The sequence below is a fragment of the Salvelinus namaycush genome, chromosome 37 (assembly GCF_016432855.1).
Source record: "Salvelinus namaycush isolate Seneca chromosome 37, SaNama_1.0, whole genome shotgun sequence".
NCBI lineage: Eukaryota > Metazoa > Chordata > Actinopteri > Salmoniformes > Salmonidae > Salvelinus > Salvelinus namaycush.
In genome coordinates this window covers 23,490,677-23,724,878 of record NC_052343.1, presented here as the reverse complement: position 1 = coordinate 23,724,878, position 234,202 = coordinate 23,490,677, and the positions used below count along the sequence as shown (strand labels likewise).

The window sequence follows — 234,202 nt, the reverse complement described above, 5'->3', positions numbered from 1 at the left end:
CACTACCTGGTTTGAATCCAGGCTGCACCACTTTTGGCCGTGATTGGGAGTCCCATAGGGCGGTGCGCAATTGGCCCAGCGTCGCCCGGGTTTGGCCGGGGTAGGCCATCATTGTAAATAAGAATTTGTTCTTAACTGACTTGCCTGGTTAAATTTTTAAACTTAAAAAAAAAAAAATCCAATTGAGCCAACATATGCAGTGTTTAGTCTCCACAAACGTGGGAACATTGCTTTTACATGTATATTGCGATGTAGCAAAGGTCTTCAGCACTATGGATTGAATCGAGCCCTTAGCTACTGAGCCAGTAGCTCACTGCTATGCACTATACAGTAGTATCTTAAGATATACCATATGAAAGGGTGTGTGATTCAACCTGTACCGTGCTGTGTAGGGATAGAGAACAGCATATGGTGTAGAGTGTGGGAGGGGGGTCTTCCCCAATGTTAAAGAGGGGGAACCCACTCTATGTACATCAAATCAGGTCCTTCATACAGGGTGTTCCCTCTCCGTTCCCCTTTCACACTGTAGTACACAAAACCATTCAATTTTCAGTGAAGTCAAATTCATATAATTAAATTATAAAGACGAGTGCAAATGTAGTGTTCATGCAATTGAATGATACTTAGATACTGGCATATTTATTAGAAGTATTGGAACTGAAGACACATTTGACAAGATGCACATTCCATCAAAATAAGTAAACACAATACAATAAAATATATATTTTTAAAAGCCAATAAAAGTAGGCCTTAGGGGGGTGGGATATTGATCATGCAAAAGGAAAACAATTGAGGCACTATTTTCAAACAAACATTGAGTAGGCCTACAATAGAGTACGATGGAGTGTGTGACTTTATTATTCATTGATATTGATATCAATCAAAAGTGTAATATTTTGCCATAAAATCCATGTTGATATGCCTGATATCTACCTTAACCCCTGTCTCTGTCTCTCTATCGCTCTTTCTAAAGCAAGACACTGCCCTCTTGTGCCAAAAATATGCATATACTGTAAGTATATCAACAAAGCTCATTTAGGCAGAATTCAATCATTGTGGATAATGCATCATGGACAAGTCCACAAAATAGCAACAATTCATATTGGCAACTACAGTTAGTATTCACCCAAGGAAGGTTAGGATCGGAGTGGCTTCATACTATATCAATATCCAATGACAATGTCAATAAAATATCATTATTTGAGTGCACAGGGTTGTGACAGGAAGCAGTCAAGGTTATCAGCCATAATAATCAGGCACCTCTGATATATCATAAACACCCGGAGTAGTAGCAGAAAATCTGCAATGATTGAATCCCAGCCTTATTCACATGGTTTAGTGTCTGTTAATCTCCCTGAACATTATGGCACATGAGGTCATGTTACATCATGAACATAGTCACAGTTTAAGGGTGTTGCTACTGTAGGTATATGGTCAAATCAGGTGCCTGCACCAATATAATTCCATATGCATATTAGACTGTAGCTTGTTTTTTTTCACAGTTTTCACATAATCGATCAAGGCCGTTATCTTAATTTAATTTTGGACATACCTGCTGTACAAGTTTATTCATCAGATAATATGTAAAACATGACTCGGGTGGAACATTCTAACATCAAATCACCAATTTACTCCCCATGACTCAACCTTACTGTTCACTGCTGAGGTTTAAACTGGATATACCTGTTTTAAAGCTACTCAATTTATAGGAGAGAAAATTAGTCTTTATTGTCCATGTCACGGGAATGGTAGAATGACCTTTCTATTGTCCATAAAGTGTAGTTACTGGTCAGCATTTGCGAAACGTGGAAATTTCACATGTGAAATCATGTGATTTTCCAGTTTTGAAATCATGTGTTTTTCCAATAATGACTGACATACATTAATCCTGACTAGTCAACAATTATGTGCATTCTACTGACAGCAGTATTCACACTCTATAGTTGTGGGGTGATGATGACATTGCTGCCAACTCTCTTCCATTGGGGGCCCATGTTCATGCACCATTAGTTTAACACATGCTACATTACTACTAGCACATTAGTGGTCATCAATTACTATTAGGGCTTTCTTCACAATTACTTTCTGTTACTACTTCCCCTAATCCTGTATACCATTCAATCATTGGCCCATTGTCTTCGTACAGGTAGCATCATTAAATGCATTATTATTTTATTTATTTATTAAATAAAATGTATTAAGAATAGAGTGAGACGTTAAAAAGAGTTTCTGAAACTTTGGAAAGGCAAAATAATTTGGTAATTGGACGGTAGTAAACTAAATCAGAAGGATCTCGTCCTTTATGTAGTGGGAGGACAATTGTCAAGTTAAAAATACAGGTCATTGGTTCTGCAATAAGTGGGTCAGAGAGCTGCAGTAAGAAAGGATCAAGTGAATCAGCCCCTAGGTTGTTTTTTTTACATCAATCTTTAGCAAAGCACTTAGTACATCATCGACATCAAAGGGTTGAAATGAAAATAAAGTATGTGAGTCTGTTAGTGCATCATTCTCTCCAATCTGTTCTGAGGTGACTAAATGACTCCCTCTGTTGGGATGATATGAACTTTCAGAGATTATCCTTTCAAACAGGTGGCTAGCTGAAGCAACATTTAAATTAAAAGCATCACTAATATCCATTTGGTCTAGAATTGGACCAGAGGCTGTCAAAACCAGAAGGGGGCAATGAGGGGCTGGGGTTTTGTTTCAAATATTTGACAGAAATTGGCTGGATTACCACTACTCTCTGATACGCAATTCAAGAAATGTGTTGATTTTGCTTTTTTAACATCTATTCGTCAAATATCTGAAGGACTGCCAATCAGATGTAGAATCAGTCCGTTTAGCCTTAGCTAAATGTATTTCTCAAACAATTCATTATTTTAGTCAGTTAAGAACAAATTCTTATTTTCAATGACAGCCTAGGAACAGTGGGTTAACTGCCTTGTTCATCGGTTACTAGTCCAACGCTCTAACCACTAGGCTACCTGCCACCCCATGCGTACACCAATGATAACGTCTGCCTTTTACTCTTACTTTTTTGTATGCAAATGTTTTATCTGCAACAGAGTTAAACAGGGAAATAAAACAATTAAGGGCCTGATCCCGAGTCAGTGAAAGTTGACTAAACCCCCCCCCCCCCCCCCATCACTCAACCCCAGCTCAGACAAAAATAATGCACCCAAAATACAAAATAAATAAATGAAACAAATAGACTCTGTTAAACTCAGATTGAGTTGGCTTGTCTGTGTGCTGGAAGTTACATAAAACTTTAGTTTAGGCCCACTTCTACAGGTACTGCAGTGTACCTGTTACCACGGCGACGATCCATATTTCTCTCCTATAAAATATAGACAATTGAATAAGATACAGGACATCAGACATTTTACAACTTCCAGTTCTATTGTTTTCATATATTTACATTCCCAGAAATGTTGAGAATCCTGAAAATATACTGTATCTCTGACAAAGTACAAAGAACACATACCAGACAACTACAATCAATACAAAATCCAATGTAAAATCCAATGAAAAATCCAATAATGCTGGCAATGCAAATGCAAATGAAAATGCAAGTGAAATTGTTCGACCAGTTGGAATTTGCGTCGTTTCCAGATGTTTCTGTGTATGAAAAATATATTAAATCAATAGAACAGGCCAAATCCTCATACAATGGTAAAAGGAACACATACAAATATTGACAATTAATGGGAAAAAAGAGCTTTGGAACTAGGCTATATGTGTTCAGTACAGAGGACACCATGGTTTTTAAATGTATAGCTGTATATGCATCCATCTTAACACTACCCTAAAGCTTCCATCTCTTATACTTTATGATGTATTGAGATTATAATTACCATTTCTGGGTTCATCCGCTTTCACTGCTGACACAATTGATTGTGTCGACAATGCTGCAAATATGGCAAAAACACAACTTAAAAATAGCATTTTTTAAAAACCTTTATTTAACTAGGCAAGTCAGTTAAGAACAAATTCTTATTTTCAATGACGGCCTAGGAACAGTGGGTTAAAACTTCTCTAGGGTAGGGGGCAGCATTCGGAATTTTGGATGAAAAGCATGCCCAAATTAAACTGCCAGCTACTCATCCCCAGAAGATAAGATATGCATATTATTAGTAGATTTGGTTGGAAAACACTCTGAAGTTTGTAAAACTGTTTGAATCATGTCTGTGAGTATAACAGAACTTCTTTAGCAGGCAAAACCCTGAGGACAAACCATTCAGATTTTTTTTTTTGAGGTCACTCTCTTTTCAATGGGTTTTCATTGGGAAACCAGATTTCTAAGGGACCTGCTTGCAGTTCCTACCGCTTCCACTGGATGTCACCAGTCTTGAGAAATTGGTTGAGGTTATTCCTTTGTGTAATGAAGAAGTACGGCCATCTTGAAGTAGAGTCACTCGAAGTGTCCTGTTTGTTAGAGGCACGAGACCAGAAAGCTAGCTATAGTTGGTTTTAATCCTGTATTGAACACAGATCATCCCGTCTGCAATTTTATCGATTATTAACGTTAAAAAATACCTGAAGTTGTATTACAAAAGTAGTTTGACATTTTTTGGCAAAGTTGACAGGTAAACATTTGAGATATTTTGTAGTCACGTTTGAGCAAGTTGGAACCGGTGTTTTTCTGGATCAAACGCGCCAAATAAATGGACATTTTGGATATATATCGACAGAATTAATCGAACAAAAGGACCATTTGTGATGTTTATGGGACATATTGGAGTGCCAACAACAGAAGCTCGTCAAAGGTAAGGCATGAATTATATTTTTATTTCTGCGTTTTGTGTCGCGCCTGCAGGGTTGAAATATACTTCTCTGTCTTTGTTTACTATTGTGCTATCCTCAGATAATAGCATCGTTTGCTTTCGCCGAAAAGCCTATTTGTATTCTGACATGTTGGCTGGATTCACAACCAGTGTAGCTTTAATTTGGTATCTTTCATGTGTGATTTAATGAAAGTTAGATTTTTATAGTAATTTTCATAGTAATTAATTTGAATTTGGCGCTCTTCATTTTCTCAGGCTTTTTGCCAAGTGAGACAGTAGCGTCCCGCCTAAACTCCGATTTTTTGATATAAATATGAACTTTACCGAACAAAACATACATGTATTGTGTAACATGAAGTCCTATGAGTGTCTTCTGATGAAGATCATCAAAGGTTAGTGATTAATTTTATCTCTATTTCTGATTTTTGTTACTCCTCTCTTTGGCTGGAAAAATGGCTGTCTTTTTCTGTGACTTCGCTCATACCTAACATAATCGTTTGGTGTGCTTTCGTCGTAAAACCTTTTTGAAATCGGACACTTTGGCTGGATTTACAACAAGTGTATCTTTAAAATGGTGTAAAACACTTGTATGTTTGAGGAATTTAAATTATGGGATTTCTGTTGTTTTGAATTTGGCGCCCTGCAGTTTCACTGGCTGTTGACGAGGTGGGACGCTACCGTCCCACATACCCTAGAGAAGTTAACTGCCTGTTCAGGGGCAGAACGACAGATTTGTACCTTGTCAGCTCAGGGATTTTAACTTGCAACCTTTCGGTTACTAGTCCAACGCTCTAACCACTAGGCTACCCTGCCGCCCCATTAAAACATGCACATTGACGTAAAGCTGCAATAATGTATTTCAGAACATAAATCAGTTTTGTTCAAAATATATAAATGTTACTATAACTAAATTAATAGTGACACAGGTACACCCTAAATGCTACCCCATAATTGTAATTTTAATAATTATAGTACCATAGGTAAAACAGAGCAGTACATATTATAAAATGTGTGTATGAGTGTATGAGTGACAAGATACATACCTTGTTTAATCTTTATGGTGCATTTTAAAGCATTGTTGTTAATAATAGCAGAGGGATTGAATCCACATTCGGAGTTATTTTTGCAAAAATTCTCCATTAGTTTTTTACATGTTTCTTTCTCCGAAGGTTCAGTTATTTCATGCTTGCATTGGAACTCGCCTAGAAAAATATCACATTCTATTAGGCAACACACATAAAGACTACATCTATAATGCCTTATGAATTACACACTTATACCCATACGGAAAAATTATATATTTAAATCAATTGGAAATTTATGTAAATATATTGGGAAAATGTATTTATCAAACATAAATAAATAAAATATGTCAAATACACACTCACACCTCACAACCTTCTCCACACCGATGACAATATTGAGTCTTTAATTGATCTCTGGTACCTTAGCATTAGGTTCCCAAAGAGGTGTTTTGCATGCAAAAGTTGGATCATTGAGTTGTTGTTGAAAAGATTCTGCAGCTATTGAGGTATAGCCTACTGCCACTTATGAAACAGTAAAAATAAATGAGGTGTTAATTTCGAAAAGACACTTGAACGTAGAACATATCTGTAAATATATATTCAAATATATTTTTCCAGAGTTGTCAATCACAATTTTAAATGTTGCAGAGCCCCGCCTCAAACTGACAAGAGCAGCCTTCACAATTTAGAAATGTATTCCGAAGGAGAAGAGCAGCTGTCACTACCAAAAGCTTTCTCGTGGATAATGGCAATTTATTTGATTATAGATTCATAACATTGAATTAAAATATGTTTTTTACCTGGTGGGTGACAGAGGAAGAAGATCATTTCTTCAACTGCAAGCAAGAATTTTCAGCAAGCTTGTTAACACAGCTAACGTTAGCTGGCTAACTAGCTACTGCTTTAGCTTGCCACCAACATGCAGTGTGACTGACCAAGGTAAGAATTGTTTTGAAAATTAAAGTTGAGTAGAGTTCAGTACAGTACAGTTAATGTCATGCATGTATTAGCCTATTAGCCTACCTGGTGTGTGAACTGCTGATTGCTAATAACTTGCAGATAGTTGTTGACACATCAACCAGGATTAAGGGTAGGGAAATTTGTGACTTGTTTTGGTAATCAGTGGCTGTATTGGAGGGGGAATGGTTTCCCAGGCAATCAGCAATTAGTGTAAGTACTTCAGTCTCCCTTGGTTTCTCAGCGGGAGCTGTAAGCGGCATTCGTGTCAGTGGCAGTCTCGTCGCCAAAAAAAGACGGTTCTGCCGAGTTGTTCTGCGGAGTTCTGAGAGGAAGGCTCCACACCACTGTTACGTTCCCCAGTTTCCGTGTTGTGGTTTTTGTTTGTATGTGTGTGTTTCAGGATGGATTCCTGAAATTCCCACCAAGCAGCTAATTGGTCGGCCCCATTGCTAATTGGAGTTGACCCCGCCCTCTCGTCAGGGGATAAAGCTGTATCCCATTACAGACAACTTCTCCAGCTATATAAGCCAATGTTCTGATGCTCAGAAGAAGAGATGATTAGTGTGTCCTGTGTTGGTTGTTGTTAAGAGAGCTGATGGTTATGTTCTGTATTGGTTGTTGCTCAGAGAGCGCTTCTTTGATTTTTTTTGTGTTGGTTGTTGCTCAAATAGTTTGTGTATAGTATTTTGTAGCCGGTCCTGCAAGGGGTGTGTATGCCAAAAGGACTGTGTTCGTGAGTAGTAATTATTCTGTTTTTTGTTCCCAGGGGGGAAGGGGAAGGCACCTAGGGAGTGTTTAGGCAAGAGGCCTGCGGGCATACATATACACCCCGTAGTATTGTTAGGATTTATGTTTATGCACTATAGCCTGCTAGCATATTGTTTGAAGATGAATATTGTTTTGTTACACACACACACAAACAATACAGATGTGTGTGTGTGTGTAGTTGTGTAATGACTGACCAACACAGGCCATAAAAGCTGTGGTCAAGCGGGAGAGGGGAGGGGTGCATTCTTTAGGCCAACCAGGGTGGTTAGGGCACTGATCAGTACCATATTAAGAATTGTTTGAGTGAAGAATCAAGGGAGAGACACAAGACGGAGCTAATCTACCCAGCAACCAGATGTGGACAAAGGAAAGCACTAAGGGACTTGGACAAGTCCGGGTGCCACCAAAGGCGGATCAAGAGTTTAAACCGCGCTCAGCCTCTACTATGTTAGGCCAACTGGACGAGTTGGAACTAAAGCTGTCATAGTATAAGAACTGCTATTTGAGTACATTCCACAGTTCCCTGCTTTACCCTGCGTGGTGATACAGTGAACCCGTATATACGAAAATTGCATTTACCATTTATCAATTGAGTTTAATTAAAATACTTAAAATATATTCTGTGACTCTGAATCACATTTTGTCCTGATACCAGATTTGAACTGACGCAAATCTCTTTCAGTATGTACTATGTCTATACACACTAGGTAAGACCTGGGCGGACCATCCCCTGTATTTTGGTTGGTGCGGTAAGTAGTGGATAGGCAGGTAAGGTAGGAGAGGGGGCTTTGACATTTACTTTCTTTGCTTCCATCAGCCCCTTTTCCCCATATTACCGTGTGAAGGAATAAATTCTCTGCTTTTGTCATCCTTACTCGCACCTACAAATCCATACCTCTTTCGCTCCACAGGGAGTTGAGTTGTAGCAGGGTGTTGCGTTCCCTCTTCCTAGAGGCGTACGTAACAGCCACTCTCCCACTTAATATCTTACTGAGTTATATTCTGATCTCATTTTTGCTCTTTTGTAGCTTTGCCAACTATGTGTGTGTTTTCTATACCTGTTTGCTCCTGTCTCTGTAGGCCTAACAAAAGCTCCCCACCCCTTTGCTGCAACTCTTCTAATTTAGTGCACCATGCACGACCAACCCATGTGGAATTCAGGGTCTCTGGCAACGTTTGGAACTGCCAATCTGCGGTCAAGAAGAGCGAGTTCATCTCGGGTATGCTGCCCTTCAGTCCCTTGACTTTTTGGCCCTGATGGAGACATGGATCAGCCCAGAGAACACTGCTACTCCAGCTGATCTCGATCTGACTACATTTTTCTCTCATAGTCCAAGAGCATCTAGTTGTTGCACAGGGCTACTCATTTCTCCTAAGTGGAGATTTTCTCTTCTCCCTGTCACCTGTCCATATCCTCATTTGAAATCCATGCTGTTACTGTCACTTTTTCACTCAAGCTTAACATTGTTGTCATCTATCACCCACCAGGTGCCCTTGGCGAGTTCCTCAACGAGCTTGACACCTTGATAAACTAATTTCCTGACAATGGCTCACTGCTCTTCGTACTTGGCGACTTCAACCACCTGATATAATTTCTTTCCAACTCTCTTTCCCCTACTTGCCTCTTTTGACCTCCCCCTTTCCCAACCCCCTGCAACTCAAGGCAGGCGATATGCTTGACCTTATCTTTACTAGATGCTTTGTCTACTAATCTCACTGCAACCCCCCCTTCAGGTCTCTGATCACTAGTTTGTTTCCTTTTCCATCTCCATTTCCTCCAACCCTAGCCACTTAGCCCCAACCCAGACGGTCATGCGCAGTAGCAATCTTCTCTCTTGCTCCTAATACTCTTACCTATTCTATCCAATAACCTCTCCCTTCTGCTAACCCCCCTTTCTTCCCGACCGGTGCGGCCCTCCCCTCCTGCTCCGTGGCTTATTGACTCATAGTGAGCTTACAGAACAGGGCTGTGGGCAGCTAAGAGAAAGAAATCCAACACTCAACTCATCTGATGTCAAAACCTGTATCCCTTGTTTCTTTCCTTTCCAAAACAATTTTGCGTGCAGTATAACAAGTGTTGATCAGATATCTCAGAAAGATCTTGACTAACCAGTCAGTCTTCAAGATGGGTCACTCAACTGAGACTGCTCTTCTGTGTCACATAGGCATTCCGCACTGCCAAAGCTGACTCTCTCCTCTGTTCTCATTCTCCTAGATCTATCCGCTGCCTTCAACACCATGAACAATCAGATCCTCTTCTCCACCCTCAGGGCTGGGCATCTCAGGCGCTACACACTCTTGGATTGGAGCCTACCTGGCAGGCCGCTCCACCAGGTGACGTGGAGACGTTCTGTGTCTGCACTACATACACTCACTACACATGTCCCCCAGGGCTCGGTTCTAGGCCCTGTTCACTCTATACACCAAGTCACTTGGCTCCGTCATATCCTCACAGGTCTCGCCTATCAGGTGGCAGATGTCTCAGCTCCGATGTCGGCCCACCACCTCAAGCTCTATCTCATTAAGATGGAGCTGCTCTTCCTCCCAGGGAAGGCCTACCCACTCAAAGACCTCCATCACGGTTGACAATTCCAGTGACTTGCTTCTGCAGGTTCATGCTCAATAACATCCGTAGAGTACTACACTTCCTCACACAGGAAGCGGCGCAGGTCCTAATCCATGCACTTGTCTGGACTAGTGCAACTCGCTGTTGGCTGGGCTCCCCACTTGTGCCATAAAACCCCTGCAACTTATCCAGAATGCTGTAGCCTGCCTAGTTTGCAACCTTCCCAAGTTCTCCCATGTCACCCTGCTTCTCTGCACAATCCACTGGCTCCCAGTCGAGGCTCGCATCCACTACAAGACCATGGTGCTTGCCTACAGAGCAGTAACAGGAACTGCCCATCCCTACCTTCAGGCTATGCTCAAATCCTACACCCCAACCCGAATAATCCGTTCTGCCACCTATGATCTCTTGGCCCTCCCACCCCTATGGGAGGGCAGCTCCCACACAGCCCAGTCCAAGCACTTCTCTGTTCTGGCACCCCAATGTTGGAACCAGCTTCCCCCTGAAGCAAGGACAGCAGAGTCCCTGCCCATCTTGTGAAAACACCTGAAACCCTACCTTTTCAAAGAGTATCTTAAATAATCCCCATCCCCCGTCATAAAATAAAACACTTGCACTTGAACCCCCCCTCTTTCTAGCTCTGACTATGCTGATAAATTTATTAAGGGAAAATGGAATGACCATGTCTGTGATGTGGTTGTCCTACCTAGCTATTGTAAGATGAATGCACTAAATGTAAGTCGCACTGGATAAGAGCATCTGCTAAAAGACAAATATATATTTTTTTATAACTTGTGAGTCTGCAATAGACACTGGAGGTGAAGGAATCTGCATTGTAAGTATCAATTTGATGTTCAAATACTTATGTTAAGTGCACAGAGGTAATTTGTACATTTTATTTCGTGTTTCAGATGTGACCTTCCATTGACTCCAATGACACAATTCAACAATGGACCAAGTTATTTGAGAAAAAGATTATTGGAAGCATTGTTATCAGTCGAGTCATTCAAACTTTACCACAGAATGCTATTGTGATTTAGTGCTGATTTAAAAAAAATTTTTTTTTTATGTAGCCTAGCTACAGTATGTAAGGTAAAAAGCAAAATTTACCCATCATTAAAAAATGAAATATATTCATTCATGAAATATATTTTACTAGCAACAACAGCATGCAGTCAATGTATTTCCACAAATACAGTTGAAATTGGAAGTTTACATACTTAGGTTGGAGTCATTAAAACTTGTTTTTCAACCACTCCACAAATGTATTGTTAATGCACAACAGCATGTGAAATTTATTGTCAATCAGTGTTGCTTCCTAAGTGGACAGTTTGATTTCACAGAAGTGTGATTGACTTGGAGTTACATTGTGTTGTTTAAGTGTTCCCTTTATTTTTTTGAGCAGTGTATAAACACCATGGGACCACCCAGCCGTCATACTGCTCAGGAAGGAGACGCGTTCTGTCTCCTAGAGATGAACGTACTTTGGTGCGAAAAGTGCAAATCAATCCCAGAACAACAGCAAAAGACCCTGTGAAGATGCTGGAGGAAACAGGTACAAAAGTATCTATATCCACAGTAAAACGAGTCCTATATCGACCAAAACTGAAAGGCCGCTCAGCAAGGAAGAAGCCACTGCTCCAAAACTGCCATAAAAAAGCAGACTACGGTTTGCAACTGTACATGGGGACGAAGATTGTACTTTTGGAGAAATGTCCTCTGGTCTGATGAAACAAAAATAGAACTGTTTGTCCATAACGGCCATCGTTATGTTTGGAGGAAAAAGGGGGAGGCTTGCAAGCTGAAGAACACCATTCCAACCGTGAAGCACGGGGGTGGCAGCATCATGTTGTGGGGGTGCTTTGCTGCAGGAGGGACTGGTGCACTTCACAAAATAGATGGCATCATGAGGTAGGAAAATTATGTGGATATATTGAAGCAACATCTCAAGACATCAGTCAGGAAGTTAAAGCTTGGTTGCAAATAGGTCTTCCAAATGGACAATGACCCCAAGCATACTTCCAAAGTTGTGGCAAAATGGCAACAAAGTCAAGGTATTGGAGTGGACATCACAAAGCCCTGACCTCAATCCTATAGAAAATATGTGGGCAGAACTGAAAAAGCGCGTGTGAGCAAGGAGGCCTACAAACCTGACTCAGTTACACCAGCTCTGTCAGGAGAAATGGGCCAAAATTCACCTAACTTATTGTGGGAAGCTTGTGGAAAGGCTACCCGAAACGTTTAACCCAAGTTAAACAATTTAAAGGCAATGCTACCAAATACTAATTGAGAGTATGTAAACTACTGACCCACTGGGAATGTGATGAAATAAATAAAAGCTGAAATAAGTCATTCTCTCTACAATTATTCAGACATTTCCCATTCTTAAAATAAAGTGGTGATCCTAACTGACCTAAGACAGGGAATATTTACTAGGACTAAATATCAGGAATTGTAAAAAACTGAGTTTAAATGTGTTTGGCTAAGGTGTATGTAAACTTCCGACTTCAACTGTAAGTTTTTCTGGGTAAGTTTCTAAGGATTGTACAACCTGGATTGTACAATATTTAAACAATTCTTCAAGCTATGTCAGGTTGTTGATCATTGCTAGAAAGCATTTTCAAGTTTTATCATAGATTTTCTAGTCGATTTCAGTCAAAACTGTAACTAGGCCTCAGGAATATTCAATGTCGTCTTGGTAAGCAACTATATTTTGCCTTGTGTTTTAGGTTGTTGTGCTGAAAGGTGAATTTGTCTCCTAGTGTCTGTTGGAAAGCAGACTGAACAAGGTTTTCTTTAAGGATTTTTCCTGTGCTTAGCACTATTCTGTTTCTTTTTATCCTAAAAAAACTGTAGTCCTTGCCGATGATAAGCATATCCATAACATGATGCAGCCACCACCATGCTTGAAAATATGAAGAGTGGTACTCAGTGATGTGTTGTGTTCGATTTGCCCCAAACATAACGCTTTGTATTCAGGACAAAGTTCATTTCTTTGCCACATTTTTAGCATTTTTACTTTAGTGCCTTGTTGCAAAAAGGATGCATGTTTTGGAATATTATTATTCTGTTCACTCTGTCATTTACACTCTGTCATTTAGGTTAACATGATCTTTGAATGAATAGTTCATCTCTGTACCCCACACATACAATTATCTTGAAGGTCCTTCAGTCGAGCAGCAAACTTCCAACACAGATACAACCACAAAGACCAGGGAGGTTTTTCAATGCCTCAAAAAGAAGGCACCTATTGGTAGATGGATAAAAAATAAAAAGGCAGACATTGAATATCCCTTTGAGCATGGTGAAGTTATTAATTACACTTTGGAAGGTTATCAATACACCCAGTCACTACAAAGATACAGGTGTCCTTTCTAACTCAGTTGCTGAAGAGGAAGGAAACCGCTCAGGGATTTCGCCATGGGGCCAATGGTGACAGTTACATAGTTTAATGGCTGTGATAGGAGACAACTGAGGATGGATCAACAACATTGTAGTTACTCCACAACACTAACCTAATTGAGTGAAAAATAATAATATTCCAAAACATGCATCCTGTTTGCAACAAGGCAACAAAAAAAATCCAATATAACACATTACTGAGTAACACTCAATATTTTCAAGCATAGTGGTGGCTTTTATTTTTTTTTTAATTTATTTCACCTTTATTTAACCAGGTAGGCTAGTTGAGAACAAGTTCTCATTTACAACTGCGACCTGGCCAAGATAAAGCAAAGCAGTGCGACACAAACAAAAACACAGAGTTACACATGGAATAAACAAGCGTACAGTCAATAACACAATAGAGAAAAAAAAATCTATATACAGTGTGTGCAAATGGTGTGAGGAGGTAAGGCAATAAATAGGCCATAGTAGCAAAGTAATTACAATTTAGCAGATTAACACTGGCGTGATAGATGAGCAGATGATGATGTGCAAGTAATGATACTGGTGTGCAAAAGAGCAGGAAAGTAAATAAAAACAATTTGGGGATGAGGTCGGTAGATTGGTTGGGTTATTTACAGATGGACTATTGTTAAGGGAATTTATATGTTTAAAGTAATGACTAAAGAATTCCACCGTGAAATGTAATTATTAGATTATGTAACATGTATAAGAATAATTAGACTAACGTAATTATTAGATTATGTAAAGTAAAATGAATTGGAGTGATAGACTAAAGTCCAATAAGGTTTGGTCGAGACAAGTTAAAGGAGAGAAATGTGTGACTAAGAAAACACAGAGGACAATTGAACTATACATGACCTGACCTGGTTGGAACTCTGAAAAACTTACGACAGGAAAGAGACCCTGTCAAGGTCCCTCTAATCTAGGGAGGGAGGGAACGGCATGGAACTGCCAGCTTGGTAGTGATAAACGAGGAATGTGGACTGTGGGGAAAGATACATCCCACCTACTGTTTGTGTGTGCGTGTAAGTAGGTGGGGGGGTGGGAGTTATAAAATGACATGTCTTTGCATTTTTTACTTTAGAACGCTCTCTGAATAAACCTTACGGCCCTTTTGCAGAAGCTGAGTCTTTGCCTAATTATTATTAAACCCAGGGTCTTACAAACCTTGGGGATTGGTCAAAGCTTAAATAATTGTTTAGTTATCGTCATTGGGATGGAAAATTCTCGTGACAACAATGTACAGCTGCAGCGAACGGTTAGCTGCTCAGATAGCTGATGTTTTTATTTTATTTTTTATTTTATTTTAAATTTTATCCCATTTTCTCCCCAATTTTCGTGGTATCCAATCGCTAGTAATTACTATCTTGTCTCATCGCTACAACTCCCGTACGGGCTCGGGAGAGACGAAGGTTGAAAGCCATGCGTCCTCCGAAGCACAACCCAACCAAGCCGCACTGCTTCTTAACACAGCGCGCCTCCAACCCGGAAGCCAGCCGCACCAATGTGTCGGAGGAAACACCGTGTACCTGGCCCCCTTGGTTAGCGCGCACTGCGCCCGGCCCGCCACAGGAGTCGCTGGAGCGCGATGAGACAAGGATATCCCTACCGGCCAAACCCTCCCTAACCCGGACGACGCTATGCCAATTGTGCGTCGCCCCACGGACCTCCCGGTCGCGGCCGGCTGCGACAGAGCCTGGGCGCGAACCCAGAGACTCTGGTGGCGCAGTTAGCACTGCGATGCAGTGCCCTAGACCACTGCGCCACCCGGGAGGCCTAGATAGCTGATGTTTAAAGTTAGTGAGGGAAATGTAGCTTCAGCTTGAAATGTAGCTTCCGTAGCATGCGCTCCAGCTTCAGCGATTTTTGCAATTCGTTCCAGTCACTGGAAGCAGATAACCGGAAGGAAAGGCGGCCAAATGAGCTGTTGGCTTTGGGGATGACCAGTGAGATATACCTGCTGGAGCGCATGCTACGGGTGGGTGTGCTACGGCTGCATCATGTTATGGGTATGATTGTAATTATTAAGAACTGGGGAGTTTTTCAGGATAAAAAAAAATAGAATGGAGCTAAGCACAGGCAAAAACCTAGAAGAAAACCTGGTTCAGTCTGGTTTCCACCAGACACTGGGAGATTGACCTTTCAGCAGGAGAATAACCTAAAACACAAGGCCAAATCTATGCTGGAGTTGCTTACCAAGAAAACAGTTACAGTTTTGACTTAAATCTACTTAAAAATGTATGGCAAGACCTGAAAATGGTTGTCTAGCAATGATCAACAACCAAAAGTAATAATGGGCAAATGTTGCACAATCCAGGTGTGGAAAGCTCTTAGAGACTTACATAGAACGACTCACAGCTGTAATCGCTGCCAAAAGTGCTTCTACAAAGTATTGACTCAGGTGTGTGAATAATTATGTATTGACCCAGGTGTGTGAATAATTATGTAATTATGTAATTCAGGCTGTAACACAACGAAATGTGTAATAAGTCAAGAGTATGAAGATTTTCTGAAGGCCTTGTACATGTAAATATTTTTCAGTATGGGTAGTGCATATATCACTTCATATAACCTGTCATGACAACTCATAACAAACTCTACACAAGTAGTTATAACACCCTATGATTCATTTTAAGACCAAAATGCATAATGCACATTCCTACTTATTTGAAAAAAAGTATGTCCCAGGTGACATAATGCATTATAACTAATCTACAGATGGGACAGGTAGTAGATGAGCTTCTTACCGTTCCAAACTTTAGAGCAAATAAATTGCACTTGTTTCAGGAAACCATTCCATCCACAGGCTGTGGTGGAATTGCACATTTCTTCTTTTGCATTATTTGTGCAAGATACTTCAAAAGATGGCTTAGCCAAATGCATTTCAGAGCCTAGAAATCAAATAAAACATAATTGAGATTTCAGTTAGAGTTTTACATGTAACATGAAACAGTATTGACTGTTTCCCACTATATGTTTTTTCTAAGTGTATGTCTACATTTCTTACAGTAAGAAGTATCACAGTATCATATCAATAACACACAATGTTGGGAATAACAATTAATTGTACTGTAATTTAGGTTAGGGGTTAAAGGTACAATCAGCAAGATAAAATCATCATACATAATGGGCCGACTTCCTGCTTACAAAATATCAATTCAAATCTGCCAGCAATGCCATTATTGATTCTTCACAATGTGAGCTGCCTCAAGGGAGGGTGTTGTTAATGAGCGGGTCCCTTATCTGGACGCTTATAAGAAATCCCGCAACAACATCTGACAAGCCATCAAACAGGCAAAGTGCCAATACAGGACTAAGATCGAATCCTACTACTATGGCTCTGACGCTCGTCGGATGTGACAGAGCGGGCAAACTATCACAGATTACAAAGGAAACCTAGCCGCGAGCTATCCAGTGACGCAAGCCTACCAGATAAACTAAATGCCTTCTATGCTCGCTTCGAGGCAAGAAACACTGAAACATGCATGACAGCACCAGCTGTTCCGGGCAACTGTGTGATCTCGCTCATCGTAGCCAATGTGAGTAAGATCTTTAAACAGGTTAACAATCACAAGGCCGCAGGACCAGAGAGATTACCAGGACGAGTACTCAGAGCATGTGCTGACTGGCTGGCAAGTGTCTTCACTGACATTTTCAACCTGCCCCTGACCCAGTCTGTAATACCTACATGTTTCTAGCAGACCACCATTGTGCCTGTGCCCAAGAACGCCAAGGTAACCTGTCTAAATGAGTATCGCCCCGTAGCACTCACATCTGTAACCATGAAATGCTTTGAAAGGCCGGTCATGGCTCACATCAACACCATCACCCACTCCAATTCACATACTGCCCCTACAGATCCACAGATAACGCAATCTCTATTGCACTCCACACTGCACTCTCCCACTTGGACCAGAGGAACACCTACAGGCCCCTCAGGGATGCATGCTTAGTCCCCTCCTTTACTCGTTATTCACTCACGACTCCATGGTCGCACACGATTCCAAAACCATCATTAAGTTTGCTGACGACACAACGGTGTTAGGCCTGATCACTAGCGACGATGAGTCAGCCTACAGGGAGGAGGTCAGAGACCTGTCAGTGTGGTCCCAGAACAACAACCTCTCCCTCAATGTCAGCAAGACAAAGGAGATGATTGTGGAGTACAGGAAACAAAGGACTGAGCAGACCCCATTCACATCAACGGGGCTGTAGTGGAGCAGGTCAAGGGCTTCAAGTTCCTCAGAGTCCACATCACAAAGGATCTATCATGGTCCACACACACCAACACATTCATGACGAGGGCACGATAACGCCTCTTCCCTCTCAGGAGGCTGAAAAAATTTGGCATGGGCCTTCAGATCCTCAAAAAATTATACAGCTGCACCATTGACAGCATCTTGACTGGCTGCATCACCGCTTGGTATGGCAATTGCTTGGCATCCGACCGCAAGGCACTACAGCGGATAGTGCGTACAGCCCAGTACATCACTGGGGCCGAGCTCCCTGCCATTCAGGACCTCTACACCAAGCTGTATCAGAGGAAGGCCCTAAAAATGGTCAAAGACTCCAGCCACCCAAGTTATAGACTGTTCTCTCTGCTACCGCAAGGCAAGCGGTACCAATGCAACAAGTCTGGAACCAGCGGGACCCTGAACAGCTTATACCCCCAAGCCATAAGACTGCTAAATAGTTAGTCTGTGTAGCTGGTTAAATATTTAACTATCTGCATTGTGTCACGTTCCTGACCGGTTTTCTGTTATTTTGTATGTGTTTGACGGTCAGGGCGTGAGTTTGGGTGGGCGGTCTATGTTATGTGTTTCTATGTTGGTAAAGGGTGACCTGATATGGTTCTCAATTAGAGGCAGGTGGTTTTCATTTCCTCTGATTGAGAGCCATATTAAGGTAGGTGTTTTCACATTGATTGTTGTGGGTGGTTGTCTCCTGTGTCTGTGTTTGTCGCGCCACACGGGACTGTCTCGGTTTGTTTGTACGTTCGTTCTTTTGTGTAGTCTGTTTTTCCTGTTCGTGCGTTCTTCGTTACATGTAAGTTCCTACATATCAGGTCACCCTTTACCAACATAGAAACACATAACATAGACTGCCCACCCAAACTCACGCCCTGACCGTCAAACACATACAAAATAACAGAAAACCGGTCAGGAACGTGACACATTGACCCTTTTTGCACTCTCTTTTGACTAATAACATACACTGCTGCTACTGTTGATTGTTTTGTCTAGTCGCTTTATTCTTAGTTATATGTACTGTGCCTTCAGAAAGTATTCACATCCCTTGACCTTTTCCAAATTTTGTTGTGTTACAAAGTGGTATTAAAATGTATTTAATTGTCATTTTTTTGTCAAAGATCTACACAAAATACCCTGTAATGTCAAAGTGGAAGAAAAATGTGCACATTTGTAAATTAATTATGAAAAATAAAACAATAATACATCTCAATAAGATAAGTATTTAACCCCCTGATTCAATACATATTTGGCAACCATTACAACTGTGAGTCTTTCTGGGTAAGTTTCTAAGCGCTTCGCACACCTGGATTGTATAATATTTGCACATTCATCTTTTAAAAATTATTCTACTTATTGACAGCTTTTCATTATTTCATTATTTAAAATTTCAAAAAACAGAATTCCACTGAGTTTATGGGGTATTGTCTGCAAGCCAGTGACACAAAATCTCAATTAAATCCATGTTAAATTCAGGTTGTAACACAACAAAATGTGGAAAAAGTCAAGGGGTGTGAATACTTTCTGAAGGCACTGTACATATCTACCACAATTACCACGTATCTCTGCACATCGACTGGTACCCCGTGTATAGCCGAATTATCATTACTTTGTATTTATTATTAAGTGTTATTACTTTTCTATTATTTCTTAATTTTCTTTCTCTCTGCGTTGTTGGGAAGGACCTTAAGTAAGCATTTCACTGTTAGTGTCACGTCCTGACCAGAGTTCTTATATGTTGTGCTTGTTTTAGTGTTGGTCAGGACGTGAGCTGGGTGGGCATTCTATGTTGTGTGTCTAGTTTGTCTGTTTCTGTGTTCGGCCTAATATGGTTCTCAATCAGAGGCAGCTGTCAATCGTTGTCCCTGATTGAAAATCATATATAGGTGGCGTGTTTTGTGTTGGGGATTGTGGGTGGTTGTTTCCTGTGTCAGTGTTTGTGCCACACGGGACTGTGACGGTTAGTTTGTTTGTTATTTTGTATAGTGTCTTGTTTTCGTGTTATTAAATCATGGAAACTTACCACGCTGCACATTGGTCCTCCGATCCTTCTCGCCTCTCCTCGTCCGAGGAGGAGGAAGAGCTAGACTGCCGTTACAGTTAGTCTACACAGCATGTGACGAATAACATTTTATTTGAATTGGGAAGACTCAATAATGGCAGTCTTGGCAAATTCTGTTATCTTGATTATGATGTCTGTAGGCAGGAAGCCGGCCTGTTTTGTATGTTAATGTAATCAGTGTATATTTAAGTGCCTTGCTCAAGGCCATAACTTCCAATAGGTAGCACCTGTGATATTGATGCCTGCAACCTTCCGGTTACCGGCTCACTCCAGTCAGAATTCCGCATCAGCTGTGAGATTCAAACCAGCCCAGCACTCTAACCTTGATGTCACCACAGCCCAACTGCACAGTAGCCTAATTACAATGCGCTATGATGTGACATTTATGATGTGCTAACAGATGTGTAATATACACTACATATACAAAAGTATGCCGACACAAATTAGTGGATTTGGCTATTTCAGCCACACCCTTTACTGATAGGTGTATAAAATCGAGCACACAGCCATGCAAACTCTATAGACATACACTGGCAGTAGAATGACCTTACTGAAGAGCTCAGGGACTTTCAACGTGGCACCATCATAGGATGCCACCTTTCCAACGAGTCAGTTCGTCAAATTTCTGCTAGAGCTGCCCCGGTCAACTGTAAGTAGTGGAAACGTCTAGGAGCAACAACAGCTCAGCCGCGAAGTGGTAGGCCTCACAAGCTTACAGAACGACCGCTGAGTTCTGAAGCGCGTAGCGCGTAAACATTGTCTGTCCTTGGTTACAACACTCACTACCGAGTTCCAAACTGCCTCTGGAAGCAACGTCAGTACAAGAACTGAGCTTCATGAAATGGGTTTCCATGGCCGAGCAGCCCTACACAAGCCTAAGATCACCATGCTCAATGCCAAGCGTCGGCTGGAGTGGTAAAAAGCTTGCCGCCATTGGAAACACGTTCTCTGGAGTGATGAATCACACTTTACCATCTGGCAGTCTGACTGACTAATCTGGGTGTGGCTGATGCCAGGAGAACACGACCTGCCGGAATGCATAGTGTCAACTTAAAGTTTGGTGGATGAGGAATAATGGCCTGGGGCTGTTGTTCATGGTTTGGTCTAGGCCCCTTAGTTCCAGTGAAGGGAAATCTTAACGCTACAGTATACAATGACATTCCAGATGATTCTGTGCTTCCAACTTTGTGGCAACAGTTTGGGGAAGGCCCTTTCTTGTTTCAGCATGACAATGCCCCCAGCACAAAGCTAAGTCCATACGGAAATGGTTTGTTGAGATCGGTGTGGAAGAAGCTGACTGGCCTGCACATAGCCCTGACCTCAACCCCATCGAACACTTTTGGGATGAATTGGAACGCCGACTGCGAGCCAGGCCTAATCGCCCAACATCAGTGCCCGACCTGACTAATGCTCTTGTGGCTGAATGGAATGTCCCTGCAGAAATGTTCCAACATCTAGTGGAAAGCCTTCCCAGAAGAGTGGAAGCTGTTATAGCAGTAAAAGGGGGGACCAACTCCATATTAATGGCCATGATTTTCGAATGAGATGTTCGACATACTTTTGGTATGTTAATACCATCAGACCATTTTCTAAGAACATAGTGAACAAAATAGATTGGGTGCCTTACCTTGTAAGATAAAGGGAATTCGTGTTAACAGTATCAACAATATGATACAAAAGTAATTTGAAGATGTACTCTGAAAAAAAAAATATATATATATGAACATTAAAGCCATTTATAGCTGCATATGTCCCTTAACTGGCATCAGTGGGACAAACAGTTTAGGGTTTGTACCAATTCAGTCTTCAAATGTTTAAAAGCAAGTTCTTTAATTTCAGGTCATTGCACTCTCTCTACATTTTAAAAAGTAACAGCAAATTTGGCAAATGAAAGGGTAATAGACCTCCACCAAACATTCGACCAACCAACAGTTAGGTCCCACATTGAGACAGGATACTAAGAGTCTGTTACTTGTGTAAATATACTAACCATAAATAATAATTGAATATTGCTAACAATGAGGTTATTAAGGACTGGTGGTCAGTTAATACATTACTTGTAATGTGTGAATGAGAAAACACTTAAATATGGACTATTAAATGGCTAATAATACATAATGAAGGCATTCACATCCTAAATAGACCACTTAACTAAAAATTAGTACGTAATATGTTTTATCTCAAACAAAGTGTTACCATTTGGGGGTGTGTGCCCTGAACTTGATTATGTAGCTCCCCTTCTTTTGCTTTTGTCATCTTCCTGTGTTCATTTTTTTTTAAAACTGATCTACGTTATAAAGTGAAGTTACAGGAAATAGGTTGTTCATTTTCAAGTTGGTCGGGACTAGAACGATCTACAGCATCATGTGCAAACTTATTTTTTTTATCTTGTTGTTAATCCAAGGTAAAATACTTTAAAATTATATCTTAAATCAACTGTTGTTGTCCATCATAAGGATAAATTGCTATGGTTGAGAGAATGGAAGTTATTTCTAAATTAAGATTATTTATGAAAGTCCTACTTTTTAACATAAATACTTGAGGTTTAAAGCAAACTCCCTCATTATCTATGCATTGTGTTCTCTCCTAGTTCCTGCATCTGCTAGGGTGTGGGTGAACCAGTGGTCCTCGAAAAATGCTTACATAGTAGGTGAAACAGCAACTCTCTATTGCAACATTACCTCAGATCAAGAGGAAATAACATTTTGTGGAATGAAATGGGTCATCAAAGATCAAGGTGATCTGCTAGAAGCAGAATCCTATAAGCATCGTGTCAACATGAGCTCCACCAACACTTTTGCTTCCATAACATTGAGAAACCTGACCTTAAAAGACACCATGCCAACCTGCATCACACAGTGCCACATTGACGGTGACTTTCAAAATACTTTCGGGAAGGGTGGCACACTTCACATTTTTGATGGTATGTGTCCTACACCACCACTGCATTTTTGTATTATCATGTTCATTTAAATTAGGTTATTTTGTGGTGAAAGAGTAATCTTCATTGACTGCAAGTTTCAAAGCCTTCCAAGTTTTTGAACAGGCATCATGTCAGCATGATGTACAGTATGTATTTTATTTATTTTAAACATGCTGCATCAGATTTTCTAGTGATCCCGTTTGAAATGGCAGAAAATGTAGTACAGAAAATGAATTGTCTAGGCTATAGATCTGGACCATGTAGCATCTACAATACCCTATAGATTAAATAAATAAAACCATTTAAGTTAATTCTATAACATAGCCATCTCTCCTTTTCCTTATCTAAGACATCAGCCAGATGACAACACTGGCCCCAAAGTTGACAACACTGGTCCCAAAGAGTAAGTATTGATACAACATGACTTGTTTGCTCTGTTTACAAGATAAAGCACTGTAGGCCTACTTAGCATTCCAGCTATAACATAACTTCCCAACTCGACATGACAGTGACAAACACTTTCCTCTTGTTTTTAGAAATCAAAAAAGACAATTCTCTCCATTGGCTCAATTACATTTTTCTGAGCATAAACATCTTGATTTTCTTTGTGGCCACAGTTATTTGTGTGTCATACTTCCGAACCCAAATGAAGAATTAAGGAAATGTATAGTATTAGCAGCCCTGTTCCTGTGTGCCCTGTCCTGGTGAATTGATGATCGACATTTTTTTTAATCAGTGTTGACTGTAGAAGGTATGTTTGTCTGCTGGTAAATTTAAGATAACTTTTTCCTGGGCTAGAATTCTAAGTATTTATGCCCAGTCACTATCTGAACACAAATAGGTTTACCATTTTTATTAAATACAGTGTTTTGATCTATACATCAAGGCATATTATATTTCTATTGTGTAACTGCTTTGTATTGAATTTGTTTGTTTGTTGCTGTTTTTTCTTAATATGAAACAAAAGTATGCATTATGGCTAAAGGCATTAGTCAGTCATTAGGAAATGCGCTAAAATCAGTTCTGTCACTTTCCACGCAGTAAAAGTTGGTTGATAATGAAATGTTGATTGAAGTTGAAAGGGAATTTATATAGTATGCTATCGCGGCCATAAACTATAGTATGCTATGTTCAAGTAGACTGTCCTTTTAATTTGTCTACATATATTGTTTATTAAATGTTTTCTGACATGGGTTTCACCAGAGGCTTGCTTTTACTTTCATTTACAGAAGTTAAAGTAACAATCGAACTCTGATTCGAACTAGCTTATAACTATATATGAAAAGGCAACATATCATACCTTGGACATCGCACCTGGAGACAACTGTTGACGCTGCAAATAAATAGCAAATTAATTCACGTTCTCGCCGTGGCAATCAAGTTTTCTGTAGGCACGAATGTCCACTTTACTGCATGAGGTCGCCACTAGTTACCACAGCTACAAAGTCATAAACGCTGTTTATTTCTAACTTTATCCCTAATCTTAACCCTGCTGCTAACCTTATGCCTAACCCTAACATTAAATTAAGACCATAAAGCGATTTATTCCCCACGTAAATTTGTGTTTGCTTGTTGCCGTTTTTTCTTAATATAAAATAAAAGTATGCATTATGGCTCAAGGCCATGCCCTATTCAGTCATTAGGCAAGGCGCTACAACCAGTTCTGTCACTTTCCACGGAGTAAAAGTTGGTTGATAATGAAATGTTGATTGAAGTTGAAAGTGTCACGCCCTGACCATAGTTTGCTGTGTATGTTTCTATGTTTTGTTTGGTCAGTGTGTGATCTGAGTGGGCATTCTATGTTGTTTGTCTAGTTTGTCTATTTCTATGTGTTTGGCCTGATATGGTCCTCAATCAGAGGCAGGTGTTTGTCGTTGTCTCTGATTGGGAGCCATATTTAGGTAGCCTGTTTTGTATTGTGGTTTGTGGGTGATTGTTCCTGTTCGTGTGTTCCTGTGTTGAGTGTTCACTATTTCGGGATTGTCGTTCGTTCGTTCGTTCGTTTCACGTATTCCTACTAAAATGGATACTCACCACGCTGTATCTTGGTCCGACATTTCTTACTCCTCAGACGAGGAGGACGAAGACTACCGTTACAGAAAGGGAATTTATAAAGTATGCTATCGCGGCCATAAACTATAGTATGCTATGTTCAAGTAGACTGTCCTTTTAATTTGTCTACATATATTGTTTATTAAATGTTTTCTGAAATGGGTTTCACCAGAGGCTTGCTTTTACTTTCATTTACAGAAGTAACAATCGAACTCTGATTCAAACTAGCTTATTGTCACGCCCTGACCTTAGAGATCCTTTTATTTCTCTATTTGGTTAGGTCAGGGTGTGACTAGGGTGGGCAGTCTAGTTTTTCCTTTTGTAGGTTGGCCTGGTGTGGTTCCCAATCAGAGGCAGCTGTCATGGAAGCAGGCGGAGGCAGCGAAGGAGCAACAACAACGACACCGGGGTTTGCGGCCACAACGATATCCTGAGAGGCAACCTCCATTTTTGGGGGGAGGCACACGGGGTGGTTGGCGGAGCCAAGGTGGGCACCAGAACCAACTCCCTGTACTCACCGTGTGGAGTTGGTCACCGTTCAGGTGCCATGTTTTCCGGTTCTACGCACTGTGTCTCCAGTGCGCCTCCACAGCCCGGTGCGTTCTTTGCCAGTTCCCCGCACTTGTCGGGCTAAAGTTGGTATTTGTCCAGTGCGTCCTGTGCCAACTCCCCGCACTTGCCATGCGAAGGTGGTCATTTGTCCAGGACGCGTTGTGCCAGCTCTACGCTCCAGACCTCCAGTGCGCCTCCACGGCCCAGTACATCCTGTGCCAGCTCCACGCACCAGGCCTCCGGCGACGGTCAGCAGCCCGCAATCTCTGGCGATGGTTCACAGCCCGGAACCTCCGGTGATGGTTCACAGCCCGGAACCTCCGGCGATGGATCGCAGTCCGGAGCCTCTGGCGATGGATCGCAGTCCGGAGCCTCCAGCGATGGATCGCAGTCCGGAGCCTCTGGCAACGGATCCTTGGCCCGAAGCCTCCAGCGACGGTTCCCCGGTCCGGTGCCTCCGGCGACGATCCACGGTCCGGAGCTTCCGGCGACGATCCCCGCACCAGAGTCGCCACCGAAGCTGGCGGATCCACGAGCGGAGCGGGGTCAACGTCCCGCACTGGAGCCGCCACCGAGGCTGGATGCCCACCCGGACCCTCCCCTATAGAGTCAGGTTTTGTGGCCGGAGTCCGCACCTTTGGGGGGGGGGGGGGGTACTGTCACACCCTAACCTCAGATCCTTTTATTTCTCTATTTGGTTAGGTCAGGGTGTGATTAGGGTGGGCAGTCTAGTTTTTCCTTTTCTAGGTTGGCCTGGTATGGTTCCCAATCAGATGCAGCTGTCTATCGTTGTCTCTGATTGGGGATTTTATTTAGGCAGCCTTTTCCCACTTGTTGTTTGTGGGATCTTGTTTTTGTATAGTTGCTTTGAGCACTGCAATACTGCACGTTTGTTATATTCTTTGTTGTTTTGGTTGTAAGTTTCACTATTAAATATAATGTGGAACTCTACGCACGCTGCGCCTTGGTCCACTCATTTCAACAGCCGTGACACTTATAACTATATATGAAAAGGCAACATATCATACCTTGGACATCGCACCTGGAGACACCTGTTGACGCTGCAAATAAATAGCAAATTAATTCACTTTATCTCGCCGTGGCAATCTTGAGTTTTCTGTAGGCACGAATGTCCACTTTACTGCATGCGGTCGCCATTAGTTACCACAAGTCACACCATAAAGACACATCGAGGACTCATCATGGATATAACCCGTTTTAGCATGAACATTGCTATTGGACATTGCCATCATCCACCATTTTAAAGTAGGAAACTGGGTGGGGATTCCTATGGGTTTTACCCTCAATGGCGCTGCCCATGTTGTCACAGCCACTATAAAGCAGTTATAAAGATGTGTCCTCTATCTCTATGTGGCACACAAAGTGCATATTTTCTGTAATACCACAAGTGAGAGAAATAGTAATGGCGTCTTTTTGTAGGCACTAACTCCACCATGGTTTGTTGGACAATGCCTATGAGGATATTTTATGGCGTCTTTTTGGGGGGCCTTTGGTAAAGGCCTTTGGTAAACACATGCTTAGGAGATCTGATACATTTTGTTTTATAAGATAATCTTCATCAGCTAACGTCCCTTTTTGTGACTTTTTAAAGAATTTGTTATAAAAAACAGCACATAAAGGCTTCAGAATTCATAAAGGTCATGTGCACTGACTGCTATTATGTCATAGTACAAAACATATACGATCTCCTAAACCTGTGTTAACCTCAGACTTTATTTATCAGCGTTTATTCCAAAACCCTATTCTTTCTCCATTCATTTTTCCCATAGGGATGGCTGAACGAACCAGAGGTAACTAATTTCCGGGTTTTAGTACTACAAAGCTGGCGAGTTCTGTACAACACATCCAGTAGATAGCATACATTAAGGATGCCAATTGGTGCCATACCAAGTACATGACAGCACTGACAGATCAACTTCACCCTAATCCTGATGGCTAAGAAATCATGAGGGAAAAAGTGAATGACAGAACCAACTTTTTTACTGATTGAACAACAGGTCTATATTTATGAGGATGTCATACTGAGAGTTGATACATATATTGGACTAAAAGCAATTTCAATGGACATTTTCTATTGAGTTTGCTTTTTCATCCAAGACTAGAACTAAAATCTGTGTCCAGGAAACCGCCCCCAAAGACTGACCATCTAATTACAGCAGTTTTCAGGTTAAAAGGCTACAAACAAATTGCATGGAAAAATAGGCTGCGTTTACATCTGATCTTTTGCCCAATTATTGGCAAAGAACTTAACTGATGGGTCAAAATACCAATTAGTGGGAAAATATCACAATTGGGCAGCCTGTGTAAACGCAGCCATTGAGGTTTGATTTAGGCCTACAGAATAGGATGTGGTACAGAGGTATGGTACTACTTTGCTGCATGCTTGATTTCATTTGAGGGGGTTATTTGTTATTATGTGGTGTATTACTACCAACCTACACAACCTTCATGAAAGTCAATTTGTTTTGCATGTCGTATAGCTCAATAGAGAGATAATCATATCCTTAAACTATGTATTTTAGTGTTTTTCCACCATGATGAAAGTTTTCCTTATTATTGATTTAAAATATAGGTACATTTAAGTTGCAATGAAAATGACTAAACTGAGTTAGACAGCAATGCTGCTGAGAGTTGGCCTATGATAAACCATAAAACCGTCAACTTCCTGTCATTGCAGACACTGAGTTAATGGGTTTGAAAAGTCTGATTGTTTCAGCTCTAAAGGTGAACAGCTGGAATGGAAACTTTGAGGTGTAAGAACAGGATGTGACGTCTTTGTGCTTCATGTTCTATTTCATTTTAATAGAGGTTTGGTTGATGTGTGGTTCTGTACAACTCCCCAATCTGACATCCATAACAGTTGAGGTTTAATTCCCTTAACTATCTATGTTTTGCACAAATATGAAGGTGGGTTTCACGACCTCAAACCCCAGATATGTATAAACAAACTGTTTGTGTTATACACAGTATAGATACTCCAATCTAGATACTTTTTTATTTAACCTTTATTTAACCAGGAAAGCCCATTGAGACAGTCTCTTTTTCAAGGGAGACCTGGCCAAGAAGGCAGCAACAATCAGTACATTACAAAATTAAAACATACAACAATACAATAGAACAGCAGGATTCAGCCTAAAAAAAGCATTTACACTCTTCCGTAACAGAGTCCCCCATCAATATTTTAAATTCATTCAGTGGCACTAACATATCTAGATGAAGCATGAATTGTAGACTATTCCATGCCTCTGGTGCATAAGACGAGAAGGCAGTCTTGCCTAATACTGTAAATGTCCTGGGGACTTTAAGTAGCAACCACCTAGCAGACGGTCTATGATAACTGCTGGTGGTGAAGGAGACCAGACTTCAGAGGTAAAGAGGGGAGTTTACCCAAAAGAGCTGTGTAGATGAACACATACAAATGTAGCTTTCTGCGCATATAAAGTGAAGTCCAATCTACAATTTGGTGCAAGGTAAGGTGCAATGGTAAGGTAAGGTGCAATGGTAATGCAAATGAATTACTTAAAAATCATACAATGTGATTTTCTGGATTTTTGTTTTAGATTCCGTCTCTGACAGTTGAAGTGTACCTATGATAAAAATTACAGACCTCTACATGCTTTGTAAGTAGGAAAACCTGCAAAATCGGCAGTGTATCAAATACTTGTTCTCCCCACTGTACCTAGGTATTTGTAGGATAACCCTTTTTCAATGGATAAGCCACCAGATGCGACAATGCTAACCTTCTCTGGCTGAGTGCGACCTCTGGTAAAGGTCATGAAAATTGTTTTTTTGTACATTCAAGACCAGTTTTAGACCATAAAGGGAGGCCTGCAGCGACTGAAAAGCAGTCTGGAGCTCTTCAAAAGCCTGAACCAGAGAAGGAGCACATGAATATATGACTGTATCATCTGCATAAACAGTTGAAGTCGGAAGTTTACATGCACCTTAGCCAAATACATTTAAACTCAGTTTTTCACAATTCCTGACATTTAATCATAGTAAAAATTCCCTGTCTTAGGTCAGTTGGGATCACCACTATATTTTAAGAATGGGAAATGTCAGAATAATAGTAGAGAGAATGATTTATTTCAGCTTTTATTTCTTTCATCACATTCCCAGTGGGTCAGAAGTTTACATACACTCAGGTAGTATTTGGTAGCATTGTCTTTAAATTGTTTAACTTGGGTCAAACGTTTTGGGTAGCCTTCCACAAGCTTCCCACAATACGTCGGGTGAATTTTGGCCCATTCCTCCTGACAGAGCTGGTGTAACTGAGTCAGGTTTGTAGGCCTCCTTGCTCACACACGCTTTTTCAGTTCTGCCCACAAATCTTCTATGGGATTGAGGTCAGGGCTTTGTGATGGCCACTCCAATACCTTGACTTTGTCGTCCGTAAGCCATTTTGCCACAACTTTGGAAGTATGCTTGGGGTCATTGTCCATTTGGAAGACCCATTTGCGACCAAGCTTTAACTTCCTGACTGATGTCTTGAGATGTTGCTTCAATATAGCCACAATTTTCCTTCCTCGTGATGCCATCTATTTTGTGAAGTGCACCAGTCCCTCCTGCAGCAAAGCACCCCCACAACATGATGCTGCACCCCCGTGCTTCATGGTTGGGATGGTGTTCTTCTGCTTGCAAGCCTCCCCCTTTTTCCTCCAAACATAACAATGGTCATTATGGCCAAACAGTTCTATTTTTGTTTCATCAGACCACGGGACATTTCTCCAAAAAGTACGATCTTCGTCCCCATGTGCAGTTGCAAACCGCAGTCTGGCTTTTTTAATGGCGGTTTTGGAGCAGTGGCTTCTTCCTTGCTGAGCGGCCTTTCAGGTTATGTCGATATAGGACTCGTTTTGCTGTGGATATAGATACTTTTGTACCTGTTTCCTCCAGCATCTTCACAAGGTCCTTTGCTGTTGTTCTGGGATTGATTTGCACTTTTCGCACCAAAGTACGTTCATCTCTAGGAGACAGAACACATCTCCTTCCTGAGCGGTATGACGGCTGCGTGGTCCCATGGTGTTTATACTTGAGTTCTATTGTTTGTACAGATGAACGTGGTACCTTCAGGCATTTGGAAATTGCTCCCAAGGATGAACCAGACTTGTGGAGGTCTACACTTTTCTTTGAGGTCTTTGCTGATTTCTTTTGATTTTCCCATGATTCAAGCAAAGAGGCACAGAGTTTGAAGGTAGACCTTGAAATACATCCACAGGTACACCTCCAATTTACTCAAATGATGTCAATTAGCCTATCAGAAGCTTCTAAAGCCATGACATAATTTTCTGGAATTTTCTAAGCTGTTTAAAGGCACTTAGTGTATGTAAACTTCTGACTCACTGGAATTATGATACAGTGAATTATAAGTAAAATAATCTCTGTAGACAATTGTTGGAAAATGACTTTTGTCATGCACAAAGTAGATGTCCTAACCGACTTGTCAAAACTATAGATTGTTAACAAGAAATGTGTGAAGTGGTTGAAAACCGAGTTTTAATGACTCCAACCTGAGTGTATGTAAACTTCCGACTTCAACTGTAGATGCAGCTCTGCTGGTTGCATCACATTTCCCAAATCATTAACAAAAATTGATAACAACACAGGAGCTAAAATGGAACCCTGGGGCACACCTCTATTCATCTCAAGAAAGGTAGATTTGTGATTGTCAGTATATGTAAGGCGTCTAGGTGTAGCAGGTAAGGCGGAGTCAGGCGCAGGACACAGATGAGTAATTCACGTAACTTTACTCAAAACAACAAATATTCCAAGAAGGAAAATAATCAAGCTCACAAATACAGACTAACTTACAATGAACAAACACGCACAAAACCATGGGGAAACCAGAGGGTTAAATAAGGAACATAATTATGGGAATGAAAACCAGCTGTGTACAATGAAGACAAAACAAATGTAAAATGAAAAGTGGATCGGTGGTGGCTAGAAAACCGGTGACGTCGACCGCTGAACGCCTTTCGAACAAGGAGAGGGACCAACTTCGGCGGAAGTCGTGACAGTATATACAGTGTTCTGTCAGAAAGAAAGTTCCTAAACCAATTTACTGCCACTTCACTGATTCCAATGTTACTGAGTCTAGCTAGCAACAATTCATCGTCAACTGAATCAAACGACTTTGATCAACAATACACCCAGCCATACTTAAAACACTCCACGTTCCTATGGGTGGTGACTCCATAACTGTTTTAAAACCACAGAAATACAATAAGAATACATATCTCTGGTGATAACTGTGACAAGCTTGTGTACTCTCTCTTATATGCTGACCACACCGCCCGCTTTTCTCACATGAGCACTGCAAAATAAATGTACACATACATGTTTTTCAGAGTCTGAGAAGCCAGACGCAAAAAAATAACTTAGTTCTACTTTTTACGCTTAACGCGCTGCAAGTCCCGCCTTTCCTATCTCCTCATTGGTTTTTAGGTGCATATACCCATATGAGTGATTGAAAGCTGAACTGAGGTCCTGTTGGTGGTGGTAATGCACCTTAAAGTTGGTTGCCAACCGTCATATAAAGTCCATAGAAGAAGGAGAGATGACTAGAAACTAATTAGGTTTACCCTTTTATCTGTGGATTAATTGTTGGAGTATAGAACACATTTCAGGTATATCATGTAAAATAACAACCCAATGTTTATATCCCAGGACAAATTCGCTAGCAACAGCTTGCTAACTAGCTAAATGTCCCCAAAATAATATAGTTGGTTCAGAGTTCGTTTTGATATTTAAACATGCGTGTCCGGATCGCGTCTGTTATGGATGGACAAAATCAACATGCTTGCGATGGCGCACATGGACGCACGCTCAGTGTAGCCAGCATGTTAGTGATCCCATAGAGGATATTATACATCCACAAATACTCTCATTCAGAGGTGAAGAACAGCGATTAAAGAAACAGAGCCAGTGTTTCGTAGGTCATTTGTCATTTTATTACAGTTTTAATTAGCTTAATCAGATCTCCATTGCTCAGATTTCTTGCACATGAATTACACTCAACATAGCTCAGGGACAATTGGTTAAATTAGTCAGTTGTCTGACCTCTTCTAGAGCAAAGCATGTGTTTGGTCAAGTTCTGAATGGATTTGAAGATCAGCTCCCTCAGTGATGTCATCAGTATCATTCCAATCAGAGTATAGTCAAAATGGGTTTAGTTCGCATTATATACTGTACAGTCAGTAACAGTGTCTGGCAGAGCAATAATTTGATCATAGTTGTGCTTGGTGCCACACCATGGACAATTTAGTTATAGACTTACTGACAGAGTATGTCTACTGTATCTGAACTGTTAGACATCACTTAACCTCTTTAGGGTGCCTATAGGTATTCTTATACAAGCTATTACATTTTTCATACAGTGAGAAAACATGACCCTCAATCGAATTGATTATTACTTAGAAATAAAAAATACATAATTACATCCAAAACACAGCATTGTAAAAGGCAATAATGCAGCAATTAAACTCTCCATATAATTGTTTACATTTTCATTGGCTGGGGAGGGGAGGAAGGCCAACATAGAAGTATCTTAATCAAGAGAGGACATACAAATGTGTGTTCAGTCACTACAGTATACACCATTCTACATCTGCTAAATGCTGGTAGGAAAACCTTGAGTCTTTGGGGAAACACAGGCAAGCTTATTCTCTTCTATAGTTTCAGTAGTATCGATACAAGGTTCAACTGACTTAAACTGTGAACATACGTTTTTCACGAAACAGAGCTGTACAAATTATACAAAGACTACCTCAGCTCTCTAATTATCTTGATGCAGTAACCACAACCTGTGATTCCTACAATCCAAAAGCAATACATGGAAAATTCAAATCTCTGAGGTCAAGTATTTGAACTCATCTTCCCCATATTCAAAGCAGTGTTTGAATAATAAAACAGAACGGTTTGAGGGTGAAATCAGCCACATCTCCTCTGATGTGATCAATAAATTACTCCCTTGTGTCACCAGTGGTTTCATGGAGTACACAACAGCAGAACAACCTAGCCATGAGTTATAAATAAATGATGAACCTCTAAGGATGTTTCAGGACTGGTGGTGTTTTAAAAGGTAACAATCAGCCATTGAAAAGGGGACAATCCCTTGTTATCTATATACAGTGAATGATATTTCGCTACACTCGCATTAACATCTGCTAACCATGTGTATGTGACAAATAAAATTTGATTTGATTTGATTTGATATTGATCATACTAACTGTTACAGATGCATCAGTGAGATGCAACATCTCCCTAGTGGACTAACATTCAACTGGTTTATATACAGCGTCTATATGTTCATCCTGCCTGAAACCTGCCATGTCCCTAATAAAGATTACACTTGAATTTGAAGCAATAAACTGAAAATAACTCACTAAGGTGTGCTAGAGCAAATATTGTGGTCCCACCCAATCTGAGCAATAGTCCAGTCCTCGGCGTACCTCCCTTACATGCAACTGTTACCCAATATCACCATGTTTGCCAACATCACTATGTTCCATAATGCTGAAGTCCATTGCACCACAACAATGATTGACATCCCACTGTTCTCATTCAAACCTGCAAATAGTGAAAAGAGACATTCAGTGTTAAACTACAGTGAGATAATGAGGAAGGTTTTGGACATGTAGCTTGTCTACTGATTACAGGTTAGTCCTTGGGGTTCTACTAGGGGAGTGATGCACTATCGAAGAGGAAATGGAGTCTCAACGTCTACCTAAAATACATTCAGTCAGAAGTTAATTGTGTCATCTTGTGCTGGTTTTTACAACAGTCCGTTTTCAATCAGCCATGTTAGGAAAATGTTCTCTCTCTCTGAACAGCACAAGGTATTCTTCTTTTTTGTTATTATTCCATTACACTGATGCAAATTCACTCTAGAAATGTCTATTTTGAAGTCATGTTTTTTTCTAAAGATATTTACACTGTCCATTTTAATCTGTCACATTTCCATCTTATCAAAAGCAAAGAACAGGAACAACACAAAGACGGTAGCATCATACACCAAATCTGCATGCTTTCATTAAAATAATGGACTTCTCATCACTTTGTTACAATTTTTTTAGGTAGCAGTCATTCACTTAAATGGTACATTTGGTACATTAGTTCAATTATATAGTTCACATCACATGGAATAGGCTCTGGGTGCCGGTTATGTCAGATGCCACAGACTGAAGGATGAGGTTGGGCTGAATATCAAAAGACCACCAACCCATTTTACTATGGATTGATAATATATGTTGGTGTAAGTAATACCTAAGTAACAACTAAGTTAATCAAGCTTCAATACCTCACATTCCCAACCCAACCTCCTCATCTCTGCTTCATTCATTATAACTACCCAACCTCCTCATCTCTGCTTCATTCATTATAACTACCCAACCTCCTCATCTCTGCTTCATTCATTATAACTACCCAACCTCCTCATCTCTGCTTCATTCATTATAACTACCCAACCTCCTCATCTCTGCTTCATTCATTATAACTACCCAACCTCCTCATCTCTGCTTCATTCATTATAACTACCCAACCTCCTCATCTCTGCTTAACCTTTACAACTGTGCCTGGCTTTGAAAGAAGATGTCCTTCATTGACTCATGGATGTGGGGTTGGCTTGGTGGTCATCATGTCAGTCATTGTAGCTTTAGATAGAGAACTAGTTTGTGTGGAGTTTTAGATCAGCTATACTATATTGTTTGTTCACATTTTACACCATTTATCTGAACTGGAATATAATGAATCAGAGCTGTAACACAATCCAATAAAGAATAAACAGATGACATACAGAACAAAGCAAAATGCACAGTTAAACATTGAGTCAGTTTCTGACAAATATCAATCCATTTTATTAAGAATAAGGGGGTCAACTCAATCCAATCCAATGGCATTCCTATCCAAGTAGACAGGAGTCAATCTCTCCAAAGGAGATGATTGTTACACTGTGGCATTAATGTCCACCCCTTTATTCTAGACCAGAAGAGTAAGAGGATGGGTCAGTTGGTAATACGTCTGTTACTGGTTTACATTCCAAAAACTGATGTGGGGACATGGTTAGTCAGAGGTTTGGGGCATATACCCCCTATTTGCTTGTCAAGTTACATTAAAGTTTTGGTCGTAATGATACGTCTTAATACATCATAGGTGGTCTGACTGAGACCGAAAGGGAGCACCTCGTGTGATTGGGCATGACCGGGAGGCCACACCCAACGCCTCAGTTTATTTGTTCAAAGAATTTGTAGGTGGGGTTTTCGTAGCAAAGGTTCGGCATCGTTGAGTTGGCGCTCCTCTGGGGTCAGCATGGGGTCAACCTGCTGTGAGACACGGAGGGTTTAAGGTCATACTGATACAGTAAGTGCTATGGTATAAGGAAGTTCTATAAGCAGGAAGTAGGGGACACTAATGTGCTATATGCTGCTGCAGGGAGAGACACTTTGAATACCTGCCTATGAAAAGCCAACTGACATTTACTCCTGAGGTGTTGAACTGTTTGGCACCCTCTATAGCCACCATGGTTATGATTTGATCCTGATGGTAATTTCTGAACATTTAAACGTCTTGAAAAATGATCTAGCAATGGCCACATTTACAGTAGGCCCAATACATTATCACTATTCTTGAATTGCCCTGCCAATGTTGTTCTTCTGAAAATTATAATTAAAATGTAGGTGTATGATCATACCGGTAATATATAACTTGTTGTATTACTTGTGAAACACAGCTGAGTGAGAATAACATAATACACTATATATACAAAAGTGTGTGGACACCCCCTCAAATGAATGGATTTGGCTATTTCAGCCACACCAGTTGCAGACAGGTGTATAAAATCGAGCACAAAGCCATGCAATCTCCATAGACAAACATGGGCAGTAGAATGAACTTACTAAAGAGTTCAGTGACTTTCAAAAGTGGCACCGTCATAGGATGCCACCTTTCCAACAAGTCAGTTCTTCAAATTTCTGCCCTGCTAGAGCTGCCCCGGTCAACTGTAAGTGCTGTTATTGTGAAGTGGAAACCTCTAGGAGCAACAACTGCTCAGCTGTGAAGTGGTGTGCCACACAAGCTCACAGAACAGGACCGCTGTGTGCTGAAGTGCATAGAGCGTAAAAATAATCTGTCCTCGGTTGCAACACTCACTACCGAGTTCCAAATTAACTGTTTGTTGGGAGTTCCATGAAATGGGTTTGCTTGGCTAAGCAGCCGCACAAGCCTAAGATCACCATGTGCAATGCCAAGCATTGGCTGGAGTGGTGTAACGCTCGCCGCCATTGGACTCTGGAAACGAGTTCTCTGGAGTGATGAATCACAGTCCATTTTAGTGAACGGGTGTACCTAATAAACTGGCCACTGAGTGTATATGATATGAATAGTGATAGGCGAGTTAATGAAATAGGCTACCAATGCCACATAGGTTAGCCTAGTCTACTGTAGGCTGCAGAGTTTTGTAGTTCACGTTTCGCCTTGCAAAACTGGTCAGATAATATCTTGTGGCTTCATGGGGCATCAAAATCAAAAGTAAAATGTTTCTTTAGTTCTTATTTTATTTTCAACTTTACATTGTTAATTCTATAGCTACTGTAGGCTACTATGTTATTGATTAATATACAATTTATCATAATTAAGTTGACTATTCACTTTGATCCTGGCTTAAAAGATGCATCCTGTGAAACCAAATGAAAAAAACAAACAAATGCAAAGTAGGCTATTAAAAAATGTATTGGCCATGTTACTGCTGTAGGCTACACATCTCTTGCCCAGCACCAGTTCAAATGCCACCTGTGTGTAGCAAATTACTATGAAATTGATTTGGTTGGTGCATCGATTAATAGACTTTTAAATGAATTGAATAGCCATTGATCATTGTTAAATTCAACTGTCTGACCCCATAAGAACCCAAAATAAGAGCTTGTTTTACTCCATTGTTTGTAAACAATGTACTGTAATTATAAACAAACACTGTACAGCTTTACAACATCCAATGGTTGATCAGTCTTTCCATTCATAGCTCAGTCTATAAATGAGAGTGGTTACATTTCAGCCCCATACCTCAGCTGTTAGCTAAAATCCCAGAATGTTTTTCGAATCCCAGGCTGCAGCTTCAACACAAAATGATCAATATGACAGAAGAATGTGTGATCTTTAAAAAAATCATAATTAGCTATTTTACGAGGCCTACTTTCTACATGTATCTTTATGGGTGTATGATATGAATAGTGATAGATGAGTTAATGAAATCGTCTACCTACAGTATGACACAAAGCCTATATCGATCTATAGGCCTAGGCTGTTCATTCTAATGCTACTGTAGGCCTACTATACTAATAATTCATAAATAATTTATCCTAATCAAGTTTAATATTCACTTTAATCCTGGTTAAAACATACATTCGTACAGAGTGCAGCAGACTGGCTTTCAAATCACTGCACAGGTATTGCCTTGGAACACTTCATAGACAGGTAAAACAGGCGACTGACTAGCGTGACCTTTAGTGTAGGCTAGGCCTAGAAACATACAGTAAATTCAGGGAATACTTGTAAAGCTGTGGGAGGAGTGCTATGATCAAAAGGCCATTCAGCTCCTGAAATTAATATTTTTGAAATCGAGCATAATGTCTAATCCTTCGAGAGGGATACAATTCACCTACAATGACACAAGCAGGCAAAGGAATTATGTTTCTGTATCTAGAATCCACTCCAGGAAGATGTCCAGGTCGTCTGTAAAACAATCTAAGATAGATGCCCTCAATCTCACAAATTATCAAGGAACCCACCAGGTACAACCCTAAATCCGTAAACATGGGCACCCTCATAGATATTATCCTGACCAACTTGTCCTCTAAATACACCTCTGCTGTTTTCAATCAGGATCTCAGCAATCACTGCCTCATTGCCTGCATCCGTTATGGGTCCGCGGTCAAACGACCACCCCTCATCACTGTCAAACGCTCCCTAAAACACTTCGGCGAGCAGGCCTTTCTAATCGACCTGGCCCGGGTATCCTGGAAGGATATTGACCTCCTCCCGTCAGTAGAGGATGCCTGGTTGTTCTTTAAAAGTAATTTCCTCACCATCTTAAATAAGCATGCCGCATTCAACAAATGTTGAACTAAGAACAGATATAGCCCTTGGTTCACTCCAGACCTGACTGCCCTCAACCAGCACAAAAATATCCTGTGGCGTACTGAACTAACTTCGAATAGTCCCCGCGATATGCAACTTTTCAGGGAAGTCAGGAACCAATACACACAGTCAGTTAGGAAAGCAAAGCCTAGCTTTTTGAAAACAGAAATTTGCATCCTGTAGCTCTAACTCCAAAAAGTTCTGGGACACTGTAAAGTCCATGGAGATTAAGAGCACCTTCTCCCAGCTGCCCACTGCACTGAGGCTAGGAAACACCGTCACCACCGATAAATCCACGATAATCGAGAATTTCAATAAGCATTTCTCTACGGCTGGCCAAGCTTTCCTCCTGGCTACCCCAACCCCGGCCAACAGCTCCCCACCCCCCGCGGCTACTTGCCCAAGCCTCCCCAGCTTCTCCTTCACCCAAATCCAGATAGCAGATGTTCTGAAAGAGCTGCAAAACCTGGATACATACAAATCAGCTGGGCTAGACAATCTGGACCCTCTCTAAAATGATCCACCACCATTGTTGCAAACCCTATTACTTGTCTGTTCAAACTCTCTTTCGTATTGCCCAAGATTCCTAAAGATTGGAAAGCTGCCGCGTACATCCCCCTCTTCAAAAGGAGGTGACACTCTAGACCGAAACTGTTACAGACCTATATCCATCCTGCCCTCCCTTTCTAAAGTCTTCGAAAGCCAAGTTCAAAAACAGATCACTGACCATTTCGAATCCCACCGTACCTTCTCCACTGTGCAATCCGGTTTGTGAGCTGGTCACGGGTGCACCTTAGCCACGCTCAAGGTACTAAATGATATCATAACCGCCATCGATAAAAGGCAGTACTGTGCGGCCGTCTTCATCGACCTGGCCAAGGCTTTCGACTCTGTCAATCACCGTATTCTTATCGGCAGACTCAACAGCGTTGGTTTCTCAAATGACTGCCTCGCCTGGTTCACCAACTACTTCTCAGATAGAGTTAAGTGTGTCAAATGGGAGGGTCTGTTGTCAGGACCTCTGGCAGTCTCTATGGGGGTACCACAGGGTTAAATTCTCGGGCTGACTCTTTTCTCTGTATATATCAATGATGTCGCTCTTGTTGCGGGTGATTCCTTGATCCACCTCTACGCAGATGACACCATTCTGTATACATCTGGCCCTTCTTTGGACACTGTTAACAAACCTCCAAACGAGCTTCAATGCCATACAACACTCCTTCCGTGGCCTCCAACTGCTCTTAAACGCTAGTAAAACTAAATGAATGCTCTTCAACCGATCGCTGCTTGCACCCGCCCGCCCGACTAGCATCACCACTCATTTAGTTTTATGGTTCAGACTTAGAATATGTGTACAACTACAAATACCTAGGTGTCTGGCTAGACTGTAAACTCTCCTTCGACTCATATTAAGCATCTCCAATACAAAATTATATCTAGAATTGGCTTCCAATTTCGCAACAAAGCCTCCTTCACTCAAGCTGCCAAACATACCCTCGTAAAACTGACTATCCTACCGATCCTTGACTGCGGCGATGTCATTTACAAAATAGCCTCAGCAACACTACTCAGCAAACTGGATGCAGTCTATCACAGTGCCATCCGTTTTGTCACCAAAGCCCCATATACCACCTACCACTGCGACCTGTATGCTCTCGTCGGCCTGCTCTCGCTACATATTCGTCGCCAGACCCACTGGCTCCAGGTCATCTATAAGTCTTGGCTAGGTAAAGCCCCGCCTTATCTCAGCTCACTGGTCACCATAACAACACCCACCTGTAGCATGCGCTCCAGCAGGTATATCTCACAGGTCATCCCCAAAGCCAACACCTACTTTGGCCGCCTTTCCTTCCAGTTCTCTGCTGCCAATGACTGGAACGAATTGCAAAAATTCGCTGAAGTTGGAGACATATCTCCCTCACTAACTTTAAGAATCAAATGTCTGAGCAGCTTACCGATCGCTGCAACTGTACATAGCCCATCTGTAAATAGCCCATCCAACTACCTACCTCATCCCTATATTGTTTTTTTTGCTCTTTTGCAAACCAGTATTTCTACTTGCACTCTTTTGCAAACCAGTATTTCTACTTGCACATCATCATCTGCACATCTATCAGTCCAGTGTTAATTTGCTAAATTGTAATTACTTCGCTACTATGGCCTATTTATTGCCTTACCTCCTTACTCAATTTGCACACACTGTATATCGATTTTTCAATTGTGTTATTGACTGTACTTTTGTTTATCCCATGTGTAACTCTGTGTTGTTGTTTTTTGTCACACTGCTTTGCTTTATCTTGGCCAGGTCGACAGTTGTAAATGAGAACTTGCTCTCAAACTGGCCTACCTGGTTAAATAAAGGTGAAAAATATATTTAAAAAAATAACAAACAAAATTGTACTCTGTTTGTACAGTTCGAACCATGCCAGCATGACAGTTGAACCATGCCAGCATGACATCAACATTAGGGTAGACTGTTACACCCTGATCTGTTTCACCTGCCTTTGTGCTTGTCTCCACCCCCCACCAGGAGTCTCCCATCTCCCCTCATTATCCCCTGTGTATTTATACCTGTGTTCTGACTGTTGCCAGCTTGTTTTGTTCGTCAAGCATACCAGTGGTTTTCCCCTTGCTCCTGTCTGGTTCCTGTTTTTGACCATTCTGCCTGCCCTGAGCCTGCCTGCCGTCCTGTACCTTGAACCACCACACTGGATTATTTGACCTATGCCTGCCCGGACCCTGATGCCTGCTGTTGTGTTCCTTTTGGACTTCGATCTGGATTACTGATCTTTGCCTGTCCTTGACCTGTTGTTTTGCCTGCCCCCTGTTCTAGTAATAAACATGTGTTACTTCGACACTGTCTGCATCTGGGTCTTCCCTAAAACGTGATATAGACTAGTTGAACAGGCATACATGTTCGCAGGCACAGAGATTACATTTACAACAATATCTACCCTAATAGAAAGAAACAAGGCATCACCCTCAATCTTTGCACAGGTACCAGACTGTACAAATGAGCCTAGGTAGGCAGACAGACACTGCTGTGGTAGATACTACTATCAGGCATGCTTAGGCAAATATTTTTTTATTGTAAAACCAGCTTCAGTTTTAGAGATTTACAACAGTAAATTGTTGTATTGTTTCTCACTTTGCTAGTAAACTTAGCTAGCTATCTTGCTGGATATGCAATAATTGTTATTTACATCTGTTTGGAATAGTATCTTGCGTCATGTCTATAATTTTGATTTAAATGCATCCAGGGTCATAACCATGGTCAACCTTCATCAATTATGTTACATAGCTAGCTAGTGAAAATATTTACAGTTGCTGATCTGACACGTTTGCAAACAAGTTACAAATGCGAGGTGTGGCGCATAAAAGTTGGCAGGCACCAGGCTACTAACTGGCTAGCCAACACCAGTCCTTCTGTGTGTTTTATGGCAGACTACAACCCAAAAAGGTGTATTGCTGCCACCAACTGAACGGGTTGAAACCAAAACAAGGTAAAAGATAATCCATACGTGATAGGGAAACTAACATAATACACTCAAATAAAAATAGTACATTGACAAAAACTCCCACTTCTTCCAATTATCCATATCTCCCTTTTCAGGCTCTGGGCCTGAGAGGGTGGTACGGCTTGTGATAATATTCCATGTAACTCCTTCGCCCAATAAATATTTTTCTTTGGTCATGACCAAAAGCTTTACAATGATCACACTGCATTGGTCTTGGGATAAATGCTCTGACTCTGTAGTTAATATACCCCAACTGCACCATGAGTAGGGATAGACTCCATATTAAAAAAGAACAGATACTCTTCACGTTTTCTTCATTCACCTCACGATTCATCCGATGTGCATCAATCACTCCCGGAATATTTTTAATCTCTTCAACATCTACTTCCCACGAGACTCCAGATATAACCTCCTTGAGGGGTGCGATGTTCCTAAGAGACACACACAACACTTCAAACTTATCAAATCAGGTGAGACGCAACACACGTTTCTTCTGATCCTCAGAAGCACAAAAAAATCTAAACCAACCTGTCTCTCGTGATCCTCACAGCCTTCACTCTTCCCAGCACTCTCTCCACCAGTTTGGATATCTCAAATGGATTCCTCAAGATTGGTAATTCGATCAACTGCTCCTCATTTATAAACCGTACTCCTACAAGATACGAAGTGACATTCTCATCACTGTACTCTACTTTGCTTCGTTTTCCTTTCATTTGGACAATATTCCAATTCTCCTTGATTCTACCGCCGTTAGAGAATCTACCTCAACATCTGCTTCCGCCATCTTTCCAGAAAATTGCTTTCTTTCTCCAATCCCTGAGAAACCTCCAACTCCAGTCATGTGCTAACGTCTGCCAGTAAACCTAGCTTTAGGTGGCTGGTTGTACTTGCTGTTTAGTAGCTAGCCATATCTACAACCAAAAAGAGAAGAGGTTTTACAGTCGTGATACAAAATATATTCTATTTTTAGTCATTGCTAGTTAGCAAACAGAAAAATTATTGGATTTCCTCCCACTGTAACACAGTAGTATGTCAGCCAGCAATACAACATATGGGTTTCAGTAGATTAACTAAAGTTAGCTAGGTGGCTTGATGGAAAAATAACTTAGCTAGGCACCGTATTTGACATTTGCCTTCTTGGTGCTGGCATCACTGGCTAAAAATGAGATTCTAACGTTAGATAAATCCAACTCTTTGTTTCAAATAGTCTTCGCTATATTCCGGTTGAAACCTGTATGGTTGAATGTTACCATCATAGCCAGCATGCTCAGTGGTGACCTGTCAATCAGGGCAGGTGGGGCAGAGCCTGTTTTGAGCCCCACATTTTTAGCTAATAAAATCTAAGGGTAGACCTCAATTTCAAACCCCTTGGTTGCTGCCATAGAGTTACATTAGAAGTGCCTATACAAGAAGGCTCAAGGTCATTGGCCACAGATAAAATGATGTCAAATCACATATCTACAGTAGCTTTGATTGGACTGATCATGTCAACAGAATACTTTCAAAATCTTAGCTAGCAGTCATCATCATGAATCAAGACGACAATCTACCGGCAAATCCTTTTTAATCCTTGTCATATGATGAGAAATTATAGATAAAACGTATCAGTGCTCATTGGCCATAAGCATTACACAAGTTGGAAATAGCAAATTCAACAATGAGTGGTTTGGAAGGAATCAGTGACAGTGGCTAATTGCAAGCATTGCAAAGCAATCACTAGCCTGCTATTCAGTGGAGTGGGTGTGTGTGGTCCCAAATCTGGGATGAAGTGTCTCTTTTCCAAGTTTAAAATGATAAACATTCAACATTGGCCATGCTGTCAATGAAGCATGATTTGTCCCGCGCTCAAAACAACTGTTAACGCGGAACTGCGAAAACTTGACTTCAGTGAGTTCAAGACAACTGGGATTTTTGGAAAAAATGAGCTCCGACTGGGAATACATTTTGAACGGTCATCCAACTCAGAATTGTAAGTCGGGAACGCAGGCCTCTTTCAAGAGCTACAACCTGAAGATCAATGACATCATCATGATTCAACTTTGTTATTTTCCCATCAGAGTTCCCAGTTGTCTTGAAAGCACCATAAATCCAGAAAATGCAAGACTTTGATGACAAAATTTGCCCACGGAGTACCGCCGTGCCACCTTCCTGTTCAAGTGAGCACAGCACAACAAGGTGAGTCCAAAAATGTCTTGTATGCTGCTACATAAATTATGTAATATGTCAGGGAGATATGTATACTGCAGCTAAGAGAGTAATACTTAGTGTATGTTGTGTAATAAGCTGTTAGTAGCCCATGTGCCTCACCCTAATAATTTGGTCTATTTAACCGTCTTTATTTTGCCTACTGTTCTGGCTTGGTGGTGTACATGTAGCCTATAACCTGTTTTAGGGAAATGTAATCATCACATTTTGTAAGAGCTTTCATTGTCTGCTTATATGCCCCCTTTATTTATCCTATGGTTCTGACTTGGTGTACAGGGAGAACACTAAGAACAGCCGATGTTCTGAATTCTGTCGCTGTACATTTCAAAAACGCTAAACAAATAGTTATATTGACTACGTCCATCCTAGCTCGCTCATTAATGTCTTAATCGAAATTATGGATTGCCACTTATGCCATAGTTTGTACATCTCAATTGTCATTAGAAACCACATTTGGCAAGTCAGCCATATCAGCTATGTTTTTTTTTAAAGCAGTAAATGAGGCCGAATGAACTGTTTCGCTGCCAGACAAGGCTCAGCTGATAGCCAGGTGTAACAGTGGTTAGATTTTGGGACTGCTGTTGGGACAGCTTTATGTAGGCCCTAACAGTTTGTGGGCACAGTTCATCACCTAGTGCAATTAATGTATTGTTTAGTGTTGTGGCTTTGCTGGCATGCATCCCACTTGTTATTTTTTGCCCCACCAAAATGTACATGCTAAAATCGCAACTGGGCCCGCTCATTTGGCAGGATTAGGCAGTCGCCTTTCTGAGATAAACTGACCAAGACGCACCTCCAACAACAACACATAACACCTCACATAATTCTGCCCCAAAACAATGACAATTTCAGTCAACCAGCGCATAAGGGCATTTTAGGTGAGTGTTGATGCCACCCCCTGATAAGCCAACGGCAGGGGCGCAAAATATTTAGCTTGTTCATGCCCAGCGCGCCTCTCCAGGGTGCTGTTGGGGAGACGCAGCGCTGCGGCGGGTCATAAAATTAATTTCAACATGAAGGATGTAGGCTACGGTAAAAAGAGTAGTAGCCAATAGTAGCCAAACTGGTTCTGTAGCTCATAGACTGGAGACCAAATGTATTACAATGTTATGAGGCAGACACTTTTTCAATCATTAAGTTATGAGGAGAGAGTGCAGGAGAAAGTCAACTAAAAAGGCAACAGGGCAGACATCAGCTTTGGAGCGGCTGCGGCATAATCAAACAGAGGTGGACAGCAAATGGCGCTGAAAGTAATTCATTTCAACAATTGTCTTTATTTTAATTCGACTTCGCTAATAACAAGAAGGCTTGGTTTGACAGACGGAATTATGATATCCATAAATGTGTTGTTATAGCCAAATCCTCCAATACTGTCATCATGCACTCCTTAAATACCTCCGTGTCTGGGAAGGGCTTGGTGTGTTAGGTTAAAACCAGGGTTCAAATTGAGTGAGGGTATGCCATACCCTTTGTTAAAGAAAAGTACAAAAAGGATACCTATTGTTAGCTTTATATTTTGAAATAAATCAAAAAGTATCCAGATAATATAAAGCGTCCTATAACAACGCTTAACACCATGCTGCCTTATGCTAGAAACAAGCTTTAAAATTCACACAGATATCTGCATATCTGGATGTATTGATTCCTCACTATGACATTCTGAAGCTGAGCTGCAGCCTTCAATATTGGAGGAGAGAAAAACATTGACTTTGCTATCCCTATTAATTGAGCTTTTCATTTTCTGAAAAGAGAAGATGTTTGTGTTTTGTCCTATATTTTTATTAAATTTTTAATCCCAGTCCCTGGAGGAGGCATTTTGCCTTTTGGTAGGCCGTCACTGTAAATAAGAATTTATTCTTAAACTGGCCTGCCTAGTTAAATAAAGGTTAAATAAATAAATACAAATAAATGAAACCCAGGCAGCTTTTAGGGAAGAACTTCTGTTGTTGGGTTAAGCAACGGAGGAGTAGCCAGCAGTTGAAGCCTAAGTTGTTCTGCGTCGGTCAAGCCTCTGTCTGGGTGGAAAGGTAACTTTTGGAAGTGCCATGCTTGGATTTATAAGGATGTCTAATATTAAATTATTTGCAAACAGCAACAGTTTGGTTGGGAACAAAACACTCTGGTTTGACAGTGGAGAAAGATGGTAAGAATGCCCATTTCTCTGTCCATTCTTCCCTGAAACTTCTATTTTCATTATCCACCTTTCTTTTGAGACTTTTTCAGAGGACATCTCTTGATTGCAAGACGTTTTTTCCCCAATAAATGCACAAAGAAATATAACTAATTTAATAGAGACATTGGTGATTTTATCAGTGTAACCAGAACAAACATATTAGAACATGTTATTGACATTGAACTGTTTATATAGCATACTAATCAGATGAAAATTAGCTGGCAATTTTAGTCTAATGAAACATATCAAAAAGGAAAATGATGTGGCGTGGGGTGGGGAGCGTTGTAATTCTACCTCGTTTATTTGCTGAAAATGATTTTAGAATACAGAGACAGAAAAAGAAGGTCGGTGACATGGAGTATTTCAGAGGTGTTAATGTTGGGTAAAGAGAGATTTGCACATACATTTTTTTGCAAGTCAAAGGCACAATTCCCTTTACCCAAAGACCCATTCATGTGAATGTAGATTTATGTATTTTACAGGAAGTGAGCTATAATCATCAATGTCATGACAACATAATGAAAGAGCCCTAAGCTTTAATATATAAGATTCATTATGTTAAGATACCATAATCCAATTGGTAGCATATTACATTGTAAATTATACACCAAACATGCATTTCCTATGTTATATAATGCGTGTTAACTGGTGATTTCTATCCTTTGGTGGGCAAATTTCACAATTTAATTGACTCAGCACATTTATAAATGGTGGCTTTGATCCCAGTTTGAGGTTTAGGTTGCTTGATGTTTATAGCTAACTAGCAGCACACTCAAATATTGTTGTGCAAATCTCTCTTCACCCGCCATCAACACCAACAATCTCTGAAATCGTTCTCCATGCCATTGACCTTATGATTTTGTTTAGTGGGTGGGAGATTTTCAAGCAAAGATCTACTCCTCATCTGATTGGTTAACGACAGCGGTGTCAGCATGCAATTTGCATAAAGTAGAACTGACCTTTTTCTATCGCTCTGCTAGCAGGGTTCGTGCTGCGCATTGCTCAGCGTGCTCCCGTTGAAAATGGGGGCGGACCTTCGTCTGGCGAATACGGATGTTGTGGAAACCCTACGTGAGAAAGGGGGATACCAAAGATGTTAATTGCTAAACTCTCTTATTGTTCTAGCTGTGGGGACACCGTCTTCCAACTGATGGTGAAATTCAAGTCGCACTGAATTATTTCTGCCTAATGCACCAATTCATGTTGTTACTCCTATGACCAGAGAAAGTTAAACATTCCTTGATATTAAAAAAGACAAGCCGCTAACAATACCCACGCAAGCTTATCGGAAACACTCTCCCATACTCATTCATTGCAGCGGCACGTGCATTTTATGGCATATAAAAGTGTTAAACAAAGTCTTGACATTGCTGACTAACAACTTAAACATGAACTCATTCAAAAACAACAGCTCTTTGCTGTATTCGTTGACTTTCTCTATTGTCATGGTTTTGAAAGTTTTGAAATCTACCGGCATCAACTTTTCTGTGTGTTCGAGGCTTCTTTTTACAGTCTTTGGCTGTAAGTCAATCAAGGCGATTTGAGCTATCTGATTGGCCAGTGGTAAACTTGCAGGTGCACTTGACTTGCTCTCTGGGCCTGCCGGGAAGACGGAGTTCTACCCGCAGACACATTAAATTGTTAAAACAAGGAACGCTTTGCCTTCCCGTCGCTAGGGCTGCTGAATCAAGTGTATTTAACGGGAACAACACAAAACGAATACAAAAAAATAGGAACGCTTTATTGTTTTGTTTTTTTACAGACATTTTTGACGATCGAATAGCAATTCCTTGGAGATCGACCAGTAGATCGCGACCACTGACATAGCTAATGATTTATCAAATGTAGTTGAAAATACACACACAACAAAAGTCATAATTAAAGCCTAATAACGTTCCAACCAAATAACATGTGCTGAGCCTGCTGACACTATTAAAAACAGAAAATAATTCCACTCATTGAATTGGAACAAGTGAATTTGACTTAGTAGACAAGCAAAACCATTGTCTATGGTGCTTAAGACAGTATTGCTGCTGAGGGTTGTCATTTGGCCTAGAACAAACCATAAAACCATAACCATGTTGACTTCCTGCTCTTGCATATACTGAGTTACAGTCTGTGATGTTTAAATACTGGAATGGAAATGTTGAGGTGAAAGAACAGGATGTCATTGTGCTTCATGTTCTATTGAATCTAAATAAGTGCTTGGTTGATGTGTGGTTGTGTTCAACTCCCTGTTCTGACATAAAAATGCATAAACACATTTGCAGAAAACTTAAGGTTTTATTCCCTTAACTCTGTTGGCTATGTTTTGTACAGATATGAAGGTGGGTTTCAATCTCAAGACCTCAAATCCCAAATATGGCAGCACACGGTTTATAGTGTTGCACACAGTATAGATACCTTCACCAATCTAGATAATAAAATAGGCTACACCAGGTCACAATAAAAGCCATACTTTAGAACACTCCACTTTCATGTGGGTGGTGTGTTTATTAATAAGTTATTATAACCAGAGAATATCTCTCTGGATATAGCTGTGACAGAACAAAAGCGTCTCTCTAGGTGACCCCATGCTGGCTGATATTATAAAATCAAGACAACTATCCCATCCTGTAGTCAGAGGGGAAGTACAGTGATTCAAGAAACAGTGTTTCGTGGGTTATTTCTAATTTTATTACAGTTTTAATTAGCTTAATCAGATCTCCATTGCTCAGATTTCTTGCACATGAATTACACTCAACATAGCTCAGGGACAATTGGTTAAATTAGTCAGTTGTCTGACCTCTTCTAGAGCAAAGCATGTGTTTGGTCAAGTTCTGAATGGATTTGAAGATCAGCTCCCTCAGTGATGTCATCAGTATCATTCCAATCAGAGGATAGTCAAAATGGTGGGAGTTCACATTATTTACAGTCAGTATCTGTGTCTGACAAAGAGCAATCATTTGTTCACAGTTGTGCTTGGCGCCACACCATGGACAATTTAGTTATAGACTTACTGACAGAGTATGTCTACTGTATCTGAACTGTTAGACATCACTTAACCTCTTTAGGGTGCCTATAGGTATTCTTATACAAGCTATTACATTTTTCATACAGTGAGAAAACATGACCCTCAATCCAATTGATTATTACTTAGAAATAAAAATACATAATTACATCCAAAACACAGCATTGTAAAAGGCAATAATGCAGCAATTAAACTCTCCATATAATTGTTTACATTTTCATTGGCTGGGGAGGGGAGGAAGGCCAACATAGAAGTATCTTAATCAAGAGAGGACATACAAATGTGTGTTCAGTCACTACAGTATACACCATTCTACATCTGCTAAATGCTGGTAGGAAAACCTTGAGTCTTTGGGGAAACACAGGCAAGCTTATTCTCTTCTATAGTTTCAGTAGTATCGATACAAGTGTAACAGTATAACTTTAGACCGTTCCCTCGCCCCGACCGGTCGCGAACCAGGGACCCTCTGCACACATCAACAACAGTTACCCACGAAGCGTTGTTACCCATCGCTCTGCAAAGGCAGCAGCCCTTGCAGAGCAAGGGGAACCACTACTTCAAGTCTCAGAGTAAGTGACGTCAGAGACTGAAAGGCTGCTAGCGCGCACCACCACATAGCCAGCCATTTCACATCGGTTACATTCACCCCCCCTTTTGACCCCCTCCTTTTCCGCAGCAACCAGTGATCCGGGTCAACAGCATCAATGTAACAGTATAACTTTAGTCCGTTCCCTCGCCCCGACCCGGGCACGACCCAGGGACCCTCTGCACACATCAACAACGGTCACCCACGAAGCATCGTTACCCATCGCTCCACAAAAGCCGCGGCCCTCGTGGAGCGATGGGTAACGACGCTTCGTGGGTGACTGTTGTTGATGTGTGCAGAGGGTCCCTGGTTAGCGACCGTGTCGGGGCGAGGGGACGGTCTAAAGTTAAACTGTTACACAAAGTTCAACTGACTTAAACTGTGAACGTACCACATTTTCATCCACTAAACAGAGCTGTACAAATTATACAAAGACTACCTCAGCTCTCTAATTATCTTGATGCAGTAACCACAACCTGTGATTCCTACAATCCAAAAGCAATACATGGAAAATTCAAATCTCTGAGGTCAAGTATTTGAACTCATCTTCCCCATATTCAAAGCAGTGTTTGAATAAAGAAACAGAACGGTTTGAGGGTGAAATCAGCCACATCTCCTCTGATGTGATCAATAAATTACTCCCTTGTGTCACCAGTGGTTTCATGGAGTACACAACAGCAGAACAACCTAGCCATGAGTTATAAATAAATGATGAACCTCTAAGGATGTTTCAGGACTGGTGGTGTTTTAAAAAGTAAAATGTTCAGAATTCTGAGAGTAGTGAAAGATGATTGGTTTTGGTTAGGATCATCTGTAGTACAGTAGGCCAACAGTAGTTGCACTTGACACTGTTGATTATGAAGAAACCTCCTACTGTGTATGTAACCATCCAACACAAAGAACTCTCTCTGGTACCAAAATCATGTAGTGGATAATAAATTAAATGTAAAACCCATCCAAGAGGTCAACAATCAGCCATTGAAAAGGGGACAATCCCTTGTTATCTATATACAGTGAATGATATTGATCATACTAACTGTTACAGATGCATCAGTGAGATGCAACATCTCCCTAGTGGACTAACATTCAACTGGTTTATATACAGCGTCTATATGTTCATCCTGCCATGTCCCTAATAAAGATTACACTTGAATTTGAAGCAATAAACTGAAAATAACTCACTAAGGTGTGCTAGAGCAAATATTGTGGTCCCACCCAATCTGAGCAATAGTCCAGTCCTCGGTGTACCTCCCTTACGTGCAACTGTTACCCAATATCACCATGTTTGCCAACATCACTATGTTCCATAATGCTGAAGTCCATTGCACCACAACAATGATTGACATCCCACTGTTCTCATTCAAACCTGCAAATAGTGAAAAGAGACATTCAGTGTTAAACTACAGTGAGATAATGAGGAAGGTTTTGGACATGTAGCTTGTCTACTGATTACAGGTTAGTCCTTGGGGTTCTACTAGGGGAGTGATGCACTATCGAAGAGGAAATGGAGTCTCAACGTCTACCTAAAATACATTCAGTCAGAAGTTAATTGTGTCATCTTGTGCTGGTTTTTACAACAGTCCGTTTTCAATCAGCCATGTTAGGAAAATGTTCTCTCTCTCTGAACAGCACAAGGTATTCTTCTTTTTTGTTATTATTCCATTACACTGATGCAAATTCACTCTAGAAATGTCTATTTTGAAGTCATGTTTTTTTCTAAAGATATTTACACTGTCCATTTTAATCTGTCACATTTCCATCTTATCAAAAGCAAAGAACAGGAACAACACAAAGACGGTAGCATCATACACCAAATCTGCATGCTTTCATTAAAATAATGGACTTCTCATCACTTTGTTACAATTTTTTTAGGTAGCAGTCATTCACTTAAATGGTACATTTGGTACATTAGTTCAATTATATAGTTCACATCACATGGAATAGGCTCTGGGTGCCGGTTATGTCAGATGCCACAGACTGAAGGATGAGGTTGGGCTGAATATCAAAAGACCACCAACCCATTTTACTATGGATTGATAATATATGTTGGTGTAAGTAATACCTAAGTAACAACTAAGTTAATCAAGCTTCAATACCTCACATTCCCAACCCAACCTCCTCATCTCTGCTTCATTCATTATAACTACCCAACCTCCTCATCTCTGCTTCATTCATTATAACTGTGCCTGGCTTTGAAAGAAGATGTCCTTCATTGACTCATGGATGTGGGGTTGGCTTGGTGGTCATCATGTCAGTCATTGTAGCTTTAGATAGAGAACCAGTTTGTGTGGAGTTTTAGATCAGCTATACTATATTGTTTGTTCACATTTTACACCATTTATCTGAACTGGAAAATAATGAATCAGAGCTGTAACTCAATCCAATAAAGAATAAACAGATGACATACAGAACAAAGCAAAATGCAGTGTTCAACATTGAGTCAGTTTCTGACAAATACCAATCAATTTTATTAAGAATAAGAGGGTCAACTCAAGCCAATCCAATGGCATTCCTATCCAAGTAGACAGGAGTGAATCTCTCCAAAGGAGATGATTGTTACACTGTGGCATTAATGTCCACCCCTTTATTCTAGACCAGAAGAGTAAGAGGATGGGTCAGTTGGTAATACGTCTCTGTTACTGGTTTACATTCCAAAAACTGATGTGGGGACATGGTTAGTCAGAGGTTTGGGGTATATACCCCCTATTTGCTTGTCAAGTTACATTAAAGTGTTGGTCGTAATGATACGTCTTAATACATCATAGGGGGTGTGACTAGGACTGCCCCTAGGAGGGGAAGCAAGGAAAGGGAGCGCCTCGTGTGATTGGGCATGACCGGGAGGCCACACCCACCGCCTCAGTTCATTTGCTCAAAGAATTTGTAGGTGGGGTTTTCGTAGCCGTGGTTCTGCATCTTGTTTAGTTGGCGCTCCTCTGGGGTCAGCATGGGGTCAACCTGCTGTGAGACACGGAGGGTCAAATGTCATACTGATACAGATACAGTACAATGCTACGGTATAAGGAAGTGCTATCAGCAGGAAGTAGGAGACACTATATTGTGCTATAAGCATAAAGTGCCTCTCCTACCTGCCGCTGCAGGGAGAGACACTTTGAATACCTGCCTACGACAAGCCAACTGACATTTACTCCTGAGGTGTTGCTCTGTTGCGCCTTCTATAGCCACCATGGTTATGATTTGAACCTGCTGGTCATCTATGAACAAAAACGATCTGGCCTTAATGGCCACATGTATCTCCACCCTGGACAGCCAGAAGAGGGCTGGCCACCCCTCAGAGCCTGATTTCGTTCTATGTTTCTTCCAATAGTAGGTTTATGCTTTTTAGGGAGTATTTCCTAGCCTCTAGGCTTCTACATCTGCATAGCTTTCTCTCTGGGGTTTTAGGCTGGGCATCTGTAAAGCACTGTGACAACTGCTGATGTAAAAAAGGTTTTATAAAATACATTTGATTGATTGTGTTTAGTTTAGTGTTATTTTGCATACAGCTAAAAGCTGTACAAACAACTAATCAACAAATCGTGAGAATAATGGAACTGGAAGGGATGATGATCATGATGGATGATCAAGGAAGAAGGTTTATGGCATTGAGATCGGAGGAAGCCTTGGTCAGAGAAGTCAAAACAATATTTAAACCCACACTAATGTGCAATAAAGAGATCTACTGAAAGTATCAAAGTGTCCGGGTTCTGTTGGATTCCCTGCCTCCTACCTCCACGATGCCGTGGCTGATGGTGCCATACGGCTTCCTGCGCACCAGCAACAGACTAATCACCATCACCATGGCGATGGCCACGGCAACCACGAGCAACCCCACCATGGCCCCGCGGTTGAACGTCTCCAGGGCGTCTGGTTGCTAAGGACAGAAACAGAAGAGGGGAAGAGCGGGCACAAAGATGGGAGGATGGAGAAATTAGAGGTTGATATCATCATGGGAATGACTTACAATACCACAAGAGAGGACTGGGTCCGCTCAGCCCAGCCCATCCAGACACTTATCTAGGTAGCAGACTCACCAGTTCATCTGTCTGGATCTCAGGAGACTTGTAGACTACCTGCTTGAGCTCCACAGAGGTGTTAATCTAGAGAGTGAGAGCAAGAGTGAGAGAAAGAGAGAGAGAGGGGGTTATTTAATAGGGCATTACAGAGGAAGTACCACAGAATTAAATAGAACACATTAACTACATATCTATGGGAGTTCACTTCCTGCTGTGGGAGGATGTTATAGTAAGTGAGTAAAAATGTAGCAGTTTATCACGTGGAGGCTGCAGTGCGACACAAGCTATTTTTCCATATACACACACGAGGGGTGAGATACAAAGTGGGTAGGGATGAGGGAGAGAAGGAGAGATGATTAACATAATATCTGTCAGCGTATCTCTTGGCTGTGCTGTAAACACAAGTGCAAGTAGGATGCCATGTCTGCAAAGTGACGTGTATGTTTGCAATAAAAAAAATAGAGATGTTTCTCACTTTCTCCTCATATTCATACGTGGGGCTTCTCTCAGATGTGGCATAGTCATACTCGTCTGTAGAGGCTGAGTGCAGAGGCAGAAAACACACAGATTTAGCCATGATCAACTTCAACTTTTTCTTTCTTTGAAAATGACATTTTGGCAGACAAATATCACACTTCATGTTCTTTCCCTTCAACTCACCTTTCTTAGTGTTGGGCTGTGGGTCTTGACAGGACAGAAACAAGAGAGAGAAAAAAAAATGTTAACTACTGCTTGTATTCAAATAAATGAATTATTTCCTGAACTATTTGAAGAGGAAACATTTTGTGTGTATGCGTGCATTCATGAGTGTGTGTCCATACCAATGCGGGGTGGGTAGGGCCTGTTCTGGAAGGCTCTCTCCTCCTCCTCCTCATCATCCTTCTCCTCCTCACTCTCAGCAGGAAGCAGCTCCTCGGTGGTGCGTGTCTCAGAGAAGGAAGTGGTCATGAGCTCACTGATGTCTCCTCGCTCCGCCTTCACCAGCTCCTCTACAGGGAGAAACAAGCAGGTTTTAAACACAGGAAAGGTGTTTAGAGAAATACAATAAACTAAAGTGCTACCCAGCTTGATATACAGTAGAGTATAATGTATTTACGGTAAAACTGTTATTTACACCTTATATACACCAATCCTTTATTTTCTGAATGAGAGTTCCCTAGAGAAATGTCAAGATAATAATAACCTACTAATTAGATAATGTATATTTGGAACTTTGAATGTCTTACCAAGACATCATGATAAATGCTAGCTTATCTTTCTAAATGTCTTATGAATGAACTAAAACATGAATATTAGGACAGGGTCAGTAACCCCACATCCTGGTCTACATGGAGAGTAGAGAGGAGTGTAGCGTACGGATATCATCGTGCAGCTCCTCAGCCAAGGCAGGGACCTTGTAGAGTAATGCCAAGCTCTGGTTCATCCTCTCCTCAATCACATGGAGGTGGGTGTAGACCTGCAACCCCAAGAGATCAATGCTGGTTAGGTTCATTGCAAGACAAAGCCCCCACCGAGTCTGAAAGAGTCATGTGTTGGTTTAATGTAATGACATTTACAAGTGAAAATGAGTTTTGCTGTTAAGGATGATTATGACATCAGTTTTGATCATTTTGGTAAAGGGGCAATCTGCAGTTGCTACATGCATTTTTGGACATATAAATAAATGATATGTACCCATTGATTCTTGACAAATATAATTTATAAATGCCCCCCATGAGCTTAGTTCAACTGTGGTACCCCATTAGAACCCAACCTATAAGCTTGTTTTACTCCAATAGCCTCAAAAACATCATTGATATCATGAATGGTCAGTCACAGTATCCATAGCTATGTCTATGAACTTGAGTGGTTACATTTCTCCAGCCCGATCCCTCAGCTTTTTACCGAAACAGGGGCGGGGATATACTTTTTTATTTATTGTTTCAACAACTGATTGCCCCTTTAAGAGTTATTTCATGAGCATACATTTTTCATGAACAGCATCACTGCTTAAGGAAAATGTACAGTATCTTTTCATCCTAGTATATTCCGGTATATTTTCATTTCACACCTGGAACTTCATCTGCTCAGCCTTCTGGGGGTCGACGGCCTCAATGTGCTGGTAGTGTCTCAGAGTGTGTCTGCGGTCCTTCTGCTCTGCTGCCATGTATCGCTTCAGAGCCTGCAGCACCCGCTCTGGCTGTTGAGAGAGGAGGGATATTATAGTCAGAGAATGGAGGGGGTGGAGAAGGTGTGGAAGAAATTAACAATACACTACAGTCCACTCATACTCTCTGCCTAACAAATATACACTGAGTATACCAAACATAAGGAACACCTTCCTAATATTGAGTTGCACCCCTCCCTGTGCCCTCAGAACAGCCTCAATTCAGGGCATGGACTCTACAAGGTGTCAAAAGCGTTCCACAGGGATGCTGCCCCATGTTGACTCCAATGCTTCCCACAGTTGTGTCAAGTTGTCTGGATGTCCTTTGGGTGGTGGACCATTCTTGATACACACAGGAAATTGTTGAGCGTGAAAAACCCAGCAGCGTTGCAGTTCTGTACAGTCATGTTCTCTGCCTAAGAAAATGTAGATATCCCTGCTGCCCCTACTGTCTGCGGACCTGTGGGGGCTCTGCCTGCACGGTGGTCAGGTAGCTCTCCAAGGCCAGTCTGCGGTTGTTGTTGAGGGTGGCCACCACGCGGGCCAGGTGGGTCTCCACCAGCCTCTGTCTCTCCCCTGCCACCTGCTCCTCCAGAGTCTGCAACACAGACTGGAAATGCTGGGGGGAGAGGAGAGGGGTATCATTGTTGCGTTAATAGGTATAGGAGTGTCCGTCTCCCATCTTTTCTTCCTTCTTTAATCCCCTCTTCCTATTCCATCTTCTTACCTCATTAAGGGCTTGGCGGTCAGACTTGGGCAGGTTCTTGGATTGGTTGTCAGCCTCAGCCCATTCTTTCATGATCTGAAAAGGCAAGATGCGTTAATGTCACACACTCACACACACACACACACACACACACACACACACACACACACACACACACACACACACACACACACACACACACACACACACACACACACACACACACACACACACACACACACACACACACACACACACAGAGAGCGAGAGAGAGATTTCCGCAGACAGGAATCCACTGAGGACCATTCTGATGTTTAAAATGCTCCATATCCACCTCAATCTACAGCTACTAAGAAAGTCTGTCTGTTTACGGGTATCCACTTGGCTTGGTTCACTTGAACAGTCAATTGCATACTCCTCGCGTCCTCACCTTCTCAAAACCCATTGGATGAGAAAGCCAGCACCCCCCCCCCCCCCCCGACCTTCTCCTCCAATGGGTTTTGTGAAGGAGTTGAGGAGAGAGGACACAGAGTATTCAATAGTGATTCTCCCAATATATTAATATTGCATTAAGACCTCACTTCAGGTCCCAGAGCAATTTGCCCCCAACTGTCAACAGTGGGTTCTGTAGGAGATCACAGATATGGAAACAGCACAGCAGGCCTGGCCTCATCTTATTGGTTCATTGCCTGTCCAAACCCGCCTCCCTGCCCACCTTACCTCATTGATACGTTTCATTCGCCGCTCCTCCAGGTCCATCTTGGCACGCAGGAAGTTGGCGTGTTCACTGTCGTCCCCTGGCATCTCGAAGTAAACATCCACACCATCTGTGGGGCGAGGGGTGGGTACTGCAGAGGAGAAGGAGGAGAGGGGGATGAGGAGAGGAGGGGAATGAGACGAGGGAGAATAAAGGATGGAAAACAAAGGAGAAGAGAGAGAGAGATGGAGGTACAGGCAGTGCAGCAGAATGAAAGACGGTGAAGATGAGGGAGACAGAAAGATATCCCAATCATTGCCATTACCCAGGGAGAGAGAGAGAGCCAGACAGCCATTGATCCAGATAGTAGGGTGAACAGTCAGCATTATTGATTTGGAGACGTGTAGTGCTGTAAATACATCAGCCAGCCACTCCTATCTCCTATATCCAGCCAGACAGATAGGCATGGTGAGTGTGTGTGTGCATGCGTGTGTGTGTGTGTGTGTGTGTGTGTGTGTGTGTGTGTGTGTGTGTCCTTGCATGCATGCGTAATCATCCTTAGTCTATTACAGAGATAGCGTGAGAGAGAGAAAGTATTGGAGATGCTAACTGGGCACTACAGTTCATTCCCCAGTAAGTAAGAGTAAGTGGGAGAGTGATGTCAGCATTTACCCAGTCTTTTTACTGCCCTGTTAACCACTCTAAGGGTAGCAACTACAGTCCATTCCCTTACTGAGACTGGCCTTTAGAGAGAAAGGTCCAGACGAGACACAACACCTAGACACAACTTAATACCCCACTTCTGTAGGTAAGAATATAGACAATATGGATAAAATCCCATCTAGGGCAAAGTGGTATTTCTATAAAGCTTATGCCCATGAAATCCTCTCAGATCTAGTTGAGAGGTGGTAAGTAGGGGCTAAGAATTTTTTCTGGACAGGTCGAAGATGTAACTGTGAAATAGAAGGTAGATGGTTACTCACGGCTGTCTCCCCTGGTCTGGGGTGGGGATGTGGAGGGGTTGTGACCAGCCTGACCCTGGCCTTTCTCATAGTAGAAGGAGTCTGTGTAGTCAGAAGCCTGGTAGGGGCCAGAGTCAATGGAGTACTCATACTCCTCTGGGTCTTTCACTGCTGCTGCTTCTGCAACCTCCTGCTGCTGCTCCTCCTCTTCCTCCTCCTCATCATCCTCTACTGCCTCCTCCTCATCCTCTTCCACCACCTGCTCATTCTCTTCCACCATCTCATCGTCTTCCTCCTCCATGTCTGCCTCATCCACATCGGTGTCAGGAGAGGGGCTTGGGGTGGGTGTTGTCACTTTGACTCTGGGAATGGGGTACAAGGTCAAACATTATGATCATCATCATCACCCCCATCATCACCACAGACAGCAGGGGTAATGGGACTCACCCTGTGTTGACTTTGACCTGAGGGGTGAGGGCCTGGGGTCCTGCTGGGAGAACGTCCCCTCCCTCGGTCTCCCCCCTGCCACTGGACCCGCCCCTCCCTGGGCAGCACACATACTCCACCCCACGGAAACGTTCGCCGCACGGCAACAGCATCCCATAACTATGCAGCTCCAGACCGTCTGCTGTGCAGGCCTGAAACAGAAAGGATGAGAGAAATATGTTAAACTGGATCAAGATTGGAAAAGACCAAGGTGAACTAGAGAGAGATCAGGGGTGTATAGAAAAAGAGAGGAAATGTGAGTGTGATCAAAGGGAACTAACTAGCAGGACGAATGGAACACAACAGGGGGTAACCTCTTCCTCAGCATGATGAAGGTGAAATATAAAAACTACAACTTACATCACCTCCCTGGCCTCCAATAAACTGCCTCACCTCCCTGGCCTCCAATAAACTGCCTCACCTTCGTGGCCTCCAATAAACTGCCTCACCTTGCTGGAATATAATAACCTACCACACCTCCCTGGCCTATAATAAACTACTCTAGCTGCTCTCTCTGCTGATGCAGTATGATACGGTATGTTACACTACACCCAGCTGGGTACAGTTAGCTTCCAGCCCCAGTCTTTTACTGCAGTGCAGTCTACACTGCAGTTTAGTTATTGACTCAATTAGTCCAAGTCAAAGTTTAATGTCTCATAGAAGTCTATGCTAACTCTCTATAAAGAGTCCTAGTGGCGTTAAAACCCAATTAAAACTTAAGAAATTAATTGAAAAATGAACATGTAATATCATTTAGGCAAATTTAATTAACTGTAATATAATCTTAGTTAATATAATGTCGCTCCGCCCGCACCTCCTTGGCTATGTTGTGCCAGTAGACGTAGCTCTCACAGGCATCCATCTGCTCCTGGTGCAGGAAACGGCATCGGTCTGGAACCAACAGGGCTTCACTCACATACTCACCCACTGCAGAGCAAGAGAGAGAGGAGGGAAATGGAATGAGAGGGAGAATATTTTATATTTTAATACTTACCTTGGTTGTAACATTTTTTAATTGATAAACATCCATAAATCAGAGAGAGAGAGAGGAGAGGAGAGAGGAGAGACTTGAACTAGAAAGGTTCAGTATAATAAGATAATGCCAACTCATTACAATGCCTCTGCACTGTCTGGGCTGAGGACGAGGTGGGGAGTGGAGATTGATCCAAAACACAATGGTGTGCTGCTGCTTGCAGTTCTACTTTCAATAGCTGCAGGCAGTCAGTCAGTCAAGGACAGAAAAATGTGAAGTATGCTTCATTTCAGATTTTAATTTAAGTAATTTGATTCCATCGGTCACAATAGTGAAAATAATAACTTTTGTACTTTATAGGCTCTAGAGAAGTTAAAGTTGTATTTATTAACAAATAAGCCATATCTTATGCATTATTATGGTGTCGAGTATGATTAAAAATAAAATAACATTTTATTGGGGGCGGCAGGTAGCCTAGTGGTTAGAGCGTTGGACTAGTAACCGAAAGGTTGCAAGATCGAATCCCCGAACTCTGTTGTTGTATGTGTCGAACTGCTTTGCTTAATCTTGGCCAGGTCGCAGTTGCAAATGAGAACTTGTTCTCAACTAGCCTACCTGGTTAAATAAAGGTTAAATAAGAAAATAAAAATGGGTGTATCATTCAGGGCTAGGATATGGGTGTATCATTCAGGGCTAGGATATGGGTGTATCATTCTGGGCTAGGATATGGGTGTATCAGTACTTGATTGTATCAATATTAGGGTATTGGCATGTGGGTGTTAGGGCATGGGGAGAGAGGGATGGGGTGTTTGGGTAATTGGGTTGAGGTGTGTGGGTAAATTAGCTGTGGTATATACAGTAGATATTGGGGAAAATGTCTGTTCATTTTATTATAGGCAGAGCACTATGTTCCCATCAGTCACAATTATTTTTACATACTTTTCGATTACTATAATTTTTTTAAGCAATTTGGATTACATGTTAGGGTTACTAATGGTATAAGATGTGCATAGTGGCATGTTTGAAAAAATGTGGGGTTAAAATTCAACACAGACTGAAATACCTTTCCACCATTTTAATGGAGTGAAGCCCTTTGGTGCACCTGACAAAGCTTTGACAATGGAATCCATTCAAATGAACTATTAGACGTACTATGTCCGTTTCTATTATTACTTCCCCGAGGCTGAATTTGAACGCTACTTAAACATATCATGGAAATTACATGCTTTGTATTAAACATAATGATGACATGTTACTTATTAATATAATAAAGGTATCCTCCGATATGGGGTGGGTGATCAAAGGGAAGTTGAGCAATGTTTTGAGTGATGTTTGTGTAGGGATATGCTGAAGATTAGAAGGATGATGATGATGATGCTGAGGGTGCAGACATTGCAGACATGTGGTTCTTACCCTGGCAGCGGTAGGGCATGACGATGAAGGGGCGTGTCTGGCAGTGGCCCCAGCCCTTCTTACACCAGGCTGGGATGGTGACGGGTCTGGAGGACTCCTCCACATGGGAGATCTGTAGGGCTGGGTACATCTGGTTGGACAGATGGACAGGCAGACAGACGGTGGGAGAGACAGACAGAAAGACAGAGGGAGGGACAGATGGATGGACGATATGGACAGACAGGACAACAGAGAGGAGAGAGACAACAGGGTCAGACAAATGGAGAGGGGAAAAGGGGAGAGGAGACGTACAGTACAGACAGAGGGAGAGAGGAGGAGGGGGCAAGAGGGAGTAGGAGAGGGAGAGAGGAGGAGAGCGGATAGCACAATCAATAGGGAGAAGGTAAAAAAGGAGAGACTCATGCAACGGTCTGAAACACTTTGGCCCTAAGGGTCTATTTTCTGACTATGCACGTCGTACACTGATATTCTCGTTAAGTTGTAAAGAAAATTCCAGTCTGAAAACAAGTTGACCTATACAATCCCACTTCCAATTGTTTCAATAATCCCAATTTCACATCTGACTACTTTCAATTAAAATGTAGGGCAATGGCATAAGCACAGCCCTATAATGAGGTTTAATGGATTGAGAAATGTATTTGGCACGCTGTCTGAGAGCCGGACCCACAGACGTTGAGGAAAAAGGGAACACTTTTGTGGAAAAGCAATCACAGAAGAATAATGAGCTGGGTAATCATATTACAGCCATTTCAACTGTGTGACTGCTGTTTTCTTTACCTGCTGTGCTTCATTTAGCCACTAGGTGGTGCATGATGTCCTTTTATAAAAACAGGCTCCTTGCTCTTGTTGGGGAGGGGGAGCAGCGAGTCTCAAATCAAACCAAGGCTGTGGCTAGGCCTGTCATGCCATTGATATGCCTTAAGTTTGGCATGCAGGAGACTTTCAGGAATTAGGGGGATAAACGTGGCAGGAGGAAGATCGATGAATGGTAGTATTAATATTCAGGAAATATCAATAAATATTTTCTCCTGACCACCATCACTCCACTATATATATATACACGGAAATACACTGCTCAAAAAAATAAAGGGAACACTTAAACAACACAATGTAACTCCAAGTCAATCACACTTCTGTGAAATCAAACTGTCCACTTAGGAAGCAACACTGATTGACAATAAATTTCACATGCTGTTGTGCAAATGGAATAGACAAAAGGTGGAAATTATAGGCAATTAGCAAGACACCCCCAATAAAGGAGTAATTCTGCAGGTGGTGACCACAGACCACTTCTCATTCCTATGCTTCCTGGCTGATGTTTTGGTCACTTTTGAATGCTGGCGGTGCTCTCACTCTAGTGGTAGCATGAGACGGAGTCTACAACCCACACAAGTGGCTCAGGTAGTGCAGCTCATCCAGGATGGCACATCAATGCGAGCTGTGGCAAGAAGGTTTGCTGTGTCTGTCAGCGTAGTAACCAGAGCATGGAGGCGCTACCAGGAGACAGGCCAGTACATCAGGAGATGTGGAGGAGGCCGTAGGAGGGCAACAACCCAGCAGCAGGACCGCTACCTCCGCTTTTGAGCAGGAGGAGCACTGCCAGAGCCCTGCAAAATGACCTCCAGCAGGCCACAAATGTGCATGTGTCAGCATATGATCTCACAAGGGCTCTGAGGATCTCATCTCGGTACCTAATGGCAGTCAGGCTACCTCTGGCGAGCACATGGAGGGCTGTGCGGCCCCACAAAGAAATGCCACCCCACACCATGACTGACCCACCGCCAAACCGGTGATGCTGGAGGATGTTGCAGGCAGCAGAACGTTCTCCACGGCGTCTCCAGACTCTGTCACGTCTGTCACATGTGCTCAGTGTGAACCTGCTTTCATCTGTGAAGAGCACAGGGCGCCAGTGGCGAATTTGCCAATCTTGGTGTTCTCTGGCAAATGCCAAACGTCCTGCACGGTGTTGGGCTGTAAGCACAACCCCCACCTGTGGACGTCGGGCCCTCATACCACCCTCACGGAGTCTGTTTCTGACCGTTTGAGCAGACACATGCACATTTGTGGCCTGCTGGAGGTCATTTTGCAGGGCTCTGGCAGTGCTCTTCCTGCTCAAAGGCGGAGGTAGCGGTCCTGCTGCTGGGTCGTTGCCCTCCTACGGCCTCCTCCACGTCTCCTGATGTACTGGCCTGTCTCCTGGTAGCGCCTCCATGCTCTGGTTACTACGCTGACAGACACAGCAAACCTTCTTGCCACAGCTCGCATTGATGTGCCATCCTGGATGAGCTGCACTACCTGAGCCACTTGTGTGGGTTGTAGACTCCGTCTCATGCTACCACTAGAGTGAGAGCACCGCCAGCATTCAAAAGTGACCAAAACATCAGCCAGGAAGCATAGGAACTGAGAAGTGGTCTGTGGTCACCACCTGCAGAATCACTCCTTTATTGGGGGTGTCTTGCTAATTGCCTATAATTTCCACCTTTTGTCTATTCCATTTGCACAACAGCATGTGAAATTTATTGTCAATCAGTGTTGCTTCCTAAGTGGACAGTTTGATTTCACAGAAGTGTGATTGACTTGGAGTTACATTGTGTTGTTTAAGTGTTCCCTTTATTTTTTTGAGCAGTGTATATAGATTTGATAGGACAAGACAAACCAAGTGAGACAGATTGGGAGATTAGGTTGGTTACTCCTGCTCCTATTCATAATGTTGTGTCAGGTATCTATACCAGTCTGTCCACCCATTTACAGTGCATTCAGAAAGTATTCACACCCCTTGACTTTTTCCACATGTTGTTTTTACAGCCTGAATTTAAAATGGATAAAATGTAGATTTATTTGTCACTGGCCTACACACAATACCCCATAATGTCAAAGTGGAATGATGTTTTTAAATGTTTACAAATCAATTTAAAATTAGAAGCTGAAATGTCTCAAGTCAATAAGTATTCAAACCCTTTGTTATGACAAGCCTAAATGAGTTCAGGAGTAAACATGTGTTTAACAAGTCACATAATAAGTTGCATGGACTCACTCCGTGTGCAATAGTGTTAAACATGATTTTTTAATGACTACCTCATCTCTGTACCCCACACACACAAATATCTGTAACGTCCTTCAGTCAAGCACTGAATTTCAAACACAGATTCAACCACAAAGACCAGAGATGTTTTCCAATGCCTCGCAAATAAGGGCACCAATTGGTAGATGGGTAAAAAAAAATATATCCCTTTGAGCATGGTGAAGTTATTAATTACACTTTGGATGGTGTATCAATACACCCAGTCACTATAAAGATACAGGTGTCCTTGCTAACTTAGTTGCCGGAGAGGAGAGAAACCGCTCAGGAATTTCACCATGAGGCCAATGGTGGCTTTAAAAGAGTTTAATGGCTATGGTAGGATAAAACTGCTCAACAACATTGTAGTTACCGTATGCCACATTACTAAACTAATTGACAGACTGAAAAGAAAGAAGTCTGTACAGAAGAAAAATATTCCAAAACATGCATTTTGTTTGCAACAAGGCACGAAAGTAAAACTGCAAAAAATGTGGCAAAGCAATTACATTTTTGTTCTGAATACAAAGTGCTATGTTTGAGGCAAATCCAACACAACACATTACTGAGTACCACTCTCCATATGTTCAAGCATAGTTGTGACTGCATCATGTTATGGGTATGCTTGTAATCGTTTGCAAAAACATGTTTTTACTTTGTCATTATTGTGTAGAATTTATTTTTTACTCCATATTGAATTCAGTCTGTAACAATAAGTCAAGGGTTATGAATACTTTCTGAAGGCCCTGAATCTACCACTATCTTTATATCCATAAACCTATCTAAAGTATCTGCTCTCTAGTATGCTATTGCAGCAGCATTGGAGATGAGCTGAGCATTACAGTGCAGTAACAGTGCAGTATGAGGTCGATCTCATAACCATAGCAGTGTTGTTGGCTCCTACCTCTTGGCAGTAGGACAGGATCTGGTTGGGCTCTGTGAAGCAGCCCTGGCGGCCCTGAGGGTCAGGCTCCCATTGGCCAGTCTCAGGGTTCATGTGCAGCAGCTGACGCCCACAGAACATGGCAATCTGCGGCTCGGCCACCAGGGGCCCCGGTCCATTCACCTCAGCCATGGCCAAGGCCTAGAGAGAGGGAGGTAGACAGGGAGAGGAGAGGGGGTGAGATGTGGTAGAAAGAGAAGAGAGAAGTTGAGAAATAGAAAGAGTAATAGATGGAAGGAGAGAGGGAGTAAGGTAGAAAGGTGGAGGGAGAAAAATACTTTGTTAATGTTGTCCTGAGAGAGAGTGAAATATTTACTGTTAATTTGTATTGTTTATTATCTACTTCACATGCTTTGGCAATGTTAACATATGCTTCCCATGCCAATAAAGCCCTTGAATTGAATTGTGTGAGAGAGAAGAGTTGTCAATACAAACAAAGTGGTTGGATAATATCGAGTTTGAGAATGAAGGACAGGACCTTAGATTAGTCTAAATGTACCAGCTGATACAGTCTCTCTGATCTATCTCCCAACACAGACAATGGCTTAGCTGCAGAGAGAGAGAGAGAGTGTGTGTGTCTGTGTGTATACATCGTTGCATCCATTCTGCGTGTGTGTGCATGCATATATATATATATACACACAGTTGAAGTCGGAAGTTTACATACACCTTATTTAAACTCAGTTTTTTACAATTCCTGACATTTAATCCTAGTAAAATTCTCTGTCTTAGGTCAGTTAGGATCACCACTTTATTTTAAGAATGTCAAATGTCAGAATAATAGTAGAGAAAATTCTTTCTTTCAGCTTTTATTTCTTTCATCACATTCCCAGTGGGTCAGAAGTTCACATACACTCAATTAGTATTCGGTAGCATTGCCTTTAAATTCTTTAACTTGGGTCAAACGTTTTGGGTATCCTTCCACAAGCTTCCCACAATAAGTTGGGTGAATTTTGGCCCATTCCGCCTGACAGAGCTGGTGTAACTGAGTCAGGTTTGTAGGCCTCCTTGCTCGAACACGCTTTTTCAGTTCTGCCCACACATTTTCTATGGGATTGAGGTCAAGGCTTTGTGATGGCCACTCCAATACCTTGACTTTGTTGTCCTTAATCCATTTTGCCACAACTTTGGAAGTATGCTTGGGGTCATTGTCCATATTGAGACACATCTGGGACAAAGCTTTAACTTCCTGACTGATGTCTTGAGATGTTGCTTCAATATATCCACATACTTTTCCTCCCTCATGATGCAATCTATTTTGTGAAGTGCACCAGTCCCTCCTGCAGCAAAGCACCCCCACAACATGATGCTGCCACCCCCGTGCTTCACGGTTGGGATGGTGTTCTTCGGCTTGCAAGCCTCACCCTTTTTCCTGCAAAAATAACAATGGTCATTATGGCCAAACAGTTCTATTTTTGTTTAATCAGACCAGAGGATATTTCTCCAAAAAGTACGATCTTCGTCCCCATGTGCAGTTGCAAACCGCAGTCTGGCTTTTTTAATGGCGATTTTGGAGCAGTGGCTTCTTCCTTGCGGAGCGGCCTTTCAGGTTATGCCGATATAGGACTAATTTTACTGTGGATATAGATACTTTTGTACCCGTTTCCTCCAGCATCTTCACAAGGTCCTTTGCTGTTGTTCTGGGATTGATTTGCACATTTCGCACCAAAGTACGTTCATCTCTAGGAGACAGAACGCGTCTCCTTCCTGAGCGGTATGACGGCTGCGTGGTCCCATGGTGTTTATACTTGCGTACTATTGTTCGTACAGATGAACGTGGTACCTTCAGGCGTTTGGAAATTGCTCCTAAGGATGAACCAGACTTGTGGAGGTCTACAATTTTTTTTCTGAGGTCTTGGCTGATTTCTTTTGATTTTCCCATGATGTCAAGCAAAGAGGCACTGAGTTTGAAGGTAGGCCTTGAAATACATCCACAGGTACACCTCCAATTGACTCAGGCTAATTGACATAATTTATCAGAAGCTTCTAAAGCCATGACGTCATTTTCTGGAATTTTCCAAGCTGTTTAAAAGGCACAGTCAACTTAGTGTATGTAAACTTCTGACTCACTGGAATTGTGATACAGTGAAATAATGTCTGTAAACAATTTTTGGAAAAATGACTTGTGTCAAGCACAAAGTAGATGTCCTAACCGACTTGCCAAAACTATAGTTTGTTCACAAGAAATTTGTGGAGTGGTTGAAAAACAAGTTTTAAATGACTCCAACCTAACTCTATGTAAACTTCCCACTTCAACTGTATGTATGTATGTATGTATGTATGTATGTATGTATGTATGTATGTATGTATGTATGTATGTATGTACGTACAGTGGGGAGAACAAGTATTTGATAAACTGCCCGATTTTGCAGGTTTTCCTACTTCCAAAGCATGTAGAGGTCTGTCATTTTATCATAGGTACACTTCAACTGTGAGAGACGGAATCTAAAACAAAAATCCAGAAAATCACATTATATGATTTTTAAGTAATTAATTTGCATTTTATTGCATGACATAAGTATTTGATACATCAGAAAAGCAGAACTTAATATTTGGTACAGAAACCTTTGTTTGCAATTGCAGAGATCATACGTTTCCTGTAGTTCTTGACCAGGTTTGCACACACTGCAGCAGGGATTTTGGCCCACTCCTCCATACAGACCTTCTCCAGATCCTTCAGGTTTCGGGGCTGTTGCTGGGCAATACGGACTTTCAGCTCCCTCCAAAGATTTTCTATTGGGTTCAGGTCTGGAGACTGGCTAGGCCACTCCAGGACCTTGAGATGCTTCTTACGGAGCCACTCCTTAGTTGCCCTGGCTGTGTGTTTCGGGTCGTTGTCATGCTGGAAGACCCAGCCACGACCCATCTTCAATGCTCTTACTGAGGGAAGGAGGTTGTTGGCCAAGATCTCGCGATACATGGCCCCATCCATCCTCCCCTCAATACGGTGCAGTCGTCCTGTCCCCTTTGCAGAAAAGCATCCCCAAAGAATGATGTTTCCACCTCCACGCTTCACGGTTGGGATTGTGTTCTTGGGGTTGTACTCATTCTTCTTCTTCCTCCAAACACGGCGAGTGGAGTTAAGACCAAAAATCTCTATTTTTATCTCATCAGACCACATGACCTTCTCCCATTCCGCCTCTGGATCATCCAGATGGTCATTGGCATTCTTCAGACGGGCCTGGACATGCGCTGGCTTGAGCAGGGGGACCTTGCGTGCGCTGCAGGATTTTAATCCATGACGGCGTAGTGTGTTACTAATGATTTTCTTTGAGACTGTGGTCCCAGCTCTCTTCAGGTCATTGACCAGGTCCTGCCGTGTAGTTCTGGGCTGATCCCTCACCTTCCTCATGATCATTGATGCCCCACGAGGTGAGATCTTGCATGGAGCCCCAGACCGAGGGTGATTGACCGTCATCTTGAATTTCTTCCATTTTCTAATAATTGCGCCAACAGTTGTTGCCTTCTCACCAAGCTGCTTGCCTATTGTCCTGTAGCCCATCCCAGCCTTGTGCAGGTCTACAATTTTAGCCCTGATGTCCTTACACAGCTCTCTGGTCTTGGCCATTGTGGAGAGGTTGGAGTCTGTTTGATTGAGTGTGTGGACAGGTGTCTTTTATACAGGTAACGAGTTCAAACAGGTGCAGTTAATACAGGTAATGAGTGAAGAACAGGAGGGCTTCTTAAAGAAAAACTAATAGGTCTGTGAGAGCCGGAATTCTTACTGGTTGGTAGGTGATCAAATACTTGTCATGCAATAAAATGCAAATGAATTGCTTAAAAATCATACAATGTGATTTTCTGGATTTTTGTTTTAGATTCCGTCTCTCACAGTTGAAGTGTACCTATGATAAAAATTACAGACCTCTACATGCTTTGTAAGTAGGAAAACCTGCAAAATCGGCAGTGTATCAAATACTTGTTCTCCCCACTGTATGTATGTATGTATGTATGTATGTATGTATGTATGTATGTATGTATGTATGTATGTATGTATGTATGTATGTGAGAGGAGAGAGAGAGAAATGGACTTTCACGCTAATGCATATACCATTTCGTCTCACACACTGTAGCTACAGCGATAGAGAGTATTGGCAGAGACAAAGATCAAAAAAGATTTATATCAGATAATGCATTGAGTGACACCCAAAGCCGATGAAAAGTCTGACTTATCGACTGAAACTACGCCCTGGTTTTGTTAGCAATGTTAAGAGTTGAGAATATAAAGATAGGGTGGATAAATAGGAAATGTACAACAACTATATACTGTAAAGCCTGCTCCCATCTGCCCCTCTTATCCTCTTTCTACCATCCCTCTATTCTCTCAATCTCTGCCCTACTGTTTCTCTCCCTCTCTTTCTGCCTCTTCCTCCCCCCACCCTTCCCCCTCCTTCCTACCCACCCTCTCTCAACAGCCTGCTAGGATGTTGTTATTGATCATGGGATCCGTTCCCTCTGCCTGCAGCCTGGGGGTCGGGCCCAGGGGAGGCACCGTTGAGGAACAAACACCAGCCGGCCCCAGCCCCGCTGCTCCCAGTCAGGTGTTAATACAAGCTCATTGACAGCCGGGCCACTTCAAGTACATTAACACACAGGAGAGGGAGGGAGGAGGGGTGAGAGTAGGAGAGGAAAGGAGGAGAGTAGAGGAGGGAGGGGAGACAATGATGTACACACTGCAGAAGATAATCTCCGCAGATGTAGAGACCAAACATGCTCGTTTTGTAACACAAGCTGAGTATTATGACGTCAATGCCTCACTAGGATTATTTTAGAAAGGGACATAGAGGGATGGAGTTATCAGGTGTTGTGTTCACACGTACAGTATATATAGCACAGAGATATGACTCCTCTTTGGTGCAGAAAAAGTAGGGTAATATTTCAAAGACATGCTTGAACATCTACCTAACAAATCATTTAGCTTAGTCTTGCCATTCTTCTGGCTTAACAGCCAAGAGTCACTTATGAAAACTGATATGACAGAAAGTTCAAACAATATCCCTATCCACACTGAAACTGGCAAATGGCAACCCAGAACCCATTCAACCCGTCTTATGACTGGCCCACCTGCTTTAATCTCCATAGACAGACAGATGGACTGACAGGCAAGAAGAGCAACACTCAGCCTATTAGCATCAAGATGCCCAGGGGTAAAGGGGGAGAGGAGAAGAGAGAGAGAGGAAAGCAGGACGAGTGAAATCTGATCAAAGGGAAGCTCTGCCTCAGCCGACTGCTGCTAAAGTGTTTGAAGTTCTAATTAAAATTTATATCGGAAATAAATATATACAAAACCCATGAATAAATATACAATAAATATAATAAGGACCGTAGGAGTCTGAGCATTAGAGCCCCACTAGATATGAATGGAAACTATGATAATGAGTTCATTGGATTATAATTAAAGCTGTATGGATGTGGCTGAGGGAGGCCTCGAGGAATGGGGTTTGGAGCTCCAGAATGGTGCAGAGACACCCAATTTATTTGGAGTTCAGCGATAATTAACAAAGCACAGATCTAAGGTTAAAGTCTCCATGAGTGACTACTGGTACTGTATGGGACTTTATTAATTCAAGTCTCTATGACTACTGGTACTGTACATGGCTTTAATAATTAAAGTCTCTATTACTACTGGTACTGTAGTGACTTTAATAATTAAAGTCTCTATGACTACTGGTACTGTAGTGACTTTAATAATTAAAGTCTCTATGACTACTGGTACTGTAGTGACTTTAATAATTAAAGTCTCTATGACTACTGGTACTGTAGTGACTTTAATAATTAAAGTCTCTATGACTACTGGTACTGTAGTGACTTTAATAATTAAAGTCTCTATGACTACTGGTACTGTAGTGACTTTAATAATTAAAGTCTCTATGACTACTGGTACTGTAGTGACTTTATTCATTCAAGTCGTTATGACTACTGGTACTAGAGTGGAGACTAGAGTGGTGCTAACGGATGTTGATTTCTGCTGAACTGGCAGCTTTCTGGGAGCACGTTATTGATGTGTGTTGAGGAATGTGTGTGTGTGTGAGAATAAAAGCGCCTGCTTAAGCTACACACAGCCCACACTGACAAGCCACTGTGCCTGCTGAGGTAGTGGTTAAATAGATATGTCTCGTACTCAGGGAAGGTCAACGCCACAAAAAAATATTCTGTATATTTGAGAAGACGACCTGACAGCTCTGCTGTGCTCCAGCCTTCATCCTGCACTCTCCACTCCTGCACTCTCCACTCCTGCACTCTCCACTCCTGCACTCTCCACTCCTGCACTCTCCACTCCTGCACTCTCCACTCCTGCACTCTCCACTCCTGCACTCTCCACTCCTGCACTCTCCACTCCTGCACTCTCCACTCCTGCACTCCTGCAGAAAATCAATGATGTACGTCTGCAACTGGATCGCCATGCTCTCTCCGATCAATAGGAGCCCATTTGGAGCCAGAGGGCCCGACCTCCAGCGTGGAGAGGATGCTCCGCAGCACCTCAGCCAATCCCAGCTCTCCCTGATTCACCACCAGATTAGATGGGCCTGCCGTGAAAACAAATCCTAATCACAAACACTGCCTGCATTCCCTCAATGAGCCCTGGATTTGTTTATACATTGTTCCATCTCCTCCTAATCCTCTCCTCCTCTCGCTCTCTCCTCTTCAAAGTTACCATGTCCTGCTAGCAGTTATGGACATGCTGTCTTTGACCCACTTTGGGAATAATCACTCTGCATTTCACCATCTCACCACCATGACAACCAACACACAAGGACAGACATCACACCCTCCCACTCCTCCGTGGTGTGACTGCCACCCTACCACACCCTCCCACTCCTCCGTGGTGTGACTGCCACCCTCCCACTCCTCCGTGGTGTGACTGCCACCCTCCCACTCCTCCGTGGTGTGACTGCCACCCTCCCACTCCTCCGTGGTGTGACTGCCACCCTCCCACTCCTCCGTGGTGTGACTGCCACCCTCCCACTCCTCCGTGGTGTGACTGCCACCCTCCCACTCCTCCGTGGTGTGACTGCCACCCTCCCACTCCTCCGTGGTGTGACTGCCACCCTCCCACTCCTCCGTGGTGTGACTGCCACCCTCCCACTCCTCCGTGGTGTGACTGCCACCCTCCCACTCCTCCGTGGTGTGACTGCCACCCTCCCACTCCTCCGTGGTGTGACTGCCACCCTCCCACTCCTCCGTGGTGTGACTGCCACCCTCCCACTCCTCCGTGGTGTGACTGCCACCCTCCCACTCCTCCGTGGTGTGACTGCCACCCTCCCACTCCTCCGTGGTGTGACTGCCACCCTCCCACTCCTCCGTGGTGTGACTGCCACCCTCCCACTCCTCCGTGGTGTGACTGCCACCCTCCCACTCCTCCGTGGTGTGACTGCCACCCTCCCACTCCTCCGTGGTGTGACTGCCACCCTCCCACTCCTCCGTGGTGTGACTGCCACCCTACCACACCCTCCCACTCCTCTGTGGTGTGACTGCCACCCTACCACACCCTCCCACTCCTCCGTGGTGTGACTGCCACCCTACCACACCCTCCCACTCCTCTGTGGTGTGACTGCCACCCTACCACACCCTCCCACTCCTCCGTGGTGTGACTGCCACCCTACCACACCCTCCCACTCCTCTGTGGTGTGACTGCCACCCTACCACACCCTCCCACTCCTCCGTGGTGTGACTGCCACCCTACCACACCCTCCCACTCCTCTGTGGTGTGACTGCCACCCTACCACACCCTCCCACTCCTCCGTGGTGTGACTGCCACCCTACCACGCAGTGTCTCAGCATGGCGCTGACTGGGAAAGTCACAGGTCTGATGGCACCACTGCAGGCTATGATAGTCCAAGTTGAAATGTTTCAATCAGAGCTTCAGTTCAGTAAGTAAAAGCCCTGGCATATTTGCATTATAGTCATTTTCAAACTCACAACTCAAATTCTGAATTACATCAAGGCTGCCTAGCTTTATAAAAAGGTACAGTATCTCTGTGTGTCATTCATAATTGCATGAAATCAATCTATTTCAATAGAGAGACCCAGGAGAGACGTAAACTCTCCCACCCAACACAGACTCATTAAAGAAGCCTCGTCTCTCAGTTGTCAGTGAATCAGACAGGCTGACTAACACTGTTGTTTACAGAAGGTATGGTACAGTTACATGCGTGTGAACAGGAACTAGCTGCCGTCACTCTGTCATTTACTTATGACAATTGTTTAGCACGCCTGTTCTACAGTCACCCGGGGCCTGTTCAATCTGGTGGGTTGCAGATAGAAATGTACTGCATAGACCTGGCATGACAGTTTATTACACATAACATAACGTTATATCTATTCTATACAATACACCTCTATCTGGAACATTTTGAACATCAACATCCTAACCGTTTAGAACCCATCTCCTGACAGGGACCTATTTGGCTGTGATTGGTTGGTCAGACAAGACAGCATGCCCTCTACTAATTGGTCTAAATTACTTTTTGGAGGAAGTACCAACAGCCTGAATGAAAGGTGCTGGTGTGGTCTTGGCGCTTGCCTTGGCACACTAGGGGAATCTGCAAGCCAGTCACTACTCTTGTTTAAATGGTCAAATCAAACAAACAGTCAAGCGTAGCCCCCACCTAAACAAGGCAGTCAACTGAGAAGACGCTCTTGCTAAAGGGTAGCAGGAATAGAGCGCAAGATCAAACATTTCTAGGTGTAATTTATTTTTCAATATATTCAGTAGACTTAATATTTGTCCTAATGGAATTGGTCTCACACAAAAAGTATGTTGTGTCAGTTTTTGACTCCTCTTAACTATCTCTCTAATTGTCTCTTCGTTCTCTGCTCAGTAGAAAACCCTGACTGGGTTCCTCTGCCTGCCAGAACGGGGGCTTTTCATTCTATTTCTTAGTCAATTAGGCTTAAGACCACTAAGACCTCTCTGCTGTGACCACAGTGGCGTGAGCCTCTCAGACAGTCACCCCGGCCGGCCGGCTGGCTGACTGGTCTGGTCGGCTGGCTGAGACGTCCTGATCCACACTGTTTCACAATAACACTTCCCAATCTGTTAACAATTACCCAGCTCCTCCACGGAGAGAGAGATGAGAGGTGGAGGCTGGAGAGCTGCTCTGTTCTGTACTTTCCCCCCTGGGCCAACCTTAATTGGACAGTAAAGGCCTGGATGTCTCCCAGAGATGTACAGTGTGAGCTGAGGTGTGTCTGTGTGTGAGAGAGAGAGGAGGGGTGTGTGTGGTGCCCCATCCCCACCCTTCTCCCTCCACCTCCTTCAAGGCCCTCTCTCTCGCTCTCCCCCATGTCACACCTTCGTGCTGAGGGAGCTAAACACAGTGGACAGGAGAGCTCCCTGACTCCACCACTGCACAGAGGAAAAGAGCCAGAGCCCACCTCATCATTAATAATTGCCTGTTGACACAAGCCCAGAGACATCGATTGCCTTTTCCTGGTTCCTTCCCGCTCTCTTGCTCCTTATTCTCCGTTGATATTTCCCTCTCTTTTTCTCCATCATCCACTAGCTAGGGATGGATGGACTCTACTCTTTTCATGAACAGTACTCCCTAGTCCCCATGTTCCCTATTCTCCAAGGAAGAAAACATCACAAGGAGGTATTGAGTACTCTGACACAAAGAGCACAAAGGGCAGAGGGAAGCACAGCAGTCTGGGGATCTGATGAGTGATAGCATGAAGAGAGAGAGACAGTCATCCTTATTTCTCAGATGCACCTCTGATAGGAGGTAGTTAAGCTGCAATGCAGATGCGATAAGCAGATGCATGCATGTGTGTAACTGAGTACAGGGGGATAAAATAAAGAGACCAAACAAAATCCATAATCTTGCCCATAAATATCTTTGTCAGCTGGTTTTAGCTCGTGCCAGGCCAGGGCCGCCATCAAATGTACATATTCCTCTGGCATCACCACAGCCCACCCCCTTGTCTAATTAAATATGCAGCACCTGTTCCCCCTGCCTGCCTTTTGTTGCAGGATGACTTCATCCTCTGTAATGATGAAACCTCACAGCCCTACATGGCAAGGCCAGGCAGCGGAGGGGGAGGAGCCACTCCATCATCTGTCAACCCCTTTAATCCATCAGATGGCCCTGCCATAAATGTTAGCTGAGCTGCACGTCTGACACCGACTCATCTGGCTCATCACTTCCTGTGTGTGGGGAGGAGTCCAAGCCTAATGACGTGGTTTTCTTCCCTGTAGTGGTTAAGGTTAGGACTTGGGGAGGGTCAGCTGATCCTAGATCTGTAGCTAAGGGCTGTGTGTTGAGAGGATCATGTTAAGTCTATGTTCCGACTGGTGTACTGATGTTGATGGATGTTTAGTGGGGTCGGGTGCTGAACCGGAGACATGGGACCTCTGAGGGGTTAATCCCCTGGCAGTAGGGATCTGGGTTATTTCACCTGCTTATTTACAACCCTCCTCCCTGAGGGCTGGCTGGCCGGCTGCCACCGCAAGGGCGAGGCACACACACCGCACACACAGACAAGCACATACACTGGGATAAACACCGTACACAAATGTACTCACACACACACAGATTCAAACACATTAATGCACATGAACAGATGCACAGAAATGCATGCACGCACGTACACACACGCTGATACGCACACTTACAAACACACACACACAGCCAGAAGCCTTGCTGCGCCGGTCTCTGTGGTCCTCTGCAGCACAGATGGTCAGAGAGTGTGTGGCTCACCTCCCTCCCTTCCCTCTACTCTCTGTCCTCTCTCATCCTTCCTTCCCACCCACCCACCTTACCTCTGCTCTCTGCAACCTCCCTCTCAATCCCCCCTCCACTCTGTCCTATCCTTCCCTCCTAGACTATCCCGCTCACATTCCCTTTGATCTCGGTTCTCTCCCTCCAATCCCATCCTTCCTCCCACCTTACCTCTGCAACCTCCCTCTCAATCCCCCCTCCACTCTGTCCTATCCTATCCCTCCCTCCTAGACTATCCCTCCATCCATCCCTCCCTCCCTCCTATCCCTCCCTCTCACCCCCCTCCACTCTCTGTACTATCCTTCCCTCCTAGACTATCCCTCCATCCCTCCCATATTCCCTTTGTTCTCTCTCTCCCTCTCAATCCCCCCCACTCTCTGTCCTATCCTTCCCTCCTATCCCTCCCACCTCCCACTGACTTCTGATCTGGGCACTCTCCAGCCAGCTAGCCTGTCCCACCCCAACCCAGCCTCCCTACCCTCACCACCACACCTTCCCTCCCCGCACCACCACACCTTCCCTCCCCACCCTCCACTACACCTTCCCACCCACCCTCCCTCCCATCCCCACCCCCCTCCACTCTCTGTACTATCCTTCCCTCCTAGACTATCCCTCCATCCCTCCCATATTCCCTTTGTTCTCTCTCTCCCTCTCAATCCCCCCCACTCTCTGTCCTATCCTTCCCTCCTATCCCTCCCACCTCCCACTGACTTCTGATCTGGGCACTCTCCAGCCAGCTAGCCTGTCCCACCCCAACCCAGCCTCCCTACCCTCACCACCACACCACCACACCTTCCCTCCCCACCCTCCCTTCACTACACCTTCCCACCCTCCCTCCCATCCCCACCCCCCTCCACTCTCTGTACTATCCTTCCCTCCTAGACTATCCCTCCATCCCTCCCATATTCCCTTTGTTCTCTCTCTCCCTCTCAATCCCCCCCACTCTCTGTCCTATCCTTCCCTCCTATCCCTCCCACCTCCCACTGACTTCTGATCTGGGCACTCTCCAGCCAGCTAGCCTGTCCCACCCCAACCCAGCCTCCCTACCCTCACCACCACACCACCACACCTTCCCTCCCCACCCTCCCTTCACTACACCTTCCCACCCTCCCATCCCCACCCCTCACCGCCTTCACACAAAGCCTCACACTGCTGTTGTTCCATCCCATCGCTGGGCTCAGACTATATGGTGAAATAGATTTGGGAGCATTCATCATCGTAATCACAGTGTTTAATTATTCATTGGCTTTGCCAGGGTCTCTTCCACATCTGCCAGGCAGGCTGGGCCCATGATAATGAGAGAGGAGCGTCAGACACACAGGGATGCAGAGTCTGGTCTGGTGGAGCGTGGAGACAGTTAAGGTGTGCGTACAAAAATGGTGGCCCTGAACAGAAATAGTGCACTATATTTATAAAATAAATATAAAATACATTTGACTATATATGGAATAGCGTGCCATCAACATCGACCCCCATCATCGCCCCCATACTAATTAAAACCCCACTACTAATTGTTGTGGTTTCCAGTTTGTGTTGGGTACCTATCAAACCAGCTTTGTGGCAGATTGGTAGACCCTTAACCTGCTAGTCTTAACCCCCAATGTATGCTACCTCTGTTGAGTGGCCTATCTGAAACGCAATTTGATATGCACAAAAGTAGACATCATACCAGGGATATGGTTAAGAGGTCACAGTTCAATAAAAGCTGTCAGATTCCAGGCTAAGAAGACAAAAGATTATTGCACTGCAAGAACGCACTTCAGATGCATTCAACTGGAACAATATTTACTATGATCTTCGTGGGCTATACTCAGCCTTGTCTCAGGGTAGTAGGTTCGTGGTCTGTTGATATCCTCTGGTGGTGTGGGGGCTGTGCTTTGACAAAGTGGGTGGGGTTATATCCTGCCTGGTTGGCCCTTTCCGTGGGTATTGTCGGACTGCGCCAGTGTCACCCGACCCCTCCAGTCTCAGTCTCCAGTCCTGTCTTATCTGGTGTCCTGTCTTCATGGATCTACCTGTGCCTGAATACCCAAGCCGATCCGGGAGCGTCTGAATCCAGAATTCTAAATAATGTCACGGAAGTTAGGAGATATTTAAATCAATGGAAGATGGAATTAAATTTATGAAATTAAAAGTTAAAGGAGAAGGATAGGCTACAACCAACAGGTAGGCTGCAACAAATAACCAATAGGTAGGCTGCTACTTAATATGCTGAAAGGAGATGTTTGTAGGATGAGAAAATACATGCAGCCTCAATTAGCCTAGCTAGCTAATATTAGCTTAACTAGTTTCTCCCGGTTTGATGCATTCAAGACAGATACTACGTGGTCATATTGATGATAAATAACCTAGCTATGTCAACTTTTAGTCTACTACAGTGGCTTGCGAAAGAATTCACCCCCCTTGGCATTTTTCATATTTTGTTGCCTTACAACCTGGAATTTAAATAGATTTTTGTGGGGTTTGTATCATGTGATTTACACAACATGCCTAGAACTTTGAAGATGCATAATATTTTTTATTGTGAAATAAACAAGACAGAAAAACAGAAAACTTGAGCATGCATAAATATTCACTCCCCCAAAGTCAATACTTTGTAGAGCCACCTTTTGCAGCAATTACAGCTGCAAGTCTCTTGGGGTATGTCTCTATAAGCTTGGCACATCTAGCCACTGGGATTTTTGCCCATTCTTCAAGGCAAAACTGCTCCAGCTCCTTGAAGTTGGATGGGTAATGTTGGTGTACAGCAAAGTTATACCACAGATTCTCAATTGGATTGAGGTCTGGGCTTTGACTAGGCCATTCCAAGACATTTAAATCTTTCCCCTTGAACCACTCAAGTGTTGCTTTAGCAGTATGCTTAGGGTCATTGTCCTGCTGGAAGGTGAACCTCCATCCCAGTCTCAAATCTCTGGAAGACTGAAACAGGTTTCCCTCAAGAATTTCCCTGTATTTAGCTTATCCATCATTCCTTCAATTCTGACCAGTTTCCCAGTTCCTGCCGTTGAAAAACATCCCCACAGCATGATGATGCCACCACCACGGATGGTGTTCTCGGGGTGATGAGGTGTTGGGTTTGTGCCAGACATAGCGTTTTCCTTGATGGTCAAAAAACTCAATTTTAGTCTCATCTGACCAGAGTACCTTCTTCCATATGTCTTTTGGCGAACACCAAATGTGTTTGCTTATTTTTTTCCATTAAGCAATGCTTTTTTCTGCCCACTTCCGTAAAGCCCAGCTCTGTGGAGGGTACGGCTTAAAGTGGTCTTTTGGACAGATACTCCAATCTCCGCTGTGTAGCTTTGCAGCTCCTTCAGGGTTATCTTTGGTCTCTTTGCTACCTCTCTGATTAATGCCCTCCTTGCCTGGTCCGTGAGTTTTGGTGGGCGGCCCGCTCTTGGCTGGTTTGTTGTGGTGCATATTCTTTCCATTTTTAAAAATAATGGATTTAATGGTGCTCCCCTGATCTGTAGTACGTCACAACTTTGTCCCTGACCTGTTTGGAGAGCTCCTTGGTCTTCATGGTGCAGCTTACTTGTGGTGCTCCTTGCTTAGTGGTGTTGCAGACTCTGGGGCCTTTCAGAACAGGTGTATATATACACTGAGATCATGTGACAGATCATGTGACACTTATATGGCACCCAGGTGGACTTCAACTAATTATGTGAATTTTGAAAGTAATTGGTTGCACCAGATCTTATTTAGGGGCTTCATAGCAAAGGGGGTGAATACATATGCACGCACCACTTTTCTGTTTTGTATTTTTCTTCATTTTTTGAAACAAGTTATTTTTTTCATTTCACTTTTGACTATTTTGTGTATGTTCATTACATGAAATCCAAATAAAAATCAATTTAAATTACAGGTTGTAATGCACCAAAATAGGAAAAAATGCCAAGGGGGATGAATACTTTTGCAAGGTGGGCATTAATCGGTTGCTAGCTGCTTGGTTGCTAGCTTGGTTGCTAGCTGTCTCTTCCTCCCTCCTCCCTGTGTCACTCGCTCACAGTACAGCCCCCTCCCACGCCTGCTAGAGCGGCATATCTTTGCCTCTCGCGCTTTATCAGCTCCGGTTAACAAAGTAGCTTCAAAAAATTACTTTTCTGCTGCTTCCCTCATTCAGATCGGGTCTGGATCCGACCAGGTCTATACAGAATGGTTCTAGTTGTCGTCAGGTCCGTTCAGAACCAGTCTCTATATTAAACAAATAAATGTATACATATCGGGTCCGGTTGGGAAAGCCTAAGGTCTATTTTGGAATGGGTCGAAATCATAAGTATGCGCCCTCTTATTCGCCCATCTTTCTCTCCCCTCCGGAGAACCTGAGCCCAAGGACCATGCCTCAGGACTACCTGGCCTGATGACTCCTGGCTGTCACCAGTCCACCTGGTTGTGCTGCTGATCCAGTTTCTGCAGTTCTGCCTGCGGCTATGGAACCCTGACCTGTTCACCGGACATGCTATCTTGTCCCCGGAACTACTGTTTCGACCCTCCCTCTTCCTCTGCTATGAAAAGGCAACTGACATTTTCTCCTAAGGTGCGACCTGTTGCACCCTCTAACTACTGTGATTATTATTTGACCCTGCTGGTCATCTATAAACTTTTGAATATCTTGACGAATGATCTGGCCTTAATGGCCATGTACTCTTATAATTTCCACTGGGCACAGCCAGAAGAGGACTGGCCACCCCTCAGAGCCTGGTTCCTCTAGGTTTCTTCCTAGGTTCCTTCATTTCTAGCCACCATGCTTCTACATCTGCACTGCTTGCTGTTTGGGGTTTTAGGCTGGGTTTCTGTATAAGCACTGTGAGATCTGGTGATATAAAAAGGACTTTATAAATACATTTGATTCATTAATTGATTAAAACTACAGGTGAAAAGTTTTAGAACACATACTCATTCAAGGGTTTTTCTTTATGTTTTACTATTTTCTACATTGAAGAATAATAGTGAAGACATCAAAATGAACAGGTGTGCCTTAAAAGTTAATTTGTGGAATTGCTGTCCGTCTTAATGAGTTTGAAGGATTATTTTATTTAACTAGTCAACAAATTCTTATTTACAATGATGGTCTACCGGGGAACAGTGGGTTAACTGCCTTGTTCAGAGTCAGAATGACAGATTTTTACCTTGTCAGCTCGGGGATTCGATCCAGCAACCTTTCGGTTACTGGCCCAACGCTCTAGCCACTAGGCTACCTGCCGGCACAGGAGGGGGGGGGGGGTATACAGAAGATGGTCTTTTACCAAATAGGGCTAAGTCCATATTATGGCAAGAACAGCTCAAATAAGCAAAGATAAATGACAGTCCATTACTTTAAGACATGGTCAGTCAATGCGGAAAATTTCAAGAACTTGAAAGTTTCTTCAAGTGCAGTCGCAAAAACCATCAAGTGCTATGATAAAACTGGCTCTCACAAGGACTGCCACAGGAAAGGAAAACCCATAGTTAGCTTTGCAGCAGAGGATATGTTCATTAGAGTTACCAGCCTCAGAAATTGCAGCCCAAACACATGCTTCACAGACTTCAAGTAACAGACACCAAATTGAAAATTTTTGGTTCCAACCGCCGTGTCTTTATGAGATGCGGTGTGGGTGAACGGATGATCTCTGCATGTGTATTTCCAACCGTAAAGCATGGAAGAGGAGGTGTTATGGTGTGGGGGTGCTTTGCTGGTGACACTATCGGTGATTTATTTAGAATTCAAGGCACACTTCACCAGCATGGCTACCACAGCATTCTGCAGCGATACGCCATCCCATCTGGTTTGGGCTTAGTGGTGGGACTATCATTTGTTTTTCAAATGGACAATGACTCAAAACACACCTCCAGGCTGTGCAAGGGCTATTTGACCAAGAAGGAGAGTGATGGAGTGCTGCATCAGATGACCTGGCCTCCACAATCCCCCAACCAAATTGAGATGGTTTGGGATGAGTCGAACCGCAGAGTGAAGGAAAAGCAGCCAACAAGTGCTCAGCATATGTGCTCAGCATATGTGGGAACTCCTTCAAGATGGTTGGGAAAACATTCCAGGTGAAGCTTGTTGAGAGAATGCCAAGAGTGTGCAAAGCTGTCATCAAGGCAAAGGGTGGCTATTTGAAGAATCTCAAATATAAAATATATGTTGATTGGTAAAAAAAAAAAAATTGGTTACTACATGATTCCATATGTGTTATTTCATAGTTTTGATGTCTTCACTATTATTCTACAATGAAGAAAATAGTACAAATAAAGAAAAACAGTTGAATGAGTAGGTGTTCTAAAACTAGTGTATATAGTGTATATAAAACAAAACAAAATTAACTGGACATCTAGTCAAACACATTCTCTCCCTGTAATGGAGGTTCTTGTCTTTCCTTCAACCCAGAAACTAGTCGATACCTTACACAATCAAATAAAAAACATGGCTTTAGATTACCCTGGTAGAGGGTCTTATTTACGGTTATGCTGTGACATCATTGTCCCTCAGCGACCCTGACTTCATCCAACCAGATTACAGCAGTGCCCCGTCCAGCTGGCCCCACTGGGAGCAGATGGTCTATAATCACCCCGGCACCCTACAGGTAACATAGGGCCACAGCACCAGCCAGAAACCAGACAAAACCCACAGAGCAACATTTAATTTAATTTCAGATGTGGCTTAAAATAAGGGGCGTAGGCTATCAGCTGCCACAAACATCAGAGAGTCCAGAGATGGAGAGATTGGTCAGTAGTTATATAAACCAGCTCATGATGGTGATCGTCATATTTTGGGGATTCTATTTCTATGGTGGCTATACCTCTTAGAAGTAAACCTATCATTTTTCTGAGTCATATTTGCACTGGTCTCTACATATACAGAATCACAGATACTTAGTAGAAAAAACCTTACTAGCCTACAGCTCCATTCTCTGAGCGCCTGCTTATCATCCTGGCCTCCCGGGTGGCGCAGTGGTCTAGGGCACTGCATCGCAGTGCTAGCTGCGCCACCAGAGTCTCTGGGTTCGCGCTCAGGCTGGGCTGGGTTCGCGCCCAGGCTCTGTCGCAGCCGGCCGCAACCGGGAGGTCCGTGGGGCGACGCACAATTGGCATAGCATCGTCCGGGTTAGGGAGGGTTTGGCCGGTAGGGATATCCTTGTCTCAGTATGTAAAATGTAATAAAATGTATGCACTCTACTGTAAGTCGCTCTGGATAAGAGCGTCTGCTAAATGACTAAAAATGTAAAAAATGTAAAAACCTATCAGGCTGTGGCTTGGAGAATAAGCAGCACAGTAAGTCGTGACTTACAGTTGTCATCTCTCCTCTGCAAAGGTCTCGAACTTCTCCTGAAGTCATGAGGCCGTGGTTGGCTGGCAGAGTTCTGTCTCCCACAGACCAGTCCAGGTCCAGGAGCATATCACCCAACAGACCTGTAGGCATCTCCTCCACAAAACTCCCACATTCACACAGATGGGTTCACAGCCGTGACTCATCACACACATACACAGTATTTGTATCAAGTGTAGGAGCACATTTTAATCATTCCATTCAATGTATCTGTCTTCTGTCCACATTCTCTCTCTCCACTCCTTTATCATTGGTTTGTTTATGCATTCATACAATAAGGGTTTTATCTAGATGTTTTCTTCCATTAGAGGCAAGGCTTTAGTCATTTGAAATATGGACTTACACAGAAACAAGCACTAGTGCACCACTTTTGTTGTTATCCATTTGTTTACCTAATACTTTCTCTCCATTTACTAAACAATAGAACAGAAACTGAAGACACAGTATGAGTCATCCTATCAGTCAATGAAAACCTTACAATTCAATCAACACTAACTCCCATTGACACTAAAATGATTCATCTGCTCTGGAATGATTCTTATTGAGAGGCACTCATTCCCAGACTTGTTATATTGACGGTTCTATTGTAGTCAGGATTTCTCTTTAGAGAATGTAGTGTTTGGTTAAAGATAGGCCACCCCACCTCATTTCTCTCTCCCCCTCTCTGACTCCCACGTCTTGACAGATGCGTTCTCTCTCCGAGTCATGCACCTTCGTCACACTAGAAGTGGGAACCTACGTGCGTACAGTAACTGTTCTGATCTTCAAACAACACAAGGAGGTCTGCCCAGAATGTCCTGCTGTTTCAACGTCTCCACTGACACTACGGAGGACCTTGGACTTTGAAAACTGAACTTGTCTAACTTTGCATTAGTAGGCTGTAAACTGTTCCTGTGCTTCAAAAGGAGACTTCCTAACATGCAAGTCCAGCAGTCAGTCAATACCCATCAGAAGCTCAACATCATGTCCACTGAAATCCAAATTAGATAACCTGGTCCATCGATACAAACCATGAAATACAATTTCCATGTAACATACTGGTCGTCCATGACAGTGAACATCACACTGTTAATGTCATCATGTTAATGCCAAGTGTTGTGTAACTCTTCCAGATGTGATGAAGGCCTCCCAGCTAAAGTATTACAGATGTAAGATCTTCATTTTAACACTCTTTTGTTGCTGAGAATTGTATAACATAAATCTGGTCAAATGAAGATCCTACATCTGTACCCTCAGGGGTTTAAGGAATCAAAGGCTTAGCTCTAGTTGGAGCTCCACTGCAGATCTCTCTGACTGCAACACCCAACTGTCAACTCAACTGTTACCCAATCAGAGATTGAGCACTAGAGACTTCACTCAGCAACTGGCTGATTGCCTCAGATAAAGACGGGCAGTATGCAAAGCAGTCTCAACATGCCTCAAAAGACAATATTATCCTCTGCAAAAGCTCATCTAAAAAGCTGGTGTGCAACAGAGATTATATGTTTCCTCAATATGTCAATGGTTTAAATTGCTAGATTAAATTATGAAACCATTCTTATATGATACCATGTAAGATGCTTCCAGCTCTCCAGAGACATCAATTCAACATCTATTCCACGTTGGTTCAACCTCATTTCATTGAAATGACGTGGAAACAATGTTGATTAACAAGTGTGTGCCCAGTGACTTGTCTTTCATTTTATTGCATGTGTGTTTTATGCCATGGCCAAGGTGACAAAATAATATCCCCACAGGGATGAATAAAGCATAGGCCTAATACAATCAAATCTAATGTTCTGTCCCTATTCAAATGAAACATAAAAAATATCAATCCATAGATAGTCACATAGTGAACCAATTCAGTGTGGGCTTCAGCTAAGCAGCCGAACCAGGCCTCTAGCTGGAAAGGAAAGCAGTCAGGACAGGACAGCCAGGACAAGACAGGAGAAGACAGGACGGCAGCTGCATCTCCTTTCCTCCTCGATTTGAGCGTGGTGAATCAGCCGCCCTACGTTTAACTGGCTGACAGACAGCCGGTGCTTTGAACTGGGTATGTTACCAGTGTGAAATTGTTAAACCCCCTTTGGAACCGGCCACTTTTCATCCCAGGTTATTGGAGATTAGGGAATATGCGTGAGATTGGATTTGGGGGGGCGGGTGCATGAGTGGCAGAGCCATTGTAGACTACTGCACAGGGGCCAGATTTGAGGAGGTATTAAAACAATGTCATAATAGATTTAGAACATCCAGATAAACATTTGATCCACTCATTCATGTGTGTATCCTGTCAGGCAGCATCTCTGATCTATCAGCTTTCCTTTCCTGCTCTAGGCCTTGGTCCCTGCAGCTCTCCATCTCTGCTGACATCTTTATTGAAGTCTTTCCCCCCTGTCCCAGGAGATGTCTTCTGTTCTGCTCGGTCTCTCTTAAAATGGATATGCGTGTCATTTTCTCCCCTTCACTACCCGCATACTTTCTCTGTAAATGGCTTTCTGAGTAGTTCTCTACATCCTACTCTGTATGCAGGAGGTTTTCCTCAGCAGAGCTACTTGGTGCGGGGGGTCCCGTGGGCCTGTGGTATGTGTGCATATTTAAAAGATAGCGGTGGCTTTGGAATATTCCTCCGCTTGATCTCTCAGCCCTGCCACAAACACACAGACTGACTCCTACACGAAAGGTAGTTAAAATTGGAGGAGTGTCTCAGAGAGGGAGGGTGAGAGAGAGAGAGGGGGAGGAGAAAGCGTGGTAACATGAGCAGTGCATGCACCTAATTTATTTGATCCTATATGAGATTCAGCTGAAGACTACAACTACACATTTTTAACTGTGGGACTCATCCCACTCTCCTTCACTTCTCCCCTTTTCTCTCTCTCTCCCTCCACCCATCTTTATCTCCCCCCTCTCCCTCACACTAATGCATTCCCCCACAGTTCTCCAGGGTGCCTGTATGGCAGAGGCTTGATATTGAAATAAGACTTTGAAATTAGATATTGTGTGAGTGAACTGATGGATGGCGGAGGTGGTTAAAATGAGAGATTATTTTAACCGCCTCCGCTGATATCACTCCACAAAGGCACACACATGTACACACACGCACATTCCCACACTCACAGACACACACAAAAGCAATACACACACTGTGAAGCCCACAGCAATTACACACTGTGAAGCCCACACACCTCACAGGTTTGACCTATTGTCCCGGTCCATTCTGACATTTTATTGTATTATTTGAACGCTCACATATTACATTCACACTCCCCAGTGGGGGGGGGGGGGGGGGGCTCCAAGACCTGAGGTCTGGCCCCAACACCTAGTGAGTGAGTGCACACAACATCCCCCTCTCCCCATGTCTCTCCTGTCCCCGCCACCCCAGCATGTTTGGCACATTGTTCATGATAATAAAGGAGCTGCTAATGTGCTTTTAATGGACAGGAGGCAGAGCAGCTGGTGCTGCCTGGGAGAGAGCTGTGGAGAGAGCTGTGGGGAGGCTGGGGTCTCTGCTGTGCTCCACTGAGGTGACCAGGGGCCTCATTTATAACCGTTACGTAAATTTCAGACATTTCTGGGATTTATAAACTTGGCACACGCCATACATACGAATGTTTCCTGTTATGAATCAGACCGGTCATAAAACTGTGTGCACATGAACGAGCATTAAAACACCTGGAAACCGCCTCCATTCACCTTTCATGGTGAAAATAACACCCTTTATTTGCCGTATAAATTGTGACTATTGGCATTAGGCCACGGCATAGAAAAGACAAATTGTTGTTCAATATTTAGTTCATCAATAGATTATTGGGTTTTTACCCTGCCTTGGTATAGGCTCTGAGATTAAATAGGCAATGATATCGCGCTCCTATCGCACAGCAATACTGTAGCCTACCCTACAGTCATGGATTTTACATAAGCTACTGGTCTATTTATGGTGTTGGCAGAATGTTTTCATCTTTAGCAGTAATTTATGCTGTATCTGGAAAAGGACTGTCAGTTTCTGAATGAGAAAAAATGGCAAATTGTCATGGACCTGTCCGCAGAAGGTTTATATACAGTACCAGTCAAATGTTTAGACACACCTACTTGTTCCACGGTTATACTTTATTTTTTACTATTTTCTACATTGTAGAATAACAGTGAAGACGTTAAAACTATAAAATAACACATATGGAATCATGTAGTAACCAAAAAGTGTTAAATATAAAAAGTATTTTCATTCTTCAAAGTAGCCACCCTTTGCTTTGATGACAGCTTTGCACACTCTTGGCATTCTGTCAACCAGCTTCATGAGTTAGTCACCTGGAATGCATTTCAATTAACAGCTGTGCCTTATTAAAAGTTAATTTGTGGAATTTCTTTCTTTCTTAATGTGTTTGAGCCAATCAGTTGTGTTGTGACTAAGTAGGGGTGGTACACAGAAGATAGCCCTATTTGGTAAAACACCAAGTCCATATTATGGCAATAACAGCTCAAATAAGCATAGAGAAATGACAGTCCATCATTACTTTAAAACATGAAGGCCAGTCAATCCAGAAAATGTCAAGCACTTTGAAAGTTTCAAGTGCAGTCGCAAAAAGCATCAAGCTCTATGATGAAACTAGCGCAAACGAGCACCGCCACAGGAAAGGAAAACCTAGTGTTACCTCTGCTGCAGAGGATAAGTTCATAAGAGTTTCCAGCCTCAGATATTAAAGCCCAAATAAATGCTTCAGAGTTCAAGTAACAGACATCTCAACATCAGATGTTCAAAGGAGACTGCGTGAATCAGGCCTTCATGGTCAAATTGCTGCAAAGAAACCACTACTAAAGAACACCAATAAGAAGAAGAGACTTGCTTGGGCCAAGAAACACGAGCAATGGACATTAGAGCGGTGGAAATCTGTCCTTTGGTCTGATGAGTCCAAATGGGAGATTTTTGGTTCCAACCGCCGTGTCTTTGTGAGACGCAGAGTAGGTGAAAGGATGATCTATGCATATGTGGTTCCCACCATGAAGCATGGAGGAGGTGGTGTGATGGTGTGGGGGTGCTTTGCTGGTGACACTGTCTGATTTATTTAGAATTCAAGGCACACTTAACCAGCATGGCTACCACAGATTACTGCAGCGATACGCCATCCCATCTAGTTTGCGCTTAGTGGGACTATCATTTGTTTTTCAACAGGACAATGACCCAAAACACACCTTCAGGCTGTGTAAGGACTATTTTACCAAGAAGGAGAGTGATGGAGTGCTGCATCAGATGACTTGACCTCCACAATCCCCCAACCTCAACACAATTGTGATGGTTTGGGATGAGTTGGACCACAATGAGAAGGAAAAGCAGCCAACAAGTGCTCAGCATATGTGGGAACTCCTTCAAGTCTGTTGGAAAAGCATTCCAGGTGAAGCTGGTTGAGAAAATGCCAAGAGTGTGCAAAGCTGTTATCAAGGCAAAGGGTGGCTACTTTAAAGATTCTTGTCACACCAGCCTTCGCTTTGGCTGCCCCTCCTGTCCAGCTCAGGTGTTCGCCGTCACCGGCCTTCTAACTGCTGCCGAACCTACTACTGGCAAACGCCCTTCACTCATCAACCCCGGACTTGTCTCGTCATCATTACGCACACCTGGCTCCAATCCCTACTCCATCACTGTATATACTGTATACACTCCCTCTGCTATTTGTCTTTGTCGGTCGTTGCAAATGTTACTTGTTTTCCTGAGAGGAATCTCTCGTGCTATTTCCTGAGTACTTTATATTTTGTACTTTGGGTTCGCCCTGTGCCTTTTGTTTATGAAGATATGTTTTGTACTTTGGGTTCGCCCTGTGCCTTTTGTTTATGAAGATATATTTTGTACTTTGGGTTCGCCCTGTGCCTTTTGTTTATGAAGATATATTTTGTACTTTGGGTTCGCCCTGTGCCTTTTGTTTATGAAGATATATTTTGTACTTTGGGTTCGCCCTGTGCCTTTTGTTTATGAAGATATATTTTGTACTTTGGGTTCGCCCTGTGCCTTTTGTTTATGAAGATATGTTTTGTACTTTGGGTTCGCCCTGTGCCTTTTGTTTATGAAGATATATTTGGAGCACAACAGCGTTTGGGTTTCGTCCCGCTTTGATCTCTGGTGCTTAAATAAACTCAGTAGTTCTGAACCTGCGACTGCCTCCTGCCTACTCCTCTCTACACCAGTGACAAAAATATACGTAGAATGTAAAAAATAGTCAAAATAAAGAAAAACCCTTGTGTTCTAAAACTTTAAACTGGTAGAGTCTATATATATACACTTTCCCCCCCAACCTAAATACAGTGGGAAGAACAAGTATTTGATACACTGCCGATTTTGCAGGTTTTCCTACTTACAAAGCATGTAGAGGTCTGTAATTTTTATCATAGGTACACTTCAACTGTGAGAGATGTAATCTAAAACAAAAATCCAGAAAATCACATTGTATGATTTTTAAGTAATTAATTAGCATTTTATTGCACTGTACTTGTGCACGTGACAAAAACATGGAATTTGATACGTAGGTCTACTCCAACATAAAAGATCAGCTGTTAAATTCGACTGTATACCGATAATACAAACAGCGCTGCCTACGATATTGCAAAAGTTAATACATTTAACCTATCTATTTACTAGGCTACTAGATCCAATTAAATGAGAGATGTGCGTGGTCATTTGTTGGCTCCTTCAGGAATATGAACCCATCACAGACAGAAAAGGTGAGGATTACATTATACTCTGCAATGGCTATAAAAAATATAAAAAACATAGGAATCTATTTCCTATGTCTAATTATAAGATTCCTATGTCTAATTATAAGATTCCTATGTCTTTTTCAGATTAAAAAAATTAAAAAAAGATTTGAACTTCTCACTAATGGCAAATGGTTGCATTGTTATGTTTTCCTATATTTAGTATTTTATTTTATGAATAAGCTTTATCATATCCCCCATTAGCACAAAATACTTATTTGTCAGCGTTCAGTACAACATTTCAACCACTAGCCAATGTGCATACACATGGTCGAAAGCTGGGCCCTCCAACCCTGTTCTTGGAGAGCTACTCTCCTGTAGGTTTTCACTCCAAACCCAGTTATAACTAACCCGATTCAGTTTATAAACCAGCTAATTATTAGAATCAGGTGAGCTAGATTAGGGTTGGACTGAAAACCTACAGGACAGTAGCTCTCCAGGAACAGGGTTGGAGAGCCCTGGTCTAAAGATTGCAGGGAGATGAGCCCATTCTCATGCCAAGTAATTTTTTATAAGTACAAACCTTTGCGTGAAAACTGGCACACGCACATTGTGGGGTATATTTTGTACTTACGCCCGGTTTATAAAAGAGGCCCCAGGGTATCCCAGCTCTCACACAGTCCCTCTCACCCCTTCTGTCGGTCTCTATTTTAACCCTCTCTCTGTGAAGTGAGGGTAGGAATTTTCCATGAGGAGCGGATGCTCCGCTAAAAGGACTAATTAATGGAACACGCATCACGGCACACCTCGATGACACACTCACACGTTTCCATCAGCTTCCTCTCCTCCTCTCATTTAATTTATCATCCCCTCTCTCTCCCCATCTCTCACTCGCTTGCTCACATCACACACTTACATTTTCCACCCCCCCCCCTCTCACCCCATTCTTCTCTTTCTCCCTCTCAGCAGCATCACTTGGTCACAGACCCGTTGCCGTGGAAACACCTCCCACCGGAGCTGGCTACCTTCCCTGTTACCATAGCAACTGGCTCCCTGCAGAATTTCAAACACGCCACTTGGTCTCTCTCTTTCGCTCGCTCTCACTGTCTGTCTGATAATTTTGTCTCCATGTTTTCTCAGTGATATGGCTTCAGTAGGTCACTGATGGCTGGAGGAATGGTTGGTTCGGCATGTTTAGCATTGCCAGCTGGTTGTTGTTTAGTCTACACATCCATTCAATTGCCCGTCAACGTGGGACTATGCATAATTTTTTTTTTGTATTATAATTTTTTTTGTATTTTCACCCCTTTTTTCTCCCCAATTTCGTGGTATCCAATTGGTAGTTAGTCTTGTCTCATCGCTGCAACTCCCGTACAGACTTGGGAGAGGCGAAGGTCGAGAGCCATGCGTCCTCCGAAACACAACCAAGCTGCACTGCTTCTTGACAATGCCCATTTAACCCGGAAGCCAGCCGCACCAATGTGTCAGAGGAAACACTGTACACCTGGCGACCGTGTCAGCGTGCACTGCGCCCGGCCCGCCACAGGAGTCGCTAGTGCGCGATGGGACAAGGTGGGATATCGCGATGGGATATCCCTGCCGGCCAAACCCTCCCCTAACCCGGACGATGCTGGGCCAATTGTGCACCGCCTCATGGGTCTCTCGGTCGCGGCCGGCTGCGAAAGAGCCTGGACTCGAACCCAGAATCTCTAGTGGCACAGCTAGCACTGAGATGCAGTGCCTTAGACCACTGCGCCACTCGGGAGGCCCGAGTATGCATTTGTTGGGAAAGACGACGTCGGACAAAATGTTTTCAAGAATTCTGTCACGGAGCTGGTGTCAGTCCGTGCATGATATTATGACTGCTTACCCCGGGCGATGGTATGCTTTATGTTTCTTGCTAACCTGTTATTGGAGAGTGTGCATTTATAAAATGTCCATGTAAATGCCTACACATGCTTATTGGTAATTCTGTGTCTTTATTTCATGCCAGTGATATTTGATTGGTCAATATTGGTATGTTCCAGGTGGGAGGATATCCCAGGTACTATTTAAGCCATGTCATTTCTGTCTCTTGCAGACAGGGGTAAGGCTGACATACTGCTGGTTCAGGCATGATTGAGGCCTTGCGTTATTTGAGTTTAATGTATTATTTGATTTACTTTGTTTTCCCCAGTTTATGGTAGCAGTCTTAGTCATCGTCCTTTTTGTTGTATACATATATACAGTGTAGAGTTAGCCACCCACTCTCCTGCACATTAAATAAAAGTCGTCCCCCTGGACATTGCACTGCTACAACTTATCTGCCTCCTCTCTGAAATCTCCATCTTAAGAGCACCTCCTTTACAAATTACTAGAAACAATTGACACATCAAAATAATTTAAATAATTAAAATGTAATTGACTAACTAAAATGTATCACCAAACAGAAACATCACATCCAAACAGCCTATCAGAGTTCTTCATGGCTAGAGAGTCATGTTAATAGGATTCACATCAATGATTCAGGCCTCAGGTCCAGACTAATGAGTAGTAGAGGACACTAACAGAGTGGAAGATAGATCTGTTTAGAGCTCCTACTGATAAACACTACTGATAAACAAACAAACTCATAACAGTCTGATTTGCTGAGCCTCAAATCAGATATATTTCTTCTTCCCCGGGCTAATCACCCTGCTCTTCCCAAACGTGAGCCACTGGTCAGAGCCACTCCTGATGAACCATTAGATTACCCAATCCCTTATCTTGTGTCAACATCCCTTCTGTTCCCACTGCCTCAGGGCACTGTGGAATGACAACGCATCTTGCTTCAGAACAGACTGTGCCTCTCTTTCCTTATTTTTGAATCATCCTCGCCTTCGATCTTCAAGTCTGAATCTGTTCTACTGACAGCTGCTGTGATATGACACACACAGTCTTGTATGACTCAACACCAGAGCCTTGACATGTACAATTCTTTGACACAGTCATTATCATGGAATCCACACTGCCACCCCTATCACCATGTATGAACTGACTGCAGGTGACTCACACTGTTGTGGACCTAACACTTCACCACATGATAATAGCACAATAATAATATCATAAAGGTCAACCATACAAAATCTAGTACACTATACAATTCAGGTAAGGCTCCACACAACCCTACATGCACTAGTCCTTAACCAGTAGGTTATGCAATTTAGACAAGGCTACATATCACCATGTTACATGCTGTAGGGCTACAACGATCACTGTGAGAGGCTTGACACCATCTCTCCACTCAATCTGTCATCTGTCTGGAGCCTGTCACTCCCAGACACAGCTCGGGGCCTCTTTATATGAACACTGCATTGTGTTATTGCTTTCCTGCTATTCCCCCCTCTTTAAATCACAGTTAAAGAAATGGTTTGAGGGCTGGCATCTTGTCGTGACGCAAGATCGAAAAATAGGCACTGCGGATAACAGGCCGGGAATAATGTTATGAAACAATGCCTGGATAACATGTCATGTCTTGTACTGCCCCGGTCTGTGTGTGTTTATTTCACCTTTATTTAACCAGGTAGGCCAGTTGAGAACAAGTTCTCATTTACAACTGCGACCTGGCCAAGATAAAGCAAAGCAGTGCGACACAAACAAAACAGAGTTACACATGGGATAAACAAACGTACAGTCAATAACACAATAGAAAAATCTATGTACAGTGTGTGCAAATGTAGAAGAGTAGGGAGGTAAGGAAATAAATAGGCCATAGAGGTGAAATAATTACAATTTAGCATTAACACTGGAGTGATAGATGTGCAGGTGATGATGTGCAAGTAGAGATACTGGGGTGCAAAAGAGCAAGAGGATAAATAACAATATGGGCATGAGATAGTTGGGTGTGCTATTTACAGATTGGCTGTGGACAGGTACAGTGATCGGTAAGCTGCTCTGACAGCTGATGCTTAAAGTTAGAGAGGGAGATACAAGACTCCAGCTTCAGTTATTTTTGCAATTCGTTCCAGTCATTGGCAGCAGAGAACTGGAAGGAAATGCGGCCAAAGTAAGCGCTGGCTTTGGGGATGACCAGTGAAATATACCTGCTGGAGTGTAACTGCATGTCCTGTCTCTATGTGTTATTTCAGCCTGTGCCACTCTGGTGAGATAATGTGCTGCAGGGTACAGTCTGCTGGTCTGTCTGCGCTCCAGTCCCTCAGTAGATTAAACATTAGTATTATCTCATTTCCTCAAGCCATCATGTAGACTGTCAGATGGGGGTGAAGAACGGCTGAATCATTCAGACGAACTGTAAAATGAACCCTCTATGTCCAGGCCTGGAAACCTCCACCTCCATTTCAGCCTCTTGTCCTTTATGAATGTATTTTTTTGCAGACAGAAGTGCTCATGCAAAATATCCAATTTATTAGTGGAGCTAGCGTGAATATTGGCTGATGTGTGCGTGGCCTTGACCATGGTGAGCTGGGGGATGGATGAAATATTGACCCGTCTCTGTCGGAGTCCTATTGTCACAGATAAAATACTTAAGACTTTTCATTAGCTGATATCGAACACAGGTCCCTACGTCTGTCAATTCAGCCATTACCTGAGGAGGTCTGAACCTCTTGACAAGGTTGCTAGGTGTTGTACTAAGGTCACTACAAAATGTTTACAACCATGGTATCCTTGGTACATACATTACTTTATGGCAAATCAGTAAGATGATATCTGTTAACTCCCTCTTTTGTCAGTGTAAAAATATGTGCTATGGCAATTGAGTGCAGTTAGCGATATCTGCTGTGAGAACATACTGTATGTGGAGGATATTGTCTCGGAGGTATGAAAAATATACACTCAGGCAGGCAGCAGTTCTGATGAGGTTGGGTGATGATGGACGACAAGGAAGATGAAGACAGAGTGTCTGTGTGTTGAGAGAGAGAACAGAGATAAAGATAGAGGAGAGAGGTAGAGGAGAGAGAGGTAGAGAGAAAAAGAGAAAGATGACAGGAGGAGAGAGAGAGAGAGCGCGAGCGAGCGAGAGCGAGAACGGAGAGTGGAGGATGAATATTTCAAGAGCAAACAGTGTACGTGTAGAAAGAGAAGAGCTGGTGTACAGTCAGGATCCACTCTGAGGCTGGAAGGGGAGGACGGAGGGAGGGAGGGAGGGGGTGGGTTCTGGGGAGGAGTGAGTGCGTGACAAGAGTGCCAGTGCCCAATCCAACAAGCAAGAGCCCAGACCTTTCCAAGGCCGTCAATAATTGATGCAGCTGCCGCAGCGTGCGATCTTTTTAAAGCAGTGAGTGTGTGTGTGTGTGTTGGTGTACCCTGCGTGTGTCTGGGCTGTTTGTCCGTCAATGCGTGTGGAGGTGTGTGTGTCATTGAGGTGCATTGTGTACCCACTGCACCTTTTGTATTCATGTGAGCATAGAGAGGAAATGAGCCGCTAGCTAGCCCACTGCACACCACCTCACTTCAGTTCCTGCCACCAGCTGCTGGGTTTGCCCTCGCTACCGCTGTGCCAAGCTGCATCCCTCTGCTGCTAGAGATGGCAGAGAGCAGGGCACTGACACTGATCCAGACATCTCCCTCTATGCCAATCCACTCCACCCATCCAACGGTGTGTGGAATGTTAGTGCACTGCTGATCAGCCTCATCAGACGCTCTGAAATCCTCCCCGACACTACATGTCAGCCAGGACAGCCTCTTCCCCACCACTCCCTGTCAGCCAGGCCAGCCTCCTCCCCACCACTCCCTGTCAGCCAGGCCAGCCTCCTCCCCACCACTCCCTGTCAGCCAGGCCAGCCTCCACAAAGCTATCCATGCGTCCCAGTGCCATTATGGAAACGTCCTGTTGCAGTCCAGCCCCGCCCCGCCCTCCTCTTCACTGGCTCTCTGCATGTGTGTGCATGTGTGTGCATGTGTGTGCATGTGTGTGCATGTGTGTGCATGTGTGTGCATGTGTGTGCATGTGTGTGCATGTGTGTGCATGTGTGTGCATGTGTGTGCATGTGTGTGCATGTGTGTGCATGTGTGTGCATGTGTGTGCATGTGTGTGCATGTGTGTGCATGTGTGTGCATGTGTGTGCATGTGTGTGCATGTGTGTGCATGTGTGTGCATGTGTGTGCATGTGTGTGCATGTGTGTGCATGTGTGTGCATGGGTAATGACTAGGCTCAGTGCTATGGCCTGCAGGCAGTGTACTTCCTCCACTTTCCCTGGGTCACCTGTGAATACATATACAGTACATGACAGAGATGAATCTCTGCCTTTCCAGACACAAGAGAGCCTGTGGGTTTAGAGTTTCTCTTAGCACCAACAACGTGCCCTCTACTGCCCTCCTACCCACCAAGCCTATATCGCCGCTCTCTCTCAGTAAACTGTCTCCTCTATCTAGCCTCCCCCACTCTCTCTGACTAATGGAGGACACGCTCTCTCTCTCCTCCCAAACACGGAGGACAAATGTTATCACTACACTGCAGATGTCTCGCGGGCGGCTCTTCTGAAACCTCCTGCTGGCTTCGGCAGGGACAAGCCAGACCCACAGCTCCCTTTCGCTTCAACTTTTTTCAGCAGAAATATAGCCAATTAGGCTTACCAGGCCTAGCCTTTGGGATGGGGGACCTTGGATTGGAGTGATATCTCCGGCCTGCCAGAAGTTCTGACATGCACGCAGGCACTGGAGCCAGACGTGATCAGAGTGGCTATGGATGTACTGTATATGCCTCACACTCCCTCTCTCCCCTAACTCCTAAACATGCACAACACAGTTTTAGGGAATCTTAGTTCCCCTTTGTGATGCACTCTCTCAACTCTCCCTAGCTGTTGAATTTGCATGAGACTCCCGATGGCCTTTCGTACTTCGTGATACCATGCACTTCCTGAATGTCTGTCATGGCACGAATAACCCAGACCGCTCATTAAATGGCCCACGTAACATCTTTTCATTTAGCTGTCACCTCCGGTAATGGCTTAATTGCTGAGGCACATTTACAGCAATTTTTTATCTTATGCCTTTCCTTTCATTGTGCCCGGGTTTAATTTCACACTGACTGTGCAAGATTTTGGATCAGGTCCTTGTTATGTGCTTTTCACTTCAAACGCTTGGAAAGAGCACAATAAAGAGAGGAGAGGAAAGATGGGATCCAATAAAATGGGTACATTTCATGTCCTAAAGCACAGGCACACGACAGAGCAAAGCACAAGGGAAACCATTAATGAAACCATTATCTCCTTCCTCGAAAATTAATTAAACGAGAAAGAAATACAGACAGACACAGAGAGAGAAAGAGAGAGATGCTAGTATCCTGTAACTGTTTCTACATATCCATAGCACTGCAGTCACAGGCAGGGGGAGTGGAGGGGTGAGCTTCTGTGTTTCCAACACAAGGCCTGAAAAAATGCTGAAGGAGGAACATGCGCAGCAATTTAGCAACTCCCTGTATCCGTTTAATCTTCTTCCTCCTCCTCTTCTAAACATACCCCACTATCTTTCTCCGCCTTCCTCTCTCCTGCCCTCATAAATTGGAGTGCATATGTGACCTGGAGAGCTGTGTTTCATGGATCTACCAATGGCCATTAGCTTCTCTGGTCTCCCTGGGTTCCAGCTGCCTTCTCTGCAGTAATTTATCTTGATAAACACAGAGCTGTGCATTTCCCCCAAAGCTTGTGGTTTACTGTACTCTTTTTTTTTGTTATTATTTTTTTTTACTTTTACCCCTTTTTCGTGGTATCCAATTGGTAGTTAGTCTTGTCTCATCGCTGCAACTCCCGTACAGACTCTGGAGAGGCGAAGGTCGAGAGCCATGCGTCCTCCGAAACACGACCCAACCAAGCAGCACTGCTTCTTGACACAATGCCCGCTTAAATCAGGAACCCAGGCGCACCAATGTGTCAGAGGAAACACCGTACACCTGGCGACTGCGTCAGTGTGCATGCGCCCGGCCCGCCACAGGAGCCGCTAGTTTGTGATGGGACAAGGACATCCCTGCCGGCCAAACTCTCCCCTAACCCGGACGATGCTGGGCCAAATTGTGCTCCGCCCCATGGGTCTCCCGGCCGCGACAGAGCCTGGACTCGATCCAGGATCTCTAGTGGCACAGCTAGCAACTGCGATGCAGTGGCTTAGACCACTGCACCATTCGGGAGGCCTGTACTGTACTCAAATATATGCATTGGCAGATAACAAAACCTGCTCATTCCTCATCATTAATACATCACTTGACTCTGACACTTCAGCTTGATACAAAACATGTCTTTGAGGAAACGTTCATCTTCATCATTGCCATCTTTCCATTTTCAGGCAGGTGGAAGTAGCATGAGGCTGAAGTGCTGTTATAAACAGAATGTTTAAGATCAATGTCATCTTTTTATAGCAGTTATTTTCTGTCGGAGTCATGACACACGCTGTGTTATTGTAGGGAAGGTGACCTCTGCTTCCCTGGCTACCAAAACTCTGCTCCGGCTAAACGCTATGCCACGCCCACAGACATTAGTTTCTTCTCTGCAATGAGTCTGGATCGGAGTACCTCCCCTACAATTTCTAGAATGCAAACACTAGAATGTTCTAGATCGTCTGATTGGTCATTCTAGACAGTCTGATTGGTCCCAGAAACCAATGGGTTGGGCCCAAGGATTTATATATACACACACACTATATGACTGATAGGGGGCACTGTGTTGACACCACCGTGCCTCCATCTTGGCACTCCCCAACCATTATAAAGAAATATTTTGGAAGCAATATAAATGCATTTATTAATGTCTACAGACACCTTGATGCAGACACCCTAATGTATACTTTTAAATTAGATTATGTGAGCTAAACATAAAACATTTCAAATGAAAATGTATAAAAATTCTTCAAATGATTTTTCAAATGATGTTACTGTCCCCACTACATCAACAAAAAATAATGAAATACATGTAATTTTGTCCTTGAAAAATTGTATTGAAATTTTGTAGAATTCCATTAATTCCTATGGAGGACTGATCCTACTGGGAAGTGCCAATATGGCAGACCGGTGGCTTCAAAGCCTTTCAATGGCCAATCCATCAGCAATCCAGGGTTGGGCCAGAGCCAAAACACACGTGGGTAAAGCAACGTTTTGAAAATTCATCATTGCCTTTGGTACTCAGATTGGTTAGAGATGATCCAATCGCTGATTGCTTTGTACAACACCCCTCATTTTGATGTCACCACAAATGACTTCAATGATTGCAGTCTCAAACTGAAGTATGTAGCAAATGAAGAATTCAGTTTGAGTCGTCAGGCAAGATCTATGCTAGGTTGTCAATCAACTAAATACTCTCAGCACTGCAAGTGGCACGTCATTGCATCCAAGGTGGCTGAGATTAAGACACATAGGACAGTAAAGATAAACAGTAAAAGTATCATGCTAGGAGTGTCATGCTACTGTGTCAGCTTCATGGACACTGATGTGAAGTAAACAGTAATTTAAAAAAATTAAATTCTACAATGCACTGGTCCCTGCTTTTAACACAATACACAGTAAGAACACACAGTATGTGAATAGCAACAAAATGGAGAACAAGGACAGAGAGCAGAAGAACACATTGCATTATGGTTGTGTTTCAGATAGGTAAATGTTGACTTTGCCCTTGTGCTTTGAAACTCTCTAATGCCTTCGTTCTCTTACATTTCGTTCTGTGTAAACAAACACCATTTGTACTGCACCCTAAAGCCATTACATTATCCAGACAACAGTTCGCAACGCAAAATTGCCCAATTTCAACCTTTACCACGGAAAAGGCGAACAAAAATTCAAGAACCATCTTTAACACAGCTAATACCAGGGTGTTAAACCAGCAAGCCAGCCTCTTCAAAGTGTAATCTGGACTGTAAACCTTCACATATCTGCAGGTCTCCTTGTGTAAACCTAAGCATGGTTCCTCAGCATACAGCAGTAATCCCAGTAATGCTCTTACAGCACTGGAATAATTCCACAATGAAAGGTACAGGTTTATGGCTAATAAAACGCACTGTGAGCAACCAGCACCGATGGTTAATAAATACACATGGTAATCCTCTTAACATCTTCAGAATGAATCCTTACACACCACACTATGATGATTACATGCTTTCTACTGACTGGAGATTGGGATTTATAATACCTTCCAATGGCATAATGTACCGTTGGTAGACAGTATATGGATAGATAGAGTGAGATGATGTATGTGAGCTAGTTCTTACAGAGGAACATAGAGCATAGAGAACATCCTCTAGTCTACCTACACCCTTACAATGCAACAGTAACAAAAAGAGGGAACAACTCAGATTTATATTCCCAGGTGGAAAGTGAGCTTGACCTGCACTGTAACTCCAGCTGAGGCTCCATGAGTCACTGCTCACGCCCCACTCTCCCCTGCTTTCCACCCAGCACCACCCCTCTGCCCTTTTATACCTCCCCTCCACTCCAGAGCCCCCACAGGGAGCCTGGCCTCCCTCATTAGCTGTGGGGCTGAAGGCCTCCGGGGGGGAGGCGTCTGGGTCTAGTGGTCCCTGGAAGTCACCTCTGACGCATTGGCACAGCTCGGTGGTGGGTGGCCCATGATGTCATATATCAGTCTGGAGTCTAGACCTTCACAGGTGTTCTACATAGAACGGCCAGATGAGAGAAAATTCTGCACATGTGCTATGGTTTCTCAATTAGCCAAGAGAGTGATTTGATCCTCTGTGGACAAGGTTAAATGATATGTCTAAGTGTTAGCACTTTGAGATACACGAGCTGTTATTATAAAAAGGTAAAACAGTAGAAGAAGAAAAAGCAATTACTCCATTCAAGTAACACAGCAAGGTACTAACAATTCAAACGTCATGATTTTGAGTTGGGAAACTAAAATAATTGGTCTATTCTAGTGATCCATGGAGGGAAATGGAAGAGTCATAGTCTGGAGAGTGCAGTGCTATGCTGTGGTAGAGCTCATTAAAGTCTGCTGTCAGTGATAGCGGTATGGTGGGAGGGCTGAGTGACTGATGGCTGCCTGGTCATTACATTGATCTGGCCCCAGAACAGTCTGTCTGTCAGAGACTCTTATCTACAACATATGAAGCATGAGATGGAGATAGGTCAGCTCAGCAGGCTCTGAGAACAGCCATTTGCATTTTTAAATTTCATTCAGTGCAGTGACAAGATGGAGCTTAGTAGTGGCTCAGGCCTCAGCCTTAGTTCATTCTACATCCTGCTATACAACATGTAGTCGGATCAAATAAGATCAAGATCAAATATGACCCCATATTAAAGCAGGAGGCTAAGGTGTAGGCTTACAGAAAGATCATTTGCTCTCATTAAAAAAAGAAACAAGGATGTAAGATGAAAAGCACCACATTTCACAATCAATAGAGAATTTCTTCCTCGCTTTCCCCTGGATTCACAGTGGTGCAATAAAAGGTTTAAGCACAGGCCTCCATTGCAGATAAATCTTATGCATCCGATGCAAGTCCCAGATTCAAGACATAGCCTGGAGAAGACTGTACATTTTCATTAAAATAGCAGGTGTGATGCTACTCTCTCCCTGTATGGGGCGGCAGGTAGCCTAGTGGTTAGAGCGTTGAGCCAGTAACCAAAAGGTTGCTAGATCGAATCCCTGGGCTGTCGTTCTGCCCCTGAACAAGGCAGTTAACCCACTGTTCCAAGGCCGTCATTGTAAATAAGAATGTGTTCTTAACTGACTTGCGTAGTTAAATAAAAAATATGCAGCCGGAAGACCTACTGTGTTCTCTCATTCAGCATTCCTAGCACCATTGTCATGACAAAGCAGTCAGTCAGTGGGGCTCCTCTACATCCCCCCTACCTGGGATACTGATGGTATAAGGCCACCATTACATTCATGGCTCTGTGATGTTCAAACAGCACTTGATTGTACATTCTTTAATAAAGGCTTGCAGGCCTATAATAGCATATACCAGTCTATGGCCTACTGATATGATAAAAACAAATATGAGATGTTGCATTCTTCATTTTTTTCCAATTAGACCAAAAGAAAAACTGAGTTTCCGACAAAAAAGAATGACCCCACCCCAGGCTATGAAGACGTTCAGTACATTTATCTCTTTGTTTATCAAGGGTAGGTCCCAGATGGTCTCTCTCTCTCAAACCAGGGGGGGGGAGAGGCTGACATACAAAATATCCTAATACAAAATGCATGTATTGGCTTGAATACTTGGTTGGCATGACCATAATGTCTCCAGATATTTTCTGCATTTCAATAAAACAAATGAGCTAATTAGACAGTAGCATTTAGTCTGCGTAGGTAGGTTACTGAGCGCTCCTTCTTGTTGATGTGTAATCTATCATCTGACAGTCTGTGTGCGCATTCACTTGCTAATTAAATCTGTCCAAGATAACGGTGCGCGTCAGCAAAAAGGATACGAATTGTTATTCATGACATGAGTGATATCGATAAACATTTACAATGAAAGATAATACTCTTGGTGCTTACCTCGACATTTCCCCACACGCAATGGGACAATACGACCATCAATATGGGTAACACTGAATGTCCCATTTTCACTCCTTCTTCCGTTTCTTAATTGGAATGTTTTCTCTTTATATTCTGAATTGATTCCCAAATACAGTTACATCAGTTACTATGAAGAGCTCTATTCTGTTCGGTGACTGCCTCTGATATCTCCTGCGTCTGCGTCCGTGCGCACTTGCTCTCTCCAATCGCAGCCCGGGCTAATATGTGGAAAAAAAAGAAGCTTTTTTGTCTCAACGCCCATCTGCGAGCTTGTATTGTACAATAGACTTTCCTCAAAGCGCCAACATTTTTAGATTAACTGCGGTTTGCTTTGGTGGAGGGAGACACCCAATGGATATGAATGGGAAGTGCAGGCAGTGGATGGAAACTGGTCTATCTATGGAACTGCCTGAACGGTTTCATAATATGCGTCACGGATTCAGTGACAGCAGTGCCGAAACAGGCTGCGTTCACGTGCTAGTCGGAACTAGGAAACTGAAAGTTCGATTAGGGTGTGCGAGATTTGACGTCAGAAGAGTTACAGGGTGTATTAAGTGGTGGTGTCCCATCCTTTCAGGCTGTTGGCCTGAAGTAGGACAATAGATTTAAATAGTGGAGTATGGTATTTATTTATTTTTAGTGAGTGTAGTGTTATGATAGGGTATTATTTTTATTTGTATTATTATAATTTTTTAGCAACGTATAAGGGAGTTATACTCCAGTCTAGTAGGTGTCGGAAATACAATATTCATTGGATGGCAACCGCTGTTAAAGCATATAGCAATGGACCTGTCATTCATTATACGAACGATAAAAAAATTCTATGCCAATCCAAATTCTGTATTTGGTCACTAGGGGGCACGCAAGGTAAGATAATTGTCTCGTTCTCTACGTGTGGGGTATCAGTGTATTCAATCATTTCAATACTCAATTAACGATTTTTCAATTTGACACAATATTCTTCTCAGCGTTATGAAAATGTGATGTAGACCTATTTGTTATGAAACGTTGATATCGAGAAGATATATATGTATGTAGCCTACCTACATGTAGAGCTGATATAACAGAACCGCATCTGTTTACACAAACTACTTCTAATTTAAATGTTCTGTAAAATCGCAACTTCCTGAACATCAGGCCCAAATCTCACCTGGCGTTCTGGACCTTTACAAAGGTGTGGGCGTGGCTAAATGTTGTGGGTGTGGATGGAAAGGGTCAGTTTCAAGAAACAATTGTTGACTGAAACAAACATCTCAGCCACGACAACCACAAAGGTTTCACAACTTTTAACCAGAGGAGTCATTGAAGGAATTTTACCAATGGGACAGTTGCTACTTTTGATCATCATTTAATTAATCTCCCTCCCGCGTTGACTTGAAACGTCTTGGACCTCGGGAGGGAGGAATACAGTCCCGTGTTTCTAAATCGTTTTGTTTGATTGAACTGTCTACCAACTGGATTTAACTCTTAAGTAATTGAAGAAAATGAATTCCGCACGATTTGAATACGAGGTAAGTTTTGTTATACAAATTATACATTTAGGAACAACGGTGTAACCAAGTCCGCCATGCACCACTGTTGTCACTTTTGCATTGTTAGCGACTTAATTTCAAAATCTGTTTTACAGACATACATAACGTTTCATTCCAGTCACCAAGGTTTCTATAAGGGCCACCTGTCAAACTCAGTCCATATAGGCAAACCAATTGACTTTCAGTGACAACATACCACAAGTGAACACTTCCAGGAAGTACGTTGATTTATCACTGGCTTTCAGGTTATCCCAGCTAATTTTAAACTTGTATAGTTAACTTTTTATGGTGGGTAATTATTCATTATCATAAAATTTGAGGATGGATGGGCATAATTAATTTTAAATAAATAATTCAAGTTAGATAATTAGTTTTGAATGCGATGTCTTTTTGATGACTTAAGGAAAAATTGTGTTGGAGGAAGGAACACACGATAGGATTTGTTATTTTAAGATATCCTTTATTTAACCAGGGAAGTCACATTGAGAATTACATCTGTTTTCCAGATGAGCACTGGATAACATGAATGAAACGCCTGTAGCCAAGTTAGCAGGGACCCTCCCCATCTTGACTGTCTGGATATTTCTCCATCGTATGTTAATTTAAAGACAGTGTAAACTTTGATAAGAGACACACATGACAAGTGTAAATGTATCAACCAATCATTCATGGTTTAAGTCACATCACTCTAATTAATGTCAGCTCTGTGTACCCTATCTCCCTCACTGGTCAGGGCGGCCATATTGATTTCATATACCTCCAGTGTTCAGTGGTCACAAACTAATTACATGTCCTTGCTGTACTAAGGGCAGGCCCCGGCCCCCTGGTAACAGTACCTAGTATTGAGTCCCCACTCCCAGCCCAGACAATGCTGGCCTGCCCCAACTTCCAGGTATTCTGATATCCTGTGGATCCCAGACTTGTCCTGACTCAATCCCCCTCCAGCCTCGCTGCTGCTCACCCACAGAGGAAGACTACTGAGAAGAAAGTTAGTCGCTGCACAGAGGAGTTTAGAGAGGGGGGGAAGGTAGGTTCCTCTATGGGAAACCTCTTCCTCACACTGCATTTTGATATTATTCTAAATGTTGGTTTTGATGTTTATACACATGCATAGTCATGTTGATTAAAAAGTGAGGGTTGTGAAATGCTACATAGTTTTGAGCTCAGTCAAAAAAGAAAAGCAAACAGGAGGTTGGAGTCCTGAAAGAACATGCACTTTTTAGGGACAAGATGAGGGATATCATATTTGTAAGGGAAAGGAACAATAATTCTGAATACTTGCTGGTATACTGAATAATATAGTCTCTTTTCCCTGAGTGTCCTGTTGAGATAGGCGCTGCCTTGTGCAGATAATTCATGCTCAGGAATGTACTCCTAGTTTTCCTGCTTTGTACAGTATGCATTGTCATAGTTCTTGGACTGTCTCTAGGTTTCCTGTAACAAATACTGAAGTGATAGTTAAACATTAGCTACACATAGAAGAGCTGGTATAGTCTGTAGAATTGGGTCATGGAGATGTCCACACAGATATCCTGGTTGTCATTGATATATTTCCAGGTTACACAGTAAGTTAGTACATGCAGCAGCTTTTCATGAGTTGTGTCTAAGAGAAAATGCTCCTTTGCTTACACAAGTGTCGTTAAGAGCAGTTCTCTGATGAACATGTTCACTACATAACCAAAAGTATGTAGACACCTGCTTGTTGAACATCTCATTCCACAATCATGGGCATTAATATGGATGCTGCTATAACAGCCTCCACTCCTCTGGGAAGACTTTCCACTAGATGTCGGAACATGCTGCGGGGACTGACTTCCATTCAGCCACAAGAGCATTAGTGAGGTTGGGAACTGATGTTGGGCGATTAGGCCTGGCTCGCAGCCAATTCATCCCAAAAGTGTTCAATGAGGTTGAGATCAGGACTGTGCAGGCCAGTCAAGTTCTTCCACACCGATTTCGTCAAACCATTTCTCTATGGACCTTGCTTTGTGCAAGGTGGCATTGTCATGCTGAAACAGGAAAGAGCCTTCTCAAAACTGTTGCCACAAAGTTGGAAGCATAGAATCGTCTAGAATGTCATTGTGTGCTGTAGCGTTGATTTCCCTTCACTGGAACCAAGAAGCCTAGCACGAAACATGAAAAAGAGCCCCAGACCATTGTTCCTCCTCCACCAAACTTTACAGTTGGCACTATAAATTTGGCCAGGTAGCGTTCTCCTGGCATCCACCAAACCAAGATTTGTCCATCGGACTGCCAGATGGCGAAGCGTGATTCATCATTCCAGAAAACTCGTTTCCAAAGTCCAATGGAGGTGAGCTTTACACCACTCCAGCCGACGCTTGGCATTGCGCATGGTGACCTTCGGCATATGTGCAGCTGCTCGGCCATGGAAACCCATTTCATGATGCTCCCGACGAACAGTTCTTGTGCTGACATTGCTTCCAGATGCAGTTTGGAACTCGGTAGTGAGTGCAACCGAGGACAGATGATTTTTTACACGCTACTCGCTTCACCACTCAGCGGTCCCATTCTGTGAGCTTGTGTGGCCTACCACTTCGGTGACTGAGCCGTTGCTGCTCCTAGATGTTTCCACTTCACAATAACAGGACTTACAGTTGACCGGGGCAGCTCTAGCAGGGCAGAAATTTGACCAACTGACTTGTTGGAAAGGTGGCATCCTATGACGGTGCCACGTTGAAAGTCATTGAGCTCTTCAGTAAGGCCATTCTACTGCCAATGTTTGTCTATGGAGATTGCATGACTGTGTGCTCATTTTTATACACCTGTCAGCCGTGTGTGGATATGGATATTTCATCCAAATGTTTAAAGCGGTGTCCACATACTTTTTTTTTCTATATAGGTCATATATTTTTATGTGTGGTATTAGTTGTTTCTCACAGCCCTGAACCCAAGACGAGCAGCACTACAGTCATTACAATGGTCATTACTGGTTAGAGATGGTGTATCTTATGTAGGTATATTGTGGTGATTTAAATTTCTAGCTCTTCAAAACTATTTCACTCACTGCTAATGTTTTGAAATATATACATTTTTTTGCAAGTAAAGTGTCACTAGTGGAAAGATGTAGAAGAAATAGATGCTTGTGCAAACAAATTCATTTGTATAGGTAATTTGTATGGGTCAGGATTGCTGGAAAGCAGATCCCCTTTTCTGTAGTGATGGGGGGAAAAATCCATACAGTTACATATTTGGATTTTATTTTTGATGATATTGCAATATTATTTTTGCGCTTGTTGGCTTTACCTGCACCAAAACTCCAGTATTTTTCCTTCATAGCTTGTTCCCCATCTTTTCAAAAAGACTCGTTCTCATGGCTCTCTATTTTCCTTCTGCAGCAGACACATGTTGAGCAATATGTTTGGAACATCGAATCGCAATAAAATCACAGTATCAAATTGTAATAAAATCACAGTATCAAATTGCAATACATATAGATTCGCAATAAATATCGTATTGGCACCTTTGTATCGTGATATCGTATTGTGAGGCCCCGGGAAATTCCTATCCCTACTTTTCTGTACTTCTCCTTAGCTCCCTGCCCTGGCCACATACTGTATTTTTATTTATTTGTGTGTGTATACATACATACATACATACATACATACATACATACATACATACATACATACATACATACATACATAGAGTACCAGTCAAAGGTTTTGGACACACCTACTCATTCCAGGGTTTTTCTTTATTTTTACTGTTTTCTACATTGTAGAATAATAGTGAAGACATTAGAACTATGAAATAACAACTATGGAGTCGTGTAGTAACCAAAAAAAGTGTTAAATATAATGTATTTTATATTTGAGATTCTTCTAAGTAGCCACCCTTTGCCTTGATGACAGCTTTGCTCATGCTTGGCATTCTCTCAACCAGCTTAACCTGGAATGCTTTTCCAAAAGTCTTGGAGTTCCCACATATGCTGAGCTCTTGTTGGCTGCTTTTCCTTCACTCTGCGGTCCAACTCATCCCAAACCTTCTCAATTGGGTTGAGGTCGGCTAATTGTGGAGGCCAGTTCACCTGATGCAACACTCCATCACTCTCCTTATTGGTCAAATAGCCCTTACACAGCTTGGAGGTGTGTTGGGTTGTTGTCCTGTTGAAAACAAATGATAGTTCCACTAAGCTCAAACCAGATGGCATGGTGTATGAATGCGGAATACTCTGTGGTAGACATGCTGGTTAAGTGTGCCTTGAATTCTAAATAAATCACTGGCAGTGTCACCAGCAAAGCACTCCCACACCACCACCTCCATGCGTCACAGTGGGAACTACACATGCAGAGATCATCCGTTCACCTACTCTGCGTCTCACAAAGAGACAGTGGTTGGAACCAAAAATCTCCAATTTGTACTCCAGACCAAAGGACAGATTTCCACCGCTCTAATGTCCATTGCTCGTGTTTCTTGGCCCAAGCAAGTCTCTTCTTCTTATTGGTGTTCTTTAGTAGTGGTTTCTTTGCAGCAATTTGACCATGAAGGCCTGATTTCACACAGACTCCTCTGAACTGTTGATGTCTGTTACATGAACTCTGTGAAGCATTTATTTGGGCTTTAATTTCTGAGGCTGTCAACTCTAATGAACTTATCCTCTGCAGCAGAGGTAACTCTGGGTCTTCCTTTCCTGTGGTGGTCCTCATGAGAGCCAGTTTCATCATAGCGCCTGATGGTTTTTGCGACTGCACTTGAATAAACGTTCAAAGTTCTTGAAATTCTCCGCATTAACTGACCTTCATGTCTTAAAGTAATGAAGGACTGTTTCTCTTTGCTATTTTGATATATTCTTGCCATGATATGGACTTGGTCTTTTACCAAATAGGGCTGTCTTCTGTATACCACCCTACCTTATCACTACCCTAACTGGCTCAAACGTGTTAAGAAGGAAAGAAATTCCACAAATTAACTTTTAAGAAGGCACACCTGTTAATTGAAATGCTTTCCAGGTGACTACCTCGTGAAGCTTGCTGACACATGCACATTTGTGGCCTGCTGGAGGTCATTTTGCAGGGCGCTGGCAGTGCACCTCCTTGCACAAAGGCGGAGGTAGCGGTCCTGCTGCTGGGTTGTTGCCCTCCTACGGCCTCCTCCACGTCTCCTGATGTACTGGCCTGTCTCCTGGTAGCGCCTCCATGCTCTGGACACTACGCTGACAGACACAGCAAACCTTTTTGCCACAGCTCGCATTGATGTGCCATCCTGGATGAACTGCACTACCTGAGCCACTTGTGTGGGTTGTAGACTCCGTCTCATGCTACCACTAGAGTGAGAGCACCGCCAGCATTCAAAAGTGACCAAAACATCAGCCAGGAAGCATAGGAACTGAGAAGTGGTCTGTGGTCACCACCTGCAGAATCACTCCTTTTTCGGGGGTGTCTTGCTAATTGCCTATAATTTCCACCTTTTGTCTATTCCATTTGCACAACAGCATGTGAAATTTATTGTCAATCAGTGTTGCTTCCTAAGTGGACAGTTTGATTTCACAGAAGTGTGATTGACTTGGAGTTACATTGTGTTGTTTAAGTGTTCCCTTTATTTTTTTGAGCAGTGTATTTTCTCAGCCTCAAAGTTTTCTTTGTGGGAATGGTTCTTTATGGCAACCATAGATGACTCATGGATCGGACATACAGTGCCTTCAGAAAGTATTCACACCCCTTGACTTTTCCACATTTTGTGTTACAGCCTGAATTTAAAATGGATTAAATTGAGATTTTCTGTCACTGGCCTACGCACAATACCCCATAATGCCAAAGTTTAATTATGTTTTTAGACATTTTTACAAATGAATTAAAGATGAATATCTTGAGTCAACTATTCAAACCCTTAGTTATGACAAGCCTAAATAAGTTCAGGAGTAAAAATTTGCTTAACAATTTGCATAATAAGTTGCATGGACTCACACTTTGTGCCATAATAGTGTTTATCATGATTTTTGAATGACTACCTCATCTCTTTACCCCACACATACAATTATTTGTAAGGTCCCTCAGTCAAGCAGTGAATTTCAAACACAAAAACCAGGGAGGTTTTCCAATGCCTCGCAAAGAAGGGCAGCTATCGGTAGATGGGTAAATCAACATCCTGTAACGAGCATTACCGAAGGTGGCTTCCCTTCCTGTTCGAGTGGCGCTCGGCGGTCGTCGTCGCCGGTCTACTAGCTGCCACCGATCCCTTTTTCCTTTTCGTTTGGTTTTGACTAATTGTTTTCACCTGTTCATTGTTTGGTTGTTAGGGTGGTGCTATTTAAGTTCGTTTAGCCCGCTTCTGTTTGTGCGGGCTTGTCTTTCTGTTTTTGTATGAGGTTGTTCGTTTTATTGGGGTTTTCCACTGTCTGGATTTATTTTTCCAGTGTGTACTGTATTCGAGTGGATTTTACGCCAATGTTTTGACGTTACCAGTTGTTCTTCTGGTTGGACATTAAAGAGTGGTTTTTCCCCATATCTTTGCTCTCTGCGCCTGACTCCTAATTTTTTCCTCATCGATCGTAACACATCCGGTAGAAAACAAAGCTACAGCAAAGTTGAAATATTTGAACTCTGGCGGCAAGTTCCATCTACTGTGGCAGCTGACATTAGATATTTATATATTTCATTTTACATATATTTGCAAAAATTTCCAAAAATATGTTTTCACCTTGTCATTATGGGGTATTTAATCAATTTAGAATAAATGTAATCCATTTTGAATTCAGGCTGTAACACAACACAATTTGGAATAAGTCAAGGAGTAGGAATACTTTCTGAAGGCACTATATGTTATCCACCTTAGTATCGGGAAATGGTGTCATAATCATGATGTGTGCTTTGTAATTTCCTCAGTTACCATTTTAGGATTTCCTGTGTGAATCCTCTTGAGTATTTGTATTTATTATGGCAGCAGCTTCTCTTCCTGGGGTCCAGCCAAATTAAGGCAGTTTTATGCAATAAAAATAAACATGACATAAAATTTCACAACAGATACACATTAAGTGTGTGCCCTCAGGCCGCTACTCTACTACCACATATCTACAACATAGCATAGTGCGTATGCTATTGTGTGTATTTATGGCTGTGTGTGTAGGTCTCTTCACAGCCCCCATTGTTTCATAAGGTGCATTTTGAGCCGTTTAAAAAAAAATCTGATTTTACAGCTTGCATAAGTTACTTGATTTTGAATAGAGTTCCAAGCAGTCATGGTTCTATGTAGTACTGTGTGCTTCCATATTCTGTTCTGGACTTGGGTACTGTGGAGAGTCCTCTGCTGGCATGTCTTGTGGTGTATGCATGGGTGACTTTATAACAGTGAGTGAGTTTTATAATTATAAATTATTTCACTCAGAATTTGTGTAAAGATGTAATTTATTTTGGCTAGCTAAATTGCAGGGGGGGGGGGTGTACTCAGTGTGTACCCATTGATTCTGGAAAAATATAACTTATAAATGCCTCATGAGCTTAGTTCAACTGTCGTACCCCATCAGGACCCCAAATATATATATATATATATATATATATATATAAGCTTGTTTTAGTTCTGTTTGTAAACATTGTGAATATAAACAAACACTTTATAGTCTCAATATGGTTACATCTATAATTTTGATATTTAATGGATGATCAGTCCTTGCATCCATAGCTTTTTCTATGAATTTGAGTGGTTATATTTCTCCGGCCTCATATACCTCAGCTTTTTACACAAACGGTGGCGGGGTACCCACTTTGTTTGAACTGCAGATTGCCCGTTTAAATTGCGCTTCAAGAAAGGATATCTGGAAACAGCGCAAGAGAACATGAGTGATTCCACTATTATAACCACCAACTCTGTTCTGGCCAGTAATGCATATTCCCCTACCGACTGGCAAAATTGTTCACAGAAGATCTATTTGTACACGTGGATATGTGTTACATTTGGGGATCCACCTTGTTTATTGATGTAAGGGCACAACAGCAATTTTCTGATCTTAGAATTCCAGAGATCCCAAGATTGAGCCGAGGGTGAGGTCAGTGTGACCTGTCCTTTCCCAGACAGGATCAGTGTCAGCAGTGGAGTGTGATTACGGAGGAATGTGGCTGTTTCGGTCAGATCAGAGCACACACTGTCCTCTCTCCTCTTTCCCTCGCTCTCTATCTGGTAGTGCGTGAGCGGTGTGGGTCAGAGTGGAAGTGAGTGGTAAGGGGACACCCAGGTAGGAATTCAGCCAGGAACTCTCCAACAGTCTGCGGTCTCCTGACCGTCCTGTGGAACGGCCCGTTATCCCTGCCTACTGCAGTCTCTCACACATGACCGGTAGAGCAGGTTGGTTATTAAATGAACCCAGTCACCTAGTAACTACATGGTATCTAGGGAGAGAGAATTCACGCTAACTCAGCACAATGTGGTGGTGTTATTGTACTAGAACAGAATAACCTCTACAATGTCTGTAGTAGTGACACTTGTCATGACCATTTTCTACCACTTATCTGTAATCTAATGTTATGGGTTATTATATGGTCAAATTTCCATAACATAATAACGGGGACTATTAGAATGTTCATTGTCATAAACAAAGCATAGCTATATCATGACTTAATTATAACACTAGATTTTCAATTAAAGTTAATGTTACTAGCCAGAGAAGGTTAGTGTTGTCACGTTTGATGTGACATTTTACATTTAAATATGCTTTCACAAATGCATTACACTTTAATAAATAGATCTCTTAAGCCATGTAGGTTTAGACTGAGATATTTCAACCAGCAGGTTTCTAATGTTCTGGTGGAGCTGACATTGGAAAGGTGCTACATAGATCATGATTGAGGATTTAAACAACAACCATTGACACTCCTGGTTAACGTTTAAACAGATGGAATGCCTGTCTATTGAAAGCGCAGTTGCTCTGCTCAGTTATATTGTGCAGGCTGAATCAGACTACTCATTGATTTAGTTTTGACTTTCATTCCCACTATCTAAAGCCACATCATGTAATGTACTATACAATAAGAAAAACACAAAGAGGATGCACATATGTATGTTTACATTACAAACATCAAATGGTGGTGTGTGAAAAGGTGCTTGTCATTGTTAGCTATTTCTCTGAACCACACCTCTCGGTACAGAACACCTCATTACCCATCAGTCTAACTGGTTTGACTAATATGCTGCTACCCTGCTGTATGCCTAGCAGTCCGACTATACCTTATTGTTTAGTTAATACCATTAGCTCTCCAGATGTCCCCTCGTGCTTGTAGTGGTCACATACAGTGCCTTCAGAAAGTATTCACACCGTTTGACTTTTTCAAAAAGATAAATAGTTTTACAGCCTGAATTTAAAATGGATTACACTTAGATTTTTTTTATCTGGCCTATACACAATAAGTAGAATTATGTTTTTAGAAATGTTTACTAATAAAAAATAAGTCTCCTGAGTCAATAATTATTCAACCCCTTTGTTGATGCAAACCTAAAGTTTAGGAATATGACTTCTACCTTACCTGTCACCCTAGACCCAGTTCAATTTGCTTACCGCCCCAATAGGTCCACAGACGATGCAATCTCCTTCACACTGCACACTGCCTTATCCCATCTGGACAAGAGGAATACCTATGTAAGAATGCTGTTCATTGACTACAACTCAGCATTCAACACCATAGTACCCTCCAAGCTCATCATTAAGCTTGAGGCCCTGGTTCTCAACCCCCGCCCTGTGCAATTGGGTCCTGGACTTTGACGGGTCGCCCCCAGGTGGTGAAGGTAGGAAACAACATCTCCACTTTGCTGATCCTCAACACTGGGGCCCCACGAGGGTGCGTACTCAGCCCCCTCCTGTACTCACTGTTCAACCATGACTGCATGGCTATGCACACCTCCAACTCAGTCATCACGTTTGCAGATGACACAACAGTACTAGGCTTGATTACCAACAACGATGAGACAGCCTACAGGGAGGAGGTGAGGGCTCTCGGAGTGTGGTGTCAGGAAAATAAATAACCTCTCACTCAACGTCAATAAAACAGAGGAGATGATCGTGGACTTCAGGAAACAGCAGAGGGAGCACCCCCCTATCCACATGGGACATCAGTGGAGAAGGTGGAAAGTTCAAGTTCCTCTGCGTACACATCACGGACTAACTGAAATGGTACACCCACACAGACAGTGTGGTGAAGAAGGCGCAACAGCAGCGCCTCTTCTTCGCCTCTTCAACAGTACCTCTTCGACCTCAGGAGGCTGAAGAAATGTGTCTTGTCACCTAAAACCCTCACAAACTTTCAGATGCACAATTGAGAGCATCCTGTCGGGCTGTATCACCACCTGGTATGGCAACTGTACCGCCCACAACCGCAGGGCTCTCCAGAGGGTGGTGCGGTCTGCCCAACGCATCACCGGGGGCAAACTATCTGCCCTCCAGGACACCTACAGCACCCGATGTCACAGGAGGGCCAAAAAGATCATCAAGGACAACAACCACCCTAGCTACTGCCTGTTCACTCCGCTACCATCCAGAAGGCGTGGTCAGTACAGGTGAATCAAAGCTGGGACCGAGACAGAAGCTGTTTTTCCAATCTCAAGGCCATCAGACTGTTAAACAGCCAACACTAGCACAGAGAGGCTGCTGCCTACATACAGACTTGAAATCATTGGCCACTTTAATAAATGGAACACTAGTCACTTTAATAATGGCACTTGAATAATGTTTTCATATCTTGCATTACTCATCTCATATGTATATACTGTATTCCATACTCTATTGCATCTTAGCCTGTGCTGCTCTGTCATTGCTCATGCATATATTTGTATATTCTTATTCCATTCCTTTACTTAGATTTGTGTGTATTAGGTATCGGTTGTGGAATTGATAGATATTACTTGTTAGATATTGCTATTGCTGCACTGTCAGAAATAGAAGCACAAGCATTTCGCTACACTCGCAATGACATCTGCTAACCATGTGTATGTGACCAATAACATTTGATTTGAATACAAATTTGCTAAACAAGTCACATTGCATGGATTCACTCTGTGTGCAATAACAGTGTTTAACATGATTTTTGAATGACTACCTCATGTCTGTACCCCACACATACAGATAATTGTAAGGTTGAGCAGTGAATTTGAAATTCAACCACAAAGACCAGAGAAGTTTTCCAGTGCCTTGCAAAGAAGGGCACCTATTGGTAGATGGGCATTGAATGTCTTTTTGACCATGGTGAAGTTATTAATTACACTTTGAATGGTGTATAAACACCCATTCACTACAAAGATACCGGAGTCATTCCTAACTCGGTTGCCAGAGAGGGAGGAAACTGCTCAGGGATTTCGCCATGAGGCCAATGGTGACTTTAAAACAGTTAGAGTTTAACGGCTGTGATAGGAAACAACTAGGGATGGATCAACATTGTAGTTACTCCACAATACTAACCTAAATGACAGTGAAAAGAAGGAAGCCTGTACAGAATAAAACTATTCATAAACATGCATCCTGTTTGCAACAAAGCACTAAAGTAATACTGCAAAAAATGTGGCAAACAATTAACTTTTTGTACTGAATACAAAGTGCTATGTTTGAGGCAAATCCAATACATCACATTACAAAGTACCACTCTACAGATTTTCAAACATAGGGATGTCTGTGTTGTGTTATGGGTACGCTTCTAATCGTTAAGGACTGGGGAGTTTAATCGGGATAGAAAAGGAATGGGGCTAAGCACAGGCAAAATCTAGAGGAAAACCTGGTTGTCTGCTTTCTACCAGACACTGGGAGATGAATTCACCTTTTAGCAGAGCAATAACCTAAAACACAAGGTCAAATCTACACTGCATTTGCTTACCAAGAAGACCGTAAATGTTCCTGATTGGCCGAGTTACAGTTTTAACTTAAATCTGCTTGAATCTATGGCAAGACGTAAATGGTTGTCTAGCAATGTTCAACAAGAAATTTGAAGAATTTTGAAAAGAATAATGGGAATATATTGTACAATCCAGGTGTGCAAAGCTCTTAGAATATAGCCAGAAAGACTCACAGCTGTAACTGCTGCCAAAGCTGATTCTAATAAGTATTCAAACCCCTGAGTCAATACATATGTAAATTCGATATTTATGTTTTTCATTTAAAATAAATTTGCCAAAATGTCTAAACATTTTGTCACTATGGGGTCTTGTATGGAACAGAATGCATGTAATCAATTTTGAATTCAGGCTGTAACACAACAAAATGTGGAATAAGTCAAGGGGTATGAATACTTTCTGAAGGCACTGTATTTTGTCTTTAGTGGTGTTTTTTTACAGACAATACACTGTGACAGGCTTTTGCAGTGTTTTTGTTTTGTTTTCTTCTGTTCTGTTTATACTGTCAGTGAAAGTTGTCCACTGTCTAATGCATTCAACACCATTTCCGGTGTAATCATATGACACTACTGAGGCCTGTAGCTGGAAAGACATCAGCACAGTTCACATGGATCTAACTGGAGGGAGTAGTATTTTTGTTTGAGGGCAGAGAGATGGAGACAAAGGGGATATGACGAAAAGCATGTAATGGTTTTATTAGGCTGTGATCAGGGTGACTGATAGAGAGAGCGACCCCCGAGCGCTCACTGACCCCATCCTTAATGATTCCCTTAATTCCAGACCGTGATTGCTGTTAGAAATTCCAATTAGGAGGCATGTGTGAGAGCCAGAGCGTGGTAAGAATGGCCTTTAATTGCGATGAGTTATCATCTAGACCAGTGTAATTGAGCCCCCATCTTAAGGGGCGGCACTTCTGACAAATTGATTTAATACCGAAGCGATTCTCCCGTCCCTAATGGTGGATCGGGTCCTTCTCTACACGCTGGGCCACAGGCGCAGAGGCAATTGTGTGCGGTGATTACTATCTGTTCTGTAATCGCTCTCTGTCGTCTGCGTGCGCAAGCGGACTCGGACACACACCCTGGACCCAGGGCAGGGTACATAGATCTTAGCCTATGCCCCAGGTAGCCATGAACTTACCCATCATACTGAAGTACTGTAGGGAGAGAGAGAGAGGGCTGATATGGAGAGTCACTATATGCACATAAGTCAATATGACATCAATTCAAATTTTAATGGTCACATACACATATTTAGCAGATGTTATTGCGGGTGTTGCGAAATGCTTGTGTTCCTAACTCCAACAGTGCAGTAATATATAACAATTCACAACAATACACAAATCTAAAAATAAAAGAATGCAATTTTAAAATATTTATAAATATTAGAGCGAGCAATGTCGGTGTGGCATTGACAAATACAGTAGAATAGAATACAGTATATACAGTGCCTTCGGAAAGTATTCAGACCCCAACACACAATTGATTAAAAAAAACAACAACAGATCTCACATTAACATAAGTATTCAGACCCTTAACTCAGTACTTTCTTGAAGCACCTTTGGCAGTGATTACAGCCGAGTCTTCTTGGGTATGACGCTACAAGCTTGGCACACCTGTATTTGTGAAGTTAATCCCCTTCTTCTCTGCAGATCCTCTCAAGCTCTGTCAGGTTGGTTGGGGAGCGTTGCTGCACAGCTATTTTCAGGTCTCTCCAGAGATGTTTGATCAGGTTCTGGGCCACTCAAGGACATTCAGAGACTTGTCCCGAAGCCACTCCTGCGTTGTCTTGGCTGTGTGCTTAGGGTCGTTGTCCTGTTGGAAGGTGAAACTTCACCCCAGTCTAAGAACCTGCACCATTGCACTCAGGACTTCATCAAGGATCTCTGTGTACTTTGCTCCGTTCATCTTTCCTGACTAGTCTGACATGCATAGTCAACTGTGGAACGTTATATAGACAGGTGTGTCTTTTCAAATGATGTCCAATCAATAGAATTTACCACAGGTGGACTCCAAGTTGTAGAAACATCTTCAGGTACCTTCTGTTTCCATTGATCATCCTTAACTCAATTTTGAGTCTCATTGCAAAGGGTCTGAATACTTAGGTAAATATGGAATTTCTGTATTTTATTTAATAGATTTGCAAAATGTTCTTGCTTTGTTGTGGAGTTTTTGTGTGTAGATTGCTGAGTTTAAAAAAAATCTATTTTAGAATAAGGCTGTAATGTAACAAAATCTGGAAAAAGTCAAGGGGTCTGAATACTTTCAGAATGCACTGTACATATGAAATGAGTAAAGCAGTATGTAAACATTATTAAAGTGGGGCAGCAGGTAGTGGGTGCAGGTAGCCTAGTGGTTAGAGCGTTGGACTAGTAACCGAAAGGTTGCAAGATCAAATCCCCGAGCTGACAAGGTAAAAAAAAAAAAAAATCTGTCGTTCTTCCCCTGAACAGGGCAGTTAACCCACTGTTCCTAGGCCGTCATTGAAAATAAGAATTTGTTCTTAACTGACTTAAAGGTAAACATTATTTTTTTTAAACAGGGTTGAGTAACCCTGTGGGCGGTGCAGTTTCCAGCTAGTCATGGCTGTTCAACAGTCTGATGGCCTTATGGTAGAAGCTGTTTTTCAGTCTCTCGGTCACAGCTTTGATGCACCTCGCCTTCTGGATGGTAGCAGTGTGAACAGGCAGTGGCTCGGGTGGTTGTTGTCCTTGATGATCTTTTTGGCCTTCCTGTGACATCGGGTGCTGTAGGTGTCCTGGAGGGCAGGCAGTGTGCCCCTGGTGATGCGTTGGGCAGACTGCACCACCCTCTGCGGTTGTGGGCGGTGCAGTTGTCGTACCAGGCGGTGATACAGCCCGACAGGATGCTCTCAATTGTGCATCCGTAAAAGTTTGAGGGTCTTAGTGTGGTGAAGAAGGCGCAACAGCCCCTGTATGTGCGGGTGGAACATTTCAGATTGACAGTGATGTGTACGCCGAGACGTGCTCCACTCCACTGCGGTCCCGTCGATGTGGATAGGGACGTTCTCCCTCTGCTGTTTCCTGAAATCCACAATCCGCTGCTTCGTTTTGTTGACGTTTTAGTGACATGGTGAGGCAGTGGCTAGGGAGTATTGTTGTTGTCACCAAGTACTTGCTCACAGTTGGCGGTTCCTTAGAGAAGGTGGAGCACATACAGAGTGCCATGGAAGTCTTCTCTGCAATGCAACGTGTGTGCTCTCCGGTCACTAAACTGGTTGGGCCTGTTTTGACGTCAGGATTTGTTCTGAGCCTGTTTCAACTTGTCAGTGATTCTCCCCATTTTGTTTATTTACAAATTAAACAAAAACATTGTTTCACATGACTGACACCATTTGTTGTTATGGTGTGAATCAGTGTTTAGACGTCTTTGCAATTCACCGTCAGTCTAATACAGGGTGATGATCCAGATTGCGGTCAGTTTCACAAAAAATGCAATTGTCTGTCTTTCCCCTGCTGACCTACACACACCACACATCTGACTACTGCACTGATAGACAGACACACACTGACCTTTCCATGGTAACACCTCAAGGACATCTCCCTCTCTCTCTGTGTCTCTGCGCTCATCTCTTTTTAAATCCATTAGTAAGGTTTTAGCCTCCAATGTGAAATGAGAAGTATGGCTTAGGTTATACTAGTGATACATAACCCTTCCTGATGAGATCAGTGAGTTGGATCAGTTCCTCTTTGGGCTAATGCAGCTGCTGTTGCTTCTTGATTTTAGTTGCCGAGCCACAGAATCTTAGCTTTCATTTAGTTCTTTGTTACTGTTCGAATGTTGACGATGGGAACTTTCTGATGCCAGGATCAGTAGAATTGGCACTTTGTTTCTAGTGCCTTCGTTGATGTCACAGGCTTTTCCTTTGTAGCTTTTTACAAGTCCCCTGTCATTACTTTCACCTCGTATGGTGAGACTGAAGTCTGGAGGTGGCTATAGTTACTGTCTTGTACTTCAGTGTTCAGTTTCTTCCTGAAATCATCCTGAAACTATGATCTCCTAACAATCTCCATGTCGTCCTGCTAGTTAGATGACTCACATACTCTACACTGGATGTTATTGTACTCCTACGTCTTGAGTATTAGTAATCTCATCATATAAATGTAGGTAAGAAATTAACTTATCTCCGTCTTTTTATGTCTGTCTGCCTCTGTCTACCTAGGGGCAGAACGGGCGGCATGAGCAGGTCACCTTCCTGGATAACAAAGAGAAGATGTCATCGAAGAAGAAGACTGGAGTGATAGTGGGAGTCCTCATCGCTCTGCTTGTCTTGGCAGCCGTGACAGGAATCCTCATCTGGCTCTTTGTTAGTGAGTACAACTTTACTATGTAGTCTGAGACTAATGCATGTAATAATCATAGACTAGGTACTATCACTCAGTCTGACGGAGTGAAAATGCAAAGGATGCCCCAAAGTGGCTCAATAACTCCAACCGTACTAATGTTGCTAATTTCCAACCCTCTCAGTTTGGCCTGGAGTATTCTGGGAGGTTTGTTTCTTCTAAAGTCTGAACATTGATAGCTGAAATGTAAATAATGGCAAGCAGCTTTTTATAATCTACCAGAAAGACTAGAGTTTGAGTTGGCAGCCCTAGCCAACTGCCATTGGTCAATCTAAACCTGCCATCTACAGGGCAAACCCAGGAGATTTCACGTTCACAGGCGCTGCCTGACTGCTGCTTTGAAGGCCTAGACGTTTGATACAAATATCTGAAATAAGTGGAACGTTTGGAAGTTTTAATTTGCCATTGATAACCTGTTTGTTTGACAGGCCTTAATTTGTTTGGTGTTAATAATTCAGGGGAGTAAAGTGGCGCGATGCAGAGTAGACGGAACATCCTGACAGTCACACACACGCTCACTCTACAGCCTGATCAAAGAGGCTTTTACTGAGAGATAATCAAAAGATTAACAAACTCCTAATTCTCCTAAATCCCTGTTCTTTTTTTATTTGCTCCAGCAGAGAATCATATTAACCATCTCTGGAAGTTTATGAGGAGGCATTGGTGTTGCATGTACAATTTTTTTTAAATTACTTCCTCTTTCTCCTACTCTCTTTTCCTCAGTCAAAGGCAGGGAGTCTGCGGCCACCATAAGTATGAAGCGTGTCCCAGCTCAGCGGGTGTATAGCGGGCACATGAAGCTGGACAATGTGCCCTACAACCAGAATCTGGAGGACCCCACCAGCACAGAATTCAACAAGCTGGCAGACGACCTGGAAGAGATAGTGAGTTTGACCCCGGTTTAGGCTCAGATGCCATGTCCTGGTGATGTTCTGTTAAAAAAACAGTTTGAACAGATTTAGTTTTTCTATGGTGGTCATATGGTGACAGACAAAAGTGATGAGATGACAGACAGACATCCGTAATTTCCAATCAGTTTCTTGCCTGCGTCAAAAGTTGAAATTCCTTGAACTTTTGATGGATAGATTGATGACTGGCCCAATACCCTTCTACCAAGTTAACCTCCACCCACAATACCTTTCTACCAAGTTAACCTCCACCCACAATACCTTTCTACCAAGTTAACCTCCACCCACAATACCTTTCTACCAAGTTAACCTCCACCCACAATACCTTTCTACCAAGTTAACCTCCACCCACAATACCTTTCTACCAAGTTAACCTCCACCCACAATACCTTTCTACCAAGTTAACCTCCACCCACAATACCTTTCTACCAAGTTAACCTCCACCCACAATACCTTTCTACCAAGTTAACCTCCACCCACAATACCTTTCTACCAAGTTAACCTCCACCCACAATACCGTTCTACCAAGTTAACCTCTACCAAGTTAACCTCCACCCACAATACCCTTCTACCAAGTTAACCTCTACCAAGTTAACCTCCACCCACAATACCCTTCTACCAAGTTAACCTCCACCCACAATACCCTTCTACCAAGTTAACCTCCACCCACAATACCCTTCTACCAAGTTAACCGCCACCCACCATACCCTTCTACCAAGTGAACCGCCACCCACCATACCCTTCTACCAAGTGAACCTCCACCCACCATACCCTTCTACCAAGTGAACCTCCACCCACCATACCCTTCTACCAAGTGAACCTCCACCCACCATACCCTTCTACCAAGTGAACCTCCACCCACCATACCCTTCTACCAAGTGAACCTCCACCCACCATACCCTTCTACCAAGTGAACCTCCACCCACCATACCTTTCTACCAAGTGAACCTCCACCCACCATACCCTTCTACCAAGTGAACCTCCACCCACCATACCCTTCTACCAAGTGAACCTCCACCCACCATACCCTTCTACCAAGTGAACCTCCACCCACCATACCCTTCTACCAAGTGAACCTCCACCCACCATACCCTTCTACCAAGTGAACCTCCACCCACCATACCCTTCTACCAAGTGAACCTCCACCCACCATACCCTTCTACCAAGTGAACCTCCACCCACCATACCTTTCTACCAAGTGAACCTCCACCCACCATACCCTTCTACCAAGTGAACCTCCACCCACCATAGCCTTCTACCAAGTGAACCTCCACCCACCATAGCCTTCTACCAAGTGAACCTCCACCCACCATACCCTTCTACCAAGTGAACCTCCACCCACCATACCCTTCTACCAAGTGAACCTCCACCCACCATACCCTTCTACCAAGTGAACCTCCACCCACCATACCCTTCTACCAAGTGAACCTCCACCCACCATACCCTTTAGGTCAGGTACGGTATTAAGTCAGGTGTCAGAGTTCAGAACTGACTGAGATTCAGTTTCTCTCTCTTGTAAGGTTTGTTGTAGCTATCTGCCACAGCATGTTTTTCTCCTGGTGGAAGGAGCTGGCTAAAAGCATATTTGTGTTGGTGGACTGGAAGAGAGAACATCATCTAGTTACTCTGTTATTTCCAACATTTCCTTTCATTGGAGTAATGGAGATGTGTGTATCGCCACTTGGGAACATGACAATGATAAACTGCTATTGCTAAACCCCCGGTCAGTGTGGCATTACTTTAGTATGTATGGCTGCATGAGTGACAATGTAAGGTATGTGTGAAAACCGAGGTGGTCTGAATGGAATTCTAGATGACTGTTCACTGAGCATTAATGTGACAACAGAGTACACCACCACCATTATTCTATGCTCGGTATGTTCAGTGCATCCTCTGGCCATGTATTGCAGATGCAGTAGAGCAAAGTGTCATTATATGTTGGTGATTGGGTCTACAGTATATACAAATGAACTAACAAAGCCAATCAGAAACCAACACACTATTGGCTCCACTGGCAAGACTAAAGAATACAGATTTTTTTTTTTTTTTTTTTTTGAGGGAACAATGCACCTCTCTGTATGTTGGAGGTGCTGTGTGGTTGACTTGGTAGTGTGGTTGACTTGGTAGTCTGCTGTTGCCTGCTGTAGAATATGGCATTTGTGCTTAGAAACAGCTTTGAATAAGGAAATCCACACTTAGGTTGTCACCAAAAATCCTAGAGACTTGATATTCCTTTTTTTAAAGCTGAGAATCACTAACTTTTATGCTTTAGGGATTTATTGAAATTATTTCAGAGGCAAGCAGGCCTTGAGGGTAGTTGTACACTTTCTGTAGAGTCCTTGAAATCCCAGCTGATGACCACTGATACACTTCGTCTCTCGTTTGAGCTCTGAAAACGGCAATGGGATCATATTCTACACTTCTGGGTTTAAATTCAGTGGATCACTCATTTTGCTCTCCTCTGAAATTGTTAATAGACTTTCTCCATTGTGGTCCATTAAAGTCTCCAGCTCATTTCTCGGTTCTCAATGTGGTCTTATCAGAGTTGATACAGATGAAGATCGTTCACTACTCTCTTCAGTCTGCTTCAGGGAGCTGAGGTGAGTTCAGCTACTCTGCCTTTATAATGTACCTTTTGGATTTAACATTTACCAGCCTGATAATTACATGTCCGCTACATGCGTTCTTATTCACAGTCTGAACTGGAGTTTAACACACACTATGAACAGACAGCATGATTAGTAACAACACATGCTAGGATTCGATATCCAGTTTCTTTCTACATTTCTTTCACATAACTGTAGCTGAAGACACTCGTCCTCCATGGGATCTCCAATGGAGACCCTGTTATTCATGGCATGCAGGCAGTTTGAATGCAAGCATACACACTTGTTCTCAGGGGCCTTATTGCAGCCGCAGACAAACTTTTCTTGGTATCGAACTGGCAATACCTGGAGCACTCCCAACACCATGGTAACCTTGATCAATTAAACCTTATATGGAGGATTCAGCTGAACTCTGAGGTCACGGCTCCCTATCTTCGCCACGGTAACAGCAAATGGGTTGTCAGGTAACCTAGTGAAATCTAATTTTTATGTTTGTCTTTTTTCACCAGCTTAAGATCAACTACAAACAAGTTGAGTTCCTCTCCAAGTACTACACCACATCTGTGGTGACTGCCTTCAGGTAGGAGAGCATTCTGGGATGTGTAGTTTCTGCATGCTGGTAATGTACAGTTGGCCATAAAGCTAGTCATGTGATCACTTTTTTTATTACATAATATGAATCTTTGAAAATGCTTATTGGATAAGTGTAATTTGGAAAATGGAACGTCCATTGCAGCAACTCAAAACACCAGCTGTACCTGAGGAGAGGTTTGGTCAAACCTGCACTATAGAAACGTTGAAGTGCATGACTGAGTGATCCCTCTCTCTCTCTCCAGTGAGGGGGTGCTGGCCTACTATTGGACCCAGTTTGACATCCCGGCAGCGGACCTGGAGATGCTGCCAGAGTTCTCTGAGGAGCGGGTCCTGGAGGTACTGTGGAATGGCATCAGGGAGCAGGGCAAACGCTCCGGCCAGAGCCTCCGCATCAGCCAAGTCACTGCCTCACGTGAGTTAGTAGTTAGTACAACCCAGTCAAGACCAAACCAGGGGGTGTACTCTCTAGGGCAGGGGGTTTATCTTGGGGCTTAGGGTTTAAACTAAGCAAGCAGTGACCAACCCTCCTCCTGGAGAGTTACCCTGAGTCCTGCAAGCTTCCACTTCAACCCAGATCCAACACCTATCATTCTACTAATTGGCTGCTCACCAGGACCTTGATCAGCTGAATGAGGGGTAACAGAATTGGTCACCAGGACCTTGATCAGCTGAATGAGGGGTAACAGAGTTGGATCAAAAGCCTGCACACCCAGTAGCTCTCCAGAAGGATGGTTGGCCTCCCCTCAACTAAAGAGTCGTGTTTAATGAAGAGAAATGTATTGTCTGAAGCAAGCCCCCTCTCTGTCATCTTCCATAAGCATTCATATCTGATCTGATTTCTGCATTAATGGCTGTTCTATGCCAGCTAGATGTCTCTGACATGCCCTAATAAGATAACGTGGAGGTATAAGGGACGCCACTCTGTTTTCTATTGTATCAGTGATTGGACACTTTATGTAGTTTGGGTCTTCTAATTACATTACAGTAGTTGGCCCCTGGACTGCCCTCTAGCTCTGCCTGCCTGGCTCTAGCCATTTATCATTATTCTAGCTTCTGTCTACTTCACATTGCCAATAGGTCACCTTATATTACTTAGTGGTTTTGCTCTCTTTAAAAGGATTTCTGTTTATATGATTTGATGTGGCTGTCAGACAGAGATGTATCCCTGGGCTCCGCGGGGCGAGGGGACGTTAAACAACAGTCCAATATTATACGCCCATGCATCACTCTATCACTCTATCAGCTTCTCAGTTTTGGTAACACTTTCTTAACCCCCTTCCTCCCTCCTTAACTCTCATTTCCCCTTTCCCTCTCCTCCTTCATCTCTCCTTTTCTCTCTTCTCCCTCCCCCTCTTACTCCACCACTCTTCTGTCTCTCTCCCTCGCCCCCCTTCTCCTCCCCCCCCTTTCTCTCCAGGCACAGACCCCAGGATGGCCAGGAAACCCAGAGCCGGTGAGTAAACCCACTGTCTCCTGTTTCAATCACATTTCGCTGTAATTTTCCACCCGCTAGTTGTTCACCCCGCTGCTGCCAGTCTGTGAGAATGCCTGCCCCGCTTGATACATAATGCTGCTGCTGCTCCGTTCATGAAGAGAATGAGAGCCCTGGCTATATAGTACATGAGTGGCCTACTGAATAAAAATGGATGTTGGCCTATTTCACGCGTCTTTTTTTACCCTCTGTTGAGGCGTAATCCTCAAACGATTTTGCGCATGTTCCATTTAATTTCAGATGAGAGTTGATAGTTGACATTGCATCAACAGATGACACTGGATGATGAACAGTGTAGTAGACATGGTATAAGATGTGTACATTTCTCCACACCATGATATGACATTTTGATTGATGCCATACAACACAGCTCTAATCTTTTTTTCCCACTATGTTATCTCCCTTGGCATTTGCACTTTTGGGACTAGCGAGTCTAAGTTTTTCCTTAGCATGTGAGCTGACCAGGGAAAACCCACAGCCTTGTTGGGCTACTGTACCTGTATGTCTGTACATCTACTAATGTAATCTGTTATGCTGTTCATTTCCTGACCGTCAGATTACGAGTGTTTCTTCCGGTTGGAGGCTAACACCTTAGTTCAGAGCTTCCAGTCTCCAGGCTTCCCAGATCAGTACCCGGCCCAGTCCCGCTGCCAGTGGCAGATCAGAGCCCCGGAACAGAACGCCATCTCAGTCCGCTTCTCCCACTTCCACATAGAGGACGACTGCTCCGATGACTTTGTGTCCATCTACGACTCCCTCAGCCCGGATGAGTCCCAGGCCATCACTCAGTGAGTGCTCTCACAACCACTACTGTGATAACGATGATAGATAAATAATATGAATAATGCATAGATTTTTATTAGTGCATTTCATGGACCCAAAGACTCTAGTACAGGGATGGTGATGAGAGAGGCTGAATCAGGCCAGTGTCTGTCATAATGCCACTATTCTCCACAGCCCAAGGAAATCTGTGACAAACTCCATCTTAATATCAGCAGTGATACACAGACAAGTGAATTAAATTGTAAGATTGCAAATTTGTGTGAGACATATTGTCTTTGTTCAATCGGAGGTGGTTACCTGGTGTCTAGGCTAGGTGTAATTGATAGGTTGTTGTGCTGCGAGAATGCGGGTTTGTTTCCAATCGATAACGCTATGTTAACAAAGGAAGCAGAAAGTCAACTTCAAACTTGCTTTCTTTCAGCACAATAAATAATATATTCTTCATCCTACCAAGAAACATACTGAGTATACAAAACATTAGGAACACCTGCTCTTTTCATGACATAGAGGTGAAACCTATGATCACTTATTGATGTCACCTGTTAAATCTACTCCAATCAGTGTAGATGAAGGGAGGAGACAGGTTAATGATTTTTAAGCCAAGTGAAACATGGATTGTGTGTGTGTGAATGGACAAGACAAAAAATGTAAGTGCTTTTGAACGGGGTATTGTAGTTGGTGCCAGGCGCACCGGGTTTGACTGTGTCAAGAATTGCAACGCTGCTGGATTTTTCACATTCAACAGTTTCCTGTGTGTATCAAGAATGGGCCACCATCCAAAGAACATCCAGTCAACTTGACGCAACTGTGGGAAGCATTGTAGCCAACATGGCCCAACATCTAAGGGCAAAAGTGGGCGGTAAAACTCAATATTAGGAATGTGTTCATAATGTTTTGTACAGTCAGTGTATCCCACTTGTTTACAACCTTTTATTCATTTAGGGTCCAACCAAGACATGCATACTACCAGTACCAACATATGCTTACTTAATGAGGAAAGAAGGTAAAAGTGTGTCATGTAGTTTTCCAGGATTCCCAAGAGGGACCGGAACATCACTTTGTATTTGGCTAAGGTCCCCAGTGGGAATAGAAAAACATGGGCGAAAACGGTCGTTTTGAAGTGTAGCGAATGCTGTGGACTTCATTCCTGTCACATCATTGGTGATTTTAGTCACTTGTTGGGATCCTGGGGCATTTAGCCCAGCACGTCGTCTTTCATTGTTAACATTGGGGACCTTCAGTGAGATTGCGTTGGCTCAGAAGGACCTCTCTTTTCCAATCTACCAGGGGTGCCACCCAGCAGCCATGCTGCTGTGTGTAATTGTGGTTGGTTGTCTGTGGACTCTTTTTGCGTCTCTCTCTTTCTCTCTCTTCCCCCCCACTGTGGCAACCTGAGTGCAAATCAGTGGGGGCTACACTGCAGGCAATTTCAAGTTCCAAACCCTTCGCCAAACAAATGCGGGTAGCCAGGCGCTGCATAAGATTTTTATATTGCTGCTCAGCCTATCAGATTTATCCAAGGTGACACCAGGTTTGAGAGCCTTAATACAATAGTTTCTAATGGCATTACCCTGCTGCAGGTAGATGTAGTGCTGCTCTTGCAGCGTCATTCAAACTTCTGTGGCTCCGGCCGCCGGCCCACGCTGCAGAAACGTTTCGCTAAAATACCTGTTTGACTTTGAAATCCTGTGTGTGTCTGAGCGGGCAGGGCTATTCTTCTTCCCTTTAATAGTTGATTTAATGCTTTTTGATGTGTGGGTGCTCATCAGTTATTTAGACATTTCAAGTGTATTTAATGGGCTTATTTGGGTTTCTGATTCATGTGTTGTATTAAAAGTGTACTATGTCACTCTAACAACACATTGCACCACATTCTGTCACTGAATGAATTGAAGTCCCACACCTTGATCAGTGTTGCCCTGTCATTGGCTGACGTCTCCATTTCCTGTATGAATCTCCTCCTACAGCAAGTGTGGTCAGAGGCCTCCCAGCAATCCCCTGGAGGTGGTGTCGTCCAGTAACATCATGCTCATCAACCTTGTTACTGACAGCGCTGTCCAGAGGCCTGGCTTCAGTGCAGAGTACTCAATCATCCCCCTAACAACATGTAAGCTAACATCACACAGTCATCCCCTTACCAAGATGTACAACGACAATGCCAGTCAAACAGTCCATATTTCACTAAGTTAACATGATGAACACTCTAATGACCCAACTATTGCCATTTTAGCCAAAAGTTGTGGAGGAGTCCTGAGTGATGCTCAGGGGAACTTCAGCTCTCCCCATTACCCCAGCTTCTATCCCCCAGCCCTGGACTGCAAGTGGACCATCGAGGTTGGTGATCCTGCATCATAGCCCCTTCTGTTACCCCCTCTCTCTGCTACCTCTCTATTTACCCCCTCACTCTCTGGTCCCTCTCTCTAGTCCCCTCTTTCCTGCACCATCCATAGCTCTGTATGAGGGGAATGCTGAGGCTGCAGAATGTCAGCCAGGCTGTTCAGTACCTCTTCCATCTTCATCTGTCCTATTGCTGCAGCAGCAGCCTTTAAGGTTGTGGGTCTGGGGGGAGGATGTGGGCTAGGTGTTCTTCCACAGTTACTGTAGGTTAAGTTCCAATTCCCTACACCTCCCACTTGGTCCCGTTCCCCTTGTGGATTTCAAATCATTGAATTGGTGTAAGCAGGCTCGAGAGACTTCCCACCATATTTCCTGCACCATTTATTTAGAATCTATGAGGAGGAAGGAACAAGTGCATACCTCTAAGGAGCAGGGCGGAGTGGTGGCATTTTCCAACTCTTAAGACTCACATGAACACAACCCTGTCTCAGGTCCCTGCAGGGAAGCAGGTACGTGTCAAGTTCACCATGTTCCGTATGAAGGAGCCGAGAGTGGACGTCAGGGTGTGTCACAAAGACTACATAGAGGTCATGGGCACCAAGTAAGAATTGTCCTCTACTTACTGGAGCTCTATAGAACAGTATGACTTAATTGATTATCACAGGATAAAGGAAATGTGTTCTCTGCTTTAAACCATGACATCCCATTGACATACAATGTCAGTATTTCCACTCAAAGAAACGTTGTGTGCTTTGTGTTAGATACTGTGGGGAGATGTCTTCTCTGGCCCTTACCAGTACCACCAGCTCTCTGGTTGTGATGTTCCACTCTGACGAGTCCTTCACAGACAAAGGCTTCCAGGCTCAGTACAACGCATACGATCCTTCCAACCGTGAGTGGTTTCTCTCTGGTGTTATATATGACTCTGGATTGTATGAAACGTCCTATGAATGTGCAACCATTTTATGGTACTGTTTTCAAACCCCTCTTACTGTCCATGGCAACTGATATGGGAGTGGTGGTGCTATTCAAGTGAAAGTTGCTATATGACAGAGTAATTGTCACTATAACAACTGAACTAGTGCCCCAAACCAAGTGGCACACTGACTGACACTCAGCCAGAGACGGTTCAATGATGGAGGTTTACAGACTGCAGCTCTGACATCACAGGTCCACCAATCACCATGGGAGTGTGTTTATTGTCTGTTTTATCAGTCTGGAGTACTTCTAGTCTCCGTCTCAGTCCCCTCCACCCTCTGTGGTGCTTCTCTCTCAGAGTTTGGGCCATAATGGATTTCTAATTGCTTTGATCAATAGGGATGAGCAGATGGCAACAAGACGGATAGACCGGATATACACTGTGATTCCCTCACACTCCTTCTGTCACTCGCTCTCCATCTTTCTCTCTCCTCCCTCACTTTCATTCGCCTCCTCCCCCCCCGTCTCCCTCCTTCGTTCCTCATTCCCTCCGTTCTGTTACTGTGTGCAGCTTGCCCCAACCAGTTTGCCTGTGGCTCTGGGTTCTGTATCAAGAAGGAGCTGCATTGTGATGGCTGGAACGACTGTGGGGACATGAGTGATGAAATGAACTGCAGTAAGTAGACTCTGGCCTCGCTTGGCCTCACCTCTACCTCACTTCCCTCAACCCTCCCTCCCTCACTCCCCTTCTTCCCTCAACCCTCCCTCCCTCCCCTTCTTCCCTCCCTCCCTCACTGCACCTCAACCCTCCCTTCCTCACTTTCCCTCAACCCTCCCTCACTGCACCTCAATCCTCCCTCCCTTCCTCACTGCACCTCAACCCTCTCTCTTCCCCTCACTCCCCCTCACCCCTCCCCTTACCCCCCTTCACATACTTCCCACTCCCCTCACATTCATGTGTGTGTGCATGTCTGTGTAATAGAAGCCTCTGACACACTAGACATTTCCTCTTGCTATTTTCAGAATGTGAAAAGGACCAGTTTGCCTGTGACAACGGGATGTGCAAGCCCAAGTACTGGGTGTGCGACCGTGTCAATGACTGCGGTGACGAGAGTGATGAGAAGCACTGCAGTGAGTAGCCTCCTAGTCGGCCAGACCCCCTCTATCTATGTAATGCCAGTCTGCAGGCTATACGGCCCGCTAATGCCATGCTAATTGTGCTAACATTAAAGGCGCTAATCGATGGACACTGGCTCCTAGCTCAGCTGTGTGTGGTCATTACTTTGTCAGTAATGTGGCTTGTTGGAAGCCTTGCCCAATTTGCTCAGCCTCTGTCAAGACTCTTAAACATGTATAATGCATTCAGCCTTTCAAAGCACAGAGCAGGGGAGAGATGGAGGGAGAACAAGAGTCCAGTCTGGCCACATCAGTAAATCTCTTTCCCTTCCTCCCCCCCAGGCTGTGCTAAGAATGAGTGGAGGTGTGGTGACGGGACCTGTTTGCCTCAGGATGTGGTGTGTGACACTAAGACGGACTGTGTGGACGGGAGTGACGAGTCTTCCTGTACCGTCTGTAAGTCAACACACACCAGACTCACTCATTACATGACAGAACACACCTCTCTGTTGACATACATTAGCTATGTTTATGCTACTGCACACACTTCTCCTTACATGAAAACCCTGTCACTCCTTTTCAATCTCAGTTTTGTGGATAAAGTGGGATGTTAGACTAGACCGTCTCAATCAATACAGCCAATCAATGTAAACCACAGCACCATCACTGTGTATGGTGCACTGCATTCTAATGCCTAACTGATTGGAGTGTCTTTTTCATCAAACCTGGCCTAACACTGAAATAGGTTTATGAAAAATTTGGATTTAAAAAAAAAATCAGAAATGTGTTTTCTTATGATCTCTTGATGGGTTTTGACTTTAAAAAAAAGTTTTTCTCCACCTCTCTCTCTGTGCAGCTCCTGGTATCTGCTCTGACTTCAGCTTTAAGTGTAAGAACGAGGCGTGTGTGAACAAGGTGAACGCTGAGTGTGACCGGGTCAAAGACTGCACCGACGAATCAGACGAGGAGGGCTGCGGTAAGACAAGACAACCCAGCAGCAAGCTCTTTCATTCCTCCTCTCATTTACGTCTTCACTCGCTTCCTATTCTCTGGGCATCTCTCTCTGTCTTTGTAAAAACATCCATGAGTTAGCATGTAGTTTTAGAACTCCTGTTTGATGCAAAAACCTCTATTAGCACATGAAACCAGTTGTAAACTCATCATTGTCACTCCTAACAGTGAGCTACAGGACAGCAGAGTAGTGGGGCTGGGATAACGTATGACTGGCTGCTTGTCTACAGAACACCAAACAAGCCGGAGGGCCGCCATCCAGCACTTTTTTATTTATTTGATTCTTTGGAGAACTATTGACGTCTGTGTGAATATTTTTGTGTTTTTCCTTTCCTACAAGCCTCGGGGCCTGGCAGTGTTTTTTTTGATAAGCTAATATATCGGTACCTTATTATAATTCCAATGAGCCGCGCGGTTTAGCTCCAAGGCTACGGTGTCAAGTTGAAGTTATTTTCTCCTTCTTTTCTCTCTGTTCATTAATGTTCGTCTTCCTCTCCTCCATTCCGCCATACTTCCCAACAGACTGTGGCGTCCGGCCATACAAGCTTAACCGTATTGTGGGCGGGGAGAATGCGCAGCTGGGGGAGTGGCCCTGGCAGGTGAGCCTGCACTTCCAGACCCGTGGGCATGTGTGTGGCGCGTCAATCATCTCCAACCGCTGGCTCCTGTCTGCCGCTCACTGCTTCAAGACCATCAGCCCTGAGTGAGGTCCACATACACAACACTGCACAACACTGCTCCCTGCTCCTCCTTTCTCCCTTCTCTGTTCCTCCTGCGTCTCTGCAGATTGTCCTTCCTATTGTTTCAAATGTCCTCCCTTCATCCCTCCCTCTGCCTCGCTTTTGTTCTCTATGCCTCTTTTTTTGGGTCTGTCTATCCCATCATGCCTGTGGGTAGTTTATGGCTTCTCTTCTCTACTGAAGCTTCTCTCCTTGACTTCTTCTTTCAAGATCTCCAGCCCTGCATGTGTACATGGCACCCCTCACACCTCTTCTGGTTTCTGATTCAGACAGATTGTCCCATCTCTGCTTCTGAAGCCTCCACCTCCCTCTACTCTGCTTTCAAACATCTTTTTTTGTCCTTCTTTCCCACGCCCGGGGGTAGTTTATGGCCACTCTGCTGTCTTTCATCTACTTCACTGAGTTAACGTAGTTTGTTGGTGCCCCATTCTCGTTATTATTATTATTATTATTATTCATTATTCCAGAGGACATCGTTTTAGGGAACCTGTTCGTTCATTTAATACTAAGGGCTCTTCAATCTGTAAAGCTGAAGAGTTCCAGGTTCCACAATAGAAATGTAAAGGTATTGAGCCAACATGTGCAGCGTTTACCATGAATGCGTTCTCCACTAAAGTGGGAACATTGAAATGTAAAGGCAATCACGCTGTAAAGCTGAATTTCCTCGATGCGGATTGAACAGAGCCCTAAGAGACGTGAGTATGATGGGTAAACGGTGCTTTACACAACACAGGAGAGTTTTGATCCACAGCACAAGGACTGAGAAATTACCCCCTGATTATACTGTTTAGAGAGATGCTTCAGGGCCACATTTGCATCAAAGCAGCTCTATAGTGTATATACTAATGTGTGTAATTATCTGGGCTCCCAGTAGGTGGAGCACTAGCCCTGCACTAGAATGTGATCCAGCACCGCTGTGTTGGGATGGATGTGGTCTTTTCCATTTAGAGCCAGCCACTGTAGGAGATGATGTAGCTGTGCACTGCAGTGGTTTCATGAACAGTACAGAGATTTACAGAGCTCTGCTGCTAGCATTGGTTCCCCTCACAATCACACAGTCAGCTTGGAAGAGAAACGGCTTCCTTTCTGTTTACAGACAACATTCTCTTATTCTGTGGAGAAGCTCTATAGGAGTAGCTCAAGCCCATATCCTATAGCAGCAGTAGGCAATCTTAGACTCAATATTACACGGCTGATTCAATCAATTGAGTCTTTATTAAAGACTAATTAGTTCCTTATTTGAATCAGGTGTGTTCCTGCTTTGGCCAGAGCAAAAGCCTGCCACCACACTGGCCCCTTTCAGATAAGACTGCCAGCCCTTGGCCCTGTAGGCTGGTTAACATACCCACAATCAATTATATCTACTCCTGTACTTTGTAAAAAAACACTTTCAAGTGAAATTTCAAAGGCAGAGAGGTCAGCAGAATAACTGAATAATGGTGCCCTCCTCATCTCCTCCTCTAGAAACCACGTGGCCTCCAACTGGCAGACGTACAGTGGCATGCAGGACCAGTATAAGCAGGATACTGTTCAGAGAAGCTTGGTGAAGACCATTATCACCCACCCAGACTACAACCAGATGACTTATGACTACGACATCGCCCTGCTGGAGCTGAGCCAGCCGCTGGAGTTCACCAACACCATCCACCCCATCTGCCTACCCGCACGCTCCCACCTCTTCCCTGCTGGCATGGCCTGTTGGGTTACAGGCTGGGGCACGCTCCGCGAAGGAGGTGGGTGGTCATATAGTTACACTATTGTTTTATAGACCTAGGTCATATACAATACATATGTTGAATCATTTCAAATGCTAATGTTGCAATTGATTTAGTGCATGGGGTCAAAGTTAACATACATTTACTTCTATTTTATGCTACAGAACTGGGTCATACTAGGGAATCCCATTTGAAATGTTTTTCCTGTTCGAGTACAAAAATCATTATTTTTTGTACTGGAGTACTCAAATAAAATAAAGTATATTAGAATACACTACAGAAAAATATGTGCGCATTTATCTATATGCCAACAGCTTGCAAAAATGCCTAATTTATCATAACCTTTACAGATAACATGTTCTAATTGCTAAATTGCCCCATATTTCCTACTATATTCAGTGAATAAAAAAACAAGTGCCATTTGAGAATCATTCATTGAAACCATCATGAGCTGCTCGGTTTTGGCGGGGTCACTCCCAGCTTCGCCTAGCAGTGGCACAATGTAAAAGATAAATCAAGTGCATAAGGAAATAATCTTACTGCGTTTTCTAAATGCAGATCTAAAATGATTCTTATAGTCTGATGCCGAGCAGAAATTACTATGTGCTTCAGTTGCGCTTCTTCACTCTGAGAATTCACCAACTGGCATTCTATCAGCAGACAGCACTCTGACTGATTTGTAGCTACTTTTCTCTGGTAAAATGCAAGATTTAACTTCAAACAAAACATTAGATTAAGAAATGTAGCTGGCTAAACACTAGAAATATGATGGCAATGCATTGTTTTTGCAAAAAAAAGATCTTGCCCATTTAATTGTGTGGCTGCTGGCCAAATAGCGTTGCACTTCGGTTGTCATCTGATGAAAATTAAGCTATTTCCTGATGAATGTGTTTCACAAATGTATTTTCTGTGAAGGATTTAGTTGCACAACCCTGATCACTCTATTGAAGAAAAAAAAACACTTGACTTTCAACATAAAACACATGTGAAAGGGTTTAAACTCAGCCCAGGTAGTCTACATCTGTGCGCACTCAAGCAATACTGACAAGACGAAGAAATCAGAACTGTTGATATAAAACTGGTAAATATAATTAAATAAACCACCACTTCATTATCACTGTGTAGTTTGTGAGCTCTCCAAACAATGTCTCCACTACAAGAATGAGAATAGTATGTCATATTAATACATTGAATTAACAGAAATGACCGTAACCAAACATTCTAGATTAATTGGGAAATGGCAATGATTAATGGTAGCCTACATTTACTGCTGGTGATACTTTGACGATATAGCGGGGAATTCATAAACTTTGACAAACAATTCACCCCATGAAAACAATGATTGAGCACGAATTGGCGGGAGAGTGTACATGGGAGATGCACTCTACCGCCATTCTCTGGTTAAAGATCGATTTTTGACATCCGTTCGATTACTCATGCCCATCCCTAGGTCATACATTTTGAATGTGCATGTTGAATACTTTCAAGATAGTTGAGCTGTGCTGGATTTGGTATGAAGGGTCATTTAGACCAGCACTACTGTTCTGAGATGGCAGACTTGGGTCAAATACTGTGCATTAGGTCAAGTATTTCCATATGCTCGAGCTGCACTTGATTTCATTTGATAGGAATGGAGCGAAGAGACAGTGGAATAGTCCAAGAAAGTGCCGAATCAGCGCACCTCACATACTAATCGTTTGGCATAGTATTTGACTCAGTCAGGTGTGTTATACAACTCCTCTATGATTATATACATCTCTTTCATCCTGGCATGCTTCTCGTCCCTCATCTTGACATTCCTCGTGCTCTCTTTCTCTCCCTCTCTTCATCCCTCTCATGTCTCTCCTCATCTGTCTCCCATCATGGCGTCTTTCCCTTCATCGCTATGGCATCCTTCTCTTCCCTTCATCCCTCTCTCCTCCTGACGTCCCTCTTCCCTCACATCCTCCCCATTCATTCTCAACCCTCACCTCTCCCGTTCATGACATCCCTCTTTCTCTTCATCTCTCATGACGTCCCTGTCTTCTGTCACCCCGTTCCCAATGCTTCTCCCTCATCTTCCATCCTGATATTTTCCTCATCTCTCATGTCATTCCTCTTGTTCCCTACAGCTTTTTTTCTGTCATCCCTCTCTTCCATTAAACCTTCCTCCACATCCATATTTCATACCAGACCTTCTCCCTCGTTCTGCCTCTTTCTCTTGAGGGATCTCCTGTCCATTAGCCAACACAAAGCCAACTCATTAGCACCTGGGTTGTAGCTAGTGGACATGAATGTTGTCTCCTGCTAGTTATAACCACGTGTCCTCTGTTTCTCGTGGCGGTCAGGTGCCATAGCACGGCTGCTGCAGAAGGCGGAGGTGAAGATCATTAACGACACGGTGTGTAACGTGGTCACCGAGGGTCAGGTCACATCCAGGATGCTTTGCTCCGGCTTCCTGTCCGGAGGAGTCGACGCCTGTCAGGTGGGAGGGATACGCACGGCAGGCTACATTATCACCACACACACACACACAATACAAACACATGCAATTATAAACAGAAACATGTGGCATACACCTGCAACTTAAAACACACTTAAACAAATGTCCTTTGTGCCGAATGTAATGTCTCTGTCCTCTGTTTAGGGAGACTCGGGGGGTCCCCTGGTGTGCTTCGAAGAAAGTGGGATGTGGTTCCAGGCAGGCATCGTGAGCTGGGGCGAGGGCTGCGCTCGTCGGAACAAGCCCGGCGTCTACTCGCGCGTCACCAAGCTGAGAGATTGGATCCGCAAGAACACAGGGCTTTGATGATGAGGGGACATGGGGAAGGGGGGGGGGGGCAGAGGGTAGACAGTTTGAGGGTCTGACAGGACAAGACAAAAAATAAGGAATATGGAACATTGCGTCTGATTGAGGACGAGTCCCCCCATGATGACCAGAGCTATCCATCCATCTAGCCAGCCTCAACCAGCCTCCAACACCCACTGAGGGCCTGCATGGGGCTAGCTACTGCTCAGACGAATGATTTCAAATGGGTTTGGGATTAGGTTTTTTAATGTTTTTATGCTGTACTGATGCAACCCTGGTTCTCAAAGGCTCCGAGAAGCAGCAAGACTCCTGCACCTCCATCAATCATGTCATGTTCCACTGGTTTGATTAATATTCTCCCAGTGTAAATAATGGAAGATGTATATTTTGAGGACACACTTTGTTTTTGGTGGTATTTGCCAAGTCTCCCCCATTGCTATGATGTGAGATCACATCTTCTGTTGGGCAGACCGACATGCCAAATGAACTGAGGGAATCAGAAATAGAATAGATATAAAAGAAAGATATATTTTAGAGTATAGTTTTTTTACAATGTATTTCTTTACCAGCTGTTTTCACCTGCCAATTTTCACTTAAAGTGCCTTGACAAGAACATGGAATGTTTTATAAGTGAGTGTGATATTATTAATGCAGAGATGCATGGAATCTTGAGTTCTAACAAAGATTGTCTATTGCAGTGCCTTCAGAATCAATTCATACCCCTTGATTTATTTCACATTTTGTTACAGCCTGAATTACAAATTGATTAAATATAAACAAAAATCACCCATCTACACACAATACCCCATAATGACAAAGTGAAAACCTATTTTTAGAAATGTTTGTACAGAAATATCTAATTTACATATGTATTCACACCCCTGAGTAAATTCATGTTATAATCACCTTCGGCAGAGATTACATCTGCGAGTCTTTCTTGGTAAGTCCCTATGAGTTTTCCATACCTGGATTGTACAATATTTGCACAATATTCTTTTCAAAATTCTTCAAGCTCTGTCAAGTTGGTTGTTGATCATTACTAGACAACCATTTTCAAGTCTTGCCATAGGTTTTCAAGCTAATTTTAATTTGAAACTGTCACTAAGCCACTTAGGAATATTCAATGTCGTCTTGGTAAGCAACTCCAGTGTATATTTGGCCTTGTGTTTTAGGTTATTGTCCTGCTGAAAGGTGAATTTGTCTCCCAGTGTCTGTTGGAAAGCAGACTAAAGCAGGTTTTCCTCTAGGATTTTGATTGTGCTTAGCTCTATTCCATTTTGTTTCTCCCCCCCCCAGAAAAACTCCCTAGCCAATGACGAGTGTAACCAATGTGAAATGGCTAGCTTGTTAGCAGGGTGCTCACTAATAGCGTTTCAATCAGTGACGTCACTCGCTCTGAGACCTTGAAGTAGTTGTTCCACTTGCTTTGCAAGGGCTGCGGCTTTTGTGGAGTGATGGTTAACGATGCTTCGAGGGTGGCTGTTGTCAATGTGTGCAGAGGGTCCCTGGTTCGAGCCCAGGTAGGGGCGAGGAGAGGGATGGAAGCTAAACTGTTACACGAGCATACCCATAACATGATGCAGTCACCACGATGCTTGAAAATATGAAGTGTTACCCAGTGTTGGATTTGTCCCAAACATAACTCTTTGTATTCAGGATATACATTTCATTTCTTTGCCATTTTTTTTGAAGTTTTACATTGGTGCCTTATTGCAAACAGGATGCATGTTTTCCAATATTTGTATTCTGTACAGGCTTTCTTCTTTTCAGTCTGTCATTTAGGTTAGTAGTGTGGACTAACTACAATGTTGGTGATCCATCCTCAGTTTTCTCCTATCACAGCCATTAAACTCTGTAAATGTTTTAAAGTCACCATTGGCCTCATGGTGAAATTCCTGAGCTGTTTCCTTCCTCTCTGGCAACTGAGTTAGGAAGGACGCCTGTATCTTTGTAGTGACTGGGGGTATTGATACACCATCCAAAGTGTAATGACTAACGTCACCATGCTCAAAGGGATATTCAATGTCTGCTTAAACATTATTTTTTTTATACTCATCTACCCAATAGGTGCACCTCTGCGAGGCATTGGAAAACCTCCCTGGTCTTTGTGGTTGAATTTTTGTTTAAAATTCACTGCTCGACTGAGGTTACAATTGTTTGTATGTGTGGGGTACAGAGATGAGGTAGTCATTCAAATATCATGTATAACTCTATTATTGCAAACAGAGTGAATCCATGCAATTTGTGACTTAAACAAATTTTTATTTGTGAACATTGAGGTTTGCTATAACAAAAGGTTTGAATACTTATTGGCTATTGACATTTCACCTTTTCATTTCTAAAAACATAATCCCACTTTATTATGGGATATTGTGTGTAGGCTAGTGACACAATCTCAATTTAATACATTTTAAATTCAGAATGTAATACAACAAAATGTGGAAAATGTCAAGGGGTATGAATACTTTCTGGAGCCACTGACAAGATATCCGAGTGATCGCTCTAACAATGGAAATACATGTCCTCAAAGATGGAAGGCAGGTGGGAGGAGATGCTGCGGCCATTTCCCTCACATTAGTATTCTAGGAGAACTCCATATACAGGCTAGCTAAAACGGTCTCCATTTGCCAGTTGAGCTGAGGGTGATGCGGGTCTACGCACGGCAGCTCAAGAAAATCAATTGGGTTTAGCTGTTTGCACGGAGCAACACAATGAGTTCTTCTCACCCCTCTCAAACAGTGGACTTTTTATTGGACAATCTTGGTCCTGCTTTTAACTGTTCAGATTCTTCATTGGTTTTCTTTCACTCTATTTTGGCTTGTGTTTGTATTTGTACATTTACTGTGACTTAACCTAAAGATCTCCATTGTTTGTAAATGTTAGAAGTGCTGAAAATATTTTAATTGTTATAGGTTGAAGATAATGTTGGGCTATTTTTTTCTCTGGTCCCTAACATTGGCATAATGCTGGGTAATATGAAGTGTATAAAGGTCTATTTTTCAGAACATGGGTTGAAGGGGCCAAAAGTGACTTTATAAATAATAAATGTGAGCTGTTACTGTGTGTAGTTAAAGGTAACATTTATATTGGATTGTGGACACATTCCTTTTCTACTGTTCAATTTTGTTTGTATGCCTCGTTTTTATATAAAAGATTTATGAATCCTACACAATAAACATACTTTACCTGAATCTTCTGCATGTCAATTACCTCCATTTGTAATTGACTGACTCGTGTCTCTATAATAGCTATTGTATAGTAAGTATTATGAGTCTATTGTGGGGCCATGTCCCTTTACACGGCAGCCTGTAATGAATGTGGATCTCTCATAGCACTCATCGCCTCCCTGCCGTGACTAGCATGTCTACCTGGAGACGAGATGTAACGAGACCGAGGTGACAAGACAAGCTGATATTGTCACATTATACCTAGCTTTGTCACAGCAATATCCTGTTACCAGGGGAGCTGGGCGTGTGGGTGTAGGGAGGTGGATACACAGACAGTAGGAGATCTACAATCACATCTGTCTTCATTAAAAGCTACACTCCACCACGGGAATAGGAGAATCAACATAGACAGCGCTGCTAATTTATGTATTCATCAACTTCGGTACATAAGCAGCTTTGTTTGTACCTGTTCCCCCATGACATACACACACAGCATACTCACTGCATCTCCTCACCGTGCCAACGTACAGTACAGTACTCAAACCATGCTGGTCTTTATCTGAAATGGTTTTATTTAAATATAAATATGTATACAAAGTTACAAGCAACAATAGCTCATTTTTAGCAAATAAAATCCTTAATACATTATTAAAAAAACTAAATGAACCAAACCAACAAATGGCAATTAGTTGTGTTCCCAAAAAGCATTGTTCATCTTTCTGCATTCAGTGATTGATGAACAACGGAACAGAAAGAGAAAAATTGTGGACCCAAATAAAATCAATCAAGATATAGATTTATGTATATATAATATAAAGATACTTTACAGTAAAGCAGCTTACAAGCTGTACATTAAGGCTTATATAAAATATAAAAATAAAGACGAGCGATGATTTTTGTTTTAAATCACTTGGTTCACTTAGTGACATTTGTTCTCCAATTGGGCCGACTGACCAGTAGCGCGGCTCTCGACCCAAAATGGCAGTACAGGGTTCCAGTAGTGTCCAGAATCGGAATGCAACTGAGCCAGGTGCAGTAAGCAGTCTCTCAAACAAGCATAATGGATATGGAAAAGAAATGCTGAAGAGTTTCACTAGACACATCATCTGCATGCAACAGAGAAAGAATGGGGCTTCTTCACCCATTTGAACAGTTGATCTAGTCAGTATTTCAGGGTAGTACTGTGTTTTTGTAAACATATTGAAGCTACTTGATTGTGTCATAAAGACTGGAGTGTGGATGGTGTCTGAAGAGGGACAATTTCACAAGTAGAACCCATCTTAGTCTGTTGAGACTGCACCTTGAGCTTATTCAAGTTCAAGATTGCCACCATTTTACAAACCACATTCTTTGATTGTTCTGGAAATAGTCTCCATTTAACAATCTGGCAAACACAGAAGTAATACAGTACCCAGAGGAATTCATCTCTATCTCTAACTCTTTCAATACACTGCTATATACTGTAGCTCACCATCTTTGGGTTTTTCAATTTCCTTTTATTGTCCTCCAGGGTAGAACAATAACGCAGAGGCTGTCTATCTATTAGGTAAAGGCCAGGATACACATTCTCTCCATACCTCACTCTGCTTTCACTCCCAAATAACCCACACCCAAGCCAAACTTATTGTTATGCCAAACGGTTTATGGCTGCCACTGTGGAGCTCAGGCTTCTTTAAATGGATAGAGAGACACGAATGTGCTTACAACTCCTTTCACATGCCGACAAACACCAAATGACCACAATGTGTTGACTCTTTTTTTAAATGAAGATATCTGTATTTTTTATTTGTTCATAGTCTGTTACAAGTTCTATTTGTCTGAGCAGTCTGTTCTTTTTGAGAAATGTTAGCTAGGCTCCAGAATCCAGTTAGTTTAGGCCACCCAAAGTCATGAGATGCTCCTGTCTGGTGATTTCCAGTTTGCCTTCCTCCCATCCCCTCACTGGTAAAACAAAACCAGTGTCATGACAGAATAGCAGGCTCATCTCTGAAGTAGCAGACACTGTAGTAGATGATTTATTGATGGGGAATGACTCCATTGGGACTCCATTGGGACCATTCAATCCCAGAATGACAACTGAATAACAAATAAGGAAGGCAATCCCTGTCACCTACATCTCCTTCCAAAACGTGTCCAGGAGAAGGACCAGCCATCCAGTCCTCTCTCCTCATGTTAGTCTGGCCACACTTCCTATAGAGATGACCAATGCTTCCCCTTTACATGGCCCTCCGCGCTCCACCCCCTGTTCCGCTGTCCAATCAGACGTGAGTCTGCATGCGTTGTGACGGCCGTCCGTAGTCGGACTGCTGGGAGGAGACCTGCGATGATGCATATGAGAAACGGGAGGAGCTAGACACCTTGCTGGCCTGGTCCGATTGATCGTATGCGTCCACCTTCTCGTAGGAGGCGGGCTTGACGTAGCTGGTGAAGGCTCGTCCGTATGTGGCGGCGGTGGGCAGGTAGGCAGAGCCGCTGTAGACGGGGTCGGTGGGGTAGATGGCTCCGGGCTGGGCTGCCGCTGCCTGCTGCTGCTCATAGGTGGAGCGGGCCCCTGTGGTGGTGGCGTAGCGGTGGGAGAAGTCGTAGATGCGGGGCTGTGTGGCTGCCACCACTGTGTGCTGGCCGTACAGCGGGCTGGGGGAGGGCAGCTGGGATGGCGTGTAGACAGGACGGGGGTTGGGCACGTAATCTGAGAAACCACTGCGGATCACCCGGTCCTCGTGAGCATGCACGTTGTAGTAGCCGTTAGTGGGGTCCTGAGGGGAGAGTAAATAACAACAGGGTGTTAAGTTGTTCAACCGCTTTTAAAGATACAGTGTGTATATAGAGATTTCAGACTTTTAAAGATACAGTGTGTATATAGAGATTTCAGACTTTTAAAGATACAGTGTGTATATAGAGATTTCAGACTTTTAAAGATACAGTGTGTATATAGAGATTTCAGACTTTTAAAGATACAGTGTGTATATAGAGATTTCAGACTTTTAAAGATACAGTGTGTATATAGAGATTTCAGACTTTTTCAAAACCCCCAGCAAAACAGCATATGCAACAAATGCTCAACGAATGATTGCAATTTTTCCCATGCATGAAACATTGTATAAGTGAGTGTTTCTCCTTACGGTTTTTACCTTGATGTCGGACCTCTCGTCCTCATCCTCCTCCAGCAGGTCACTGTGTTCCGTCCGGGACGTCCCAGGAGACTCACTGCTGTTGGGGGCCTGAGGGGGAAACAACAGGCCCTACAATTACAAAGGTGGAACATCTTAGACTCAAATGAACATGAGCACAACAAAATGACTGTACTGTGTATCATCACATCATCAAAGTAATATACATTATATATATATCTGTTATATAAAGATGAAAAGGTACTTGAAAACCTACTGAAAGTGATTGAACGGAGGCATTTACCATGGGCTCCTTGACATCCTCCTCATCATCGTTGCCACGGGTAGCATTGTGGTCACTGTGCACAATCTGAACTCTGATGTCACTCTTTGAGAGGCGTGTGCACTTTTTACCTGTGAGGATTCAAAAGAGACAGGTGATTTAGAAACGATTCTAAAACTGTTTTTCATGCCTGTTGCCTTTATAGAAAAGGATTTGATTGTGCTCCTTTCATGAAGTCTAAACTAACCATGCATCACTAAGATTTGGGGTCAATTCTATTTCAATTCAGTCAGTTCACATTGATTGAAAAATATTGAGTGAATAGTCATTTACTGACTGTCAATTCATTTCCTTGAATAGGGTGAGTTGACATGGAATGTAGCCCAACCCCGGCATGGCCCATATCTGACCTTCGACCTCACCTTTCCCGGTGTGCCTGCAGCAGAGAGAGACCAGGGTGACGACACAGATGAGCAGGACACACCCTCCGCCCACCGCCGCCCCAATGATGATCAGCATGGGCAGGGCCTCTGTGAGGAGAGAGAGAGAGAGAGGAAAAGAGAGAAGTGTCAGGATCTTGCTACTGATCAGAGAGAGACAGTGAAGGAGGCAGAACCAGATCCAGTCTCCTCTCCTCTTCTAACGCCACTCTACTCATTCCCCCGCAACTAATCTCTGCCAACGCCTGCTCCTATATAAATTCATCTGCAGTAAGCCTCATGGTCCCTCAGAAACACTCACGCACGCACACGCACACGCACGCACGCACACACACACACACACACACACACACACACACACACACACACACACACACACACACACACACACACACACACACACACACACACACACACACACACACACACACTTCAAGACCCTAGCCTCTGTGTATCTGTGTCCTGCGTCCCTGCGTCCCCACAGCCCCGGCTATTGTGTCTAATCTCTCTGGAAGAAGGGTAACAAGGCCTGACATGCAATGAAGCAATAGACAGTAATCTAATTAGAGATTCCAGGAGAGAGATACGGCGCACCGCTCAACTCTCCCGAGACCCCGGCTGAGCTGCCTTGATGGAAATTGCTGGCGAGGACCTTATTTTTGGTGTCTACTGCAACAAAGGCCTTCCTTCCTTACCTCCGCCAACTCCAGTGTGCAGAGTGTGTGTGTGCATGTATGTGTGTGTGAGTAAGTATATTGTCATTTAAGTAAATTTGAAGAGGGCGGCTCTCACACACTTAGAGAGAGAGGGAGCTAAGGGACCGCCGGCGGCTCGGCCCCGGGACACCTGTGCCCTGATCTAATTGACTTTAGTCCCCGATCGATATCTATGTTATATGGCCCAATGTATTCATTAAGGCCCACCATCTGCTGATTGAATTATATTGATTAAAATAGTATAATTAAGATAAGCACTCAATTGGAGTTCTGCTATGACCTCATCTAACCCCTCTCTCTTCCCAGCACCGTCTCTCCACAGTGCTCGTCTTAGTGAGATTGGTCATTCTGATCATAGATAATAAGGACCCCTGTCCAGTTCCTACCCGTACCTTGCTCCTTGAGGGTGACCAGCGCGGTGCCTGTGCCGAAGCGGTTCCATGCGGTGCAGTTGTAGCGGAGCTGGAAGTCCTGGGCCAGGGTCTCAGACAGGACCAGGGAGGACAGGACCCCGTGGTCGCTGGTCACCGTCTGGACAGAGAAACGACCGGAGGAACCCGAGGAGAGGGTCACGTCTCCAAACGTCCACACCTAGTGAGAAAGATGGGAGATGAACAACAGGTGAGTGGCTAGCAGCGCTGTCAGAGCTCAGTTCAACCACTACTTCCCATGCTTAGATCAATCACAGGTACCCTCTAACCAACCACCCTCCCTCCTTCTCTCTTTCCTTCTCTCTGTTTTCCTCCCTCTCCATTCACCTGGCTGACATTGCTAAGGGCCGTAGGTCTAAATTGCCTCCTACGTCTTGCCCTGGAGGTAAGCCCTGTCAGCCTCTAAGCCCTGCCGGACCTGTGAGGCTGTGTAAGATGCTCCTGTCGGTGCTGAAGCTTCTCTCCTGCTGCTAGGTAAGGTCTACGGGGTGCCTGCCTCTCACTCCCCCTCAGACCCTAATTATCCTCTGTCAGAGCTGCCCACGCACCCAGGGTCACCTGACGGGGTCAGCCCACCGAGGCCTGATGGATGCAGCGCTAATTGAGCCGTGCGGTTTGGCTGCAGCCTGCAAGAGGGCCGGCCCCCTTTCTAGTTACCTTTCTGTTCTCTCTCCCTCTCTCTCATCCCCATTGAGTGGTGAAGGGATGATGTGTGTGTGTGTAGATGGGGGATTCAGTGTGTATTAAATGTGCACACACTTGTGTGCGTGAGCACATGTACGCACGCACACACACACACACACATACACACACATCATTGAAACAGGAAAGACAGGAAAAGACAAGAGGCTCACTTACAATCTTGTCAGGCGGGGGGCTGTTTCCCACCAGGCACTCTAGCTTGCCCTTGGAGTGCTTGACAGCATGCTGTGTGGCGTCCGCTGTAATGATAGGTGGGCCTGGAGAGAGAGAGAGAGAGAGAGAGAGAGAGAAAGTGTTTGTGTGAGAGAGACGTGGGGGAGAGAAAGAGGGAGATTTTGAGACATATTAAACACAGATGCATTGTCAGATGGTTGACACATATTATGTTTGAGTAAACATTCTGCATAGATAATACCAAACGTGCATCTTTAATATTCTACATCTAAAAGTCAACAAAAAACACAATGTTGAAAGTGGTATTGAATTAGCTCTATTTTCAGACTATTGAGACTAATATGAGACTTACCGTTGACAGTGAGCGTGACGTCCCTCTCAGCCACACCGATGCGGGGGACGATGGCCTTGCAGGTATACGTCCCAGCATCCTCCTGGGTGACAGCCTTCAGCTGCAGGGTGTTGCCATTACTGAGCACCTGGAGAGGGAGAGGAGAGGTGGGAGGGAGAAGAGGGGAGGGAGGGAGAGGAGGGGAGGGAGATGGGAAAAGAAAGAGAGAGGGTGGACAGGAGGGATAAGAGGAGAGGGAGGGGAGAGAATGAGTGTCTCTTTAGCAGCAGTTCATTGGGGCAGTTGTTGCAGCAGAATGGATGGGGCAGAACGGACAGTCTCTCCGTAGCACCTACACTCTGTTTCAGTTTAATTTCATGGTGGTGACAACACTGTGGCTTTAATCACAGACTACAGCTACAGCCAGGCACCTCTGGAGTGACCATGCTGCTGTGGAGATTGTCCTAATTAAACGTTGCCAGCAGAGCATAACGTTATCATGGTGTGAGTGGGCCGTAGCCTTTAGAGGCTGCTACAGTTCGCTCTAAACTTGCGCACTCGTTAGCTCATTGATCCCACCATTCCATCAAGCTGTGATTAATCCATTTACTCTCCCTCTACGCCCCTCCTCCTCTCCCTCCCTCCGTCCTTTCACTCCCACTCTCCATTTTGTATTCAACCACAATTATAGAGTAACCTAATGAATCCATTACTGGTAGCTGTGTGAGGCGTGGTGGCCGCGGTGTGTGTGGATTAGAGAGCACCTCCTGTTCTTTTCTTCCGGAGAGCGTTGGTTCACTCTGGGAGATGGAGATGACAGCATGGCTTTTACAGCATCGCCTGCTGGCCTGCAGCTCTCTTCTCTTTAGCGGTGGCGTTTTTAGCAAAAGCTGCCTCTGAAATCCGATGAAACACCGGGAGAGGCTCCCTGGAGATAGCGCTGATAGTGTTGCCTGGGGTGGGGTGGGAGACCTTGAACCAGGATGACGCAAACTAAAGGTGGAACTGGGCTGTTTGTAAGCTACCTCACATAATCCTCCCTAGATGTTCTTTGTGCTGTGTCTTGGTCTGGGTTGAGGAGCGGTTTGAGAAGCTGTTCTCGGAGTGGGATGTGAAATGTGTCGGCTGGTTTTTAACTAGTGCGTCTCAACTGTGGATGTGATTGATTTAGTGGTCACGTTGTTATGACAGAGTGTCACCTCCCCTGCTGTCAGCAGTGTGAGAACCTGACAGTTATCACACAAACTGCCTCTGAAGGTTTAGCTCTGATGTCTGAGGGCTTTCTCTCATTACACACTCACGTCCGACACACACACACACACACACACACACACACACACACACACACACACACACACACACACACACACACACACACACACACACACACACACACACACACACACACACACACACACACACACACACACACACACATGCACGTGCACACATGCACACAAACACGCACACACAGTATAAGTATTGATTGAGCTACTTGTCTTACCACGCTTGAGCCCTGTTTGGTCCAGGCCAGGGTAAGGGGAGGGTTGCCTGTCCAGGTGCAGGTGAAGGCAGCGTCCATCCCAATGTCCACGTTCATGGGCTTGGGCTCCGACAGCAGCCTGGGACCAACTGTAGAAGAGCCCAGGACACCATCAGAACTAATACAGCCCTTATTCACCATTCAATTCAGTATGACTTTATCATATTCCCTAAGGCATTTACAAAGCACATTACACAGTATCCTCCAAAGACACAATAACTCTTGTGACGAGGGTGAACATGTGTTCACAGACACACTACTCGGATTACACTATAGGCTACTAGTACTATGATACACTAATGTGCTCCACTCACATTGTACATCCACCAGGGTGCTGACGTTGGTGCTGCCCACTGAGTTGGACACCTCACAGGAGACAGGGTCTGTGAAGTACGAGTGGTCTACCGTCACCTCCAGGCTGTCCCCGTTCGCCTCCGAGATGGGGACTCCTCCCTTGGACCACCTGGACCACCAGATCACCACATCACATAGGGTTAGAAGGTCAATTTACCACATCACATAGGGTTAGAAGGTCAATTTACCACATCACATAGGGTTAGAAGGTCAATTAACCACATCACATAGGGTTAGAAGGTCAATTTACCACATCAAATAGGGTTAGAAGGTCAATTAACCACATCACATAGGGTTAGAAGGTCAATTTACCATATCACATATGGTTAGAAGGTCAATTAACCACATCACATAGGGTTAGAAGGTCAATTTACAACATCACATAGGGTTAGAAGGTCAATTTACCACATCACATAGGGTTAGAAGGTCAATTTACCACATCACATAGGGTTAGAAGGTCAATTTACCATATCACATATGGTTAGAAGGTCAATTTACCACATCACATAGGGTTAGAAGGTCAATTTACCATATCACATAGGGTTAGAAGGTCAATTAACCACATCACATAGGGTTAGAAGGTCAATTTACCACATCACATAGGGTTAGAAGGTGAATTTACCACATCACATAGGGTTAGAAGGTCAATTTACCACATCACATAGGGTTAGAAGGTCAATTTACATATCACATAGGGCTAGAAGGTCAATTTACCACATCACATAGGGTTAGTAGGTCAATTCACCACATCACATCGGGTTAGAAGATCAATTTACCATATCACAAAGGGTTAGAAGGTCAATTTACCAGATCACATCGGGTTAGAAGGTCAATTTACCAGCTCACATCGGGTTAGAAGGTCAATTTACCACATCACATTGGGTTACAAGATCACTTTGGTTTACCAGAACATATTGGGTTACCAGGTCACTTTGGGTCACTAGATCATTTTGAGTTACATGTGCGTTAATAATGATCAAGTCCAAACTGGACCAACTAAAAGGCTAATAGTTCCATAATAATGCAGTACACACTGACTCCATGAAAGAAATGAACCCAACAAAGTGTAGGTTGAGGTGCTGTTTTTTACCTGTATCCTGTGATCTCAGGGTTGGCAGAGGCAGAGCAGATGAACAGAACCTTGGCTCCCTCCATGACAGTCTGGGGCTGGACGGACAGGGTCACTGATGGGGGGTCTGCAGGATGGAGGGGAGCACACAACATTACTGAGAGGTGAACATAGTATGTGTCATATCTATCACTATGGAGGATTCTACAGTATATGAAGGCTGAATATGTGTCAGTCAAGGGAGAAGGAACAGGTCAACAGTACTAAAGGAAGCTCTGTGAGCACTGGAGGTATGTGTCACTGAGCTAGGACCTATATGAAGGGGTGTGTGTTTGTCACAGAGAGGTTAGTGTATGAATCATTGAAGGGTGAGCGAGTGCATGTGCAGGCAGGCAGAAATAACCACTCTTCCATTAACTCTAAAGTGGTGCTGGGTGAAATGTATTTATTCAACCAAAGCCCTCAACTAATGCCTAAAGTACATAAATAAATAAATTATAGATGATATATGTGTATAGGCTACTACCTTGTCGTTATTGGCAGTATATTTGTATACACTTTACCTATAGGACTATGTCCCAATATCCACACTAGCATACTAGTATCCACAATAGCATACTAGTGTCCATGGACAATACATCAGTATATACTAAGTAGTATTCAAGTCTGAGTGTATCCCCATCACTGGGGCGAGGACACTACGGAGTGACTGTAGGGGACACTAAGTGCCACTGAGGACACTCACGCTGGACGTTGATGGTGACGGAGGTCTGGAGTCCGGCGGGGGCGGCAGGGTTGAGGACGCGGCAGGTGTAGGTACGGCCAGAGTCCTTGTCCTCCGGCACCACAGGAAGCATACTGACAGCCAGTTCCCTCTTCCCATCCTCCATCCGCGTCTAGGAGAGACAGACCAGAGACATGGAGATAAGACATCTACGATGTTTTCTGTACATCTCAATGGTCAAGACAGACAAGAGACAGCTGTTAAACATGCAGAGGGAGTTATGAGTCCTTATTTCACCTCTTGGGTTAGATCCATTAATTAATATATGTTGGTCCCTAAAGAGACAAAGGGTTTAAGTAGGGAAGTAAGGTATAGAATAGGTGTAGCCTCATGTAAGGCCCTGCTGAGTCTTCCCCCTCTGGGTGTCTGTGTGACACTGCGGGACCTATCTTTCTGACGTGTGAGGCATTCAAATTGCCATCCAGTCCATTGGCATGGCGGTTAAATCATATATTTTATGATGCGCCTGGGGATATTGTGCTGTTCCCACATTTCTGAGAGTGCTCCCAGTCAGCGCTCCTTGTTTGTCATCATCTTTGAGATCTATTTATTGCTCGCAGGAATCAATACGTCTAAGTGAGAAAAGGGGTAGATTCTGGAGATATCGCCCGTCGCTTTTGAAGCACGCACGCACGCACGCACGCACACGCACACGCACACGCACACGCACACACACACACACACACACACACACACACACACACACACACACACACACACAGGGCTGTCAGACAGTGTGCAGTAATGGCAGAGGTGGCTGTGTCTGTATTTCTGGGCTGTAGCCGTGAGGAGGGGGGGCCGGGGGAGGGTTGTCTCACAGGCAGCTCTGGAAAAGGGCAAGGGCAGAGCAGAGCCCATTCCCTGGATGGACGGACAAACAGACAGCTGAATCAATGGACCAGGCCGTTCACTTCCTCAGCCAGACACACAAAAAGCATTTTTACGCTAGATCGAGTCGCATCACTCCCTGTCACCACCTCTCACTCTGCCCCAAGCTACCTCTCCCCCTCTCTACCTCCCCCTCCCCTACTCTAGCCCTCCCTCTCTCTAAAAGCACCCGTTTTCTTTCTTTCTTTCAGTGAACTGTATTTCAGTATCTCCCACCCTTCTTTCTTTTACTCCCACTTTCTCTCTCCCTATCTTTTTCTCTCCCCTCCTGCCCCCCTCCTGCCCCCCTCCTTTTCTCCACTGCAGGCTCTAGTCTCCTTAAATGTGTCGTTTAGCGTATTTTAGCGTGGTCAGAGAGCATGACAAATGTGACTCTTTCCCGACTGCGGCTGGTTCACGCTCTGGCGCATCCCCCCATTGTGTTTCGGCATTGTTGTGGGTGATTTCTCCTCGGCAGAAATTCTACTGTATCAAACGCTCATGCCTGTCTGAGCTTTGGCATGCTCCAGTTATGCTGTAGTGTCGATGCATTAGAGTGCGAGGGGAGGGGGAGTAGGGGAGAGAGGAGGGGGGTTCAGGTATGAGTGAAAAAGGGGAGGGGGACTGCAGAGAGGGAGGTAGGGAGAGAAAGTCCTGAGAGAGAAAGAGAGAGAAATGGAAAAGAAAATGAAGAAAATAGAGAGAAAACAGAGAAAAGGAAGAGTCTGCTTCTGTATTCTGCCCTGAGAGAAAGTTGCTGCATTTTGAGTAGCTGCTGTACCCTGCCATAGCCTGCTTAGCTGGGCTCTGCTGTACCCTGCCATAGCCTGCTTAGCTGGGCTCTGCTGTACCCTGCCATAGCCTGCTTAGCTGGGCTCTGCTGTACCCTGCCATAGCCTGCTTAGCTGGGCTCTGCTGTACCCTGCCATAGTTTGCTTGGATGGGCTCTGCTGTACCCTGCCATAGCCTGCTTAGCTGGGCTCTGCTGTACCCTGCTTAGATGGGCTCTGCTGTACCCTGCCATAGCCTGCTTAGATGAGCTCTGCTGTACCCTGCCATAGCCTGCTTATATGGGCTCTGCTGTACTCTGCTTATATGGGCTCTGCTGTACTCTGCTGAGCTGTGCTGGTGTTGTGTGGGTGTTAGTGGATCCTGATGAGGTTAGGCATGGCCCTGCTCTCTCTAACCTGCCCTGGCCCGACCTGTTGTCTGATTGTGCTGTAGTCTTTCTGTACCTTGGAGTATATGGCCGTGTCCATGACCTCTCCGTCTCTGTACCAGGTGATCTCGGCGGCAGGCTTGGCCCCCGAGGAGCGGCAGGTGAGGTTGTAGGGTGTGTGGGCCTTCACACGTATGATAGGACCCCCCTCCACCACCGGGTCTGTGGGGGGAACTACAGGAAGAGAAGGAGGAAACACAACGCATTCATGTTAGAGGAGAGAAACAACCCACCAAACTGAAAGCTCCTTTTACAGTACAAAGCTTCTGAATGAGAGGAACATCTAGTGAGATTAATGTGATGTGTTAACGCTGCATCAATTCATCCACTGCACACAGAGAAAACAATATCCTTTCATCATCGTGTTGGTTCACGAGGTGTGTTTCTACTTTGTAGACTGGAATGGAAACCGACAACATTTGGCTTTGAGAAGAAAAAAAGAGAAGAGCCATTTCATTTTCCTTCTTAACATTGAGACTGGCATTAGTACTCTCTTTTACTCCCACTGTTGCCCAGTGATGTTTCATCTGAATTGCTTATTTGTTCATTTATTTGCATGGTTTCGCACACGCTGTCACCTCTGATGAAGGCGTCTATCTCCCCAGGCAATAACGGCAGGCGTAAACAGCAGCGGGCCTCCGCCCCGGTCTATCTCTCTCTCTTGCTCCCTCCGCTGAACCAATTTCTGTGTGTGTATCTGAATTGTCAGAGGTCCTTCCGCCACCGCGGCCCGGACACTAATGGAATCCGAGTGCTAGGTGATTTTAATTTCCATGCCGACTCCCTTGGCTGCTCTCCCGCCGTTGACTCCTTTGAATGCGCCGGATTGCTTTGGTCTCATCTGGCTGCATTGATTTCCCCACACTCACCACCACACACACACACACACACACACACACTCACCACCACACACACACACACACACACACACACACACACACACACACACACACACACACACACACACACACACACACACACACACACACACACTTCAAGACCCTAGCCTCTGTGTATCTGTGTTCTCGAAACAGGCCTGCACACACACCCCGGTCCCTGCTTGATTTGCTCCTCTCTTAATAGGGACATTCTACAAGGCGTTAGGAAACAACATCTACCGCCTTTTCTGTCCACAAAGGCTCACGCTAACCAATCAAACAGTCCATCCTCGCCCACCTCCACTCTGAGCTGTGCAGTGCGGGCGTTGTGAAGCAGGGTTTGGGTGGGTGTATGTGGGTGTGTGTATGTGGGTGTGATCTCTATTGACCACGCTGCATTGTGCTCTTTTGAGCTGCGTGTGGTCGTAGGAGCGGAGCGGAAGTGGATAGTGGGCGGAGCGTGACACTGAGTCAAGCCAATTAGAGCAGTGTTCTTCATCATGGGTCGTCAGAATTCACATGACCAGCCTTTCATTCGCTACCTTTTCTTCTCCCCCTCGTCTCACTGCTTAAACAAGCTCATAAAATGACAGAAACAAGCAGGGCAGTGGGGAGACAGTACAGTAGCCTAGCCTTGTTGTTGGTGCATAGAGCTGAGGCTCCAGTGTCTTCTGTAACTGTCTCTCTGCTTTGTTGGGTGTATTTGCCAGATCATCAGAGAGACGTTCAGTAAAGACTAATGAATGTGCTGCTGCCTGTTCCCCCATCGGCCACCAGGTGGAAGCAGTGTTTCACTGTCTGGGAGTCCCACGAGGGGCCACTCTCTCTCCTCTCACCCCCCTCCGCCATCCCTCTCTCCACCACCACCCTCCTCTCCCCACCTCTGGATGCCTGGTGAATATGTAGATCACTCACTTTGCGTTAATGTAAAAGCTGCCCCACGGTTGACAAATATTGTGACTCGCTGTAAAATGTGCTAACTGTGCAGAACTTGACTTTTTAAGTGTCCACGCAAGTCATTTGTGACTGCAGCAATCACATTATCCTAGACTTCCACAGTCTTGATTATCGATACTGAAGGAAAACAGTTTTTTTGGCTGGCTCTGTTGGGTTTGAAAAATATTTACAGGGCTGATATACAAGTACATTTTCCAGGTGTTATTTGTGAAAGTTGATAACAGCAGGTGATGTCATAAACAGTTACAAGACATAGAAACCGTGAGCATTTTAAACATATATGTGTGTGTGTGTGTGTGTGTGTGTGTGTGTGTGTGTGTGTGTGCGTGCGTGCGTGCGTGCGTGCGTGCGTTCGTGCGTGTGTGCGTGCGTGCGTGCGTTCGTGCGTGTGTGTGTGCGTGCGTGTGTGTAAGTCTGTCAGAACAATAATGGTGCTTGACAATCTCCCTCTGTAGAGCCAACCTGCAGATCAGGGTGTGTGTGCCCGTGTGTGTGTGTCCCTGTGTGTGCCCGTGTGTGTGTGTCCCTGTGTGTGCCCGTGTGTGTGTGTGTCTGTGTCCCTGTGTGTGCCCGTGTGTGTGTGTCCCTGTGTGTGCCCGTGTGTCTGTGTCCCTGTGTGTGCCTGTGTGTGTGTGTCCCTGTGTGTGCCCGTGTGTGTGTGTCCCTGTGTGTGCCCGTGTGTGTGTGCCCCTGTGTGTGCCCGTGTGTCTGTGTCCCTGTGTGTGCCCGTGTGTGTGTGTCCCTGTGTGTGCCCGTGTGTGTGTGTCCCTGTGTGTGCCCGTGTGTGTGTGTCCCTGTGTGTGCCCGTGTGTGTGTGTCCCTGTGTATGCCCGTGTGTGTATGTCCCTGTGTGTGCCCGTGTGCGGTGTGTGCAGCAGCTGTGTATCTTACCTAGAACAGTGAGCTTGGCTCGGTGGGAGCGCAGTCCGGCCTGCGTAGCCTGACACTCGTACACGGCGTCATCCGCCAGCTCTGCCGAGTCGATCATCAAGCTGTGCTCGCCTGATAGCGGGTCGCCCATTAAGGAGTAGCGTGTCCACCCTGCATTAAACCAACACAAGGAATACAGTGAGTCAGAGAATGGGAAAGAAAACAAGAAAACAAACCCAACAATCAACAGCAGAACAACAAGCCCAAACCGGAATGAAAAGACTGCAAAATGAGCAGACTCACGCCACAAACAAACGCCAAAGGCCTTCAAGGCATAAATGGAAATGGTGCTGTACCACCCCCGGTTAAGCACTAAGCCGTTCAGTTGGCTTAGCAGCATGAGACTGGCTAGGGGAAGGCAGCAGCTACATGCGAGATGGGGGCGTGAGGCGACTGACTGTCCTTTAAAGCACAGACAAAATCAAGATGTAGTGTCTAAGGTCAGCCCCGAGCCTCTCCACCTTCCCACTAGTCCAGAACACAGCTAAATGTCTGCGCGTGACACCAGCCAATTGATTATCCACCTTGGTACAAAAGCCTCAAAATGCTAAACAACAAATTAAATGCTCTGTGTCTGTTTGCGCTAGAGAGGCTGTCTGCAGTATATTTGTTTCTCTCCACCTCCATTAATTTGAGTAGACAGACAGACAGAGAGCCAAGGCTTCCTAATGAGACCATGAATTGATCAGGGGGAGAAAGAGAAGTAGGGGAGCGAGAGTGTGAGAGAGAGAAAGACAAAGAGAAAGAGAGAGATGGGGGAGACAGAGGGAGAGAGGGTGGAGAGAGAGAGAGTGAGGGGGAGACAGAGAAAGAGAGGGTGGAGAGAGAGAAAGAGGGAGAGAGATGGGGAGAGAGAAAGAGAAAGAGAGAGATGGGGGAGACAGAGAGAGTGAGGGGGAAGACAGAGAGAGAGAGAGAGAGAGAGAGAGAGGGGGGGAGACAGAGAGAGAGGGGGAGACAGAGAGAGAGGGGGAGACAGAGAGAGAGGGGGGGGAGACAGAGAGCGAGACACACAGACAGATGTTGGTCAGATCAGATGCATACCTGGCAGATCTCTCTCTCCACCCAGCGCCAGGCCGTCTTTGGTCCACTGCACCATTCCTCGGTACCCCACGATGACACAGGGCAGAGTCACCGATTGACCAGACACCACTACCTGGTCTTGGGGCTGCTGGGAAAAGTAGGCTGCTCGGGTAGCTGTTGGAAGAAGAGGGAGGTTTGATGAGTACCATGTAATGATATAATCTAATAGCGATGCTTGAGCCAAATGCATGGCCATATTTAGCCTGGCCCAATAATGGACTGGCCTGTTTACGTGTTGCCATGTTGTTACATGGGGTGGATGGAGGAGGCTGAAAATATGTATTTTCTCATTAAAATGGTGGCTGAGCTGAGCAGGAAGAGTCAGCTGCCTCATGACTTATTTAACTCTTTCCCCAGACCATATGGCAGCCACCGTGCGGTGACACGAAACAAGCACACTGCGGAGGAGAGAAATCTGCCACTCTTTGGGGGAGCTTTTTGTTAAAATGGATGTTATACAATCAAAACTCCATTAAGTGTCCCAGGGGAAGCATCCGTCTGAGCCTGCTCAACGTCAACCAAGACACCTGTCTCTGTCTGTTCCATTGCTGTGTTTAAGGATGGGACACACACACACGGAACACACACGGAACACACACACACACACACACACATGGAACACACGAACATACACGGACACACACACACACACACAAACACACACACTGAAAGCTGTTTGCTCGCCTTCACTCACACACACTGGAATCCACACCCACACTCGCAACACACACACTTGCATCGCAACCCGCACCTGCGCACACACACACACACATATAAAGTTTCAATACGACTCCTTGTTTCCCATTGTTTGTGCCACGATGCTGGAGATTGAGTATTACAAACCCAACTGACAGGGGAAGAAGATGGCTCCCCTCCAGAGGTAGAGCTAAACCATTGGGGGAGATATGAAGAGAGGAAGGGGCTGAGAGAGAACAGAGTTGGTTGGCTAAGTAGAGAAGAGAAGAGAAAGAGAGGACTGGCTTTATCTTTCCCTTAAAAGAAAGAACCTTCCTTCATTTTTTTTATTTTCTCTCTCTGCCCCCCCCCCCCCCCTCTCTTTCAATAGGAGAATGGGGGACCAGGGGGAAGATAAAGAGGGGTCTATTCACTCAGTGCTAAGCCCTTCTCCAATGGTTCTCTGGGTGGGAGTGCTTAAACAGACAGGCTGGGGGGGGGCTCTCCTGGGGAAAGAAAAGCCGGTGAAAGGAGGGCAACATACGGTGGCCAGAGACGCGCTATTGTCCCCTTGTCCCTCTCTTTTAATAGGCCTCTTAATTTCCAATCAATCCTGCTAAATGCAAGTTTAATAGCTTTTCAATAGCAGATATTGCCCCCCGAGGGAAGCTAGGATTTTCTCTCTCCTTCTCAACCCGCTCACCCCTCTCCTCTCTCTCCTCTCTCCCCTCTCACTCACTCCATCATTCTCTCTAGCTTTTCCTTCTTTTCAAAAGGGGGCTCCCGAGGTTGGTTGGCGGTGTTTGTTCCCTACTCAATTATCCACTTCATCTAGGGCTGGACCAGGACCACCGACTGAACCCTGTTCTTCTCCTCCTCCCCCACTTCCCTAACCTCCCTCCCTCCCTCCAGTATAATCAGACCTGCCAAACAGTTAGCCCATCAGGAACGTGAGTTCTCCATGGCTCAAGCCTTGCAGCTTGCAGCTCTCCTAACAGCTACTGCTTTCCCACGTCTGCCCAAGCACTCTCCTCCTTTCTTCTCCTTTTAGGTTGAGAAAGATGGTGAAAAATGGAGAGAAATGGAGAGAATCATGTATAATAGCAGTGAATATCACCAGGAAAGTCCACTAACCCCAATTCCCTTCATATTGCTAATGTTTTTAAATAAGCATATCAATCTGTGTGTGTATGTGTCTGTGTCATAGACTGCAGATCATAGAGTCCAATTTGAGTGTCAATGAGTAGTGAAATGTTTTCATGCTCAGGCTATTAAGCATTTGGTGAAGGCTGGCATTTTCTAGTCATGCCTTCAAAACTGCTGCTTTTATAGGCTGTCTGTCCCTAATGTCCCGCTTTTATGAGCTATATCGAGCATTTTCATAGGCCGCTCCGCTGGATGGCGCGTTGGGGATTTTCCTCTTTATGCTTGCTGCAGTATAAACATTGATTGCAATTAAGTATCTTGCCCACAGTACCTAAATGTTTACAATGGGCCATCCTTTATCACACTGACAGGTTGTTAGAATTGGATTACATCTGTTACATCTGTTACTCTCTATCTTTCTCTCTCTGTCTCTCTCTCTCTCTCTCTCTGTCTCGCTCGCTTTCTCTCTCTCTGTCTCTCTCTCACTGTCTCTCTCTCTCTGTCTCTCTCTGTCTCTCTCTCTCTCTTTCTCTCTCTCTCTCTCTCTTTCTCACATTCTCTCTCTTTTTCCTTCCCTTTCTCTTTCCTTCTTTCTTTCTCTCTCTCTCTCTCACTCTCTCTCTCTGTCTCTCTCTCTCTCTCTCCCTCTCTTTCTTTCTCTCTCACATTCTCTCTCTTTTTCTCTCCTTTTCTCTTTCTCTCTCTCTATCACACATTCTTTCTCTCTCTCTCTCTCTCTCTCTCTCTCTCTCTCTCTCTCTCTCTCTCTCTCTCCTCTCACACACACACGTATGGGTATATTTTTATATATAGCCTGTGTGATATAGACTGACAAATTGCTTCACACCATGGAGTGATTCATTGCATTCCAAATTCCTTATTGAGAATGCTCAACAAAACATCTCCGCTGGCTAATGAGTCATTGCATATTCCTTTAATTCCTCCTTGCTGAATTAGCCAATTCCTTGACGGTGTATTAGCAGCTTAATTACATGAATACATTTCTGACAGGGGAGAGAGGGAGGAAAGGAGAGGAGATGGGCTGTGGGTGTGAAGTGGTCCTCGTGTGTTGCTGTCTACCGTCTCTCTCACACACACACACACACACACACACACACACACACACACACACACACACACACACACACACACACACACACACACACACACACACACACACACACACACACACACACACACACACAGTCTACATATCGAGGGACCCTTGTCATTTGGCTGCCATTGAAACTTGTTTTAAACACCTTATTGAGGAGGTGTTTTTGGTAATGATGGGCAGGTACTTTTCAAAAACAGGTAACACCTCTGACCTGTGTGTGTGTGTGTGTGTGTGTGTGTGTGTGTGTGTGTGTGTGTGTGTGTGTGTGTGTGTGTGTGTGTGTGTGTGTGTGTGTGTGTGTGTGTCCATCCCTCCAGTAACAAGGTCAAAACACACTTGGCCTGTTACATTTGAATCCCGATTTTTCTAAACGGAATATCATTTCACGGCGGTGGATGCACAGGGGAGGTTAGTGTGTGTGTGTGTGTGTTTGTTGCAGCATAAATAGGGCAAGCAAATTGTAAGGGATTGGAGGGCACATTTAGCAGTTACTTTGACATAGTGACTTTGCCTTCTCCGTCACACGGTCAGAGTTAAGTCCAGAACAGCAGGGCTGACATGGAGCATAACATATTAAAGAGCTTTGCAGTCCCCTGGCACCAGCCTTCCTCTCTCTCTGTGCCATCTGAACGGATAGGAAGGGAGGGAGGCACACTGCTGCTGATGGGGACAGGATGGACAGATGTCTCCAATGATCCGCTACTGGGCATCTGCACTGGGGACTAACATGGCCTTGATGGAATTATGGAAGTGTGTCTGTGTGTCCTGTTCTATTCTCAGTGCAGTCCAATTAAGTAGTGGATGTGACCTTTGGGTGCACTGGGGCTAACTACTGAAAGCAGCAAATCACTGTAATCATAATCTTTCATGCCAACTTAGCGGCCTGGCTAAAACAGGCTTGGAAGCCCTAAACCCCAAAAAAGGGATCTCGCACCACACAAACACACACACACAACCACACACACAGACACTTTATGTATATTTATCACTTAAGTGTCCTCGTCATGCTAGTGTAGTTTCCATGGACAAGCAGGGAGACTCAACAACCTACTTCAGCTACACAGGCTGCCCTTGGTTATACAATAACACTTAAAGTGTGTGTGTGTGTGTGTGTGTGTGTGTGCGTGCGTGCGTGCGTGCGTGCGTGCGTGCGTGTCGAGACCCACGCTAAGAGGTTCTGAGCTCAGTAGAGGCAGGAACAGTTTCTATTTTAGGATAATCTTGAGCGTCCTCTCTTCCCATCCACTGAAGTCCGGCTCTAGACAGCACCGCCCCGATCTAACAGGCTCTATAAACATGAGCACTCTCAACTTGACTGGGCAATTGATCCATGCAGTAATAATAAAAAATGACAAAAAATATAACCAAATATCTACTGGTGTCCTGTACACTCTGCTCTCCCAGCGGCAGTACCAGTGTTCTATGTGTCAGTGGTGTTGGTTTGGATATTCCACAGTACCAGTGTTCTATGTCTCAGTGGTGTTGGTGTGGATATTCCACAGTACCAGTGTTCTATGACTCAGGGGTGTTGGTGTGGATATTCCACAGTACCAGTGTTCTATGTCTCAGTGGTGTTGGTGTGGATATTCCACAGTAGCAGTGTTCTATGTCTCAGTGGTGTTGGTGTAGATATTCCACAGTAGCAGTGTTCTATGTCTCAGGGGTGTTGGTGTGGATATTCCACAGTAGCAGTGTTCTATGTCTCAGTGGTGTTGGTGTGGATATTCCACAGTAGCAGTGTTTTATGTCTCAGGGGTGTTGGTGTAGATATTCCACAGTAGCAGTGTTCTATGTCTCAGGGGTGTTGGTGTAGATATTCCACAGTAGCAGTGTTCTATGTCTCAGTGGTGTTGGTGTAGATATTCCACAGTAGCAGTGTTCTATGTCTCAGGGGTGTTGGTGTAGATATTCCACAGTAGCAGTGTTCTTTGTCTCAGTGGTGTTGGTGTGGATATTCCACAGTAGCAGTGTTCTATGTCTCAGGGGTGTTGGTGTAGATATTCCACAGTAGCAGTGTTCTATGTCTCAGGGGTGTTGGTGTAGATATTCCACAGTAGCAGTGTTCTATGTCTCAGGGGTGTTGGTGTAGATATTCCACAGTAGCAGTGTTCTATGTGTCAGGGGTGTTGGTGTAGATATTCCACAGTAGCAGTGTTCTATGTCTTAGTGGTGTTGGTGTGGATATTCCACAGTACCAGTGTTCTATGTCTCATGGGTGTTGGTGTAGATATTCCACAGTAGCAGTGTTCTATGTCTCAGTGGTGTTGGTGTGGATATTCCACAGTACCAGTGTTCTATGTCTCAGGGGTGTTGGTGTAGATATTCTACAGTAGCAGTGTTCTATGTCTCAGTGGTGTTGGTGTGGATATTCCACAGTAGCAGTGTTCTATGTGTCAGTGGTGTTGCTATGGATATTCCACAGTAGCAGTGTTCTATGTCTCAGGGGTGTTGGTGTAGATATTCCACAGTACCAGTGTTCTATGTCTCAGTGGTGTTGGTGTAGATATTCCACAGTAGCAGTGTTCTATGTCTCAGTGGTGTTGGTGTAGATATTCCACAGTACCAGTGTTCTATGTCTCAGTGGTGTTGGTGTAGATATTCCACAGTAGCAGTGTTCTATGTCTCAGGGGTGTTTGTGTAGATATTCCACATTAGCATTGTTCTATGTCTCAGGGGTGTTGGTGTAGATATTCCACAGTAGCAGTGTTCTATGTCTCAGTGGTGTTGGTGTGGATATTCCACAGTAGCAGTGTTCTATGTCTCAGGGGTGTTGGTGTAGATATTCCACAGTAGCAGTGTTCTATGTCTCAGGGGTGTTGGTGTAGATATTCCACAGTAGCAGTGTTCTATGTCTCAGGGGTGTTGGTGTGGATATTCCACAGTACCAGTGTTCTATGTCTCAGGGGTTTTGGTGTAGATATTCCACAGTTGCAGTGTTCTATGTCTCAGGGGTGTTGGTGTAGATATTCCACAGTAGCAGTGTTCTATGTCTCAGGGGTGTTGGTGTAGATATTCCACAGTAGCAGTGTTCTATGTCTCAGTGGTGTTGGTGTGGATATTCCACAGTAGCAGTGTTCTATGTCTCAGGGGTGTTGGTGTGGATATTCCACAGTAGCAGTGTTCTATGTCTCAGGGGTGTTGGTGTAGATATTCCACAGTAGCAGTGTTCTATGTCTCAGAGGTGTTGGTGTGGATATTCCACAGTAGCAGTGTTCTATGTGTTGGTGTAGATATTCCACAGTAGCAGTGTTCTATGTCTCAGGGGTGTTGGTGTGGATATTCCACAGTAAAAGAGAGAATAAGAGGGGGAGGTAACACAAGCAGGAAAAAAAGAACACAAAACAACCGGCAAAAAATTGTCACGCTCAGAATAAACAAGCCCTCTCCCCAAATACCATCTATTATACTGTGTCTAGATAAGGCCTCTAAATCGAGCTGCAAAATGCAAGCTCCATTTCTCTGTACTGAATGGTTATCCTTTTGTTTTGACTCAGGGTCTTTTGTCTTCCTCTCATTGTCTCTCGCTGCATGAGTTTGTGTGTGTATATGTGTGTATATGCGTGTGTGTGTGAAAGTGTAAATATCCCGCTGTGTGTGTGAGCGTGTGTAGAACGACAACACATAATGCTTAGGCAGCTGAGCTGAATAATTTGTTCCAACGGGCATCACTGCTCCCTACCGTCTCAGGTCTGATTGGGCCAGGCTGTAATCTCATTACCATGTCTCCTACAGGAGTTGTGTGGACTTGGAGGGAAGCGAGCAGAGGAAACCACCCACCACCCAAACACCATCATAGTCTCTAGTCTCCAGACACAGACTGAATCTGTGACCGCCTGCATCTGCTTCTCTAGTCTCCAGACACAGACTGAATCTGTGACCGCCTGCATCTGCTTCTCTAGTCTCCAGACACAGACTGAATCTGTGACCGCCTGCATCTGCTTCTCTAGTCTCCAGACACAGACTGAATCTGTGACCGCCTGCATCTGCTTCTCTGGTCTCCAGACACAGACTGAATCTGTGACCGCCTGCATCTGCTTCTCTAGTCTCCAGACACAGACTGAATCTGTGACTGCCTGCATCTGCTTCTCTAGTCTCCAGACACAGACTGTGAATCTGTGACCGCCAGACATGGTCCTGGCTGAAGCATGCCTGTGTTTGTCTCTCTCCCTTTATCTGGCCTTGTCTCTCATACCTTATCTCCTCCCCACCTCGCATTCCAGACGCACTTTTCTTCTCTCTCTACCCATAACCCCCATTTTCTCCCCTTTGTGCATTTTTGTGTCTAAATTGCAGTCTAACAGCTTTTTAAGAGGTGTTTTGCTGGAGTGTAATCCTCCTAGCCTCCCCTTCCAGCCTTTCTTCCATTGTGAAGATTCTTGGCTCAGACCGGGACCTCTTTTATATGGAGAAGATCAGCTCATCCATCCACACGCCTGCCCCCCCTCCCCACCCAACACCCTCCATACCCACCATTCTCTTCTACCATCCCTCCATCCCTCCACACGTCAGCCTCTCCGCCAGATTCCCCCATCTCCCCTTCCTCTGTGTATCTCTCATACTATACAGTCAGTCAGCCATGATCCCTGAAATCAATGCCTTGCAAGCCCCTTTTCAGAATTATATACGGTGTTAGTAATTATTGATTTGTCTTTTCTTTAGCTCTTTCTGACACAGCGCCTTCTCCTCTCCACACTCCCCCATCAGCATCATCACCCAGCCTCCCTGTCCCTCTCTCTCTCTCTCTGTTCTCCTTCTCTCTCTCTCATTCACACATTCTCTAATTCTCTCTCTCCCTATCCCTTTCTCTCCCTCTCTTTCTCCATCCCAGGCGTGAAAATTGCAAGGGTTTATGTCAGCTTGTCAACACACTGTGCTAGAAGAACCAGGACAGCGGGAGGCAACAACAAGAAAAGACACACTGGAGTGAAAACCTGAGGTACTGTACGGTTGTAAAGAAAAATAACCATAAAAGTGGTCTCCTGTCAGGTCTAAATTGTAAAGGGCCGTGGCTGTAAGAGGCGATTGATGGAATGCTGTAATCAGTCTGTCACATGTGCTGTCACCCTGCATGACGTTGATTTCCACACTGCTTCCATCAGGGCGAGGGAGGCGGGCCAAGGAGGAGCTGATCGCATGGGCAAGCAGCGGCTCTGTCTCCCTGGGCACCTGCCACAACAGACACAGTGGATGGAGTGATAGAGAGGTAGAGAGGAAAGGAGGAGAGGACCGAGGAGTGCTGAAGGGAAAAATACTGTGTGTGTGGAATGTCTGTGTAGAGTGTAGAGTGTAGAGTGTAGTGTGTGTGTGTGTGTGTGTGTGTGTGTGTGTGTGTGTGTGTGTGTGTGTGTGTGTGTGTGTGTGTGTGTGTGTGTGTGTGTGTGTGTGTGTGTGGAGTGTGTGGAGTGTGTGTCAGAGACACTGGCACAGACACTTCCTGTGCTCTCTCTGGTGTCTCTAGTGAGCAGGAGAAGTTCTCTGAGTGTCATTATACCACAGTTGCCATCCCATTCACTGCTCCACTCCAGTGCCTAAGAGTTGACACTATACAGGGGGTGGCTAGCTGACTGGCTGGCTCGACGACTGGAAATGAAAAGCCATGGAAAAAAAGAGGAGGGCAGAGGAGGGGGTTGGCGGTATAAAATTGTCTGTACACATCCGCCAACAGTCTTGACAAGATGTTGATTGAGCCAGCCTTGTCATTTGGTTCCCTCTTGCCCCATGGTGTTTTCAGTACAAGACAGCTGCTGGCTGAATCAGTGTGTCATACTCACTCCCAGTCCGCCCCCTCGATCTCTCTCTCCTCTGTCTCTCCCTCTCTCTTCTCCCTCCTTCTCTCTAGTACTGCTTGGAAGGGCTTTCAGTATAATTTACTGTGTTCTTTTAAATCCTTAACTTCTTGTGCCGTTTGCAAAAGCCTGGGTTTAGCGCGCACACAACAGCTGACATGCTGGATAAAATGTCACTAGTGCTCAACATGTGACGGGAAGCCTAGCTGCTCAAAGATGGGACGCAAATAATTAAAAAAAAACTCTACTTCTTACATCCACCTCACTTCGCTCCCCAGCTGCAGAAAACCACAAGTAAACAAAAACAAATAATTAAACAATAGATTAAAAACCATAAAACAATGAAAAGATCATGTTAGAGTGCCTCCTCCCCTTTCTTGCTCTCTTGCACTTTCTCTCAAAGGCAAAGGAAATGAAAACAAAGGAATTCTCCACTTAGACTCCACCACTGGGACTCTGGGTCCAATGCCCTGGGGTGTCAATTAATCTAGTCCAGGGATTTGTGGCCTACACTTCCTAATTGAGCCCAGTGGAGGCCCCCTTGGCTCTTCGCGATAGGAAGTAGTGCGTTTCATAATGAATACTTTTCTTTCTTCCTTTATTAATATTATTTTTTAATTAGGGTGGTAATGTTGTAAATGTATGCATGTCAGTACTATTGTTGTCTGCTGATGCTGCTGTGCTGTGTGCTGGTGTTGTTGAACTATAAAGCAGAGGCAACCTCTGTTGGTAACAGTGGGGCGGCACATTGAAGTCAAAGCAATTTTTTTGTGTGTGTGTTTTGAAAATAAAGAAAGACTGGTTCAATGAGAGTCTCATTAGTGCTGCTTAATGTGTGTGCTTTATAAAGCTTATAGGTTAATGTCGAATTGGCATCCATTCCATTGAAGCTTCCCTCTAATTTGAGATGGAATTTTTTTCTCTTCCCAGGACCTGACAGAGGGCTTCAGAGGGAGAAAATGACTTGTGTGTGAACTGTATATCCAACAGGGATAAACATTAATGTAATTAAACCATTTCACAATGCTTTTTACTCGTTTTCACTCTCACGGTTGCATCACACAACTATAATTTTGTCTAGGCTACTCTTCCCCACACCTCTGAAACTCCCCGGCACGTAACTCCTGGCGATTACACAAATTACCCAGCGACGTCCCGGGAGAGCCATAGATCCCGGGGAAACAGCATAGACCTCTCCTCCACAACCCCAGCGCCTGTCTCTTCTTACAAACCGTCTTCAAACCGTCGTTTATTCATCAATGCCCGCTTTTTCACCGGCCACCACCGTTTGTGGGGAAAAAGCCAAGTTTTAATTAAGCGCCAAATTTGATTCAGTTCATCAGATTACTTCTGCCTTGAGACATTCTTTTAAAATTGGTGATGACTAAGGGCTTTCAGAGTACAATAAAGAGAGGAGAGGGGGAAGAAAACATTACCTGCCGACCTCAGTACATCCTGCTTTGTGTTGGGGAAGAAGAGAGGGAAAGGAGGCAAAAACGAATTTCCTGAAACTCAATTTCTTAAGCGTTGATTAGTGCAGCCGTGCAATTAGAGTGAAATGTGAAGTCAGGCTTTTTTTTCAGATTCCACCGCTTCCTCTAGAAAAAGCAGGCCGTGATTAATGAATAAATTATTAATGAGAGAACTAATTAATCAATTAATTATTAAGCAAGCACTCTGAACAAGAAGAAGGGGAGGATGGCAGCCAGCAGGGAAGAAAAGTGATGGAGGGATGGATTGAGGTGCGTGGTATTAGAAAGAGGGGGATTTGGATGGAAGGTTCTGCCTGTTTGTTCACTCAGTTTGTGTAGTTTTTCCGAGGTGGGAGGGAGGGAGACGGAAGACAAGAGTGAAGCCAACCCTTTAACATTTGTTCAGCTCGTGTCTTCTTCTCTGTAAACTCCTAACTCAGCTAGTACTGTCTTGTAAGTGCTGATCTTGTAATGTCATGCGTTGCAACTTCTCCAGTACATCAAGGCTGTGGTCATGTGATTGTGTAATGGTGTAGCCTGGCAGAACCTCAAACTACTATGCGTCGGTCTGCGGGCACTGGGCGGCGAAGTTGTTGGGCGGTTACTGCTGGCACGCTGCCACACGACCAACACCCAATGCCCCCCTTCCCTCTCCCGCAGATAACCCAAAGTCCCCCCCACCCCACCCCCTGGCTTTAAGTAGGACACCCCATCAATCTTTGATAATGTGCGGCGTGGGCCTCTCCAGTGTGACCAGGGGCTGATGAGACATCACAGTGGGGAGTTGATGTATGAAATGTGGGCCTGGACTGTAATTGTGATCTACTGTAGTGTTTCCAGTCAAGTTTGACCTTTTTTCTTCCATATTCATCGCTGCAGTGAAAGAAAATATGTGTGATCTACTCCCCCCTCAGGATCCCCCTTCTCCTCCCCCTCTACACTTTACTCAGTGCTGGCGGGACTGGCAAATGTCCCATAGTGCACCCACACACAATAGGATATGACACACAAAATATTATTTTATGATGGGATGGGTTTACTGTGGGCCATTCAAATGCAACATAACTCTATAAAGCCTATCCTTCTCCACCCTACTCCTACCCCAACCTCCTCCCTTCTTACTCCATGAAATCATATCCTCAAAGCTTGAACATGAGAGGATACCGGCTTGGTACCCTTCCTGGCATTTATTGCTGGCCTTATTAACAGAGTTGTGAGTGACAGAGGCAGAGAAAGAGAGGGAAAGAGAGGCAGAGAGAGAGAGAGGCAGAGAGAGAAAGACCTCCTGGCAAATGTATGACCATATTAGAGACACATATAGGCTGGGTTTCTGTACAGCACTTCGAGATATTAGCTGATGTACGAAGGGCTATATAAAATAAACTTGATTTGATTTGATTTGACATATCTCCCTCAGATTACACGGAGCCACAAAGAATTTGAAAACAACGCCAATTTTGATAAACTCCCATATCTATTGGGTGAAATACCACAGTGTGCCATCACAGCAGCAGGATTTCTGACCTGTTGCCACAAGAAAAGGGCAACCAGTGAAGAACAAACACCATTCTAAATAAAACCCATATTTATGTTTATTTATGTTCCCTTTTGTACTTTAACTATTTGCATATCATTACAAAACTATATAGCCATGATTTGACATTTGGAATGTCTCTATTCCTTTGGAATGTAATGTTGTGTCATGTTCACTGTTCATTTTTTATTGTCTATTTCACTTGCTTTGGCAATGTAAATATATGTTTCCCATGCTAAAGCCCTTTGAATTGAACTGAACTGAACTGAATTGAGAGAGAGAGAGAGAGAGAGAGAGAGAGAGAGAGAGAGAGAGAGAGAGAGAGAGAGAGAGAGAGAGAGAGAGAGAGAGAGAGAGAGAGCGTGAGAGCTGCAGGGAGGGTCTCTAAGGGCCCTCTGGAGAGAAGGCTGCTGCAGCCCTGTGGAAGAACAGAGAGATGGGGCCACAGCACAGGGCATCATCCTCAGCCTGCCTGTAATGCCTGGTAAAGGTCCTTCTCTCTCTCTCTCTCTCTCTCTCTCTCTCTCTCTCTCTCTCTCTCTCTCTCTCTCTCTCTCTCTCTCTCTCTGTCTTACCCTTTGTCTCTCTTTCTCCCCCTCCCTCTCATTCCCTCTCTCCAAATCTCTAACTCGGTGTATCCCTGGTGTTGACTCACTGGTGCTGTTTTCTGGCCTAATGGCAGCGTGGAATTGCAGATTTCCTCAGAGCTCAGTTGGTTTGAATGGGTCTTTGTCCTGCTGGCTGGGCTGGCCCATTGACTGGAGGACCTGGACATATGGTCCCTGACTGTGTGATGTGCTGGGACGTGCCTAGCTGAAGAATGCTGTGGGCTGGGCCCTTGACCTCTGCCTGTCCCTTAACACCTTGCCTGCCTGAGCAAAGCTGGTGGCTTGATAAACTTAACCACTTCATTGTGTCACTCCATTTTTCTGGAGTGGGGTTTATTATTTGGGGGGTTTGTTAGTTGAGGGACAGATGTGTGACTGTTTCACCACTCACACTCAAACACACACACAAAGGAAGAGACACAAACAAACACACAGAGATGCAAACAGAGAAAACACACACACAAAGAGAGAGAAATAGAGAGAGAGACACACACACACGCACACACACATTGCTCTGCAGCTCGCCTATCTGCCTGGCTGCAGTAATGGATAGAGTCTTGGTGCCAGTGCCAGTATCTTTGATGTCCAGACTTATATTGGGAGAATCTCACTGTGCCTCAGTGCGATAAGTCCTTTAAATTAAGTGTCTAACAAGGACGTCCAGAGTGTCCACAACGGTGACATTGCCACCCAAGTATAACCCCATCAATCAGGGAAATGGACCACTATCTACCCACACCATGACTGTCCACTCCACACAGCAGCCAAAAAGTTTTAGCTAGTGCAATTATGCCAAACGGCTATCTCTCTTCTCTCTCTGCAAATACTGAATTATAATTTTTTTCATTTGCAGTTCACAGCTCATCTGTCTGTGGCCCCTGGTTTGTGGCCCTGATAAACAAGTGGAGCGTTGCAGGCTCTTAAAGCCACCCGGGGAGATTATCGATCATTAGACAGAGCGTGGAGATAACCCTCTCAGCTGGCCATATCGTCTCCACAGGATATGGTATGAATCACAGGAAGTTGAGATCAATCTACTGTATATAGATTGTGCCGCTTGATTACAAAAAATATCCCATTTGGCTTAAACCACCCCAATGCCTGCGAGTGCGTATGTGTGTGTGTGTTTAAGCACAAGAGAGAGAGGAGATTGGGAAAGAGAGATTGTGTGGCATATCATATCTTTTTCTATTTCCGTGACTTCTGGTGTTTGCTGAAGCCGCCTCTCTGCCTCCCATCCTATTCCATCACCGCCATGCAATCTGTCCCACCTCCACTCCTTCACTCTCCTCAGCCTGGCCTACTCTTACATCTCCCTTCTTGAGGAAGGCTTCTTATAAATCGGAATTAAAACAGACTCCAAACCTCCAGCTCTCCCAGGGGCCGGCTGAAAGCAGCTTAGAACAATCAAGCAGACAGATTAGAAGTGAAAAGAAAAGAGGAGGAAGGAGAGTGGGAGAACTGGAGAGAGGGAAACAACCCAAAGAATGGAATGGTGGAGAAAAATATTGAGAGAAAGATAAATTAACCCTTTACTCCACCTCCCTCCCTCCCTCCCGTCTTCCCTCCCTCCTTCGGCTCTGTCCCTCCTTGTCCCTGACCTATTGCCATTCAGCTATTGGGTAGATTAGGCAGCGAGCGGAGCCGGAGGACAGGGTAAACACTATGGGGGAACAAAGACCAACAGGAGCCCACCTTATTGGATTGTAATTCTGAGCTGGGGGAGAGCTTGTAGAGGGGCATGTTATACCGTGCTGTGTGACACAAGTTAGAGTAGAGTGGTAACACCAGGCCAACTTTACTTTCATCACCTAGCCTACACTCATCCCCCACCCTTTCACTAATATTCCCTCCCTCCCTGCATCCTCTCTTTTTCCTCTCTGGTTTTCTCCCCATCCCCCCACCCTTCTCTCTTTGCCGGCTCTTTCACATATTGCCTGTGAGAATGGCAAACAGAAGCTTCTCAAAACACTCCTCAGAGAGCTATGTGTCATCCCCCTTTCCCGGGTTCTCTCTCTTTCTCTCCCCTTCTCTTTTAACAAGGTGGAACGAGACTCATCCCCTAGAGGCGGCTGTTTGAGCGATAAGGTTAAAATGGGCTGAAAAATTGGGGAAGATTATTTGATATTGGACAGATTGAATTATCTGGAGTGAGAGGGAGGGAGGGATGGGAGGAGAGCAACATAACTGTTCTGCAGTGTCCCAGGAGGAAGGTTGGTGTGGAGGAGGAGAGGAAAGAGAGAGAGAGAGAGGCTGATTTTATATTAATGGTCACCAAACTCAAAAACAAGTCAGGATAATGAAAAGGGTCTTATTTTTTCCTCTCAAGAGTCCAATCTTCCCAATCCACATCCCTGCTAATTTGAGTGTGAAAACGCAGTCTGTCCGAGTCGAGCCTGGAATTCAACATATGTGTGAACTTTCTCGCTGACGTTGAATCAAACCCGTTGGCCCCACTGATTAGGCTTGTGTTCAGGTCTCTCATGTTCCCACTCGTCCCCCTGCGCTAATTACAGAGAGGGCTAATTAATGTAAAGTGTCAGAGAGGACCTTGCCACCACAGGCACACACGCGGTCTAACACGGGAGAGAGAACGGTCTAACACGGGAGAGAGAACGGGGGAAGAAACACACCCGCCCGCGCGCCGGCAAGAGACAAGCCATCCTCACCTCAACAGCCTCACAAAGCGATTCATTAATTGGTGTGAAAACACACACACACACACACACACACACACACACACACACACACACACACACACACACACTAATGTTATGGGTATTCGGAGAAGCTGTTGCTCGTTAACACATTACCCAGAAGGGAGCGAGAGAGAGAGAAGAAATTAGAGAAAAGAAGAGTGGTTGGTTGTATGGTGTGGAGAGGGGGAACATTTTGACCCCAGTGTTGTGTTTGTACCTTTGTGGTGTTGGCCAACACAGTTCATGTTTCACACAAGATGGCAGCTTCCTCTTCCGTACCACCGGCGGAAAGTGTGAAAAGGCTTTTTTAGACCACCGTGCCTTTCTAATCAAAGCTACAGGAAATGAATCAGAAGCAACAGTTCCGAATCGACACCAGAGGTAAAGGTGGAATTGACATGGCCACCGTTCATTTTCACACCATTAAAGCAACCGTCATGCTCCTACGGCACAACTGAAGAACCATAGATTTTCCCTCCCCATTCATTCCTGTTCTCACCTAAGTGTAACTAGTGTGCTGAGAATCAGGAAGCAAGTTCAGGGAGTGAGTGTTTTAATAAATCAATGAAACAATAAACACGTAACACAAACTACGCACCCACATGAAAACATCAATAACACCTGAGGAAAGAACCAAGGGGAGGGACAGATTTAGGGAAGATAATCAAGGAGGTGATGGAGTCCAGGTGAGTGTCATGAGGCGCTGTTGTGCGTGACGATGGTGACAGGTGTGCGGGATAATCAGCAGCCTGATGACCTAGAGGCCGGAGAGGGAGTATACGTGACACTAAGAAAACCATGCACCACTTAAAAAACCTATCTGCTGTTAACTAAACCGAACAACAAACAAAAGCACACACCAAACAAAACCTTCACACAACATAGTCACTATTAGTAGTCACTAACTCCCAGAGGTGCAAGACAAAGGAGCCCAATTCTAACTGGCTTTTAAAGACCTCCAAGAACAATCAGAACTCTTTTTTAAGAGAGAGTTCACTCTCTCCAGCCCCTATGGTCTTTCTAAAGGAGTGCTCAGTCAGTTAGGCAGTGTAAGGCAGTTAGGCCGTGGTCTATGGAGCAGTGAATGGCTAATCCAGAGTTTGAAGGACCCAGAACTGCCCTCCTCGAGCCCAGGCTGAATGCAGACTGAATGGGCCTCGGAGTAGGACTGATTGCCCCACAGTCTATGGTCAGCTTTTTTTAAGTAGCCTGTGATTGAGTGGTTCCATTAATGTCCCATTTATCTTCCTTCCCTGCGCCAGAGCTCTGAAAGAGCGGGTGACACTCCTGGACACACCCACACAGAGTCAGGAGAACGGAGCATGCGCTCAGGCGCACGTGCACACTCACTCACACATACACATGCAGAAACCATCTCTCATACACACACATACACACACACACACACTGGAGTCGTGACTGGACCCAGTCTTTTCAGAACCACAAGGATATGACCACTTTGTGTCTATCTAGTGCACTACGAGCAACTGCAAACTGCCAGCACTGTCACTGTGTTAAAAGATAAACAACTGTGATGGCTTGGTACAATCACTCAATAGTTCTCAAATAACACCCGAAATACTGTCAGTCTCTCAATAACTCCAAGGACATCTGTCGCTCAGCATACACGCTTTTAAAATACAGAGGGCTAAATGAATGCAGCTGAAACCCCTGGGCCCGGGCCCGGGCCCAAGAGGAGGCAAAAAATGATATTTATTTTTTTACAACAAAAAATAATAAAGGAAATATATACTTGCATATATTATATATTCAATATATATTATGTATGTAGTATGTATTTGTATTTGTATTTATTTTAGGGGGAGGTAGGGGGACACGTCGGTAACTGGGGGGACCTGCCTTCATTGGGTAACTGATTAATAAAAAGTAAAACATTTACTGCAATAATAAATACATGTGACTGGTCAATTGTGTGAGTCAGGGGCTGGGCCCAAGCGACAACCCCCCCCCCCCCCCCCCACACACACACACAAAAAACCCAACAACACAGGAGCCCACTCTCAATGTTCAAAGACACCAGAGAGCATCATTTAGCCACAGTGGATCAATAGTTTATAAAAAAATAACTGTGGATTAAGTTTTATCACAAGCACATACAACCAACATATAGTGTATTTTATTTTGTATGAACCTTTATTTAACAGTGTGTGTCTTATAAGGGTGTTGGGCCAGCATGAGCTGCCAGAACAGATTGAATGCGCCTGGCATAGATTCTACATGTGGACTTAAACTTTGCCAGGAAAATGCACCCCACACATAACATATACGTGGGGTGCATTTACTCAAGTGTTTGGAAGTTACCGGTATGCCTACAGTCAGGAAGGCTGCAGTTTGGGCAGTATGCATGTCAAATATACAGCTTGTTGCATTGTGGCCATAGACATATAATCCATAGAGGGCTATTGTAACCTCTTACCCTGGCAATTTGACTATTAAACTCATGGGTACACTAGCAATGGATACCAGTCCTGACTTGAATGGGAACTACCATCTATGGATTATATTTCTATGGATGGTTGCAGCTGTCGGTTTGCGTTTTGCAGATTTCAAAGTACAATTAAGGGAAAAATATGCTGTTTGTAAAACAAATGGCTACTGCTGAAAAGAGACGACTAGTCTGTCTGTAGAACCAATAGAAACAGTTTTTCTCAACAACTCCCAATTAGATTTCTTAATCCGGCCCTGAAAGTATAACAGGAGCTGCAGGTTTTTCACAAATGATCTTCCCCAGACTGATTAGACTTGGGCTGTAGTTTCAGACAGTAACCTGTAATCATCTCACTCCAGACATCTCTCCATTGAACAAGTTGAAGGACAGACTGAGGACTTGCTGCTCTTCTGTTGTCTGCCTGCAGCTTACTGCTCCACATGTTCCCCACCTCCTCAACCTCACACACTCACAAACCAGGGTGTGTGTAAAGTGGTGCTGGGGTGTGTGTAAAGCGGTGCCAGGGAGTGTGTGCTGTGTCTTCTTAGTGATGGTTTGGCAGGTGGCTGTGTTTGAGGTGTATGAAACAGAGATAAAACGGTGTGTGTTTGTGTGTGTGTCAGGGTTGTGTGTGTGTGTGTCAGGGTTGTGTGTGTGTGTCAGGGTTGTGTGTGTATGTGTCAGGGTTGTGTCTGACGGAGACAGGAGCAGGGCCCTGTGGCCTCACACGTGGAGGTTGGAGACCCTCCCAAACAACTGAAAACAAACAGGCACTTCCAGGGACCAGACACTGCCTTTGATCTGGAGGAGAGACGATCTCTTGCTCTCTGTTTCCTTCTCTCCGTCTCTCTCCCCCCCCCCCTCTCTCTCCCTCTCCTCTCTCTTCTGCTTCACAGTGTTAATCTTTCTCTCTCCTACTCTTTCTCTCCCTCTCTCTCATTCCTCATCTCCCCTTGCTCTCTCTCTACCTCTCTATCCCCTTCCCTTCCCTCCCCCTCTCCCCACCTCACTGCATCAAATGGGGTGACTTTTCAGGCAGCATTGGGCTACACCTCAAAGTGCAGGCTGTGAAGACAGCTTTTCTCTCCTCCTCTCTCTCATCCATTATCGTTCCATCTCTCTCTGTCTCCTGTACTTTATACCACACCCCTACTCCTCCTCCTCCTCCTTGGCAGCCTTGAACGTTGAAATGGAGAGGGACATTTCCGTCGTCTACACATCTCATTTCATCTGCACCTCTGTATCTCTCTCCCTGTGGCTATCTATCGCTCTTCTCTGCCTTTGTCTGTTTATCTTTACATCTAATTATGCTGTCTCACTTACGCAATTAGCACACAAACAAATAGCTAAACTCCCCCTTAGCAGAGCCCAGAGAAAACAAATGATGGAAAACAATGGGTAGAAATGGCTGCCGCACCAAACCACATGATGGATGCAGCCTGGAACTCTGCGTCTCATCCCCCTCTCCCTCCCTCTGTCCACTCCTCTCTCCTCCAATGCTATCTCCTGCTCTATCTGTCTCTGTTTGGAAACTCCCTGAAAACCTGCAGTATCTATACTCTCTCCTTCCCTCCCTCCAGCCCAACTATCCTATCAATAGCAGGTTATATCATCTGTCATAGACTGACACTGGATTCACACTCACATCATCTTAGGCAATGTCATCCCTATTGTGTATGTGTCTGTAACACTCTCCCTCTCTCTCTCCCTTTCTCTCTTTCCTCCCTTTCTATCTCTGCTTCTCCCTTACCTCTATCCTTGCTGTTGTCTCTATTGACCCCCCCCCCCCCCTTCCTCCTTCCTCCCCTATCCTCCAGAGCGTTCCATGCACCATGGCTGGGACTTTCAAAAGCAAACAGACATTCCTGTAGCAGAAGGGCGTAGTAGCCCAATCTGTGGAGGGAACAATCAGTTCTTCCTGCTCCTCCTACTTTTAATAAGGAGTTCCCAGAATGGTGCAACCCTAGGAGGGACTGCTGCTGTCTCCTGGCGGGGGTGCAGGGATGTAGAGGGGTATAGGGTTCGCCCCTGTCACTTAGCTCTCCAGACCCTAACCCTGCTGGAATTCTACTGGAATGTTGTCAGGATCAGGAAAGGCCACGGCCCATTGATTATTTAGCACTACCTCATAAACTGAGATAGTTTTGGAAGTGGGATCAGATTCACCTCTCCAACACCTCACCCACCCACACACACCCACATAAACGCACACACACACGCACACACACACACACACACACACACACACACACACACACACACACACACACACACACACACACACACACACACACACACACACACACACACACACACACACACACACACACACACACACACACACACACAAAACCCCTTCTTCAAAAAACATTCTGTGTCTTAAGTCCATCTTCATGGCAAAGGGATACCTCAGGTTGTAATGTTTCGCCCTGAGGCGTTGAAACAACCCCTTTCAATTCTTCCGCCCTGGATTCTTACTTCAGTTACATCTTTGTTATTCTTTTAGCTACCCTGTGCTGGGAGAAAAAACACAGGTTTCGCTTTACACCAATACAAGCATATACATTACCTTAAATGCTAAGCTGCTGGCAGTAAATCCTTCTGACCCCCCCTCTCTTTCTCTCTCTCCCTCTCTGTGTCTCTCTCTCTCCCCTCCCTCCTCCCCCGGCTGAGGCACAGCTCTCTCTCTTTCTGCTCAGACAAACATCTCCTCCCAACCCCCTGTCCAGAGGATCTCCAATGCCTCTCGCTGTATGAAGCTCCTGCTTTTCATCACCACAGAAGTTGGAGACCCACCTTACCCACCTACTGACTCTCACCCCTATCCCCCAAACCCTCCACCATCCCTGGCTGTCGCCCCACCCCTCACCGTGCCTCTCCTCTCCAACACAGCTTGATAAAATTACAATGTTTGTACATTGAGGGAGCCGCAGTTAAAAGCCTGATCGATGAGCTTTGACTGACACCCCTCAGTTGATAGCAAATTGGCTGGCTTTCCTAGCGGCCTCCCACAGAGAGTTTCAAAGCCTTGCTCTAAATTCCCCGCTGGAGGAGAAGGGAGAGAAGAAAAAAAGTTGCTACACTTTCCGCCAACCCTTCACCCAGCTGTCTGCCTCTCAAAACAACACAGAGAGGCAGAGAGACCTACCGTTCTCACTGAGAGAAGGAGGAGGAGAAAGAGAGTTTAAGAAGCTGTTTCCTTTCCTGACCGCCGAGCCCAATATTTTTGTTAACGGTTGAGTCACTATCACAATATTTGCCCTCAGATTCCTGTCAGTTTAAACTGTCAGGAAGCAGGAAGATGGAGCTCTTTGTTTGAGGAGGAGAAAGAAAGAAAGACAGAGAAAGAAAGAAGGAGACAGAGAGAGAGGGGTAGGTGGGGACCTGAAGCCCAGGGGAGCATGGGAGTTTTCTTCCTTCACGCACTCAACCCTCTGGTCTCTGTAATGTCCACCCAGCCCAGCCAGGCCATCGCTTGTTTCCTTGAGTGCATTCCTTTCCCCCTGGTTGGGTTGAGTTGAGTGGAGACATGACATCCTGAGAGATAGAGCGTCATTAATTAGACAGTCGGGCTTTGACTAACCGCTCCATAAAGGGCACATAGCCCCAAAGATGGGAAACACTCATCTCAGCTCATCATCCTCTGCCCCAATGCATGCCCTTGACCCCCTGTCTTAGTGTGTGTGTGTGTGTGTGTGTGTGTGTGTGTGTGTGTGTGTGTGTGTGTGTGTGTGTGTGTGTGTGTGTGTGTGTGTGTGTGTGTGTGTGTGTGTGTGTGTGTGTAGGTGTGTGTGTGTGTGTACTATGAGCAACACATAGTTTAGGGCGTTGCTTTGATAAGCTCCTCATGAGTCACTTATGGACGTGCACACACAACAACTCTCCAAAATAGCACACAATGGCCACATGATGTTAACGTCCCTCTGCTCAAGAGGAGCCACTGGAAATCGGACCGCATCTCAAGAACGGATTGAGCGGGGAATAAAAATAGATAAATAAGTAGAAAATATATAGATAGACAAATAAATAGCTTCTCACGGGATTCATAACCGCATGGGTTTTTCCCCCTCAGCCTCTTCCCAGCTGCCAGAATCACCCCCCAACAGGGCAATCTTTAAAAGAAGGTTGAGGAACACGGCTAGTGAAGATAACATAGGCCCAGATATTGCTGCAACACGGGAGATACATTTCAATTTGCTGTTGGTTTCTGTGTCTCGGCAGGAGATAGGAAATTCTTGTCTTGGAGGGCAGGAATTGATTGGAAAATAAAAACTAATGTTTGGTCTAGTATGTTGGAACTCTCTCTATACTCTCTGGGTTTCTTGGGTTGGAGGTCTTGCCAAATTGGGATACATCTCTCTAGAAAGATGTGACACCCCCCCAAAAAATGTGACACCCCCCCCAAAATAAAAAAAATAAAATGTATTTCACTAAAATAGCTGGCTGGCTTGCTACTGTTTGAACACAGGCTGTGCTACTGCTCTACTCTCTCCCTCTGGGCTCTGTTTTAATGATTTGTAAAGAATTAACCCAGGGTTCCCTCGCTGTACCATTGTTTGGAGGAGGAGAATGCAGAGAGTAAACAGCCTCTGCTCTCTCCCTACTGTATTCTAATCAGTGGGTGATAATAGAGCCCAGTAATCTGCCGGCAGTGGATGGAAGTGGGGCTGTTGTAGGACTGGTAGGGGCCCTGGGCTGAGAGGCTGAGGGGCCGGGCGCCATATGTGTGTGTGGATGGACCAGTTATTTGGAAGAGGAAGCTGACACAGCCCCTCCATTGTCACTGTCTTTATGTGTCACTTCCTGCAAGGACCTTCCTCTGCCCCGGAGGGAAACAGAGGTGAGGACATGCAAAGACAGAGATGAGGAGAGAAGTAAGGGAAGGAGAGAGCAGTGAGAGTTAGAGAAACAGAGTTAGAGAGAGAGAGCAGAGAGAGAGAGAGAGAGAGAGAGAGAGAGAGAGAGAGAGAGAGAGAGAGGGGGGGGGGGGGGATGAAAAGAGGGGGAGAAAATAGAGCGAAGAGAGAGGAAGCGAGAGAGAGACAAAGACAGGGATGGAAGTGGCCAAGTGCCCCAGCTGGTAGGACAGCTCCAGCATATCTTGCCTGGCTGCCCACACAACACAAGGCCTTCCCTGTTGTGTTGAGCCGTGCCATCAACTACATCCAGTGAAGTAGCTAACAGCTGATAACAAGGCCCCTGGACACAATGCCAAGTTCTTTATCTGTTTCCCCGCATGGCAAAGCTGATTAGCGAGACAGAGCTTGTTTTATGAAGCCCCATTGTTTATATTCTCCCTCCAATTTCTGCCTCTGTACACAGCAAAGTTGTTGAGGGGATGGGGGTTGGGTGGATTGTGGGCCAAAGATGAGTGAGGAAGACCCCAGGGGTCATTGTGCTGTTTGTCAAGGAGGCGAGGTCCGAGGAAGAAGACAATGCCAGTGTGCGTGAACATGTCTTGGGGCTGGAAGACACAGTAACCCATTGTTATAGCTTCTCTCCTCTGCACCCCTGTATGACTGTATGACTGTCTTTCTACGTATGTCTATATCACTGTCTGTCTGTCTGTCTGTCTGTCTGTCTGTCTGTCTGTCTGTCTGTCTGTCTGTCTGTCTGTCTGTCTGTCTGTCTGTCTGTCTGTCTGTCTGTCTGTCTGTCTGTCTGTCTGTCTGTCTGTCTGTCTGTCTGTCTGTCTGTCTGTCTGTCTGTCTGTCTATCTATCTGTCTGTCTGTGTGACTGTCTGTATGTCTGTTGGTTTGTCTGTTGGTACCTTCGGATGAGTAAGTTCTGAGTTACTGGAGGGAAAGTGAAAGTGCAGGGAAAGGAGGGCTCTCTACAAAAGGTTAAGATGTGGTCGGGAATGGATATGAATTGTTGGTTTTCTGAGTGTACTGGTCTGGGGGGAATAACTCTTGCAGAGTGACTCACGAGTAAGTGTCTACAATTTCACTCAAAACAAAACAAATCTTAAGAGCTCTCATGCCATGAACAAAAACGACCTTTAAAGTTTGATTTGTGCCCCCTCCCCTGAATCCTATTCCTTTCCATAGTCTATGAGGTCTGTCTGGAAATCAAATCTCCACCAGTTTGAGCCATGGGTCCATTGTAGAGAGCAATCCTAGTGTGGGAATCAAAGTAGCCCAAACTCATCCATATCTTTGCCATGGGTGCGTCTCCTAAATAATGCAACAGACTTCTACACAAGACGGATTCTGCTGCGTCAGCGCTATTGTGACTGTGCACCCCATGTCTGACACATCCTCAACTTGGCTTCTCTTCTCCCCCTCTGCCTTCCAACTTATTCTCTCTCATTTTACTCCCCCCCCCCACAGCAACATATAGAAAATGAGGGAGAGAGATAGGGGGGAAAGGAGAGAAAGATGGAGAGAAGTTAATGATGGTCCATGGTATTCCCTAGTGTTTTCCCGCCGCGTGTCAACTTGATCATCACACTGGTAGTTACACTTCTGAGTCCTGTCTCTCTCCTCCTCCTCATCCTCCCTCTCCCTACAACCCCTTACACCCCCACTCCTCTGTCCCCCCACTCACTCCGCCCAAGCCTGACTCCTCCGCAAGAATTCAAAGCAGCGGAGGCTCATGAAATATGCACGGTCCCCCTAAAACAAACCTCCCTAGCCATGCTGCTACCGAATCGCCCAGAAATATTTCTGCCACACAGCTCAGATCCAGGACAAATCTCTGCTAATGGGGAAGGGGGAGGGGGAGGGGGGGGGGGGGGTCAAGGAGGCAAAGCTATATGTTCCTCTGATGGCGCCTGTCTAGGCCTCGTTGTGTATTTACAGTATATCCATGGTGGAAGGCTGTGTTTGTTTGTGTGTAGATGAGTTCTACTAGACTTACTAATGCCCCACAACACATTCCCCTCACTGGGCAAGTTCAGAGGAGGATGGTGATGGTGATGCATTTTCAGGGTGCTTCACTGGGTTTAGACATGAGTGGCGACAGCCAGGACTTGAGGAAAAAGCATCGAGGGAAACGTGTGATCTCAGCTACCAGCCTTTGAACTTACCCAATGAGACTCAGCAAACCAAAGCTAAAGGTTCCAAAAAAGAGCTCATTGAAGATTACTCGGAATACTGATGCAGGGTGGAATCCAATTCCAGTGGGAAGCCAGGGGACATTCTGAGAAAGCAAATGATGGATAGATGCTGCCGTTGCTCCTGCTGCAGAGGAGGGCCACAGAGAGGACATACATATGGATGGGTGAACAGCATTGAACAACCAAGTTTTCTGGGACTGTGTGTGTGTGTGTGTGTGTGTGTGTGTGTGTGTGTGTGTGTGTGTGTGTGTGTGTGTGTGTGTGTGTGTGTGTGTGTGTGTGTGTGTGTGTGTGTGTGTGTGTGTGTGTGTGTGTGTGTGTGTGTGTGTTGCAGCCTGTGAACCATGCTGGCTGCTGCCCCTCCCCATCCAGCTGCTGTCTGTCTGTCAAGGAATTGTTCTGCTGCTGGTGTCATCTTACACCCGGTCCCCTCTACCCCCTCCCCTCTCTCTGATGATCTGATGAGAAAAACATGCGTGACAGACACAGAGTAAATCTATGACTACTCTACCATGACAAATGGGACATTACAGTTTGTTTGCCATTTGTGGTGTTTGTTTGTCAGGAATGGATCCACTAGGACCCTGGAACTCTGCTGTTGTTTGTTTGTGCTCCTCACAGTCAATAGTTAGGGGAATACTGTATTTCCCGACCCTCGTTGACAATTCTTTAGGAGGGAAAAGTCTGTTTGTGCTTGTGTTCCAGTTCCAGCAGGCGTTCCATCTCCATCTCCTCTCTCTTCTCCTCCCAGAGGAGAGTGGGTGTCAGTGTGACAACGTTGTGTATTCTGATTCAACATTTAAATTTAATTACTGCCTCCCCATGTGTCAGTACTCGGCTCTCGTTTATCAAAGACAGTGGGAAGAAAACACGGCTTAACTGCCAATAAACATTTTGTTTTTAATTAATTTACTGAAGCGTTGACCGAAAGCGCTTTACTTTACTCCTGGATGCTCAATGTTAATTGGAAGAAGTAAGATCCTCTGAATCCGAGGGGTCGGGGGATTTGAAGCCTTTATCTAGAGCCGAATCAAAGCCGGCGTTAATAATACACCAAAACTAAGGAAATGTTTGTTGAAAGGCGTGGAAACTGGAAACAACAACACACATGCATAAAAATAGAGCAATGAGGGGTTGGGTATGAAAATATACAGTTGAAGTCGGAAGTTTACCTACACCTTAGCCAAATACATTTAAACTCAGTTTTTCACAATTCCTGACATTTAATCCAGTAAGAATTCCCTGTCTTTGGTCAATTAGGATCACCACTTTATTTTAAGATTGTGAAATGTCAGAATAATAGTAGAGAGAATGGTTTATTTCAGCTTTTATTTCTCTCATCACATTCCCAGTGGGTCAGAAGTTTACATACACTCAATTAGTATTTGGTAGCATTGCCTTTAAATTGTTTAACTTGGATCAAATGTTGTTTTGGGTAGCCTTCCACAAGCTTCCCACAATAAGTTGGGTGAATTTTGGCCCATTCCTCCTGACAGAGCTGGTGTAACTGAGTCGGGTTTGTAGGCCTCCTTGCTCGCACACGCTTTTTCAGTTCCGCCCACACATTTTCTATAGGATTGAGGTCAGGGCTTTGTGATGGCCACTCCAATACCTTGACTTTGTTGTCCTTAAGCCATTTTGACATAACTTTGGAAGTATGCTTGGAGTCATTGTCCATTTGTAAGACCCATTTGCGACCAATTTTTTACTTCCTGACTGATGTCTTGAGATGTTGCTTCAATATATCCACATAATTTTCCTACCTCATGATGCCATCTATTTTGTGAAGTGCACCAGTCCATCCTGCAGCAAAGCACCCCCACAACACGATGCTGCCACCCTCGTGCTTCACGGTTGGGATGGTGTTCTTCAGCTTGCAAGCCTCACCCTTTTTCCTCCAAACATAACGATGGTCATTATGGCCAAACAGTTCTATTTTTGGTTCATCAGACCAGAGGACATGTTTCCAAAAATAACTATTTTTGTCCCCGTGTGCAGTTGCAAACCGTAGTCTGGCTTTTTATGGCAGTTTTGGAGCAGTGGGACTTGTTTTACAGTGGATATAGATACTTTCGTACACGTTTCCTCCAGCATCTTCACATGGTCCTTTGCTGTTGTTCTGGGATTGATTTGCACTTTTCGCACCAAAGTACGTTCATCTCTAGGCGACAGAACGCGTCTCCTTCCTGCGCGGTATGACGGCTCAGTGATCCCCCATGGTGTTTATACTTGTGTACTATTGTTTGTACAGATGAACGTGGTACCTTCAGGTGCTTGTGAATTGCTCCCAAGGATGAACCAGACTTGTGGAGGTCTACTATTTTTTTCTGGGGTCTTGGCTGATTTCTTTTGATTTTCCCATGATGTCAAGCAAAGAGGAACTGAGTTTGAAGGTAGGCTTTGAAATACATCCACAGGTACACTTCCAATTGACTCAAATGATGTCAATTAGCCTTTCAGAAGCTTCTAAAGCCATGACATAATTTTCTGGAATTTTCCAAGCTGTTTAAAGGCACAGTCAACTTAGCGTATGTAAACTTCTGACCCACTGGAATTGTGATACAGTGGAATTGTGATACAATTATAAGTGAAATAATCTGTCTGTAAACAATAGTTGGAAAAATTACTTGTGTCATGCACAAAGTAGATGTCCTAACCGACTTGCCAAAACTATAGTTTGTTAACAAGAAATTTGTGGAGTGGTTGAAAAACGAGTTTTAATGACTCCAACCTAAGTGTATGTAAACTTCCGACTTCAACTGTACATTTTTTATGACAGTGGTCTCACTCAATCAAAGGGGCCATTGTTGTTTACTTTCCATACAGAATGATGTATGTTTTCGCTGGTGCAATCACATTTCCTCTCTGGGGGATTAATAAAGGATTATGTATTCTTACAGAATAACGCAATAGCCGATATTGCCTACTGTGCTGTAACTATGGAAAAAGTACCCTAGAGGTTTTATTTGCTCTATATGGGTATTACTTATATTATATCCAGGCATGTTGATATTGAATAACCATTCAAAGGCCACATAAACTGATTTTCTAGCACATAATAACACACACATGCACACACACACAGCCAAGATTAGTAGCCTATCAAAAGAAAGACCCATTGTTTGGAACAGTTGAATGTGAAACCTCCTTTCCTAAGAGGAACACTAATTGGACATTGAAGAGACATATAAATAAGTACAGCGACAGTTATAGTAAACTATCATTGGCAAAGGCCACTACACAAATGATTGACACGCTAATGTTGACTCCCATCAGACGATTGCCCCCAGTGGCTGAAGTCCTCACGAAAAAATAACACAAACGAGCGGTTGGACAGATAAAAGAAAAATCATTGCACCATGCCCGGGGTCTGTTGGCTGCCTTTATTAATAGACATTTTCTTTATTTCTAGATCGTTTCATTTTTGACCTTTTCTGTGTAGCCTAGTGGTGGTGCAGCCTTTTCCACCTAGCTGCGTTTGGCTATGGAATTATTAATTGGAGACTTGTGTTTAAAAACCGTCTCAAATCCAACCCCATGGCTGTTTATGCACTTACAACGAGACATAGCCTAGCTGTCCCCCTCTTAAACCTATTTGGTCTGGACTTTCGGCTGAGTGAGGTCTGATTCAACTTTATAGGCTACTAGAGGTTAGGCTACATTGTTACTTTCGATATAGAATAATAATACAATAGTGTTGTCTGATAAATTAGAAATACAGGTTGCATAATAGGCTAGTATATATTTTTTTATATAAATGACACACAGTGGCCTTTGATAAACTTCTGTAAAGGTCGGCTAAAAAAGAGATGGAGAGCTTGCTGCGGCGGTCTTACAACATAACGTGGTTTCCTCACACGCTTCAATCCCCATGCAATTCCACTCTGTGCTTCAAATATAAAGCCCATTCAAAAATAAATGAAATATGAGTCAGATAGGGGGTGTGTGGGGCGAGAGAGGGAGTGTGTCGGGGTGGAGAGGTCGAGTCCTAGCTGGTGCATTTTAAGGTCTGCTTGGCTGCATTAAGGGAATGTTCCCAGGTTATCTCTACTAGGCTATACATGTTGCTCGTTTTTGTATTCCCCCCCCCCACATCTCATTTGAAATTATGATCGGTGATACCTGTGGCCAACCTCATAGGCTACTATCCTTCGCCTGGTAGACTAGTGCGAATATCTAGAGGCGGCTATATGCTTCTCTCTTTTATCTCTCTGCTTCATCTCTTTATATATCTTTCTCTTGCTATCTGTCTCGTGCTCTCTCTCTTTCACTCACTCTCACACACAAAACCATTTGCTTCAACAGCGACTTCTGATGTCACCGCATACCTCAGTGGCAACAATCCCGTATTACACGAGTTTTGATATGTTAGCATCGTCTTTAGCCTTATGTCTGCATATCAAAGAAACCCGTGCACTAACATGATGGACTGTTTCCAAACGATCAGCAAAAAAAAAACACCCCGCCTAGCCTACACCAGATAAATAGCCTGATGCGTAAAACAACAAAAACCGCATCACCTCGCCACTGTGCGCTTTGGTAAGGTTCGGCGTTAGTGCCATTCAACCAGTACCCCGGGTCAGCTCTTTCAGTAGCGGAACTTTGTCTCAACATCCCTAGAAAAACTATAGTTCCTCAGAGCAAAAGCAGAGCCGCAATATTATCTCCTCTCTCATCCCCGTCAGCATAGCGCATCGACTAGGCTACAGTTTGACGCAGCGCGCCCTGAACGGAACACGGAGCGAGCATCTCATGAGTTTATAGCAATAGCGCAGAAAAACAACCAGCAAAAAAAATGTGACAAGAACGGTTTTCTTACCTGTTCCCATAAGGCAAAGGACGAGGTAAAACGGCAACATTTTATCTTGTCTTCTGTCGCCGGTTCGGCTGTGTTTTCCCCGAAAGTGTAGGACGGGAATCTATTGTTCCGTCAATGCGACTGGGGTGAGGGCTGCCGCTTGCTGGTTATTCTCCACCGCGGTGCAAAGCAATACCACTGCTTGGGTAAATCAATATGCTTCTCAAAGCACTGGTTTTGTCCGAAAACTTTGCAAACAGTCATTTAGGAATTATTTTCCATAGTTAAGAACTTTTTCAGTATGACAGCGTATATGTATCCTCTGTTCGATCAATGTATTCCTCTTCCCTCTCAAGTTGGTGCAACTGACGGTTTTTGAATGAAGTACATCTCACCGTCTGTTTGTTCACAGTAGTATCCAGAAGGCTATTCTGTCTTTTTCCGGTCGGTACTGATGCTGAGCTGCGCTCCGTCCTGCTTCTCGCGCAGTTCTGCCTAAACACAATGAAGTTGCTACTCTCGCACCCCTCCGCTCGAGTCTCCCTCTCTCACTTGCTCTGCTCTTTCCCTGTATCTTCAGCAGCTCATACATACACACTCACACTCTATCTCGTTCTCCTCTATTTCTCGTAGCAGTCTGCTAGGGGAGATAATCCACACTGACAATCATCTGTTTAGGATCCTCTGAATTTAGGCATATCAAAATCTCAGAAGGGGGGGGGCTGCTGTGAGCTGGAGCTGAGAACTCCCCTTTCCAATTGATAAGAACACAAACTAGTGACGAGGGGTTCACTGGCTGCCGCCCCCGGGGACCCGCTATTGGTTGACAGGGGACAGAGCAACCGGGGGATTAACATCCATATGCATAAAGGGGTTGAATCTCTAATATGAAGGAGCTATACAGATGTAGGATCTTAATTTGAGCCAGTTTCCTATAGCAGGAAATCAATCCTGCAGAAACATGGAATGTGAATTATTATGTGGATTATAAATAATTTACATTTTTGTAGGGGTTGATATGGTAACAATGGGGTAAACACCCCATTGTTTTGCATGTCAGCAATCAAGTGTTTAAGATATAGAACTTTCAAAATACAGAAATACCTGTACAGATCATTATGCATCATACCTGCTGTATTTCTGTATTTTGAAAGTTATATATCTTGAAAACTTGATCGCTGACATGCAAAACATTTAGGGACTATTTCAACAATGGACGAATGAAACAAATACCAAGAGATAGTTTTGGGGTGAAGTTTTCCTTTAACTTCTTCTTAATAGGGGGCGCTGTTTTCACTTTGGGAAAAAATCGTGCCCAATTTAAACGGCCTCGTACTCTATTCTAGATCATACAATATGCATATTATTATTACTATTGGATAGAAAACACTCTCAAGTTTCTAAAACTGTTTGAATTATATCTGTGAGTAAAACAGAACTCATTTGGCAGCAAACTTCCAGACAGGAAGTGAAAAATCTGAAAACGAGGCTCTGTTTCAGGGCCTGCCTATTGAATTGCCTTATATTTATGGATATGCATGCACTGCATACGCCTTCCACTAGATGTCAACAGGCAGTGGAAGGTGGAATGGGGTGTCTAGCTTGATCTGAGGTCGAACAAGAGCTTTTGGAATGACGTGTCCAGAATTTCCTTTCTCTACCTAGGCGCGGGAAGCACCTCCATATTGTCTCATGATAAGCGTTCGGTATACACGGCTAATATCTCCGGCTATGATTTTATTTGATACATGTGATAATAACATCGTAAAGAATGTTTTTTCAACCGAGTTTTATCAGATTATTTAACGTTTATTGGGACTTTTGGAGTTTTCCGTTCTCTGCGTCGAGAGAAATTGGGAACGTCATCAACATTGGCTAGCATTGTGGCACGAATTCGACAGGAGAAAAGGACATTCTAAAACCAAACAACGATTTATTCTTGACCAAGGACTCCTTGTACAAGATTCTGATGGAAGCTCAGCAAAAGTAAGAACAGTTTATGATGTTATTTCGTATTTCTGTGTAAAATGTTGAGTCCTATTAACCGCCGTTTTGGCGGGCGCTGTCTCGCTATAACGTAAGCTGTTTGTTATGGTAAAGTTATTTTTAAAAAATCTAACACGGCGGTTGCATTAAGAACCAGGGTATCTTTCATTTGCTGTCCAACATGTATTTTTTAGTAAAGTTTATGATGAGTTCTTTGGTCAGATTAGGTGAGTGTCCAAAATAGCTCCGGACATTCTGGTGAATCAATGCTACATATTCACAATGTATAACCACGGTTTGCAGCTCTAAATATGCACATTTTCGAACAAAACATAAGTGTATTGTATAACCTGATGTTATAAGACTGTCATTTGATGAAGTTGGTCAAGGTTAGTGATTCATTTTATATCTTTTGCTGGTTTTTGCGATCGCTACCTTTTGCTGTTAATAAATGCATTTGTGTGTTTGGCTATTGTGGTAAGCTAATATAATGCTATATTGTGTTTTCGCTGTAAAACACTTAAAAAATCGGAAATATTGGCTGGATTCACAAGATGTTTATCTTTCATTTGCTGTACACCATGTATTTTTCATAAATGTTTTATGATGAGTATTTAGGTATTTCACGTTGCTCTCTGTAATTATTCTGGCTGCTTTGGTGATATTTTTGATGGTAGCTGCAATGTAAAACTATGATTTATACCTCAAATATGCACATTTTCGAACAAAACATACATTTATTGTATAACATGTTAGAAGACTGTCATCTGATGAAGTTGTTTCTTGGTTAGTGACTAATTATATCTCTATTTGGTCGGTTTTGTGATAGCTACCTATGCGGTAGAAAAATGGTGAAAATATGCGGTTGAGTCTTTTGCTATTGTGGTTAGCTAATAGAAATACATATTGTGTTTTCGCTGTAAAACATTTTAAAAATCGGAAATGATGGCTGGATTCACAAGATGTTTATCTTTCATTTGCTGTATTGGACTTGTGATTTCATGAAAATTATATTATATGATATCCCTGTCGCGTTAGGCTAGGCTATGCTTGTCAGCTTTTTTGATGAGGAGGATCCCGGATCCGGGAGAGAGAAGCGGTAGAGGTTTTAAGGGACATGTCTATTTTCTGACAGAAAAAAAGCTACATTTGCTAAGATTTAGATATGTACATACTGGGTGTCCTTCAGCAAACACATTTTGAAGGGAAATAACTAGGCAGAATAATTTTGTTGTTGTTATTCAATAAAAACAGAAACATTAGAAAGGGGGCGCTTCCCCCACTATCGGGGAAGACATCCATTTTAGACATCCATTTTGGTCTGAACGAGATGGACCATTGCGACGCCGAGATGTTGTAGCATCGCAGCGTGTTCTCTGACAAGCTCCTCGACTCCTATTACCGGAGTACCTGCTCCTGCTGACTCCATGGTCGGGTGTGGAATTCTGTTAGGTATGCGTAACTGGCTGTAAGGGAGTCAGGCGCAGGAGAGCAGAAGTTGGGTAGCCAAAGGAGCCTTTTATTTCGGCGAACAAAACACTCGGCACTAAGAACACTAAACACAATATGGGTTGACATAACCCAGCGCAAACCAGTCTAGAGTGCACATACACGAAACAACAAACAATTCTACACACAGACATGGGGGGAACAGAGGGTTATATACATGTCTAATACTGAGGGAATTGAAATCAGGTGTGTAGGAAAACAAGACAAGACAAATGGACAAATGAAAGGTGGATCGGCGAAGGCTAGAAAGCCGGTGACGTCGACCACCGAACGCTGCCTGAACAAGGAGAGGAACCGACTTCGGCGGAAGTCGTGACAGTACCCCCCCCTTGACGCGCGGCTCCAGCAGCACGCGACACCGGCCTCGGGAACGACCCAGAGGGCGAGGTGCAGGGCGGTCCGGACGGAAACGGTGGAACTCCCGCAGCATTGAAGGGTCCAACACGTCATCCACCAGAACCCAGCATCTCTCCTCCGGACCGTACCCCTCCCACTCCACGAGGTAATGAAGGCCCCTCGCCCGACACCTAGAATCCAGTATGGAGCGAACGGCGTACGCCAGGGCCCCCTCGATGTCCAGAGGGGGCGGAGGACCCTCCTGCACCTCAGACTCCTGGAGTGGACCAGCCACCACCGGCCTGAGGAGAGACACATGGAACGAGGGGTTAATACGGTAATCGGGGGGAGCTGTAACCTGTAACACACCTCGTTCAGTCTCCTCAGGACTTTGAACGGCACCACAAACCACGGACCCAGCTTCCGGCAGGGCAGGTGGAGGGGCAGGTTTCGGGTCGAGAGCCAGACCCGGTCCCCCGGTGTGAACACCGGGGCCTCACTGCGTTGACGGTCTGCACTGGCTTTCTGGCGCAGCACGGCGCGCTGAAGGTGAACATTGGCGGCATCCCATGTCTCCTCCACACGCCGGAACCAGTCATCCTCCGCAGGAGCCTCGGTCTGACTCTGATGCCAAGGAGCCAGAACCGGCTGGTAACCCAGTACGCACTGGAAGGGGGAGAGGTTAGTGGAGGAGTGGTGAAGCGAGTTCTGGGCCATCTCTGCCCAGGGCACGAACGCCGCACACTCCCCTGCCCGGTCCTGGGAATAAGACCGCAGAAACCTACCCACATCCTGGTTAACTCTCTCCACCTGCCCATTACTCTCAGGGTGAAAACCCAAGGTAAGGCTGATCGAGACCCTCAGACCCTCAAAGTGAACTGGGGACCCCGATCAGACACTATATCCTCAGGCACCCCGTAGTGCCGGCAGACGTGCGTAAACAAGGCCTCCGCAGTCTGTAGGGCCGTAGGGAGACCGGGCAGAGGAAGGAGACGGCAGGACTTAGAGAAACGATCCACAACGACCAGGTGATGGGTGATTCCAGGTGATGGGGGAGATCGGTCAGGAAATCGATCGACAGGTGCGACCATGGCTGTTGTGGAACTGGTAAGGGGTGTAACTTACCTCTGGGCAGGTGCCTAGGAGCTTTACACTGCGTGCACACCGAGCAAGAGGAAACATAAACCCTCACGTCCTTAGCCAAAGTGGGCCACCATTACTTCCCTGGATGCCTGGATGACCAGAGGAAGGTGACGTGTGGGCCCAATAGATCAGCCGGTCACGGACAGCAGACGGAATGTACAGACGCCTAGCGGGACACTGTAGGGGAGCGGGCTCTGCACGTAACGCCTGCTCAATGTTCGCGTCCAGCTCCCACACTACTGGTGCCACCAGGCAGGAGGCCGCGAGTATTGGGGTGGGATCCATGGGCCGCTCCTCTGTGTCATACAGCCGGGACAGTGCATCTGCCTTCACGCTCTGGGAACCTGGTCTGTACGAAAGGGTGAAAACAAAACAGATGAAAAACATGGCCCACCTTGCCTGGCGAGGGTTGAGTCTCCTCGCTGCCCGGATGTACTCCAGATTGCGGTGGTCAGTCCAGATGAGAAAAGGGTGTTTAGCCCCCTCAAGCCAATGTCTCCACGCCTTCAGAGCCTTGACGACAGCCAACAGCTCCCGGTCCCCCACGTCATAGTTTCGCTCTGCTGGGCTGAGCTTCCTCGAGAAGAAGGCACAGGGGCGGAGCTTCGGTGGCGTACCCGAGCGCTGAGAGAGCACGGCTCCTATCCCAGCCTCGGACGCGTCCACCTCCACTATGAACGCCAAAGAGGGATCCGGATGGGCCAGCACGGGAGCCGAGGTAAACAGAGCCCTCATGTGACCAAAAGCCCTGTCCGCCTCAGCCGACCACTGCAAACGCACCGGTCCCCCCTTCAGCAGTGAGGTAATGGGAGCCGCTACCTGACCAAAACCCCGGATAAACCTCCGATAGTAATTGGCAAACCCTAGAAACCGCTGCACCTCCTTTACCGTGGTGGGAGTTGGCCAATTACGCACGGCTGAAACGCAGTCACTCTCCATCTCCACCCCCGAGGTGCAAATGCGGTACCCTAGGAAGGAGACGGACTGTTGGAAGAACAGGCATTTCTCAGCCTTGACGTACAGGTCATGCTCCAACAGTCGACCAAGCACCCTGCGCACCAGGGACACATGCTCGGCGCGTGTAGCAGAGTATATCAGAATGTCATCAATATACACCACTACACCCTTACCGTGCAGGTCCCTGAAAATCTCGTCTACAAAGGCTTGGAAGACTGATGGAGCATTCATCAACCCGTACGGCATGACGAGGTACTCATAATGCCCTGAGGTCGTACTGAACTCCTGGAGTGGACCAGCCACCACCGGCCTGAGGAGAGACACATGGAACGAGGGGTTAATACGGTAATCGGGGGGAGCTGTAACCTGTAACACACCTCGTTCAGTCTCCTCAGGACTTTGAACGGCACCACAAACCACGGACCCAGCTTCCGGCAGGGCAGGTGGAGGGGCAGGTTTCGGGTCGAGAGCCAGACCCGGTCCCCCGGTGTGAACACCGGGGCCTCACTGCGTTGACGGTCTGCACTGGCTTTCTGGCGCAGCACGGCGCGCTGAAGGTGAACATTGGCGGCATCCCATGTCTCCTCCACACGCCGGAACCAGTCATCCTCCGCAGGAGCCTCGGTCTGACTCTGATGCCAAGGAGCCAGAACCGGCTGGTAACCCAGTACGCACTGGAAGGGGGAGAGGTTAGTGGAGGAGTGGTGAAGCGAGTTCTGGGCCATCTCTGCCCAGGGCACGAACGCCGCACACTCCCCTGCCCGGTCCTGGGAATAAGACCGCAGAAACCTACCCACATCCTGGTTAACTCTCTCCACCTGCCCATTACTCTCAGGGTGAAAACCCAAGGTAAGGCTGATCGAGACCCTCAGACCCTCAAAGTGAACTGGGGACCCCGATCAGACACTATATCCTCAGGCACCCCGTAGTGCCGGCAGACGTGCGTAAACAAGGCCTCCGCAGTCTGTAGGGCCGTAGGGAGACCGGGCAGAGGAAGGAGACGGCAGGACTTAGAGAAACGATCCACAACGACCAGGTGATGGGTGATTCCAGGTGATGGGGGAGATCGGTCAGGAAATCGATCGACAGGTGCGACCATGGCTGTTGTGGAACTGGTAAGGGGTGTAACTTACCTCTGGGCAGGTGCCTAGGAGCTTTACACTGCGTGCACACCGAGCAAGAGGAAACATAAACCCTCACGTCCTTAGCCAAAGTGGGCCACCATTACTTCCCTGGATGCCTGGATGACCAGAGGAAGGTGACGTGTGGGCCCAATAGATCAGCCGGTCACGGACAGCAGACGGAATGTACAGACGCCTAGCGGGACACTGTAGGGGAGCGGGCTCTGCACGTAACGCCTGCTCAATGTTCGCGTCCAGCTCCCACACTACTGGTGCCACCAGGCAGGAGGCCGCGAGTATTGGGGTGGGATCCATGGGCCGCTCCTCTGTGTCATACAGCCGGGACAGTGCATCTGCCTTCACGCTCTGGGAACCTGGTCTGTACGAAAGGGTGAAAACAAAACAGATGAAAAACATGGCCCACCTTGCCTGGCGAGGGTTGAGTCTCCTCGCTGCCCGGATGTACTCCAGATTGCGGTGGTCAGTCCAGATGAGAAAAGGGTGTTTAGCCCCCTCAAGCCAATGTCTCCACGCCTTCAGAGCCTTGACGACAGCCAACAGCTCCCGGTCCCCCACGTCATAGTTTCGCTCTGCTGGGCTGAGCTTCCTCGAGAAGAAGGCACAGGGGCGGAGCTTCGGTGGCGTACCCGAGCGCTGAGAGAGCACGGCTCCTATCCCAGCCTCGGACGCGTCCACCTCCACTATGAACGCCAAAGAGGGATCCGGATGGGCCAGCACGGGAGCCGAGGTAAACAGAGCCCTCATGTGACCAAAAGCCCTGTCCGCCTCAGCCGACCACTGCAAACGCACCGGTCCCCCCTTCAGCAGTGAGGTAATGGGAGCCGCTACCTGACCAAAACCCCGGATAAACCTCCGATAGTAATTGGCAAACCCTAGAAACCGCTGCACCTCCTTTACCGTGGTGGGAGTTGGCCAATTACGCACGGCTGAAACGCAGTCACTCTCCATCTCCACCCCCGAGGTGCAAATGCGGTACCCTAGGAAGGAGACGGACTGTTGGAAGAACAGGCATTTCTCAGCCTTGACGTACAGGTCATGCTCCAACAGTCGACCAAGCACCCTGCGCACCAGGGACACATGCTCGGCGCGTGTAGCAGAGTATATCAGAATGTCATCAATATACACCACTACACCCTTACCGTGCAGGTCCCTGAAAATCTCGTCTACAAAGGCTTGGAAGACTGATGGAGCATTCATCAACCCGTACGGCATGACGAGGTACTCATAATGCCCTGAGGTCGTACTGAACGCCGTCTTCCATTCGTCTCCCTCCCGGATACGCACCAGTTTGTAAGCGCTCCTGAGATCCAGTTTGGTGAAGAAGCGCGCCCCGTGCATTGACTGAATCGCAGTGGCGATAAGAGGTAGCGGGTAACTGTACCTCACAGTGATCTGATTTAGGCCTCGATAGTCAATACACGGGCGCAGACCTCCCTCCTTCTTCTTCACAAAAAGAAACTCGAGGATGCGGGTGAAGTGGATGACCGAATGTACCCTTGACGCAGGGATTCGGAGACATATGTTTCCATAGCCGCAGTCTCCTCCTGTGACAGGGGATACATGTGACTCCTGGGAAGTGTGGCGTCTACCAGGAGATTTATCGCACAATCCCCCCGTCGATGGGGTGGTAATTGATTCACCTTCTTTTTGGAAAAGGCGAGAGCCAAATAGGCATATTCGGGGGGAATTCGTACGGTGGAGACCTGGTCTGGACTTTCCACCGTAGTAGCACCAACGGAAACCCTAAACACCTCCCTGAGCACTCTCGCGACCACCCCGTGAGGGCCCTCTGTTGCCATGAAATGGTGGGGTCATGTCGAGCTAACCAGGGAAGGCCTAGTACTACGGGAAACGCAGGAGAATCAATGAGGAGGAGACTGATTCTCTCCCCGTGACCCCCCTGCGTCACCATGCCCAGGGGAATGGTAGCCTCCCTAATCAACCCGGACCCTAATGGTCGACTGTCCAGAGGGTGAACTGGGAAAGGCCTAACCACTGGAACAATAGGGATCCCTAACCTATGGGCGAATGCTCTGTCGATAAAACTCCCAGCTGCGCCTGAATCGACGAGCGCCTTATGCTGGCAATGCGGGGAAAACTCAGGAAAGTAAACATGCACAAACAGGTGTACAACAGAGGGCTCTGGATGTGAGTGGTGCAGCCTTACCTGGGGCGACGCCAGAGTGCCCTGCCTGCTGCCTCGAGAGGAACCTGCTACCCCTAGAGGAACCAACCCGGCACCGACCAGCAGTGTGACCTCTGCGGCCACAGATGGTACACGTGAAAGCCCCTCCTCCGGCCTCCCTGAGCGCAGCACCTCCCAGCTCCATAGGCACCGGAGCGGTGGTGCTGGGAGGGGGAATCGACAGAGCCCTCTCTGGACGTCCGCGGGTGACCAGCAGGTTAACCAACCGAATGGACAGGTCCACCAGCTGGTCGAAGGTGAGGGTGGTATCCCTGCAGGCCAACTCCCGACAGATATCCTCGCGCAGGCTGCAGCGGTAGTGGTCGATAAGGGCCCTGTCGTTCCATCCCGCTCCGGCGGCCAGGGTCCGAAATTCCAGGGCGAACTCCTGGGCGCTCCTCGTCCCCTGCCTCAGGTGGAAGAGACGTTCACCCGCCGCTCTACCCTCGGGCAGGTGGTCGAAGACTGCCCGGAAGCGGCAGGTGAACTCCTCGAAGTCGTCCAACGCTGCATCTCCTTCTCCCCACACGCCGTTAGCCCACTCCAGAGCTCTCCCCGAGAGGCACGGGACGAGGGCAGACACCCTCTCTCTTCCCGAGGGAACCGGGTAAACAGAGCCCAGGTATAAGTCCAGCTGTAGCAGGAACCCCTGGCACCGTGCCGCTGTCCCATCATACTCCCTAGGAAAGGCGAGACGCATCCCACTGGGACCGGGTACAGGAGGGACGAGTAGTGGGAACCCCTGTTCTGCTGGTGGAGGCGCTGGGGGGACTCTCTGTCTCTCCCAGCGGTCCATGGTCTGAACGACGCAGTCCATCGCGACGCCGAGATGTTGTAGCATCGCCGCGTGTTCTCTGACTCGCTCCCCGACTCCTATTACCGGGGTACCTGCTCCTGCTGACTCCATGGTCGGGTGTGGAATTCTGTTAGGTATGCGTAACTGGCTGTAAGAGAGTCATGCGCAGGAGAGCAGAAGTTGGGTAGCCAAAGGAGCCTTTTATTTCGGCTGTAACGGCAGCCTTCCCTCTCTTCACTATAAGAGAGGGTGAAACAGGGATCGGACCAACACGCAGCGTAGCCAGTGCTCAACATGTTTAATTAAACAAAAACAGTGAACACTTACAACGAACAAAATAACAAAATGTGGCAAACCGAAACAGTCCTATCTGGTGCAGAATACAAACACAGAGACAGGAAACAACCACCCACAATCCCCAACACAAAACAAGCCACCTATATATGATTCTCAATCAGGGACAATGATTGACAGCTGTCTCTGATTGAGAACCATATTAGGCTGGACACAGAAACAGACTAACTAAACACACAACATAGAATTCCCACCCAGCTCACGTCCTGACCAACATTAAACAAGCAAAACACATAAGAACTCTGGTCAGGACGTTACAGTACCCCCCTCCTGAGGTGCGGACTCCGAACGCACCCCTAAAACTCAAGAGGAGGGTCTGGGTGGGTATCTGTCCGCGGTGGCGGCTCCGGCGCAGGACGAGGACACCACTCCACCACTGTCTTTGTCCCCCTCCTTAGCGTCCTTTGAGTGGCGACCCTCGCCCACGACCTTGGCCTAAGAATCCTCCCCAAGGCCCCCACATGATTTAGGAGGTAGCTCAGGACAGAGAGGTAGCTCAGGACAGAGAGGTAGCTCAGGACAGAGAGGTAGCTCAGGACAGAGAGGTAGCTCAGGACAGAGAGGTAGCTCAGGACAGAGGGGCAACTCCGGACAGAGAGGCAGCTCTGGACTAATGGCAGCTCCGGACTGAATGGCAGCTCCGGACTGGGTGGCAGCTCCGGACTGGGTGGCAGCTCCGGACTGGGTGGCAGCTCCGGACTGAGTGGCAGCTCCGGACTGAGTGGCAGCTCCGGACTGAGTGGCAGCTCCGGACTGAGTGGCTGCTCCGGACTGAGTGGCAGCTCATGACTGAGTGGCAGCTCCGGACTGAGTGGCAGCTCATGACTGAGTGGGAGCTCATGACTGAGAGGCAGCTCCGGACTGAGTGGCAGCTCATGACTGAGTGGCAGCTCATGACTGTAGGGCAGCTCATGACTGTAGGGCAGCTCATGACTGTAGGGCAGCTCATGACTGTAGGGCAGCTCATGACTGGAAGGCAGCTCATGACTGGAAGGCAGCTCATGACTGGAAGGCAGCTCATGACTAGAAGGCAGCTCATGACTGGAAGGCGGCTCTGGCAGCTCCTGACTGGCTGGCGGCTCTGGCGGCTCCTGACTGGCTGGCGGCTCTGGCGGCTCCTGACTGGCTGGCGGCTCTGGCGGCTCCTGACTGACGGACGGCTCTGGCGGCTCCTGACTGGCGGACGGCTCTAATGGCTCGGGACAGACGGGCGGCTCTGAAGGCTCGTGGCAGACGGATGGCTCAGATGGCGCTGGGCAGACGGATGGCTCAGATGGCGCTGGGCAGACGGATGGCTCAGATGGCGCTGGGCAGACGGATGCTCAGATGGCGCTGGGCAGACGGATGGCTCAGATGGCGCTGGGCAGACGGATGGCTCAGATGGCGCTGGGCAGACAGATGGCTCAGATGGCGCTGGGCAGACAGATGGCTCAGATGGCGCTGGGCAGACGATTGGCTCAGATGGAGCTGGGCAGACGGATGGCTCAGACGGCGCTGGGCAGACGGATGGCTCAGACGGCGCTGGGCAGACGGATGGCTCAGACGGCGCTGGGCAGACGGATGGCTCAGACGGCGCTGGGCAGACGGATGGCTCAGACGGCGCTGGGCAGACGGATGGCTCAGACGTCGCTGGGCAGACGGATGGCTCCGATGGTGCTGGGCAGGCAGGCAGCTCAGACGGCGCTGGGCAGACGAGCAGTGCAGGCAGCTCAGACGGCGCTGGGCAGACGAGCAGTGCAGGCGGCGTTGGGCAGACGGCCGACTCTGACCTGCTGAGGCGCACAGTAGGCCTGGTGCGTGGTGCCGGAACTGGTGGTACCGGACTGGAGACACGCACCTTAAGGCTAGTGCGGGGAGCAGGAACAGGGCACACTGAATTCTCAAAGCGCACTATAGGCCTGGTGCGTGGTACCGGCACTGGTGGTACCGGGCTGAGGGCACGCACCTCAGGGCGAGTGCGGGGAGAAGGAACAGTGCGTACAGGGCTCTGGAGACGCACAGGAGGCTTGGTGCGTGGTGCCGGAACTGGAGGCACTGGGCTGGAGACACGCACCACAGGGAGAGTGCGTGGAGGAGGAACAGGCCTCTGGAGACGCACTGGAAGCCTGGTGCGTGGTGTAGGCACTGGTGGTACTGGGCTGGGGCGGGAAGGTGGCGCCGGATATACCGGACCGTGCAGGCGTACTGGCTCCCTTGAGCACCGAGCCTGCCCAACCTTACCTGGCTGAATGCTTCCCGTAGCCCGTCCAGTGCGGGGAGGTGGAATAACCCGCACTGGGCTGTGTTGGCGAACCGGGGACACCATGCGTAAGGTTGGTGCCATGTACACCGGCCCGAGGAGACGTACTGGAGGCCAGATATGTAGAGCCGGCTTCATGGCACTTGGCTCAATGCTCAATCTAGCCCGGCCAGTGCGGGGAGGTGGAATAAACCGCACCGGGCTATGCACACGTACAGGAGACACCGTGCGCTCTTCCGCATAACACGGTGTCTGCCCGTACTCCCGCTCTCCACGGTAAGCATGGGAAGTGGGCGCAGGTCTCCTACCTGACTTCGCCACACTACCCTTTAGCCACCCCCAAGACATTTTTGGGGTTTCTTCACGGGCTTCTTACCGCGTCGTCGTGCTAACCTCATTCGCCGGTATCCCTCTGCACATTGCTCCATCGAATCCCAGGCGGGCTCCGGCACTCTCCCTGGGTCAACCGACCACCTGTCTATTTCCTCCCAAGTGGTGTAACCCAGATCCGGCTCCTGCTGCCGAGCTAGCTCCTCGAAACGCCGCCTCTCTGCTTTTGCTGCCTCCAGCTCTGCTTTGGGGCGGCGATACTCCTCTGGCTCTGCCCAGGGTCCTTTTCCGTCCAGCTCGTCCTCCCATGTCCATTTCTCCTGGTCCCGCTGCTGCTGCTGCTGCCGCTGCTGCCCGTTGCTACGCTGCTTGGTCCGAGTTTGGTGGGTGGTTCTGTAACGGCAGCCTTCCTTCTCTTCACTATAAGAGAGGGTGAAACAGGGATCGGACCAACACGCAGCGTAGCCAGTGCTCAACATGTTTAATTAAACAAAAACAGTGAACACTTACAACGAACAAAATAACAAAATGTGGCAAACCGAAACAGTCCTATCTGGTGCAGAATACAATCACAGAGACAGGAAACAACCACCCACAATCCCCAACACAAAACAAGCCACCTATATATGATTCTCAATCAGGGACAACGATTGACAGCTGTCTCTGATTGAGAACCATATTAGGCTGGACACAGAAACAGACTAACTAGACACACAACATAGAATTCCCACCCAGCTCACGTCCTGACCAACACTAAACAAGCAAAACACATAAGAACTCTGGTCAGGACGTTACATCGGCGAACAAAACACACGGCACTAAGAACACTAAACAGAATATGGGTTGACATAACCCGGCGCAAACCAGTCTAGCGTGCACATACACAAAACAACAAACAATTCCACACACAGAAATGGGGGGAACAGAGGGTTATATACACGTCTAATACTGAGGGAATTGAAACCAGGTGTATCGTAAAACAAGACAAGACAAATGGAAAAATGAAAGGTGGATCAGCGATGGCTAGAAAGCCGGTGACGTCAACCACCGAACGCCGCCTGAACAAGGAGAGGAACCGACTTCGGCGGAAGTCGTGACAATATGTTTTATTTTAGAATTTTTTTGTAATTTACTCTTAAAAGCTAGGTGTCTTATTTGAATTAAATAAATCAAATATATTAACAAAATGACATTACACATCTCACTATTAATATCCTCACTATTTATCAGGACTCAGGCTAAGACCCAAATACAGACACAGGAGGCGGATAGTACGAGACTCAGAGTTTATTAAAGTACAAGGGGCAGGCAAAATCTAAGTCAAGGCAGGCAATGAGTCATAATCCAAATCAGAGTCAAGCAGGTACAGAACGGAAGGCAGGATCAGGGTCAGGACAGGCAGAAAGGTCAAAACTGGAAAGATTAAGAAATACAAAAACTAGAGCACAGGAAACACGGGAACACGCTGGTAGGACTTGACGGGACAAGACGAACTGGCAACAGACAAACAGAAAACGAAGTATAAATACACAGGAGATAATGGGGACAAATGGGAGATACCTGGTGGGGGGTGGAGACAAGCACAAGACAGGTGAAACAGTTCAGGGTGTCACACTATGATGAGGTTTTGATATATGGCCCTCTTTTTATTTTCACCCTTCCTGTCCAAATCATCCTAAAGTATCTCAAAATTGATTGTGTAACTCAAATAAGTTATTTATAGATGATTTGGACATATAGGTACCACTGAGTTGCATTGATTGCCCTGGGGGCATTTAGCATTTTGCCCCAAACATACTCACTTAAAATGTTACTTAAAATTATACTTTATTTAAAATTAATGACATTTTTTCTCTCTTTCAAGTGGCTTATTTATGTTTAGGTTCCCATACTGGTATATATTAAAACAAGTTTAGAGAATTTATCTAATTTCATCTAATTTATCTAATTTCACTTGATTATAAATGACAAAATATTAATATTATACCCCACACATCCAGTTGTAGTCTAAATATTGATTTAAAACATAAGGAGGAAAAAGACTAATCACATCATAGTTGGAATTGGAGAAGAAAACGTTCATGGTATTGTGTTATGTCTGTCAGACCCCAGAAAAGAAGAGTTGAACTTTCTCTGCATTGCCTATGCGGAACTCTGCCATTCTACCAATAATGCTTTAATCTCAAATTCAATGCCTGTGCACCGCACTAAAATTGGGCAGCATCCTTCTCCAAAGACCACCAAACATAGTCCTAATGGTTGATTTGTATCCAAAATTCCATCAATTTTTTACATTTAGCAGACACTCTTATCCTGAGTGACTTACAGTATTGAGTTCATACAGGTCCCCTGTGGGAATCAAACCCACAACCATGGCTTTGCATGTGCCATGCTCTACCAACTGAGCCACACAGGAACACATTCCATTCAATTTTATAGACTAGACTACTACTTTGGTGTTATTCGTTAATTATTCCTTAACCATTGATTAATCTAATAAAGGGGCAATCAATTAACTGATTGATCGCCCATGCCCAGGCATTGGCTCAAACAATCCCTGTTGACGTTCCCACACAACTCTGATCTAGCCTATCACATTCTCACTACTCAGGTTACTGATAATTACTGTGTGAAGAGATCACTAGAAAAGATGAGATTTCGCGTCTGACACTAAACAATGTGAGAGAATGATGGACACAACATGAGTCAGAATAGAGCGGGGTAATTTGCAGATGTGTCCTTTCCTGCTAATTTAAAATAATTTCCGAAACATACTGTATGTCAGAGTTGGACGGTAATGTTGTTCTACTACTCAATAATTACATTCAAAGCTCAAAGGGTTTTCCCCAAACAATAGTTTTCTAATAAACCCTGGGGCCTCAGTCACTGTTTATTGCCGTGCTGTAATGCAAACGTCAGGGTCCCCTGCCAGCAAACACATGTTGATGTAAGAAACAGCTTGCCAAAAGGCGGCAGCAGCTGTGTAGATCAAACCTATGTAGTGTGGGTGTATTAAATGTGTGTCTGTGTGTGTGAGAGAGAGTTTGTGTGTGTGTGTGTGTGTGGGGGGGGGGGGGGGGTAAATGGGAGCCCTAAAACTGAGGGGGGTTCACACCAGCTGTAGTAAACATCAACATCCATTGTGTAAAGTCTGTCACCTGGTGGCAAGTTGCGATTGTGACGTGTGAATCAACAACAACTCTTCTCTCCAGCAGAAGACAGTTCTGATGCAGCCAGCATGTGTTAGTGTCACTCATAGCAATGCTCTTAATTAAGCTGGTCTCTGTAATATCAAATGGAGGGCACCCATACTCCCCAAGCTTTTCAGCATGTGAATTATTTATATATGTATAAAAAGAGGGTTTTTCGGCTGTGGGTTTATTAATAATGAATATGGTTTGATATTTACTAAACTGTTCAGTGAGAGAAAGGGTGGCAGTTAAGACGTCGTTTGCATGGTAATTGCAAGAAGGGTTATAAATAAAGCATGAAATAAAGTTATATGGAAATGCAATTCCCGGGGAAATAAGAAAAATTGAACAAAATATTATCTCAGTCCCTATTTGACCTGGGGTCAATTAAAAAAGAAACGTCAACGTCGGCCAATGCCGAAGCGGAGCCTTGCAATTACAATTGGTGCATTCTCTTCTGTCTGATTGGAAAGCTGATCCAACGTTCAAGTGGAATAAAAAAGTGTTCTTACCAACGACACACAGTGTGTGTTTAGTTTGAATGAATATCAAACAGTATGACATAGACTTCATTATCAACAAAAGGAAGAAAAGCACGGCTTCTATAATAATATATAGAAATCTCTAACTAAGAAAACACTTAAAGAATGTGACTCATTGAGTTTCTTCTCAAAATATGAAAATCTGATTGAAATCTAATCTAATTGTCTTCATCACGTACACAGTTTACAGCAGGTATAAAAGGGGCAGCGAAATGCTTGTGTGCTAGTTCCCTCAACATTGCAGTACATCAGTCAATAACGACAATAACAATAATTAGAGTCAAGTCAAAAATAACAAGTAAAAGAAGAGGTTGTATGCATAGTAATAATAGACTGTATTTACAAGTGTGTGTGTGTGTGTGTGATTCTGAGTGTGTGTGTACTTGTGTGTGAGTGTTTATGAGTGTTTGTGTGTAAGGGTTGAATGTGTGGAGAGTCATAGAAAGTAATCTCTAAGGAGAAGATAGTCTTTGAGGTGCATATAGTCTCTAAAGTGCAGGTCTGTGTAGGGATATACACGTAGGGTTAGCTGTTTAGCAGTCGGGTGGCCTGGTGGTAAAAGCTGTTTCGGCGCATGTTGGTCTAAGACCTGATGCTCCGATACCGCTTACCAGATGGTAACAGAGTGAACAGTCCGTGGCCCGGGTGACTGGAGTCCTTGACGATCTTCTGGGCTTTCCTCAAATACCGCCTGGTAAAGATGTCCTGGAGGGCAGGGAGCTCGGCCCCGGTGATGTATTGGGCCATCAGCACCACCCTCGGTAGAGCCTTGTGGTTGAGGGCGGTGCAGTTGCCGTACCAGGCGGTGATGCATCCGGTCAAGATGCTCTTAATTGTGCAGCTGTAGAACTTATTGAGGTTCTGATGGCCCATGCCAAATGTCTTCAGTCGCCTGAGGTTGAAGAGACGAACATGTCCTCTGGGACATGCTGAAGCTTTTGACCCTCTCCATTGCAGCCACACCGATGTCAATAAGGGGGTTCACACTGCCCTCTGTTTCCTGTCGTCCACGAACAGCTCCTTGGTTTTGCTAACGTTGAGGGAGAGGCTGTTTTCCTGGCACCACTATGCCAGGGCTCTAACCTCCTGTAGGCTGTCTCGTCGCCATCGGCGATCAGGCCCACCACCTTCGTGCCATCAACAAACTTAATGATGATGTTGGAGTTGTGCGTGGCCACCCACTTGTGAGTGTAAAGGGAGTACAGGAGGGGACTGAGCACACACCCCTGGGGACACCCGTGTTGAGGGTTAGCATGGAGGAGGTGTTGTTGCCTACCCTCACTGCCTGGGGTCTGCCTGTCAGGAAGTCCAGGATCCAGTTGCAGAGGGAGGAGCCTTGAGCTTAGTGACAAGCTTGGAGGGGACTATGATGTTAAAGGCTGAGCTGTAGTCGAGGAACAGCATTCTCACATAGGCATTCCTCTTCTCCAGGTGGATAGGGCAGTGTGTAGAGCAATGGCGATTGCATCATCCGTGGATCTGTTGGGTCGGTTTGCAAATTGTAGTGTTTCCAGGGTGTCAGGTAAGTTGGAGCTGATGTGGTCCTTGACCACAGCCTCTCAAAGCACCAGAATCATTATCACAGAAGTGAGTGCTACAGGGCGATAGTCATTTAGGTAGGTTACCTTTGCTTGCTTCGGTACAGGGACATTGTTGGACATCTTAAAGCATTGAAAGCTGTCAGGTCAAAGTTAAAATATTTTCAGACAAAAAGTTACACATTTTCAGACAAAATCCGCTACATACGTTTTGTCATGTCATGATCACAGTAGTGTTCTGAATACTCAAATGAGTCCAAGAGGAATTCATGTAAATAGCAAGTTCACACATTTTCAGACTCAACCATGTACAAATGTCCTGTAATGTCAAGATCACGTTAGGCTGCTCCTGAATTCCCAAATGGGTCCAAGAGGGGTCCATGTAAATAACAAGGAAGTAAGAATAGGACAGGTGTTATTCTTCACATCCAATGATAACTGATCTCTCAGGGAGTAGCAGTCTCTGGGAGTAGCTGTATTTGGGTTTGCAGGGGTCCAGCAGCAGGTGTCCCTATCCTAACCATATGAGCAACATTACAACAGCTCTTACTGTAATTGTGATATTGAGCGCAGTGCTGATCTGTGTCAACCGTAACTCTGAATACAGCTACACGCTCATAACTCATTAGAACTTATACCTTTTCCAGACAGCGCAGCATAACTAATGCCATGGTATTCATCCACCAGGCATGCATGCCATTCAAAACCTGCCTCCACACTCAAATTCCAACGACATGACGTCAGTCTGGGCTCAAATCCACGATTAAGCATATTTTTTATGTTTGATTGACGGGCGCAATTGCAGAGGCTGTTAAAGCGACAACGCCAACCCTGAGCACCGCGGTTGGGAGTCTATCGCCTACGAGCCATTGCTATTTCTAGATTTCACGTCAACTCTGTCAACATAGGGCTATGTCCACCCTGTTGGATGCTGTTTATGCCGTAAGGGTAGTCTCTCAGAGGATGTGGTGGAGGGATGCTGTTCTTCAGGGGACAAGGAAAGGTTGAGGCTGCTGGTTCAAACTACACCTGGGAGAGCGTGTGGAATAAAGAATCAAAAAATTAAATAAATGTATTTAACCTATATTTAACTAGGCAGACACGTGACATGATGGACTAAAGCTTTCCCCTTAATTGGCATTAGGAGAAGACAAAAATGGCATGCATTGAGCATGACTGAAAAGTGCTATTTACGTGTGAAAAAGTAATGCCATATGCTGCATTTGCTATAGGACTATTGTTTACCTTTTTGTTGGTGACAATTTGATATCTTGATAATATATAGCTGTTTAAAGGGCAAATCCACAGATGAAACAATAACAAAACGTCCGCCCCGTCTTTGTTTTGGTAAAAAGCTGAGGGATGGGCCTGGAGAAATGTAACCACTCTCAGATTAATAGACAGATCTATGGATGCAAGGACTGACCATCCATCATATCAAAATGATTGTTTTAACCATGTTATGAGACTATACAGTGTTTCTTTACATTTTCAATGTTTACAAACGTTGGAGAAAAACAAGCTTATATTTTGGGTTCTCATGGAGGTGACAGATGAACTAAGCTCATGAGGCATTTATACGTTTCAATGGATATATATATATATATATTGATCAGTCCAAAAATGGATGTAGCAACTACGGATTGCCCCTTTAAGTCTATCCAAAGTGTGAGAGTTTGAGCATGTGTCCATTAGGCCTATGGGGTTTTATCAGCATGAATTAGATTGAGCAATAAAAGCCCCACTTTTATTCCATTGGCTGGGATCTGCACTATGCAGATGTTGCAAGAGTGTATTTTTTACTTGCTGTCCACTGGTTTCAAAAACAATGATTGATAGGCAGCTTAAACTTGTTGAATTCAACCATTATTGGGTTCAAATACACATTTAGATTGTGAACAGCCATCCACAAGAACCACAATCCGTAAGGCGCAAATAGCTAAATGAGAGAGCAGCAGTGTGATTCACATCAATGCGCTATGTAGATATCAATAATAAGTGATATTCGTATCGCTGTAGACTAAACCACTGCTGTCATCCTTACCTACAAGCGTTTATTCAAGTTGAATAATCTTTGGATGCTGACAGCAGTCGCACCGTTGGAAGACGTACAGTAGCTTGGACTGTAGCCTACAAAACACTATTCCTGCTCTTTTCCCGCGATCCATCAAACACATTTGGTGTGTCATCATAGTGGTCACTGACTTGTGGTCAGACTCGCTCAGGTGGAACAAACTTAAACTTGCGTCTTTTTTCAATGCTCATTTGAATGTCATTGAGAAAACAGAGGTGTCAAAGATTTTTTTTCCGCAAAATCCTTTCTGAATTTAAAAGCAATGCTCAAAGTAATCATCTCGTTTTTCAAAAGTATCTGTTATCTGATTATAATATACAGATTACAGTTACCGGTTTTTGTAATCCCTTACATGGAACGGATTACATGTAGTCCGTTACTCCCCAACCCTGACTGTTACAGGGACTATTAGGTGGTCATGCAGAGGAGCATAGAGATCTAGCTACAGTAATATCCCCAAAGTTGATGGTAGAATCACTGTAGGCTACATCACTTGCTGTACAGTAAGTCCCTCTTGATAAGAAAACTGGAGCAAATTGACAGAGTTATTAATAATGCAAGGGTCTTTTGACTCAGGTGGTCCACACCATTAGCAACATCTGGTAATGGTGACTCGCATTCCACAGAGTCAAGTCAGGCCCCTGTTTTCTGCCATGCCCAATCTGCAGTGCTACGCTCTGGCCTGCCAGGTACACATGTGTTTCTCTGTTTCCTCTCTCTCTCTCTTGCTCTCTCTCTTTATCGCTCTCTCTCTCTTGCGCTGGCTCTCTCTAGTGCTCTCTCTCTCTCTTGCACTCTCTCTCTCTCTCCTTATTTCTCTTCAGATAAATATGGGAGGCAATGACACTGATCCTATTGAACACGGCCTGGTGATCCATAAGAATAGATTACTGGTTGGGAATCTCACAATCAGATCAGTATTTCTGTCACTCGCTGATGAATGTGTCAATTGATTGTTGGCTCTATCACCACTTATGATCATTATAGTGCTTATTTCACCCACGCTTCCCTCTAGCAATGGAGTGTCTTTAAATATATTTCTGCACTGCAGATCACCTGTTAGATCACCTTTGTCTACAGGATGTGATACTGTAGCTATTGACGCTATATTTTACTCATATCTTCTTTGTTTTGTGAGGAGCCTATAGAGACTGACAGAGCATGTCATCAACCTGACTAGATAGAGAGAGAGATACTCAGAGACAGCTTGGCCCAGCCGTATGTCTCTATGGTGCAGTGTCCAGCCCATCCAGCACCATACAGCTAGCTACCTCCACCACACCACACTGCACCGCACCGGCGGGCCCTGCTGCCCTGCTGACAGTCACTGGAATGGGCCGTGACTGGCTGCTTGTTTTGTGCCATGATCCCTCACTGCTCACGCTGCTGAAAACATAAATAATACAGCTCTGCTGTGTTGCTATAAATAATGGATGACTTGTCCACTGTCACTTTCCATAGCATGTCAAGCCACAGCCATTATTAGGGGCTCCCCTCTCCCATTTCTCCCCCTTTTCCCGCGTTCCCTCCCTCCTTCCCCCACGTTTCTCCTTCTGACTCCAGTTTTGTTTTTGTTCTGGTCGATGTGCCCGTACACTTCTGTGGCTGGTCGGTTGTCAGTCTTTCTTGGGGTTGGCAGAGTTTATGGCTTTCCAAGAATTGAATGAAAAATGGGATGGTGCTATTTGGGACGCTCTAACATACAGACTCTGACAGAACAGAAAACAACAGCAGAAAACACTCCTTGACCTGGAACAAATATCTTAGCACTTTGAGATAAGATGTAATTTTTATGCTTGTGTTAGGTAAGCTGGGCAGAGGTTGAAGCGCTGCCTGCCAGTCACTCTGACTCAGAGAAGAGGTTGACCCAACAGCTGGAGACAGTCTTTCTGTCTTACTATCGCCCATGGCCCAGATGAACAGCAGCATGACTTTAAAGTAGCCTGGTCCTGCACTGAACTGAGGGCACCAGAGGAGAGAGTGCTTAGTGCTTTCACAGACAACACAAGATGCCCTGGTCGGGAGGATCCACCCATCTAACAGGAGACAACATGGATTATTTACATATGCAGCTGCGCTTGAGAAAAATGAATGAAGAACAGCTGGCTATGTGTAGAGGGATATGAGAGAGAGAGAGCTTTGTCGGTTTGGCTTGGCTTCCGACCCTCTAACACACAGACTGTTTTCAGGGCATAGAGCTAAAACAAAAAATGAAAGCGTCTTGTATTCCTGTTCCTGCCATACCATTATCTGTGTTAAAGAGTGTCTGTACCACCATGCCAGACCTGAGGCGAGAGGGGCGGCGTCCACTAGTAGCGCTCTGCTCTGGGCTAGAATCTCCAGAACAAGCTCCCGGTTCTCTCTCTCCATCTGCAAAATAATAGCATCAAATCAAGGCCTGCAGCAAACAAACCCTGACAGTTCCCCTCATTTGGAATTCACTTTGGGGCAGCTGTGGCGCCCTCCAGAATGGAGGGGGAATGGGGGGGGGCGGAGAGGAGAGGAAGCCAGCAGTCTATAATGTATGCGGAGTGTCTGCACGTCCTGGGTGACAGCAACACGAGCACTTGTCACTAGAGACATCAGTTCTACTTAGTCACAATGCTGCGGGGCCATCTGTATGACTGCAGTGCTGTGCGAACTCTATTAATAGTTAGCTACCTTTCAGGAGGTATTATGCTGAGCAGGGGTAGACGAAGGAAGATCATGGAGGTGGACCCCGAACCAACATGGGGAGAAGAGGAGTCCGGTTGGAGCGGCTTCTGTGCCGCCCGCCCAGCCTCTCAGAGTTTAGGGAACAACCCCTCTCCCTCCTCTTCCCTAGCGAGTGCAAGGAACACATATTTATGTGAGAGGCAGAGTGACAATTTGTTGTGGAGAGAGAGAGCAGAAAGGAGAAGGGTTGTTTTAAATCAAGGTCTTGCAATGCCACGGTTAATTTTTCATCAGTCTCCTAAATTAAAAATGTGAGCGGTCATCACTTATTTGTCAAGCCGTCTTAGCTGCAAAAGGTGGATGTCACAGTAGGTTTGTACAAGGCTGGGAGAGCCTGAAGGGAGAGGCAGGAAGGAGACTATGTAACGCAGAGTGAGTGCTGATCCCTCCAAAGGCCCTGCAAAACAACACCAACCGTTAAAGGGAATATTTATATTTACTACCCAAAGGGAATTCCTGGACTGACATTACTTCCAACAGAGATGGGGAGGATTTTGATTACAACGTTTGGAAAGGATTCAATATACTAACTCCCTGCCTAATGAGGGACTGATGCATATAGTCGATGTAAAAATGGCATACACTATACCCTTCTTATATTTGACATCTAAAGAGCCTGAAAGCTACTACCCATACTGTATGCTTCAGAATCTCAGTAATACTTCCCTCCGCTTTTAACACAAACACCCGTCGCTGTCAGAGGAAAATCTCTCATCTCCAAAACAGAAACTTTTCAGGAAATTGAAAAAACTGCTATATTTGACCATTAATGAACATACAATTTTGAATCTTCAGAAGCTAAATGTAATATATTTTCTTGGAACAGGACATGTTCAGAGTACTTTGAGGGGAGTTACTACTTTGAGTTACAAGGTTTTCATCGGTCAGTGATGTTGTGTTACTTATCCACAATTATTATCATAATCGCTCATATTTGCAACAGATTGTACTTTGGAGCAGGGATATGAATACTTGTGGTTAGTATGTGGTTAGTAAACAATATGTAATTTTGTTGGTCTCGATATTGAAATAGAACAAACTATAAGCAAACAAAAACACAGTCCTGTCTGACTGCTGTGTTGCCTCTCTCCTCTATGTTGGCCCTTATTCATTTGCCATTCTTCGGGGAGAGACAGAGCAGTCTGTTTGGGTGGCACTCCGGCCAATTAACAACCCCCCTTGGCAGCATGGACAACCCTCAACAGGTGACACGCCAGATTTGTGAGAACCCAGAGATGGACAGTGCTTGATGGGAAAAAGAGAAGAGATAAAAACACTGCTGCTTTCTCCACCTCTCCCAAAACGGCAAAATGTGCCCCTCTATGGATGACTGGCTGCTAAGCCCACAGCTGCCAACCGTGGGGGGAGCAAACCACAAAGGCCCCCTCTGTGTGCAAGAGACTGGCAAAGAAAGGCAAAGTTAAAGATTGGCAAGTTTGCCTCAGCTGTCTCAAGGGTCAGAGGATCCTTTTCATTTCACTAGCCTCCTGCCTAACTAAAAACAGTTAATGATTGGCTGTGCCGGATCAACAATCTACTATTGGCTCCAACTGTCCTCCCTTCGATTTTCTTTGAAGATATCTGTGTCATAACCTCAGAGGTTTAGAAAATAGACACCACTCCTGAGTCTTGTTGTTTCCTGCTTCGAGCCAAGTGGTGAATGGGAAGCAGGTTGGGTTGAGTTTTAAAAAGACGAAGGTTGGAAGGAAATTCTCCCGACACTGAAAACACTGGCCTTGTTTTATTTTTACACATCTGGAGGAGCGATTTTTTCCTCTGAGTCACCGATCCCCAGAGCCCAAGATGTTGTCAGAGCCCAAGATGAGCATCTGTTGTTTGGGACTTCTTAGGTGAAGAGGGCAGACAAACAGATTGTGTTTGGAGAACGAGGTAAAGGTAGTTTGGATTCAAAGAGGAGGCACATATGCATCACGTAGGCTTCCTTTTGGTCTCTTGACCTGTCCCTGAGGAAAAGGAGGGGTGGGCAGACTGGGATTTTCAGAGCAAATTGTTACAGGGTCAAAAGGATCAAAGCCAAGATGGGGGATTCTGACCAAATCCCTTGTTCCATGTTGAAAACACCTCAAGATTATTTTTCCTATTCTCATATTATTGTCACGCTCGTCGAAATGAGTAGACCAATGCGCAGCTTGCATAGAGTTCCACATGTTTTATTCCGATGAAACTCACAAACAAAAATAACAAAAAGCAACGAAACGTGAAGCTATGTAGTGCTCGCAGGCAACTAGACATAGACAAGATCCCACAAAGCACAAAGGGGAAATGGCTGCCTAAATATGATCCCCAATCAGAGACAACGATAAACAGCTGCCTCTGATTGGGAACCATAACAGGCCAACATAGACACACAAACACCTAGATGACCCACCCTAGTCACACCCCAACCCAACCAACATAGAGAATAGAAAGCTCTCTATGGTCAGGGCGTGACAATTCCCCCCCCCCCCCCCCCCCCCCCAAAGGTGCGGACTCCGACCGCAAAACCTGACTCAATAGGGGAGGGTCCAGGTGGGCATCTACCGTCGGGGGCGGCTCCGGTGCGGGGCGAAGTACCCACTCCACTCGCAGATACGTCTTCCTCCATGGCGGCTCTGGTGCGGGGATCATTGCCGGAAGCTCTGGACCGTGGGTCGTTGCCGGAGGAACCGGACCGTGGGTCTTTGCCGGAGGAACCGGACCGTGAATCTTCGCCGGAGGCTTCGGACCGTAGATCGTTACCGGGGACTCCGGACCGTAGATCGTCGCCGGGGACTCCGGGCCGTGGATCGTCGCTGGAGGATCGGACCGTGAATCGTCGCGGGAGGCTCCGGACTGAGAACCCCCGCCAGAGGTTCCGGACCTCAGACCGTCTCAGGAGGTTCCGGACCGCGAACCGTCTCAGGAGGTTCCGGACTGTAGACCGTCTCAGGAGGTTCCGGACCGTGGACCGTCTCAGGAGGTTCGGACTGTGGACTGTCTCAGGAGGTTCCGTACTGTGGACCGTCGTAGGAGGTTCCGGACTGTGGACCGTCGTTGGAGGTTCCGTACTGTGGACCGTCGGAGGTTCCGGACTGTGAAACGTCGCCGGAAGCTCTGGACTGGGAACTGTCGCCGGAAGCTCTGGACTGGGAACTGTCGCCGGAAGCTCTGGACTGGGACCTGTCGCCGGAAGCTCTGGACTGGGATCTGTCGTCGGAAGCTCTGGACTGGGACCTGTCACCAGAAGCTCTGGACTGGGAACTGTCACCGGAAGCTCTGGACTGGGACCTGTCGCCGGAAGCTCTGGACTGGGACCTGTCGCCGGAATCTCTGGACTGGGACCTGTCGCCGGAAGCTCTGGACTGGGAACTGTCGCCCTAAGCTCTGGACTGGGAACTATCGCCGGAAGCTCTGGACTGTGGAGGCGCACTGGAGGCCTGATGCGTGGGACCGGTACAGGTGGCACCGGGCTGATGACACGCACCTCAGGGCGAGTGCGGGGAGGAGGCACAGGACATACTGGACTGTGGAGGCGCACTGGAGGTCTTGAGTGTAGAGCTGGCACAACCCGTCCTGGATGGATGCTCACTTTAGCCCGGCAAGTGCGGGGCGCTGGCACAGGACGCACTGGGCTGGTAAGGCGCACTGGAGACACGGTGCGTAGAACCGCATAACATGGTGCCTGAACGATCACACGCTCCTTATAGCGAGTGCGTGAAGGAGACACAGGACTTACCGGACTGGGGTGGCGCACTGGAGGCCAGATGCGTGAAACTGGTGCATATGACACCGGATTGGTGTCACGCTCCTCAGCACGCCCGCTCTGCAGCGCTCCCAACGCCAACACCTCTCTCCGGAATCTTTCGTTGAGTTCCTCACTCGACTCCCTGACTGGCTCTGGTTCACCCCTCGGCTCCGCCGACCACTCCGTGTGCCGGGGGGGACTGCCTCTCGGGCCTCCGTCGTGGTTCCGAATCCCGGAGTAGTCATTGATCCTCCTTCGCTGCCTCCGACCTGCTTCCATGGCAGGGTCTTGTCCCCTGCCATAATCTCCTCCCATGTCCATGATGTCCTCCACTCCCTTTTCTCCCGGGCCCAGGATCCCTGCTCCTCCTGGCCACGCTGCTTGGTCCTTTGGTGGTGGGATCTTCTGTCACGCTCGTCGAAATGAGTAGACCAAGGCGCAGCGTGCATAGAGTTCCACATGTTTTATTCCGATGAAACTCACAAACAAAAATAACAAAGAGCAATGAAACGTGAAGCTATGTAGTGCACGCAGACAACTAGGCATAGACAAGATCCCACAAAGCACAAAGGTGAAATGGCTGCCTAAATATGGTACTCAATCAGAGACAACGATAAACAGCTGCCTCTGATTGGGAACCATAACAGGCCAACATAGACACACAAACACCTAGATGACCCACCCTAGTCACACCCCGACCCAACCAACATAGAGAATAAAAAGCTCTCTATGGTTAGGGCGTGACAATTATATTGGAAAAATACATCTGAAAATGTATTCTATTCAACAAGGTAAACTCAATAAAGGATGATTATAATCATGTTAATATTATGATAATTCACTGGTACTGCCAAATTAATGCTTCTGACAAAACTATTTTATACATATTTGAATGCTGTTAGTAGTCTATGCCACTGAGAAAAGAGGTGCTTGAATAAAAATACTGCCTGAAAAATGGCTTGTCCTCATTGAATTTCCAACATAAGCACTGTAAACCGCTGACATATTGCCAGGCATTGGCACTGAAAAGTTGGACTGCAAATTGCTTTGGAGTCACAGTCATCATTGTTATTGTCTCTCTCTTATCACTGTCCTATTATTAGCCAGCCACTCGTTTTTGCTACTGCCTTCCTTCCAGTATTTCCTGATTGTATTTTTCATCCTCTTCCTGACCGGATTCATTTTCACCTAGGAACAATTCTTGGAGTCAACTCCCCTCCACTCTCTCCCCATCTTAATTTCCTGTGCTTCTTCCTCTGTGTGGTGGCTACATCCTTGGTAGGATCCAGGCTGTGATTAGGGGTAGTGACCCAGAGGAACTCCCCACCCCTCGACACACTCAGGCAAGGCTCTGCCAGGCTGGGTGTATTTCCACCCGGAGACATCCCACTTACTTCACTGACGTAATTACATTTCACACTGCTGAGGCTGAGGTACCGTCTACGCCGCTCCGCGCAGCTCCCCGCATCAGCACTAAAAGCAGCAGCCAATAAACGGATGGCTTACCGCTCCCCTGCCCAGACAATGCTGCTTTCCTTTCTGTAAATTAGGCCTTCTACCAAACAGGGAGAGAGAGAGGGAAGAGGAGAGAGAAGAAGGGTCCAGACCCTTATGAAAATATTAGTATTATTATTAATTTGGTTTGGCTCTGACTTTCATCCCAAGTGACTCACAAATTCTGCAAAACCATTTTCTGTGCTGAGCTCTGCACCAGAGGAATGTCGGCAGGTAAAGTACATTGCTCAAGGGTACAACCGTTCCACATAATTTGTGTTGTATTAAAAAGAATCGTGCTCATATTAAGTGGGCACATGAATTAAAATGAAAAAGGACCTCCTGTGAAATGAAAATAGATTGGTTGTGCTGATAAATGATCACGTGACAGCTCCGTGACGTGAATAAGGGAAGGTTGACCAGTTGCGTTACATTTTATTTAAGTCAGTTAGTTGGCCCCTGAGAGTTTCCGTGACGACATCAACGTCTCTAAAAGATGGTTAAGCCCAGATATGCTGTTACTGTATATTGTTTGTATAGGTCGTCATCAATGAAACGTCACAATACGGTGCAGAGCTTTCAATTTGGTTTCTGGTGAGCAAGGAGGCTGGCACAGCAGTCTAAGGCACTGGAACACAGTTCTAGAGGTGTCACTACAGACCCTGGTTCAAATCCGGCATGTATCACAACCGTTAGGGGAGGGTTTGGCCAGGGTACGCCCTCATTGTAAATAAGAATTTGTTCTTAACTGCCTTGATGTTTACTGATCATGAAAAGTATGCAGTTACTTGCTTTATAACTCTGATGATAGAGATAAATGTGTGCAATTGTTTTGCATGGAATAATCAGAAATGTGTAATTCTGTCTATGTTCTTCAAGAGATGATGATATTACAACCAAAGAGTTAACATTTATTTAGCAATCCCTTGAAAATGGCACGCAGTTGTCAATGGTTTTAGTGGAGTCTCCTTGCCCCACAGCAGACATATCGAACACTCGGTATTGTGTATGGTGATATTTTATTGATAACGGCCTATAGTATATAACGTAATTTAGTGTTGAAAGGAATTCTTAAACAAAGGTTGAGTTTCTTCTTCTCCCAATTAAGAAGGTTGAACCCGTTTAAATGATCAACATCTGTTTTCCAGCTGTTCATCACGATCGTATATTTCGGTAAAAAATGAATTAACAATTTATTCGCTCTAAGGACTCATATAGACCCAGAATCATTCCGTTCTGGACATTATAAAAATGTTTTATTTAACTAAAAAATCACTGTGGAACCTCTCGTTATTATTGCAGCAAGCTACCTCCATGTCAATACATATTCATGAACATTCACCATTCATAGGGTGTGTGAGGGTTTCCTGTGTGAACAGCTCGTTTGATTCACTGTTTGCCCCAGAGACTGAAATGGGAGAAAGAAGGGAAAAGGGAGAGGTAGAAAGGAGCGAGGGAGGGGTGAAGGGTGCTGTTGGGTTGTGGTTAACCCCTGCATGCTCCAAGTGAAATATGTTTGACTTGTGCACTCGTGGATTGACATGCCTGCACCACAGCTGAAACCTGTTAACTTGATGTGCACTGACTGGTCAGGACGAAGAGTCAAACCTGTTGTGACTGCCTTATGGCAAATATTATGGTTGGTCCAACGGGCCGCCAACCCAGTGGTGGAAAGTGAGATACAGGGTCATAATTGGAACAAAGGGGGGTGGTGAGAGTGTGCGTGTGTGTGTGTGTACATATATGTGTTTCCCGATATTTGTAATACAGACAGCATAATACAATGTGACAGACCTTAAGCGTCCCTAAGCATCAGTTTGAATGTTATATTCAAACATGGCATGGAATTATTTTGGGACATGGCACAGCAGCGTTATAACACCGCACACAGGAAGGAGAGTAGTATGTGAACCAGGAATGTGTACGTATGGTACCAGGGAAAGGTTGCCTTCCCATCAGCTCAGAGAGAAAGTCCTCTGCCTAGCGCCAGATCACCTTAACAAGTTTAGGCCCCTATCCCTCTCTCTGGTTAATGCAGTAGCAGCTAATGTGGATTTAGCAGCGACTCCTGTGAGGGTCAGATTAAATCAAGCCTCCCAAAGCCGCTGGTGGTGGTGAGGGGTGGGTCCTGCAGTAGCGGGGCAGCAACATGAGAAACACAATAAGGGCCTCTCTCTCTCTCAATTCAATTCAGTTCAATTCAATTCAAGGGCTTTAGTGGGATGGGAAACATATGTTTACATTGCCAAAGGAAGAGAAATAGATAACAAACAAAAGTTAAATAAACAATAAAAAATGTACAGTAAACATTACACTCACGAAAGTTCCAAAAGTATAAAGACATTTCAAATGTTATATTATGTCTATATACAGTGTTGTAACGATGTACATATAGTTCAAGAACGAAAGGGAAAATAAATAAACATAAATATGCTTGTATTTACAATGGTGTTTGTTCTTTCTTTTGGCAACAGGTCACAAATCTTGCTGCTGTGATGTTTTCAAACTCTTGGTGGATCTGTGTAATCTGAGGGAAATATGTGTCTCTATGGTCATACATTTGGCAGGAGGTGCAGCTCAGTTTCCACCTCATTTTGTGGGCAGTGTGCACATAGCCTGTCTTCTCTTGAGAGCCAGGTCTGGCAGCCTTTCTCAATAGCAAGGATATGCTCACTGAGTCTGTACATAGTCAAAGCTGTTCTTAATTGTGGGTCAGTCACAGTGGTCAGGTATTCTGCCACTGTGTACTCTCTGTTTAGGGCCAAATAGCATTCTAGTTTGCTTGTTTTTTTGTTAATTCTTTCCGATGTGTCAAGTAATTATATTTTAGTTTTCTCATGATTTGGTTTGGTCTAATTGTGTTGCTGTCCTGGAGCTCTGCGGGGTGTGTTTGTGTTTGTGAAAGGAGCCCCAAGACCAGCTTGCTTATGGGACTCTTCTCCAGGTTCATCTCTCTGTAGGTGATGTCTTTGTTATGGAAGGTTTGGGAAATGCTTCCTTTTAAGTGGTTGTAAGCGTCTCTTTTCTGGATTTTGATAATTAGCCGGTAACAACCCTTTTCAGCTCTGCATGCATTATTTGGTGTTTTACATTGTACACCGAGAATATTTTTTGCAGAATTCTGCATGCAGTCTCAATGGGTTCTAAAACTGATTCTATAGTATTTTATAGTTTGTTGAATTGTATATTATTGTTTTATGCCATAGAAGGACCTTCTTGCCTTGTCTCTCAGATTGTTCACAACTTTGTGAAAGTTACCTGTGGCGCTGATGTTTAGGCCATGGTATGTAATGTTTTTTTGTGGGCTGTAGGGCAACGACGGTGTCTAGATGGAATTTGTATTCATGGTCCTGGCAACTGGACCTTTTATAGAACACCATTATTTTTGCCTTACTGAGATTTACTGTCAGGGCCTAGGTCTGACAGAATCAGTGCAGAAGATCTAGGTGCTGCTGTAGGCCCTCCATGGTTGGGGACAGAAGCACCAGATCATCAGCAAACAGTAGACATTTGACTTCAGATTCGAGTAGGGTGAGGTCGGGTGCTGCAGACTTTTCTAATGCCCTCGCCAATTCGTTGATGTATATGTTGAAGAGGGTGGGGCTTAAGCTGCATACCTGTCTCACCCCACGGCCCTGCCAATTTTATCCGCACACCTGTTGTTTGTGTACATGGATTCTATAATGTTGTACGTTTTTCCCCCAACACCACTTTCCATCAATTTGTATAGCAGACCCTCATGCCAAATTGAGTCAAAAGCTTTTTTGTCGTACGGTAATTTGGTAAAAAGCCAATTTGACATTTTCTCAGTACATAGTTTTTTTCGCTGAGGAAATGTATGAGTCTGCTGTTAAAGATAATGCAGAGGATTTTCCCAAGGTTGCTGTTGACGCATATCCCACTGTAGTTAATGGGGTCAAATTTGTGTCCACTTTTGTGGATTGGAGTGATCAGTCATTGGCTCCAAATATTGGGGAAGATGGTAGAGCTTAGGATGATGCTAAAGAGTTTAAGTATAGCCAATTGGAATTTGTGGTCTGTATATTTTATAATTTAATTTGGAATACCATCAACACCTCAGGTCTTTTTGGGTTGAAGGGTTTGTATTTTGTTCTGTAGTTCATTCAATGTAATTGGAGAATCCAGTGGGTTCTGGTATTCTTTAATAGTTGATTCTAAGATTTGTATTTGATCATGTACATGTTTCTGCTGTTTGTACTTTGTTATAGAGTTATAGGGCCAAACAGATTGGAGAAGTGGTTTATCCACATATTGTCACGTTCCTGACCTGTTTTCTGTTGTTTTTGTATGTGTTTGACGGTCAGGGCGTGAGTTTGGGTGGGTAGTCTATGTTATGTGTTTCTATGTTGGTTAAAGGGTGACCTGATATGGCTCTCAATTAGAGGCAGGTGGTTTTCATTTCCTCTGATTGAGAGCCATATTTTAAGGTAGGTGTTTTCACATTGATTGTTGTGGGTGGTTGTCTCCTGTGTCAGTGTATGTTACGCCACGCGGGACTGTTTCGGTTTTGTTTGTTCGTTCGTTTTATGTAGTCGGTTTTCCTGTTCTTGCGTTCTTCGTGTTTCATGTAAGTTCGTCGTCCAGGTCTGTCTACGTCGTTTGTTGTTTTGTAATTATTCAAGTGTTCGTCGTGTTTTCTGTTTTGTTGATTAAAAATCATGTCTTATCACAACGCTGCATTTTGGTCTAATCCTTGCTACTCCTCTTCGGATGAGGAGAAGGAGGAAGCCCGTTACAGAACCACCCACCAAACCCGGATCAAGCAGCGGGACCACGAACAGTGGTCCACGAAAAAAGGATTGCAGGATTTCTGGAGTTGGGAGGAAATCATAGAGGGAAAAGGACCCTGGGCTAAGGTGGGAGTGAATCGCCGCTTTGAGGAGGAGAAGGAGGCAGCCACAGCCCAAAACCGCAGATATGAAGGTACGCGGCTAGCAAGGAAGCCCGAGAAGAAACCCCAAAAATGTCTTGGGGGGGGGCTAAGAGGTAGTGGGCCAAGGGCAGGTAGGAGACCTGCGCCCACTTCTCAGGCTAACCGTGGAGAGCGGGAGTACGGGCAGACACCGTGTTACGCAGTAGAGCGCACGGTGTCTCCTGTACGTGTGCATAGCCCGGTGCGGGTTATTCCACCTCCCCGCACTGGTAGGGCTAGATTGAGCGTTGAGCCGGATGTCATGAAGCCGGCCCTACATATCTGGCCACCAGTACGCCTCCTCGGGCCGGCTTACATGGCACCAGCCTTACGCATGGTGTCCCCGGTTCGCCTACATAGCCCGGTGCGGGTTATTCCACCTCCCCGCACTGGTCGGGCTACGGGGAGTATTCAACCAGGTAAGGTTGGGCAGGCTCAATGCTCAAGGGAGCCAGTACGCCTGCACGGTCCGGTATTTCCGGCGCCACCTTCCCGCCCCAGCCTAGTACTACCAGTGCCTACACCACGCACCAGGCTTCCAGTGCGTTTCCAGAGCCCTGTTCCTCCTCCACGCACTCTCCCTATGGTGCGTGTCTCCAGCCCAGTGCCTCCAGTTCCGGCACCACGCACTAAGCCACCTGTGCGTCTCCAGAGCCCTGTACGCACTGTTCCTTCTCCCCGCACTCGCCCTGAGATGCGTGCCCTCAGCACGGTACCTCCAGTTCCGGTACCACGCACCAGGCCTATAGTGCGCTTCGAGAGGTCAGTGTGCCCTGTCCCTGCTCCCCGCACTAGCCTTGAAGTGCGTGTCTCCAGTCCGGTGCCTCCAGTTCCGGCACCACGCACCAGGCCTACAGTGCGCCTCATCCGGCCAGAACCATCCGTCTGCCCAGTGCCATCTGAGCCATCCGTCTCCCCAACGCCGTCTGAGCCATCCGTCTGCCCAGCGCCTTCTGAGCCATCCGTCTGCCCAGCGCCTTCTGAGCCATCCGTCTGCCCAGCGCCTTCTGAGCCATCCGTCTGCCACGAGCCATTAGAGCCGCCCGTCTGTCCCGAGCCATTAGAGCCGTCCGTCAGTCAGGAGCCGCTAGAGCCGTCCGTCAGTCAGGAGCTGCCAGAGCCGCCAGCCAGTCAGGAGCTGCCAGAGCCGCCAGCCATTCAGGAGCTGCCAGAGCCGCCAGCCAGTCAGGAGCTGCCAGAGCCGCCAGCCAGTCAGGAGCTGCCAGAGCCGCCAGCCAGTCAGGAGCTGCCAGAGCCGCCAGCCAGTCAGGAGCTGCCAGAGCCGCCAGCCAGTCAGGAGCTGCCAGAGCCGCCAGCCAGTCAGGAGCTGCCAGAACCGCCAGCCAGTCAGGAGCTGCCCTACAGTCATGAGCTGCCCTCCAGTCATGAGCTGCCCTCCAGTCATGAGCTGCCCTCCAGTCATGAGCTGCCCTCCAGTCATGAGCTGCCCTCCAATCATGAGCTGCCCTCCAGTCATGAGCTGCCCTCCAGTCCGGAGCTGCCCTCCAGTCATGAGCTGCCCTCCAGTCATGAGCTGCCCTCCAGTCATGAGCTGCCCTCCAGTCATGAGCTGCCACCCAGTCATGAGCTGCCACCCAGTCATGAGCTGCCACCCAGTCATGAGCTGCCACCCAGTCCGGAGCTGCCACCCAGTCCGGAGCTGCCATTAGTACAGAGTTGTCCCTCTGTCCGGAGCTACCTCTCTGTCCTGAGCTACCTCTCTGTCCTTAGCTACCTCTCTGTCCTGAGCTACCTCTCTGGCCTGAGCTACCTCTCGTTCCTGAGTTGTCTCCTCTATGTAGGAGGGGCCTTAGTGAAGGTTCCTGGACCATGGTCGGGGGCGAGGGTCGCCACTCAAAGGACGCTAAGGAGGGGGACAAAGACAGTGGTGGAGTGGTGTCCTCGTCCACCGCCGGAGCCGCCACCGCGGACAGATGCCCACCCAGACCCTCCCCTTGAGTTTTAGGGGTGCGCCCGGAGTTCGCACCTTGAGGGGGGGGGGTTCTGTCACGTTCCTGACCTGTTTTCTGTTGTTTTTGTATGTGTTTGACGGTCAGGGCGTGAGTTTGGGTGGGTAGTCTATGTTATGTGTTTCTATGTTGGTTAAAGGGTGACCTGATATGGCTCTCAATTAGAGGCAGGTGGTTTTCATTTCCTCTGATTGAGAGCCATATTAAGGTAGGTGTTTTCACATTGATTGTTGTGGGTGGTTGTCTCCTGTGTCAGTGTATGTTACGCCACGCGGGACTGTTTCGGTTTTGTTTGTTCGTTCGTTTTATGTAGTCAGTTTTCCTGTTCTTGCGTTCTTCGTGTTTCATGTAAGTTCATCGTCCAGGTCTGTCTACGTCGTTTGTTGTTTTGTAATTATTCAAGTGTTCGTCGTGTTTTCTGTTTTGTTGATTAAAAATCATGTCTTATCACAACGCTGCATTTTGGTCTAATCCTTGCTACTCCTCTTCGGATGAGGAGAAGGAGGAAGCCCGTTACACATATCTCTGTTTTGGATAGATACCTCTTCGTGTTATTGTTTGTTTAGTGTGTTCCAATTTTCCCAGAAGTGGCTAGATTTGATGGATTCTTCAATTACATTGAGCTGATTTCTGACGTGCTGTTCCTTCTTTTCACGTAGTGTGTTTCTGTATTGTTTTAGTGATTCACCATATTGAAGGCGTTTCTGGGTCTCTATGTTTTTGGTTGCATAGTTTTCTAAATTTCTTCAATTTCTCTCTCTCTCTGTTTATTTGACGAGGTGAGGAAAGGAAAGAGTCTCCCTCCACTGCCCTGTCTGTCATCAGCGATTAGCGGTCACATCAAAGCCCTGATGGAATCAGCGCCCCACTGAGAGACATCATTATGGGTCTGTTTGAGAGACTGAGAGGCCGCAGCTGCAGATCCCTCCCAGATCCCTCCCCTGTCCTCCGTGGGGACCCGCACCTCCGGATGGAAGGCACGGCAGGTTCAGTATTCAAGCCACCAGGTCACATTCACACCTGTTCCTTTAACGGCTAACTGGGGAACAACGCGGTGAAGGCCCCTTTGGGATTCAAATGAGGAGATAATATCAAGGTTGTGAGAAGTAATTTCTCACTGACCACAGATGTTTAAGTCTCTATAATGACTTTATACAGCGGCTCTCTCCTTTGGTATTCCTTGTCCCAGCAAGTTATTATAAGGCACTGTTCACGTAGTTCTGGAGTACGGATAAATGGTACTTGGAAAGGTGTCCCTCTTAACTTTGTTTTTTCGGCTAGTGTGTGAGAGCTCTCAGGTGGACTATCATTCTGCCGCTGAAGATTATACCAACAACTCTTGTATGCATGAGTGCACTTCATTTCCCACGTCCCTAAAAACACACTCTCACACATCACCTGAGGACATCCTCCCTTGGAGTCTTCAGTCTTAACTAGTGAATTCTGAATGAAGTTCCTATCTGAATATAATAGAAATAGCAGCATTGCAATGAAAGGGGAGACTCTATCCCATCTCCTCCTCTCTCTGCCTGTCGGTCTGTCTGTCTGTCTGTCTAGTGTCCCATGTGGGGACCATACAGTGAGGATGGTGATCACTGTAATCTCCACCGTGGCAGGGGACACGTCGGCTCACTCCGGGTGTGACACCGCTGTCACAGGTGTCCATGCTTGACAGAGTCTGCTCCTGACATGTCCCACTACTGTGAGTGACTGTCCTCTTCTCCTCTGCCCCCCCCACTCTCTCTCTCTGCCCCCCCCACACTCTCTCTCTCTCTCTCTCTCTCTCTCTCTCTCTCTCTCTCTCTCTCTCTCTCTCTCTCTCTCTCTCTCTCTCTCTCTCTCTCTGCATGCTGGGAGTGTTTGGTGCATGCTGGGAAGTGTATGATCGAGGGAGTGCGTGTGTTGTGTAGAGTTAGATATTCAGAACTTTTCTTTCGGTTTTCTCTTTCTTGGTGGCATTCTTTGGTTTCTTCTGTGCATGATTAAGATTATTATATATTTTTTTTGTGTGGTAGAATTAAGTATTTAGGTTTTTCCGTATCGAAATTACCTTGATTTTGGCGGGGATGGCTTCCCGAATTGGAATGCCGTCCCTGTCACTTCGGCACGGCTTTAGGTGTGTTACTGAAGCTACTGTCACGGTGGAGGATTTTCTGGTCGCCGTAGGAGAGAAGGTAGGATATGAGAATATTGCTTATGCGTCACGGATGAACAAAGCGGTGGTGGTATTTCTTAAAGAAGAGCGCCTTGTTGATCGTATGGTTGAGCAGGGCGTACTTCTTAAAGGAATGTTTATTCAAGTTACGCCGCTTTTTTCTCCGTCAACAAGGGTAACTATTTCAAATGTACCACCGTTTATTCCAAATGAGCTATTGGAGCGCGAGTTATTGCGCTTTGGGAAGTTTGCAAGCTCAATTAAGGTTGTTCCGTTGGGTTGCAAACACCCGGGTTTGAAACAGGTTATGTCGTTTCGGCGACAGGTGTTTATGTTTTTGGACTCACCGGAGCAGACTTTAGAGATATCGTTTAAAGTCAAGTATGACAATAGACTATATATGGCTTATGCTAGTACGGGTAGTCAACGGTGTTTTGAGTGTGGGGATGTTGGCCATAAGCGACATGCTTGCCCGAAAAGGGAGAAGGCAGAGGGAGGGGCGCAGGTGGTCATCATAACGCCTGGGCCCACTGATGTAGGGAGAGGTGGGCTGACAGTGGTTGAGCAGCCACAAGCACCTGTTGCCGAGGAACAAGTTATCCGTGTTGAGGCCACGAGTTTGCAACTTGTATTAGAGGGAAATATTATGCAGCAGAAAAATATTGTTGTAGAAGGCAAGGATGGATCTGAAGAGCCAGTTCCTCAGACTGGTGAGGAGGTGCCCAGTACGAGTACTGGGGCACAGGAGGGGGTTCATATGGAGTTAATCTCCCAGGTAGTGGAGGAGACGCCCACTACGAGTAATGGAGTACAGGAGGGGGTTCATATGGAGTTAATCTCCCAGGTAGTGGAGGAGATGCCTGGTACGAGTAATGGAGTACAGGAGGGGGTTCATGTGGAGCTAATCTCCCAGGTAGTGGAGGAGATGCCCACTACGAGGAATGGAGTACAGGAGGGGGTTCATGTGGAGCTAGACCCCAAGGGAGTGGAGGAGATGCCTACTACGAGTAATGGGGTACAGGAGGGGGTTCATGTGGAGCTAGGCTCTCAGGTAGTGGAGGAGATGCCCACCACGGGTAATGGGGTTCAGGTGGGGCTAGTCTCCCAGGTAGTGGAGGAGATGCCTGGTACGAGTGATGGGGTGCAAGTGGGGAGTGTTGAAAGGGATGTGGTAGAAGGGAGTCAGTGGTCTGTGGCCTCAGCTGAGGAGGATCAGGAGAAGGATATGGATATCTCTTCTGATATGACAGCAGCTGGTGAGGACTCAATTTATGATCTAGAGGAGGTAAATGGTTTTCTGGATCAGACTTTTGGGAAATCTGTCAAATTGGCAGAATATTTTGATGTTGATAAGTTTGTGAGGTCAGCTGTGATGTTACAGAAGACGGTGGGGTTGGACGAGTTGAGTGAGAAGAAGCGGTTTCGCTTGAGGAAATTTGTTACTGCTGTTACAGCAGCAAAAGGTGGTGGGAAACGTGGTCAGGTTAATAAGAAAAAATTTAAATAATGATGATGATCATGCTCCATAGGGTGTCTTTTTTCTCTTTGGTTTCTCTGTGGTATCTTCTGTTTTTCCTTTCTCTTTTCTATATGGAGGTACTAAGAGTAGGTTCTCTCAATATTAATGGGGGAAGGGACAGAAATAAGAGGGCTTGGGTATTAGAAGAAATAAAACAGAAAAGGCTTAATGTAGTTTTCCTTCAGGAGACACATAGTGATGAGGAAAATGAGGTTGACTGGGGTATGTGGTGGGAGGGGCAGCATATACTCAGTCATGGTACTAATTTCAGTGCTGGGGTGGCCATCTTGTTTTCCTCAGGGTTAGGGGTGACGGTGATATCTACAACAGAGATTGTCAAGGGTCGGGTTTTATTGGTCAAGGTGGATGTTATGGTTTTTTTTTTTTTTTTTTTGAATGTTTATGCTCCTAATGAGGGTACAGAGCGTCTTGTTGTGTTTGATCAAATAAAAGAAACCTTAAGACAGTGTGACCAAGAGGGGTGTATGGTTGTAGGGGGGGACTGGAACTGTACTGTGGATTTTACTGTTGATCGCACCGCTGAAGAACCTCACCTGCGGTCAGCCACTTTCCTGTCTGGCTTACTAACTGAGTTTGAGCTTTCTGATGTGTGGAGAGTAAGGAATGCAAAAGTAAGGCAGTACACATGGTTGAAAATTAATGAAGGTCGTGTCAGTGCAGCAAGGTTAGATAGGTTGTACGTATCTGATCAATACTGTAGTAGGGTTGGAAGGTGTGCCATTACTCCTGTGGGTTTCTCTGATCATCACATGGTTACTGTTGATATTCACTTGTCCTGTCCACGAAGGTCATCACCTTACTGGTATTTTAATGTTAAATTGTTACATGATGTCAAGTTTTGTGAACGGTTTTTGTTGTTTTGGGAAAAATGGAGGGTTACAAAAGGGAATTTTGAGTCCTTGAGACAATGGTGGGATGTTGGGAAGGCCCAAATACGAGTTTTTTGTCAACAGTATTCTGCTCTGTCTCAAATTGAAGTTAAAGAGACTATCAAGGCCCTTGAACAGGACATCAAATCAATTGAATTGAAGCTGCTCACTCAGAATGACCCTGGACTAGTCATGAACTTACAGGACAAGAGACATGAACTGAGGTCGTTTCTGCATGAAAGAGTGAAAGGTGCCTTGATTAGGTCTCGTTTCGCTTCCCTCAAGGACATGGATGCTCCTAGTGCTTTTTTTTTTAACCTTGGACAGTCGAAATTACAACGTAAACAGATGGTCTGCCTTCGTCTCCCTGATGGGAAGGTGACCACGGATGACAGTGAAATGCGTCAACATGCCGTGGATTTCTACTCTGCCCTCTATAAGGCGGAGGATTGTGACTCTCTGTGTACTGAACAGTTGTTACACGGTCTTCCTCAATTGGGACCTGAACAGAGAGTCGCATTGGACTCTGACATTACACTGCAAGAGCTGTCCACAGCAGTTATGCAGCTCTCAACAGGCCGAGCCCCTGGCATTGATGGTTTACCATCTGAGTTCTATAAGCACTTTTGGGGGTCTATTGGGGAGGATTTTTATGAAGTGGTGTGTGAATCTTTTAATGAGGGTTCTCTTCCTGTATCCTGTCAACGTGCGGTGCTTTCGCTGTTGCCAAAAAAGGGGGATTTGGCTCTCATAAAAAATTGGAGACCTGTTGCTTTGCTGTGTGCAGAATACAAAATAGTTTCTAAATGTCTCTCAAACAGGTTGAAAGAGTATCTGGGATTGTTGGTCCACAAGGACCAGTCCTACTGTGTACCTGATCGCTCAATTGTTGACAACTTGTTTCTGATAAGAGATGTTTTAGACATTTGTAAACTGTCTGATGTAAATGTGGGTTTACTTTCTTTGGATCAGGAGAAGGCTTTTGACCGAGTGGACCACCAGTATTTGTTTAAAACGATGAAAGCCTTTGGGTTTGGGGATGTTTTTTTGTCTTGGATGAATTTACTGTATGCTGGGGCCTCGTGTATGGTGAAGGTGGGGGGTGGTTTGAGTTGCCCCATCCCTGTCCAAAGGGGCATCAGGCAGGGATGCCCAATTTCAGGGCAGTTATATAGTCTGGCGATTGAACCAATGCTTTGTTTTTTAAGAGCGAAGCTTACTGGTTTCTCTGTGCCAGGTGTAATGAAGGGTCCCACGATAGCACTGTCTGCGTATGCAGATGATGTGACAGTTTTTATTACAGGGGCTGAGGATGTTAAGGTTCTCTCAGACGCTTTAATGGTGTATGAGGGGGCCTCCTCGGCTAGAGTCAATTGGGGAAAGAGTGAAGCGCTGTGGGCAGGTCAGCTTCAGATAGGGTCCGCTCCACGGTTACCAGGGGGGCTTCAGTGGGGCAGAGATGGGATGAAGACATTGGGTGTTTTTCTAGGCTCTGATGTCTTTCAGAAAAAGAACTGGGAGGGTGTAGTGGAGAAAGTGTGTGCCAGACTGTCAAGATGGAAATGGGTGCTATCCCAGTTGTCTTATAGGGGAAGGGTACTGGTAATTAATAATCTTGCTGCCTCTACCCTGTGGCACAGACTAATGATTTTGCAGCCACCAAAGGGTCTGATACAAGAGCTTCAGAGGACCCTTGTCAATTTCTTCTGGTCTGGACAACACTGGATCAAAGCTGCAGCCCTGTACCTGCCACTGCACGAGGGGGGACAAGGCCTGGTGGACATTTCCTCTAGGATCATGGCTTTCCGGCTTCAAGCAGCCCAGAGACTGTTGTACAGTGACGGTTCTAGCTGGGTCGACACAGCCTACGCATTGATGAGGAGAGCGGGCTGTTTGGGCTTAGATAAGCACCTTTTCCTCTTAAAGCTGGAGGGGGGTGAGTTGAATGGCCTGACTCCATTTTTTGAGTCTGTTATGCAGGCTTGGAGGGTTCTTGTCAAGTCCCGTAAGGCCGGCACGCTACCAGGGATGTGGCTTTTTGAAGAGCCTCTTTTTTATAACACTGCCATCCAGTCCAGTGCTCTGGGTTCAGCCAGCCTGCGTTCATGCCTGTTAGGTGTTGGGTGCATCAAGCTGGGTCATCTGATGCAGAGCAGGAGCAGATCGTTGGAGGAGCTGGGAGAAAGAGCGGGGATCCGATCATCTCGCCTACTGAGGAAGGTCGTCGCTGAGGTCTGTGACTCCTTGCCAGTTCTTCATCGTCAGTATGTGACTGACACTTCCAATTCTGATCGGTGGAAGGAGGGTCTGGATTATGTGTTCCCTGCACTGATTGTTAGTGCTGCGGTGGGGGCATTTGAGGAGGACGTGGGGATGCTGCTTTCCTTCGATACCCCGGAGCTGGGGGAGTTCAAGGAGGTGGGAAAGAAGGCCATGTACAGAATATGTGTAAAGGTGTCCCATGCCTCTTCCCTGGAAGGGGTAAAATCGACGAGGTGGGCGGGTGTGCTTGGTCCAGGTGCTTCCCCAAAAGGCTGTTGGCGATCATTATACAAACTGCCGATTGATAAGAGGACGGCTGACCTCCAATGGAGGATAATACATGGAGCTATAGCCACCAACATGCATCTGGTACACCTGGACCCTACTGTTGGGGAAGGGTGTCCATTCTGTGCAGAGTCTGAAACTCTGGCACACCTGTTTTTACTGTGTCCCAGGTTGGTCGGGATGATTGACCTGATCACTGACTGGTTCTCAACGTTGGGAGAGGTTTTCTCTTCCCAACTGTATGTATTTGGGCCAAAGTACAGGTTCAGTCAAAAGGGTGTCGTTGTGTTGCTTAATTTTGTGTTAGGGGCAGCAAAATTAGCGATATGGAAGACCCGAAAGAACAGTATTCGGGGACAAGGGTCTGTGGATGTGGTGGGAATGCTGGAGGGAATGGTGGCAGCGAGACTAAGGGTTGAGTTTGCCTATTATAAACTTGTCAACAATATTGATCTGTTTTTGAGTATATGGGGTATTCAGAGGCTGTTGTGTTTAGTTACTGTGGAGGAGGAGTTGGAGTTGTGTTTTTAATTGATGTGTAACTGTGGTTTTGTATGAGTATTTATTGTGTGGTGGGCTCCCAGACCCAATAAAGATTATTTAAAACTCAAAACTCTCTCTCTCTCTCTCTCTCTCTCTCTCTCTCTCTCTCTCTCTCTCTCTCTCTCTCTCTCTCTCTCTCTCTCTCTCTCTCTCTCTCTCTCTCTCTCTCTCTCTCTCTCTCTCTCTCTCTCTCTCTCTCTCTCTCTCGCTCTCTCTCTCTCTCTCTCTCTCGCTCTCTCTCTCTCTCTCTCAGAATACAATGCGGCAACAACTGTCTCCCTTGGCCACCTCTGTTCCATGCCTGCTCTGGGAAGATGACAAGCGTTTGATGGCCAAAATCCCAGCTCTGTCTACCTTCCAGTTTATTACAGCAGTCACCAGGGGCTGGGGGGAGGGAGAGGGGAGAGGGGGGAGGAGAAGGGAAGGGAGAGGGGAGAGGAGAAGGGAAGGTTGACTAGCATGTTTGTACCACTCAGCGCCTTCAGAAAGGATTTATGCATCTCATATGTTGTTTTGTTTGTTGCATTGTTTGTCACTGTTAATTAGAGACAAGGTAAGCACTCTGTGTCCCCTCTCGCTAATACAGCCAATCAGAAACGCTGAGGAACCAGAGCTGAAGAGCAGGAAGTGACACTGACCTCAAAATGTCAGCGGGTGTCTCATTTCATAATGTTTACAACTCTGCTCTGATCCTGCTCTGCTCCTCACTGATGGTCATCACCATCGAGCTTCAGGGGATTTTTTTATTTCTGAACTTCTTGTACTTTTTGTCCTCGGTTACCAGATTTGGCCGATGAAGAGAATGGGAAAAAAAACTCCTTTTGAGGTTTCAGTTTAAAAAGTGAGTAGAGTGAGCTCATTATGTGTTGGAGGAAGCTGAACCCTGGCCACCCATGCCATGATGAAGCTCATTACCCTTTTGGAGCATCTGCAGGTCAGGGCCTGCCCTCCGCCATCGCCACTGCAACTAGACCAGAGGAACTAGGAGGTAGTTTAGTTGGACGGAGCGAGGGATGGAGGGATTGAGGGATGGAGGGACATGTTCGAGTCCTCTACTGCTGCACTCATCTGTAGGCAATATCTGTAGACCATAGAAAGAGAGAGAGGAGAGGAGAGGAGAGGAGAGGAGAGGAGAGGAGAGGAGAGGAGAGGAGAGGAGAGGAGAGGAGAGGAGAGGAGAGGAGAGATGGAAGCAGTGACAGAGGCCAGTCAGATATGCTGCAGTGTGATTGATTGCTGTATTTGAGTCTGTTTAGGGGACGTATATGTCACAGACCAGATTGTTTTTAAAGGCTTTGCCCTCACAGGTCCTGATCCTGTAGTGTCTCCTTCAGCTAAAAAGACGCAGAGACACAGAATGTCTTACATGTCGTTGAGTAACCTTTGGTTTTAATCCTGGGTCTGCTCTGCCCGTGGGTGCCTGCACTTCCTATCGGCTCCATGCTATAGGATGGGATTGCACTTTGACTCTAGGCTCCCTGTTTTGAACCCTGGATAAAACGAACTATCTGTTCTCAGACTCCTGAGCCCTATCTGTGTCACGGCTGGACAGCCATAAACTGGCCTTATCTCTCACCACACCGGATGTCTCCTCTGTAGGTCTAACGGGGCTCGCTACGGGGTGCTTGTGATGTTCATGCTCGCTTACACCCTCCGGCCCATTGATAATGGAACAAAGCTGCTGTTCAGTCATCTATGCGTGTGGCATGTGCTGCCCCCGAGCCCCCTGTAGGAGGACATGGTGAATCATCAGAACAACTGGAGCACACTGTCACCCTGCCCCATGGCTTAGGCTCAGACCGTCATCCAGGCCCAGCCAGGCCCAGCCAGACCCAGCCAGGCCCAGCCAGGCCCAGCGCTCAGTCCATCCCCTGCCCACGAAGGGTGGAGGGAGGACAAGCAGTGCTTAGCTGAGCTCCCTCCCCCTCCCTCTCCCCAGAGCTCCCAGGGATCAGGCCTGCCCTGTCTGAGGCGGTTTGCTGTTAATTGAGTTGCTCACTCAGCCACTGGCTTCAGGGGAAACCCTGCATGTCACTTCCTATGATCAACCTAAATATCATCCATCGGCCAGGACCGCTGCCAGATCTAGTAAGGCGAAAAAGTATGTGCTGAGACATTCCCATAAAAAGGAGCGAAGGAGAGGGAGGAAGAGAGGATGAGGAGGAGGGTGAGGGTGAGGTTGCTTAAAGATGTGATGATGGGCAAATAAATCTGAAATGTAATGTTCAGATCTGGACAGAAAGTAAAAAAGTATCGATAAATATCACTTGAGTGCCCGGCAAAAATTATGTTTTTCTCCCCCCCTCAGCAAAAAGATATACCATATCAACGTGCCACAATCTGCGTTACACGGACTTAAAAAATTGCCCCTTCCAGCTTTCATTAAACACCATCGGTGCGGACCAATTTGGTCCTTTTAGCTTTGGACATTTTCCAGGAGGACCGGGTAGTATTGTATGGGTCTCTCAGTGAGAAACTGTCTGCAGCTAGGTTGCTCATTTCCTCAGTAAGTACCAGGAGAGATCAAAGGGAGCAAGTGCAGAGGCATTCCACCCCATTCCTACACCGGGCAAATCAGTCTTTTCATTTATTGGCACTCCAGGAAGCTGTATAAATCACGTCAACCAGCATCGACCAGGGCCTTAGTCATCAGCACTAGCTCAGAACTACGCTTTCTTTGATCAATGTGAAGTTATTTAAGAACTTTGACGGGCGACTGTTAGGCCAGCACCATTGTTTTTCTTTTAGTTCTCAAATGTTATCCCCCTCTCTCTCTATTCAGTTCAAATCATGGAGTTTAGTGGCATGGGAAACATATGTTAACATTGCCAAACAAGTGAAGTAGATAATAAACAACAGTGAAATAAACAATAAAAACGAACAGTAAACATTACACTCACAGAAGTTCCAAAAGAATGAAGACATTTCAAATGTCATATTATGTCTATATACAGTGTCATAACCATGTGCAAATAGTTAAAGTACAAAATGGAAAATAACTAAACATAAATATGGTTGTATTTACAATGGTGTTTGTTCTTCACTGGTTGCCCTTTTCTTGTGGCAACAGGTCAGAAATCTTGCTGCTGAGATGACACACCGTTGTATATCAACCAGTAGATATGGGAGTTTATCAAAATTGGTTTGTTTTTCAAATTCTTGGTGGATCTGTGTAATCTGAGGGAAATATGTGTCTCTAATATGGTCATATATTTGGTAGGAGGTTAGGAAGTGCATCTCAGTTTCCACCTCATTTTGTGGGCAGTGTGCACATAGCCTGTCTTCTCTTGAGAGCCAGGTCTGCCTATGGCGGCCTTTCTCAATAGCAAGGCTATGCTCACTGACTCTGTACATTGTCAAAGCTTTTCTTAAGTTTCGGTCAGTTACAGTGGTCAGGTAGTCTGCCACTGTGTACTTTCTGATTAGGGTCAAATTGCATTCTAGTTTGCTTGTTTTTTTGTTAATTCTTTCCAATGTGTCAAGTAATTATCTTTTTGCTTTCCCATGATTTGGTTGGGTCTAATTGTGTTGCTGTCCTAGGGCTCTGTGGGGTCTGTTTGTGTTTGTGAACAGAGCCTCAGGACCAGCTTGCTAATGGGACTCTTCTCCAGGTTCATCTCTCTGTAGGTGATGGCTTTGTTATGGAAGGTTTGGGAATCGCTTCCTTTTAGGTGGTTGTAGAATAATGATAATTTGCGGGTATTGGCCTAATTCTGCTCTGCATGCATTATTTGGTGTTTTATATTCTCTCTCTCTCTCACTCTCTATCACCCCCTCTCTCTCTCTCTCTCTCTCTCTCTCTCTCTCTCTCTCTCTCTCTCTCTCTCTCTCTCTCTCTCTCTCTCTCTCTCTCTCTCTCTCTCTCTCTCTCTCTCTCTCTCTCTCTCTCTCTCTCACCCCTCACTCACTCACTCTCTCACTCTCTCGCTCACCCTCTCTCTCTCTCTCTCTCTCTCACACCCTCTCTCACACCCTCTCTCTCTGTTGTCTCTCTCCTCTTCTTTCACGCTAGTTTTGTTTTCCAAACGCTTGTGTGACAGCAGCCTCCTCCTACCAAAGCACTCATGGAGAAGTGATAGTCAGAGGGAGACTCCGGGCACAGCCATCATGAAATAAACATGGATAGCCATGAGTGGGATGAGCGAAGATCATCTGTTTAGCCATCTGCTTGTGCGAGTGCGTGGATGTAACGACGGTGGTCCTGCCTAGCCCAGAGAGACCCCTGTTGCCAGGAAGGGGATTCGACTGAACAGAAGCCCACACATACCAGGCCCACGATGCTCCACCTCCCCCTTCATCCCCCTATCGTGATAATGTGTCATGTACACCCATGGCTTTGACACACACACACAAAACACACACACTCATGCATATTTACGCCACACAGATACACACACACACACACACACACACACACAGAGAGATACACACGCACGCACACACACATTCACATTCCTTCACACTCGCCACATACGCTGCTGCTACTCTGTTTATTATCTATGCATAGTCACTTTATCCATACCTACATGTACATATTACGTTGATTACTTCGACTAACCCTTACCTCTGCACATTGACTCGTTACCCATAGCCTCGTTATTGTTATTTTATTGTGTTACCATTTTTCCTTGTTTTACTTACTTTTTAAAAACCCTGCATTGTTCGCTAAGGGCTGGTAACTAAACATTTCACTGTAAGGACTACTAGAACTGTTGTATTCAGCGCATGTGACAAGTTGATTTGATATGCTCACTTGAACGAACTCACACGCACGCACGCACACGCGCGCACGCACGCACGCACGCACGCACACGCACACGCACACGCACACGCACACGCACACACACACACACACAAACAGTCACATAAAAAATACCATCCCCCATATAGTATACACCCCATTACCCGACACACACAGTCAGTCACACTAAAATACCGGTCCACAGAAGCAGGCGAGGAGAGATGCCCAGGAATTCTCCACTGGGCTCAGGTTCAAAGCCTGGGCCTCTCTGTGTTTGACTGCCCTGCATATTCTCTGAGCATCTGGCCCGCCACGGACATTAGAAACGACTGGGTGAAAATTTCCAGCCTGGATTGGTGATTGTTCAGTTGGCAGTGTCCCTTGATGTGCCAGTCTGTTGCTTTCTCTGTTGCGAGGAAAAACACTTTGTGTTTGCTAGCACTGTATGTGGTGGTGAAGAAAAATAGAAACTTGGCCAAACACACTCACTCAGCCACATCCGTTCCCCCACTCCCCACCTCTCCATCTTCCCAAGCAAAGAATCCTTTCTCTTTCCAGGATGGTTTAGTTTGTTGCTGAGGGCTGGTAATAGTATGAGTGTATGTTTGATAAAGAAAAGATACGTGTTGTTGTGGAATTATATGTATTCCTTATGGAGGGTGACTCAGTAGGAGCTCTCCAAATCAATCTTGAAGCATTGATGGAATCATAAAGCGAAGAGAAAATGTCAAACATTGCCATGGCTCAATGGCCTGATGCTCTCATAAATATATTTTTATGGTGGGGGAAGTCGGAGGGTGCCGAGACATTTGGCGTGTACTCATAAACCTGTGTGTGTGTTGGCGCATGAGCCCTAATGCTTCATATCGGGAGTCGTAAAACGGTTTTAATTTCATTTGCTTATACAATTTGACGATCAATAGCTTGTGGATCAGGATTTATTGGGCGATCTAGCCCCAATGAGGGGTTTGTCATTTAAAATAAGACCTGATTACATATATGCTACTGTTTAACATCTCTTGTCTTTTTCCGAGGATGG

The 234,202-nt window shown here is 45.0% G+C and overlaps 4 protein-coding genes and 2 long non-coding RNA genes across 8 annotated transcripts; 2 read left to right on the top strand and 4 right to left on the bottom strand.

The window, feature by feature from the left end:
• Nucleotides 1–3,158: 3,158 nt before the first annotated feature.
• Nucleotides 3,159–24,223, bottom strand: LOC120031401. 2 transcript variants are annotated; one of them, XM_038977136.1, is made up of 7 exons: nucleotides 24,044–24,220; nucleotides 21,448–21,517; nucleotides 16,259–16,402; nucleotides 5,828–5,986; nucleotides 3,855–3,908; nucleotides 3,485–3,618; nucleotides 3,159–3,337 (listed from the first exon to the last, which is right to left on the bottom strand). In XM_038977136.1, exons 1-7 carry the CDS (start codon nucleotides 24,050–24,052, stop codon nucleotides 3,269–3,271), a joined length of 639 nt encoding a protein of 212 aa, XP_038833064.1. In that variant the 5' UTR covers nucleotides 24,053–24,220; the 3' UTR covers nucleotides 3,159–3,268. The 2 variants fall into 2 exon arrangements, with proteins under 2 accessions (XP_038833064.1, XP_038833065.1); XM_038977137.1 differs by lacking the exon at nucleotides 3,485–3,618 and having other exon boundaries at nucleotides 24,044–24,223.
• Nucleotides 24,224–32,302: 8,079 nt separating this feature from the next.
• Nucleotides 32,303–47,460, bottom strand: LOC120030783. The gene is made up of 3 exons (XR_005473684.1): nucleotides 47,352–47,460; nucleotides 34,908–35,687; nucleotides 32,303–34,870 (listed from the first exon to the last, which is right to left on the bottom strand). It is a non-coding gene; the product is annotated as an uncharacterized LOC120030783 (long non-coding RNA).
• Nucleotides 35,585–41,351, top strand: LOC120030784. Its single transcript, XR_005473685.1, has 2 exons — nucleotides 35,585–35,724; nucleotides 41,089–41,351. It is a non-coding gene; the product is annotated as an uncharacterized LOC120030784 (long non-coding RNA).
• A 4,321-nt stretch (nucleotides 47,461–51,781) lies between the features above and the next one.
• aplp1 (amyloid beta (A4) precursor-like protein 1) lies at nucleotides 51,782–102,720 on the bottom strand. Of its 2 annotated transcripts, none has more exons than XM_038976217.1 (17): nucleotides 102,484–102,720; nucleotides 65,347–65,526; nucleotides 61,385–61,514; nucleotides 59,813–59,925; nucleotides 58,960–59,150; nucleotides 58,534–58,874; nucleotides 57,574–57,701; nucleotides 56,875–56,949; nucleotides 56,608–56,766; nucleotides 56,052–56,180; nucleotides 55,358–55,457; nucleotides 54,823–54,990; nucleotides 54,662–54,685; nucleotides 54,477–54,541; nucleotides 54,020–54,085; nucleotides 53,716–53,859; nucleotides 51,782–52,946 (listed from the first exon to the last, which is right to left on the bottom strand). In XM_038976217.1, exons 1-17 carry the CDS (start codon nucleotides 102,547–102,549, stop codon nucleotides 52,845–52,847), a joined length of 2,181 nt encoding a protein of 726 aa, XP_038832145.1. In that variant the 5' UTR covers nucleotides 102,550–102,720; the 3' UTR covers nucleotides 51,782–52,844. The 2 variants fall into 2 exon arrangements, with proteins under 2 accessions (XP_038832145.1, XP_038832146.1); XM_038976218.1 differs by having other exon boundaries at nucleotides 51,782–52,943.
• Nucleotides 102,721–103,735: 1,015 nt separating this feature from the next.
• On the top strand, nucleotides 103,736–138,021 carry LOC120031354 (suppressor of tumorigenicity 14 protein homolog). The gene is made up of 19 exons (XM_038977071.1): nucleotides 103,736–104,015; nucleotides 120,039–120,186; nucleotides 120,943–121,103; nucleotides 124,243–124,313; nucleotides 124,570–124,739; nucleotides 125,745–125,780; nucleotides 126,376–126,607; nucleotides 128,570–128,709; nucleotides 128,833–128,936; nucleotides 129,431–129,540; nucleotides 129,701–129,831; nucleotides 130,429–130,533; nucleotides 130,881–130,988; nucleotides 131,316–131,429; nucleotides 131,830–131,949; nucleotides 132,507–132,687; nucleotides 134,189–134,457; nucleotides 136,767–136,903; nucleotides 137,066–138,021. The coding sequence occupies exons 1-19, from the start codon at nucleotides 103,989–103,991 to the stop codon at nucleotides 137,225–137,227; spliced, it is 2,526 nt and encodes an 841-aa protein (XP_038832999.1). The 5' UTR covers nucleotides 103,736–103,988; the 3' UTR covers nucleotides 137,228–138,021.
• Nucleotides 138,022–140,948: 2,927 nt separating this feature from the next.
• LOC120031509 (kin of IRRE-like protein 3) lies at nucleotides 140,949–186,254 on the bottom strand. The gene is made up of 15 exons (XM_038977290.1): nucleotides 185,632–186,254; nucleotides 156,227–156,379; nucleotides 155,144–155,293; nucleotides 152,434–152,591; nucleotides 150,293–150,443; nucleotides 149,569–149,674; nucleotides 148,439–148,587; nucleotides 148,086–148,213; nucleotides 146,603–146,729; nucleotides 146,233–146,333; nucleotides 145,336–145,534; nucleotides 144,210–144,317; nucleotides 143,809–143,918; nucleotides 143,526–143,615; nucleotides 140,949–143,150 (listed from the first exon to the last, which is right to left on the bottom strand). The coding sequence occupies exons 1-15, from the start codon at nucleotides 185,669–185,671 to the stop codon at nucleotides 142,653–142,655; spliced, it is 2,268 nt and encodes a 755-aa protein (XP_038833218.1). The 5' UTR covers nucleotides 185,672–186,254; the 3' UTR covers nucleotides 140,949–142,652.
• Nucleotides 186,255–234,202: the final 47,948 nt, after the last annotated feature.

What these genes read in the sequence shown, in the direction of transcription:
- LOC120031401 (XM_038977136.1), bottom strand. An exon ending in AATTCCCTTTATCTTACAAG is followed by an intron (nt 16,403 to 21,447) that starts GTAAGGCACCCA and finishes TTTGATTTCTAG; the next exon opens with GCTCTGAAATGCATTTGGCT. An exon ending in TTGCTCTAAAGTTTGGAACG is followed by an intron (nt 5,987 to 16,258) that starts GTAAGAAGCTCA and finishes ATATTTTTCTAG; the next exon opens with GCGAGTTCCAATGCAAGCAT.
- aplp1 (XM_038976217.1), bottom strand. Translation starts at nt 102,549, where the DNA reads ATGGGACATTCAGTGTTACCCATATTGATGGTCGTATTGTCCCATTGC. An exon ending in GGCACAACATAGCCAAGGAG is followed by an intron (nt 59,151 to 59,812) that starts GTGCGGGCGGAG and finishes TTTCTGTTTCAG; the next exon opens with GCCTGCACAGCAGACGGTCT. An exon ending in CTGAGCAGATGAAGTTCCAG is followed by an intron (nt 55,458 to 56,051) that starts GTGTGAAATGAA and finishes TTGGGGTTGCAG; the next exon opens with GTCTACACCCACCTCCATGT.
- LOC120031354 (XM_038977071.1), top strand. Translation starts at nt 103,989, where the DNA reads ATGAATTCCGCACGATTTGAATACGAG. An exon ending in CGCATACGATCCTTCCAACC is followed by an intron (nt 129,832 to 130,428) that starts GTGAGTGGTTTC and finishes TACTGTGTGCAG; the next exon opens with CTTGCCCCAACCAGTTTGCC. An exon ending in TTCAAGACCATCAGCCCTGA is followed by an intron (nt 132,688 to 134,188) that starts GTGAGGTCCACA and finishes CTCCTCCTCTAG; the next exon opens with AAACCACGTGGCCTCCAACT.
- LOC120031509 (XM_038977290.1), bottom strand. Translation starts at nt 185,671, where the DNA reads ATGTTGCCGTTTTACCTCGTCCTTTGCCTTATGGGAACAG. An exon ending in AGCCAAGCTCACTGTTCTAG is followed by an intron (nt 152,592 to 155,143) that starts GTAAGATACACA and finishes CTCTTCCTGTAG; the next exon opens with TTCCCCCCACAGACCCGGTG. An exon ending in CCTGAGATCACAGGATACAG is followed by an intron (nt 148,588 to 149,568) that starts GTAAAAAACAGC and finishes CTGGTGGTCCAG; the next exon opens with GTGGTCCAAGGGAGGAGTCC.